Source organism: Rhinatrema bivittatum, chromosome 3 (assembly GCF_901001135.1).
Source record: "Rhinatrema bivittatum chromosome 3, aRhiBiv1.1, whole genome shotgun sequence".
NCBI classification, from domain to species: Eukaryota; Metazoa; Chordata; class Amphibia; order Gymnophiona; family Rhinatrematidae; genus Rhinatrema; species Rhinatrema bivittatum.
The window spans coordinates 291,322,354-291,598,578 of NC_042617.1; the positions used below are offsets into that span (position 1 = coordinate 291,322,354).

At 43.9% G+C, this 276,225-nt stretch overlaps 2 protein-coding genes and 1 long non-coding RNA gene across 5 annotated transcripts; 1 reads left to right on the forward strand and 2 right to left on the reverse strand.

Annotated features, from left to right (window-relative positions):
- Positions 1 to 32,716: 32,716 nt before the first annotated feature.
- Positions 32,717 to 76,155, reverse strand: CSRNP2 (cysteine and serine rich nuclear protein 2). Of its 2 annotated transcripts, none has more exons than XM_029594949.1 (5): positions 76,031 to 76,155; positions 42,707 to 42,881; positions 38,594 to 38,853; positions 36,536 to 36,832; positions 32,717 to 35,736 (listed from the first exon to the last, which is right to left on the reverse strand). In XM_029594949.1, the coding sequence occupies exons 2-5, from the start codon at positions 42,864 to 42,866 to the stop codon at positions 34,780 to 34,782; spliced, it is 1,674 nt and encodes a 557-aa protein (XP_029450809.1). In that variant the 5' UTR covers positions 42,867 to 42,881; positions 76,031 to 76,155; the 3' UTR covers positions 32,717 to 34,779. The 2 variants fall into 2 exon arrangements, with proteins under 2 accessions (XP_029450809.1, XP_029450810.1); XM_029594950.1 differs by lacking the exon at positions 76,031 to 76,155 and adding an exon at positions 59,847 to 59,916.
- A 247-nt stretch (positions 76,156 to 76,402) lies between these two features.
- On the forward strand, positions 76,403 to 113,625 carry LOC115087579. Of its 2 annotated transcripts, none has more exons than XR_003855544.1 (5): positions 76,403 to 76,504; positions 86,590 to 86,727; positions 89,681 to 89,825; positions 102,792 to 102,881; positions 113,525 to 113,625. It is a non-coding gene; the product is annotated as an uncharacterized LOC115087579 (long non-coding RNA). The 2 variants fall into 2 exon arrangements; XR_003855545.1 differs by lacking the exon at positions 76,403 to 76,504 and adding an exon at positions 76,859 to 77,139.
- On the reverse strand, positions 112,375 to 226,948 carry TFCP2 (transcription factor CP2). The gene is made up of 15 exons (XM_029594951.1): positions 225,916 to 226,948; positions 173,047 to 173,198; positions 172,121 to 172,197; positions 171,582 to 171,687; positions 164,899 to 165,005; positions 164,128 to 164,280; positions 147,596 to 147,706; positions 146,816 to 146,904; positions 141,204 to 141,279; positions 141,008 to 141,101; positions 140,327 to 140,417; positions 136,166 to 136,275; positions 129,062 to 129,204; positions 115,012 to 115,063; positions 112,375 to 113,656 (listed from the first exon to the last, which is right to left on the reverse strand). The coding sequence occupies exons 1-15, from the start codon at positions 226,035 to 226,037 to the stop codon at positions 113,619 to 113,621; spliced, it is 1,521 nt and encodes a 506-aa protein (XP_029450811.1). The 5' UTR covers positions 226,038 to 226,948; the 3' UTR covers positions 112,375 to 113,618.
- Positions 226,949 to 276,225: the final 49,277 nt, after the last annotated feature.

Genomic DNA, 276,225 nt, shown 5'->3' on the forward strand with positions numbered 1-276,225 from the left:
TTGCATTTCTGCAGTGATATCAGCAGCCTAGTTCCCACTATCATAGCACTCCTTTAATCTAGCAAACACTATGTTAAATCACTTTGTCCTTTTTTACATTTTATGGTTATTTATTTATTTATTTATTTTTACTTAGTTTCCTCCCTGCTTCTCTGGGCTTCCAGCTCAATCAGAACCAGGGCTGAGATCTGGCACCAGGAGCCTTCATTCAGAGCTATCTGAGGATTTTTGGCTCAGATAGCTTTCTACCTTGCCCAGTCGTTGCTGTGACAGTCCTTGGTCAGGAGACCATGGTTCCCTTTGGAACCCAGTGCATGTACACTAGGTGTCATCGTTGAGTGATGGTACTGGAGATAAAACCCCAAAGCACTCATTGTGAAAATCCTTTTTTTTTTTTTTTTGTTGGTTCCTTTCTAGAATGAAGGACTAACATGGAACAGTAATCACCAGACTGAACCCTATGTCCTTCAGGGGCCTTGGCATCTTGGAACCCACCCCCAAGTCAGTGCCACATTCTCCAGGTCCCCTTCTAACAAAGGTTGCCCCTCCAGGGACCATGAACACTGCCTCTGCAGCATCCCCAGCACTGGCTGGCTCAAGTAGCAGAAGCCAGGCCTGGGGACTGAAACCAAGTCTTCTGTATGGCAGCATCCAGTGTTACCCCCAAATCACCAGGCTGGTCCAGGAAGAGTGACGCTGCTTCCAAAATCAGGGCTAAAGTGGTCACAGGTTCCAGGGCATACCCCTTTTTAATGTGTAGCATAATACAGGAAATGGAATAAGCTGACCATGTTTTCAACTAGGTGACATTTTTAAATGGTAGTGTAGCTCACAGATGGGCCCTGTACTCCAATGGTACTGATCTGTGACTTGTTTTCCAGACTGTTCCATGATACTGTGTCTCCTCTTCCCTTGCACATGCTCCTTAAAGGGGTCCAGAATGGAATCATTGTCTCTGTCTTGTGGACTTGGGACACATTGAAAGAGATTGGAATCCATGTTATTAGCAAGATTCAGAAGCGCTACAGAAAATGTGGCATTCCTTTTGGGGGAACTGGCTCTTAAATCACTGTGAAAAGAGATGCCTTCATGGCAAGAAGCAAATATGTGGCCAGCAGAAGAGGTCTGAAAACATGCAGCCTTGTTTCCGCTGAGTGGGGCTGCATGCACTGCAGATATAAAGCACTTCTAGTTCATAATGGGACGGATTATAAAAGGGTTGCGCGCATAAGGTACGCGTGTAACCCTTTTAAAACACCCCTGCGCAAGCCGAGCCTATATTGCATAGGCTTCCGGGGCTTTCTTGGGGTGGGCGTGTCGGGGGGCATGACACGGTCATCGGGGGGCGTGTCGGGGGCATGACGCGGTTGGCGCGTCATCCGGGGGCGGCGCCGCAGGTGTGGTTTCAGCCCGGGGGTGTTCCGGGGGCGTGGCCGCAGCCTCCGGACCAGCCCCCGGACCGGAACATGGTGCGCAGCAGCCGGCCCGGCGCGCGCAAAGTTACGCCTGCTTCAAGCAGGCGTAACTTGTGTGACAAAGGTAGGGGAGGGGAAGGTGGGGGGAGGCGGAGGGAACGGGCAGCGCGCGCAGGGCTAGGCGTGCGCAAATTGCACAAATGTGCACCCCCTTGCGCGCACCGACCCCGGATTTTATAAGATACGCACGGCTACGCGCGTATCTTATAAAATCCGGCGTACTTTTGTTCGCGCGCGCACTATGTTTTAAAATGTACCCCAGCGTGTGTGACAGGTTACCTCTTTTTTACTGGGGTACCCAGGGTTGGTCTCAGTATGAATATAAAAGACAATAAACTTTCTGACTTTCTAAACCTTTTAAGAGACAACCCCCCCCCCCCAAAAAAAAAAAAAATTAAAAATAAACTCCTTCCAGCTCTTTATCCAAACTCCTATGATCAAACCTAGAAAATGACCTACCCTTCCAACTTTTCTAATGGTCCCAATGCTACACAGAACATTTGATGAAAATGTCCTTTGGATCAGTCTGTGACATGGTCATGGTGCGCTGCTGGCCTTCCTCTTCATCCACTCAGAGCAGTCCAGATGAATGGGTTATGCACACCAACCAGTAGATGGAGACAGAGATCAACCGGTTTGCTGAGGGCCCCCCTCATAGGCATCTGTGCTGACCCCGGCTTGCCAGGATTCTCTCTCTTCAGCAGATGGTAAGCAAACATCCTGTGCTGTGGACTGCGGCCTGGTTGGCTGAATAGGAATATTGTTGACTGCTTTTCAGGTGAAAGACCAGCTTTCTCTCCCTTAGTTGAGCAGGAACTGTGGATTGGTTTTCATGAAATAAAGGCAAACCCTGAAGTGGCAGCCCTGGGTTACCTCCCACAGTGGAGCGCAGCCTGGATTGAAGGGAGGGTTTTTGGAGTTTTGTTGTCTTCTAGCTGGGGGCTCAGGCTTCTGCTTTGACCCCTTCCCCAACTCTCTCTCTTCCCCCCCCCCCCTCCTCTTTCCTCCCTCTCTCTCTCTCTCTACTGCTTGTTCCTTTGGAGTGCTAAGACCCTTTAAGGTATAGGCTCCATATTGTGGGATTTTCTGCCTGGACAGATTTTTCTTGCCTTTATCAGGAGATTAAAGCTGGAATTTCCTATGGAGGACCTATTTGGTCCAGTGATCAAGCGGGCTGTGGTCCCGTGGAGTGCAGCATGTGCAAGAAAACAGTATCCCTGTGGCTGCACTGCAAGAGTCCCCAAATCGACTGTTAGCATGGTGCTGCAACTGATAGCTTGTAGCTGTATATTTATGTCTAGCACAGCATGACCTATGAGAAACCAGTTCTCCGTTAGAGCCTAGAACAGCAGACTTAGTGTATTCCTGGTTTGATTTGGGAGCCAATCTGTGGCTCTATTCCAGGGATGGCCAACTCCAGTCCCCGAGAGCCACAAACAGGCTAGGTTTTCAGGATATTCACAATGAATATGCATAAGAGAGATTTGCGTGCACTGTCACCACTGTTTGGAAATCTTCTCATGAATATTCATTGTGGACATCCTAAAAACCTGGCCTGTTTGCGGCTCTTGAGGATGACATTTTCCACCCTTGTTCTATGCATAAGACACTAGTCCTGGATCAGACAAACCCTGGTTCAAGACCAATAATGCTTTCAGTCTTTTGCCAGGAGCATCGTGGTTCTAGTGGCTGCTAAAAGGTTTCTTTGATTACAAGATTGTTCAGCTGATATATTTTCTAAGATCAGTTTAGATAAACTTCACCTTAAAGGACAACCTTGTTCACAGAGGAGCTAAAAGGGATGAGGGGACATCTCATTCTCTTTAGGCTACTTCTTGTTAAGGGGCAACCTTTGTTAGAAGGGGATCTGGAGAATGTGGCACAGGCTTGGGGGTGGGCTCCAAGATGCCAAGGCACCTGAAGGACATAGGGTTCAGTCTGGTGATTACTGTTCCATGTTAGTCCTTCATTCTAGAAAGGAACCAAAAAAAAAAAAAAAGGATTTTCATAATGAGTGCTTTGGGGCTTTATCTCCAGTACCAGAGATAGGCAACTGTCTATCCCAATTTAGATGGATATGGACCAAGGTTACACCGGATCAGTGGGTGCTGGAGATTGTACAAAATGGCTGTGTAGTGGAATTCTCCCTGTTCATACCCCAGATCAGTCCAGACAAGTGGGTTTATGCATCCCTACCAGCAGATGGAGGCAGAGAACAAAACTTTGAGGCACTGCTACTTAACTGAACCTGTATTTCTCTGTCTCCAGCAGATGGTCGAGGTGCAAACCTCAGACTAAGGTTGCAAAAAAAAAAAAAGAAAGTAAAGATTTTGGCTCCTGAACTGTTAGGTTCCTTTGTGGGCCATCCCTCGGGTAGAGCAGGGGGTTGGTGATCCCTGGGGTAGCTCAACCCTTGTCTCCTGTTGGGGGGGGATGTTAGCCAGTGGTTCCGGTTCCCTCATCCCCTCTGAGCCCCTGTCGCCTGCCTGGGCTCAGCCTTCTTCGTCAGAAGCAGAGAAATATTTCAGTTTTCTTTCTCTTCTGTGTGTGTGTGTGTGTGTCCCTTTAATTGTAAAAAAAAAAAAAAAAAAAGAGGCAAAAGGGGACAGAGCAGCTTTACACTGTGTTCCAGCTGCTGAGTTCAGTTTTCATTACCAGGAGGCAGCTCTAGGTGAGCGGGGCCAAATCTCTGTGTGTGTCGGATAGCACCACTTGCTCTGTTCACAGGCAGAAAGTTATTTTTAGGCTTGCTTTTTTGCCGGCATGGCGCCTCCCGCATTGTGCGGAATAGTTTACCATGGCTGCGGCTCAAGGCGTTCTCACCGCAATTCGACCACGTTTTGCAGTGAATGTGTCTCCAGAGGGGTGGGGACCTCCGTGGGTGCCCCGGGGGGATGGCAGGAGCCCAAGTTCGGCGGGGCAGGTTTTGGAGGCCCGGGGGGGGGGGGGGGGGGGGGGCGGGATCTGAGGATCCAGTGGCTATTTTGTGCACACCTACTGGGAGCCAGGTTGCTGTTTTAGGGCCTCGGCACTCCCCTCCCATGCTTCTTCCTGCGGAACAAGACCCTGCTGGTGATGGTGGGGGAACAGGCACAGGGGGATGTGGATTCGGATCCTCCGGATCCAGAATCTTTTTCACCGGAATTTGTCCTTTTGATGCATAAGGCCTATCTGACCAGGAAGGGAGCTGGGATCAAGAGGCCTTTCCCTAGGAAGTCCCGGGCTGCGAAAAAGCCTAAGCAGGCGGAGTCTGGAGGTTTCTTGAGGCTTTTAGGTCTCAAGAGGTCCACAGTGGAGGAAGACACGTCTGATGAGACAGATAATCCAAATCAGGTACAGGGAGATCCGGTGGATCCAGGCAGGGACCCTGCTGGTACATTGTTGGATCCATTACAGGATTCGGGTCAGGATCCTATCAATGCGATAGGGGACCCTATGCAGGATCTGGATGATATTCCGGCTGCAGACAGGGATGATCCTTGGGTGGTCCATTTATTCCACAGAGAGGAGTTGGGCCTGTTGATCCCCCAGGTTCTGGAAAAGCTAGGGATTAAGATCGCTCGGGAGGAGTCAGATAATGAGGGGGTGAACCCAGTCCTGGAGGCATTGCGGGGACCCACTAAAGCTTTCCTGTTATCTAAGATGGTGAAGAAATTGGTGGATCGGAAGTGGGAATCTCCTGAAGTGGGCTTGAAGGTAGCCAGAGCTATGGCCAAATTATATCCCTTGCCAGAGAAGATCCTGGAGTTGTGGAAGATTCCCAAGGTGGATGTGGCGGTATCCATGGTTACCAAAAAGACTACCATTCCGGTGGCAGGTACAGTGGCTTTGAAGGATATTCAGTATCAGAAACGTGAATTCCTCTTTAAGAAGCTGTTTGAAGTTTTGGCTCTGAGCCTGCAGGTGGCGGTTTGCGGGAGTCTGATGCAGAGAGCCTGTTTGTGCTGGATTCAGAAGGAGCACGATAAGAGGTCAGGAATGACCATGGAAATGGCTGAAGCGGCCTGCTTGGAAGCAGTAGCAGCCTATGTGGCGGATGCCCTGCACAACATGATTGGGACTTCTGCCAGGAGCATGGTCTCAGCAATAGCTGCGAGGAATCTCCTGTGGTTATGAAATTGGTCGGAGGATGTGAGGTCTAAGGCCCAGCTGTCTAACTTGCCCTTTAAGGGAAGCTGCTGTTTGGAGAGGATCTGGAGCAGCTCATGAAGCAATTGTCTCTCAATTGCTTCATGGGTAACAAGTTGCCTGAGGAGAAGAAGATCCCCAAGAAGCTTTTCCTCCATGTTCTCGATTTTGGGATGCAAGGAGGTTTCGCATTGGCAGGAGTCCGGCACCAGCTGCCCCAAAGCAGAGTTCTGGCCAGCAGCAGTCCTTCAGAGCTCAGCGCAGGCTTCCGAGGGACAGTGGTTCCCAAGATGGGGGCGGGAAACAAGATTGGACAATGAAGGTGTGCTGGTCCACTCCTCATCAGAGGCCATTGGAGGGAGGTTGGCCCTCTTACGAGGAGTGGACCAGGCTCACGTCAGACCAGTGGGTCCTGCAGGTAGTGAGAGAAAACTATGCTTTAGAATTTTCTCAGCCGCTCAGGGACACCTTTCTAATCTCCTGCTGCGTCTCCTGGAGCAAGTGGGAGGCAGTGTGAGAGACATTTCAACATCTGCAGCTGTGCGCCATTGTTCCAGTGCCTCTCCTGGAGTGGGGACAGGGTAATTACTCCATGTACTTTGTAGTGCCAAAAAAAGAAAGGGACTTTTCGGCCCATTCTCAATCTGCAGAAAGTCAGTGCTGCCCTCCAGGCCCCACCCACACTATCAGATGAAAAGGTTGCGCATGGTGATAGCGGCGGTTCACAAAGGGGAGTTTCTGACGTTATTGGACTTATCAGAAGCTTACCTATATATCCCCATTCGGACCGACCACCAGAGGTTTCTGAGGTTCATGGTACTGGGGAGCACTTCCAGTTTTGAGCTCTTCCCTTTGAGTTGGCGATGGCAGCATGCATTGTCACAAAGGTGATGGTAGTGGCAGTGACTCTCAATAAGGAAGGGATCTTGGTGCACTCATATATGAATGATTGGCTGATATGAGCAAAGTCAGAGGTGGAGTATCCTCGCTCAGTCCAGTGGGTACTGCAGCGCCTGGAGTTGCTGGGCTGGGTGATGAACCTCGCAGAGTCATCTGGAGACGACCCAATCCTTGGAATATCTGGGAGCTTGCTTTGATACCCGGCTAGTGAAGGTGATTCTGACTACAGAGAGGTCCTCAAGTTGCAGAGTCAGGTTCTTTGGCTACTGGACCAGTCTGTGCCCACGGTCTGGGATTACCTGCAGGTGCTGGGTTCCATGGCATCTACACTGGATTTTCTGCCATGGGCCTTTTCTCACATGCATCCTCTGCAGGGGGCTCTGTTATCCCGTTGGAAGAATTTCAGCTTCCTTTACCATTGGCAGAGGCTGCCAGGTCCAGTCTTTCATGGTGGCTGTCTTGGCGTAATCTGGAAAAGGGAATGGAAATACCCGACTGGGTACTGGTGACCACAGATGCCAGTCTCTCTGGCTGTGGGGGGGGGGCACGATTTGTCAGGGAAAATCAGCCCAAGGTAAGTGGTCGCTGGAGGAAGCGACTTGGTCTATCAACCATCTGGAGACCACGGCAGTGTGCAAGGCTTTGTTGGCGTTTCTTCCGCTTGTCTGGGACAAGTTGGTGCGAGTGTTCTCAGACAATGCAATGACAGTGGCATATATCGATCATCAGGGCAGTACGAAGAGTTGTCTGGTGGTGTTGGAGTTGCACGAACTGTTCGTGTGGGCAGAGAAACATCTGGTGAGAATAGGTGCTTCTCATGTGGTCGGCGTGGACAATGTGTAGGCAGACTTCCTCAGCAGACAGCATCTGGACTCGGGGGAGTGGGAGTTGGCAGAAGCCTTCGCCTTGTTGCAGGCAAGGTGGGGCAGACCAGTGGTGGACCTCATGGTGACCAGCAAATGCAAAATTGGATCGGTTTTTCAGTCACAGAAGGGAGGTTGGATCGGAGGGCATTGACGCTCTCGTTCAACCGTGGCCGACACATCTGTTGCTGTACGTGTTTCCTTCATGGCCTTTTGTAGGTCGAGTGCTGTGGCGCATCGAGCTTCATCTGGGCAGGGTGATTCTGGTGGCTCCTGAGTGGCTGCATCAGCTGTGGTTTGAGGACCTTCTGAACCTGGCAGTGGACGGTCCTGTTCACTTGCCTCATCTCTCAGGGTTGCTATGGCAGGGACCCGTATATTCAAACCGGGAGGATCACGTCTGTCTTGCAGCTTGGCTTTTGAGAGGTGGCGACTCCGTTTGAAAGGCTATTCGGAGCCTAGGATTGCAACTTTTCTTCAGGCGAGGAGACCTTCCACTTGAATGGCTTATGTCCAGGTGTAGAGAGTTTTCGAATCTTGGTGTTTGCAGAACAGGGTGCAGCCTTTAAAGGTGGACATCCCGCAGATCCTGGCCTTTTTGCAGAGTGGTGTGGCTAAGGGCTTAGCCTATAATTCCCTTCGGGTCCAGGTAGCAGCCTTGAGCTCCCTGCATGATAGGATTCAGGAAAGAGTGCTGGCGTCTCATCTGGATGTGGCTTGTTCCCTAAAAAGGGGAAAGCATCTGCACCCTTTGGTGTGAAGGATCTATCCAGCTTGGAATCTGAATTTGATTCTTTGGGTACTGTGTGGCCCTCCCTTCGAGCCAATGCGGAGGGCATCCTTGAAGGATTTAATCCTAAAGACTGCTTTCCTGGTGGCTATCTGTTCAGCTAGGCGTATATCTGAGCTGCAAGCATTGTCATGTAGAGATCTTTTCCTGCACTTTTCGGAGGATGGAGTCTCTTTGTGCATGGTTCCTTCCTTTTTGTCAAAAGTAGTGTCCTCTCTTCACTTTAAACAGGTGGTCGAGCTTTCGGATTTCCGAATTTGACAGCCGATACTCAGATGGCTAGGGAGCTTCACTTATTGGATATATGTCATATTCTTTTGTGATATTTCAAGGTGACGAATGCCTTTCGGAGATCTGATCATCTGTTTGTCCTTTTCAATGGAGCAAAGAAGGGAAATAAGGCTTCCAAGGGCACTATTTATTGTTCAATGGTTAAAAGAGATGATAGCTTCGGCTTACGTCTGTAAGGGCCGGTCAGTGCCTGAGGGGTTGAGAGCGCATTCCACAGGGCGCAGGTAACCTCATGGGCGGAATGTCAACTGTTTTCTCTTGTTAATTATCTTGTCCAACACTCTGCAGGAGATTTGTTGTGCAGCGATGGGGTCTTCTCTTCACACTTTTACCAAACATTACCACTTGCATGTGCGGGCCCCAGAGAAGGCGATGTTTGGGAAGAGTGTTTTGCGCATGGGTTTTTTGGGTTCCCGCCCAGAGTAGAGGGGCGGGAACCCAATCCTACTTGTCTGGAATGATCCAGGGTATGAACAGGAAAGGAAAATTGGTTCTTACCTGCTAATGTTTGTTCTGAAGTTCCCTGGATCAGTCCAGAGACCTGTCCCCATCTATTGAACGACTTCTTCACTTCTGGATTTGACTGAGCTGGCATATGATATACTCAGATTATTAAGCACTGTACATAGTTTGGTATAGATTTGTGTTTAATCAAGGGGGCCTAGTTTGCAGGGGGCTCCAACTTTAAGTCTCTGTTCACCTAAGGTTTTGGGGGTTTTGTAAGGTAGACATTTTGGCTTGGGTACAGGTCAATACTGAGGGACTGCAAATGGCACACTCGGTTAAGTAGCAGTGCCTCAAAGTTTTGTTCTCTGCCTCCATCTGCGGTAGGGATGCATAAACCCACTTGTCTGGACTGATCTGTGGTACTTCAGGAACGAAAATTAGCAGGTAAGAACCAATTCTCCTATCCTGTTTCGGATGCTTTTATGGTTTCCCCTGGTCATTCTGCCAGAAAAAGAGAGACTGTAAGAGTAACTGTAGGACTTGTAAGTTCTGGTTTCTGTCCCAAGGCATTAAAAAGTCTGCAACCTTCTCAGATTCTGGATTACCTGAGCACAAGGTTCGATTCGCAGATGGGACCAAAATCATCTAGCAGATAAAAAGATCCAGAAGTTGGCTAGATTTTCCTCAAACAGACTACAACCTTCTCAGACTTTGGATTACCTGTTCACAAGGTTTGAGTCACAGATAGCCTGCGTTCATCTGGCCGAAGAAAGAATCTGGAAGCTGGCTAGTCTGAACCGGGCATTATTAGCCACCAGGAGTCTGACGCTGTGGTCATAAGAACATAAGAAATTGCCGGGCTGGGTCAGACTGAGGGTCCATCAAGCCCAGCATCCTGTTTCCAACAGAGGCCAAACCCAGCCACAAGAACCAGGCAAGTACCCAAAAACTATGTTAGATGGCAGAGGCATTGTATCTGGTGCCCTGGGTGAGGGTGCACAAGAGGCCACTTCAGAAAGTGTTGCTCTCCAGATGGAGTCTCCAGTCTCAGAACCATTCAGTGAGACTACTGGTACTGACATATGGTTATTAAATTGCAAGAATTGGAAGCTGGGGATGGACCTGTACAATCCAGCCTTGAATGCTGGTAATGATGGATGCCAGTTTTAAAGCCTGGGGAGTGCTCTATTGGAGTCAATTGGTTCAAGATCAGTGGAGTCCTGAAGAGGCCAGGTTGTCTATCAATCAATCGTTTGGTAGCCAGAATGATTTGTTAGCTCTTCTGCAGTTCACGCCTATGCTTATGTGATGGAGAATCAGGATCATGTCCAACAACACCATGGTTCTGAAATGTATATATCATTTAAGAGGCACCAAAGGTCCTCAAGTATAGTTGGAGGAAGTTTTACTTTTTGCTTGGATGGAAAATAATTTAGAGGTCTTACTGGTCACATGTAGCAGGTGTGCATAATGTTCAGATAGATTATCTCATTTGCAGGATAGTAGACCCATGGGCATAGTCCCTGTCTCAGTTGGCTTTTATTCAGATGGTGCCCAGATGGACCTTATGGCAAACATCAAGAATGCAAGAGTAATGTGTTTTTTTTCTTCTGAAAGTAGGGTGTATTCCAGAATTGATGTTCCAGTCTGGGCCTGCATTACAGATGCAGTCCTGTCTGTAGTGTTCTTGGTATGCAATTCTCAGGCGTTGGTTGAGGCTTTGGTTCTACAAAGAAGTGTTTTTGCAGGGTCCGATTCTCCATGAAGTTCCATATTTTTTTTTGCCATAAGATTTGGCCCTTGAAAGGGCATGAGCGTAAAGGAAGAATGTTCATGGATGATAGAGGCTACTTTTCTGATAAGAACATAAGAATATGCCATACTGGGTCAGACCAAGGGTCCATCAAGCCCAGCATCCTGTTTCCAACAGTGGCCAATCCAGGCCATAAGAACCTGGCAAGTACCCAAAAACTAAGTCTATTCCATGTTACTGTTGCTAGTAATAGCAGTGGCTATTTTCTAAGTGAACTTAATAGCAGGTAATGGACTTCTCCTCCAAGAACTTATCCAATCCTTTTTTAAAACATAGAAACATAGAAATGACGGCAGAAGAAGACCAAATGGCCCATCCAGTCTGCCCAGCAAGCTTCACACATTTTTTCTCTCATACTTATCTGTTTCTCTTAGCTCTTGGTTCTATTTCCCTTCCACCCCCAGCTTAATGTAGAGAGCAGTGATGGAGCTGCATCCAAGTGAAATATCTAGCTTGATTAGTTAGGGGTAGTAGCCGCCGCAATAAGCAAGCTACACCCATGCTTATTTGTTTTACCCAGCCTATGTTATACAGCCCTTATTGGTTGTTTTTCTTCTCCCCTGCCGTTGAAGCAGGGAGCTATGCTGGATACGCGTGAAGTATCAGTCTTCTCCCATGCTGTTGAAGCAGAGAGCCATGCTGGATGTGCATTGAAAGTGAAGTATCAGGTACATTTGGTTTGGGGTAGTAACCGCCGTAACAAGCCAGCTACTCCCCGCTTTGTGAGTGCGAACCCTCTTCTCCCCTGCCTTTGGAGCAGAGAGCTCTGCTGGATGTGTGAAGTATCAGTTTTTCTTCTCCCCTGCCGTTGAATCAGAGAACTATGCTGTATATGCATTGAAAGTGAAGTATCAGACTTATTTGATTTGGGGTAGTAACCGCCGTAACAAGCCAGCTACTCCCCTCTTTGTGAGTGTGAATCCTTTTTTCCACATTTCCTCTTGCTGTTGAAGCTTAGAGCGATGTTGGAGTCACAGTAAGCATGTGTATGTTTATTTAATAAGGGTATTGACTCCAGGCAGTAGCCCTCATTCTGGCGAGTCACCCACTCTTCATTGGTGGCCTCTTGACTTTATGGATCCACAGTGTTTATCCCACGCCCCTTTGAAGTCCTTCACAGTTCTGGTCTTCACCACATCCTCCGGAAGGGCATTCCAGGCATCCACCACCCTCTCCGTGAAGAAATACTTCCTGACATTGGATTTGAATCTTCCTCCCTGGAGCTTCAAATCGTGACCCCTGGTTCTGCTAATTTTTTTCCTACGGAAAAGGTTTGTCGTTGTCTTTTGATCATTAACACCTTTCAAGTATCTGAAAGTCTGTATCATATCACCTCTGCTCCTCCTTTCCTCCAGGGTGTACATATTTAGATTCTTCAATCTCTCCTCGTACGTCATCCGATGAAGATCCTCCACCTTCCTGGTCGCCCTTCTCTGTACCGCCTCCATCTTGTCTTTGTCTTTTTGAAGATACGGTCTCCAGAACTGAACACAGTACTCCAGGTGAGGCCTCACCAAGGACCTGTACAAGGGAATAATCACTTCCCTTTTCTTACTCGATATTCCTCTCTCTATGCAGCCCAGCATTCTTCTGGCTTTAGCTATCGCCTTGTCGCATTGTTTCACCGATTTCAGATCATTAGACACCATCACCCCAAGGTCCCTCTCCTGCTCCGTGCACATCAGCCTTTCCCCGCCCATCAAATACAGTTCATTCGGATTTCCACTCCCCATATGCATGACTTTGCACTTCTTGGCATTGAATCTCAGCTGCCATATCTTCGACCACTCTTCCAGTTTCCTTAGATCTCGTCTCATTCTCTCTACTCCTTCCGGCGTATCCACTCTGTTGCAGATCTTAGTGTCATCCGCAAAAAGACAAACCTTACCTTCTATCCCGTCCGCAATGTCGCTCACAAAGATATTGAACAGGACCGGTCCCCAACACCGATCCTTGCGGTACACCACTTAAAACCGCTCTCTCTTCAGAGAAGGTTCCATTTACCATCACACATTGTCTTCTGTCCGTCAACCAATTTGCAATCCAGGTCACCACCTCGGCACTCACTCCCAAGCTTCTCGTTTTATTCACCAGTCTCCTGTGCGGAACCGTATCAAAAGCTTTGCTGAAATCCAAGTATATGATATCGAGCGCTCTTCCTCGATCCAATTCCTTGGTTACCCAGTCAAAAAAGTCAATCAGATTTGTCTGACAGGATCTTCCTCTGGTGAATCCATGCTGCCTCTGGTCCATCAATTCTCCTGACTGTAGATAGTTCACTATTCTCTCTTTCAACAGTGACTCCATTACTTTTCCCACCACCGAAGTGAGGCTAACCGGTCTGTAGTTACCAGCCTCCTCTCTGTTCCCACTCTTGTGAAGCGGGACCACCACCGCTCTTCTCCAATCACTCGGCACCACTCCCGTTTCTAGGGATCTATTGAACAGGTCGCACAGCGGTCCCGCCAGCACATCTCTGAGCTCCCTCAGTATCCTTGGATGAATCCCATCAGGCCCCATGGCTTTGTCCACTTTCAGATTCTTTAGCTCTTCCCATACATTATCTACTGTAAATGGATTTTCCTCTGTTCCGCTTCCCTCCAGTTTCTTGTTGTGTAGAGATGGTCCTTCTCCAGGGTCTCCTAACTGCACTAACCACATCCTCTGGCAACAAATTCCAGAGTTTAATTGTGCATTGATGAAAAAGAACTTTCTCCGATTAGTTTTAAATGTGCCACACGCTAACTTCATGGAGTGCCCCCTAGTCTTTCTATTATCCGAAAGAGTAAATCACCGATTCACATCTACCCGTTCTAGACCTCTCATGATTTTAAACACCTCTATCATATCCCCCCTCAGCTATCTCTTCTCCAAGCTGAACAGCCCTAACCTCTTTAGTCTTTCCTCATAGGGGAGTTGTTCCATTCCCTTTATCATTTTGGTCGCCCTTCTCTGTACCTTCTCCATCACAATTATATCTTTTTTGAGATGCGGCGACCAGAATTGTACACAGTATTCAAGGTGCGGTCTCACCATGGAGTGATACAGAGGCATTATGACGTTTTCCGTTTTATACACCAGAAAGCAATGTATTCTGGATAATGCTTCAATGCTGATGATTCTGGACATTTCAGGAAGGTCTGCCAAGGGCTTGACTCTTGTTTCGTTCAAGGTGCAGGTTGCAGCTCCTTGCTGTAGAGGGCATATATTGGGAAGATCCTTATCTTTGCATCCGGATGTGTCTTATTTTAATTTAGGTTGTATCTTATATATTTAGGTCCCATTAAGAGTTTCTGGGGCATCTTTGGACCTAAGTTTTGATGTTCTTTTTGCAAGTTCGCAATTGCAACCTATTAAGGGGGTTTTGTCTTACATTGCTTACTTGAAACTTGTATTTCTAGTAGCTATTTGATCAGTTTGAAAAATCTCGGAGTATAGGTGCTTTCTTGCAGAGAGTCCTGGCCATCATTTCCAGAGAAATGGTGATAATTTTCTCACTTCTTCCTTTTTTTTTAACAGGGCTGCTTCTGCTACTTACAGTATGTTCCACGCATTGGATTTCAGGCAAGTCCTTATCACAGTCACAAAGGCCATATGGACATCTGTTCATCCTTTGTTCTGTATAGTGGAGCATATGAGATGAAGCGGCAACTTAGGATAGAGTAGCTTGGAGGATTGAAGAGGTTACTATAGCGGTCTGTGTGGATTGAGGAGGCCCTTACCTAGACAGGTGAGAGCTCAAATATCGCTTTGGGCATACCTGAGATTTACTTTTCCGTGGGTGATTGGTAAGGCTGTGGTTTGATCTTTATTGCATTCCCTTTTGAGACTCTAACGTACATTTTGGGGCCAGAGAGGAAACCTCGTTTGCTTCACAGGTATTGGCTGTGGGTTTGACAGCATCCTGCCCTGTTCAGGAGTAGCTTGGGTACATCCAACTTGTCTGACTGGATAAAGAGAGAGGTGAAATTACTTCTTATCTGATGATTTCTTTTCCTTGAATACAGGACCCTCCCTGGGCTGCCAGACTTACCAAGTTGTTTTCCAGCAATCTCAATCGGATATGCTGGTAGACAGCAGGTCTGTTAGTCTTTTCTAAAACAAGTGAGTGCTTTCTGTTGCGTTTGTGACACTCCTTATCTTTCATCAACTTTCTTGTTTCTCTAGAAGTTCACTGAAGGGAAAAAACATGAAAAGCAACTGAAGCCAATCAAAAATTATTAAAGTTGCCCACAGGTAGCTTGTTATAGATAATACTGTCAGGCTGTCAGCACGGATGCATCTAAAGAGTGACATCAGTGAACCTGTTAGTCTCTCTTTCCATCTTCTGGTTGATATACATAACCTATTTGTCTGGACTAGTCTGTATTCAAGGAAAGGAAATTATCAGGTAAGAAGTAATTTCACCTTTAGTGGCATCTTGTTTCCAATTTCTTGCAGGTTTTCACCAGTGCTGTGGACCTTTGGTGGCCTCATAAATTAGGCCAGCTATAAAGGCGAAGGGTAGGGGGCCTGCTAAAATCACCCACTTAGTTAAAATAAAAACAAAACAGAAAACACCCCCTTAAAAACCACACTTAATAAAATCCCAGCTGGCCAGATTGCCACACCCCATTTATTTGTGTTTTAAAGTCTTATGCTGTGGATGTAACAGTACCTGCTTCTGTGTGCCTGCTATTCACATTGTTGCCACCTCAGGCCAGTTACAGCAGAGACTGCTTAAAAAGCAGAGACTGCATAAAATGCTGCAGCTAGGATACTTGTCCGTTTCACCCAAGAAACAAGCATCTGCAAAGGTGTTTCCATTGCATTACAGCATGTCGATAACTGTAGCTGTATTTAAAACAACAACAAAAAAACCCCCCCAAAAATACAAGCTTCTATGTTTGAAATGATTTCAGTTTAAAACAGATGTGTTTGGAGCTGGGTAGCTCCCCAAATGTTTTGTTTTTAAATGTCTATAGATTTACAACTTATAAACGGGCTGATACAGAAAACTTCGCAGGAGAGCCGGTGAGCGCCCGGACTCCCGACGCGCGCCCAGGCCACTCTCCTGGGCGCGCGATTCAGGAAGCCCAGGTATGCAAATTAGGGCCCGCTGTAAAAAGGAGGCGCTAGGGACACGTGCATCCCTAGCTCCTTTTTGACAGAAGCAGTGGCTGTCAGCGGGTTTGACAGCTGACGCTTAATTTTACTGGCATTGGTTCTCGAACCCGCTGACAGCCAGGGGTTCGGAAAAAGGGACGATGGCTAAATTGAGCATCCGTTTTCCAACCCGCGGGCTGCGGGCAGATTTTTTTTTTTATCTTTGGGGCCTCTGACTTAATATTGCAATGATATTAAGTCAGAGGATATACAGAAAAGCAGTTTTTTCTGCTTTTCTGTACACTTTCCCAGTGCCGGCCGAAATTAATGCCTACCTTTGGGTAGGCACTAATTTCTGAAAGTAAAATGTGCGGCTTGGCTGCACATTTACTTTCTGTATCGCGCAGGACTAACTAATAGGCTCATCAACATGCATTTGCATGTTGCGGGCGCTATTAGTTTCGGGGGGGGGGGGGGGGGGGGGGGGGTTGGACGCACATTTTCCACACTCTATTACCCCTTACTGTATAAGGGGTAAAAATAGCTCATTGAAAATGCTTCCAAATGGGGGATAACGGTGCGCTCGGCCTGAGTGCACTTTACTGCATCGGCCCGTTCATGAATGTATTTCAAGAGAAAGTCAGTGTTTTGTGGATAGTGCTGTAAATAGCTGATATCAAATACTCTCCACACGAAGAATGTGATAAATACCATATTAAGGCGATCACAGGAAATTTTTCATTAAGATTTTTGAAATTTTTGCATTTCAAAGGCATTTTATATGTGCATAAAGAAAAATATAGGGTGGGTAGGTAGCGTTGATGATTACAGAGATGGCACCATAACCGTGGTTGGTACAAGTAGCCGTATATGAAATATGACGGAAAATGTCATAATGCCTCTATATCGCTCCATGGTGAGACCGCACATTGAATACTGTGTACAATTATGGTCGCCACACCTCAAAAAAGATATTGTTGCAATGGAGAAGGTACAGTTAAAGGCAACCAAAATGATAAAGAGGATGGAACAGCTCCCCTATGAGGAAAGGCTGAAGAGGTTAGGGCTGTTCAGCTTGGAGAAGAGATGCCTGATGGGGGATATGATAGAGGTCTTTAAGATCATGAGAGGTCTTGAACGATTAGATGTGACTCGGTTATTTACACTTTCGAATAATAGAAGGACTAGGGGGCATTCCATGAAGTTAGCAAGTAGCACATTTAAGACTAATCAGAGAAAGTTCTTTTTCACTCATCGCACAATAAAGCTCTGGAATTTGTTGCCAGAGGATGTGGTTAGTGCAGTTAGTGTAGCTGGGTTCAAAAAAGGTTTGGATAAGTTCTTGGAGGAGAAGTCCATTAATGGCTATTAATCAAGTTTACTTAGGGAATAGCCACTGCTATTAATTGCATCAGTAGCATGGGATCTTCTTGGTGTTTGGGTAATTGCCAGGTTCTTGTGGCCTGGATTGGCCTCTGTTGGAAACAGGATGCTGGGCTTGATGGACCCTTGGTCTGACCCAGCATGGCAATTTCTTATGTTCTTATATCTACTATAACAATGAATGCTCTGTTAGACATGCTAACAATCAGGGTCCCAAATTCATTTTTTACAGTGTTAAATTCAGCTTTGTCTAAATTTATATGACTAGGGAAAAGGCCAAGAATAGAGCTACATGTACTATCTCACACTAGAGCCCTGGGAGGCTTGGGACTCCCCAATTTTCAGCAGTACCAAAAGGCAATACACCTGAAGAGTATTATCACATGGCTTAAAAAACCCCAGAGGCTAAGCACTAAGAAAAGTTGGGCACAGAACAATGGTTTTCAATTATCTCCCTTTTTCTCCTTAGAGTTCCTGTCCAAAATCTTGAACACTCCTTTATAGGTGCGAAACTACACACTTGGAAAAATGTGTTACCAGAACAACTATCTCCTCTATTCTTTCCCCACTGACCCCTTTGTGGGGTATTTGTACTATGGGGCAGTTATTTGAGAAGGTCAGGTTTATGTCTCTTATATTAAAATCTTGAACTTGCAAGACAGCAAATACGCCAATATTTCAGTATTTACAACTGAAAGGATTATTTACAAAAGCCTTGTTTAGGAATCTGGAGGGTAGAAGTTTAACAACCGTTGAAAGCCTGACTGCAGCTACATTTTCTAGCAAGGGCTTAATTTCTAAAATATACCAATGGCTAACAGAAAGAATGGGAGACCCTCTGAAGAGAGTTTAATGCTTTGGGCAAAAGATATTGGCAATGAGATTCCTGAGAACGACTGGTCTAAAATTTCCCTGAGAATAAGGACGATTCCCTATGTGTAACCACCCAAGAAAATGGTTACAAATAGTTATATCACTGGTGCCACACACTTGATAGATTTAAAATGGGTTGTCTTCCTTATGATAGATATTAGCAGGATTGTGGAGAGACAGGTTCATTTTTCTACATTTGGTGGACATATATTGCTAAGAAATTCTCTTGGATCTACGATATTTCTGGGATCCAGCTCCCTTTACATCCTACTGTTATCCTTCTTGGGCTACAGACTAAGGGAATATTACCTAAAAGAGGTGGGATTAAACTAGTCATCCATATGTTGGTAGCTGCAACCTATACTTCCACTAGAGATCCTCCTCAGCTCCCTCAATGGCTCCTGGTTGCATTTGTTATGGGGAGAATAAACTATGGAGAGCATAACATTCTATGTTAGGGATTTCTATTATGATATTCCAAAAGAATGGGAACTGTTGAGGTCAAAAGTGACTTCATTATTTACTCACAAAAATGCATGACGCTGGTAGTTGATATTGCAGAGTATAATTAACATCTAAAAATGCCTAGGGACTATATTTATATGTATGTGTTGAGAAATGACCTATTTGGGCCTTGAACTATAGTAGTACTTACCTGTATTATTCCTAATTCAATCCAGGTGTCGTCTCTTTAAGCTCCATGATAGATCAGTTTTACTAGTTCCATACATTTTTTGCTAGTTTAATTATTGTTTTCTTTTTACATAGAATTGCTATATTTTATGTTCCCTGTACGTACCCGGATCAGTCCAGACCCTGGGTTATGTCACCAATCCAGCAGAGGGGAGGCAGAGAAAACATTCTAATGACTCTGACGTATACCCTGGAGCACCACCTGCAGTCAATCAGTATTTCTCTGTCTCCCAGCAGAGGTGGACGTCCCTAACCCCTGCAGTCTGTGGTAGTTTGTTATTTTTTAGTCAGGTAGTTGAGGAGTTAATTTTTTGCAGACTTTCTTTTTCTTTTGAAGAGAGCCTGTTCTTTTCATTTAAGTTATTTAAAAAAAAAAAAAAAGTTTTATTTTTCTTCACAGCCGTTTCACTGCCTCCCGGGAGGTTGCCAAGTCCTGGGAAGACTATCCCTCCTGGTTTTTGAGGCTGCAGGAGTTGGGGAGGTTTTGAACCCAGCAACCACCCCTGGTAGGGGTGATACCGGGGGGCCCGGCTCACTCACCCTACTTGGAGCAGCTCCTGGGGGCTGCGGCGTTTTGGTCAGGTAAAAAAGAAAAATAAAAATAATTCTTCACAGCTGAATCGTTGTTTACTTACCTTTTGGTGTTCGGTGGGCGCGTGCCTTTGTTTTTCGCTGGGGTTTCTTTTAGTTTTTTAGTTTATTTCATACTTTTTATTTCGTGCCGTTTTTTCTTTATAATGCCGCGAGGTGTGGCCTGCTGTGCTTGTGGAGATGCACGTGCGCGTCTCTCCAGGGAGAGTCTCTGTTCATCCTGTCTCCCCGGGGGGGGGAAGGCTCATCAAGTTTGCCGATAATAAAAGGGACTTGGCCACTTCGCGTGGCCCCAAAACCTCGGCCCAGCTGCTCTCCTGCCCCAGACTCATTTCGCTGCAGTGCTGGAACTGAGGCACTCCTGTCTACTCTGAGGGTGGTGACACAACAAGCTATTCAGGGTGCTTCTGACCCGCCTCCGCTGTCGCCACAGCCGGCGGTCCCCGGGGGGGGGACGGACGACAAGCCGCGCGAAACAGGGCCATATTTATCGGCTGAAAGCCTAGAGGAGATTTCAGATTCTTCTTCCTTTTCTCCTGCCTTTTCAGGGGATTTTCTTCGTTTTCTTCGCAAAGCTTACAAATCTAAGAAATTTCATAAGAGACATAAGAGTCTCTCATCTGAACAGAGGTTAAAGCCACGTTCCTCTAAAAGGGCTAGTTCCACGGATTTGGGAGTGGGGTCAGCTCCGAAGTGTCCCCTTTGTCCGGGTCCGGCTCAGACAATTTTTTCTTCAGATGATTCTGAGCATGGCTCTTTACCTATCCCGGACAAGTCCTTGCCGGAGGGGGATTTAAATGAAGACCCTGCTTTGAGTATTAGTTCAGACCCTCATGATGCGGATGGGGATGACCCCAAAGTAGTCCGTCTGTTTAGAAGAGAGGAACTTAGTCCCTTAATTCCAGCAATTTTACTGGAATTGGGTCTCGAGGCTCCAGTGAAGGATTCTCGGATGGGTGGCATTGACCCAGTGTTGCTTGGCCTTGGAGGTCCCACGACATCATTTCCTTTTCATCTTTCTCTCACTGACCTTATGTACCGGGAGTGGGATACTCCTGAGTTGGGGCTTAAGGTAGCACGAGCCATGGAAAAATTGTATCCATTACCTGAATAAGCTTTGGAAATTTTAAGATTTCCTAAGGTGGATGCCGCTGTTTCAGCCGTCACTAAGAAAACAACTATTCCAGTAACTGGAGCTATGGCTCTTAAAGATCTCCAAGATCATAAGCTGGAGGTTCATCTTAAGCGAAATTTTGAGGTTTCTGCTCTTGGTGTGCGGGCGGCCATGTGTAGTAGCTTGGCTTTGCGAGCTGGACTAAGATGGGTCCAGGCTTTACAAAACAATTCTTCCCTCTCTGAAGAGGAAGTTGCTCAGGCTGGTAGACTGGAAGTTACAGTTGCTTATAGTGCAGATGCTTTATATGATCTCATTAGGACCTCGGCTCGCTCTATTGTTGCTTCTGTATCGGCTCACAGACTTCTCTGGTTGAGGAATTGGTCCGCAGATGCATCCTCCAAAGCTCAATTAGGGGCTTTACCCTTTAAGGGAAAATTATTATTTGGTAAGGAATTAGAAGATTTAATTTTATCCCTAGGGGAAAATAAGATTCACAAATTGCCAGAGGATCGTCCTAGACCTAGAAGCTCTTTTTCATCTCGCTCTCGTTTTCGGTCTAACAGAAGATTTCGTTCTTCTCGTCCGTCGGCTCCTCCAGCTAAACAGTCTTCAGGTAGACAACAGAATTGGTCTCAGTCCTTTCGTGGCCGCCGCTTTGGTAGACCTGGAACTTCCTAAGTCTCAGGAGGCACAAAGTCTGTCCAATGAGATAAGGCCGGTCCTTTCTCTGGTTCCCGTCATAGGGGGCAGGCTGTCTCTGTTTTACGGAGAATGGGCCAGATGTACGTCGGATCAATGGGTTCTATCGGTGATAAATCAAGGTTATGCTTTAGATTTTGTTCGGCGGCTTCACCACCTGTTCCTAATTTCACCGTGTTCTTCCCTACAAAAGCGTCTCATAATCCAAGATTCGCTACAGCGTTTAAGCGACCTAGGAGCTATAGTTCCAGTTCGTTATTCAATTTTCTTTGTTGTTCCCAAAAAGGAAGGAACCTTTCGTCCCATTCTCTATCTCAAAAGGGTCAACCGTTGTCTAAGGATTCCAAAGTTCCGGATGGAGACTCTTCGGTCTGTCATAGCTTCGGTTCACAGAGGAGAATTTCTAGCATCTCTCGACCTCACCGAAGCTCATCTTCATATCGGCATTCGATCCGATCATCAGAAGTTTCTCAGGTTTTGCATTCTAGGGCAACATTATCAATTCAGGGCTCTCCCGTTCGGATTAGCCACAGCTCCCAGAACATTTACCAAGATAATGGTTGTGGTGGCCGCTCAACTCAGGAAGGAGTGCCTGTTGGTACATCCGTACCTGGACGACTGGTTGATTCGAGCGAAGTCGGAATCTCTTTGTTATTATACAGTCAACAGGGTAATCAGCCTTTTGCAGTCTCTAGGCTGGGTGATCAACGAAGACAAGAGTCACCTATTACCTTCCCAATCTCTGGAGTTTTTGGGTGCACGGTTCCACACTCTTCAAGGGATAGTGTTCCTTCCAGAGCATCGCCTTCTCAAGCTTCAATCACAAATTCGAGACTTAGTCTATTCCTATTCCTTGTGTGCGGGATTACTTGATAGTTTTAGGTTCAATGACCTCTACTCTGGAGTTGGTTCCCTGGGCCTTTGCGCACATGAGACTACTTCAGTCTGCATTGCTTTCACACTGGAATCCGGTTTCGGAACTATACCACCTTCCCTTTCCTCTTACAGAGACGGCTCGTTCCAGCCTAGATTGGTGGTTACAGACAGCGAATCTGCAATGACGTGTACCGCTAGAGATTCCGGAATGGACTGTGGTCACTACCGACACCAGTCTTTCAGGCTGGGGAGCGGTATGTCAGAATACATCTGTTCAGGGTCAGTGGTCTGAAGAGGAAGCGCAGTGGTCGATCAGTCTTTTAGAGACCAGAACGGTTCATTTAGCCTTAATCACTCTTCAACCTCTCCTTTGCAGGAAGTCGGTACGGGTTCTTTCCGACAATGCAACCGACATTCAAGCCGACTTTCTCAGTCGGCATCATCTCGACCCAGGCGAGTGGGAACTGTGCGAGGAAGCCTATCAAATGATATGCAACAGATGGTCCACTCCGGCAATGGATCTCATGGCCACATTTCAGAATGTCAAAGCCCCTCGGTTCTTCAGCCGCAGGAGGGAAAGAGGAGCGGAAGGAGTAGATGCTCTGGTACTTCCTTGGCCAAGGGATGTTCTTCTCTACGTGTTCCCTCCCTGGCCTCTGATTGGCAAGGTTCTGTGTCGGATAGAAGTTCAACAAGTTGACGTTGTCTTAGTGGCTCCGGAGTGGCCACGCCGTCCGTGGTTCGCGGACCTGGTCAGACTAGCACTGGACGGTCCCCTTCGATTTCGAGATCTTCCGTGCCTTCTGTCTCAGGGTCCGGTTTGTTTGGAAGAGGTCTAACGCTTCTCTCTAGCGGCATGGCTTTTGAGAGGCGTCGGTTAAAGAATAAAGGTTATTCAGATGCTGTAGTGACTACTTTATTGTTTTCTAGAAAACCTTCTTCATCTTTGGCTTATGCAAGGGTGTGGAAGGTTTTTGAATCTTGGTGTAATGAGCATCAAGTAGATCCAGTTCACTCTTCTGCATCCAATATTTTATCTTTTTTACAAGATGAATTAGCCAAGGGTTTGTCCTGTAGTTCCTTATGGGAACAAGTGGCAGCGCTTGGATGTTTTTGTGGTAAGATTCAGGGATTATCCTTGGCTGAGCATCCGGATTTAGCGCATTTTCTCAAAGGTGCACAACATCTACGTCCTCCATTTCGGAATCTTTGTCCTGCTTGGAGTTTGAATTTGGTTCTTAGGGCTCTGTGTTCGGCTCCCTTTGAACCCCTTAATCATGCGACTTTGAAGGATCTCACATTGAAGGTGGTGTTTCTTGTGGCCATTTCTTCAGCTCGTAGAATTTCAGAGTTGCAGGCCTTGTCTTGCAGAGAGCCTTTTCTTAGAATTTCTGATACAGGAATTTCATTACAGACTGTACCATCTTTTTTACCTAAGGTAGTATCTTCTTTCCATTTAAATCAGTCCATAGAGCTTCCGGCTTTTCCGTGTTTAGATCGTTTGGATCCTTCCTCTAGGGATCTTAAAAAATTGGATGTACGACGAGCTCTGTTGCCTTATCTTAAAGTTACAAACAATTTTCGATTGTCTGATCATTTGTTTGTTTTGTGGAGTGGCCCTTGCAAAGGTCATAAGGTTTCGAAGGCTATGATTGCTCTTTGGTTAATAAAAGAGACAATTTGTTCAGCTTATCTTCTAGCTCATCGTGACCTTCCTGAAGGGTTGAGAGCTCATTCTACTAGGTCACAGGCTACCTCTTGGGCAGAATGTCAGTTAGTTTCTCCTCAGGAGATTTGTAAAGCAGCGACTTGGAAGTCGTTGCATACTTTTGCTCATCATTACCGCTTAGATGTTCACGCTCCCAAGTTCGGCAGCCTTCGGAGAGAGTGTTCTCCGAGCGGGACTCTCTGGGTCCCACCCTAATTGAATCAGCTCTGGTACATCCCAGGGTCTGGACTGATCCAGGTACATACAGGGAAAGGAAAATTGGTTCTTACCTGCTAATTTTTGTTCCTGTAGTACCATGGATCAGTCCAGACACCCACCTTTATGTCTGTGTATTATATTTATCTTTTCAGAGAGTCCGCTCGTTCACTGTTTGGGTGATTAAACCAGCCTTTTCATGCTATTTTTCTTAATATTTTCTTGTTTATTCCCAAGATTTATTTTTTGGGATTCTGCTTCCATTTAAGATTTGTGAGTTGGAAATTCATTCTCCTGTTTAGATAGCTAGTTAATATGTTAGTAGTTAAATTTCTGCTTTGATACTGGTCAATACTGATTGACTGCAGGTGGTGCTCCAGGGTATACGTCAGAGTCATTAGAATGTTTTCTCTGCCTCCCTCTGCTGGATTGGTGACATAACCCAGGGTCTGGACTGATCCATGGTACTACAGGAACGAAAATTAGCAGGTAAGAACCAATTTTCCTTTTGCTGACTCATTCTACTTACATAGGGGTAGATTTTCAGATGTACGCTTGAATCCCGGCGCGCATACATGTACGCCCGATTTTATAACTTGTGTGCGCAGGCTGCCTTCCCCCGTTCCTTCCCAGGCCGCTCCAAAATCAGTGGCCTCGGAGGGAACTTCCCTACCCCCCCACCCCACCTTCCCTTCCCCTACCTCTCCCACCCTTTCTCCCCTATCTTTTTCTGATTGTTTCTTTTGTTTCAAAACTTACTTCAGCCCCGGGGCTGAAGTAAGTTACGTGCGCTGGCCAACTGCCAGTGCGAGATCCCCCAGCCCAGCTGCAAATGGACGCTATGTGAGAGGCTTCTGACCCTGCCCCGCCCCTTTAGTAAAGCCCCGGGACTTACATGCGTCCTGGGGCTTTACGTGTGTCGCCGGGCCTTTTGAAAATAGGCCCGGCGCGCTTAAATCCGGAGGATTTACGCGCATAACCTTTTAAAAATCCGGCCCATAGTGTATCAATAAAGCATTCTTAAATATTGAGAATTGGTGTAAAGCATGTAGGCTGTTAAAAAAATAAATAAAATTGCCCCTGGTCAACAAATTAATGGGGCAAACTTAATTATAATTTAATTATAATTCTCCAAAAGCAGCATCTGATGGGCGTTATCAGTAACACCACCAAATGTTGGGCCACGTTACCAGAGCTTTCTTTTAAGAGAGAGAGAGAGGTCCTGCCCTCCCTGAGCTTACACAGTAGCCCCCACTTACCTTTTTTTTCTGTTGGTCTCAACCCATACACATCTCTGACTGCAATGGAATTTTTTTTTTTTTTTTATGCTGTGTCTTTTCCCGGAGTCCCACTTTTGGCTTTTTTTTTTTTTGCCTTTTCCTCTTGCCTCCCTCGGCCTCATCTAAGATTAACATTCTAGAAGGGACTTGCAGGGCTGCAGCAAGGCCTTCAGTCCACACCTTCCCATTCCGTTATAGTTTAGATAGTGATGTGTCAACAGGGCCTTTCTAAAGTTTAGAGCCCAGCACCAGCTCCCCTTACCACCTATTTTATTTTAGGGTTGTCGTCATCTAAAAAGAAAAAACTGGGAAAATAGTTGTGCAGCCCTACGGGTGAGTCTTGGTGGCTCTTCCTATTTTTGTTGGACTGATTCACTTTAATGTCAGAAGCAAGCAAAGCTGCTTACCTGTAAAAGTGTTTCTGAAGACTGGGGCTATGCCAGTTTCAAACACGCTTCCTTCTTTGAGTTATTTAACAGTATTTATAAACTGCTTTATCCAGTTAACCCTACCCAAAAATGTTCTAAGCAAAATAATGCACACCTAACATCAACATTAAAACAAAAATGTAATAAAGCAAAAAAAATAAAATTATACACACATGCAAAAACAAACAATATAAAAATACACCAAAGCTGCATCATCACAATAACCACCTGTACATTGTGCCGCAAAAGTCCATATAGCCAATTTTTACTTAAGGTAAAGCACCATACTCTACCCAGTCAATAACCTCAAAGATCACCATCCATTTATTTAAAATAAATAAACACCCCCCCTTCTCTATACTAAAATGGAAACCTACTAAAGAAATCCACAATAAACCAAGACAATTTGCTATGAAAATCCAAATTTTCCCACCTTCTGTCATTAAGCTAATGGGCAGAGAGCTCCTTAGCTTTAATGACAGAACGGGGGTGTCCCCAGCCATGCGCAGAGGAGAGCTTGGTCTCTTAAAAGAAAGCACTGGAACGATGGACCAAGATTGGGCACTGCTGGTGCCATCGCTCCTCGGCATGCCTGATGAGTCCCTTGTCACTGAAGAACACATGGGCCAGGTAAATTATTTTTCCATTTGGGTGTACAGGGAGGGAGGGACCCATCCGCTGGTAATGTGAGCTTTCATAGCCCGTCTTGTTGCCTGAAATCCCATGCCTTTCTGTCAGAAATCCTTCTGCTAGAGGATCCGTTCCAGCCCCTCGATTCTGCTGCACCCCTAGAATCCTTTCCGAGTTGGCAGCTTTTGGAGCTTTGAAGAAAATATGCCAGAATGCCAAGTCAGAGCATGTGTCTTTATTTTTAAAGTTTTGTTTGTTTGTTTTTTTACATTTAAATATTCTCTTAAATACAGCATTGTCACAATTTTAGAGAACCTAAAAGGCAATAAAAAAAAAAACAAAAACCAAAAGAAGTGAAACAAAATAATAAAATGGACAAGACAAGCTTTGGATTTCACATCAAAAATACCAGCTGTGTACAGTATTCTTTGAAAGAAGTGAGAGATCAAAAAATAAAAAACAGGTAAGCATTTGTTAACTACTGGCAGGAAAGAGGAGGTGAACAGGGGATGCAAGGGTTACAAACCAAAGAAAAGACCCAGGACCTGGGAAAGTTGCTGTATTCTGGGGTTTGTTTTCTTTTTTGTTTTCTTTATTTTTCATAAACAAGCAAGTTTTAATTAGCTTCTTTTCTATACAGCAGGTCACTAGAACCAGCAAAAGATAACCGTCTTTCTCACTACATCACTGACCCAGAAAAAAATATATTTAGCACCTATATTTCACTCCAGGTATGTACAAGTAGGGTACCAGCATTAGTGTCACAATGAAGAAGCAGAAATAAAATCCTTCCTGTGGTGCTCCATTTTCCACAGCCCAGATGTTATGCAAGAATAAAGGTGGAGGTGCCCTCTTCACTCCTTCCTGCCTGCTGAGCCCCCAGCAGGGCTACAGGACCTCTGGTATACCGGGGGAAGCACCAGGAGCCTGTGTGCGAGTTCTTAATGAGGATAAGCCCCTACCAGGGGAAACGGCCTGAAATATGGAGCCATGGGCCTGAAGGATGCTGGATGCATTTCTTTCCAACCTTACAAATGCCCCTAAAAGATTTTAATGACACACTTCCACCGAGCTGCGTCCAATTTAGCAAAAACAACAACATTAAATCTCTGTAGAGCAGCAGATTCCAGCTTCTTACCTGCAAGATAGTTTCTCATGAATCCCAGCAGCCCAGGCCTGTGTGTGTGACCGGCTGACCTCTGACCTCCAGCAGAGCCTGTCAAGAAGGCACCAGGGGAGTTTGTGTGACTCCCGAAGGGAATGGACTGACCACTGCCAAAGAAACAAATGGCCGCTTGGTGGGAACTGAACCCTGGCTTGTAGAGAAAATAACTTTCCACTGCTGAGGACATACAGAACGCTACATTTATTTTCATGGAGATGAGGTGTTTTGTGTGCTAAACTGAGGTGTCTCCTTCCCACCCAAAGAGTATTGTATCTACATATTTATTATATCTATGTTGTCAAACCAGAGTCAGAGAACCAGAAGCAGCCCATGTGTTCCGTGCATTGATATTCTGTTTCTGGTCTGTTCTACAAGCCCATTCCTAGATTTTGGGTGAGGGATGGTTTGACTTTTTTTTTTTTAATATATATCTCCATACTGGGCAATTGGCTGCTATAAGCTGTCCATTACAGCCAAAAATGAGGACACATCTTTTGTAAGTGAAAAAGCTTCAGAATTTAAAATGACAGTGGCACTGTGGAAGCCTGGAGCTGGTGCTAGCCCCGCCCACCATGTGTTCCTCCTGCACTGCTGCAAACTGGTTTCAAAATGGAGGAGACCGTGTCTGTCAGGGAACTCCTGTAAACCAACATCACTGAAAACATGCAGCATCTACAGGCTTCTGCCATCTGTGCCCTTCGTAGGTCTACAAAGCTCTGCTGGGGGCCTGTGGAGGAAACTCATTAAGGGCTGGTTTTGCCTGAGATTTCACACACACATATATATATATATATATAAATGGATTCTTAGGAGCTGAAAACACCAGAGATGTCAACAAAATACAGAACACAGCAGGCCTACAAAAGGGCCACTGTCACCAAAGGTAGAACACTCGTGAGCCAAAATCGTTGGACATTTCAGCAAAATGCTGATCCGAAATTTCATTAACTGACTGTTAGGAAGCAGAAAGGAATTATGAGAGTAAAAGGGGTAAAAAGCATCAGCAGAGAAATGGTGGGGAGCAGAGGTTTGGATATGTAACAACTAGTAGCAACATTCAACTATGGTGGTCAGCTCTTAAAGGCCTTGCCATAAAAATGCAACATTCCCCCTTAAATCGGCTTAGATTTCACAGTCTCACTTGGTGGCCAGAACAAGTGCAATGAGCAGCTCCATTTGTATCTTTGTGCCTGATGTCAGCCAGCAAGCTCGCCAGGGGCTTAAGTACGTTGGCTAGTTGGCATGGATTTTAGGGAGGACAGATCTCGAGCTTCAGCTGCCATTTTCCTCTGTGCTGCAACCGCATGTGAAAATCAGAAGATCTGAACTAGTTGCACTTAGCAGAAAATCACAGTGCAGCCACATCTACTCGTTAAAAAAAAAAAAAAGGTCCTTGTGTGAAATGAGATCTCCGTATCTGCAAGGTAGTACAGGTCATGTCGTACCGGGCCATTACAATTCTCAGGTGTTTAAGTTAATTGGCCACATGCCTCACAGTCCATTTGAGGCAGGTTGTAATGGTCAAGTTAAAATCCATTCCCTAATGGGCTTTTAGTGATATATTTATGGCACAAAAACGAAATGGCAATTGTCAGAGTGCACCATTTACAACGCTCTATTGCACTGGGTGCCCATAAAGGCAAAAGCTGCACAAGGCTGTAATCTGGAATCGGTGGCTCCAGCAACATCGCCAGCTGAGAAATACAGTACAAGGCACAGTGCAGGACACATCTTATCCCTAGACCAAAGAAAAAAAAAATCCCAAGAACTGAAAGCAGAACTGTACTCCTACCCTCTCCCCTCCAGCAGCCCTACAACTGAGGCTCTGGCCCTCCCCTCACCCTGCCACCTCAAAATTAGCTACACCCTAAAAAGGGGGGGGGGGTCCTTTGCTTAGTACGAGCCACGTTGCTACAGCACCTTTCCTCCAAAGAGGATCCCCACCTGCTTTATATTTCAAGTCCCTCATTATTATATTTGAAATTGGAAAAATGAAAGTTATAGATATTTTTCCCTTCCCAAAGGATTGTCTGTACTGATCCGAGGCGGTCTTCAATTCTGGTACCATTTTTGCCTCTACCCCTTCCCTTGTGAGGGTGTTCCATGCCTCTACCACTTTTTATGAAGACATATTTTCCAGTTTCACTCCTCCCTCAAACCCCTTGCCACCTCATACTGCAACCTCTTGCGCTAGGATTGTCACTGGAAAAAAAACAAACCACTTTCTTCCGGTGCATTATGCCAGTGCCTCTGTGCTGTTCCCCCTCTCTCTTTCTTTGCCTCTCAGGTATATGGTTAGATCCTTAAGTCTCCTCTGGCTTTCAGTGTAGATTCTGCACCATGGTGGTAGCCTCTCTCATCCTGTCAATATCCTTTCAGCAGTATGGCCTCCAGAACTGGGTGCACGCCTCCAGCTGAGCTCTCACCAGGGCCGTGCACAGAGACATCATGTGCTCATTTTGTCTCCTGGTACCTTACCCTCTGCGGCCTAGCCTTCCCCTGGCTCTTGCCACTGCTTTAGCACACAGCTGCACTAGCTTGAATACATCCATCGCACCCAAGGGCTCTCATCTGGTTGCTACACATCAGTACTCCCCCCCCCCCCCCCCCTCCTATACTGCTCCCCAAATGCATGACTCACAATTTGGCATGGAAACTTTGCTGCCAAGGTACTTACGAGCACTCCTCAACCTTCATTCCACCACACCCGAGTCTGTCTAAGCCAGCAGCAGTGCTCCCAGCCTTGCAGACTCTTAGGGGGTCATTTTCAAAGGAGTTACGCATGTAAATGTGACATACTATCGTAGCAATTTTCAAAAGCTATTTACTCGAGTAAAGTGCACTTACTTGAGTAAATCCTATGGACAATTCAATGGCATATATTGTAGCAATTTTGAAAAGCCCACTTACTTGAGTAAAGTGTATTTACTCGAGCAAAAACCAGTTTTGCTCGAGTAAATGCTTTTTAAAATCTACCCCTTAGTGTCATGTACAGAGACAAATCTTCCTGCCTAACTCCTCTAACTTTACTGAGAAAAAGACATGAACAGAATTAGCCCCAGGACCTATCAGATCCCTGATGGAACTGCACCGATAATCCCTCCTTGCTTGCTGTTCAGCACCAGGGCAACAACAACAACAAAAAAAGCCACAGAAAATGGAGAAAGCAGATTGGGTGATGGGCTGGAGCAGACAAGTCCTCTCTTCCAGGACTAACCTCCCTAGCTGAAGTTTCTGAGTTGGCTAGATTATTTCCTGCATCTCCTTCTGCTCTTCCCCTTATATATACACATGGTCCAGAAATAATAGCCCTCCTGCCAACCCTCTAGTCACTGCCCTACCCAAAGAAGGTTCTGTATGTGGCAACGCTGCTGAATAAAAATTATCAAGGAAAAGAAAAACAGGGTTTGTGACCTTTTCCAGGAGAAGTAACCTTTCTCACTTCCCAGTCTAGGCAGAAAGTGCTTCCATTAAAGTCACCTCAACAGCAGCAAACAAGGCTTTTGGCTGCCTTTGCTTCAGCTCCATAGAAGACACTGCACCATTTTAGCTCATGGACACTGCAGTTTTTTTTTTACTGTCCATTTCAAACACAGTTGATGGTCTGGATGGGGATAACCTGTTTTATTAGGATTTTGCACACTTGTAGCTGTCCTGCAGATCAGGGCTGGAGGGAAGCGAAGGAGAGATCAGCTAGAAGCAGGTTTCAAGTAAAAAACATAGCACATCTATAAACCACTGCATCCCACCACCGCCACTTAGCCAGCTAACAAAGACTTAATTATCAGATTGCATTACCAATATATAAAAACCTGGGAGGCAATAGGGTTGCCAAATTCAGAGCACAGTAAACATAAATTTGAATTCTGTCTCTAATGACAAAAGGCAGGCATGTTCAACCAACAGGCCCTCGCTCAGCAGCTTCCAGCTATGATCTGCAACCCATGAGGGAGCTCACCTAGCACCTCCCTTCCATGGTTGTCACCCAACGGAAGAGTTCATCCAGCAAATCGCCCCCACAACAAAACTATTAGAGGTGCCCAAAACCCAGCCAAATCTGAGAAAGGACATTAAATGAAGCCAGTAATAATCATCAACACACCCCTCCCTGCTTTCCATTCTTCACCACACTAATTATCACCCTGCCTCCTGCTATCACTCCTCATTCTGTGTTCTCTACACCCACAGCAATAACAATTCATCTGCTCCTTCCTATGGAGGTAGAAAACACAGGGTGCGGAATAATAGCAGGTGGCAGATTGATGGTTATTATTAGAGGTGTAGAGAACATGGGTTAGGTTAGATCAGAGGGGTTAGGTTGATGGTTTTTAATGGGCATGTCAGGGACCTGGCGGGAGAAGTGATAAGAGAGGGCAGGTTGTCGGCTATTACTACGAGGAGTCTAGAGGACACAGGGTGCTGATTATTAATGGTAGTATCAGTTACATGGGACAAGAAGCGATAGGAGAGAGCAAGTTGATTGTTATTATATGGAGTGTAGAACATGTGGGGGGGGGGGAGTAATAATGGTTATTATCTGTTATCTCCCTCTTCTTTCAGTTTTGTTCTAATATTTTTATTTTTTTTTTTATAGTTTTATACCTTTATTTTATTTATTTATTTTGTTTTAAAGAGGTGCAAATTTGATTATGGCTCTTTAAAAAAATCTCTCCTTACTTTAGACCACTCTTCCACTGTTTATAGTGGATGCACAGTTTGCAGGGAGCACCGTGACCCCTAGGGAGGGAGAAAATTCTGATAACTAGCACGGATTGATTTAGATTTGTAATGGTGGCCCAAGCTTCTTGAAACTACAGTACATAAATGCCAAGTCAGAATAAAAAGGAGAATCTTAGTAATTCCCTTTGCACTGGTAGATTAATTACCTTTAAGTATTTCTACTCATACAAGGGCTGTAAATGCTGTCATTTCTATTATACAGGGATTGTGGTTTTTTTCAACTTCAAAAAATTAAATTCAGGCAGCTCTAAATATGTTGATAATTGAGAGACATAAGACAAGAAGGATCCAGATCTAAACCCAGCCCAACCTGACATCCCATTCACAGTTCTGGTGCAAGCCTATTTGGCGCTCTGGGCAACTCTTCAGTTAGTCACCCCCTCCCCCCAGCTTACCTATTGGCAGCAGCTCCAGCACAGGGCTCCCCTCCTACCCACAGCAAAGGCTCAGGGCCTGTGCTCTCTTCTTTGGCAGTATTGACTCTGATACAGCAACCCCCCCCCCCACCCCAACCTCACACTGGCAGGATTTTGCCACTAAAGGCAACTGCCTAGTTTGCCTAATGGAAGCACCAGCCCTACCCATTCCCTATCCACATGGGACCATGCAGTTTAAACAGACATAAAAATCACAGCACTGATCTGTCAAGGTTTTGGCTTTCTGCTCCAAACTTCAGCAGATGCGGGCTGTGCACAGAGTGCAGCTCTCTCGGAGGCTCCCGGCATTGCCAACACTCAAGAACAGCCACCTCCTTCGTGGCTCCAGCAAACTGCTCACCCACAGAAACACCTCGGAGGATGGAGAATCCCTTTGCATACATGTAAGAAAGAAGACCACAGTTCACAAGCCCATAAACAAAAGCTCTGACACAGGATTTGAAGGAAGAGAGGTGGGGAAAGCACGGTGCTATATTCTCCTACTGCAATGCATTCAATTAAAGACTTTCCTGCAGGAGAAAGACAGCTTATATTTTTTTTTTTATTTGAGCAAGAGGGAGACTCCCAATTATCCTAAGTTGCCATTATGTCCACCCCCCCAAGCTGTGAGTGCAGCCTGACACATTCCTGCAAGACACTGGTGGACAGGATCACATTGCTACATGCTATGTTCTGGCCATGGCTCAGGGTGACAGTTCACAGTAGATCCAAGTAAACAGTCTGCCAACCTTATACATCACGGAAACAATCTACATATACAATAGGAGCATACAGAGCGGCAGGGTGCTGCTGCTCTGAGTGGAAGTGAGTTATGTGCCATTGTTTCATTATTTAACGAAGAGTGCATACATCGACTAGCTTCTGGAAATAAATGCAGTTTATAGATGGATGGGACATAGGTTTACCAACTGGTTCTAGGTCATCAGGGAGAAGTTGAACCTGTTTTGGTTTAACAGCCAACCCCACCACCCCACACACACCCACCTCTGACTTGTAGTTTCTGGTTTTCTCTTAGAGAAATCAGAACTACCAGTCCCATGAGATAAAACCAGGACTGGCTCTGCCAGCTCCCTGACACCAGGAGGTTGGTTTCCAAGGCTAGTGAGGGACACATGGCCTTGTCAATTTTATCCTTACACCAACCTTAGCCACTCTCTTAGAGTAAAAAAAAAAAATGGTTTAGTATAGTGAGTGGTGCCCTCTTTGGGATGTGTGCATGTAATACAGACATCCCCCAATGCCCCCAGGCAAGTCCAGTGCGCCTTTTATGCATCTACAGGCATACTATGCCGGCCCACCAAAATTATATTATTTCAATGAAAACCACCTCCACAGTGGCTGGGTAGGGATGACACCTGTATGAGGCTGGACTACTTGGGGTCCCAGGGAAGGAAGAAGGCTGGCTCTCTGACTTGTCAGATGGGATGGTACAAGGAGACCGAATGTACGCAACAGCTCTCTGGCGTGGGACGGCGGGGCCAGGAGTAAGACGAAAGCCCTTGGATGACAGCTCAGGGACAAGGGGCTTGATGAGAAGGGGGTCCAGAGAAAGGTCGTTCAGGGAACACTAAAACGTGGAGGGTAACACAATATTAAAAAAAAAAAAAAAAAAAAGGCATAGGGCCACGGTTAGCACAGCGCTCACGTTACTGGTTTTTTTCCAGAAGCAGCAGCTTCATGCTCCCCCCTCCCTGATGATAATCAGATTCGCCAGTTCTAGCCACAACCCATTACATGGACAGAAGTGGAGAGCTGTCGTTGTGGGGATAACATTGAAACTAGACATCAGATCACTGCATTAACAAAAACGTGTTCCCCTGTCCAAGGCTTCCCTCCTCCCCCAGCTCCAGCAACATTTCCTAATGCCTCACAGTGGGAGGGTAGTACCCTCTCCCCACCCGCCATCCACCTCAAAACGTCTCAAGAGCTCACCAAGTAATGTTTGAAACAAAGTCTACATCAGATCTGCAGTTTGGAACCCAACATAGTGTATTATTCTAGAAAGAGCAGCTGCTTTTTTTTTTTTTTTTTCTTGAAACATCATTTGACGAGTAACATAAAAAAAAAATAAATAAAAAAATAAAAAAAAATAAAAGAATCAGGGTCACAAGGAATTGGGAGTAATGTGCAAAATGCTAGAAGCCATCAATGTCACATGGCAAGGACACTTGCTTCAGGAGTGGGCCCACCCTGAGGCTTATGACTTTCAGCGAGTATGCAGCCATTCTCCCGGGGCTGCTCTAAGCCGCTTTGCTCGCTCTCATGACTACCTTGAAGGTTTGTGGGTAGTCGCAGGTTCCAGGATGCACAAATCAGGCTCTCATCTGTGCTTTCGGTCACCCTACAGCTGTCCGAGCTGGGGAATGCCAACTCTGAGCAGTCTTTGCCAGTCTCTGCTGCACTGACCCCAGCTAGGTCTGTCGAGGAACCATGAGGTACCAAGGGGGCGATTGGCACAGGGTAAACACCCAAATCTCTCTCTTTTGGGTAAGTGGAGGCAATTTCTTCTTCCAGACTGGCCTGACCTTTCACTCCCAGGACTGAGTTCTGGTCTATCTGGTAATAAACCACAGGAGATCTATTCAAGTACGCTTGGTCCTCCATGGATGAACTTTGTTGGTTGGAGCTGTCCGTGAAGCACAGAACAGAGGAGCCCGGCGAGAGCTCAGTCTGAATGAGGACGGGAGTGGCCAAGCCCCCACAAACCCCTTCAGGCCCTGCCAGTGGCTCCTCCAGAATGCAGACCCCCAGGCTCTCGACGCTGGAGTCCAGGCTGAGGCTGGAGCCGCTGGTGGAGTCCCCTTCTTCCTTGAGTCGCTCCAGCTCCTCTGCACTCTGCAGGTGCATGACCGCCGCTTCATTCTCCAGGTGGTAGTTCTCGGCAATGAACTGCTGGAAGTCTTGGGTCTCGGAGTCGCCGCCAGAGCTGCGAGCGGGCTCGTCCCCCAGGGGCGGAGGCCGGCTTTGCTGTCGCTTGTTCTCCAGTTCCAGCTTCATGATGGTGTGGAGGTAGTGAGTCCGCACCCGGATGGGGTTGAATTCAATTCGGCCCGCCATGTTGCCGCAGCCGTCTCTGGAGCACCCGCATGGGAAGGACATCCTGTCCACCTAGGACAACAAAAAAAAAAAGGGATAGCCACGTCACTCACACCCCCGAAGCCCTGCGTCAGCAGGAACGCCACAACCTGGGACCTTTCTCCAGACTCATCTGTTTTATTTCTTCCTCCTCCAGAGGATTTTGGGCTTTGTAATCACCTCTGAAGAACAAGCAAGACCACAACTGCCAGGAGTACTCTGGAATATGTAAGGATAATGCCAGAAAAGCAGGAAAACCTCATACAACTATCCGGTCTCCCTGGAACACTGGGAACTAGATCACCACTGGATGAATATGCGTGAAAAGCCACGCATCTCACCTCAAGGATTTCGGGGAATGGTATTTCTATGACATTATGAAACAAAAAAAAAAAAAAAGCTATTTGGTCATAGAATTTCATGCAGATCTTTTCCTGTAAACTGCCAAACCTGGGAGCAAGTCTTCATGAACAGTTCAAAGCCCATTACGCTAATATAAAATCAGTCTCCCCGTTATCAAAGTTTGGGGGCTTCTCATTTTAAGAATGAAAAGTCAGTGTTCGTTCTCCTAACTTATGTGTTTAATACCACACTACACTGCTTTAGGTGAAAGTTTACTCTTGAAAAAAAGCAGTTAATAAATCCTAATAAATCGACATAATGCTACACTGTAGCACTACATATTTTGGGGCAGCTACAGCAAGGGGAAACTTGGCCAAAAAGGGTATCAGTGGCAACCTTTTTTTCCGAGAAGTCGATGGGGGTAATAACTGAGAAGCTGAGGAGCAGAGCACGCTTCCTCTCCCTTGCTATTTAAAAAGGGTCTGCGTACCTGGCACTTGATCCCAGCCTGGCTGCAGGGGCACGCCTCGGGGTCGCAGTACAGCCGGCAGTCACAGCCACACTCCTCCCTCGAGAGGCGGATGGCCCGCAGCTCCTGCTTCTCCTCTGCGTCGATGCGGTGCACGCCCGAGGCCCTCAGCAGAGCTCTGCGCCGCTTGGTGGGTAGCGGCTGCAGGAAGAAATAGTCATCCACCTCCACGCTCTCCACGTCAATGTCCTCGTCCGAGACGTCCTCCAGCGTCAACCCCTCTGCTTCCTCCGACTCCACTGTCCCGTTCTTTGTCAGCTGTAAAAAAGGGGGGGGGGGGGGGGGAGAGGGGAGCACAGGGTCTGTTGCTGTCCGGACATACCAGGATTGCTCAGCACAACTAGTGCAAGTTAACACAGTCGTCAGCATCTCCTGTGTATACATATTGTCAAACTATCTATCTACCTTTATAGGTATACAGAGATATATTTTTAAAAGCATGTGTAATAAACAAGCATACATGTATATTCAAACACACGGAAACCTGTATCTATCTTGAACACAATATATCCAACAAGGGACAGCTCACACTGCCCACAGAACCTGCCTCAACATAATGAGCTTTCGGCTTCTAATTCCCAGCAGACAGAGCTGCACTGAGATCCTAACTGCGCTGCTGGGCACCTCCTCTCACCAGCTGTGGCCCAGGAGTTTTAGTTCCCTTTCACTTACACACCAAACAGGAGTTTGGGTGGGAATGATATTCAAAGGGCTGTACCACCTGGTACCACCTGGTTTCTTTTACCAGAGCTAGAAGATTGCCTTCTAAGAGATGTCGGTACCTTTGGGGGCAAGGGGAGGGCGGAGCGGCTGTTTCATCATACAATCCGCAGGATGCCTTGGGCAGGTTTCACCAAGGCCCCCTGAGAGGTGCATGTAACATGATGCAATGCGAGGAGCCGGCTGCACAGACTGAGTTTAATGATCCCTTCACAGCAAGGCGCTCCAGCAGGCTCACTCGGCCACTACCTCTAAACCAGTCGCAGGCTACACGAAGGCTGCTGATCTTTCAGGGCCCTCTTTTCAGGTCTTCCGCCCCGTAGAACTTTAAAACTGCATTTCAGCTAGAACGCAAACATTTTAATGCTACGAAGCTGGAAGCATTTGAACAGGGCTTTTTGGATCTCTGCTTACTGCTGCAGTATTTCAGGGGAACCTGCTGTATCACTAACGTTGCTTTCTAAAAGTAACTGTTTTGGGGTTTTTTTGACAGGAACCATTATCACCATATCTCCCAAGATACAAAGAGTGAGTTTTAGATACCTTGCTGTAGGGCTCAGGCTCAGGCCTTTATAGGATATACTTCAAGTGTTTTTCTGGGGAGAAGTTAAGGGAAGATGTTGCATGTCAGGCCTAGAAACCCCCCCAAAGTTGCTCCTACTGAAATGAAGCCTGTATTTAATGCCGTTTCCGGCTGAGGAATTAACCCTGGAAGGGCGGGAGAGGAGAAATGGACCTTCTAGAACACCAAGGTTCCAAGCTCTCAACTGTCATCCTCGGCCAAACGCCGCTCCTTCTGGTTCCTTCCGTTGCTAACGTATCCCTAATCAATATAACCTCCTGTAACAGAGCAACCAACGGGGAAAGTGGCAGAACATACAAGCCACAGCCACTCCTCCTCCAACTTGCATTCTGTCGGCTTTGCATATTGGGAAAACTAAGAGGGACGCGGGTTTGGTCGCGGTGCTGGTATAGTTCGTGCACATCACACGACCGACAGAAGCACGCTATAGGAAGGTGACCAGATGGCCCCACCATGTTGTTCTCAGGTAGAGGCTGAGCCAGTGCTGGACGTGTAGCTCCAGTCTCTTTCAAACCTCCATAGAGGCAGGGGGGGGGGGGGGGGAAGCAGGGTTGGTTTTACCTCGTGATAAGGTGCCACCCTGCCACCTTAGGCTGTGTGCACAAGGATGCATTCATCAATAAAGTTTTAATTTCAACATCTACAGCAGGAAAAAGCTCTTCAGCCTTCAGGACAGCGCTGGCCCCCACCACCCCCCTCCTCCTCTCCCCCCATACCTTCATTTTCCGAGCATGGAGCTTCTCCTCCTTCAGGTGCTCCCTCAGGATGTCCCGGTGGTTTCCCTCCTGCTCCTTGGCAAACTCGCAGAGCGTATACCTGCGCACGGCGTTGTGTCGCTGAGCCATGCCCAGGGAGCTGCCGCCCTGGCTGGGCACGCTGGTGAAGCCCTGCCGGCGGGTGAAGTAATAGACCGTCACCTGGTCAAAGCGCACGCTCTTCTGCCGGAGCTGCTTCTGCCGCTTCAGGATGGACGTGGCTGCGGGGGGATGGAGAGGAGCCCAGAACACATCAGGAAAAGAATGCAGCGCATGCAACTCCCACGGCTGCAGGGCTTGGGGTGGGGGAGAGGGGGAATCTCCAGGGGCCAAATTTCAGGTTCTTTTGGCTCTAGAACATTCTCCTTATTGAGTCAAAACAGCAGACAGAAATATAATGTATTCATGTATTAATTCAGAGCAATGATGGTAGCATTCCAAGGCCACTATTGTGCAGGGTGAACACTTTTGCTCAGATTCATTAAGAACGCCATAAGTAATCCTCAACAATCAAAGAGTAATTTAATGCTACCAGAAAGCAAAAAGGGGGTGGGGGGTGGGGGAGAGAAGAGACAGAGTGGCAATAAAGGCACCAGGAAAGCAGAACAATCTATATTTACATATTATTTTGAAGGGCATTTTGGAAGGCGCGTGGCTGACGTGAAAGCACAGCAGACGAAATTTTTTTGCAGGCCAAATCGGCTTCTTTTTCCTTTATACATTTGAACGACAGACCGACCCTTCCAAAGGCAGGGCACAGTTGGGTCACTCGAGAGGGCTCGGGAAACAAATATCAGGCACCACTCCCACTTTCAGACCGCACACAACAGGAGCTTCTGATCAAAGCACTCATGGACACAGCTAAATAACACTTTAAAGCCAAGCTGCTTGATTCAGGAGAGAATACACCAAATAACCTTTATGGAAGGATGCTGTTAAAAATGACTGGTACCTATACTTTCCAGATTTGGGTGTGTCCATGGTTTGGGGATTAGTATGTTGATATTTCTCCCTCTTTGATGTGATACGAAAAAAAAAAAAAAAAAAAGCACCGCCCTTATATTTTCTGTTCATTTGGGCTTCCAGCTTAGTTGGGTCACACTTCCATTAGGGCCATTGTGCCAAAAGCCTGTATTAACAGCTACCTGGAGGTTTCCCTCCTGCTCATACCTGACCACCACCCTCCTCCCGCTCTGACCCAGCCATCGCAGTGAAGTCTTCGACGGCTCCTGCTAGAGAGCCCCACTAGGTATGCACCCCGAGTCAGGCTATTGGACTCGCAGAGCCAAAGCTGGACTCGCAAATCAAACCCATATGGCCAGGCAGCGCTGCCACCAGAGCCAGCCTGATTTTTACCTACTTAAAGCACCAATGCTACCTAGGGTCCTCAGTAAAAAGGGTACACACCTTTCATAATGCACAAATGTACCATGGAAGATTACAATAAAGACAGATGCTGCTGTTTAAATACTGCTGCTCCGTGCCAGGGTGTCTGAAAAAAAAAAAAAAACCCAACCCCAAACAGTCAAACTGAAAGATAAATCTAATTTATAAATGTAGATTCCCCTGTAGACGTAGGCTCTTCAAGGTGGATTATAAGTAGTGTAAAAAAACAAAAAAAACAAAAATGCACCCATCTAATAAATATTCCGTATGTAAAATGCTAAAATTATTTATTTATTTGAGGTTTTTATATACCGACATTCGTTTGCACATCATATCGGTTTACATTGAACGTAACGGTATACATGAAACAAAGTAGAGATTAAAACATAACAGGTTATATGGAATATATCAGATTACAAAGAGAACTAAGGTGGTATGTAACAGGAAGACTAACGTTAAACTGGTTATGATGGAACTAATCGAAGGATAATAAGAATAACGTAAAGTGAAATGGAGTGGCTATCGTTTCAATTCCGTAGTATAGTGATGCGGGGCTTAATGAAGAGGCTGAAATCAAAATAGTGGGAAGGGGGGGGGGGCGAGCGAAGAGACATGTAGAGAAGTAGAGAGGTAGAGGGAGGGACAAGGGGCGAGAAAAGGGTGAAGATGAAGAGGGCGGGGTATTAAGAGAAAGCCTGTTTGAAAAGCCAGGTTTTTAGTTAGTTTTTTTTTTTTTTTTTTAATTTCTGGGTGCAGTTAAATACCCTACTAAAAACCCCTGTTACAAGGCATATTGAGGTGCTGAAATGTGGCCCATATGCTGGGAGATAAAATTCAAGCGGAAAGCCACTGAGCACTACAGGAGTAACTCCGAGTGATGATATGCTGGTTAAAAGAAATTCAACATAGAGAGTTGTACTATTAGGTTAGGGTCACTTATTTTGTACTTGTTGATTATATAATAGTTCTCTCTAATAAACGTTGTTTTTTTTTATAATAAAAGATTTAGCACAACATTGTAGCCTTCATATTTGTTTATGACGTCAGATGTCTTGCACAAATATTCTCCTTGGTATTCTAAAGTAATATTTGTAATCTGCAAAAGAAAAGACTGTTTAGAAAAAATACCCCCCCCCCCCAGCTGTTATGCAGATTATGGAGTGGAGGCGTAGCCTAGTGTTTAGAGCTGAGAACCAAGAAAGCCAGGGTTCGAGTCCCACTGTCGCTCCTCGTGACCTTGGGCAGGTCACTTCACCCTCCACTGCCTCAGGTCAAACTTTCAGGCCGGTACAGTACAGTGCTCCGATGGAGCGCACTGTTAGCCGGCACTTGGATGCTAGCTTTCGACGCGCTACCTTTACCCCTTATTCCGTAAGGGGTAATAGCGTGTCCAAAACGCGCGTCCAACCCCCCCGAACCTAATAGCGCCCGCAACATGCAAATGCATGTTGATAGCCCTATTATGTATTCCTGCGCGATTCAGTAAGTAAAATGTGCAGCCAAGCCGCACATTTTACTTTCAGAAATTAGCGCCCTCGGCACCGGGAAAGTGTACAGAAAAGCAGTAAAAACTGCCGGCATCTGGTTTCTGAACCCGTGGCTGTCAGCGAGCTCGAGAACCGACGCCGGCAAAATTGAGCGTTGGCTGTCAAACCCGCTGACAGCCGCCGCTCCTGTCCGAAAAGAGGCGCTAGTGACGGGCTACTGTCCCTAGTGCCTCTTTTTACCGCCGGGCCTAATTTAAATTAATTTTTTTACTGTATCGCACGCAGAGGAGAGTGTCCTGTGTGCGTGCTGGGAGAGTGGGCGCTCGCCTGCTCTCCCACGTTTTTTTACTGTTATCGGCCCATTAGATTGGGAGCCTTCTGAGGATAGGGAAGTACTTGCATGCAACCCAATTTGATTATAAAGACATTATTCTAAATCTGGGCCCATTACAATATAATAGCTAAACAGGTTGCTCTGAATGGCTCATGTTAAATATGAATGCCTTCTATTTTTGAGCAATTTTTCATCTTCATATTAAACTGAAAATTATTCCAGTGACCAATCTTTCTCTGTTGCAGCTTTCCATGGTACAATTGTGTGCGACACCATTTTTCAGGTGGATTATTTGGATTTAGTCTTGGTCTAGGCACCTTTCATCATGGCCATAACCCCAGCTTTGGCCAGCAACGCACTAGAGCAACAACTGCACTCCCTGCTAAACCGTTTCAAGGTATAGTCCGACTTGTTGATACAAATTGGCCTGTCCCTGGGGGACCCCTTCTATGGAAATAACAATGAAAAACAGCGGAGATGCCGTATTGCATATAAATAATAAAAAGATTCATTTGAACTATTGAAAACGGACTATGTAACCTTTCTCTGCACTTTTTGTGGTGCACATAACCCCAGCTTTAACATTCACCTTCTGGTAACCACCCCTCAATTGTTTCTTTCATGCCATTTTTGTTCATTATGCTGCACTAAACCTCTGAACTCTTAAGGATCAGCAGTGAGCAAATCCAAGTTGCATCTCCCATCATCACACTTCATCCCGGACATTATGGACCCCCTTACTACACTTGTAAACGACTCAAACACAGTCTGGAGCATTCTCTCCATTTCCAACTTCCCTCGGCGTGACAGACCTTTACATACAACCATGAGGGCAAGCATGCCAAGTGCTCCTGACCTGCTACTTACGTATAAGTGTGGTGGTGGTGGGAGGGTTGACGCTGTCACAGCTGTCAGCGCTGTCGCTGTTGGAGATCTCATCGTCAGAATCCTTGGGGGTGGAGATGGGAGACCCGACATCCACCTCGTCAAACTTTCTCTTGAGGCTTCCACTCGTCACTGCATCCATTTGTCTCAGGCTAGCCTGGAGAGTGAAGGAAGAGTATAGGCAGGTAGAGCAAAGTATGCAGTGCAGGACAGTAATGCAAGGTGACCCAACCACCCCCATGCAACCCTCAAAATAACAAGACCCATCTTCAGGAAACCACAAATACACTGCAAGTCTGTTAATGTTGCCTGACAAATTCTCAGCTGATAAATATGTCCTGAAGCAGGTTCTCCCCCATTTACAGAGCTGGTTTATCTAGTTACTGAAAATCTAAAAGCACGCTCTTTCCACTGGCAACATTTAGTCATAATTCATGTGGTGTATTACAGTCTCTGTCTCTGTGTGTACCTGCAGTGTCTAAAGATCTCATTTATAAAACTAAATGACAAACACGACAGGATCCTTATAATAAATATCAGGGCTGTAAGCATGCTGCTTCCTGGGGCTCTCAAACATCACTGAAAGGTTTCTACCTGGTATTGACTGACAGCTGTAAATCCTTCCCCTGAGGAGACCATGGTCTGCGCAACATATCACTAGTTAACAGCTGCAGTTAATCGGCCACAGTTTTGTTTATAATATGTAAGTTTTAAACTTAAAATCGATATTCACTAGATTGATTTTTTTGGGGAATTGGGAGGGTTGAAGAGGGTAAAATGTGATGGGCATTTAGCAGAAAAAGTCCAGCCAGTGCCATCTGATCAAATAAGTGGGCCATGCAATCCATCCATGGAGTCCAACGTTCACATGACATCAGTGAGTATATAAAAGGAAACTGCATTTGAGAGTGGAAAGGAAAGTGAAAATGAAAAGGGTAAGCAAATAAGAGCATGAGGTACAGGGGAGGGAAGAAGGATGGATTTACATGTGGGGATAGGTTAGCATTAGGGATTGGGAGTGGAGTATAATTACATTTAAAAAATGACTTTGTTGGCCTACAAATGTATGTTACAATGTTGAGGAACTGTGTTATTCTGGGTTACTTGTCACTGGTGTGAGGTAAAGAATTTAGGGCTGTTCAGTTTGGAGGAGAGATGATGGAGGGGGATAAGATAGAGGTCTACAAAATCATGAAAGGACTTGAACAAGTTAATGTAAGTCGGTTATTTACTCTCTCAGATAATAGGAGGACTAGGGCGCACTCCATGAAGTTAGCAAGTACCTCATTTAAAACAAATCGAAGAAAATTCTCACACACTTAGCACATAGTTAAGTCTGGAATTCATTGCCAGAGGATGTGGTTACAACAGTTAGTGTAACTGGGTTTAAAAAAGGTTTGGATAAATTCCTAGAGGAGAAATCCATAAACTGCTATGATAGCAATTAATAAGCAATAGTAACTTGTGATTTATTTAATGTTTGGGTACTTGCCAGGTACTTGTGACTTGGATGGGCCACTGTTGGAAACAGGATACTGGGCTTGATGGACCCTTGGTCTAACCAGTATGGCAATTTCTTATGTTATAGGCTGTTTCCTATTTTGTGTTGGCTCAATAAAGATATAAATTTAGATTGTAGGACATCATCATGGAATTTCTTAGGTACGGACTGATCTGTTTAACCCAAACCCTAGCCACAGCCAGTTTTGTGATATGTAGGACATTTGTGCTGAACTTAGGCCAGTTTTGTGATTATTTAATACTTGGAGTTAATTGACTTTATGAATACGAAATTTATCCAAAGCGGTTTACAGCATATTATAACTGCAGCTTAAAATAGATTATTTTGCAGCCTCACAATTAGAAAGCTGAACAAATATAATAGCAGCAAAAATCACATTACAATTTGGCAATAAAGAGATAACCCTCAGGAGCAACTTACTAGATCAACTAACCCTGACTAGGTTCTACCAGCCCCTCAGCAGGAATACTAGTGGCTAACTCACAAAACACCATCACAGCAAAACAGGTATTTGTAGCAGCACATTTAAGGCATCGGAGTCGATGGCAGAGTCAACTTAGTACTTTAGAGTTCTGGGCTGGGCATCAAAGGCCTGACAGAAGAGCCAGGCTTTTGTTTGTTGCCTGATGTTGGTTTAGTTCTGTATTTGTAGGAGCACTTTCGGGAAGGAGCTCCAGAGAGACCGGGTGCAGCTCCTGAGAAGTCTCATGCTGCAAGCCTCTTGTTCCATTTCTTTTTATGATTGAATTGACATTGAGAGTTTAAGTGAGGATCTTAGTAGATAGGTCCATTTTCTCTGACAGCCTTCAACATCAGTGGCAATGTTTTTGAATTTCATGCTTGACAGTACTGGTAACCAATGTAGTTTGTGTAGGACGGGTGTGATGTGATCACATGGTTTGCATAATTCTATCAGTCGTATAGCAGCATTTTATATTATCTGGCGTTTGCTGAGGGCCTTATCTGTTAGACCCTAGTGGCATGCATTGCAGTGGTCCAGCCATGTGGATCCCATGGCATGAGCTACTGAGAGTAAGTTTGTTTTCTCAATGAATGGGTGCAGTATTTTGTAAGTTTCATAATTGAAAGTGGCAGTTCTTTACTGTTGCCTGGACTTGCAGCAGCATGGTGAGTCGAGTCGGGTAGCATTTTGAGGTTTCTGACCTGTGCTTTCTTCACAGGAGCTTATAGGTTCTGAATGTAATATTTAGGTCAGGAACTGGTCTATGCAAGCTTTGTACCCAGAGAATCTCCATTTTATTGGGATTCAGATGGAGTTTGTTTTTTGTCCTTTCTTGGATGACTATAGAGACATGCATATCTTTATTTATAGCTGTTAATAGGTCTAGGCCCACTGGTAGAACGAGAGACATCATCTGCATAGATGTAGGCTTTTATGTCAAAGGTTCAGATCAGCTATGCCAATAGTTTGAGGAATACGTTGAAGACTACTAGTGACCGTACAGATCCTTGGAGGACCCCACTGTTTAAGATCCAGTATGTTGACGTGGTATCAGCAAGATCTTCAGAGTGTTGTCTATCTGACAGTAGGGAACTGAACCAGGTTAGGACCTTGCTGCTTAAGCCGGCTTCTGCTAATTGAGAACACAATATGATCCATAATGTGAAAGGCTGCAGAGAAATCTAATAGCTCAGGTGCTTCCTCCAGTTCTTAGGGAGCAAAAACAGGTCTGGTTTCAGGGGACTCTAGATATGCAAATTAACCTGAGTTTTAGACCCAGATTGGTTCATAGATGTTCAACATGGTTATCCTGAAAACCATATCTGTTTGTAGGCCTTGAAAAACAAACTAGGCCATCCCTGTTTTGGTTAGAAAAGTCATCGGGTTGTAGGTTTTAAGCGACAGGCTCTGGTTTTCCTACCTCCTATATCAAAATAACTCTCAACATGAAAACTACAGACAGAAGAACCTGGTTTGAGGTTTTTTTTTTGTTTTGTTTTTTTTTAAGGATGAATAAACTTCCAAGAATACTTTGAAACAGGAAATGAAAATACAAGACCAGCTCTCTCCTCTTCCATATGACCTAGAGTCAAGTGATCTTCCTACCTGCAAGGCCAGATGAGGTAAACGTGGATAGTCAGCAAAGACTGGTATCTGTCTTTAGTGGCTGGAAAACCCATTCCCCCTTCCCTCTTACCAGATTTCATGCTCTGAATGCCAATTCTTCTCTGTTATCAGAGACTACACCTGATGATAGTTACGTAAAATCACAAGGGTAATGTCGTCTCTGGCGAGATCTCATCTGGAGTGCTGTTTCCAGTTTTGAGACTGACCCTCCAAAAGCACATTGTCAAACTAGAGGTAATCAGGAAACGGGCCTTCAAAAATGATGCAATGTTTGCACGTAGAGTCCTATAAAAGGAGACTAAGTCTGTACATCCCAGAGCAGTGGTTCCCAATCCTATCCTGGAGGCACATCTAATAGATCTGGGTTTTTAGGATGCCTATGATGAATATGCATGAGAGAAATTTGTACACGGTGGAGACTCAATGATTGCAACTCTCTCAAATGCAATTTTATTGTGGTTATCCTGAAAACCAGAATGGTTAGGTACATCTCTAGGTCAAGGTTGGGAAAACACTGCCCTAAAAAAGGTGAGGAGAGAGGAAAGTGAGACTTTCAAATATCTCAAAGGTGAAAATAAAAGAAGGAAACATTTCAGTGGAAAAGAAGTTCTAGAACTTTATGGCAAGAGGCTTTGTTTGGTTTTAACGATTTTATTTATTTTATATACAGTTTCTATGTTATTTGTTTTATACATTGCTTTGGAAGATTTTATTAAGAACTGGAAAGCGATTTATAAATGTCAAATAAGAGGCTGATATTTATTGGTTTGACTGCAATATCTTACAAAAGATAAGTCAATGCAACGTACACAGAATAAAACAAAACAGAATTGAATAAATAGCCAAAATAAATGCATAATATTAAAACCAGTAAATGTTTAACTGGGGTTAACAAGGAAGAGGAAAAAAAAAATGTATAGGATTACACAAAGGAAAGAATACCACCTTACAAGTCATAACACCTAGCAAAAAAAATGAAAATTATTTGACGTCACATAGTAGACACCATAAAATATAAAATGACAACACAGAGGAATCGCTGATTAACCTAAATAAAATTTTAAAAAAATCAATGACAAAATAAAACAACGCGAAAGATAAAATAAAAAAAGATACAAAAATTAAGAATTACTTGATAGGAGGATACGTGTTACAACATAACATTATGATAGAATGTAAATAGAATTATAAAATGAAACCAAGAAAGCTAGTACAATTAGTGCAAGGGTCCAGAGATCAGTACAGGAACTTGTAATAACCAAACAATACAAAAATCCATAAAATATACAAACTTCATACTAGTGACAGAGCCAATAAGGAATGAAGGGAAGGAAAACTGAAAGCAGAAAATAAGGAGCCCAAGCACACAACATTTAATTCTGTTTCTAAGAGGAACCAAAGGAGAGCTTGAACAGACAGAAAAATTCTCAGTCTGACTCAAAAGCTTTAGAGAAGAGGAAAGCTTTTAAGGCTTTCCTAAACTTTAGACAAATCTCTCTCCAAATGACTTGCCACTGGGAAGGAGTTAATTAGGTGCAAAATATAAGACACTGATTTCTCATGTGGTCGTCAGGCCGATAACTTTAGGGGATGGCAAAACTAGAAGCTCTTGCTGAGAAGAATGAAGCTGGCCTTGTGGCCAATGAGGAGTAATGGGACAAGCAAAATAAGAGGGTGCGCCTCACTGTAGAGCTTTCTATGCTAGGCACCCAATTTTAAATTGTATTTGTAACGGGACGGGGAGCAAATGGAGCTGCATGAGCAATGGAGTGACGGGATCATATTTATATTTACCAAATATTACTTTGCAGCTGTATTCTGTACAAGTTGGAGTCTGACTCCAGGAGAGATTAAGACCGTGGCTTAGTACTTTACAATAGTCAAGATGACAGAGTTAATGAGTAAGAGTTTTTAAATCTTTGAGGTCAAGAGATGACCTGAGAAGAAAAAAAAAATAAGATGATTGTACCACCTTGGAAACCTGTCCTGAGAAAATAAGCTTAGAGTCCATGCTGATCCCCAACATAGTAATAGTTTCTTTTAGCTGAATATTTCCAGCAATGGTTGGGGGAAAGCAATTGATTCCTCTCTACTGCCCTGAAAAACCAAATAACTTCAGATTTTGAAAGGTTGATTTTAAGCGTTTCCTGTTAACCAATCGGCTACTCTGGTAAGTCAGTTATTGAATGTTTATGAAGAAACAGGTTAAGGGATTACAGATCGCTACTATCTGCATGTCATCAGCATAAAAACATGGAGAAAAAAAATTCTGAATTAGAGTAGCTAACGAAGCTAGATATAGAACAGGGGACAGCACAGAACCCTGAGGAACACTGCAGTTAAGATAACTGATCCGCAAGGTGATAAATACATAAGGAAATGTTTTTGTGGGTTTTTTTTTCACAGAAAAGGGTGGTGGATGCTGTGGAAACAGAAGCAAAAACAGTATCAGAATTTAAGGGCATGAGATAGGCACAGAGGATCCATTTTACAGGGGAGTGAAGGCAAAGCGAGCATGCAAGTAGTCTGCAGTAAACATGAAGGAAATTGTGCAGACTTGCTGAAAGATAAAATGGTAGCCGACTTCCAAACGTTACGAGATAAACACAGAGGATCTTTGCGAACAAAAAGTGAAGGAACAACAGAAGCATGATCCAGGGGCACCACAGGCCATTGGGAGGCCAAGGACGAACCTGCACAGAGTGGCAGTCATGATCCTGAGAGAAGTGATGACGCTGCATCGGCCTTCCAGGAAGGCACGGGAGGTGGAGGTGGTTGTAGGATGGGGGCCGGATATTTTGCACAATAGCTTCACTAGTTTTGATGGTTGTGTGAATCATTGTAAAACTTGGTAATAAGGCATGGAAGGGGGCCTGGATGCTACATTGGATCTAGCCAACATGTATCAAGATATTATTAAACAGCTTCTTAACCAAATGGAGATAATTATAAACAGAGAAAACAGAATTCTTACATCTAGAAAGAAAAAACTTAAAATAATTCAAAACCCACTCACACTCAAAAACAACCTAAAGATAGAACTAGCTGAAAAAGTACAGAACCTAGGGGTGTTAATCGATACTGAACTAAATATGAAGCAACATATATCTTTGAAAATAAGGGCAGGTTACAACAAACTTATGACTCTAAGGAGACTAAAACCAATGCTAACACCTAACAATTTCCGATCAGTGCTACAAGCATTCATTTTTGCAAGCACTGACTATTGTAATGCCCTACTTCTGGGCTTACCATACACAACAATTAGACCTCTCCAGATACTGCAAAACACAGCAGCAAGAATTCTGACGGGAAAAAGTAAGAGAGACCATATCACTAACACTCTCATTGAACTACACTGGTTACCCATTGAGCAGAGAATACAATATGTCATTATGTACCATACATAAATTAATTCATGACGAAAAAACAGAATGGCTAAACACTGCACTGAAAGTACACGTCCCTAACAGGAACCTGAGATCCGCAAACAAGGCATTACTAACTATTCCCTCCGTTAAAACTGCAAGACTAACTCAAGTAAGGGATAGAGCCCTATCATTAGCAGGGACTACATTAAGGAACACCATGCCATCAGAAATCAGACTGCAAAAAGACATCAAACTATTCAGAAAAAGCCTAAAAATATGGCTATTTGAACAAGCATACCACAAAGAGAATGGAGAATAAAAACCAGGGAATTGTAGCGAGCGATGAGTTTTGCATTAACAAAACACACCTACTCAGAGTATGTTTTACTCTTAAACAGCAACAGATAACATGTAGATTATACATATTTTAAAACTGGTCTAATAAACCTAAACATATCTATCTCACTTATCATCCTATAATTATTATGAAACTATGTACCGTATCTTACATGCACCTGTCTAGTTGTTATAATAAACACACTTAGCAGCATTAATTTATGTGCCTCATTGTTAACCCTTGTGACGGCTCCTTGCTTAACGATGGTATAGAAAAGAGTTTAAATAAATACATAAATTTAATGTTGGCTCTATAAGAATGCGTGTAAGATATAAAGCCTAAAATGGCTTACAACTGGAGGTGGTGGAGGCCAGGTCTTAACAGATTTTGGGCATGCTTGGGATGGATATAGAGTAGTGGTGTGAAATGGGTTAAGAGATTGGGGGGGAGGGGGATTAATGTTGAGCTGCATATGTGAATTTTTATGCTCATCTACCCAACTGGAAGGATCTCAACTGGGCAAGCCATTTTGGTCTTTTTATGCTGTGATCTACTATGTTACCATGCATCAGCTATATCCCTATATCCATTAAACTACTGCTGCGACTATGTCTTTTTCTTAAATTGTTTAAAAATAATTTTGGTAGGAATATTAAAAATGTGATAAGGAAGTCATATTGAAGTGTTCTCAATGTTCAAAAATACCATAAATGTATATAAAGAACTGATTATACAGAATACCTCTATCTCTATCCACACACACCCACTCGTCAGTTCATACAACACAGACCATAACTGCTCACTTATTCTTGTTCTAAAAAAAAAAAAGTCAGCAATATATAATCACACACATCTCTAAAGAATACCTGTGAAACTAGCAAATAATCAGGCCGATGCAATATCAGTGCGCGGAAAACAGGCACATATGATTGATCGACCTCTCCAGGGCGCCTGATGCAAATGGGCTGCCACGGTAAAAAGGAGGCAAGAGTTTTCCCTATGCGCCCTTAGCACCTCCTTGGCAGCGGGCGCCCAGGAGATGGGCTGGCAGTGGGTTAGGAAAATGGACGCTTAATTCTCTGAGCATCGTTTTCCTAACCTGACTGCTGGCACTTTTTTTTTTATTTGGATATCTTTATTTTTTCAGTTCCTCCGACTTAATATCACCACAATATTAAGTCGGAGGAAGTACAGAAAAGCAGTGTTTTCTGCTTTTCTGTACACACTTTTTGGGCTCCTCAAAAACCAATGCCTGTTCCGGGACAGGCGTTCATTTTGGAGTAAAAATGTTGGTGTCAGGTGCACAATTTTTTTTTTCCATTGGGAGGAAATAGCTAATAGCCTCATCAATATGAATTTACATGCGACGAGCACTATTAGCTATGCCTTCTTTTGGACATGTGCTTTGGATGCACTAACCCCCGTTTTGCATTGGGGGTTATGAACTCGCGCCCAATCGCGTGTTGGGTCGTGCGCTGTATTGCATCATCCTGAATATCTCTACAAAGACTTCAATATGCATGAAAAGATAAATCAGCCAAGATGAAGAAACTCAGAATGCTTTTATAAGGTCCAATTTGTATGTTCCTGAAATGCCTGTTGTCCAACATCTTCACAGGAAATCACACACGCTTGTTTCTTTTAGATTTATATTCTGCCTTTCAGCCAAAGTGGATTACATTCGGGCACTGTAGGCATTTCCCTGTGCCCAGAGGGCTCACCATCTACAAGCTATAGAGAGAGAGATTTTTCAACAAGAGCTCTGACTCCTTTACTATTATATATGTATGAATCAGTTTTGAAATATTTTTCTTGGCAATATTACAAAATAAAAAGACAAAAAAAAAATCTCTCATTTCTTCATTTCCATAGTTGTGAATGAAGATAATTTCTGACTGAGCTGGGAATGCAAAGGGTCAAGAACTACTGGGCCAAAAAAAAAGCATCCAGATGTCTGCGGCACTGTCCAGAGAACGTCCCTGCCCAATCCAAGTCAAGGTTAGACTTCTCTGAGGAGGAGGAAAGGAGGGGCATGAGAGAGAGAGAGACTGAGACGGAGGGAAAATGAGAAAATGGAGACCGAGATGGACCAAAAAGTCAGCTTGTTTCACCAACATTGTCATAGAAAATCGGAAATGCCTGCCATCTCCTGAAAGTACTCTCCATAGATTTTAATGTAAACACTCTGCCGCATACGCACCTTTTATATGAACAGAAACAAATCTGGCAAGCAGTTTTGCATACAGATGCAAATTCAGGAATATAAAATTGATGGCTACAAGGGGATGGGTTCACAGAAGGGATGTGCCAAAGGAAAGGCCCCTCTGTGCACCCCTTTCATGTGGATGCCATCAATTAGCCACCTCCTGAAAGTCTCAACCAGGTGCTTAGTATGGCCCCGCTGTATGCGTAGCCCCCTGCTTCGGGGCCGGAGGGGGACACACAACCCGTCCCAGAGTTAAGTCCTCACACAGGCTCACAACAGCTCTGGGGTGTTGAGTCTCCAAAATGTGGGGGAGGCTGAACCTTCAGGGCTCACGCACTCTTACGCCTTCTTAACTCAGTGATCCTTCATCCCCTGCCTCCGCCAGTGCTCATTTCCCAGGCATTCTTCACTCGCCAGTATTGATGGGCAAAGAACAAATGGGGGGTTGTTGGGGGGGCTGTGGATGGAGGGTCATTGGCGTAAGGAGGAGGAGGGGTGGTTAGTGCCAGCAGCCTGGTTCCACCTTGGTTAAGATGAAGTTCATCCTTTATGGAAAAGGCTCTCTTTTTCCCGCAAAATGCTGCCCAGTTCTTAATAGTAAAACCCCTTGCACAATCACCTCCATCCACGCATTGAGACTCCAGAGCTCTGCCTGCCTTTGTGGTCCTGTGCTTTGAACGGTGATCACAATGTGATCAAATCTGACTTAATGGGGAGGGCGGTGACGTCACGGGACAAGATGGCAGCCTAAACTAGAGCTCCCGAACACCTCGAGATAACCTTGACTGAATCGCTGTCCATCCCCCACCAACAGCGGAGATTTTTCAGATCGAGACGATTCAAATCCTCCACCTTCATGACATCCAAAACGAAAAGGCACCGATTTAAAGCAATACTCATATTTCTAAGGGGGGAGCAGCGAGCGTGGACAGGATACCAGAAAGTATGGCCTCTGAGCCGGCGGGAATGCAGAGCAGGGATGATGGATTGCCTCCAGGAGATCCGATTCTTCCAATATGCGCTGTCCCCACCTGGGAAGAATTTAGGCAGTGGTTCGGTGATCTCTGCAAAGATATGAAAGAAAATAAAAAGGAAATGATGGACTTGATGGCGGAGCTACGGGAGGAGATGGCGGAGATAGGCCGCCGGGTAGATGACTGCGATATTAGACTGGATGCACAGGTCGACAAACTGCAGACCCAACGTGACACGATAAACCAAACCGGCTCGGACCTGCTACTAAAGTTGGAAGACATGGAAAACCGGAATCGCAGATGCAACCTGCAATTCAGAGGTGTACCTGAAACAGAGGTCTACGATGACTGCCACGAGGTAGTGAGGAACCTGAGTAAATTCTTTTTGGACCAAGAGACAGAGGCAAATGCCTAAAACACGCCCGATGATAGAAATAGAAAGGGCACACAGAACATTGGGACCCAGACCGGGAAATCAACCACGCAATATCATTGCCTGTTTTTTGCGTTATCTGATCAAGGAAAGAGTACTAACTGTAGCAAGGAAACAGCAGTCCTGGCAATGGGAGTCCCAGTCCATCTCCGTGTTCTCCGACCTATCATCGATGACAATAAAGTGACGACAGAAATTCCAGCCTATAACATCGGTATTAAGGAAAGAAACCTAAGCTATCGGTGGCTATTCCCGCTGGGGATTTCCATGACTATCCGGGGCACAACATCTAAAGCCAGAACTCTAGCTGAGGCGGTGGCCATCTTGAAAGCAGCAGGTCACCCGGTCAAGGACTCCACTCCACCGGCAGTGCGCGAAAGAGCTGAAACACCTCAGAGGGTGGAGAAAGGCGGAAGGAGGCTGCGCCAGCAAACTATAGACTACAGTGGATGGACTTGGGTGAAGTATAGCTACAGTGCTCACGCAGGAGACAATTCTCAGTGTGCGAAAGTTAATCAAGAAGAAAAACGGAGGAGAAAAGAGCAGAATGGTGGATGTCCTACAGAGGAATAGTATATTTTTGACTATCTCAGTCTGACTAGAATAATACTGACGTTGGCGGGGAGATGGGGAGGGGTTAAACGGGCTACACCAGAGGTCAGGGGAAGGCTGGGCATAAGGTCTGGGGGGGGGACGGGGACGGACACCGTCCTCCTCTGCACAAGCAGATCAGTCATGGAGACATGGGAGGGAGGGGGGGACAGGTGGGCAAGTATTGTGGGTTACACAAAAGTATTAATCATGTGGATAATTATAAGGGTGAACAGCAGAGTAATAGCCAAGCGAGGAGCTATAACGGGGGGCACACAACGGCAGGGGACCCAAGTGAAGTCAGTACATTGAGCCCTGAGAGCTACGAGTACGATTGCACAATAGCAATAGTGATGGGAAAACAAAAATGATGGCACTTCAATTTATCTCCCTTAATGTAAAGGGCCTCAGTACCCCACGTAAAAGGCACCTCCTTAAAACGGAAATTCAAGATCAGGGTGCAATGATAGTATGCTTACAGGAAACACATTTAAAACGATGTTATGAGCACCTTCTCGCCTGGCCAATGTTTGCACATCAATTCTTTTCTGCAGTGGGTAAAACAGCTAAATATTCTGGTTTAAACCTTGTTTAAACAAGGTTTTGATTGTATAATACATAGCCATGTGGAAAATGTTAATGGTAGATTTTTGTTGATAAAATTTGAATATCAGGGGGAAATGTACACTTTATTGAATGTTTATGCCCCGAACACAGAACAGAGGGAATTTTTTGAACATATAGACCAGATATTGGACAGAGAAAAGGAGGGCCTTTTGATTGTAACAGGAGACTTCAAGCTAACTCTATGCCCCTCAGATAACTCAGGCGGGAGTAGCATGGGACTAAAATCTATACTAGTAAAATGGGATCTAACTGATGTATGGCGACAACAAAACCCACAAGCCAGAAACTATACGTTTTTCTCACACCCACATCAATCTTATTCACGTACAGATTTTTTTTAGTGGATAAGATGCTTCTAGGAAGGGTTACTCGAATTAGCATTGCTTGAAGGCGGTAGTGAGAGGCATATTAATATCCAGAGGGGCCCTCGTCAAGAGGAGGAAATAGTGCGCAAAACAGCGATTCTTAGGTGAAATTGCGGATCTTTCAGCAACTCATAAACAGACACTATCTAAGGCCATATATTTGAAATTACAGAAAGCAAGGAAGGAGCTGCAGGTTATGGCGGAGGCTGAGATCTTAGCTCAACTCTCGCTGGTAGAACAAGAAAACTTTGAGTGGGGAAATTGGTCAGGGAGACTATTAGCTAGACACATAAAGCGAAGGATGGCACAAAACCAGATTTCAGAGATCAGACACAAAGATAGTAGTTTAATAACCTCACTCCCTGATATTAGGCACCGCTTTCAGCAGTTTTACGGGGCCCTATATGAGGCAAACACAAATATCTCCCCAGAGCAGATTGACGCCTACGTCAAAGATATTAGCCTACTCACCCTTACAAAGGAGGAAAGAGGCTTTCTGGAGCGGGAAATTTCTGCCCCCGAAATCCAACAGGCAATCAAGGAACTTAAAGCCAATAAAGCCCAAGGCCTCGATGGGTACACACCACAGTTTTACAGAAATTCTTGTCCTCGTTGATTGACCCCTCGAGAGCATTATTTAATTCATTGAGGGAGGGCATCCTATTGAGGTCGGGTGCTAATGTTGCAGGAAAAACCATATTGGGGAAACCAGGTCGGGATCTAACTCAATGCGGGTCGTATAGGCCCATTTCTGTAATCAACGTGGACCTCAAATTGCTAGCGAAAATAATAGCGAACCAAATTAACAGGTTTATGGCAAGGCTGGTGGCATATGGACCAGGTGGGTTTTATCCCTGGTAGAATGGCTGCTGACAATATACGCAAAATTGTGGACCTAGTTTGGTGGTCCAAAAAATAATCCATATCAGCGGTCCTTCTATCGGTGGATGCAGAAAAAGCCTTCGACATGGTGAACTGGCCATTCCTATTTCATACCTTGAAGGCGATGAATTTTGGTCCTTATTTTCTTAATTGGATACAATTGTATAATGCCCCTACGGCGAGAGTGTAAGTCAATGGGACATATTCCAAGCCCTTTCCCATAAACAGGGGAACAAGACAGAGTTGTCCTTTATCCCCATTACTCTTTGCGCTATTCTTAGAACCCATGGCTATCAGAGTCTGCCGAACCCTGGCAATCAGGGGAGTATCTATTGGGGAGAGGGAATATAAGATGTCACTATTCGCTGATGATATCTTGGGTTTTTTGACCCATTCATCCCAATCCTTAGCAGGAGCATTGGCCGAATTGCAATAATTCGGCAGTGTGTCCGGCTTTAAGCTTAATGTCGAGAAATCTGAATTGCTGAATGTGTCTGTGGGGGCTGAAGACCTTGCAGCGTTGAAGTCTTCATTCCATTTTAGATGGGCACCAAAGAAGATTAAATATCTGGGGGTCTACATAAGTAATAACCCCAACAAGCTGTATCAGCTAAACTACCCCCCCCCCAATACAAAAGATTTTCCAGGACTTGGATAGATGGCCCAAACTGTATATACATCATGGATTGGTAGGATATCCTCTGTGAAGATGAATATTTTACCCAGACTGGGCTACTCCAATCCCTGCCAATACACATCCCCACGGTGTTAAATGGCAACAGCGTATTTTTCCCTACATTTGGAAGCAAAGGCCCCCCAGGGTATCGCGTGCTGTTATGTACAGACCTAAACTGAGAGGTGGGATAGGGGTACCCAACTTGAGAAGGTACTTTATGGCGGCTCCGCTGCACGCCATGTTTGATTGGAATAGGAAGGGAGACACAAACAATGGGTAAATATAGAACAATCAATGATAGAAAAAATGTCACTCAGAGCACTAACCTGGTAGCCCAGAGCCACCTGGCTACCATTGAAATGCCTTCCCTTGCTGACCAATACCACACTGGTGGTGTGGGAGCAATGGCGTAGTCAGTTAGTAGGAAAACGGCAATACTTTTATAGCACCGGTATCCAATCCCTCGCCTCCTTTCCCATGGGAGATCAGCCAAACTTTTTTAAAACATGGGGGGTGAAGGGCATTACCAGATTAGGGCACCTTTGGGAGGCAGGGGCTTTAGTACCATTCCCAATACTTCAGGACAGATATCAGCTTCCACAGGAGGACATATTCCCTTTTCGCCAAAGAAGGCATTTTCTGCTGGCTGAACAACTGGGAATAGACCTCGCATTAGGCAAGACCCAAATGGAAAACTGGTGTGACCAACAGATAATATGCAAAGATCGATCTTACAAGGGTATAATTATATCAACAAGGATCCGCTGGAAAAACCGGCTTACATGAGGGCATGGAAAAAAGACCTGGGCAGAACCCTCTCAGAGGAAACTTGGGACACTAATTCCTGAATACAAAAAAAGGGTCCGCTTACACCCAACTAGCGGAAAACTGCTGTAAGACCCTATTAAGATGGTACTACACTCCGGAAAAAATACAGAAGATTGATTTGATGCAAGGCAACAGGTGCTGGAAGGGGGCGAGCAGAAGGGAACTTATCACCTACAGTGGAAATGCCCTCGGGTACTACAATTTTGGGAGGCAGACTCCATATCCAAATTTTGTTTAAATGTAAACCGATGTGATATGTAAAATCGAACACCGGTATATAAAAGTAAATAAATAAATAAATAAATAAATAAATAAATATCCGAGCCATTACAGGAGAAGATGTCACCTTAACTCCTGAAAGTGCCCTTATGAACCTCCACCTAGATATACCACGAGATCAGGGGCGGCTCGCTTCTCATATATTGATAGCAGCGAGGTGCAAGCTGGCCGCCTTGTGGAGATCTGATAAACTTACCCACTATGGCGAGCATGACCTCAAGGTTGGAGAGGCTCTAGTCCCTCCACAGGATGATTGCACTAAATAAACAGGAATGTTTAAGATCCTCAAAGATATGGAATCCTTTAAAAGCACGGTTGGAAAAGAGCAGCTCCCCGGGGGAAGAGGATCCCCAGTGATAGCATAGGAGAACCATATCCTTCAGGTACCCGGCTGGGTCATTTCCCAGAGACAGCCCTGCTGTAAAGTTTGTATGAGAGGCTGATTACCCACCGCCACTAGTTTACTCGTTGACTTATACCACTGTGTTATGGATACAGCCCACCTTTCTGGGGAGGGGAGGCGGATTAAGAGAGTTAATAATAAAAACTCACAAAAAATGGTTGCAGATAAGTTGACAATGTTTATTCATGTCTTAAATGGATGTAACTGAACAATGTTGTATGTTTAATATTACAATAAAAACAAATTACAAAAAAAAAATAAAAATCTGATTTAATGACTGGAGGGAGGACATTAAGTAAATCTATGACTAGCATTTAACTTTCAAAAGGGAGACTTTGATAAAATGAGGAAAACAGAAAAAAAATGAAAAGGTGCAGCTACAAAGGTTAAGAGTTTACATCAGGCATGAACACACAAATGCATTCCGTGGATGCTAAATGAAAAAAACAAGTGAAACATTTTTATGATTGGTGGAATTTTGTGGATGTTTTCTTTCAGTTCATTGTTTAAAAATACAATCTTGTTAGCCCAGACCAGATGTATTCCACGCATTTAAAAAGTTGGAAGGAAGACCAAACGACTGCTGGCATGCTTAAAACGGAGACTATTTTAACCAAAGGAGATTTTAAAAATTTGGAAAAAGGATCCAGCTAAACAGGAAAAAGCAGAAGCATTAGCAAGTGAAATGTAAAGTATTGATAAGGTAGGCAAAAAGAGAATTTGAAAAGAAGCTGGCAAAAACTCAATTACTTTTTAAAATATATCCAAAGCAAGAAGCCTGTGAGGGAGTTGGTTGGACCATTAAATGATCGAAGGGAAAAGGAGCATTTAGGGAACACAAAGCATTAACAGAAAGACTAAATGAATTCTTTGCTTTGGGTGTTTACTGAAGAGGATGTTGGGGAGATACCGATGCTGGAAACGCTGGGGTTCATTTTCAGCCTCCATGCAGCTCGGCTAGTTAGCCGGATAAACATATCTGGCTAACTAGCTGGATAAATTCAGCAGTGTGGTCAAACCGCTGAATATACCTGGCTATCTTAAAAGTTAGCTAGTTACGTATAACCAGCTAACTTTAGGACAGCCCTACAGCCCGATCAGAGTCAGCTGCATAAGTTAAGCCGTTTAACTCCAAACACTGGAGTTAGCCACATAACTTAGGTTGATAACTATGATTCTCCCAAAAACACCTCTCACCCGCCCCCGATTTATGTGGCTATATTCTTGCTGCATAGCTCATCATGTAGCCACATATGGTGTTTAATATTACTGTTTTGCTATTTAGAAGGATAACTTTTCAGTTATTCATCTAAATGGCTTTTGAATATCAACCTCTGTATTTAATGGTGATGATTCAGAAGAACTGAAACAAATCATGGTGAACCTGGAAAATGTAATAGGGCAGATTGATAAAACTAAAGAGTACCAAATCGCCTGGACCAGATGGCTTACACTCCAGAATTCTGAAAGATCACAAAAATTAAAAAATTACAGATCTATTAGTAATTTGTAATCTATCATTAAAATTATCTATTGTACCTGAAGACTGGAGGGTAGCTAATGCGACGCTGATCTTTAAAAAGGGTTCCAGGGGTGATTCAGGAAACTATAGACCGGTGAGTCTGACTTCAGTGCCATGAAAAATCGGAGAACTATTCTAAAGAATAAAAATCACAGAACACATAGAAAGACATGGTTTAATGGGAAACAGCCAGCATGGATTTTACACAAGGGAAGTCTTGCCTCACTCATTTTTTTGAAAGGGTTAATAAACATGTAGATAATGGTGAGTCAGTAGATTTAGTGCACTTGTATTTTCAGAAGGCATTTAACAGAATTCCCCATGAGAGATTCCTGAGAAAATTAAAAAAGACATGGGATAGGAGTTACTGTCCTATTGTGGATTGCAAGCTGGTTAAAAGATTGGACCAAGCAGAGAAAGGTAAAAGGCGGAGTATCTCAGGGATCCATACAGACACAGGTGCTTTTAAATATATTTATAAAAGATCTGGAAAAGGGAACAAATTTGTAAATGAGACAAAATTATTATGAGTTTTAAATCATTAGTGGTTTCTGCCACTTCAAATTGGATTACATTCAAGTACTATAGGTATTTCACTGTCCCCAGAGGGCTTACAATAATTTGTAGCTGAGGCAGTAGAGGGTGAAGTGATTTGCCCAAGGTCACAAGGATCTGAACCCTGGTTGCTCTGGTTCGTGGCCCACTGCTCGAACCATGAGACTACTCCTCCATTTTGGACTAATTCAAAGTGATGCACACAGGGAAGAGTAACCTACATTGTCGTTACACAACGCAGATTCCATTTTAGGAATTAACACCCAGGAAAAAGTATTTAGACATCATTGTGGACAATACTTTGAAATCCTAGGCTCAGTGTGCGGCAGCAACCAAAAAGGTAAATAGAATGTTAGGAATTATTCGGAAAGGAATAGAGAATAAACTGAGAATAGCATAATACCTGTGTATCGCTCCATGGTGAGACCACACCTAGAGTACTGTGTGCAATTCCAGTTGCTGATCTCAAAAAAATATATAGTTCAACTGGAAAAGATACAGAGAAGGGTGACCAAAATGATTAAGTGCAGGGCTTCCCAAACCTGTCCTGGGGGGACCCCCACAGCCAGTCGGGTTTTCAGGATGCCCACAATGAATATGCATGATGCATTTGCATATCCATGGAGACTCTGTGTATGCAAATTAACATCATGCATATTCATTGTGGGCATCCTGAAAACCAGACTGGCTGTGGGGGTCCCCAGGACAGGTTTGGGAAGCCCTGGATTAAGGGGATGTAACAGCTCCCCTATGAGGAAAGGCTAAAAAGGTTAGGGCTGTTCAGCCTAGAGAAGAGACGGCTGTGGAGGGATATGATAGAGGTCTATAAAATAATGAGCGGAATGTATCAGGTAAATGTGAATCAGTTATTTATTTAAAAAAAATAAATAAATAAAAAATACAAAGACTAGGGGGACACTCCATAAACTTGGTAAGTAGCACATTTAAAACACTGAGTGAAAAAGAATTCTCTCACATGGAATTGCTCACGCTGGAATTGCCAGAGAATGTGGTAAAGGCTTGTCCAATCCTTATTGTAAACCTAGGTTTACAATAAGGATTGGACAAGTCCCTGGAGAAGTCCTTAAACTGATATTAACCAGGCAGACCTAGGGAAAGCCATTATGTTTTCCTGGGTATTAACATTATGGGATCTATTTACTGTTTGGGACCCTGACAGGTACTTGTGACCTGGACTGGCCAATGCTGGAAATAAGATGCTGGGTTTGATGGACCCTCAGACTGACCCAGTTTGGCAAGTTCTGATGTTCTTGTTGTAATGCACTATTATCAGGGGCTGTCCAGGAATATGATCAGGTGTTGTAACTGATACTGAATACCTAGGGACACTTCTACTTGGGGGAACAGCCCCTAAGGACTAGTAGCCCAGGAGTCAAAAGGTCTCAACCAGGTCAGAAGAACAGTGATTATGGGAACCTTGATCTGCCTCAGCCATCACAAGCTGGAAACAGAGACTACTGGGTTGGACCATGACCACACCTCAATTATAAGCCCCCTAAGTGACATCATAAGAGAGGTGTGTCTCTGTCTCCTGTGGAGGGGATATCTCAATCGTACTGACTGGTCTAGCAGGAAGACTGTTCACCACAGTACTTCTATTAGCTTCCCATAATCTTGTAATAACCATTGGTACTTACCTCAGCGCTATTTTTTCCCTCTTCTCAGACCCTTCCTCCCCTATTCCCCTCTCCCCCTTAGCCTCTCCACTGGCCCATTATTTCCTTCAACCCTTTCATTTCTAAGTATACTCCAATTTGATCAGTTAGCATTCTCCATAGTACTTCTATTAGCTTCCCCTACTCATGTAATAACCAATGGTACTTACCACAGCACTATCTTCCTCTCATCACCGACCCTCCCATCCCTATTCCCCTGCCCCTCCCCCGGCCCATTATTTCCTTCTACCCTTTCATTTTTAAGTATACCCCAATTTTATCAGTTAGCATTTTATTTATTTATTTATTTAACAGTTTTATATACCGACCTTCATAGTAAATAACCATATCAGATCGGTTTACAATAAACAAGAATAACTGGGGTAGCAATTCAAGTAAACAAAAGGTAAACAATAGATAGGAATGAGTCAAAAAGTTACAATCAACAGGGTAAAAGAACTTGGAAGCTTGCATGAAGCTGGAAGGAAGATTTAACACAGTATCACATTTTATATGTGATACTGTGTTAATTAATACATATTATGTTAACAATTATGTTAATTATGCCTGATTATAATCTGTTACCTCTCAGCCACTGTCCTCTCAGTTTTACTATCGTTCTCCTCCTACAACCACGTTTTTTTGTGGCTCCTTGTTCCATGTAACTTCCCTTTCCTAAAGTTATATTACCCCAGTTCCATGTAAACCGATGTGATATGCTATATGAATGTCGGTGTAGAAAAGTTTTTAAATAAATAAATAAGGAACTGTATGGTGGAGAAAGAGAAAAAAACGAGGGGCTGCAAATTAGGACAGTCACTCTATCCTCTTCTGCTTACCACTCAAAAGTCAGTTTGATCACACTTGCAGATTCAAACTGAAGTCACATCTCCATTTCACATCACTGAATTATCTTTTTTTTTTTTTGCTATACTTGGTCCTGGGGATACTTTAGAGGTTATGTTGCATAAAAACATCATTGCAAAAATAGACCATATGGCTTACCTAGTCTGCCCAATCTAGCATTATAATTCTCATCACTCCCCCAGAGATCCCCTGTGTTTATCCTACACTTTCTTGTATTCAGGTATTGTTTTTGTCTCCACCACCTCCACTGGGAGGCTTTTCCAGGCATCCACCACCATCTCTGAAAAGAAATATTTCCTTAGATCACTCCTGAGTCTACCACTCTTTCACCCTCATCCCATGACCCCTCGTTCTAGAGCCTCCTTTCCATTGAAAAAGGCTCACCTGTGCATGGAAAACCTTTGAGATATTTGAATGTTTCTATCATATCTCCCCTATCCTCTAGGATGTACATGTTTAGATCTTTAAGTCTATCCCCATATGCTTCAGAACAAAGATCACTGACCATTTTAGTGGTGACCCTCTGGACCGACTCCATCCTGTTTATATCCTTTTGAAGCTGCTGTCTCCAGAACTGTACACAGTATTCCAAGTGAGGCCTCACCAGGGACTTACAGTTGAGCTCATAAGTTTACATCCCCCTGGCAGAATTTGTAAGATGTGCAGCATTTTAAGAAAACATGAGTGATCAGACAAAACACGTCTGTTCTTTATAATGTCGCTCAAATTAAAACTATTATGAGTCACAATCATTAAACTTAGACAGGATGGCCGAAAAGGGCTGATGGTCCAACCAGTCTGCCCAGCAAGCTTCCCATGGTAGTATCTGCCGCGCCATGCAGGTTACCCCCATGTATCAGCCAGTTTTGCTTGACATGCTTTCCTTATGGATTTGGCCATAGAAGCAGTCCTGTGTTTTATTCCTTAATGTCTGCACATCAGTACCCCAGACTGTAAAAAAGTCATGGTTCGTGCTGGCTGTCCCTGAATCCAAATTTCTTTCCTTTCAGACCCCACCCCCCTCCTTTGAAGCAGAGCGCGATGTTGTAGTTGCATCAAAAGCATCGAGGCTTATTGGTTAAGGGTAGTAATCCCATGCCTTCTGTTAAGGGGGCACCGTGCTGGTTACCCCCATGCTCACCAATTCTGCAGACTGTAAAAGTCGGGGGTCCTCGATGGTTGCTGTCTAAATCCAATTCCCCTTTTCCTCCGCTGTTAAAGCAGAGAGCAATTTTGGAGTTGCATCAAAAGTATCCAGGTTTATTTGGTTAAGGGTGGTAACCGCCACACTAGGAAGTTACCCCCCCATGCACGCTTTCTTCGTTTCCATCTAGGACTTGGCCATAGAAGCAGTCCTGTGCTTCTTCCTTTATGTCCACGTTACAGTATCCCCAGACCATGGAAGTTGGGGCCCTCGGTTGGTGTCTAAATCAAATTCCTCTTATCCCCCTGCCGTTTAAATGGGGACAATGTTGCAGTTGCATTAAAAGCATCAAATCATACTGGTTAAGGGTAGTAATCTCCATGCCTTCTGCTAAGGGTAGTAACCACCACACCAGCAAGTTACCCCCTTTCATGCTTCACATGTCTGTCTTCTAGTCTTTAGGGATCCACAGTGTTTATCCCATGTCCCTTTGAATTCTTTTACTGTTTTCTTCTTCACCACCTCCTCCAGAATGGCATTCCAGGCATCCACCATCATCCATTTTGAAGAAATATTTCCTGACACTGGTTCTGAGTTGTCGTCGTCGTCCCCCCCCCCCCTGGAGTTTCATTTCATGATCCCTAGATCTATTGTTTTCTTTCCAACAGAAAAGGTTTGAAGTCCGTACATCATTGAAACCTTTTAGGTTTCTGAAGGTCTGTATCACATCTCCCCATACTATAGCAATAAAGGAAATAATAAAATGGTCCTGTTCAAAAGTTTGCAAACCCTTAGTTCTTAATATCCTGTATTGCCCCTTTTGCATCAATGACGGCTTGCAGTCTTTTCTGATAGCTGTGAATGAAGCCTTTTATTTTCTCATCTGGTAAAGCTGCCCATTCCTCTTGGCAAAAAGCCTCCAGATCCTGTAAATTCTTTGGTTGTCTAGCATGAGCTGCATGTTTGAGTTCTCCCCAAAGTGGCTCAGTGATGCTGAGGTCAGGAGACTGTGAAGGCCGCTCCACAACCTTCACTTTCTTCTGCTGCAGCCACTGAAGGGTCAACTTGACCTTAATGTTTTGATCGATGTCATGTTTTGATCGATGTCATGTTGGAAAGTCCAAGTGCGCTCCATGCGCAGCTTCCTGGCTGACGAATGCAAATTCTCCTCCAATATTTTCTGATAAGATGCTGCATTCATCCTGCCATCAATTTTGACTAAATTCTCTGGGCCGCTGTAGCTCACCCCTCCCCAAAACAGCAGGGATCCACCTTCACGCTTCACGGTAGGGATCGTGTGCTTCTCTTCACAGGCATTGTTGAGTCCTCTCCAAACATAGCATTTATGGTTATGACCATAAAGTTCAATTTTGGTCTCATCACTCCAAGTTATTTTGTTCCAGATGTTTTGAGTCTTCTCTAGGTGCTGTTTGGCATGGGTACAGTAGTGGCTTTTTTTTGACAACACTACTGTGCAGCCCATTTTTGTTCAAGTATCTCCTTATTGTGCCTGCTGAAACATCCACACCACTTTGTTTCTGAGAAGCCTGTATTTCAGTAGAAGTTGCTTGTGGTTTTTTCATTGCATCCTGACAAATTTTCCTGGCAGTTGTGTCTGAAATCTTTCTTGGTCTACTTGACTGTGGCTTGCTATTAACATAACCCATAATTTTCCACTTCTGGATCAGAATTTGAACATTGATTGACATTTTCAAATCTTTGTATTTTTTTTATATTCTTTTCTTGAATTTGTAAAATTGAACTACTTTTGCTCACAGATCCTTTGACTGTTCTTTTCCTTTCCCCATGCTTCAGTAACCACCAAAGTCAGTGCAGCCCTGAATGACATGCACAAGGGTTTTTCAAGAGCTAAGAAACTCATTGATTATTTATACACAGATACAAATTACAATCAAACAAGGCACAGGTGTGGATACCTACCCTTCACTGCCATCTTAATCTGTATGTGTCAACTTGAGTGTATATTATCAGCCCAAACATTCAAGAGTATGCAAACTTTTGAACAGGACCATTTTATTATTTCCTTTATTACTATGGTTTAATGATTCTGCTATTCTGTGATACATAATAGTTTGATTTGAAACATTAAAAATAACAGACGTGTTTTGTCTGATCAGTCATGTTTTACTTAAAATGCTATATCTTATTTATTTATTTTATTTTATTTATTTAAAACATTTTATATACCAGCATATCTTACAAATTCTGCCACAGGTATGTAAACTTATGATCACAACTGTGTAAAGGAGGCAGTATCACCTTCCTTTTTCTGCTGACCATTGCTCTCCCTAGGCAGCCAAGCATCTTTCTGGCTTTTGCCGTTACCTTATTCACCTGTTTAGCCACCTTATGATCACCCCCAGATCCTGCTTTGCTTTCATGTATAGAAGAATTTCAACCCCTATACTGTACCTCTCCCTTGGGTTTTTGCAGCCTAAATGACTAACTCTGCTTTCATAGCATTATTGGATCAAGAATGATTATTCTACAAAGATGTTATTGTACATGAGCTTTGGGGCTTCATAGTGTCCCTTTCTTCAGATAGCTGAACAATAGCATCTCTGTTTAATTTCTTGGTTCCCCAAAAGAAAGCACATCCTCCAAATAACCTTCTCTTTTCACATCAGGTGAAGAAGGCACAAACATTCACACGTTCTATGCTGTTGCATGGGACTGTAGTGCTGGCTTACATGACGCCCTCACAAAATGATCAGTGTAAAGTTTTCAAGCTGCTACCTGAACATTCGTTTCATTAAATGGACATTATCCCTTTCTAGCTATCATAACTGAAGTCGTCTATTTGTGCTATAGGATCACTTACAGCAGGAGACGATCTGGTGTCATTAAATGCTTGCACAACAGTGCGAGGAAATAGTGTGCTCACTACCATCTTTCTCACCTCTTCTGCAACACTATCACAGTGCAACTGTGCAATCCCATCATTACCATAACCTATGTTCTCTTAAAGAGAGGAAAGGGTTCTCTTTATTAGGACCATCATGATACCCGGCGTGACTACTCTTCTGCTGCACCAGCACATCAGTTTCTCCCCCACCCAAGCCTCTTCTGAATCATCAGCACCACAATGCTGTTTGCTTGCAGATGCTGCAGCTCTTGGTGATCTCATTGCCTCTTACAGTGGCAGCTACTTATTTTCTAGATGGAGAGACAGGAAGCCATAGGGGACCAATTTTCGGTTCTGCAGCACAATGGACAACACTTGTGAGCTATCTACTCATTTGCTGACCCAGACCCCCTCCCCCCCCTCCATAATAATTTTACCAGACATTGATGGGCACCAGGTAACATTTTATTTGAATATCAAGGTCAGAGGGTCTCAAGATGGTATCCGAGCAATTTAAGAAAGATTTGCTGCCGGTTTACACTTAAATTTCATGCATAAAATCTGCATAACAGTAAGGCCAGTGGTGTCCTAATATTACCATATAACAACTGTTAAATAGAAAGACTGCATTGGTAGGATTGTTTCCCCAACAGCTCTCAATTTACTGCATAAAAACCCAGACTCCTCTCCACCTCTGCCCCGCTGACAGAGCAAAACCTGAAACACAGGGCTCACTCTCTCACCTAAGTCAATTACGGTACATTTATGGTAATCAAACCTGCTCTCTGCTTCTTCTATATATACATAGGCCTATTTTATGCCTCATTTCTAAGGGATGTGCAGAAATACAGTGAACCCTAGGTTCTGCAAGTCACAATTTTATGTTTGTACACCAATGATGGAATGGTCTCAGTCTGGGGAAAGAAAAACCTATACAGATATTCAAAACCAGCATCTAACTTTTATTTACCAGGTGATTTATGGGCCTCACTATCTCAAAGCTGTCCCTTTCAGATGGCCAACCCCCCAAAAACACTCACTAATATTAACTCTTCCTGGTTCTCTCTCTTTTTCTCCACCTTGTTCAGCATATTGGCTTTAAGATGCGAGAAACTGTTGCCATGGCAACAAAGTCAGCCTGTTTGAGAGCTGAGTCAGGCCACAGCATCCATCAGAGACAGACATAGAAAGAGCAGCTCCAACACTCAGTGCAGTCAATATGCTCTGGAGATATTCTTTCATCGTGCCGTGTCTGAGAACTGTGGTATCACCATGCCTTTGGCGTGTGACTGCAGTCGTGAAGCAAAATCATTTTTGTACCATGCCATCCCACCAGTTTGTGTAAAAAGACTGACATTTTGCCCACTTTGGCATTTCATTTGGGTAAAGACAAGCCAAATAATTGAGGTGTCCCTGAATATGCAATAAATATATGTTACAGGGGACAGACAGATTATGAAACACAGCAAGGCCATCATCCAGATTCTGGACTTTCTAAACTGTAACGTCTGGAAACCAAAAGATGTGACAGAGGGCAGACCACCCTTATTCATAAACAATTCCATAAGCAACCATTGCTTGTCGCTGTCCAAAACTGAATAGAAAGCTAGATGGACTTCTTTGGTCTGAACTAGAATGGAAGCTCTTATGTATTTATTTCAGGCACTGTCTCCAATGGGTATGCTGTGAGCAAACCATGATAGGATCGGTTGGATATGATCTCGTCCTCTCAAAGTTACTGCTAATACTCATTCTAATACTTGCATTGTGCCAAAGAGCCTCTTTCTGGAGCTCATAAGCTGTAATTGAATGTGTACAGATAACATATCACTTGGAAGTTCTTTTAAATCAGACTAGATGGTGGCATCCAAGACAATTGGGACTATTTCTGTATTTTTTTTTTTACACATCTCCCAGTACTTGAGGATCTTCTGTTTCTCTGTATGTAGTACCAAATAGTCACTTCGCACTGATAATTCTATTAGCATCTGACAAACTGGACTCTTGTCTAAGACTTCATGCCTCAATAAATCTGTTAGTCTATAAGCCTCTGTGATGTCTTTTCTATTAGAGAAAAACACCAATAGTATTTCTATTACCATTATGTCCAGTTTTCTAGCATTGGGTCACTTATTAGTTGGAATAGGGATATTCCAGGTGATGACTGAACAGGAGACAGTACAGGAGCTTTCCAATGAGTCACTGGGATGCATTTTGTCCCTAAAAGTGAATTTACCCAATTATATGTATGAAAAATATAAGAACAAGTCCAGAGATACTAATGGGCCAAAACCAGGAATGGATTATCCTATCCCTGATGACCTGGAACCTTAAGGTATTCCACTGCCAGTGATTCTTATAGTGGGCAATTGTCCTGCTGTTCCTGGAATCTGGCTGGCTCCCGATGCAGCGATGTCATAAAAATATCACATTCACATTACACAGAGTGGTTGATTGCCAGATTGTGTAGTGTGGTGTGATATGATGTCCTTTGCAACATGGCAGATTCCAGGGAAGCAGCGAATTCATCCTACAAATTGTCACAGCATGAGATTCTAACACCATTTCACCCATTCCTGGGAGGCAGAATAGAAGTTGCTGACAACTTTGGAAAGAATAAGCCTTCATCAGCCTTTCAAGAGAGAAACCCTTGCAGTTTACTTACCAATAGGCAATATCAGTAACCAGGCAAACAAAAAATAATCATATTGGATATGATTTTGCTGATAAACAGTATAAATTCTATCTGCTATGGTATTTGTGAGTTTTCAAGTAGCTCATCCCTGGATAATGCCTCTGTGTGGCTGATCTGAGACTCCCTGGCTGGAACCAAATTTTTGCCTCCAGATTACCAGCCTGCTGGGATTGGTGCATACACCCTATTACCTCCTTTCCCCACACTCACTGATGCCCTTCTAGGAAAACAGGCACCCTCCTAATCAAGTCTTTAGAAATGCAGAAAGATAACAGCAGAAAATGACTACTATGGCCTATCCAGTCTGCCTATCCATGCCAACTACTCAGCTTTACAATTCCTGCCACTCCCTCCGAGATCACCTGTGTTTATTCCATGCTTTCTTGGGTTCAGATACTTTTTGTCTCCATCACCTCCATGGGGAGGCTGTTCCATGCATCCTCCATCTCTCTGTAAAAAAACATTTCCTTAGATTACTCCTGAGGATATCCCCTTTCACCCTCATCCAATAACCCTTCATTTCTTTGAAAGAGGCCCACCTCCTGTGCACTGAAATCTCAGAGGTATTTAAATTTCTCTATCATATTCACCTCCTTATAGACTGCAGGGGCAATTTCCTCACAACCCAGGAAGAAGACACTTTTGGAAGCATCACAAGCGACATCACAGACACAGATGCCTGACTGGTTCATGGTGTGTGTGAGAGAGAGAGAGACAAGTCATTTATGACAAGCTAATATGTTTAAGTAAAATAGCAAAAAAACCCTCCAAAGATTCTAAGACAATACCCTTGAAAACATTTAAAAAAGGAAGTTAAGAAAAAATGAATCCTACGACAAATGCATGCCTGCAAAGTCTGAAGTAAACCCAGCTCATGAGATATTATGAAAGGATTATTGCTGAACAAAGGTCATCACCTATCTCTTCTACAGCAGACATGAGAAAATATTTATAAAAAAAAAAAAAGGTCATCAGAGGCCCCCTTGAGGTAAATGCATATTCAGGGGTGAGAGGGATTCAGCTCAATTGGCTGCATGAAGTTTACAAATGGAAAACAAAGAAAGAAACTATCACTTCCTGGAGATTTGCATCTGTGCTTTCCTCACATAAAGGGGTTAGCTCCAGTCAATCATAAAACATGTTGACTGCTTACAGCTACAAAGAGAGATTCTTCCAGCACACCATTTTACAGATGAAGCCTGTGAATCATTCCATCTTCTAGGCAAAAGGACCTCCTTACAAGGGATCTGGTTCTGGCCCCTTGACACAGGGCCTTCCCTAAGCTGGCAGTATCCATAGCTCACATGAGCATGCCCGCAAGCGGCAAGAAAGCCACCAAGGACCCAACTGGCTCGAGTGCGTATGAGGTCATTTGTGATTCTCTGGTAGTCATGTAAAGCTTCACACTAGACAACCGAGGCCAGCAGGATCTAATTTCCTGAGCCACCCCAGGTTAATGTTTCTTTTGTAATTTCATTTTTTTACCGAAGAGAATAAAACGTGCTGGGATGAAATTTCAGCAGCATTAACTGCCCCCTACAGCTTGAAAGGGGCCGGCCATACAGGTTTTTTTTGGTAAGACTTACCGCAAATGAGCGCCTGCAATCACTTACTGGAGGAGGCTATGATTGTGGAAGCAATGGCTGGTTTAAAAATTAGTGCTTACATTTTTTTTTTAATATATTTTTAAATGTGCTACTTGATTCCAAAGTATTGCAATAGTGAGAAATGGCCTTCTCATGTCTCAGCGGAGATGCAGCTCTGTGGCTGCAGTAACATCTGAAGCCTATTGTCCACTATTGCAATATATACAGATATTATGATATTATTAGGTCTTATGTTGGTTCAAAACTACAGACACAATAAGAAAGCACATCATTCATTTACAATGAGATTTTCACAAAGCTGTGGGTAGTTCTGCCCTAACCTCTGCTAATGGTAGCCTTGGCCATGGTCATCCTTCCAGCTGGTACATGACTTGATTTTGTTTGGACTAATGCTAGCTTACCCAAATTTGTCTGGCTAGCCAGGCTCCCTCTAACAAACGGAAAATCATTTTTTACAATAACAGAACAGCACTGGACCTCCTTCCCAGCATGGGAGCGAGTCCTGCTAGATTAAACTGAAGACTTGGCAGTGGATGTGCCTCGAACCGAGTTAACACCTTGGGCACAGTAATATAGTAAATGATAGGGTTGTAAGTGCCGCTCAGTGCAGGTTACCCCCTTTTCTTCGTTCTCATTCTTTATCCCATCTTCTTTTGAATTCCATTACCGTTCTTGTCTTCACCACCTCTTCTGGGAGGGCGTTCCATGCATTCACCGTCCTTTCCATGAAGAAACATGCCCTGGCACTGTTCACGAGTCTACCCCCCTTAGAGCTTCAGCTTTCTTTCCATGGGAAAAGACTCGATTCCCGTGCATCATTAATACCCGTCCCTCCTCTCCTCCAGGCTATATATATTTAGGTCCTTCAGTCTCATTTCATAAATCTTTCGATGCAGACCCCACAATGTTTCGGTTGCCTCTCTCTGGACCACTTGCATCCTGTCTCTATGCTTTTTGAAATATGGTCTCCAGAACTGAACATAGTACTCACCAATGACCTGTACGGGGGCCTTATCACCTTTTTCCTGCTGGTTATGCCTTTTTCAACGCAGTCCAGCATCCTTCTGGCTTCGGCCAACCACCCTGTCACAGCGATCCACTGCCTTCAGATCAGATACTATCACCCCGCGGTCTCTCTCTCAGCTCATGCACACAAGTCTCTTGCCCTCAACACGTATAGTTCCTTTGAATTTCTGCACCCCCAAATCTATGACTATATTTCTTGGCATTGAAGCCCAGCTGCCAAATCTTCAATCACTCCTCTTGCTTTCTAAGATCACTTTTCGTTCTCTCTATTCCTTCAGGTGTGTCCACTCTGTCACAGGTCTTCGTGTCGTCTGCAAAGAAAACTTTTCCTTCCAACCCTTCTGCTAGGTTTTTTTTTTTTTACAAAGATACTGAACAGAACCGGCCCCAGAACCAGTCCTTGAGGCACTCCACCTACCACTCCACTCAACTCAGAGTAGGTTCCATTGACAGGCAACAAAGGGTAATGGTAAATCAACTAAACTTTAATCCATTCCTCTACCTTGGGACCCACTCCCAGGCTATGCACAGCTGACACTACTTGCATGCTTTGCTGAAAGACCTTCCCTCCCATTTGGGTGGATGAAAGCCACCGGAGAGTGGCAAAAATGGCAGAGCGACATTGATGGCCCAGCACCTGGATAACCTCTGCGGGATGCTGGGAAGGCAGGGTCCCAGGTTTGACTGGTACAGAGGCTGATGGCCTCGCTGCAGCATGAGAGAGACCTGCCACCTGCTCCTACTGCCACTGGAAATTAAGCTCTCGGGGGTCTGATCCACTGGGGGATTTGCCTATGGGCAGAGAAATGTGAGGCAATTAGATAGCTCCAGGTCTCAGGGATAGGCTCAGCCTGTCCTGGTTTGGCCTTACTGCATTGCACTTTGTTAAGTAACTGGAACTACAAGTCCATACCTACAATGGGGGTGAGATCAGGACTGCCTCAGGCTGAGCCTTAAGGAGCTATCTGGTTACAGAAAGAATGAGAAAACAAGCCAGAGTACACAGGGCCATAAAACTCCAGCATTGTTCTCCAGCTCATTTCACCAGTCCAAACCCAGACCTTTCCAGCTTGCTGATTTCCAAGTGAGGGTGCAGGGCCTGGTTCAAAGACACAGGAAAAGAGGAGACTACTGAAAGCAGCAGGGCCACCTCATAACTGGATCCAGCCCTGTCTAGCAGCATACGGTATACATTAGTGCAGGTTCTGTGAGGCGGTGTGTGCTCACAGTCCCCATAGCCCATCCCACCCTTTCTGGTGTGCTTCCTATTTGGGCAGAAATCCTGAGCCTCAGGAGAAGGGAGGGAAACTGTAAGTGCTCAGCTGCTGCTGCTAGGAGCTGGCTCAGGGCTGCCAGAAACAGCTGCAGAAATTACTAACAAGCTAAGGGGGTGGAGGTGCAGAATGTGGAAAAGGAGTAGAAAATTCTGGTCTGCCTTTAGGCACCTGAAAAACCCAAGCGGGCCCTGTAAGGGTGATGTAATTCTCTGTGGGTATTTTTTTTTTAAGCGATGGACATGGGGAGATGCCTGCTGACCAGAGCAAAGGGTTCCCAAACCTGTCCTGGGGGACCCTCGCCAGTCAGGCTTTCAGGATATCCACAATGAATATGCATGAGATAAAATTTTGCATGCTGTGAAGGCAGTGCAAGCAAATGTGTCATGCATATTCCTCGTGGATGTCCGCAAAACCTGACTGGCTGAGAGTCCTCCATGACACTTTTGATGATCCATTAGGTTAGAGCATTGTGTTGGAAGTCAGGAGACATTCTGAGGCAGGAATTCAAAGCTCTTCCAATGTCTGTCTCATTTTACCCACTTGTAACTATGTAACAGGTTTCCTGCTCCTCTTTGGAAGCCTATGTGAACGCCAGGTGCCAAAAACGTGTGACCTGTATACTTACTCTCCCCCCAGATCCAGCTGCACACATACTTTCGATTAATTAAAAATTATGCCGGGCACTGTAATAATGCATGGCGGAAATGTGCCCAGGTCCAGATTATTAAGAGCCTGAAAGTTATAAGGGTGGCACCATTAATGTCTGCAGAGACAACGAATGAAGGGAGAAAGGTGGTAGCCTTAGAATGAGTGGGGGAAGGTTCCATGGCCTTGTCCCTTTATTGCTTCAGGAATGGAAGCATTCTCTCTCTGAGGGCAGCAGCAGACCTTCAACTAACACTGGAGAGCAACACAGATGTAATTGTATCTAAACTGCTATGACAATAATTAATAAGCAATAGTAGCTTGTGATCTATCTATTGTTTGGGTACTTGCCAGGTACATGTGACTTAAATTGGCCACTGTTGGAAACAGGATGCTGAGCTTGATGGACCCTTGGTCTGACCCAGCATGGCATGTTCTTATGTTCTTAAAAAAAACCCAAAAAAACCCATGCATCTTCATTTAACTACTAGGCTGAATTCATTAGCTAGATAGGCTATAAGATGTAGCAAGAGAGACCACATTTCCTAAAGCCCTGGGACGACAACTGCTTGTGCCCCCCCCCCCTCTGTTATGGCGAGGTCCTGGCGGATTTCACATCAGCATAATTTTTAAGATTACTAAACTCAGGCCTTGCTGGCTGATCATCTAACCACCCCCTCCTTTCAGAAACCGGGACTCGGAGTAAATACAGGCTTTACACTTCAAATGCCCTAACAGCGATGGCTGAAAAGTAAATATTAAAAAAAAAAAAAAAAAAAAAGAGTGGATTCAAGACTGTGTCTTGCCAAGCCGAAAAGGCTTAAGCCCGTCTAAGGAAGGGGAGGTTATGGTCTCCTTCCTGCTTCTGTCCGACCTGGGTCTCACAACTTGTGCGTCATTCCGCCTCAGCGCCAAAGTCCTCCTTCCGCGAAAGGCGAACGACTACTGCCCTGCTAAGAGCAGCAAAGCTGCCACTCAAACGCCTGTTTTCTAGGCAACGTTATTTCAGTGTCTCACACACACACACATACACACAAACGTATCCTTGGAAAAAAGAGAGAGAGAAAAAATCAGGGGGTGCACCTAGAGCCACGCAGCCCTCTTTAAACCAAATTGGCAAGAGACTCCCCCATCCCCGATCTAAAACGGTACATTTGAAAATTAAATTTGGAATGTTACCTTGGATCAAAAGCACACATACACACACGCATATGCTATTTAAAAAAAAAACCCAAAAAGCAGGGTGCACGTCCAAGTTATGAAAGAGGGGACACGAACACCCTGATACGCGCCTGCAATTTCCAGCCTGCTAACTTTCAGGAAACTGACAATAATCACATCGATCTGAGAGGGTGGAGTCTTTCTACTTTTTTTTTTTTGGTCCTTGGCTATATAGACTCACAGTGGCAGTTCCGTATCTGTCAGGTCGCCCTAAAAATGCGGAATCTTACAATTAGGGAAAAAAAACCTGCAACAACCTCTTTAAATCTACGCCGCGTTCCCTATCTTTTCCTCCCCCTTCTCCTTGGTTTGCACCAATATGGAAGGACGAAAATGGAGGGGAGGTTGCCGTGGATTTACAGCCGGAATTCATTGATCATGCAGCTAAGAAAAAGGGAGAAAATGCACCCAGAAGCTAAACATAGCCTAATGCCAACATCACAAATGGCTCGCAATCCAACAAAATGGATTAGATCGATGAACTGAAATCCAGCATTTTGCCTTTCAGTTTCAGGCTGAGGGGTGGTGAAACGATCTGGGTTTAAAGAGCCCTAAGCTTAATCCACCACCAGCAAAAATCAAATACAAATTTAAAATAAACGATAATAAAAGATTTCGGTACCTGTTTGGTTAAGCGACACCTCTCCCCCAAAGCAGCTTAATTTTCCACAGTTTTCTTCTTTTCTCCAGTGATCAGAAAAAGGATTTGGATGGGAAATTTTTGAAGGGCGAGACCTGGCGGCGAGATTGGGGGGGAAAAAAAGGCTCCTGCTGGGGGGAGGTTTAAGCAGCAAAATTTTATCTGAAAATTCTGGGGGTGAAGGGATCCTTCCAATAAATAAATATATAGATTATAAAAAGTATAAATAATTCCAAGGATACGATCCTTAGTTTATTGCAATAATCCTATTTTTTTGTTAAAACCGAAACCGGGGTGGCGAGAGCTTTGCAGAGAAAAGCAAAAGACACCTTTTGGAGCTTTATTTTCTGGCTGATCCTTCCGATTGCAATCCTTTTATATTTTTTCACGAGTATATATTATATACATATAAACAGATCTTTTACTTTGCACCCTGTGAATCTGCCGATCGAGAAGGTAATGTTATTGCATTTTATTTTATGAGAAGCTTTTTTTTGTTGTTGTTTTGCAATCGGAAGAGAGCAGCAGAGGAAAGGGCTGGGTCTCTGACCGCGATTGTTAGGTGCGATTCAATTGAAAGAAAAATAATAGATGGGGCATAAATAAAAATTAAAAAAAAAAAAAAACCTTTTCGCCCACAACCGGCGCAACCCAACCCCTCTCGATACAATGTAACAATGGGCTCCGAACTTTACGCCGCAACTACTTATAGCGATCGTGACGTCACGACACGGAACAGGGCACGCTGGGAAATGTAGTGTAGATTGCAGGGCGCTCGCGACTCGAAAGGAAACTCAGGGCAGTGCTTTGATGCATGAGAATATGATTTTATGAATAAGTGTTTGCTGAGTTTTAGATTTTCTTTATAAGTGTTTTAAAGCTTAGGATCGGGTGATTTTTCCGGAGGCATTTCAGCACATGTGTCTCGCTTTGTCCTTTTTGCAGCTAGGATCATTCCTAGCGCGCACGGCATAACAAGTTAAAAGATGATTCGATGAGGAAAAAAAGGGGGAGGTGAGGCAGTTAATTGCTCATTCAGAAGCATTACAGTCAGAGAACTTTGAAGAGGGAAAAACCCCGGAACTATTAAGGTGATTTGATTTGACAAAACACACACATATCTTCCCTAGTGAATAGTGAGATTCTAAATTAAGATAACATGAGGTTTTGGAGATTTGTCAAATGACAGATGATTTTTTTTTTTCCTTATGTACAGGGGTTTACTCATTTGAATAAGGAGTCCGTTCAGGGGCCTGGAGGTATACAGTTATGTGCAAAGGTTTAGGCACTCTAGTCAAATATTTGGTTTTTTTTTCTCAGTATTTATGATTTTGTTCTTTATTTTATTTAAAAATGTATTTTATTTAAAATCTTTTCTATACCGTCGTTAAGCGGGTGCCATCACAACGGTTCACAATAAGGCACAAAAACTATGTTGAATAAAGTGTCTAGAATTCTAACTCTTAAACAGGTGCCAACAAAAATACTGTAACATTATATCAGAATAAGTACTATTTGTTGAGTGTTATAAGTCATGTCTATTTTTTCTAACTCTGCTAAAAAAGTTTGGTGTTACTTAACTTTAGTTCTTTGTTGTTTAAGATAAAGGAAGAAATTAGAATATAGGAGAGAAGATACACTTTAAGAAGGAAGGAGTGTGTTTGTGTGGGCGTTTGCTTGACCGCAACTAACAGTTCCCTGGGTTCTACTCTTGATTCTCTTTGTGGTATGCTTGCTTAAATAGCCATGTTTTTACATTTTTTCTGAATGTTTTGATGTCTCTTTCCAATCTGATTTCTGCCGGCATGGTGTTCCATATTATAGGTCCTGCTAGGGATAGGGCCCTGTCCCTTACTTGTGTTAATCTGGCTGTTTTGACTGACGGAATAGTTAGCAGTGCTTTGTTTGCTGACCTTAGGTTTCTGCGAGGGGTATGTAAGCGGAGGGCTGTGTTCAGCCACTCTGCTTTTTCGTCGTGTATTAATTTATGAATGGTGCATAAAGTTTTGTATTGTATTCTTTGTTCAATGGGTAACCAGTATAATTCTATTAAGGTTTCAGTGATATGTTCTCTTTTACTTTTCCCAGTTAAAATTCTTGCCGCTGAGTTTTGTAGAATCTGTAATGGTCTTATTGTGGTATATGGCAGGCCCAGTAGGAGGGCATTGCAATAGTCTGTACTGGAAAAGATTAAGGCTTGTAAGACTGATCGGAAGTTGGTGGGCGTTAGAAGTGGTTTTAATCTTCTGAGAGACCTAAGTTTGGCGTATCTTTCTTTTACTTTTTGAGATATATGTTGTTTCATTCTTAGTTCTGGGTCGATTATCACTCCCAGGTTTCTTACTTTCTCAGCTAGATGTATTTTTTGGTTGTTGTTGAGTGTAATTGGGTTCTGGATGATTGTTATGTTTTTTCGTTCTAGCTGTAAGAAATCGGTTTTATCTATATTGATCACTAGTTCCATTTGGTTTAGAAGTTGTTTTATTATATCTAGGTACATGTTTGCTATGTTTAGTGTTTTTTCAATTGTGTCGTCAATTGGGAGTATTAACTGAATATCATCGGCGTAGATGTAGTGCAAAATTCCTACACCTGCTAGTAGGTGACATAACGGCAGCATGTATATGTTAAACAATGTGGCGGATAGGGCAGATCCCTGTGGAACTCCTGTTTGAAGGTTTATTTTCTCTGACATTACTTCTTTGATTTGTACTTGGAAGTATCTGTTATTTAGGTATGATTTAAACCATTTGATTGTCAAGTTGCTTAGTCCTATTTCTTCTAATCTATTTATCAATATGTCATGGTTAACTGTGTCGAATGCCGCTGAAAGGTCAAGCATTACTAAAATGTACTGTTTACCGCTGTCAAACCCTCTCATGATGTTGTCTGTTAGTGCAAGTAGTAGTGTTTCAGTGCTGAAGTTTTTGCGGAAGCCATGTTGTGATGGGTACAGTATATTGTTGTTCTCTAAGTGTTCTGTTAATTGTTTTTGTATGGCTTTTTCTATTAACTTTGCAATTAAGGGCAGGTTTGATACTGGTCTATAATTGCTCATGACTAGATGATCGCTGTTTTTTTTCTTTAGAATTGGTTTTACTATTGCTCCTTTTAGTGAGTCTGGCATGTTTCCTTCTTTAAGTGATAAGTTAATGATTTTTGTTAGAGTTGGAGAGACTTCGTTGGCTACTTTTCTCAAATCTGTGGTTGGAATTTATTTTCTTTTATGCTTTCTTAATGACTTTATATTTATGTAACAATGTTTTTAAGTTTTATCTTTTGACGCTATTATTCATTTTATTATTTTACTTGAATTTTTAGTATCATTTTATAATAATTTGGATTATAATTTTGTTATCTTATATGTTTATTGTGTGATTTGTAAACCGTTGTGATGGTGTCTCCAAACGACCGTATAGAAAAACTGTCAAATAAATAAATAAATTGTATGTTTCAGTGAATCTCTAAGTGAAGAGAAGCTGACACAACCTTGATATGGTACATCTTTCTGCAAATTTTAATGCATTATTACTGCGACTCTGTAATTTTTTACAATTCAGATTAAGAAAAAAGGCAAAAGTTTGTGCATCCTTTCAGGCAGTACTTTGAAACATCTTCTTTGACAGAAATAATAGCTTCCAAACATTTCCTGTAGCCAGCTAAAAGATGAATTTTAAAGCCAGGCGTGCACCAAAACTGAGAGATGGGCATGCATGTAGCCCATGCGCATGTCCATTCGATTTTAGAAGCCACCCACATGCATGCACTAGTCCCAATGTGCAAATATCTTGCTTTGGGGAAAAAGGGCAGAATGTGGGCGGGGTTTGGGCAGGGCATGGTATTCTGGGGTGGGGCCAAGAGATATGCACTCAAGTACCTATGCACCTGGGCGTACGACCAGGTATATTTTAGCGTAAAGTTACTTCTGCTATGGAGGAGGTGTAGGTCTCAATAAAAAAAAATGTCCATACATCTTTGAAGTGTTTGAGGGGTCTGGGATAACTGGGGAGAGTACAGGCTAAAGAACCAGGGGGGGTTTGGAGGACCTAGCTGTAGACTGGGCAAACTGGTGGACGAGCTGCTGAAACTGCTCATGACGTGGACACACGCCTGTTATAAAATTCCCTCACTTCATGGCCTTGCACGCACCCTTGTAAAATTAGGACTATTTTATAAGATGCAAGTGTATGTGTGCGCAGGATATAAAATTGCCATGGATCTGGCTGCGCATCCATATTGATTTATTTATTTATGACATTTATAAATCACTTTCCAGTTTTTACAATACAATCTTCCAAGGTGATGGTACAAAACGAGCAGCATAGAATTACGATAAAATCATTTAAAACCAAACGCTTCTCCCAGACAATGAAAAAGAGCTTGACGTCTGCTTTAAAAAACCATTTCCAAAGCTGCCAAATACCAAGGATGCCATTTCAAAGAGGGTTAGGTTGGCTAGTGCTGCTGACAGTAATACAGAGGAATCTCACCTGAGACACCATCAAGCAAGGCTTCACTTGGCAACGGAACTGCATAAGATTGTTCTCCTCCCTAAAGGAAGATCGTTCCATGTCATAGAAATATTTTGTAATCTGACATGCTGAAAGGCTTTTAACTGACAGAAGCTGGAGCCGGCAGCTGTATTGTGAGCGTACGTTTCTAGCAGATGTTTTCCAGCTTAACCTGCGCGCCATGTGAGGGGGGGGGGGGCAATTTCCACGCAAAATCTTAAAAGGGGATACAAGAAGTTCAAGTTTACGGCGCAGCTTCACAAGTAATCAGTGTAACGGAGGAATAGCTGACTCCCGTCTGGATCTACCCACGACAATTCTTCCAGCCATGGTTGGACTGTTTGGAGCCTTCGCAACATAGCATCAAGAAGGCCCCAATACACAGTGTTACAATAGTTAATTACTGCTATGACCAAAGCAAATACCACCGTCTTTAGTGCTCTAAAACTCAAAAAAATATTTTAATTGCCTCACTAACTGCAGGTGGCCATAGGCTGTTAGTAACACTGTACTTATCTGGCTTTCCAGCGTCTGATTAGTATTCACCATCACCCCTAAGAATCTCACGTCATCATTCTCGGATCATCTACTACTGTACCGGTCATAAATTATTTGTAAACCGATGTGATATGTAAATCGAACACCGGCATATAAAAACAAATAAATAAATAAATTTGCTGTAACTGTAACCCCTTCAAATTGTAGCTATTTCTGCAAAGCTGTTCCCACTTCCAGTACTTATGTCTTTTTAAAATGTAAAACCAAATAATTCTCTCTCTCAACCAAATACTGTTAACATACAATCCCCAAGCCGGCTAGGAACCAAATCTGGGGCAGATCCTACAGCAGTGGTTCCCAACCCTGTCCTGGGGACCCCCCAGCCAGTCGGGTTTTCAGGATATCCACAGTGAATATGCATGGATATCCTGCATGGTCCCCAGGGCAAGGTTGGGAACCACTATCCTATAGGGACCAAACTTTGAGTGTCGGCTGCATACATAAAAGGAGTAAAGCCAAAAGACTGAATAATACCTCCCAATGGTGCCAAATATATAGGGCCAGATTTTCAAAGCCCGATGCGCGGGAGGGTTAGGGGAAGGGGAAGGGAGGTGAGGTTAGGTTAGGTTAGGGGATTAGGAAGTTCCCTCCCAGGCCGCTTCAAAATTGGAGCGGCCTGGGAGGGAATGGGTGAAGGCCCCGGGCGTCGGCGCGCACAGGGTGCACAATTGTACACCCCCCTTGCGCGCACATGTTATCAAATCGGGCATCCATGTGTGCGCGCCGGGTAGCGCGTGCACATGGACGCCCACTCGTAGCTTTTAAAATTTACCCCATATTGAACAGTAAGGGGGACAGCACAGATCCTTGTGGGACTCTACAAATTGTTTTGCACACCTGCAAAGAAGACCCTTGGAAATTTATCAACTGCATTCTTTTCTGCAAAATACTCCTTATCCAATTCAAAACATTTCGCTCTAACCCTAAAGCCTGGCAACGTGACCCAAGAATGTCATGGTGCACCAGGTCTGAAGGTGCTATCAAAACTCTTTGCCCCTTATCCACCATGACGGTTTCCATGCTACACCTCCTTTGGAGCCCGGCTTGAGCAGGATCTAATTTATGTGCCTCTTCTGGAAACTCAGAAACCTGCAAGGTTACAACTTTCTCTAACACCTTAGCTACGAAAGCCAAACTGACTATAGGTCTATAGTTAGAGCACATCCTCTGGCCTACATCCACAGTCTTTACAATTGGGGTAACCGCTTTTTCCAAGATCTCCGGGACTAATCCCTCCATTAATGAGGAATTAACCACGCTCCAATGTCCCTTCAGAACCGCATCCGGAAGCCAAATGAATTTAAAAAGATGCACAAGGACCCAAAAAAAAAAACCATTTAGACTTCTTTTCCCCCTTCACCATGGATTTAATTTCAATAAAAGAAATTGTCTCAAATTCCTTTTAGTCTTATCTTCTTTCTCTTATTCCAGTAAATGTGACCAGTCACGCACTCCCTCCCCACAAATCTGTAATGACTGCTTTCTTTAAGTGATTACATGGGACCAAGATGGCCGCTGACCTGTAAGGACATGAAGGCTGTTGATCCCGGCTACCGTTGAAGTGCTTCGAGCTTTCTCTTTTTTGATATCTCCTTTTTGAGTAAAAAGAATATGCCTCATACCAAAAGGAAAGCTTGGGTACGTGACATTACCTCGACTCTGGATCAAGATATCCGGCAACCGAGGATTGATGCAGCTTTCACTAGAACGTCGATGAATTACCCGGATACTGAGGTCGCTGGAGCCGGTAAGGAGCAGCTTCCGAGCCCCCTGACCCTGGAAATATCGCTCAGCCCAGGAGCACCAACTATTCCGGATCCACCATTAGGGCAACTCGGAGAATTACTTCATTTGGAAAAAAAATCCTATGGATAAGCCCTCAATATTTGCTGGCGTCCAGAGAAGAGAGGAGAGAATAATAGAAGGACTAGGGGGCATTCCATGAAGTTAGCAAGTAGCACATTTAAGATTAATCAGAGAAAATTCTTTTTCACTCAACGCACATTAAAGCTCTGGAATTGTTGCCAGAGGATGTGGTTAGTGTAGCTGGGTTCAAAAAAGGTTTGGATAAGTTCTTGGAGGAGAAGTCCATTAACTGCTATTAATCAAGTTTACTTAGGGAATAGCCACTGCTAATAATTGCATCAGTAGCATGGGATCTTCTTAGTGTTTGGGTAATTGCCAGGTTCTTGTGGCCTGGTTTGGCCTCTGTTGGAAACAGGATGCTGGGCTTGATGGACCCTTGGTCTGACCCTGCATGGCAATTTCTTATGTTCTTCGGTGAACCCTGGGGAACCGGGTTCCAGGAGCCATGAGGATTGGGACCAACAACAACAACGTCAAGAACAACAAGGAAAAAGTGGTGAAGGCCTTATGGAGGAAGGAACCGTGAGTAGCAGTAACAATATCACCCTATTCAGTGCTATTCCAACTCTTGCTCCTTCCTTAGAAGAAATAAGGAACATATTGATTTCCACGCAGAAATCAATTAATACGTTAACTGTTACAGTTCAAGAAGCAATTATTAAGATACAAGTAACAGAGGAGAAAGTGGTGACTGTGGAGAAACAACTGGAGGCAATGGAAGGGAGAGTAAAAGAGATTGAAAAAGTTCAATTTAATTTTATTAAGTCTGAAAGATTGTTTGAAAACAAAATGGAAATTTTTGAAAATCAGTCTAAGAGAGCAAATTTAAGAATTTTAGATTTCCCTAAGACAAAAATGATGTCTCCAATGGAACTATTTAAAAGCTATTTGTTAAACATATTGAAATATTCACCAGATGCAATACCTGCAATTTCAACTATGTATTATTTACCTACGAGATTATCAACAGGTGAAAGAGTTCCTAGACAGGAAAATGAAGAAGACTTAAATCTTAATTTAACTGATTTTCTTGAAAAATCCTTTGAAGCGGAAATAAATTCAAGAGCAATGTTGCTCGTACAGTTTTCTTTTCTATCGGAAAGAGACAATGTATTGCGACATTATTTCAGATTTCAGAAATTAAAGTTCTATGGGCCAACAATCCAAATCTTTCCGGACATTGTGAGAACACCACAGTTAAAGAGAAGGAAGTTTATTGCAATGAGGGGGGAAGTAACTGATGGGGGTGTAAAATTCTTGTTACGTTTTCCTTGTCGATGTCTATTGCTTTGTGGTGATACCAAATATATACTCAATGATCCAGAACAACTTCGTTCCTATTTGGATGCTAGTCCATGTTCCTAAGATCCTTCTTAAGGAGTTGGTAATTGGAAAATTCGGCAAAGTCCTACAGGTTTTGTGTTATGTTTAGGAAAATATGTTTCTTTAGCACATGTTCTTTCTTGGTCTCCACTATTTCCTTTATAAGATTCAATGTGAATACACCCAGATTTTGGTATATGGAATTACTAAGAGATTATATATTGCAGTTTTGAAATGGTATTTTCTTTATCTGGCTTGTGTAAATGCACATTGTTAAAATTCTTGTATAAATGCAAAACATGCAATAAAGTATAAATTATAAGTGATTACATTCCTGGGAGCACTTCCCTTCTGAATGACCTTCGAGAGCCAAACTCCTCAAATTCAAAACTTTTTTCTTCAAAAATCGAGCACCCTGCATCACAATTAGGAACATCCTTGAAAACTAAGTTCTGTTTTACTGTTGTCTCCCAACATAGAACAAACTCATTTAAAAATGATCCTCGAATCGTTATTGGCCTCCTCCACGGTCTCCAAATAAAATGTCTTCTTAGCAGAAATCACCTTTCCAAAATAGTCCGTAGCTGCCACCTCTTGTCCTCAACTGCCCCCATCTCCTTCTCCACATGTATATGTGCGCCAGTCCGCCTGTTTGAAGGTTACCATCTAAGAGTCTTTCTGTTCTTGCTTTTGGATTTTCCTTGCAGAACTCAGGTCTCCTTGCCTGCACTGCAAGTTTGAGATCTCCTGGGATCTTTTCAATCAATTCAGATTTGGGGATTGTAAATACCATTCCAAAGCCTTCATCTTTCTTTCCTGCAAGAACTTCATGGTTGATTTTGAGGTAGGTTTCGGATAGTTGTATTGCTGAAATACCCAACCTCTTTTCAGCTTTAATGTGTTCACAGACTATAGGACCATGCTTCTAGGATATGTTGAAATTTAGTTGAATCATTCCTCCTTCCACCTACACAATATTTCCTGTGCCACTGGCTGCCACACAACCCCAGAGCATAACCCCTGGGTTTAATGGTTGGAAAGGTGTTCTTTTCTTCAGACGTGTCTCCCTTTTTCCCCCCAAATGTATTTTGTGTGGTTGTGGCTGAACAGTTCAGTTTTGGTTTCATCAGTGCAAAGCACTTTGTTCCAAAAAGATTCAGGCTTATCAAGGTTTTATTTTGAATACTTTGAATTATAATTGTTGTGATAAGGTCCTATAAACAGGTTTCCTACTGACAACTCTTCCAGGCAGATGACTGTTGTGAAAACAACACTGTACTATGGTCCTGTGGACAACTACTCCAGTAAGAGCAGATCTGGTGCAAGAGTATTTGGAAGCCTAGACAAAACTTTTGACATGAACCCCCAATCTCCCTGCCCCCCTCCTTACCTACTGGTGGCAGCTCCAGCACAGTATTTCCTTTGTGATATTGGATTTAGTACAGCACCCCTCTGTACCTCGTGCTGGTGTGAGTTTGCTGCCCCCTCAATTTTAGCATTCTAGATGATCACCTAGTTTTCCTAATGGAAGCACTGGGCCTGAGTGACAGCTAAACTTTTCAGCAGATCATTTGCAGTGACCTGTGGGTTCTGTTTTGCAGGCAGTTATATATGAGATTTTTCTTGATCTTCCAGATCTTGCCCTGACCTCAAAAGTTCCATGTGACTTCCATTTCTTAACAATGTTTCTGACAGTTGAAATTGCTAACTGGAAGCTTTTAGAGAGCTTTTGATAACTTTCCCCTGCTTTGTAAGAATGAATTATATTCATTTTTAAATGCGCAGACAGCTGCTTTGAGGAGCCCATGGTTGTTAAAATTAGACAGAACAACAATCAAAATCAGAGTATTTGTTAAAGCTTGGATTGCCTTTACCTTTCTAATTGGAAGTCTAATGAATCAATCAACATTTTGGGCCTTATTAACAATTTGTTTTTAAAGTAGTAATGAATCAACTGGAAAAGTGTGTGAACTTTTACACATGGCATACTCACTTTATTATTTTCAATTTGTTAAAATTAGCAAATAAATATTAATGTTGCACTACCCATGCAGTAAGATGTTGTGTTTAATTTTGTATCATGTAGAGGTTGTGCCAGCTTCTGTTCACTTAGAGATTCATTGAAACATACAGTTTGTCACACTTGTAGCTCTCCTGTATTCATGTTACTATACATATCTGTTTAATAAAATATTTTGCAGTACAGAAAACCCTACAACCATAAAATGTCAGCTGTTGCAGAACTGTGTACACAAAAACCTGATTCTTACTCTTTTCTTCTAGAACCTGAACCCTGAACACAGTTGAACCATTATTTTAGTGGAATAATCCTGATATTAATGACCTTGAAAGGCACTAAAGTGTAATGATGTGCAGAAGAAAGTGTGACATCCTTAAAATGGCGGTGATCTGGATATGAAGGTAGGGTTCTCTATGAATCAGGCTTATATCAAATGGTAACTATTAAATAGCACCTATTTATCCGAAGCATTTCTCTAGTGCATGGTTCCCAAAACTGTGCCAGATGACCTCTAGCATGAGACAGATTTGCATGCACTGCCTCCAGATTTAGGAAGTCCTATTCTAGTGAGTCTTCTAAAATTGACCTAAAAATAATTGCCTGTAATTATTCTGATCTGGACAGTCAGTTGCATGCCCATTTCTTTCTTAGATGATAGTAGCCTGTTGTTTTTCACATTTGTGTCACAGGTAAAACCGCTGAGTTTTATTACTATGCTTTGCTGTTTTGCTTTTATTTTATATAGCTGGATGTGATATCTTTTATGTCTTCTTATTCACTTTGGGCACCATTTTGGGTGGCCTTTAAATCAAAGGCCAAGAGAGTGGCTTTATAAATTCATTAAATAAATAAATAAATAATCTGTGCTCTTTAGCACTAGGAGATTGTTTTATGGGGAGTTTATTCCCGGTTTAACCAGAGTCCAAGTGATTTCATGTCTCCCAGTGAGGGTAGGTTAGCAGGACCATCATTCCCCTTTAAATCCCACATACTGTACAGATTCTCAGTTTCATCCAAAAGGCACTGTCTCCCTCTCATAACCCAGATCTCATACTTGGTTATAATCAAAAAACCCAGAATGTGATCAGTAAATACAATCAATCAATCACACTATGGGGTAGATTTTAAAAGGTGCATGTGGGCCTACACGGGCAGGAGCGCGCATGTTGTAAAATCGGGGGTCGGCACTTGCAAGGGGGTGCACAATTGTGCACTTTGCGCGCACCGAGCCTCGCTGCCTTCCCCCGTTCCCTCCCAGGCTGCTCCAAAATCGGAGCGGCCTGCGAGGGAACGTCCCTTCCCCCTAGCCTGACCTTCCCACCTCTTCCCCTAACCTTCCCCCCACAGCCCTACTCTAACCCCCCCTACCTTTGCCTTACCTTTTGCGCCGGCCAACTGCCGGCACGCAATCCTTGTTACAGCAGCAAATGGCCGCAGTGCCAGGAGCCTCTGACCCCGCCCTGGACCGCCCCTTTAGTAAAGCCCCGGGAGTTACATGCGTCCCGGGGTTTTACGCACGTAGCCGGGTCTTTTGAAAATAGGCCCGGCGCGCATAGCCCTTTGAAAATCCAGCCCTGTATTAACATTATTTGTCTTTACATCCTGTTGAACAAATATCAGACTGTTGTTCATACACATTCCCATCATTTGCTGAATAATGCTGAGAGTTATAGGAATGTGTTGAAACAAGAATACATTTAAGAACATAAGAAATTGCCATGCTGGGTCAGACCAAGGGTCCATCAAGCCCAGCATCCTGTTTCCAACAGAGGCCAAACCAGGCTACAGGTACCTGGCAAGTACCCAAACACCAAGAAGATCCCATGCTACTGATGCAATTAATAGCAGTGGCTATTCCCTAAGTAGACTTGATTAATAGAAGTTAATGGACTTCTCCTCCAAGAACTTATCCAAACCTTTTTTGAACCCAGCTACACTAACTGCACTAACCACATCCTGTGGCAACAAATTCCAGAGCTTTATTGTGCGTTGAGTGAAAAAGAATTTTCTCTGATTAGTCTTAAATGTGCTACTTGCTAACTTCATGGAATGCCCCCTAGTCCTTCTATTATCCGAAAGTGTAAATAGCCGATTCACATCTACTCGTTCAAGACCTCTCATGATCTTAAACACCTCTATCATATCCCCCCTCAGCCGTCTCTTCTCCAAGCTGAACAGCTCTAACCTCTTCAGCATTTCCTCATAGGGGAGCTGTTCCATCACCTTTATCATTTTGGTTGCCCTTCTCTGTACCTTCTCCATCGCAACGATATCTTTTTTGAGATGCGGCGACCAGAATTGTACACAGTATTCAAGGTGCGGTCTCACCATGGAGCGATACAGAGGCATTATGACATTTTCCGTTTTATTAACCATTCCCTTCCTAATAATTCCTAAGTCTGTTTGCTTTTTTGACTGCTGCAGCACACTGAGTTGACGATTTTAAAGTATTATCCACTATGATGCTAGATTTTTTACTGTGTGGTAGTTCCTAATATGGAACCTAACATCGTGTAACTACAGCAAGGGTTATTTTTCCGTATATGCAACACCTTGCACTTGTCCACATTAAATTTCATCTGCCATTTAGATGCCCAATCTTCCAGTCTTGCAAGGTCCTCCTGTAATGTATCACAATCCGCTTGTGATTTAACTACTCTGAATAATTTTGTATCGTCCGCATATTTGATAACCTCACTCGTCGTATTCCTTTCCAGGTCATTTATATATATATTGAAAAGCACTGGTAGAATCATTTAGATCAGCGATTCTCAACCAGTGTGTTGCCAAGCACCGGCAAGTGGGTCACGGCTCCTGGTGTCCCACTGCCTAGTTGTGCTTCCCTTCTCCCTTTTTCCTGCCCTCCGCGGGCCAATGGGAAGCCGCCTTTCTTCTTTCTGTTCCCATGGGCCAGTCAGAGGCTTCCTTCCTTCTAGGAAGAAGGAGGAGGCTTCCGATTTGCCAGTGGGGCAGGAAGAAGGGGGCATCCCATGGTCCAGGGTTGGGGTGGTTTGAGAGGGGTTGGGAGGATTGGCAGCACTCTGAAATTAAATGCGGCAGTGAGCCACAAGCACAAAGAAGCTGGTTGCTCTGGGGATTCCTCTCCCCACCCCCCAATGCAACAGTGAGCGTGGCAGAGCCGCAGTTAAAGTAAAAGTGGCACTCAGCCATGCTGGTTACAGATAGGGCCATTAGAGCTCCCGGCGGCTGTAAAAGCAGGTACATGGGGGCTGTGGGAGTCTAGGGATTGGATGAAATACAATATTTTCTGAATTATTATAAATGATTGCATTTCTCACTGAAGGGGGTGGGGGTTATGCAAACAATGCTTCGGCTCTGTCTTTGTCTTCGCAGATGCCAGGATCCCGGGCCCTCACCAAAAGTCCCGGTACTTCACGTGATGAAGACTGGAGCAGTGATCCTCGTTCAGCTGTTGCGGGTGTCGCCAGGCCAACGGATCCCACATCAAGTGAAAGAGTCACTGGTGCGTCCAACATTGGTGAGCTTGGGCTGGAAACAGAGTCAGTTAGTGTCATTTCAGCTGCATCATTGCCAGAAGGTGAGGGAACAGAAAAGAGAGATCTCCCATGATCAGATCAGGAGTGGGTGGAAAGGTTAAGAGTAAGGATAAGGTTAAATGCAAGCACAAGCATAGCAAATCTAGTTCGTCTGATTCTTTGTCTTCCTCCTCCTCTTCTTCTTCGAGCATATCGAGTTCTTCCTCGGGTGGTGGAATAGAGAAAGGAGACAAGGGACAGGATAGGGGTGCGCTGGCGTTAGTGACATTCTCTGAATTGTGGGAGGATGTGCCTAGAGCGCTTTAGAAGAAAATCCGGCAGAGGAAGTACATAGACATATTTCGGCTATTAGAAGGTCGGAGGGGGCGGAGAAATGAACTAAAGAAGAGAGGGATACAGCACACAAAAAAAGGTTGTGCGGAATGTCTTGAACTGGATTCAAGCCTTTCTGCAGCTCGCAAGCGTGATAGGGTTCCATGATCGTGCCCAGTATGGTCCGATGCTTGCTTACACAGATGCGATTATGGCAGCAAGCAAGGAATACGAAGGTTGGTCATGGTTAAACTACGACGAGCGTTTCCACGACCGTATGGAAGAGAATAAATTCATGTCATGGGGTAAGCGAGACGTGGAATCGTGGCTTACGCAGATGAATGCTAAGATTCCTTCCTCTGCATCGGGTAGTAGGGGTGTGCATTTGTATTGACCGCATATGTAAAACGCTACGCATATTTTTTTTTTAACTTAAAAAAGTGATGTGACATAAACGATCGGATTTCCCACATATCCAACATAGCTATGTTGGATATGTGGGAAATCGCGATTGTTGAGCCAAAATAAAAATTTAAACCCCCTCACCCTCCTTAATCCCCCCCCCCCAGACTTACCACAACCCCCTGGTGATCGAGCGAGGAGTGAGGACGCCATTTCTGCAATCCTTGGCGAGAAGCATGTGACGTCGGCGCCACGTCGAGTGACGCCGCGTCACGTGATTCCCGGCGAGTTCGCGCCGGAAGGCTCGTTTGGCCCAAAAAGAACTTTTGGCCAGCTTGAGGGGGTCAGGAGGCCCCCCCAAGCTGGCCAAAAGTTCTTTTTGGGCCGAACGAGCCTTCCGGCGCGACAACGCCGGGAATCACGTGACGCCGCGTCACTCGACGTGGCGCCGACGTCACATGCTTCTCGCCAAGGATTGCAGAAATGGCGTCCTCACTCCTCGCTTGATCACCAGGGAGTTGTGGTAAGTCTGGGGGGGGGATTAAAGAGGGTGAGGGGGTTTAAATTTTTTTTTTGCACATATGGACATATACCCAACTCATTAAATTTTTTTTATGTCCATATTGACCGCAAATGGGACCCCCTTTGGACATATTGACATATGGACATAAACCTTTGCTCTGCACATCCCTATCGGGTAGTGCGATCGGCTTAGCTACAGGGTTGAGTGGGCGTTCCTTTCGAAGCAGCTCCGGATCAGGCGGAGCGAGTTGAGCGGGAGCAGGACCTTGGGACGTCTGTTGGCGTTTCAACTAATCGGCGTGTAATTTTCATGGACTGTAAATTTCACCAGGTTTGTTCCAACTGTGGAGCGGGGCCCTCAGTTTCCAAATACGGCAAACATGCCGAAGATGGGACTTCGGGTGGCGGGGCTTCTACCGGAGGAGCACCGAAAGGTGTTCAGAAATGAAGATCTTAGTTTGGCCCCTTCACCTGTGCGAGTTGAGGCCTTGGATGCTCAGGTACCCGAATGTATTTTCTGACGGTTTTGTGATTCCTTTTATGGGATCCATGGGGGTTGGCGGTGAAGACAATTGTCCCTCAGTCCGAAGCATGTCTAAAATTGTTATAGATAAATTAGAGACTGAAATTGGTTTGGATTGTATCGCAGGTCTGTTTCCCATGGCGCCCTTTGCCGACTTAATGTTGTCACCCCTAGCAGTCATCCTTAAAAAAGAACCGGGAAAGTTTAGGCTCATACACAATTTGTCCTTTCCTGAAGGTAGATCGGGCAACGATTTTATTCCTCACGAGCTTTGTGTGGTTCGAAACGCTTCCTTCAGCTCAGCCGTATTTTTAGCTCAGCATTGCGGCCCGGGGGCTTTGATGGCCAAGATGGAAATCGAATCCGCATTCCGGCTTCTGCCAATTCATCCCGAGAGTTTTCCGTTGTTGGGCTTTCGTTTCCAGGGCAGTTATTTCGAAGACAAATGTCTCCCAATGTATTTCTCCATTGCATGTACTTTTTTTGAAGCTTTTAGTTCTTTTGTTCACTGGGTGATTGAGCAGGAATCCGGTTCGTCCAATGTCGTTCACTATTTGGACGATTTCTTATTCGTTGGCAGTGCAGGATCGAGTGCTTGTTCTGATCTTCTGCGTTGTTTTTATTCTATAGCTGGTTCTTTTGACATTCCGATTGCTAAAGGCAAAATGGTAGGCCCTTCTACTTGCCTCATTTTTCTGGGCATTGAACTAGATTCAGTGACAAGGATATTGAGGCTACCTGTGGAAAAGGTGTTTGAGCTTAAGTTAATGTTGCTCCAGGCGTTCAGTGCAAAGAAGTTGACTTTGCAGCAGGTTCAGTCTTTGGTAGGAAGCTTAAATTTTGCACATAGGGTTATTCCCATAGGCCGAGCTTTCTTGCATTGACTGTCGTCGGCAATGTCCGGGGTTAAGAGAAGTTTTAATCATATTCGGATGTCACGGGGGATTCGTGACGATCTTCTTGTCTGAAATCAGTTTCTGTCTTACTTTAATGGCACATTGCTGTGGCAGTCGGGGGCAGTAACCAGTTTCGATTTAGAACTGTTCACAGATGCGGCAGGATGTATCGGATTTGGGGCTTATTATCAAGGAGCCTGGTGCGCTGCTTCATGGTCAGAGGAATGGCATCAATCAGGTATCACCAAGAATATCACATTCCTCAAGCTCTTCCCTATTGTAGTAGCGGTTATTCTTTGGGGTGAGCGTAACAGGAATAAAAAAGTGATTTTTTTTTGTGTGATTTTTTGGTGTTGTCGAGGTCATCAACAAAAGAGCAGCAAAATGTTTGTTGGTTTCTGAGTTGTTACATGAGTTTATATTGTACTGCATGGAATTGAATGCGATTGTGTGGGCGTGTCATGTACCGGGCTTTTCTAATGCTTTGGCTGATTCTCTCTGTTCCAGAAGCTTGCGCCGGAGGCAGATCCACAGGGAACTTCAGTGCCTGCTTTCCTATAGCGATTTGATTTCCAGAAGCCTGGAGGCTGCTTCGAGCATTGTTAGCTCCTTCCATGTGGTTGGCTTATGTGCGAGGAACTGAGAAGGTGGTGTTCTTTCTTGTGGAGTGAGGTTGGCGTGGGGGCCTGGTATCTGATTTCGGTATTATGTGTTACATTGAGAAGGCTAAGATAGACAGGAGCTCCAGGGCGGTGGTCTCTAGACAACTGATGGGCTTCTCATTCTCATGCGAGTGCACAGTTGGGGTTTCCCATGCGGACATTTTTTGATACGTCACTTATTGCTGGGATGGTCCAGGGAGGGGATGCGAGTTTCGGTGGGGAGATTGCCCATTACACATGACATACTACAGCAATTGTGGGATATTTTATTGGGTATTTATAACTCCAAATACGAGTGCTGTTTCACGTAGCTTTCATATTCACATTTTTCGGGGCTTTCCAGGTCAGCGAGTTAGTGACTAGGGCCATTAAAGGTTGGGAGTCTTCTGGGCTAGACACCCACTTTGTTACTTTGGCCACGGATTCTATTATTTTAATTTTCCCACGATCAAAGACTGATCAGCAAGGGAAGGGTACATCCGTAGTCTTGAGAGCCATCCTGGGATGCAGGACATTCCCTGTAGAGAATTACACAGCTTTTGTTGCATTTCGCCCAGCGAGGGGAGGGGGGCAGATTTTTGATGCACTCGGATTCCCGCCCACTTACCAAATTTCAGTTTGAGGCAGTGTTGCGGTCGGGCTTAAGTGCTTTCGGGTTGGATGTGTCCCTTTTCGGCACTCACTCCTTCCGTATTGGGGCGGCCACTTCCGCTGCTTGCACTGGTTTGTCCAGCGGAGTAATTCAGCAGATTGGGCATTGGAAGTCGGGGGCTTTCAAAAGGTACATATACCCAGGCCATCAATGATTATGGTCAATGTTTACAAATTTTAATATAAAACTTTAGTTACTGGATGTTATTCTATTAGTCAGAGGTTTTGAACTGTTTATCCTTTTATTCGTGTGGTTGATGTTTTATTTTTCTTGATTTTGTTTTACGATGAAAGGCAATGTTTCTGTTTTTCCACTGTTGCATTGCATACAGTGTCTGGCTTGTTGCAGTTTCCACTTCTTTTTGTCCACACTCCTTTTATACTTTATGGTCTGTTTATTCTATTTGGTGAGGAGCTATCTGTGTTCTGCATGTGACCAAGGTGAGGTATTCTGCTAGCATGTAGTTTCTGAGGAGGGATCGGTAGCAGCCTAACTTGTTCTGTTTTCCTAACAAATATATTGGTGTTTTAGGGCCTGGTGTAATATTTCCAGTGCTGCCTCTTCATAGGTAGGATTGCTACTGTTTTGAGTCCTTGGAGTTAGTGCTGTTACAGTATGACAGGTTTGCTATATAGATTCTAAGTTTCTTTTTGTTAAAGTTTTGTTACTTCAAAGTGTCTGGCAGCGGAAGGTGTTTCTGCTGTTGCTACTGAGGTGACAACAGAATTTGAAAGTCTTTGGAGTTCTTTTGAATGGTGAATTGTAAGGATAAATGTCCTAGGTTTGTTGGTGGGAGACTTTCTGTGGGTGCAGATTGTGTTGCAGAATTAAAGATGCAAAATTTATATTGACATTCTCCCTTCTTGTAAAGACTTTAGACTTCACTCTCAAATCGATATAGAATTAGTTGAATGAGGTTAGCAAATAATTTTAAAGGTTGTTGTACTGGGAGGTTGAAAGTGCTTTTTTTTTTTAATTGTACAAAAGGACCTTGGAATTTTTCTTATTGTATCTTTTTTAGCCAATTTAATGATGGGGGGAGGGGAATACTGTGTATAAGCGTCATTTTGGGTTTCCCTCCTGTTGCTACCCCAAATAGTTCTGTCTAGAGATGCCACTGTTCCTGAGCCTCCTCCTCTTCCTTTGAAGTAACAAGACCTCCCAACAAGACTGAACTTTTAATCATCTCTAATAAGCAACCGCTTCCAGCCATCCCACTTACATACTCATCCACCACTTTCCCCGCGCACATTCGCAATTTAGGTGTCCTTATTGATAATCATCTTACTTTTAAACCATTCATTAAATCTATCATAATGGAATGCTATTTTAAGCTACAAACGATAAAAAAAAACTCAGACCCCTGCTACACTTCTCTGACTTCCGTACTGTACTTCAGTCTATTATTTTGTCTAAAATAGACTACTGTAACGCTCTCCTTCTTGGCATCCCCGCAACACACACCAAGCCGTTACAACTATTACAAAACGCCGCCGCTCGTATACTGTCAAATTCTAAAAAAAGAGACCATATCACCCCCACACTTATCGAACTACATTGGCTCCCTATATACTCACGAATACTTTATAAAGCACTCTCCCTCATCCACAAGTCTGTTAAACTCAAACCTCAATTGGATCAACCCCCTCTCCTCCCCCGTACCTCCAATAGACCCACCCGCCCAGCCCTCCAAGGAACCTTACGTGCCCAACCCATCAAATCTTTCAAACTCTCCTCCACTATAAGCAGAGCTTTTTCTCTCGCCGGCCCCACTATATGGAACTCCTTGCCTCATGATATACGCATGGAGACCTCCACTCCCAAATTAAAAAAAAAACTGAAAACCTGGCTTTTCCAGCAAGCCTACCCCATGTCACCGCCCACTACTTAAAATTCCTCTGTAAATTATCCACCTTATCTATGACTAAGAATGCGTTATGACTACTGATTCTTGTTCTTCGCTATTTATGTTTATAGTTTTTTTTGTATCTATTTATTGATTTTGCGTTGCCTTTTAGTATTATCCTCTCCCTGTTAATTGTATTTATTGGTTATATGTAAGGGCTCCGCCCAAAAGTTCTTGTTTTTTGTGAACCGATGCGATGTGCAAACGGCTATCGGTATAGAAGAGACTTTAAATAAATAAATAAGTAAATAAATAAGTAAGTAAGTATTCCAGCCTCTGTCCTATACCCAAGGCTGAGTGAGGGGGGCGGGAGCGTGCATGGCGTAGAGTACTGGATGTGACTCACTCTTGCAGGCCAATGCAGTTAAGTAGTGCACAGGTTTACACACTAGACTTGCATCCAATGCAATAAGGGGATTAGTGCTCTGGGATTAGGGCATTGCCCGCTCCCTGGAGGCTGGTATGCCACACAACAATTTTGTTAATGTCTGTGTGCCTTAGGCTTGAAAAGGTTGGGAAACACTGATTTATTTGGATTTTGTTTTTATAATATGGATATTGTTTAAACATTCAGGCCAATGCAGTAAAGTGCACTCTGCTGAGTGAACTGTTTGATGCGTGTCCACAATCCCTTCTACCATAAGGGGTTTAGCGCGTCCAACCCACCTGCCCGCCCGAAACTAATAGCGCTTAGCACATGCAAATACATGTTGATGAGGCTATTAACTATTCACCCCAAATTAAAAAAAAAAAAAAAAAAAAAGTAAGTGTGCCCGATCTGCACATTTGTACGCTCAGAAATTGCCAGCCCAGAGCAGGCGTTAATTGCTGAGCAGCCCAAGTGTACAGAAAAGCAGTATTTTCTGCTTTTCTGTACATCCTCTGACTTAACATCGTGGCGATATTAACGAGTGTCCATTTTCCTAACCCATGGCCGTGCACAGGTTAGGAAAACAGATGCTCGCATACATCTACTATGCATTATACAAATCGAGATAATGATTAAAAAAACTTTGTTCATACAGGACTTGCCAAGATGATGTTCTGACATCCTCTTTCGTTTTTTTTCCCCTTTAACATTGGCAGTTATCCCACCTCTCCTTCTACTTGCTTTCTCCCAAATATCCTTATTGCATGGATAAGTTGGAGGGGTGGGGGTGGGACTGACCCCCCCCCCTTCCGGACTTATCTTATTTTTTGTATGTGATTGTGGAGGTCAGTTTGTAATTCACCTGTTTTAGGTTAAATATTGGTATAAACAGGACTGGAATCTGGTTAAGGGTTGTAGTACCATCCCCTCTCGATATATATCCTTATCCTTACAGGTGCATCCTCAACCCCTCAATAATCCAATCACCTTATCTACACCAGTCTTTCAACCAAAACGTTCTCATCTACTGTACTGAGGCCACACAAGCCCTGTAAGATACCATGGGAACAGTGTTTGACTTCGAGGTTACAGCCACTTGGGCTCTACAAAGGCGTGCCCTTTCAATGTACATTCAAAGCAATGACAAGTCAGACAAGCCATGACAAGAGCAAATCTGCAAGCCCCTTGCTGTTTTGCCGTCAACTGAAACCACAAAGACAGGTACTCATTCAAGCTTTGGTCAAGTCTGAACAAGAGACACAGTGATCTACTTCTCTGCGAGAGTAATTCAGACTATCCTTTCATGCCTATGGTTCTGCGGGGACATAGCTATAACTGATTTTTTTTTTTTGGGGGGGGGGGGGGGGGAGGATCTCAAAGTTAATATGGATCTGCTTTGTGCTAGCTCCCCACATCCATTATCCCGTCCTATGTGGGTCTTCATGGCAGTGGCTACAGAATCCTTTAATTTATGGCAACACTTTCTATCTTGTCTTTTCACACTGTCCTTGCCCTCTGTTGTTTCTCATGCTCCGTCTGGGGTTAGGGCAGCTACTTTATGCAAGCTGCTGAACAGCAATTAGGTAAATAAGCTTCCACCCAGGCAGGCACTCCTAAACTTTTCAAGGTGCTGAGAGGAGGGGGAATAATTACTTGTCAAAAGTAAACAGGAAGACCTGGATGGCCTTAAACATTTATAGGATTAGCCCAAAGGCAGTGTGATGTCCCTGTTAAAAGTTAGGCTCCTTAAGACACAGGAGGATCATGGACGGCAGTGATTCCAGTTCCTCCAGGCCCTCTCACTGCTGCATTTTTAAGGGCCGACGCAGCTGTGACATTACCTTGCTGCTAGGGGAGGGGGCACAAGCCCTCAAGGACCTCCCATCACTATGACCTTTCTTGGCAGCAGTAGAAAAATACCCTTTCCATCCCCCCCCCCCTCAATCTTATAACATTCAAGTTTATGTATTTATTCCTTAAGTTCAACTATTATCACTTTGCCTTGGTCCTCCTGACCTTCCTTTATTTTCTCTCTCTTATACCTCCTTTGTTCCTTCAACTCCCCGTTCTATGTAACTTTGCTTTCCTTTCCAATGTTATTTTACCCGCTCTATGTAAACCGATGTGATGGGCAAATGAATGTCGGTATAAAAATGTTTTAAATAAATAAAATAAATAAATAGATTCACCTAAAACTACAGTTTTGGATGTGAACATCTTGAAGCTGTGCGTCTGCATCACAGGATTATGTCCCTGACGAGAACAAGCGTGGAAAGATGTCCAGGGCCATTACAAGTGTCAAAGACAAAAATCACAGAAGGCAGAGCCGTTCTAGACTTAGAAGGAATAACCAAAATAGAAAAACACTCATAGAAACATAGAAATGACAGCAGAAGACCAAACGGCCCATCCAATCTGCCCAGCAAGCTTTCACACGTATTTTATTCTCATACTTATCTGTTACTCTTGGCCCTTATTAGTAACTTTTTGGTTCTATTTCACTTCCACCCCCGCCATTGTTGTAGAGAGCAGTGCTGGTGCTGCATCTAAGTGAAGTATCTAGCTTAATTGGTTAGGGGTAGTAACCGCTGCAATAAGCAAGCTACTCCCATGCTTATTTGTTTACCCAGCCTTTGCAATTCAGTCCTTGTTGGTTGTCTGAATATAATTCCACTTTACTTCATTCCCCCCTGCCGTTGAAGCAGTGAGCTGCGCTGGATATGTATTCCAAGTGAAGTATCGGGCTTAATTGATTCGGGATAGTAACCGCCATAACAAGCAAGCTACACTCATGCTTATTTGCTTATCCAGACTATGTAATTCAGCCCTTGTTGGTTGTTGTCTGAATATAAATCATTTTTCTTCATTCGCCCCTGCCGTTGAAGCAGTGAGCTATGCTGGATATGCAGTGAAAGTGAAGTATCAGGCATTATTTGGTTTGGAGTAGTAACTGCTGTAACAAGCAAGCTACTCCCCACTTTTTTGTGATTGCAAATCCTATTTTCCACATTTCCTCTTGCTGCTGAAGCATAGAACAATGTTGGAGTCGCATTAACCGTGTGTATGTTTATTGAATAAAGGTATTATCTCCAGGTAGTAGCCGTCCCATGCCTCTTCGCTTCATTCACATCCTCAAGACTTTATGGATCCATAGTGTTTATCCCACGCCCCTTTGAAATCCTTCACAGTTTTAGTCTTCACCACTTCCTTTGGAAGGGCATTCCAGGCATCCACCACCCTCTCCATGAAGAAATACTTCCTAACATTGGTTCTGAGTCTTCCTCCCTGGAGCTTCAAATCGTGACCCCTGGTTCTGCTGATTTTTTTGCATCGGAAAAGGTTTGTCCTTGACTTTGGATCATTAAAACCTTTCAAGTATCTGAAGGTCTGTATCACATCACCCCTGCTCCTCCTTTCCTCCAGGGTGTACATATTTAGATTTGTCAATCTCTTCTCATAAGGCACTCAAATTATAAGAAAGAAATAAAGCAAATAACTTTTTCCGGTGAGAGGACAGACACTAGTAAGCTTTTCAATGTGTCTCCAGGAGGCATCACTATGAGTATCAAAGATGGAAAATATTTTATAAAAGGTAGGCACCAACTTAAAAAAAAAAAACCCCAAAACATTTTGCTCTCCCCCACCCCCTCTCCCAACATGTTTTCTTCCCTCCAGCCTGTCTGCCATACTTCCTCCTTTCTTCTGCAAATTTCAGGCTGCTCCCCACCCTGGGTGGCAAATGCTCCTCCCAACCCATCTAGAGAAGCTGCTGGGTTTTTTTCCCAGCCCCCCCCCCCCCCAACTCTCGCCACAGCTGCAGTCCCTTTGGGTCAGGGGTCCCTACTCCTTCTCCTCCCAAGCCCCAGCAGCTGCTGTTCTTCCAGATCTTGGCTCTCTTTGCTCCAGTGATAGAGCATGTCTTTTTATTTTTATTTTCTGCTTTTCAGCATTCGGGTACTGGCTATTGCTCAGCGGTAACAGAGGGTAAAGTGAGTTGCCCAAGATGACAAGGAGTGACAATGGGACTTGAATTCATCACCCCGGTTTATAGCCCACTGCTCTAACGTGGCCACTGTTCCAGACCCAGGGCACTGTGGTCTTGCCTCAGCTCAGGCTCCTTCATGTAGTGGTAGGAATCAGATGCTAACGTTTAGGTACTTGGGCAACTTGGCACCTGAGCTCTTTCAATCCTGATAATTAGCTTTAGCTGGGAAAACAGCAAAGAAATACCAACCAAAGTTACATAAATAAAGATAGTTGGATATGAGCCATGGTGGGGTTCAGTGAATAAAGCAGGGAAGCTTATAACTCTGCCAGCCAGAATTAGAACAATACTCCTGGGTCTTAATGGCTGCAATCATACCTATTGCTGTTTAGGAGAGCGCCTCCTACTTACCAATGCAAAAGAAGTACAGCTCTTAGCAGACCAACCAGCATGTTGGTCAGAGCTACGGTTCCACAACTGCTGCTCAGTGTAACTGGTACATTCCAAGGCTTAATTTACCAAGCACGTAGGTCTTTGAAACTTATATCCATGCATCTAGTGCTTTAGAAGTAGTAGTAGGAATAACAGACCAGGAGCTGTGGTAGAGCCTTCCATCAGCAGCAAACTGTCAAGGGACTAATGTTCACGCATGTTTTCCAGGAGGGATTTATTATTGTGCACATAAACTTTGCAATGCAGGAGGAATCTCTCCATCAGTTGAGTCTTCTGTAGTGCCACCACCACCTAATTACCTCTTTCTCCTTCCTCTTCAGCTTCCATCTCTCTCTTCCCTCCAGTGCCTTCTTTTCCTTTTCAGCTCTTATCTACTCTTCCACTCCATTTTCCTCTTACCTACCTTTCCATTCCTCATCTTCCAGCCCCCAAACCTACTTTCGCTTGTTCCTCCATCTTCACATTATCACTCACCGCTTTAATGCCTGGCTTTTTAGTTCTTACCCCTTGTAACCAACACTTCATGTCTCTCTTCCTCAAAGTCCACTTTTTGGCCTTTTGCTCCATTTCCCCTTCCTCCAGCATCTCACACTTTTGTCTCTCTCAGGTCAGCTGAGTGATGGGAACACATTCCACCACTGCTGACCACTCTTATCCTATCTATCTATGATAGCACTGCAACAGGTTCAAAACTCAAAGCCTGTCTTCTAATCTAATGCATCAGCAAGATCAGCAAAAGTAAGAAGTACCAGCCCACACGTTTTGGCCATGCTCATGGTGCTGGCACAGACAGGGCACAGCAGTCAGCATCTGTGGAAAAGGCTCCTCCTACTGGGTCATACACAACTGCATATGTGTACACTGCAGAAGGCACAGTTGTTGGGACGGTGAACGCATCAAAATCAAGAACCACACAATGTGGGAAAACTCTCTTCTGTTCATAACTTCAAGGAATAAAAGAAAACTCTCTCCCCCCAATCTCCAAATTATAGCAAAATTCATCTTTCCACAAGTAAGCTTTTGGTTTACATTAGATTTGCTAAATGGTGTTCCTCCTTCAGTCCAGGACAGGACGGAGGGACAAGTTGACAGAAGAATGCAAATACATACACTTTCCCGGTGCCGAGAGAACTTAACGCCTACCTAGGGTAGGTGCTAATTTCTGAAAGTAAAATGTGCAGCTTGGCTGCACATTTTACTTTCTGAATTGTACAGGCATAACTAATAGGGCCATCAACATGCATTTGCATGTTGTGGGCGCTATTAGTTTCGAGGGGGTTGGACGCGTGTTTTCAGTGTGCTATTACCCCCTTAGGGGCGGATTTTCAGAGCCCTGCTCGCGTAAATCCGCCCAAAACTGGGCGGATTTACGTGAGCAGGGCCCTGTGCGCCGGGAAGCCTATTTTACATAGGCCTCCCGGCGCGCGCAGAGCCCCGGGACTCGCGTAAGTCCCGGGGTTCTCCGAGGGGGGCGTGTCGGGGGCGGGCCCGGTCGTCGCGGCGTTTGGGGGCGGGTACGGGGGCATGGCTACGGCCCGGGGCGGTCCAGGGGCGTGGCCACGCCCTCCGTACCCGCCCCCAGGTCGCGGCCCGGCGCGCAGGAGGCCCGCTCACGTGCGGGGATTTACTTCTCCCTCCGGGAGGCGTAAATCCCCGGAGAAAGGTAAGGGGGGGGTGTAGACAGGGCCGGGGGGGTGGGTTAGGTAGAGGAAGGGAGGGGAAGGTGAGGGGAGGGCGTTAGAGGATTCCCTCCAAGGCCGCTCCGATTTCGGAGCGGCCTTGGAGGGAACGGGGGTAGGCTGCGCGGCTCGGCGCGCGCCGGCTATACAAAATCGATAGCCTTGCGCGCGCCGATCCAGGATTTTAGCAGATACGCGCGGCTCCGCGCGTATCTACTAAAATCCAGCGTACTTTTGTTTGCGCCTGGAGCGCAAACAAAAGTAGGCTATTCGCGCGCCTTTTAAAATCCGCCCCTTATTGAATAAGGGGTAAAGCTAGCGCGTCGAAAACGCACATCCAAATGCGGGTTAACAGTGCGCTCTGCTGGAACGCACTGTACTATATCGGCCCGACAATGTGGTATTTGAGAATCTTCTCTCCATACATTATACAGAACAGGCATTTGGCACAGACGCTTCTATTAGCAATGGAAATTGTTTTTAACCTTCACTACATGTCTGGTTGTCTTGTGTCTAGCTTTAAATCTGTTAGAAAAGGAACATCCCAGGTGATCACAATTTCTTCTTTCTCTACAATTCTGCCAGGGTTCGCATCTGAGAAGCTCTTAACAAGTTGGAGTTGTTTCCCTAAGTGACAATCGGAGGAGCTGTAAAGCTTCCATTCATCCACAAATAGTAGGTTCAATTGTTATCTGTGGATCTTTCGTGTCTCTAGGATTAAGACTAAATATATAGCACAAGAAATTAATAAAAATATTCAGTGCCAGACAAAACAGGAGTGGTGACAGGGACTCTCCCTGAAAAATATTTCTTACTGGCTACAGCTGATGGGAATGACATATTGACCATTTTCATAATTCAGGTGGCATGTAGTCTTCCACATTTTCATGGTAAAGTTGATGGCCTTGATCGATCCAGTTTATACTGTAAATTGCAAGGCACTGTATTATCTAAGAGGGTGGAATGGTAAATACTTTTTTTTGTTGTAGTCAATTCATGCTATACTGAGGTTTCGACTTTTCTTACAGCTAGCCATGATGGTTTTATACAGCAACTTGTCCTTGGTTCCATATGTTCCTCTTCTGTTCCCATGTTATTCATGTCAATGTACAGAATATTCTATCCAAAAACAAGATATAATCTTAAATGCATGAGACTACAGGTGTTGTAAGCGGATACCGCTCGGGGCCCATTGTACAGTGAGAGGCCATGGATGTACACAACTATTAATCAAGTTTAATTAAGGAATAGCCACTGCTATTAATTGCATCAGTAGCATGGGATCTTCTTAGTGTTTGGGTAATTGCCAGGTTCTTGTGGCCTGGTTTGTCCTCTGTTGGAAACAGAATGCTGGGCTTGATGGACCCTTGGTCTGACCCAGCCTGGCAATTTCTTATGTTCTTACACCATTTGACACCGTCTAGTGCTGATGCCATGTTCTTTTAGATGGGTTTCAGTCTTTTTAAGCAAAGATTTTCATTTGAATTTGTTACAAATTAAAATTTAAGATTATATCCCATTTTTTGGATTTAATTGGAGGGATATCTGCCTTTTTTTGTCTCAGAATATTCTATCTGAATGTATTGTCATGAACCCATCAGGGCCAGCACTCTTCCAAGTTGGAACTCTTTTTAACCTGGCTTCCATTGCTTTTGTTGTTACTTCAGGCCATTTCATAGTTGGGATGTTTGCCTTTTCCATGTTCTTTTGTACACTGAGTATCTATCCTGTTTCTCTATGTTTATCATGATCCTTATCTAAATTTCTCTAGAGGTTCTCTGTTTCAGCTTTGGTTAGTGGTGTTTTAACTGCACTAATGTTCCTTCCCAAGTCCTTCTAGAACTGCTTTGGGTTCTCTCTGAATATTTTATTTCAATGTCTCAGCTCTGCTTTCATTTCTCTGCAGCTTTTGGTCTTCTGCTGCTATTTTCAAGTTGGCACTGGAGTACAGGAACATAAGATCATCTTATGGTAGTGGTGGATGGTTCAGTTTGCAGTTTTAGATTTCTCTCATTTTTAATAGTCCTCAATTCGTTGAGATACTTCTCTACCAGCGACTTTGCTATGCAGTAATTTAATTTTTTCCCTCTAAACATTTTTTCCTAAGGAGGGAATATTATATTTCTCCTTTTCTTGTGGCCTTGTGCCCATGTTGGTAGGACTTTCTCAGTTATGATTTTCACTGCACCATATTGTATCAGATTTATTTCTGTGTTATAGATTGTTCTGCTGGGAATGTTTAGATGCATAGGCAATTGACAAGGCCAGGTCGCATCAATAGCGGCGTCTGGGGAATGCTGGTCTTGGGGTTTTGCAGTCAGCGGCTCTTCCAGGAGGCATGCTAGATCAACATTATGATGCAGGAGCAATGGGCTGGTCCACCCCTGAGCAAGCCTGAAGGTAGGTCTAGGATCCAGGCAACAGCCTCTAGTCGGGAGTCCTCACCCCTAATCACAAGGGCAGGAATCAGGAAGAAGTCCCAGCATTTTCACTGCTAGAGAAACCTGAGCTTTAAATGCTCTAACCAATCAGGAATTACTCCCTCATTGGGCCAATGGTAGACATTCCTTTCCTCTTGCAACTGTAGGCTAAAGTGCTGATCTTTTTTCTCCTGTATCTGGGAGTGTTTGGCCTGCTTGTCAAGCACCTTGGCTCTGAGTCTCCAGGGCTTCAAGCCTGGCTGAGTCTTTTATAAAGGACTTTTATGCAGATTAGGGCCTTGTTGATATTATTACTCATCAGCTTTTTAATTTGGGAAGTTTATCTTAGTTAATCTTTTCCGCTCCTGGATCACAGCATATATATCCATCCCCAGAAGGGCCAGGAGCTCAACTGCTAGCTTCTCCATCTCCTGGTTTCTTCCGTTCCTTTCCTCTGTAATCTGGTTCCTGGCCTGTCTTATATTGCTTGCATTCTCATGTTTTACATCATCTATTTCACCTATTACTTTCCCCAATGGCTCTGATTGTACCAGCACTTGTTTTCTGCAGCTCCTTGGCTGTGTTAGCACCTTTCATCTAAAGCTCAACTCCAAATCTTTTTTACTTTCTTTTTCAGGATCAGCCATTAATTAGTTTAAAACATTATCAATTACATACTACTTTCCATTATTTTTGCAATGGAGAAATTACTTATCTGATAATTTCATTTTCCAGCGTGTAGATAGATGAACTCAGGACCAATGGGTATAGTGTGCTCTTGAAAGCAGTTGGAGATGGAATGAGATGTCAGTCTGACATCAGTACTACATATACCCATGCAGAAAGCTCAGCTCTTCAGTATTCTCCTCAAAAAGTAATAGTGGATATATGTATGTTTGGATAACTTGATTAACGAACTAATTAGTGTGAATTCTAGCTGGAGACCGCCAGTGCCCTCAACCAAGAAACACTGACCCCAGGTAACTGTGGGTGTCTTAGCTAGGAGTAAAGTCTAGCGTACCTGTGTTTGTCTTGCTCTCAGGAATTGTCACCCGAGGTTTCCATATTTTGAGGCAGCTGTGGGCGGGATACTGAGTCCATCTGTCTACACTAAGGAAAATGAAATTATCAGGTAAGTAATTTCTCCAGTTCAGAGTGTGTAACAGTTGGACTCAGGCCCAATGGGATGTACAAAAGCTACTCCAGAACCGGGTGGAAGGCTGCCCATGGCCCACTTAGTACTGCCCTTGCGAATGCTGTGTCCTCCCTGGCCTGAACATCCAGGCCGTAGAAGCTCAAGAAAGTGTGAATGGAGGACCACGTTGCTGCCTGACAGATCTTGGCGGGTGATGGCATCTTGATTTCTGCCCAGGACATTGCCTGGGCCCTTGTGGAATGGGCCTTGACTTGTGAAGGTGGAGGCTTGCCTGCCTCCACGTAGGCCGCCTTGATTACTTCTTTGATCCAGCGGGCTATGGTTGCCCGCGAAGCTGCTTCCCCTTGTTTCTTCCCACTGTGTAGGACAAATAGGTGGTGCGTCTTTCGTACGGATTCCGACCTTTACAGGTATCAGACTAGGAGTTTGCCACCGTTAAGATGGTGTAGAAGGCATGAGTCTTCCGAGGCCTTATGCTCGTCTAGAGATGGCAGCTAGATGGTTTGGTTTACATGGAAATGAGAAACCACCTTGGGAAGGAAGGAGGGGACATTGCGTAGCTGTATGGATCCCAGTGTGAATCTGAGGAACGGTTCCCAACAGGATAGTGCTCGAAGCTTGGAGATGCGACTGGCTGAACATATTGCCACTAGAAAGGCAGTCTTCAAGGTCAGAAGCCGTAGGGACAGACCGCGTGTGGGTCTGAAAAAAAGCTCCCACTAGGAAGTCTAGTACTAGATTGAGATTCCATAGAGGTACCGGCCACTTTAGTGGTGGTCGGATTTGCTTGACCCCTCTCAGGAAGCTGGAGACATCTGGATGGGAAGATAGACTGATGCCGTCCACTTTGGTTCTGAAGCAGGACAGTGTGGCCAGTTGAACCTTGATGGAGTTGAGACACAACCCCTTCTTCAAGCCGTCCTGCAGGAATGCCAAGATCATGGGAATTTTGACTGTCCGCGGAAGGATGTCGCGGTCTTCACACCAGGCTTCAAATATTCTCCTTATTCGTATGTAAGTTAAAGATATGGAAAACTTGCGTGCTCGGAACAAGGTGTCAATCACTGCCCTCGAGTATCAGCTCTTCTTCAGGTGAGTCCTCTCAATGGCCAGACCATAAAAGAGAATAGAGTTTTCGTGGAGGATTGATCCTTGCTGGAGCAGGTCCCTGTGTGGAGGTAGACACAAGGGGTTCCCTGCCAGAAGTCTTCACATGTCTGTGTACCACAGCCTTCTTGGCCAGTCCGGGGCCACTAGAAGTACTAGCCCCCTGTGGTGCTTTATCTTGCGGATGATCCCGCCCAGTAGTGGCCATGGAGGAAAGGCGTATAGCAGGTCTTCCTGTGGCTAGATTTGGACGAGGGCATCGATCCCCTGGGATTGAGGGTCCCGTCTGCGATTGAAGAAGTTGGGAACTTGGGCGTTGGACCGGGTTGCCAGAAAATCCATGGCTGGGGTTCCCCAGCGGTCTATTATCAACTGGAAGGCTGTGATTGACAGCCTCCATTCCCCTGGGTCTAGACTTTCTCTGCTAAGGTAATCCACAGTGATGTTGTCTTTACCCGCAATGTGGGTGGCCGAGATCCCTTGCAGGTTTGCTTCCTCCCACGTCATTAGGGGGTCTATTTCCAGGGACATCTGTTAGCTTCTGGTTCCTCCCTGGTGGTTGATGTAGGCCACTGTTGTGGCGTTGTCTGACATGACTGACAGATTCTCCTTGGAGTCTGCAACTGAATCGAAGGCAGGCTAGACTGACTGCCCGGGCTTCCAGTCAGTTGCTGTTTCATCCCGACTCTTCCTTGTCCTATTGCCCCTGGGCCGTCAGTTCCTGACAGTGGACTCCCCAACCTCATAGGCTCGCATCCGTGGTGAGCAAGACCCAGGTTGGTGGGGATAGCCTTACTCCCTTGCTCAGATGGTCTTCTTGTAGCCACCATAGGACCTGGATCCGTACTTCCGCCGGCAACTGGAGGCGAACGGTGTAGTCCTAGGACATCAGGTTCCATCGTGACAGTAGGGAACGTTGTATGGTCGCATGTGGGCCCTTGCCCATGGTATGACTTCTAGGGCTGATATCATGAGGCTGAGGACTTGGAGGTAGTCCCATATTGTGGGGTGAGCACCATTCAACAGTTTTCTCAACTAGTCCATCAATTTCCTTCTCCTTGTAACAGGAAGGACGACCTTGTCCTGTTGGGTGTCGAATTGGACTCCCAGATATTCTAGTGATTGGGAGGGCTCTTGGTTGTGTTGACGACCCACCCAAGGTTTTGCAGTAGGTTCATGACTCTGGAGGTCGCCTGATGACTTTCTTCTGGAGATTTTGCTCTGATCAGCCAATCGTCCAGGTACGAGCGTATGAAGATTCCTTCTTTCCTCAGTGTCGCTGCCACTACAATCATGATCTTGGTGAACGTCCGAGGTGCAGGGGCTGGTCCGAAGGGTAGCGCTTGGAACTGGTAGTGGTGGTCCATGATTGTGAAGCATAAGAAGCGGTGGTGGTCGTGATGGACCGGGATGTGCAGATATGCTTCTGACAGATCCAGGGAGATCAGAAATTCTCCCGGCTGTACCGCCCTTATGACTGAGCGTAGGGTTTCCATGCGGAAGTGTGGAACCCTCAGGTAGCAGTTGACAGACTTGAGGTCCAAAATGGGCCGGCATGTTCCCTCTTTGTTGGGGACGATAAAATAGATGGAATAATGCCCAGTATTTTGTTGATGCGAGGGCCTTTAGGGTGAGCAATTTTGACAGTGTGGTTTCCACTGCCGTCCTCTTGGAGGGGGCATGGCAAGGGGATTTCACAAATTTGACTGGAGGGATGCTGTGGAATTCCAGATAGTATCCCTCTCGAATGATGTCTAGGACCCACTTGTCCGACGTTATCTTGACCCATCTTTGGTAGAATAGGGCAAGCCTGCCCCCTATGTCTTCTTCCTGTGGATGGGTCTGTTGATTCTCATTGTGGGCTGCGGCCTGGACCTGAGCCGGTTCCCCTTTTGTTGTGTTTATTCCGAAAGGGCTGGCCCCTGCCTGTGGGCGAGCTGCTTGGTATGTATTTTTGTATGGTCTAAAACGCTGTGATCCTCTGCCCTTGGATGTTCGGGTAGAGGGGCATTGGCTTCTTGTCCTCCGATACTGTGGATTTGCCCTATTTGTCAGCTAACTTCTCCAGTTCGCTTCTGAAGAGGAGAGCTCCTTTAAAGGGCATTCTCATAAGCTTCGTCTTGGATGTCATGTCGGCTGGCCAGCTTCGGAGCCAGAGTTGTCTTCTGATTGCCACAATGGATGAGATGCCCCTGGCTGAAGTGCGCACCAGGTCGGAAGTCGCATCCTTGAGGAAGGATATCGCTGGTTCTAATGTTTCGACGGGCGTGGTAGCGTTCCTGGCCAGTGACAAGCAGGCACGTGTCACCACAACACAGCAGGCAGCAATCTGCAGTGACATAGCTGCTACATCGAATGACTATTTAAGGATGAATTCCTGACGTCTGTCCTGGGCATCCTTGAGTGATGCTCCTCCGACTGGAATGGTAGAGTGCTTTGTGACAGCGCAGACCATGGCGTCCACTTTGGCGAACACCAGGAGTTCTTTGGCTGAGGGTTCCAGTAGGTATAGGGCTTCTAGGGCCCATCCTCCTTTGAAACTGGCCTCCGGAGCATTCCATTCCAGGTCAATCAGTTGTTGTACGGCTTGTAGCAATGGGAAATGGCGTGAGGTCTGACGGAGCCCGACCAGAAGAGGGTTCGTCTTAGGTTGAGCTGTGGTGCTTGTTCCTGTGATGGCCAGCTCCTTCAGGCTCAGAGACACGAGGTCTGGTAACTCATCTTTGGAGAAGAAACGCATCATGGTTCAGTAAGGTTCTGCTCCTGAAGGGATTTCCCCTTCTTCCAGGTAGTCTTGATCTTCCTCTGAGGTGTCCGTCCCCTAAGATGAGGCTTTTGTCCGGGGGAGGCACACCTCTGGGAGGCTGAGAGGGGCCTGGGAGGTTTGGGTCCTTTGGTGAAGGCTGAGGCTGTGTTTGCGGTGGCGCTGATTGCGCCTGGACGAAGGTTTGCAGCCCTTTAAAGAATTCTACCCAGGAAAAGGTTCCTGGGTCTATATTGAAGCCAGCGGTGTTCCCCAAGGGTCCAGTCTGAGGAGTGGCCGAGCTGGGGATAGAGAGGTCCGAGGTATTATCGGTGGAGCCGGATTCCTGTACTGTCTGAGGGGGGCCTTGTCCCGGTTCCCCCAGAGCCGCCTCGCAATGTAGGCACAGGTCAGTAGCAGCTCTTAGGTGGCAGGCTGGGCAGAGGGCTTGTGCCTTGGCTTTCTTGGCCGGTGGTGCCATGGTTTGTACGCGTCGGGGCATTCAAAACTGGTTCTGTGCGTTTGTATGCGCACGCTGGGAGGCTTAGATATGCGTGCAGGCCGCTATGTGCGCTTACAGAGATGTGCGTGCCGCTCTGTACACAGGCTTAATTTGTGCGCCTGGCGCCGTTGAGCGTATCGCTACGCGCCCAGCACCCTCATGCGTGTCACTGTGCGCATGGCCCAGATGCGCGGGCCGCTGTGCACACAAGTGGGTTATGCGCCCGGCTCAGTTAAGCGGACAGTACGGCGATCAAGGGGGGGAAATGGCGCAGACGACCACGCGGGCAAGATGGCGACTCCCCGGAGGGTCTCCACGTGGGAGGACCCTCGTGCCGGATCGGGGTCTAGCCCGGAGGGAGCTGATCAACCCGATAGCTGCACAGATCGCCAGCCAGCATCTGTCCTATCTGAGCCTCAGAGACTTTAAGAAAAGTTTTCTACCTTACCTTCTCTCGGTGTTTCATGGTCTCGGGCCAGGCGGTCTCCGGCTGTGGGGGGAGAGGGAAAAATACCTTCACCGCCATGCTCGGTATTGCACCCGCTGCCTCTCAGCCACTCCCATTCCTGGGGGGTAAGTCCACGCCGGGAACCGGCTACTGGACTGAGGCTTACCGCTGAGGGATCTCGGAAATCACCTCAGGAATTCTCGATTGGGGGAGGGACCCTTAGATATCACCGCAGGAGAGCGGGGCTCATCTGTAGAGGTAAGATTATTTCTTCTTTGTTTTGGAATTTTCTTCTTTGTTTTGGATTTCTAATGCTGTGCAAACATGTGTATAGTCCCAAACTGTTAAGGAGACTGAGAAATACTGAAGAGCTGAGCTTCCTGCACGGGTATATGTAGTACTAATGTCAGAATGAAATCTGACTCCATCTCCAATTGCTATCTGGAGCACACTATACCCATTAGTCCTGAATCCATCTGCTACACGCAAGGAAAGTATACATTTTTATCAGATACTCTGTGCAGCTTTTCCTTTCATAGCTTCCCGCTCTCTTCCAGATCTTAATGTGCTTTTGGTAAACCCTCTTGACTTAAATATAGAGTTTATGGAATAAAAAGAGCAACACATTATCTTCTTTTTTGATTCGGGGCCAATGTAATCAGTTGTCCATTTCTACTGTAGTCAGGACAAGAAATAGGTTTAAATTATGGCAAGGGAGACGAGTCGAAATTTCGGGAAGAACTTTCTGCCTGTGAGTGCAGCCCTGCACCGGAAAAGTGGAAGAATCTGTCACTGGAAGGTTTTAAGAGCAGTTTAAAAATATCAACTTGGGATGGCTTAAGTACAAGGGATCCTGCAGGGAATAGACTAGATAACCTCTTAATGGCCCTGCCAGTCCCATCTTTCCATGATTTTGGATCAGAAGTTGGCAATTCTTGTCCTTGAAGACCACAAACCAATCTATTTCTCAGAGTAACTAAAATAATGCAAATTAACCTGGTTGTTGGACCAAGTTGAAAAGCAGGCCTGTTATATTCCTTGAAGACCACAGTTGAGAACTTGTTCTAGATGGCCCCGAGTTCCAGCCTAGCCCCATCTATGATTCTAGATGATCTTTTGACATTACTGATTTTGAGACTGGTCACAGCAGCTTACAGTACTGACAGTTTGGGCCAATAGTCAGAATCTTAAATTCTTGTTATTTTGGTGTGAGTGTGAAGTCACTGCATTGGCTCCCTAGCCGCCCCCGCATGCAGTTCAAGCTCCTCTTTCTCACTTACAAATGCCGTTACTCTGCAGCACCTCACTACCTCTCTTCACCTCTCCTCATGCACTCCACTCAGACAAGTCACTATCTGTGCCTTTCTCCTCTACCACCAATTTCCAAGTCCATGCTTTGCACCTGGCTGTGCCATGAGGTTGGAATAGTCGTCCTGAACTCGTTGGTCATGCTCTCACCATGATTACATCCTATCTAAAGACCCACCTTTTTGAGGCTCTTTTTAAATCTTAGGCCTGACTGGCTGCTTTTAGCCTCATTAACTTTCTTTTTCTTACGATTGTCTTACCTTATGAAATAGCCCAAGTCTCTTGTCCTGTATACTTGTCATTAGCTTGTAAGCTCTATTGAACAGGGTTTGTCTTTGTTGGGTGTTTGTACTGCGCTGCATATGGTATGTAGCACTATAGAAATATTATGTAGTAGAAGTAGTGATAGATGCAGAAAGAGTGACAGAAAGAAAGCAATTCCTAACTCAAATCACAAAAAGCAACTGCAGTCTTAAATTATAGATAGAGGTTTTCAAACACATTAGCTTAATTATAAAGAATTTGTACACATCCAGAAACACATCAATACAAAATAAAAGTTAGACTAGTGTTCCAACAGGTAAGGTCAATCAGTTGCCAATACTGTACACTTTACTATCGCAGTTGTGGCATAGTGAAAAACAGAAAACAAAAAAAAATCTCAAATACAGTAATCTCCCCATCTATCAACAATCTAGAAAAACATATACAAAAGAGAGGCTGACATTCCAAGAGACCTGATTATGCACAAAGAGTCCTTCAGATTTGTTTGCATCAGTCTTTTCCTCAACAGCACTGCAATGCCCATTTACTCCAGATTTTTTTTGTACAGCTCTTCTTTATCATGTAAAGCATTACTTTGGTGGTGAACAGCTTTTTCTCCATTAAAAAAAAATGATGCACATAGAACAAAAGTAAAAAAATAAAACTCATAGCTTTTAAAAACGACGGGCTTGAAACTCTCACTGATCAAACTGGGCATGGAAATAAACCAGTATGTCAAAAATGGATGAGGACGGACTCGACAGGAATTGGCATAAAAAAAAAACAAAAAACCATTTTGTGCACGGGCAGTTCATGTGCAAATAAAATCTTCTAACAAAGCAGGCCACCTTCATAAAACATACATAGATGTTTTGTTCCAGATGAGAGCAGGGGTCAGCAGAGGTTAAGACAGATTTGTGGTTTAAAACATATATAAAACAAAACCCTGTATTACAGGATCAAAACTTGGTGAAATGCAGAACTGCCGGAGCACCATTGGCCATGCTGGTAAAGGGCAGGGGAGTGGATTGTGTTTTACCGCACAGTTGACCATGTGTAGGTTGTGTGTATCCTTGAAGGTTGCTTGGAGCTATGGTGAAGAGGGAAACTTTCCCGGGATTTTGCTGGATACATAAGGGAGGTTTAGAGAGACTTTCGAAGGTTAAATATGCTGGTGTGGCGTAGTGGACATAAAACAGGGCAACGTTAGACTGACGTAGGCACGAACAGCTGGGACGAGCAGCACATGAAGGTCTGTTTGCACTGCCAGGAAAAAAAAGCTGCATTCACCAGGATGGGAGAAGTAAGGAAAGGGATATAAGAGCTCCAATGGCTTTTTAAATTGATTTTTTTTTTCTTTTTTAAAACAGAGCTTCCCAAGGACCTACATGTCCCCCCACCCTTGGCCTTGTCACAGAGGAACACACAGCACATGAGAGAGGAGCAAGCTTCCAGGCAATGCTTCTACTTTAGGATGATGTGATAGCTGTCATTTGTTTCTGCTGTAATCAAAAAATAAAGAAAAGATGAAGAATACAGTTGAAACAATTCTAAATTTCTTACGGTAAGAAAACAACACTTTGGTTTTATACAACACCAAATAGGTCCCACTGCTGCGCTTTAGAATATAACGTCTCAAACACACATGCAGCCACATCTAGAGTGCATAATCTGGCAGTATATTTTTGGCATTTGGTTTGCATAAAATTTATCAGAAGGGACAAAGAACAAGTGCAGGAAGAGGATACGATGTGCCCAAAGTCACACAGAGTTTTAATGGAAAAGCAAACGATTAGAACCAACTCAGAGAGGTAAATGTGATGTGCTCAAGGGTATGCTGGAGTCTGTGACATACAGAATTTTAACTCGCATCCCAGTCTTCCTGACTTGCAGATTGTGCTTTCACCACTAGATGTCGCCTGTAAGTCAAAGGACTCATGGTTTTCTAATGGTTTTTAAGGGTTGTTTATACAAGTCCTCAGCACAGTGTCAACCAGACGATGACAACTGCTATATGCCCCTGATTTTGGAGCTTAGCCAACCTTTTCCAACAAGTCCCTGCCCCAAAAGGGTAAGTGGGCACCCTAAGGTAACAGCAGAGGACATGGGATTTGAACCTTGGTTTTCCTTGCTTCCCAACCCATTGCTTTAATCACTAGGCTCTACCTTCTCCTCAGGGAACAGGTAAATGAATTTTGTTCTTCAGCAGATGGAATTTTTATGTTTAAAGCCTGTCTATATCTTTTAACCCCCCCCCCCAGGGCTCACAGCTCAACTGGAACCAGACTCCATTTTGCTATGGCATCATGAGTTTTCATCTGCATCTGGGAATTTTTCCCCTTGTTTTATTTATTTAAACAGCATTTATAGTCCTAGGTGAATCACAATTAAAGCATCCATAGATTACATTGACCCTTTATTGACACAAATTAAGCTGTTACTACTTCCCCCAGTGTCAATGTCCAGGTGCTTGCTGGATTTGCTAATTTCCTGATACATAACCTCCCAGTTACCTCTGATCCAGCCCCTCAAAGGCCTGATTAAACAGAACAATTTTAAATACTTCGAAAAGGACTTCGAGACAAGGTTCTCCTGCGTCAGCCCACTGCAGTGACAATCCTCAGAAGTGGGGAGAGGGAGGCAAACTGTGGCTTTCAAGTTTGGCTGTAAGGCATTGCCAGTGAGCCCAAGGGGCTGTCACAGTCTCCGCAGCATCCCCAGCCCTGGCCAACCCACAGAGCAGAGGCCTAGCTTGGCTATTTATTGCTTTCAATATTTAATCACTCATGGGAACCCGTTTTGATATATCTAATGCCTACAATCAAAGTATCATTGCAACTTGCATCCATTTTGTTACCTTTCATTGTGTCCAGAACAAAGCATGATTCATCTTGAAAGTTCTGTATCATCTGGAAGGAACAAACAGAAAAATTAGTTGTTAACAGATAAGGACCCTTTGGCCCACCCAATATGCCCAGTTGTCCTTTGCTTACTGTGTCACTACAGAACCTTTTCCCCATCTCCAGATATCTCTTGAGCCCAACATAACACAAAGGTCCATGCCAGGGTCTGTGTCTGCTTACTGAAGAGACTTAAACATATACTAACACATGCAGAGATGGTTCGATCTCAGCTGCCAGACAATCAATACATCTCTGAGAGTAGCGCTTGGATTTCCCAAGGTGCAACACTCAAGCTGGGGGCAGTGTCACAAACCTCATAAAACAGAAAGCCAAGAAGAGGAGACTGCGAGCACCAAGTCCTGCAGGAGTAGAGGGTAATCAATGTATCGAGCATGTATTATTCAAATGTCCGCTGAAATAAAGTTTGAAGAACGGCTTTAAACATATTTTGTGTGTAAGAAGAGCAAAGGCCCAAGAGGAGGAGAAAACTGCCCAATCAATAAAATAGAGATAAATCCTTCTTTAGATATATAAGGGAGAGCTAAAATAAAGGGAGAGAGAGAGAGTGGGATTTGTGACGAGGAGGGGGGAGGGAGGGATCAGCGAAACCTTAAATTAAGTGCGTTTGGTATCTACAGAAGGGGAAGGTCAAACAGCATTAATAAATGTGAAGGGATTATAAAACAAAGTTGTTTACCTGTAACAGGAGTTTGCCATAGACAACAGTAAAAATCAGCTAAAGTCATGGGGGTGATGTCATCCTGACAGCACTAGGATGGAAAGGCTCTCTCTGAGCTCAGAAAAACCAAGAAAAAAAAAACACTTCAAGCCTCCTCAGTCTTTATAGCAAGCTGATCTGCAAATCTCAGAGGCAGCAGGAGGGACTGCGTGGCTGCGATTTATCCTGTTACAGGCGAACAACTTTGTTTTTTCCCCACAGACAAGCAGGAGAAAAATCAACCACACAAGTGGACACCCCCCAAGCTGAGTTTTGCATTTGATATTTGTGAATCTTAGCTGTGTTGTTGCAGCCTGGAATATTGCTCGAGGCTAGAAGGGATTAGGTAAAGAAGCTTTTTAGGATTGCCTGACCAAAAATGCTGTTTTGACTGGAATTGTTCTCTAGGCAGTAATATGCTGTAAAATTATGTATGAATACCAAGTGGCAGCTTTGAGGATACTGCCTATGAAAGTGGAGTGAAGATGCATAAGGAAGCTGCAGCTCTATCTGGATGAGCTTTCACTTTATTTTGAAGATGTGGTTCCGTTTGCATCAGTGCTAGAATCTAGATATCAAAGTCAACAGAGGGTTTTTTGTTTTTTTTTGTAACAGATACTCCTTGCTTAAATGTTAAAAGAAATAAAGAATTGTGAGGACTTTCTGTAAGACTCTGTTCTGTCTAAATAGAATAGAAAAGCTGTTCTACAGTCTAACGAATGAAGAATTTGTTTGCCTTTATGGGAAAGAATAATGGCAAACCAACGGATTGATTTCAGTGAAACCAAGAGACTGCTTTTGGGAAGAAATTTAGGATACATCTTCAAAACCAGGGGTAGATTTGAGTAAAGGAAACATATGCAGTTCACTTACTCAGAAATAACTGGTATTACACATGGAACTTTCCAGGATAGGAATTTTAGATCTGCTAATGCCAAAGTTCAAATGGAGACTTCATAAGCTGAGTGAGGACTGCATTCATATCCCAAGAATGGGTGAATCTTTTATCAGAGTTTGAGAGTCATGAGGCCTTTTATAAATCTGGCAACTGTAGGCAAGTGAGACAGAGGCACCATCACAATTCTCATGGTATGCTGCTATAGCAGTGAGGCGGACTCTTGACAAGAGTTGGTTTTCAGACCAAAGTCACATAGGTTTAGAAGATACTGAAGTGAAAACAAAACAAAATAAAAAGAGTCCTTTTCTATTTAATATTGTAAGATCTTCTGGTGGAGTAATTCTTTGAAGCAAGAACTTTTTTTTTTTACCTCTGTAGACATCTGTATAAAAGACACTAGCTGACTTTCAATATTTAAGCCATTTGCCAAAGATGAAAGATTAGGATGCAGGAGATTCTCACCGCAATCCATGTGTCCGCAACCCCTCTGTGAAAAAATATTTTCTGATTATGGCTCTGCCTACTTCCTTGTGGCTTCAGACTGACCCTTAGTTTTACAGCTTCCTTTCCACTGAAAAAGGTGCAATGGTGCATTAATATCTTTAGGTAGTTAATAGGTCCATATTCAAAAGCATTTAGCTAAATTCTAGCCGGCTATAAGTTAGGAGGTTAGAATTTAGCCGGTTAAGTTAGGGGCGTAACTGGGAGGAACTGAGTTAGCCGGCTTAGTCTGGTCAGGTCAAAGAGATGTCCTGAAGTTATCTAGCTAACTTTAAGATAATTGGCTATATTCAATACTTTGGCTGCACTATTAAACAGACCTCCAAAGTTAGCCAAATAAGTTTATCCAGCTAACTTTGCTATTCAGACCATGTCTGAATTTGGATCTCGAAATGTCTACCATATCCCAGTTCAGGTCCTGATGTCATTTGTCTTTTGGTGCAGCCCCCCCACACCATTTGGTTGCCTCTTTCTGGACAGCCTCTAGCCTAGTTATCCTTTTTTGAGATATGGCCTCCAAAACTGAATACAGTACTCCAGGTGAAATGACACCAGTGATTTGTGCAGGGGCATCATCACCTCCATTTTTCTACTGGTTATAAGTCTCTAAGCAGCTCTGCAACCCTCTGGCTCCAACCACTGCCTTGCCACACAGTTTTGCCCCCTTGATACCATTAGACACCATCTCCTCCCCCTCCCCCACTGTAAACAGCTCCTTTGGATTTTTCCTTCTCAAATGCATGACCCTACACTATTTTTGCATTGAATTTTAGCTGTCAAACCTTTGACCATTCTTCAAGCTTTTTTAGGTCACCTCACATACTGTCTCCTCCCTCAGACACGTCCACTCTATTGCATATCTTTGTGTTGTCTGCAAACACTTTCTAACCCTTCTGCAATGTCACTCACAAAGATTATTGAAGGAAACCAGCCCAAGAACTGATCCCGAAACAATCCATTAATCACCTCTCCCTCCCCTGAGTGACTTCTATTTACCACTACCCTCTTTTGTCCATCACTCAGCCAATTTTCAATCCAGTCCACCACCGATGAACCCAAAAGCTTTGCTGAAATCCAAGTTTATTTAGAGATTTTTTATATACCGCGGCACGTGCAGCACATCACCTCGGTTTACAGCAAACAGTAATGCAGCAACAGGCTTTACAATCAAATATTAAACGGAGCAAAAATAATAAAAGAAAAAAAAAGAACAAACAGCATGTTTAACAGTTAACTAAGCAAATTAACTAACAGTTAACTAAGTAAACCACATCCAGTGCTTATCCTTGATCTAATTTTTTAGTCACTCAACTGAAAAAAAAATAAGAACATAAGAACATAAGAAAATGCCATACTGGGTCAGACCAAGGGTCCATCAAGCCCAGCATCCTGTTTCCAACAGTGGCCAATCCAGGCCATAAGAACCTGGCAAGTACCCAAAAACTAAGTCTATTCCATGTTACCATTGCTAATAGCAGTGGCTATTCTCTAAGTGAACTTAATAGCAGGTAATGGACTTCTCCTCCAAGAACTTATCCAATCCTTTTTTAAACACAGCTATACTAACTGCACTAACCACATCCTCTGGCAACAAATTCCAGAGTTTAATTGTGCCTTGAGTTAAAAAGAACTTTCTCTGATTAGTTTTAAATGTGCCCCATGCTAACTTCATGGAGTGCCCCCTAGTCTTTCTACCATCCGAAAGAGTAAACAACCGATTCACATCTACCCGTTCTAGACCTCTCATGATTTTAAACACCTCTATCATATCCCCCCTCCGCTGTCTCTTCTCCAAGCTGAAAAGTCCTAACCTCTTTAGTCTTTCCTCATAGGGGAGCTGTTCCATTCCCCTTATTTTGGTAGCCCTTCTCTGTACCTTCTCCATCAGATTTGTTTAAACACACTCTACTTCTGGTAAACCCATGCTGTCTGGGATCTTGCAACCCACTAGATTGTAGGTAATTTACTATCTTTGCCTTCAGTAATGGTCTCTATTAATTTCTGGTCTGTAGTTTGTAACTTCCTCTGTTACTATTTTTGCAAAAAGGAATGACAGGCACCTCCCTTCTCCAATCTCATGGAACCACTCCCATCACATGTGGTCTTACTGAACAAGTCCTTCAGTAGACCCGCCAGAACATCTCTGAGCTCTCTCTGTATTCTTGAATATACCTCATCTAGCCCCATGGCTTTGTCCACCTTTAGTTTCTCAAGTTCTATACAAACATCCCCTTCCAGGAATGATGTGGAATCTACTCCACTCCCATCCCTACCTTTGCAAACCATCAGTGGTCCTTCTCCAAGGTCTTCGTCAGTGAACACTGAAATAAAGTATTTAAGTATTGTCCCTCGTCGCACTTTGCTTCCCATCACTTTTTAATCTTATTATTCATCTCTGGCCTTCTTCCTTTCTCCAATATACCTGAAAAAAGTTTTATCACCTTGTTTTGTCTTTTTAGCAAACTTTTCTTCCACTCGTGCTCTTGACAACCTGATTCATCTCTTTCAAGCTTTGTCAAACATTCTTCCTTGTATTTATCTTTTTTGAGATCCATTGTACTTTCTGAATGCTAATCTTTTGGCCTTTATCTTTTCAGCCACCTCTTTGGTTTCCTTGTCTTCTTGCTTTTATTTACCTTCCTTGCACAAATATTTGTTGCCTTATTATAGCTCCTTATCTTCCACGACAGCTATATCCTCCCATCTGTTTGTTAAGATACTTTGCCAGCTGAACAAAGTTGGCATTTTTGAAATCCAGGACTTTGAGCTGGATTTCAGAACTGTGACTTCTCTCTGCTTTGGCCATTATATTACACCGTATCATCTGTGGTATGGTGTGATATAATGGCCAAAGTGGAGACGACCATTGTTGCTGTTTGTAAGTGGCAGGTCCAATATTACTCCTCCCCTTCTAGGTCCTATCACTGACTGCCTGAGCAGAGTCCTCTGTAGAGGATCCTCAATGTCTCTATTTCCAGTCGCTTCTGGAGACCGGATACTCCAATCTTAGAGAGCTCCATTTTCAGTCGAAAGATCAGTTCCCCATTGATTTTTTTTTTTTTTGTTATAACACTGAATTTCCCAATAAAAAATTCACGCAGGCCTTTCCTAACTCCAACATTACTTAACTCCCATCAATCAACACACTTCGCTAGCAATACCATTAATAGCCACCTCTTACAATGTTATTATATGTAATTATCTGATCTGCATTTTCCTTCTTACTCCAAGTTCTATATTTCCTTGTTACATGTAACTGCTTTTTCTGCACTATTGTTCAAGTTGTTAAGTTTATTTTAATTTGCACTCCTGTTTCTTGTGAACCAGCATGATGGGACTATCGTCTTGAATGTTGGTATATAAAAAACTTAAATAAATAAATAAATAAATAAATAAATAAATAAATAAAAAAGGAAAATCCTTATCCAAACAACATCTAGCAGGTTAAAGTCTCCTACCAATAATACCTTTCCCTTCTCTCCTACCTTTTTTATGTCTTTAGCCAGATCTCCAATTCCTCTGCTGGACATCTGTAGACCACACTGGTGTGGATGGATGTGCCATCACCTCTTTCTAAGATGGTCCACAGTACCTCCTCCTTTCACCATGCTCTCATTTCAATTGCTTTAATATTATTTTTGACAGCAAGTACTTCTCATCATCCCTTTCTGCCATCTCTTTCCTTCCTAAATAGATTATAGCCCGGTTTGGCCATCTTCCATTCATGGGATTCGCTGAACCATGTCTCTGTAATGGCAGCAATATCTAAGTCTGCCTCCACCATTAGCGCTTGCAGATCTGGAACCTTATTGCTTAGATTGGGTGCGTTTGTGCTTACTGTTTTCCAGACATTTCTCTTTTGCTTGCTTAAATTTCATATAGCTTCATAACCAATCTTCTCTCCTACCCTGCTGCTGCGTGAAGATTCTCTCTCGTCATTTTTCCATTATATCTTGACACGTTTGTTGGGGGTCGACATCCTGAATGTATCCCACTTCCAACTGCCATCCCATCCTCCAGTTTAAACATTTGCCAATGTATGTTCTGAATTTCTTTCAAGATCTTTCTTCTCTCCACGGAAAGTTGTAGGCCATTACCACAGTATAATCTTTTGTGGTTCCATATACGGCCCCAGCCACCTAAAACCTTCCTTAAACCAGCATTTGAGCTATGTATTGAAGTGTGTTATTTGATTTAGCTTCTCTTCTTCCTTTCCTTCAACAGGCAATAGCTCTGAGAAGGTTCTTTACTGTATGTTTAAACCTTTTCCTAGATTCTGGAAACTTCTCCAAATTACATTAACGTTATTTTTAGCCAAGCCATCAGTCACCAAGTGGATTATAACTTTAGAATCCCTACTTTCTTCTCTGATTTTTCTTAAAATCTAAGGATCCTGGAAGACATTTTACTTTTCTAGTCCCCTTAAAATGTGTCTCCAAGTTAATGTCTTTGATAGACTCACCCAGTAGAAGCAGCCTTTTGTTTGGAAATGTTTTAACGGTGCTTTGAGGATTTTGAAACTTCAGATTCCATTTCCAGAGCATTACAATTTTTCAAGGCAATAAAGGCATTTTGGGTGGGTATCATTTGGGGAATGGGATGTCTGTGTCACAGGTCTTACTCAAAATCAGACTGAATATTTATAAGGGTAAAGATTTCCCTCTGGTTTCAATTGATAGGGGCACAGCCTCTGGATATAGTTGATGACAGATTTCTTTTGTCTTGGCTACAGGATCTAGTAATTACATGACTGGTCCAAAAATGGTTCAGATCATTCCTAGAGGACAGGCATTTCTTTGTGAACTGGGGGACCAATAACTTCATTGAAAACTGTGACTTTTGGGGTCCCCCAAAGCTCTATTTTATCCTGCTTTCAATTTGTTTTTAGCACCTCTGCTGGAATTGATTCAAGCTTAGGGTTCAGGTGCTTTATTTATGCTGATGGCATTCAGGCTTTTCTGTGCACCCTCCGACTTAATATCATGGCGATATTAAGTCGGAGGTCCCGAAAAATAAAAAAAGTAAAAAAAAAAAAATTTGAATTCAGCCCGCGGCTGGCGGGCCGAAAACCGGACGCTCAATTTTGCCGGCGTCCGGTTTCCGAGCCCGTGGCTGTCAGCGGGCTTGAGAACCGACGCCAGCAAAATTGAACGTCGGCTGTCAAACCCGCTGACAGCCGCCGCTCTGGGCTAAAAGGAGGCGCTAGGGACGCGCTAGTGTCCCTAGCGCCTCCTTTTGCCCGATTCTACCGCACCACCTCATTTGCATACTGTATTGCACGCAGCGGGAGAGCGGGCGTTCGTCCGCTCTCCCGCGTTTTTACTGAATCGGCCTGATTGAAAGGTAGATATGCTGCAGATAGTTTATTCCAAAATAAATTAAAGGTATTTCTTTTTTCATAAACACTTAAAAATGATTAGGAATACTGGTTCTGTGTCTAGGAAGACTATATAAGAAAAACAATCTATGGGGTGGGTGGGAGGGATTTTTAGTGGCAATGTCCTTCAGACTAAATTGGTGGGGCACAAAGATATTTTTCAATGTTAAATCCGTGAAAGCAACCACTATTTAATTTATTAGCAGAGCCCAAGAAACAACACACAGTTTCCCTAAAGCAGATTCTACATGAACACAGCAATATCTTTTCTAATGCATTTAATATTTTAACTAAGAGGAGAACAAAAGTATTTCAAAAGCGCTTAATTCAAAGTTAAAAAAAAATAAATAAATAAAAAATGGGTAGGCAGCCAGAAAATTCCAAACCTATAAATACTTCTATTGTTTAGCACAAGATTAGTACAGGGAAGAAAGACAATTTGTGATTAGCAGCACTATTTCAAAAAAGCAAGCAGAAATTAATAAAGTATTAAGCCAGGGAAAGAAAAAAAAAGCTTGGCTGTTTGAAGAGTTTGGTCTTTTTTGTGAGTACACAGCCCACCAATATAAGGTCCCTAAGCTTGCTTACACCAGTTTCAAGCACCACTTCCCCCTCCCCTGAAAAGGAAGGCTTTTTATTTCCCTTTTCTTTTTTTTAATAGTGCCTCCCTCCTCCATCCTGGACAGGAGAGGCTCCTCCACCCTTCTCTGGCCCTCACCAGCTCAGAGAACTGGATCTCCATCTGTGGAGGGGGTCCCTCTGTGCTGCAGCAGGCAGGGACTCATCCTTCTCTAATACCCAAGCCGGTTTGTCCTCACTGGAGCTTCACAGTGGCAGGCAGCCATTAGGAGTTTGGTGGAGCAGGCACTGGGGCCCAGGACACACTTGATGCAGACACACTATCAGTTGTGCTGATAGGACTCTGCTGGCTGGAGTCAGGCCACATCACTAGTGCCGGTACTACCTCTCTTTACGCCAAGGACACTGACAGTGTGTTGGCCTGTGCCGAGGTATGGCACAATGAGGGAACTGACTGAACCCTGGCCTGTGCCAGCATGCTCCACACAGATATCAACAAAAGCACCCTTCATGGCACCAGGACTGAGCATCTGGGAAGATCCTCTGCACCGTGGAAGATGATGTTATCTGCACTGAAGGTCTCCTCTAGGAGGAGACCAAAGACACTTTTCTAGGCTATAAGGGAGATGACCTTGGAGGGGATCCATCACGCAGCTTAGGCGCTCTTCTCAGTGTCTCATCCAGCATCAAGCTCAGACCATGACCTCTGGCAGATCCAGAAGCTGGTGCCAGTAGTAAAGGACCCTTCCCAGTAGCCTTGCAGGAAGGAGGGAAGGCAGACTCCCATAGCAATCTCTAGCTGGAAATTCAAAGAGACATCCTGGGAAGAGGAATGGCTTTGCTGTCCGTCTTCATGCCAAAGCTTCAGAGCCTTATTCAAGGCAGACTTCTACAAGTTTTCCATCTTCCAGGCGCAGATCTGAAGCACATGCAGAGACATCCCTCATCAATTTAGGGTAATCTGGACCATTGTGGTCTGGGCCTAAGCAGGGGAAGCAAATGATGTAGGAGTCCATAATGATCATACAATGCCCACATCCATATGACTTGAACCCCCTCAAGGGTTTCATCATTTTGGATTTCTCCATTTACTCTTTTTCTTTGGTAGAACTTAAAAGTTTTTTTTGAGAGGCTGCCAAGGCAGTGATTAAGAAAAAATTGCAAACTTGCAAATTCAAGAAAAAATATAGGCGAAAATTGAGAAAGTGGAAATCTGTGCAGTAGCTCAGCTGAAGGAGGACTGAGGGGCTCACAAGGCAGCGAACACACATGGGAACTTGCACGCATGCTCAGCAAGTCTTCTGAACTCTGAAAGCTGGGTCCCTGTTGTGGCATCACCCACTCATTATGGCTGATTAAATATTGCTTGCTGATGCTGAATATTTCAACCTCAGTAAGGTTTTTGTTCCATGTAGAAGACCACATGGAACCCCCTCCTTTGGTTTAAATCATCTCTCACCAATATCTTTTCTTGGTTTTAAAGTTCAGATTTTTCCTGACCTCTCGAGGGTAACGCAGAAGAGACGTCAGCAATTCCTTATGCTGAAACCCCAGGTTTTGGAGCTGGGATGTTTATTTTTATTAAAATTGCCTTGTAAATGCTTGGTAAAGCACTAAGGCAATTCCTATATATTTTTTCAGCCACCCCAGCTTACCTCTTTTATATCAAGTAAAAAGAATGTTGTGGTCTCTTCTTCTCCAGTGACTTGTTAGCCTCATAAGATGTAACTTCTGTTCTATCTTAAAGTTAAAACTGCACCCCGTGTTATATTTGTTGTTTAAGAATAATTCCTTAAAGTTGAGTAAATTTTGGACCCTATTTGAGAGCTAAGGTATGTGCTTGGTAGCCTATAAATATGGTGTATTTTTTTTATTTTATTTATTTATCGATTTTTATATACCGTCGTTCGGTTTCGCCATCACAGCGGTTTACAAGTTTCGATCCGAGACAGACAATTTACATGGGAAATACAAAGATCAAGGTTATAGAAGATTGCGAAGTAAATATGGGAGCAGATATATTTAGAGGAAGGTATCAGAAAGTTAGGTAATGGAATATATCGAGGTAGCATTCATGGGGTTAGCGGGTAATCATAAGTGGTAGATAATTGGAGTGGAAAGGTTTACAGTTTACGGTAGTAAAACTGAGTGTTCAAGTAGTTATGTTGTCAGGGTGATGTGGTCATGTTTATTTCTGGTTAGGAGGTCAGTTGTGATGGGGCTGTTGTGTTGTTCTAGGCTGTCTTTGTAAGCCTTGGTGAACAGCCAGGTTTTTAGATATTTCTTGAATTCTTTTAGGTTGGGTTGCGTCCTTAGTTCGGTCGGGAGTGTGTTCCAAATTTTGGGGCTGGCGAGGGAATGTTGGGTTTGATTAATTAAGGGAGCGTTCTGTTTGATGAATTAAGATGAGACTACACCTTTTTCTTTCTGAATTTGAAAACATATATTGTAAGTTCTACCAAACATGTATTTCTGTTCAAGTAAATTGCTTGAATGTATTTGTAAACTGATAAATAGAAAATAAAAAAAAAAGGGAAAGTTACAGAACTGAGTTTTAGACCACACGCCTGCTGACCAATTGCGCAGCCATAAAAGTCGCTGCGCCGCCACCACCTAGACCATACTCCTAGCTGTAGTGCGCACCAGATCATACAAAGCATCTGCCACATTGGAGACGGGGGTGGCCTGACAGGCCGCTTGTGTGCGGGGACAGCCTACCTGGAGACGCCTGCTCCTGTGGCTTCTGGATCCAGCATAAGCAAGCACTCTGCATCAAACTGGCACACACTGCCGCCCGGAGACTCAACACTGACACCTCAAACATGCGCTTCAATTGAACCTCCAGCTTACGATCCTGGATATCCTTGAGGACAGCTGCCCCCACCATCAGAATTGTAGTCTTCTTGGTCGCCGCTGCTACCGCCACATTGACCGTAAGTGTTTTAAGGCGATCCAGGTGCTTTTCCCAACAAGGTATACAGCTTCGCCATGGCCCTTCCTACCTTCAAGCTCACTTCTGGGGAGTCCCACTTCAGACTAATGAGTTTCTGAATCTTTTTTGGAATGGGAATGGCACTGGGAGGACCCCACAGACCATCAAGAATCAGGTTAACACCCATGTTGTCAGACTCTCAATTCCTCCAACACCTGAGGAATAGGTGGCCGGAGCTCCTGCTTTTTAAACAAGCGCACCACCCGGGGGTCATCACCATCCGCTCTGGCTGCTTCTGTGAGGTCTGGTTCATCCTTGCTTCCATCCGAGTCAGGAATCTGCTCTTCATCCAGGTCCCCCTCCAGATACGCAGCTGGAGAGGACGCCCCATTGTCTTGTGGATCATCAGAGTCCTCCAGATCTCTTGGGTCCCGTTCCATACGTGCGGTACGCAACCCACGATGCCTATCCGGTCTCCCCGAGGATGCCCCTGAGAACACTCGAGATCTTTTGGATGGCCCAGAAGATCTCTCCTTGGGACTCCACTTAGCTGCCTTCCTTGCTAGAAAGGCCTCATGCATAAGCAAAACAAATTCTGGAGAAAACCCCCTCAAAAACCCATTCAGGGCTGCTGGGCTCAGAGACCGCCCCCTCCTCAACACCATGCTCACGAACCTGCGCCGCAGAAAAGAGAGGTGGAGGAGAGTCACCAGACTCATGGCCGGTTGGAGACCCCTCGACTGCAATCCCCCTTGGGAGCAGCAAGGACAGAGGTCGTCACCTTGGCCCCCACCACGGTCCCCGCAGACCGAGAGGCCCTCTCTGGGCCTTAGGACCCTTGCTGGAGGGTCCCTCTGTCCCCCGTAGCACAGCCAGTGCACAGGGAAAGGGAGTTAAGGTGGGCTGACCAGGTACCGCAGGCCTTCCAGGCCTCAACATGCGGTTTCTCTGTCATCTGCTACATTCTAGCGCCCCCGCTCAGAGATAGGCCACACCACATGGGCAAACGAGGCTGCGTCGCCATGTGAACCCCATCAGTTGGCAGGAAGGTTGGCAGTCGTGGGAACAGCGAGTACGCGAGACAGCTCTGAAGAGCTCAAAATCGCGGCAGGCCACAAGGAAAATCCCCAGCAGGGAAACCCTCAGCACCACGCAGTCGGAATGGAGGCAGGAACACACGGGTGGGCTAAAAAGGGAAACGGCCGCCCGGAGTGAAATTGAGCTGCTGCATGCTGGCACGATCAGGCCCCTGTCGGGAACCCCCTCCCCAAGAATGCTGGCAGTCACCACTCCCACTCCCTCACTGACACGGCCCTCACCACTGTCGACTGCCCCGGCCCTGCACTGTAGGCTGAATCTTCTGGCTGTCCCTCAACAAGCAAAACAAAAAATGAACTTTTTTTTTTAACAAAAATCTTTACTAACAAAATAAGGCAACAAAAAGGGAGGTACCTGAGGGTACCAGTGGTGGGCAGGAGAGGACCTCTGGGCACGGAGATGGAGCCAGTCCCCTAGCTATCAGGGGCCCCAGAATCAGCGGTCAGCTACAGCCAGGAGTATCAAACCCCCCCAGTTTGCCTGGCTCAATTCGAGGGATGGCCCACTTAGGAACCTGGCACCACGAGGAGCAGCTCCAACTTTCCAACTCCAGATCTGTCAGGACTGCAGGTTTGCACCTCTACCATCTGCTGGAGACAGAAATACTGAGAGACGGCAGGTGGCACGCTCGGTTATGTAGCATTGCCTCAAAGTTGTGTTCTCTGCCTCCATCTGCTGGTAGGGATGCATAAACCCACCGGTCTGGACTGATCTGGGTATGGTTCAGGAACAGGTATTTCTAGCTTTTGCTACTACTTCCTGAAGATCATCAGACACAGATTAGTTTACGCCCCCTTTCTGAAAGAATTCTAATGAGGTGCTATACTCTCAACTTGATGAAAACTGGCCCATCAAAAGTGTGTGTTTATGTGTGGGGTAATCCACTCTTCCTTATTGCCTGTAAACAAAAACTCCCCCACAAAAACAGGGTGTGTGACTTCCTTGTTTCGGCCCATAAAAGGCTTTTTTAAAATGTTTCTTTCTTGCAGCTGGTGTTCACACAAATATTCCCATGGAATCAGTGAGCTCGGGGATAGATTTCCATTACAACTCACCACTTTCTGCTGCTGGACAGGGTCACAGACCAGGTCAAAGCTTACTTATTTAAAATGCTTATGGCACATCTGCGGCATCTTTCCACAGTAAGACTGCTGATTTAATAGCATTTGAAGGTCTCATTCCTGCTTAACATCCCCTGCATGTGTTCTCTCCCCCCCCCCTTCCATTTCTTATCAAGGAATTATATACACAGTTCCTCTCCTGACCTTATTCTATTCCAGCTGTCATTTCAGGGAGCCACCATGCAGTCTCTCCAGTCTCTTCTCTGTGTTCTCCCACCTCCCCCATCCTGTATGTAAGCCAAGTAGCACAGCACCCTCTAGCCCAGGGATGGGCCATTCCAGTCCTCAAGGGTTTTTAGGATATCCCTAATGAATATGCATGAGAAATCTGCATGCACTATACCTCCTTTGTATGCAAATCTATTCCATGCATATTCATCAGGGATATCCTGAAAGCCCGACTGGTTTGCGGCCCTTGAGGACCGGAATTGCCCACCCTTGCTCTAGCAGCTGAGAGCAGAATGTGGCTCCATAACAGCTACTTTTCATGTTACTTGTTGGCTGGCCACTAGGTGTCACTGCAAGAGTCAAGTTACCAACTATCCCAAACAGTCCAAGGACAGGGGCTCAGCAGCTCAACCTAGCTCAACTTTTAGACTTGGTAGGAGCTGAAGTACCTTTGTAAAGGTTTAGCTGCATTATTTACTATAGTATAGTAATAACTTTTTGTATGGTAACAAAGCCACACTAAAGCCCTAAACTAAGAGCCCTGACCTTAAAAGATTAGAACTGTAAGTTTCCTGAGATTTTATTCTCTCTCTTATCAGATAAAATGTTTACCTCATCACTAATAAGCACATGGATCCCTGTGGGCCCCTGTTTGTAGATCTGATTGATTTGCTGAGGGGAAATGCTGAATAGCTGAGCTATCTTCTCCGTTAACTCAATCGACGTCAGCTCTTCCAGGTAGATAGCATGATATACTGCAGGAGGCAAGATAGCAAACATAAAACATTAACAGTCTTAGCTTAACACTGCTTCCATTGCAGATGGATAGGTACAGTCCCTGGGCTTTGTTATATGTCATACCTTGCGAAATACAATGTCACCCTGTGAGGAATGCACATACTGCAATATGTTGTAATGAGAAGCCTTATTGCATGACATAGGCATGTGAGTCACACCAGTTACATGTTACCTTCATACATAGGAAAATTGTTTATCTGCTAATTTTCATTCCTGTAGTACCACAGATCAGTCCAGCAGATGGAGAAAGTTTCACTGACACTGTACATAACCCAGTGTGCCACCTGCAGTCCCTCAGTATTGACCTGTACCCAAGCCAAGATAATGAGCACCCTAGCCTATTTCAACAACCAAAACTACCCCGAATGAACAGGAGGATAGTGATATTAAACCAACTGTAAAACTCAAGTCAAGATTTAAAGACAAGAAATCTGCATTACACATAAGCCATCAGAACAAGCGGCTGACACTCTAACCCTAAAAGAACTCTGGACTGATCTGTGGTACTACAGGAATGAAAATTAGCAGGTAAGAACCATTTTCCCTTTACAATACGTACCCAGATCAGTCCAGACTCCTGGGATGTACCTAAGCACCCCTAGCCTGGGTGGGACCCAGAGAGTCTCGGTCGCAGAACACGCATCAAAATCCCCGGAGGTCAGAGCCCCGACATCCAAATGACAGTGTCCAGCAAAAATGTGCACCGACTTCCAAGTTGCCACCCTGCAAATTTCCAGTAGAGAAACAAGCTGAGCCTTGGCCCAAGAGGATGCTTGAGCCTGTGTTGAATAAGCTTTCAAACCTTCAGGCAATACTCGACCCTTAGAAATATATGTGGTTTATTTTCTCTATACAATTGTGTATTTCAGGTTTCAGATTGTTCTTTGTTACTTTGTATATTATCTTTGTTAAAGTCTCTAAGAAAAATTTAAATTACAAAAAGAAATGTATGTGGACCCAATCCCTTCGTAAGTCAACGAGCGATCATAACTTCTGATGCTCGACAACCCTTCTTTGGACCACGCCACAGAACAAACAGGTGATCTGACTTATGGAACTCATTAGTAACTCTTCAGATATCTCAATAAAGCCCAGCTCTCTTGCATGAGGCGCTGAAGAGTCCAAATCTGGAAAGGTTGGAAGTTCCACTGTTTGGTTGATATGGAATGCTGAAACTATCGGGCGAAAAGAGACTCTGACTCCGAAACCTGCAAAAATGGATTCCCAACATGACAATGACTGGAGCTCTGAAATCCTTTGGGCCAAACAGCAACCAGAAAAACTACCTTAAGAGTCAAATCCTTTAAGGTCGCTCTTCTCAGAGATACAAAAGGAGCCTCACACAAACCTTTAGGCACCAGATTCAGAATCCAAGATGGGCAACTCTTCTGTACCAGAGGCTGCAAATTCTTTGTACCCCCTGGAGAAAACATACGACAACTGGATGACCTGACAGAATAACCCTGTACATTTCCAAGGAGACTGCCCAGGGATACTACCTGTACTCTAAGAAAGTTAAAAGCTAGACCCTTGACCAAACCCTTCTGAAGAAGTTAAAATGTGTCACAGAAGCCTGAAGACCCTGTATGCCATTAGCAACACACCAGGAATCAAACACTTTCCAAACTCGGACATATGCCAAAGATGTGGAAGTTTGCCTGGCCTGTAGTAAGGTAGTAATAACTGCTTCAGGATATCCTCTCTTCCTTAGCCGTCTCCACTCAAAAGCCAGGCTGCCAGAAAAAAGTGTGCCGCCTGATCTGAAAATATTGACCCCTGGTGAAGAAGGTTCAACAGATGGTTGAATTTCATCAGTCCGTCTATGGCCATGCTGACAATATCTGCGAACCATGGGCAGCATGGCCACCAGAATCACCTCTCCAAGATGTTTCTCTATCCTCTATATCAACTTACCTACCAGAGGCCATGGAGGAAAGAAATACAGAAGAATGCCTGGAGATCATGTTAACACTAGGGCATTTATGCCCCCTGCCCCATGTTCCCTTCGTTGGCGGTAAAACCAAGGCACCTCGGCGTTTTGCTTAGTTGCCATTAGGGTCACATGAGGAGAGCCCCATGTGTTATGAATAAGACGCATTGCCGTTGCTCCCACTCTCTGGGTTCTAATGTCTTTCGACTTAGAAAATCCACGTGTACATTTTCTATCCCAGCAATGCTGCTATTCACTCCAAGTGTTGCTCCACCCAAAGAATTAACTCTTGGGCCTTTTGAGCCACCGCTCGACTCTGGTTCCTCCCTGCTTGTTGATGTATGCCACTACCATACAATTGTCTGACAGGATCCTTACTGAACAACTGCGCAACCGTGACAGAAAAGTAGGCAAAGCAAACCATACTGCTCTGGTTTCTTACCGACAGATAGACCACAAAGCTTCTTTCTTCGACCACTGGTCCTGCACGGCTTGATTCTGACACACTGCCCTCCAGCCAGAGAGACTGGCATCGGTGGCGACTACTACCCAGTCTGGGACTTCCAATGCCACACCACATTCCAAATTGTCCCAAAGGAGCTACCATGACAACTGCTCCTGCCTTCCCTCTCAAGCGGAAGGGGAAGATGAAACTCCCCTGTCAATGGATTCCACAGGGAGAGAAGGGCCCTCTGAAGAGGTCACATAGGGGCAAACACCCAAGGCACTAATTCCAGGGTCGATACCATAGAACCTAGGACCTATAAAGAGTCCCACACCCTGGACACAGAAAGCTTCAATAGGTGATACACCCGACCCTGTAGTTTCAGAATCCTCTCTTCTGTGAGGAGCACTCTCCCCGTTCCATATCAAATTGAGCCCCCAGATAATCTAGGGTCTGGGAAGGAATGAGATGGCTCTTCGCAAAATTCACCACCCAGCCTAAAGATTGTTGTGTTGCAACACCTTCTGCGTGGTCTACAGACAGAAGTCCTCCGACTTTGCTCGGATGAGCCAGTCGTCCAGGTATGGTTGCACCAGCATCCCTTCCCGTCTCAAGGCTCCCGCTACTACCACTATCATCTTGATGAATGTACATGGAGCCATTGCTAAACTGAACGGAAGGGCCTGAAACTGAAAATGCTCCCCTAGAATTATGAACCTGAGAAACCACTGATGGTCCTCCCTGATGGCGATATGCAAATAAGCCTGTCAGATCTAGGGATGCCAAGAATTCTCCTTTGCGCATGGCTGCAATGACCGAATTCACATTTTTCAAGTCCAAAATTGGATGAAGCAACCCATCCCTTTTTTGGTACCACGAAATAAATGGAGTAACTTCCTTTTTGCTGCTCCTTCCTCGGAACAGACACTATCGCTCCCAATTGCCTTACATGGTCTAAGGTCTGCCGAACAACTTCGTTTTTGGCAAGAGGGGTGCAAGGGGAGATGATGAAAGTGTCTCGAATAGGAAGAGAAAATTCTAACACAGTCTTTTACCACTAGTCTGTGGTAATTTTGACCCACTCCTTGAAAAAAAGAGAGCGAGATGCCCTTCAACAGCCAGAACTGAAGAGTGGGCTGGCCTACTTTCATTGGGAGGACTTTTCTCCTCATGCACTTGCCCCACATTGTTTTGAGATGGTCTCCTATCACTTCGAAAGGACTTACCCCAGGACTAAGCCCTAACTGTGGTCTGCCTCTGAGGACCTCCAAAACCTCTGGAATGCCAAAATCTTCTTTGATCTTGAAACTTAGGACAAGTAGGAAAAAATCTGCCCTTTGGTTTGTCCTCTGGCAGCTTATGAACCTTGAACTCGCCAAGATGCTTCATAATCTCCTCCAGGTCTTCTCCAAATAAGAGCTTTCCTTTGAAAGGAAGAGCTCCCAGCTGACATATGGACCACATATCCACAGAACAATTACATAACTACAATAATCTGTGAGCAGATACCGCAGACATCATGATCCTCGAGGACGTCCTATCAAGGTCATAGAAGGCATCCACCCCACATGCCACAGCGGCCTCCAGATAACTCCACCTTCTGTGCTGTGGCCCCCGAGGTAGCTATTATTTCCTGTAATTCCTGGACCCAAGGCAGACAAGCTCTCTGCATCAGACTGATGCACACCGCAGCTCTTATGGCCAGGAGCAATACCTTATACATGCGCTTGAGGTGAAGCTCCAGCTTACGAACCTGCACATCTCTCAGGGCAGCAGAACCTGCCATCAGAATGATGGTCTTCTTGGTAACAGCTGAAACTGAGGCATAAACCTTAGGGAGGGCTAAAAGCTCTAATGTGTCTTCCGGTAATGGGTATGGTTTCTCCATAGCCCTGCCAACCCTTAATCCAGCCTCTGGGGTGTCCTACTCCTGAAGAACAAGCTTCTTCACCGGCCTGTGAAACGGGAAGGCCTTAGCTATGCAAGTCATCCAAAACAGGATCTGCTCCCTCTAAGTTAGAATCCTCCTGTGACACCTTGAGTCCCAGCTCCTGTACTATCTGTGGAATCAAAGGCCAAAGCTCCTCTCTCCGGAAAAACCATATCACCTTAGGATCATTACCCTTAGCCATGGGAACCTCCTCATGGTCCCCATCCATATTTGCCACACCATCTGCATCCAGGACTGCAGCCATATCTGGGGGGGACGACACCCCCCCCCCCCCGTCATCGCCCCAGGATCCTTTGGAATTGTCAGTTTTCCCCCATCGTATCACTAGACAATGAAAAAAGGCTCAAAGCCCTTCATGTGCTAGCTCTACGGACCTTTTTAGGAGGATCCGGCTTTGCTGCCGTGGATCATCACTCGGTTTTCCCCACTGACCTGGACTCGCAACTTCCTGTGGCCTTCCTGGCCAAATAAGCTCTGTACATCAAGAGCACAAAGTCCAAAGAAAAGGGCTGGGACTCATCAGATCCCGGTCCAGAGGGAAGTCCTTAGCATAAGCATCACTCTGATCCAGAGGAAATTCCACCATTTCATTATCCTCCTGGTCTGTCATAGTGCTGGGAACAGGAGAAAGAGCCGAAGACCTCCCTGTCCCCCGTTACTGCTGCTGACACTGCTACGCTTAAAATGGCTGCCATTCCTGCGCTAAAACAAATAGTCATCAGCTACTGACTTAGGTGCCCTGGAAGTCATGGCTGATTATGATCATGTCAAGAGAGATCCTGAAGTGCCCACATCACCTTCGATGCAGCCTGAACAGAGTCCTCTTGATTTGAGTCTGGCCCGTGATCCTTCACAAGTGCAGCAAGAACGCTCGTGCGCCATCTTCCCTCTCACACATGGAGTGAAGTGAAACTGCGAGCCTAAAGCCAGAGTCGGGCTGCCCCAGGCAATGGCTTGCAGGCTCCTACCTGCACACCCTAATGCTTCAGCTGCATCTAAATTGCAGGCAGTGCCCACCAAGGAACACAAGGGCCCCCCTTTAAATTTGTTTGTTTTTTTTTAAACTTTAATAAAACTGTAAAGAGCCAGTGCCTGCCAAAATAGAAGCAAATACTTCCCTGTTCCTCAGGCTTGCGGAGTTGAAATGCAGAGCTGCCAGGTGGTCCCAGCTGCTACCTCATGGGGGATGAGGAATCTGGACCACCAGATGTCCACCCTATGGAAAGGCTCAGAGGAGTTTACACAAGGGTCAGCAACCCTCTGCTCGTCCACCTCAAACCAAGGGGGATGGCCCCATCAGAACCTCACAACCCCTGGGAAGATTAAGACAACATCCTTCAGAAATTTCTCCTTATTTATTATTTTTTTTTTAATCTGGTCTCTCAGACTGCAGGTTTTGCACCATCTACCATCTGCTGGAGACAGAAATACTGAGGGACTGCAGGTGGCACACTGGGTTATGTATAATGGTCAGTGAAACTTTGTGTGTCTCCATCTGCTGGCAGGGATGCAAAACCCAGGAGTCTGGACTGATCTGGGTACGTATTGGAAACCAAAAATTATATGGTGGAAAGCAAATGATGTCTACAATAGGAGGCTGGGACAGCCTATTGTAGCCCTGAGGTGCTGCAGTCTCAGGAGAGGCTCAAAACTTATCCCAAACAGGCCAAGAATAATAACAGCAGAGGAAATAGTTCAATCAGGAGAGAAAAATAAACAGGGAAAAAAAAAAGAATGGAACCAGAGTGCTGTGAAGACTTAAGATAAGAAAACCACCTGTTACAAAATAAAAGATGTGCTGAAAGTACATGTGAAATTCTGCCCAGAGCAGCCTCATTTTTCTCCAAGCTTTGTGAAAGGCCTTGGCTGGCAGCATGTGGAGAAGGTGCTACTACTAGACCAAGGAAATAATAACCCACAAAACCAAAAGCACTCCTAATGCTGTCCCTGAACCCGCTTCTGATCAAAGTTACTTAAAAATACCAGTCACATCACAGTGACAGCCAGTGGTCGGAAGAGGCCAGAGCTGCAGCAACTACACCAGCCGCATGCACAGAAAGGTAGCTGAGGCTGGGACAAGGCCTGCAGCAGCTGTCGGCGGAGCACAGCTGGAAAACTTAGGCACAGTTTCCAGACCAAGCCCCAGCACCTACGATGCGTTAAAGAGTGTGTGACCTCAGCTTTTACTAACTTTTTCCTCTCCTGCTATCGTGACAGTGTGCTGGCAACCAATCAATTCCACCCCAAAAGTGTCTGCAGTTTATTACTCTGAATTTGTAGAATGCTATGGAATGCATGACAGTATGAACGTCTGTCCATCTGTTCCTAAGTATAAGGCTTTTTGGGATATAGGAACAGACAGACAAAACTGTTCCTTAGTCTCAAAATATTCTGTGATATAGGGGAAAAAAAATGCATAGCAAAAATCCAAAATGGTTTCCTTTCCAATATCATCCCAAGCTCCCAGGCATCCAAAGTTATTCATTTTGTGGCAGAGGAGGCATCCCAGAACTGAAAGACCTCAGCAAGCTTTGTAGGGGGAAGGGCAGTGCCTGTAGATGCTTCGTTCAGTCAGATCACTGCAATCCTTACCAAAAAAAGTGCTGTTCCCTGGCTCTCCGTTCTCATGTTTCTGCTGCTGTTGCTCCCGCACCTGCTGAGACTCCTGACAAACGTAGATCGTCAACCGCGGCCGCACCAACCTGAACAGGAGAGAGAACGAGTGAAGACTCCGGCAGGTAGGCACAACCTGTGCAGTAACAGGCCACTCTCTCCCGCGGAGGTAGCATTCACAGTCCCTCCCCCTCCAGAGAGAGGTATAAGGGGAGCCATAGCCATTGTACAACCTGGGTGCCAGACTTGGGACAATGTATACTGGATCGCGGTTTGTACTCCCTGGCCAACTAAGGGTGTTATATTGGAAGAGAGAAGGTTAAACACTATGAAAATCACTAGGTACTTGTGGCACCACAGCCCCAGTAGAGGCCGGGTCCAAGTGAGCTGGCAGTCCAAAGCTGGAAAAGAAATTGCCAGGTCAAAAAATTAAAAGAACCTGTTATTTTGTATGCTGTCACACCTCAACCCCAAATAGTGCAGTTACTGACTGGCATTATAAAGAACCAGAAGTGCATTCATATACCCCAGCTGTAGTTCTGGTGCTGCATCAGCGCAGGGCAGTCTAACTGCAGGTGGACTGTTCCACTTAGGACCACGGGGGAATCCTTCCCCACAGCACATTCTCAAATTAGAAAAAGGTCCAATTTATTTCAAAGCACTTACAAATATCAAATTCGCAAATGCTGTCTAATAAATTAAACAGGTGTTGCTACTGGTTTTCCTATGGTTTAAAACGTCATTATGTGCAGGGCTGGCTCGCCTTGGCCACAGGTTCAAATCTCAGCTCCTGCACTTATGATGTTCCATAATGTGTGAACAACATATACCACATACCTGTATATATGTATCATTCAAAATTTATTTATACCAAAAGTTATTTTTTAAAAGCTTAACATACATATATGCCAAAATACAATATTTAAAACATACACATTTATAAAAAAAAAATCACTCACCCCCATATTCATACAATACAGTACAATGTATATATCTTTCTTGTCTAAACAATGTGTACTAATCTTATCAAGACAATTTTAAATTATTCTTAAAAACTCCTTATGATCTCATCATTATTCTCAACAATTTCTCCACAACAAGATGGTACAACCCTTATGTTCTTTTTTCTTCTCCCAAAAAAGTCCTTATATTCTTTTTCTTCTGAATGTGGGGTGTGAGTGATTTTTGATAAATGTGTATGTGATTTAAATATTGTATTTTGGCATATATGTATGTTAAGCTTTTAAAAAATAACTTTTGGTATAAATAAATTTTGAATGATACATATATACAGGTATGTGGTATATGTTGTTCATGGTTGACCCTGAGATGTATGTGTGTACTTGACCTTTGTGGGTTCCATAGTGTGTGACATCTTGGCAGCAACACCTGTTAACATGTGTACAAATCAATTCAACTGAAATGGCCTGGGAGGACCAACATAGGAACGTGTAGCACAGGTTAGTGGGGAAAAAAAGTGGGTAGACATCAGTGCTGGTTGGTGGGATTGGAATGTGGATTTTAATCTTCCGGATATTGATTGGGACATCCTAACTGCAGTACCTTCTAGAAGCAGGGAGAGCCTGGATTCTCTGCAAGCAGAACTGTTCTGTCAATTGGTAACAGAACACACAAAGGAGGGGGCGATACTGGACCTTATGCTTACTGACGGGGACAATATCTCTGATGTTGTAGTGGATGATCATCTGGGAACCAGAGACCACCATCTAGAGAGTTAGGACACAAGAGATGAAGGTTCATTCTAAGGCAAGGGTCCCAGAGTTCAGGACAACTAACTTTCTCAAAATGGGGGGAGTACCTCAAGGATGCATTAGCTGAATGGGAAAATCTAGGGGAAGAAAAAAAGGGCACTGGGCAAAACTAAAAGGAGATATCATAAGGGCAACTAATCTTTTTGTTAGGAATGTAAATAAAGGGAAGAGGCAAAAGAGACAGTTACGGTTTTCTAAAGAAGTAGCCGAAAAGGTAAGCGAGAAAAGGTGAGCATTCATAAACTACAAGAGATCACAGAAAGAGTAAGACAGGTAACAATATCTGGAAAAATTAAGAGAAGCTGGGAAAGTAATCAGGAATGTGAAAATTCAAATAGAAGAAAAATAGCAAATATGGTAAAACAGGGGGACTAGACTTGTTTTAGATATGCTAGTGATAGAAGGAAATGCAAAAGTGGCATTGTGAGGCTCAAAGGGGAAAGGGAGGAATATATAGAGGCTGAGGAGGAAAAAGCAAAATTGCTTAATAAATATTTTTGTTAGGTGTTCACTGTGGAAGGGTCTAGAGCAGGACCACATAAAACAAACACAATTAAGATTAGTGTGGTAAACCACAATCAATTTTCAGAACAGTGTGTTTGTGAGCAGCTAACTAAACTTAAAGTAGATAAGGCAATGGGGCCGGATGGGATACATCCAAGGGTCCTAAGGGAACTTAGAGATGTCCTGCAGCTCCGCTGGATGACATTTTCAATGCTTTCTTAGAGTCTGAAGTAGTTCCGGAGGACTGGAAAAGGGCAGATGTTTCTATTCATGAAAGTGGAAGTAAGGAGAAGGTTGGGAACTACAGGCCGGTTAGTCTGACCTCTGTGGTGAACAAACTAATAGAATCGCTGCAAAAGAAGAGGATAGTGCAATTTCTGGAATCCAATGGATTGTAAGATCTGAAGCAGCATGGTTTTACTAGAGGTAAATCTTATCAGATTAATATGATCAATTTCTTTGATTGGGTGACCAGAGAGTTGGATCAAGGGAGAGCACTGGATGTAGTCTATTTGGATTTCAGCATGGCCTTTGACATGGTTCCGCACAGAAGACTTATAAATTGTGCACCCTTGGTATGGATCCTGAAGTTACTGGGTTAGAAACTGGTTGAGCAGGAGGCAACAAAGGGTAGTGGTAAATTGAGTTTTTTTTCTGAGGAGGGGGTTGTTACTAGCAGTGCCTGGGAGATTGGTCCTTAGACTTTATTTTTCAGCATTTTTGTGAGCAACCTAATGGAATGGTTGTCAGGAAAGACTTGCCTTTTTGCTGATGATACTAAAATCTGTAACAGGATGGAAAGCCAGGAAGGAATGTAAAACATGAGGAGGGGTCTAGTGAAGCTTGAGGAATGGTCTAAGGTCTGGCAGCTAAGATTTAATGCTAAAAAAAAAATGTAGAGTAATGTGTTTAGGATGCAAAAACCCAAGGGAAAGGTACAGTATTGGAGGTGAAATATTTCTAAGTACAAAGGAAGAGTGGGATCTGGGGGTAATTACATCTGATGATCTTAAGAAGGCCAAACAGGTGGATAAAGCAATTGCAAAAGCCAGAAAGATGTTTGGCTGCATAGGGAGAGGAATGGTCAGAAGAAAAATGGAGGTGATATTGTCCCTGCATAGGTCCCTGGTGAGGCCTCACTTGGAATACTGTGTACAATTCTGGAGACAGCACCTTCAAAAGGATATAAACAGGATGGAGTCAGTCCAGAGGGTGGCTACTAAAATGGTCAGTGGTCTTTGTTCTGAAGCATATGGGATAGACTTAAAGATCTAAACATGTGTGTCCTAGAGGATAGGGGAGATAGAGGAGATATGATAAGAGACATTGCACTCTCTCAAAGGTTTCCATGCACAGGTGGTAAATCTTTTTTCAATGGAAAGGAGGCTCCAGAGTGAGGGGTCATGAGATAAGGGTGAATCAGGGTAGACTCAGGAGTAAACTTAGGAAATATTTCTTTACAGAGAGGGTGGTAGATGCTTGGAACAGCTTCCCAGTGGGGATGGAGGAGACAAAAACAGAATCTGAATTCAAGAAAGCATGGGATAAATACAGAGGACCTTTAAGGAAGTGATGAGAATTATAATGCTAAATTACTTGGACAGATAGGGAGACTGGATGGGCCATATGGTCTGCTTCTGCTGTCATGTTTCTACGATACTGGCAGTACCAGTGCTGGGTACAGGTTTTGATCCAAGTTAGAGAGAATGGGAAGGAAGAGGGACAGAGAAGCCCCCTACCTCTGGGTCGCATCCATGTTAAGGTCCATCACAAAAGCTCTCAGCGGGGCTAGACATGCATGAAGACCCTCTGCTATACATGTATTCTCCCATCCCCCCCCCCCCAATACCACAAAGTCCCGCACCTCCCCTTTAACGCATTGAAGAGTCGGATTCCGTCAGCGGGGCCGCAGATCTGGATGACATCCTCGCGCGTTAACTTTAATAAATCTGCCCCTGTGCATTAAGGAAGACAAACGACACATTACTTGTGTAGGCAAACAGTTCAAGAAGCAACAAGGATAATTTGTAGCGACCAAAAATCAAATCAAAATTTGCAGAAAACGTGTAAATTGAAAGTAGGCTTGCACAAAATAAAAAAAAAAAAAAGTGCTCCAGGAAAGACTGGTTGCATCCCTTTTGCTTTGCTTGTTTAAATTATTCTTTCCATCCCAGAGATTTTCCCCATTCTTAGTTCCACTCCCGTCCTTTTCAGAGACAGGCCGGGGGCAGACTCCCTTCCCAACCCCAGCACCCATGCATCTTGAGTCTGGCCAGATGTTATCACCATTGTGCAATGACTGGGGGGATGCCACTCGCCCTAGGGGCTTCCCCAGGGACCAGACCTGAGCCAGGACTCAAACCCACGCGACAGTGCCCAGCATTATCCTGTTGCCAAAACTGCACCATATCCATTCAGTCATGTCCTGCGCCCTCTACCTCAACCCTCCCCATACCAAGGGTGCCCCATACAGTCATTCACTCCTTGCCAAAAAGAGATAAAATGAACATCAATCAGACTTATTCTGTGAGCTTCCACCACCGACCTGAGAAGTTTGTGAAAAGGCGGGAGAAGGCGGCAAATCGATTTCGGTGTAACCACTGCTGAGCTTCCTGAGGTGTTGCCGTGGGCAAAAGGTTCTGCGAGGGAGACAGAAAACATTCCCCCCTGCCAGAGTAAATTATTCCCGTGCACCAAACGCTTTCAAATCGTTTTCAGAGTCAAGATGTGCAGATACGCACCTGTATGGGAGTCAAGGCAGGGTTCACGTCTAGGATGGGAGCTGGGGGCTCGGGCTGGTGGTTCGGAGAACCGTTTCTAAACACCGAAAATAAAATAAAAACGTATAAAAACAAACTGTCCCAGTGTGCTGTACAAATTCTAGCATCTTACAATTCAGTCCCTTACAGCAAGGTGGTTTGTTTTTAAACTGATCCAGCAGTTTCTCCCTGCTCTTTTGAGCTTCCAGCTCAACTGAGACTAGGGTGGAGACCTTGGCACTACGAGCCTTCATCCCCTTCAACTTCCTTAGCTCAGTCATTGCCGAGTCAGTACTTGGCAGGAGTGCCATGCACCAGAACTCCTTCCGGAACATGGCTAATGTGGAGCCCACATCTGACCCTCCCGCCAGGTGTCACAGTTATGGTATTATCTGGGACTCCCTCCTCCCCAGGGGCTGGCTGACAGTGCCGCTCGTGCCATATTCCCCAGCCCTGGAAATCACACCCAGGTCCTCTGCCCGTCACCAGGCTGATCCACAAAGTTATTCTTTTAAGACGTCTTTCTTTTGTCATGTTTAGCAACCTAATTAAAAAAAAAAAACTCAGCCACTGCACAGTTAAACTGGATTAGGAAGGTCAGCCTGGTCCTTTCTTGATATCTTTCAGCATTTGTCTATCGTAATAACGTATAAGACTGTGGGTTTTTTTTTTTTTTTTTTTTTTAATGTTGATCTAAATTATGTATGTACTTGATTGGAACCCACCCCGAACTTTGGAGAGTGCAGGTAATAAATATTTTAAATAAATAAAAGAAATAAATGGTGACCATGCTGTTGCCCCTGAAAGGCGTGGCCTGTCCTGGGTCTGAATTATCACTCCATAGTCCAGGCACAAACTATTTAGATTCAGGTATGGGGCCAGGAAATAGTTTTCCACAGAAAGAATAGCGAGAGCCTGGAATGCCCTTCTGGAATAGATGGAGGAAGCAAAAATGGTAGCGGACTTCAAACACAGAGGGATCCCTTTTTTTGCACAAAGTGTAGGGATAGAGACAGCATGAATTAGTGAGTTCAGAGGTCATGGGGGTAGTCAAAGGGTAACCTGAACTAAGAAGTGGTGATGACGCTAACGTCGGTAGCATGACTGCAATGGACTTACTAGAAGACATTGGGGTAACCTTTATGGAGCGGCATTTACAGCCCTAACAGCCTGTGTTTCCGAGAAGGCATTGGCGTCATTTGCACGGAGCGCCTACGGTTAACACACACGCCCACTTCAGGGAGCACGGGGAGAGGCCGGATGCTTCGGACATTAGCTTCATAATTGTCGCTGGCTGTGCGGATTATGAGAAAACTTGGTAGCAAGACATGGAAGGAGAACTGGATGCTGATTTTGGAGTTGGTCTTGTAGGAATCGCAGTGGAAGGCGACAAGGTCGGAAATGGCCTCCACTTGTGGAGTGATGGGAGGCCAGAGCTTTATCAGATTCTGGGCACGCTTGGCACCAACATGGCGGCAAGTGGTAGGAAAGGTAAAAGGCACGGAGGGATGGGGAGAATTGGTACAGCATGGGAACTTGTATGCTTCACCTATGCAAACTGGAAGAATTGCAACTGGACAAACAGGATGGGCCAGTTTACTCTTTTTCTATCGTCGTTTACTTTGTCACTAAGTTTTAACAACACTTTCAGTGCACTGTGCCCGACAATAACACGCTATGACTCCACAAAGAAATCAAAAGGAACCATGGAAGTCCAGAACTGTTCTGGTTAGGGAATCGAGGGAGCCACAGTCTGAACATCCAGAATTATTGTGCCATATTCCGGCTCAGCAGTAATCCCCACCCACCGGGCAAGACAGGAATTAGCAGTCAGGGTCCCGTCTGAAGAAAGCAGATACTCTGAACCCAGCAGAGCATTAACTATTGCATAGGCAGATAGCTGCTACTGTAAGCTAATATTTGTTTCAGACAGTTTTCAGGAGTTTCTTTTAAAAGAAGAGGGGGTGAGACACTGTTTGAGCAGCTAAGGCAATGAAACAGGAGGCTTCCTATGAAATCAATGCCCAGGGCCGGTGCTAGCATTTTTGATGCCCTGTGCGAGGAATTACATGTGCTGCCCACCTCTTTGTTTTGTTTTTTTAAACACAGAATACCCCACCCTTGATAAAGTGTTCAAAATTTGTTTTACGTTATCAAGTTTCAAAGTTCCACGTATGTTTTCTGTGAGCCTTCACAGCTTCGTTATTTCCTTGACTCACACCCCAATCCGACATAGCCAGTGCAGATTGGCAATGTGTAGGCTAGTCATTCAGCTGCCTGATATTACCTTTTGACCTTTGTCAAAAGGTAAGGACTGGAAGAGTAAACTACTGGTTAGAGCAGTGGCCTTCGAACCAGGGAGACCAGGGTTCAAATCCCCACACTGCTCCCTCCATTGCCTCAGGTACAGACTTAAATTGTGAGCCCTCTGGGCACAGGGAAATAACTACAGTACCTGAACATAATCTGCTCTGAAGTGCCAAAATGCAGAATATAAAAAAAAAAACAAAACATACATAAACTGCAACAAGCCAAACTATATACAATGCAGCAATGGAGAAACAAACACCACCAGTCCTCACAAATCAATCATCTAACAATAAAATCAAGGAATATAAATCAATCATATTAGTAAAACCATACTTGGAAATATTCTTTTTCTAATGATCAAGGAATAGAATAACATCCAGTAATTAAGAGCTCATACAAAATTTTAAAAATTTCCCAAACAATAAATTATTTCAAAATGGCAGACAGACATCCAATAAGTAAAACTAATAAGGATGGAAAATTCACCGCTCTCCATACCCGAAAACATTTTATTTCCAGTCATCCTGAATAAGGCAAGGATTAGTGAGGCAGCACAAATTGTCTTCACATACACACCCACCCCTAGGCAGGCTCCCAGTCTCTCACACACACACACACACACACACACACACCCCACACCCCAATAAGATTCTCATTCATACACACCACACCACAGCAAGGCTCTCATTCGTTCATTCCCACTCACACAAACACCCACCCAACACCAGGAGCCATTCTGCTGCTGCTCCTCATGTGCCGGCCCGTGTGCGCGAGCCTAGCACTTCCTCGATGCTGATCTTTTGTGCATCGCGAGATCAGCACAGAAAACGTGCTAGCTGCATGTGTTCTGGACAGCGAACACCGGCACCGAGAAGGAGCAGGAGAACGGGCTCCTTTTTTCGGCTGCCGGTGGAATGGGGTGCACCGGTGGCCTCTTCCCCTCTTGAGGATCTGCCCCTAGCAAATACCATAATCTTACCTTTGCCCCACAGTCAGTTGAATGCAATGTCTGAACCGCCGATACAGGCTGTGGCATTTATTTAAAACCATCTGTATCCCGCCTCGTCCACCATTTGAGGCGGGTAACAGATACTCTGCCCCGAAATAACTCAACCTGTGAAAATCCTGAGGCAGGATGTGCAGGGTGAAGATTACGAAGCCGGGGATTGGCCAGTGCCAACTAAAGGCAGAATTTCCCCTAGGAAAAGCAAGATCAAGTTTCCTCCTAGCCAGATGCGTGGGCTCGAGTGGCAGTTGGGCCTCCTACCACACGGAAGCCAGCGGGCCTCATCAAGATTCACAGAGAAAGTTTGGAGGAGCTTTGTCTGGTTCGGTGCCCCTCTGCAATACAGGGCAGAGAAGTTTTTAAACCAAGACTAAAGGTCACTAGGAAAGTAGTGAACCACTTGGAATTTGCTGTCATGGGCCAGGTTGGACATGAAACGCTTATCAAGTTGAAGGAGTGGTCTAGGGCATTGTGGGGTGAGTCCAAGAGGGAATGGCACAAGTTGCTATTTTATAAGAGACTTGCACGCATACAATTGTTAACTTATTCGTGCATTTTTATGACTATTTATTTTGAGTGAATTAATATCCGACTCATCTATTTTCTCCTATTGGTTGGGTGGGAGGTTTGGGTGAATTGGGTGAAGTTTAGGGGGGGGGGGGGGGGAAAGGACTAGGAGGGTCTCAATGACCTGGAGAAGGTTTAGGTCAACAGGTAGATGTATCAGCAAGTTTTTCACATGTAAAATATAAGTACGGATGTTTAAATAATAGGTAGGAAAAGCGCGCGTGCTCAAGGCATTGAAGTACATGCTTGTTCATGCATAACCACACATATGCGTATTTTAACCTGCACGTATCTGATATGTGGTTCTAAAATACCATAGTAGATCTCTGGGCAGCCACGTACATTCATACATGCGGCCGCACAGAGTTGCTTTAAAGTTATCCTCATTTTGTATTTCTTTACAATTTGAGCTCAAGATGACCCATAGAACAGAACACAACTCTCTCCAAGTGCAGTCTCACCAACGACCTCTTTGGTGGCATAATCACTTCTTTTCTATCAGTTCTGCCTTTGCACAGGCACACTAGCATCCTTCTGAATCGAGCCACTGCCTTGTAACACTAGTTTGCTACCTTGAAATCATTGGATGTAATCAGCGCTAGGTCTCTTTCCTATTCTGTAGATGTCAGTATAGTGTTTACTGCAGGATACACAGAGTCACATTTTTTGCAATACCTGCATCCCAAACCACAAGTGAGGTAATTCATCATTGATAAATACAAAAATCATTGGGGGGTGGGGGGAGGGAAAGAGACGGAAACAGAATTCAAGAAACCCTAGCATAAGCAGAGAGAATACTTGATCATGAAGAAGTCAAGGAAAAGGCAAAAGATCAACTGGGGTCCCTAGCACTGCAGGCAGGAATGAAGATGGGCAGACTAGATGGATACTGAGGTCCTTAATCTGCAGTCAGATTTTATGTTTCCACAACCAATTGCTCAAAAGTGCACTTCTAAACTTTGAGCAGCTGTTTTGGGAGCTTCCCTTACACACACACACACACTGCCCCGCATGTGACACAAACCGCATTATGTAGCAGTTCCCAGGTCTTGTCAGCCCCGTAAGCAGCAGGCAGGAATGGAAACTAAACATGCATCTCCCACACAGCAGCACACCCACAAGACCAATGGGTTGGCTCTATATTTACATTTTTGAGCCCCGGAGCTAAATCTTCACTGCTGACCTCGGCAGCCAAGCTCTACTGTAAATACCGAAGTTCATCTCTCAAGGCCATTCTAACTTCTGAAACATGTCCAGTAATATATAAGAAAAAAAAAGGAAGTTTTTTTTGTCTTTTGGCAGATTAGAAAAGAAGGCCTTCTCAGGTACAGCATTCATTGATTTAAGGTTTATTCACCTTATATAGTTGTTGGCTGTGGGGCTCCTGAGTGGGGCACCTATGTGTTTAATATTGAGCGAGAACTTTCTGTCTGAAAGCTGGCAGTCACCTTCTGCATCTCGTTTAGGAGCACAACCATGGTTGGACACCTATCAGGAGTCCATAGTGAGCAACTATCTAACAAATAAAATGGCTCATGGGACCATAGGAGAGCAGGAAATAAAATGTTACCACAGGTTAGCAGTCACCATTAATTCACCAAGCCCAAAATGAGACCATTTTTGGCACAGAGTGAGAAACATCCTGATCGTTTGAGTTCTAGCAGGTTCAATACTGCTAGCGGGTGGACGGGTCACTCTCAGCCAAACTTACCCTTCCCCGATGGAGAAACTGCTATGTGAGCTGTTAAAGCCAGGAGAGGGTGCATTATTGACGTAAGTGATCTCTGGCCAAGGCGAGCACTAAAAAAAGGAAAACACGCTATATGATATCCAGGAAAAAAAAAAAAAAAAAAGGCACAACCTTGTCTGACCTCTGGGCAAGCTCCATAGGACCAGCAGTCAGCAAGGGGGCAGTCCTCTACTGTATACTCTGAACTCAAGGTTAATCCCCTCAATATACTGCTCAGATTAAACTGGACTGCTGGAAAGCTTGATAAAAGTCACATCATATACTGGGGTTGACCACACTTTGTTATCCCAAACTGGCTAAATATGGTCAATTTGAGTTTCTTTAAAAACCTCTACGCTCGGAAAAGAAGGTCCAAAGCGCATTTGATTGGTCGCTGCTGGCAGAGATGTCACAAACAGAATCATGTGCATATCGTTCCTACACTAGCACTTGTAGTGTTGCTCATCATTCTCTCCCAAACATGGCTGCTCTCAAGAGGCATATGGCAAACATCCGAGAGCAGCAAAAAAAAAAAAAAAAAAAAAATGGACGTAAACCCACACTGCAAACGATACAGGGTGCGCAGTGCTGCTTAGGCAAGTCTTACTGCCCAGCAGAGCAAAGGGAGGGTCAGGGTTCTTTTATTCACTGAAATTAATGCAAGGGGAGTTCTCTTAACCTGATGACCTACTTCCCTATAACCCCCCATCACCTGCCCTGCACAGCAGCAGGCAACAGCGCATTCTTGCAGATCCGCATTACCTCTGTGAGTATCGTCGTCTCGTAGGATGGCTGATATTTCTCCTTTTCCTGAGGCGTTCGCTTCTCCATTTTCTCTCTGTCCGTCTTCTGTTTCCTGTCTGCTCCCTTGGGCTGAAAATTGCCCAAAAATCAGAATTAAAAAAAAAATTACACATATGAAAAAGCACAACAAATTCTATTTACTGTTTTAAAGATGAAGGCATAAGAACATAAGAAGTGCCATGGGTCCATTGAGCCCACCATTCTGTTTCTGATGGCGGCCAATCTGCATTACCAAGGATTAATCTGGCAGATCCATTCCTTGTTGCTCATTCCCAGGGATAAGCTGTGGTTTTCCCCAAGTACACCTGGCTGCTAATTGTTTATAGGCTTTTCTTCCAGGAACTCATCCAAATCCTTTTCAAACCTGATATGCTAAATGCCTTGATCACATCCTCTGGCAACAAATTCCACAGCTTGTGTGCAGAGTAAAAAAAAAAAAAAATTGCTTCCTCCAATTTGTTTTGAATCTGCTACCAATAAGTTTCATGGCTTATCTCCTAGTTCTTGTACTGTTTAACTTTATTTAAAAAAAAAAAAAAAAAATGTATAAGCCTCTATTATGCATCCTACATTCGTGGCAGGTAACAAACATAATACACACAAAGCATTAAACAAAATCACATAAAAAAATACAAACAACTGGCTAACCTAGGACGGCTGCAATCAGAAAAGATAAAATATACATGGCTTTAAAAGAAACAGTTTATACTCTGCGACAAATCAAACCTGGTTGCTAAACTATGAGCTCTCGAATGCCAGCTTAAGTAAATAAGTTTTAAGATATTTCTTAAATTGTCTGGGGCATGCCATTAACCAAAGCTGTTTGGGGAGAGTATTCCAAAAAACAAATGGGGTAAATATAGTTGTTCCCTATTTACTGTATCTGTTCCACCCCACTCATGATTTTATAAGAACACCTCCATCATATCCCCCCCTCAGCCGTCTCTTCTCCAAGCTGAAGAGTCCTAACCTATTTAGCCTCTCCTCATAGGGGAACCGTTCCATACCCCTTTATCACTTTATTTTGCCTTTCTCTGTATCTTTTCTAGTTACACTTAATCTTTTTTGAGATGGGACAACCAGAACTGCACACAATACTCAAAAGTGTGGTCACACTATTGATCTATACAGAGGCAATATGATAGTCAATTTTATTCTCTGTTCCTTTCTATATCATTCCAGATGCTTTTTTTTTTTTTTGTTTTTTTACTGCTACTGCACGCAGGGCTGAGGATTTCAATGTATTGTCCAAAGGGACTCCAAGATCCTTTTCCTGAGCGGTGACTCCTAATACGCAATCCAGCATCGGGTACCCATAGTTAGGATTATTTTTCCCCTGTGTGCACATTACTTTGCACTTGTTCATATTAAATTTCCTCTGCCATTTAGATGCCCAATTCCCCAGTCTGGCAATGTCCTTCTGCAGTTCCTCAGTCTGCTTTTGTTTTAACTACTTTGAATAATTGTGTGTCAGCTACAAATTTCATCACTTCACTTGTTGCTCCCTTTTCCAGACCATTAATGAATAAGTTAAACAGCAGCCTCACTGTAGATCCCCGAGGAACTCCACTATTTACCTATGTGGTATTACCATTTTGTGCTTGTGTTTTCTCAGTCAGGATGAGGAAAGAAGGGTTTTTGGTTTATTTTTTTTTTTGTGCAAATGAGACGTTTGGGTATTGACCAGGTGCAGCTGTCCAGCAGCCTCCAGCTGACAAATGGGTAGATTACGGGGCACTGAAACAGAAGAAATGGAGCATGAAGCTGAGGATGTGTTTTCTCTGAGATGCCACCAAAACAAACAAGACCACCATGGTCATCATGTTGGCCAACCATCCAATGGTGTATGCTCATCAGCCAAGAGCATGTTCTTAACTTTGCAGGCCATGCTCTCTGTGCAGTAACACAACACAGAAGGAGGCAAGAAATCTGTAAGCAAGATGGACAGAAATGAGCAGAGTAGCAATGCTCACAACCTGAAGCACTGATGCTAGAAGGCCTCCCCCCTCTCTATCCCCTGCCAAAGGAAGCAGGAGAAGTGACTTCAAGGTAATCCATATGGCAAATGAGTGATGGATGCAGGATTCAAAGCTGATCATCATCATATGAACTGCCAAACTGGGTCAGACTAATGGTGCACCCTGCCTAGTATTCGTTGACAGCTGCCAGCATCAGCAAGGAGCACGCAATCTGTGATTTTAGAGATGCTGGAGGGAGAGTGGAAGGAATTAGTTAAAAACGTTTTTGAGAAATGCTTGGCCAAAACTGCTATCTTGATGTGAAACACTTTCTAGGTAGTAATGAGCAGAGAACGTGTGGATAGAAGATCATGTGACAGCTTTGCAGATTTCTATTATGGAATCAGATCGAAGATGAGCTACGGAAGCTGCTATAGCTCTAACCCGATGTGCATTTATCTTACTTTGAAGCAGTAGCCTGAATGATTATAACAAGATATGCAATCTGACATTCATGTTTTTTGGAAATGAAAACTCTTGTTTGACTGGGCTGAAGGAAATGAATAGTTGAGAAGATTTTCTGTAATATTTAGTTCTCAAAATAGAATAAAGCAACTCTTCTTTAGTACAAGGTATGAAGAGCCTTTATTGGTGTGTGTGGTCTCTGATAAAATGTTATTAGGACAATGGATTGCATCAGGTGAAACTGGGAGACCACTTTTGGTAAAAATTCAGGATGAGTTTTCTAATCTACTCCGTTGTTGAAAATGCGATTACATGGAGGGTATGAGACTAATGCTTATAAATCACTTACTCTATGGTCAGATGTTAGAGCTGTTAGAAATAACACTTTCCAATAAAGAAGCTTAGTTCTGCTGTGGGTAGAGGTTCAAAGTGCAATTTCATTAGCTGAGTGAGGACTATGTTTATTTTTCCAAGTGTAGCAGGATCTCTAATTGGAGGACAAAACTGACTTATCTGTCTTCATTTTTTCTTCCCCTACACCCTTCTTCGTTAACTCCATTCACTGTGCAAGGCGCTCTTATCTATGCCCTTCTTCTCCATTGCCAATTCTCAACTCTGTGCTTTCCACCTTGCGGCGCCGTGCGCCTACAATAGATTCCCTCTCTCACCACATGCAAACCCTATATAAAAACACCCCTTTAGGAGGCTAATTTTAAGTCCTAACCCCTTCTGTACAATAAATGCACTAACTGTTAACTCTTGCTTGTCATGTGTGTTTGTGTTGACTAGACTGTAAGCACCATGGAGCAGGGACTTCCTGTTATATGTATCTGTATAGTGCTTCATAACTCTAGTACGGGGATGGCCAACTCCAGTCCTCGATTGCCACAACAGCCCAGATTTCAGGTTATCCACAATGAATATGCATGAGATAGATTTGCATACAACGTGCATGCAGATCTCTCATATGCATATTTATTGTAGATATGCTGAAAACCTGGCCTGTTTGTGGAACTCGAGGACTGGAGTTTGCCATCCCTGGTTTAGTACCACTTTATAAGTAAGCAGTAGCATTTAGACCTTTCATGAATCTAATAACTTTATATCGCTGCGAAAGTAGAATTTGTCCTGAATTCTTGTGGCATGCTGTTATAGCAATAAGAAGGATGCTGACTGAGTTGGTTTTTATCCCCGATTCTGAAAAGCTTAAAAGGTCTTGAAGTAGCAGTGTGACAGAACACTTAAAAAGAGATCCTGATTGAAATGAAAATTTTCTAGAAGAGCATTTCCTTGGTGCTAGAATTACTTTACTCACTTCCACTGGCAAATGCACGGAACAGACTTAGCTGACTTTCAACATCCAAGCAGCCAGTGCCAAACATGGACAGCTTGGATGGAGAATATATTCATTACACTCAGCGATAGGGATATTTTCAACCTTATTGGCCTGGCACTGAAGCCACAGAAATCAAATGTGATGTGGGCAAAATGAAGTTATCAAAATCATTAGGCCCTTTTCTCTTAATTTTGAATTGTCTTGCTACGAGAGGAATCAGGGAAAATATATATAGAAGTTCTCGATTCCATGGGTTTAAAAAAAGCATCTATTGCCACACTGTTCCTTGTTGGTCTTCTGAAACAGTAGCTGGAAACTGCCATTGAATGGAGCTGCAGAAAGATTTATTTACACTGCTCCCCAAAGAGGAAACAATTTTTAGGCTAAACATTGATCCAATCACCATTCGTGTAGTTGCAATTGATGGCTTAATGTGTTGGCTATCTGGTTTTGATTTCTGAAACTGCCCATTTTCCTATCTTGCAGGCTTCCTGACAAAGATTAAAGAGAGTCCATAGCTCATTTGTTGATGGAATACATTGCTACTTGGTTGTCTATTTGAATCAACACCACTTTCCCGTTTAACCAGAGCCTGAACACTTTTTAGAGCAGTGGTTCTCAACCGGTGTGTGGTGGCACACTAGTGTGTTGCGAAGCACCGGCAGGTGTGTCGCGCACTCACTGCTCTTCCCCTCCCTTTCCCCTCAGCTAGACGAACACTGCTGCCGTTCCTGCCCGGGCACATTCAAGCCCCGAGGGGGAACGGCAGCAGTGTTGGTGAAAGCTGGCAACAGGAACGTGACCTTTTCTTCTTCCCGCCCCTGTGACCCGGAAGAGGAAGTGATGTTTACCGGGCACGCGGGAAGAAGAAAATGCCATGCAGCAGGCATCACATCCCAAGGCTCTCCCCGTACCTGCTACTCTCTGCAGTTTGCCTGTGCTGCGATCATCGCTGCACAGAGCAGTCAGCTGAGAATGTGGCCGCCGGGATTTCCTGCCGCGCGGCTGCTGGGGAAAGTCGTCCATCAGCTGCCCAGACCCGGAGCTGAAGATTGGTGCTACCTGGTCCCTTTGCCAGGGGTTGCAGAAGGAGCACGGTGCTGCTGCCACCCCCGGCTCCGACCTCCCCTTCTCTCGCCAGCAGAACACCAGCAAGAAAACAAAAAAAATAATAATCAAACTGCAAAAAAAAAGCTGGGGTGGGGAGAACAACAAAAGATAAAATTACATTCTAGGCTGACTTCTCTGTGCCGCGATAGCAGCATAAGCAATCAGCTGAGTGCTGCCTTCTTACCGCTGCGGGGTGGGGAGGTCATTCCTGCTGCAGTTTCCAGCCTGTCAGGACTCTGCTTTTAATAGCAGCATACCGGCTACCTTGAGTTGTAGCTGCCATGTGAGGTGGGGGTGGGGGTGAGTGAGTGAGACAGAGAGAGTGAGTCAGCATGTAAGTGTATGAGAGAATGTGTGTGTGTGTGTGTGTGTGTGTGTGTGTGTGTAAGTAAGAGAGAAAACGTGTGAGAGCAAGAGACTGCTCAGGAAAGTCACTAGTGTGTGAAAGAAAGAGATTGGTTAGGGACGTGACTGGTGAGAGAGAGAGAAAGAGAAATTGTTCAGGGAGGTGACTGGTGTGTGTGTGTGAGAGAGAGAGAGAGAGAGAGAGATATTGGTCAGGGAGATGGTGTGTGAGAAAGAGAAAGAGTGTGTGTGTGAAATAGACTAGTCATGGCCCCTAAGGAAGAAGAGCGTGAGGACAGAGCTTCAGCAGCCACTGCTGCTTCTAGTATGTGCTATTGGCCTACAAGGGAGAGGGTAAGTAAAGGTGTTTTTTTAAGATTATCTTTCTTGATTGACTGCCATTTTAATTATGTGATGTGTCTACTTTTAGAAATATTTTATTGGTGCTTGGAGAATTTTTAATAATTTTGAAAATTTTTAATGATTGGATGTTATTCCATTTATCAGTTGTTTTGAAACATTTATTATATTCTAGTTTAATAATTATTTTATATTTCTCGAGAAATGTATAAATAGAAATGTGGATACAAAAACTGAACTGGAAACAGCAAGAAGCAAAACTCTGTATGCAGTGCAACAATGCAAAAACAAAAACATTAGTTTTATGGTCACTTTATTCTGTATTTGGTGAGGGTCTGTGTTTTGCGTGTATGACCCAGCTAAGGGTGTTCTGCGAGCTTGTAGTTTCTTGGTAGGGATCTATAGCAGCTTGACTTGTTCTGTTTTCCTAATAGGAGGTGTATTGGTGTTTAGGGCCTGGTGTAATTTTCGCAGTGCTGCCTTTTCATAGGTAGGGTTGTTACTGTTTGAGTTCCATAATGCAGGTGTAACTTTGTGCACATTAGTTTGTGTACATTATTTCAGATCCTGGAAGTCTGTTAGGTGCTATATTTCTGTTTTGCATAGATTGCAGAGTGGCTTTTTTGAGTTTCCATTCCAGTTTCTGTTTCCATATTTGTAATTTGTGGTCTTTCTGTACTTGGTAAAGGTCGATACTGTGTGTGACAGAGGTGAAGTATTTTACTAGCATGTAGGCATTTGTATCAATATTATTTGTTGTGTTTTCTCAATAGAACATGCATTGGTGATAAAATTACTGTTTTTTCATAAGGAGGGCTATTGCACCTGGTAGGAGAGAGTGTTTATGTTGCTGTTGTTGAGATGTCACCAGAAATATCTTTTTTTGTATGGTAAATTGATCGGGGAATGTCCTAGTTCTGTTCTGTAGCCATTTGTTGGGGGGGGGGGGGGGGGTCAGGGTGGATCCTGTAGATACAGAGTATATGTTTACATTTAGCCCCGTGACAGTCATGTGTTCAGTGTGTCACGCATGTGAGAACCATCTGTAGACGTGTTCCGACAGAAAAAAGGTTGAGAACCACTGTTTGAGAGTAGGAAAGGTTGCGCTCCACTCTAATTGGTTTGTGTGGAGTAATGTGTCTCCCATGGAGGCTAGGTTTCCCGAGAATGAAGGCTGCTCTGATGGGCTGTCCATCCTTGTTTGGCAGCCTCTGTGGTTATCCCTGGTTGAAACTAAGACTGGAGAAAGAATTATTCTTTCAATAGATTTGAGGGCTTCATCACCGTATTAGAGACTGAATGAGGGTGCTGGAGATTATATATATCTTGCACAAATGAAGTTGCAGATGCTGGCTCTGAGCAACTAAAATCTCTGCGATAATGGATGATGTAATAGATCAAACTGATACACACTAAAAAGAGTAACGAATTGCTAGGATGGTATCTACCCTAGAGTCCTGAAAGAACTCAAACATGAAATTATAAATCCATAACTAATGATTTCTATTCTATCATTTAAAACAGCCACAGTATCTGAAGACTGGAGGGTGGCCAATGCAACAATGATTTAAAAAAAAAAAACAAAAAAAAAGCTCCATAGACCAGTGAGCCCAATATTGATGTCTGGCAAAACAGTACAAGCTATTCTTAAAAACAAATTTATTTATTGCATAGATAGTCATGGATTAATGGGGAAGAATCCACATATTTTAAGCAAAGGGAAATCTTGCCTTACAAATCCATTAGATTTTTTTGAAGATTTAAATAAACATGTAGATAAAGGTGAGCCAATTAATACACTGTATCTGGATATTCAGAAAGCATCTGACATAATCAGAAAACAATTATGGGACAGAAGGCAGTGTATTACTGTGGACTGATAACTAGTTAAGAGACAGGAGATAGGGAGTAGGACTAAACAGTCCATTTTTCCAAATGGAGAAAGGTCCCAGTACAGGGATATGTATGGAGCGATACAGAGGCATTTTGATTTTCTCTGTTTTATTCTCTATTCCTTTCCTAATAATCCTTAGCATTATTTTTCCTTTCTTGGCTGCTGCTGCTGCCCAGTGAGCAGAAGATTTCAACGTAATATCAACGATGCCTAGATCCTTTCTTTGAATGGCGACTCCTAATGTGGAACCTTGCATTATGTAGCTATAATTTGGGTTATTGTTCCCTAAGTGCGTCACTCTGCACTTGTTCACATTAAATTTCATTTTCCATTTGCATCCTCAGTTCTCCTGGTTTTGCAGTGTCCTCGCAATTTCTCACAATCCTCTTGTGATTTAACAACTTTAAATAATCGTGTTCCATGTGTCTACTACCTTTTCCATAAATAAATATTTCCTTAGATTACTTTCACCCTTATCCCATGACCCTCCTTTCCACTGAGAGAAGCCTGCCTCCTGTGCATGTATTCCTCAGCTGTATTATTTTTAACTTCCTAATTTATAAGAATCTCAAATTATACAACCAAGACAATACTTGTTAGAGATTAATACTTTGGGAAATAATGCAAAGAGGAGGAAATACCAATCAAATAAGATAATAAACCCATTGCATAACTTCAGTCCACAAAATGGTAGAGGACCCAAGGGAAATGTATCCAAACAAAGGAAAAAACATTAAACATAGCTGAAGGCACACTCTACCAAATGTGTGAAATTCAGGGGAATTACTCTACAGAAGAGGCCGCTGTCGGCAAATAATGCAGTGGGGACTGAATTCAGAGTTGTCTTTTCACTAATAAACGGAGTGAGTTGAACTGGATCATAGACTTAATGGCTCAATATAACAGACTATATACTTAACCCCGGCAAATTTAACTTTACAATTACACAGAAAATTAAACCATGTTAGGCCCTCTACTTGTAAAACCCCTGATCGCATCAATAAAAGCCTTTTCCTTTTATGCTGAGTAGACTTAGCCACATATGTAAACAGACTTTCAAATTAAAAGATACATTTTTTTTTTTAAGTCTCAATAAATAAGCCCCGCGTCCAGGAGTATATTACCAATAAATGTAAAAGGAATGGTCTCTTTGTTCACTGATTTTTCAAAGATCCAACGAAGGCTGAACAGGCATATCCTTCTCATCCAGCTTAAGGCTGTAATATACCCTTGACAAAGGTGAACATTTTTCTGATATTTTAAGAACCGCAGTTAAATACCTTTTTAAATATAGCCATTGGAGAAACCAATTTCTGCTTAGGAAAATTAACAAGCCTGAGATTCTTAAACCACATAACATTTTCTAAAGCTTCCATCTTCTTTTAAAAGAATGCGTATCCTTTAACCAAAGAAGTTTCCAGATCTTTTGTAGCTGATAGTTTAATTTCTGATTCATTTTGGACATCAGTAGCCAAAGCCTGATATTGGGGCTAAAACTGAGCTGTGGAGATATTATAATTGCCTCACCAGACCTGCTTCAGGGACATTTTCTCCAGAAACCTCAGATACCGAAGATTGCACAGAATCTTCCAAACCTCCAACTGCTCCTTGAACAACGGCTACAAACTCCTCTCCTGGACTAACAGTACTGCGTCTGAATAACCTCCAACAACTCCCCCGGCTGCACGATGGCATCAGCCCGGGCTGGCTCAGAACTATTCCCTGGCTATTGGTCTCCTAACTTCCTGGGCTGCCGAAGAGGTTCGTGCAACTCTTGGAAAAAAAAGACATCACAGCATCAGGGATGGCCACAGGAGGCTTCCCTCCTCCCAATGCTCCCAGCCACGCATATCTGGAGCTCAACATCTTGCTCTTTGAGCAATAGAGTCAATGGAGCCGGCAGAGAACTGACTAGAAGCCACCACAGGGTAACCTTGTGTCTGTCCCTCTCTCTTCCCCATATCCAAAGTCCAACAATCTTTAGAGGAAAAGCTGCTGACTGGCGGTCAGCTATGTCTGGCCATTCTGGCTCCTCGAGGTCCTTGGATGTATTTAAATGCCATTAACATATCTCCACTTTCCCTCCAGGGTGCTCGTTTAGATGTTTAAGTCTGTTCCCATATACTTTCAGGCCGATACAGTACAGTGCGCTCTGGTGGAGCACACTGTTAACCAGCATTTGGACGCACGTTTTGGTCGCGCTAGCTTTACCCCTTATTCAGTAAGGGGTAATAGCACGTTGAAAACGCACGTCCAACCCCCCCCCCACTGAGACTAATAGGGCCATCAACATGCATTTGCATGTTGCGGGCGCTATTAGTCATTCCCGCGCGATTCAGTAAGTAAAATGTGCAGCCAAGCTGCACATTTTACTTACTGCACATTTTACTTTAAGAAATTAGCGCCTACCCAAAGGTAGGTGCTAATTTCTTCGGGCACTGGGAAAGTGCACAGAAAAGCAGTAAAAACTGCTTTTCTGTGCACCCTCTGACTTAATATCATGGTGATATTAAGTCGGAGGCCTCCAAATGAGGTCTCACCTGAGGCTTATATAGAGGCAATATGTCCAGTTTCCTGTCAATTATTCCTCTCCTGATGCAGCGAAGTATTCTTATTTTGCCATTGTCTTATCTTCCCCGTTTGGCCACCGTAAAATCGTAAGACATGATCACCCACAGATCCCACTCTATTCTGTGGAAAGAACTTTACCCATTATAAATTGTACTACTCCCTGGGGTGTTTACAACCAAAACGCATGACCCTACATTTTTCGGCATTACATCTTAGCTGCCGTAGTCTAGATCATTCTTCAAACTTTACTAGCTTCCTCATGTTTTCCACACCTTCTAGGGCAGTGGTTCTCAACCTTTTTTTCTGCTGGGACACACCTGACAGATAATGCTTACAGGCGTGACACACTGAACACTTGACCATCATGGGGTCAAATGTAAACATATTCTCTGCATCGACAGGAACCTGCACCCCCCCACCCCCAAACAATGGATGCAGAGCTGAACTAGGATATTTCAAATGCACCTCGCTATATAAAAAAAGATATTCTGACTCTGGTGCTATCTCAGTAACAGAAACACAAACTCCCTTACTACCAGGCGCATTGTAAAATATAAAACCTGAAAAAAAACCCCAAAACCCACTCAGCACATGCGTAGCAAAACCTTCCATACCATTGCAACACTAATTCCAAGAACTCAACAGCAATAGCCCTTCCTATGAAAAGGCAATAGTGCAGCACCAATGCATGTCCTATTGAGAATGAGAAAACACAACAAAGAAGATTGATACAAATGCCGACCTACTAGCACAATACCTCACCTCAGTCACACATACAAATCTGACCTTCACCAAATACAGAACACAAGGTCACAAATTACAAATGTGGAGACAAAAACTGAAATGGAAACCTCAAAAAGCCACTCTGCATGCAGTACAAAACTGGAGAGAGCTAGAAACAGAAATACATATCCTCCTGCACTAAGCCAAGGACAAAGAGAAGAAATGCACATTCCCCAAACTGACATATTATGCCTCTTGCATCCCGTCACTCCCCCTCCATGCCTGTATCATCCTTCACTTTTCCCAATTACTCCCTTTCAATCATCCGCTCACACTCACATCCCTGCCCAGCAATCCCGACCCCCTACATCCTCTTCCTTGTGCGTCCCTATGGAAGAGCATTCCATAGGGACGTGCCTTCCACACGAGAAGGTGCGATCTCGTGTGGAAGAGAGGCAAGCTGTTTTAAGCAGGGGTACAATTAGTGTGCCTTTATTGGCTGTTCTGATGGGTCTAGAGGACTGGTATGGGTTAAAAGGCAGGTCGAGCCAGTTGGAGTTGTAGACATGGAGGGATTTGTGTACAATGGTCAGAGTTTTGTAGTGGATGCGGGAGAGGATCGGGAGCCAGTGTAGCTCTTTGAGGATGGGGGTGATATGGTCACCCGTGTGGGTATTTGAGAGTATTCATGCTGTTGCATTTTGCAGCATCTGTAGCAGCTTTATCGTGGAGTAAGGGAGCCCAAGGAAAAGTGCGTTGCAGTAGTCTAGTTTGGTGGGGATGTTGGCTTGGATCACTGTGCGGAAATCTTGGGTGTATAGTAGAGGTTTCAGTTTCTTTAAGACATTGAGTTTGAAGAAGCCGTCTTTGAGTATTGAGCTAACGTATCTCTTCATGTTTAATTGTTGATCGAGGATGACGCCAAGATCCCTGACGGATGATTGGGCTGTGGCGATGCAGAGCTTAGGGTCATTAGAGAGTGGGTGGGAGGAGATAAGGAGGAGTTTGGTTTTGTTGGTATTGAGTGCCAGTTGGAGGTTGGTGAGCAGGGAATTGATGGCTGTCAGGCAGTTTTCCCAGTGGTTTAGTGCAGAGATAGAGTTGTGGATCGGTATAATGATCTGAACATCATCGGCGTAAAGGAAGAACTTTAGTTTGAGATCAGTGAGGAGTTGGCATAGCGAGGAAAGGTAGAGGTTGAAAAGGGTAGAGGAGAGTGATGAGCCCTGTGGGACTCCCTGTTGCAAGGGGTGAGAAGCGGATATGGAGTCTCCTATTTTGACAGAGAACTTTCTTTTTGATAGGTAGGACTTGAACCAGGCAAGAGCAAGGCCAGAAATGCCTATGCTTTTTAGGCGGGCAAGGAGGTGGTTGTGGCTGATGGTGTCAAAGGCTGCGGATATGTCTAGGAGGGCGAGAAGGTAGTTGTGCCCTTGGCCCATGCCTCTGAGAAGGTGGTCCGATAGGGTGAGGAGTAGCGATTCTGTGTTAAGATGTTTACGGAAGCTGAACTGAGATGCATGAAGGATCTCATGATTTTCAAGATACTCTAGGATAATGCATAAATGTTGGCAAGTTAAATGTAAGACATTGATAAGACAGGCTAAGAGAATTTGAAAAGAAGTTGGCCGTAGAGGCAAAAACTCACAGTAAAAACTTTAAAAAATATATCCTGGTGGGTCCCAAGAAACAAGAAGGTAGGCGATCTAAAAAAGCCATTAGGAAAAAAAAAGAAATAGATGCCAAGGTATTTTCCAATTCTTTATTGAGGTGGAGACGTGCCTAAAATAGAACAGCCCAACTCAGGCGAGTTTAGTCGCTCACAGCGGCTGCCTCAGGGGCAATAAATAAATCATAAAAAACACTATGTTTAATAGAAATATAACTAAAATGAAACAAATGATAAATATTAATAACTCAAAAATATAATTAAGAAATGGTGACATTAAGATTAAAATATATTAAAAATCCTTATGGTTGCAATTTACCCATATCAAAAACAACTTAAATTTATGGAATTAGTGCCCAAAAATCGATAAATGATTTTATAATATCAAAAATTATTACATTCTGTCATACAATATAATCATCTATTCAATATCCCAAACTTCCAAGCTAATGTTTATATAAATTATTAGTTCGATGATTTTACCTTAGATATATATTTTTGGACTCAGAGTAGTTAAACAAGCTGTTAGCTTGTGTATCAATATTGTCTGTACTTATGTAATCCGCTGTGGCATTGAATCTGTAAAAATGCACATATATTTATCACTAATCATTTATCTGTATTCAATATGAATAATTATTATTAAATAATATTTAAAAACCCCCAAAATCATTCCTTTTTTTTTTTTTTTTTTTTTTTTAAATAACTAACCTTATCTCTTTAAAAGGAAATCATAATCATGTAGAAACAATTCATGTATTGGCTCCTAAATGCAAAAACCGCATAGGTCATAAAGTACGAAAAAATTTTAAATTGTTTTTGATATGGGTAAATTGCAACCGTAAGGATTTTTAATATATTTTAATCTTAATGTCACCATTTCTTAATTATATTTTTGAGTTATTAATATTTATTGTTTGTTTCATTTTAGTTATATTTCTATTAAACATAGTGTTTTGTATGATTTATTTATAGCCCCTGAGGCAGCCGCTGTGAGCGGCGAAACTCGGCCCGAGTCTCCACCTCAATAAAGAATTGGGAAAGACCTTGGCATCTATTTCTTTTGTTTTCCTAACGGCTTTTTTAAATCGCCTACCTTCTCGTTTCTTGGGACCCACCAGGGCAAAGAGGACGGGGATTCTACTCCAGGTACTTCCTGATTCCAGATGGACGGGGCGTGGGCAGCATAGTTTGGCACATCATACGCCAACCCCAAACAATAAAGGCAGCAGTCATGGAGATCAGCTAGAGACGATTTATAGGAACACGTGGGCTATCTGTTGAAGCCAATTGTTTTGTCTATCATAAACAACAAACCCAAACCTGAAGCTAACAAACTCAAATGTTCAACATTTGAGAGAATAAAAGAATTGGTATTTTTTTCAGAGGGTTATAAAAACAAAAAACTAATGAAGGAAAGAAGAAAATAATAGGAGAAAAAAAAACCAACAAAACATCCCCTTTCTACAAACGAAAGAAAACGGCTGAGGAGATTCACGCAGGAACTTCCGCACGTTAAGAAAACCTTCGGCTTTTCTGAGCTCTGAGAGAGCTTAATTCATCTCAGTGCCGTCGGATGAGGTCACTCGCTCATATGGCCGATTACTGTCCTGCTTGCCCATGAAGATATCTTATGAGCTGTCACACTGTATAACTGGCAGCAGGGATGTATCCTTGACAAAAGTGGACAAGAATAACTTGGCAGACTAGGAGCAATTAGTCTTTTTCTGCTATCATTTACAATGTAACAAAGTAAGCTCTGTATGAACATATTGTGTGCATGCTGTATTGTTTACAATATTTAATAAAATGCTAACAAAAAGATGTGTATAGTGTGGTCCGCCCCGTCACATCCTTCCCGTTTCTAGCAGTCATGCTATTGGGATGCACTGAACCCAGGGTAACATCCCTTACTTGTGCTAAATAGCCTGCGATTGATCTTCTTTCATACATTTTGCCAATCCCTTTTTGAACTCAGTTTCAGAATGACTTCCCAACAGAATCCCCTTTAACCTCAAGGTGAAAATTATTATAATTATTATTATTAAGGCAACATTTAATGATATAAGGGGAGACCAGAAAAATCAGAAAGCAAAATTCACCAAATTATTAAGGAATAAGCTGTTTTTAATATCATATGCATGGGGTAGCAGAGTGTAATGTTTAACCTTATGTACAGAAGTATCATGCTAAAACCAGCAAGTGTTCAAATGGGAACAGGCTGACTCAGCCATCTCCCAGCCCTAGAAAGCAGGTCTGGGGCGTTGCCTGCCCGTGATGGGAGGTAGATGGGGCAGATAAGAGTTATGTCTGGCTCCCGGCCAGGCGTGTTTGGCATGGTGCCACCTGAGCAGCACAGCAATTCACTATAACCGGTGTCTCAGCTCTGCCCGACAGAGCACTTATTTACATTTTACTACTAAAGAGCTTATGATTCAGATACTTCAGGGGCTGTATAGGAAAGGAAATTGTTCTATGTGATGAAATAAATAAGCTTCTGTTTACTCAATCACCAGGAAGGAAGGGTTTTGCTTTGATAGAAAGAATATAAACAGGCAGAGCCTAGTCCAGAGGTTCTCAGCAAGGTACACAAAACTTGGGATGTCTTGTGGGATATCTTGAAAAGCCAAAAGATAACCCACAATGAATTTTCGTATGTTTTTGCATACATAAAATCTATGAACAAGGCTAACTTTAAAACCAAACTTTAAAACCATCTAGGGTTCCACATAGATTAAATATTCGTACGTCACTCATTTTCCTTTCCTTCCACTCTCTTCCTCTCACTGACTCCCCAGAGTTATTCTAACTCTATCCTGAACCAGCCACCATGGAGCTTAAGGTGGGGACTATCATGATTAGCCACAGGACTGGCTGATCTTGGAGCACTCGCCCCTGGAAATTCCCAGTTGGATTTAGTCTTGGATATATCCCCAGATTGGAAGCTGTGTATAGGGAGACCTTGCTTGACATAATTGGTCCAAAGAGTCTTCTTGGGCCTTGCCTGTGGAAACACTGCCTTGGCTGGCCCTGGATTCCTGCTCATCACCAGATTCCTGATCCACCCCAGCTACTGGCCACACCAAGGATCCGATGCCTTTGGTCTGCGTAGGCCTTCAGTTATTTCCCGGAAACACCATGGCTTCCACTCTTGGGCTCAAGTCGTGGGGAACAGTCATGGGGGCTTTGGGTGAAGACCCTACCCCAGGCACCTTGCATGGTGGGCTGCTTTCCTCAATGCAGCTTCCATCCTTAGACCACTGCTTACTAAGGCCCTCGGGTCGCCCTTGGACTCCTAACCTTGCTCCCCCTGGAAAGGAACCCACATGACTGCTCTCACCCCTAGATGATATATTCCCCTCTCTACAACAGTAGATAAGATAAATGAAACTCAGTTTCAAAATACTGAGCACTGACAGGGCCAGATTTAAGATGATGGCGCCCATAGGCAGACAGTTTAGGGCAAGGGGTTCAATTCCTTCCCCTTCCCCTGGAAAGCAGTCTTAGGGGGCCTCCGAGTTGTTGGACACCTTTAGACTTTGGTGCCCAAGGCACACGCCCGCGTTCCCTATGCCTAAATCTGGCCCTGGGCATTGAGGACATGGCCAATAGCTCCTGGGAAAACAAAACTTACTTACTCCATCTTTAATTAGTAATTTTGTAACTCCTTCTTTAAGCTTTTGAGATGTATTTTCCTTTTTCCTATGCTCGTTTATTGTTCTTTTACTACTTGCTCCATGTAAACCGATGTGATGTGCAAACGAACGTCGGTATAAAAAAGCTTTAAATAAATAAAATAAATAAATAAAGCTTCCAGTGCCTATGTAAAAGGACCCAATCCATTCAAGCATGCCCTGTAAGAAGCAGAAAACTGGCAGAAAGGTATAAAATTATTCAGAAGTGATATACAATAGCATGAAATCGTCATTATTTAAGTAATAAGAGGCAAATAACTTCTAAACAGACATTTTCAAATAAATAAGTAAATAAGCGCATTCCCATGTTGTCAATAAAAGGGGGATATTTCCACGGCAGCTGGTCTTCAGCCCCACGTCCTACCTTAAAGACTTTGATCTGACAGCTGGCAGAGTGCAAATGCTCCGTGTACTCCCCATTCTCGTTCTCCTTAAACGTGTCGATCTGGATACGGAAGGGCACGCCTTTCTCCCCGCCATGTTTTCTCATGGTGAACTCCGTGCTAATGCAGTGCACCTGAACACAAAGGACCAGGCGAGTCAGTGACGGAGTGGAGGGAGGGTGCACGGAATGAGGAGCAAATGTGCAACCCGATCATCTGCAAGAAGGAAGTGTGTGTGTGGGGGGGGGGGATGTTCAGGTTTAGCCAGTGTTCTGGGCAAACCCCAGTCACTGTCCAGCTTACAAAACAGAAAAATACTTTCACTATTTCATTACATAACTATAATACACACACTTCACAACTTTCAGAAATTGATCCTCCTAGGCTATAAGGAACCAACGGGCATGGTATGGCTGCATCACTGATTTCTGGCATGTGAGGATCTAGTAAATGCATAAGCTGCAGTGATATTTGGCAGCTACACTCCTTATCTGGTAGGTATTGTGGTCTTTTTTTTTTTTTTTTAGGGAGTTATTAAACAAAGAACCCCCAACAGGACAGAAGACTGAATCTTCAAAGTCTAGATCTTCAGAGACCTTCCTTAGCTGGGACCTCTATCCTTGATGCAGTCTCACCAAAATCCGGTTTTTCCCCCGCATAAGAGGGAAGGACGTGTGAGAATGTTTCCAATGTGTCAGTCGAGCAAAGCCTGCATTATTACCGGCTTGAACATTCCAACAGCAAGTCCTTACCTGGATAAACACAGACGTCCTTTTGCTGGGGTCCCAAAGAAACTCTACCGTGTTTAGCTGTGTGGGATTTGCCCTGGGGTCAATTATACCCACAGACATGGGAATATCTGAAAAACCCAAGTTAATCATTCAGTGAGCTTAAACGCTGCAACAGTAGAGATTTCTCGCTAGGCTACATCTACACCCCCCCCCCCCCCTTCGCTTGTTATACCTTGAAAGAAAGCCCTTACCTGAGAGTAATTTCTTAGCTGTGCACACCTAACACAATCTAGTTCAGATTTTAAAAGTGCACAAGCCAAAGACATCTCTCCACCCACCCACCTGCCAAAACAGAGAAAAACAGTTGTATAGCTTATTATGTCTCACTTGGCTTGACAGTGTGGGGGAAAAAAATCATGCAGAACCCAAAATGATGATGGTCATAGGCTCTGCAACACTTTGGGCCATTGCAATGCTATGGGCAGCTCAGCTCTGAACAAGGAAACCAGCATCCAATGCACTCCGATGCTTTTACTGCAGTTACTCTGCAGTGCTGCCTATTCCTTAGACGGGAGAGGCTTCAGAACCTAAAATTAAACAGCATGGAAACCAAGTGGTTCACCTTCCCCGGGAATTGTCAAGCAGCCCACACTTGAGAGGAGACTCTCATACATCCTGGGTCAAACTGGCCCATCTTGGTGAGGATATAAATGATGGCATCACGCTCGCACCCAATTAGACATCAGCAAGTAGCCTAAAGTTGGTGATGTGCCCTGCAACCTGGCTGCTTATAGGGGAAACTTGCTTAAAAGTTAATTTATGCCATTTTTAAAGAACTTACTACTGTCGGGGGGGGGGGGTGTATTATTCAGGACAGACGCTACTGCTTGTTACAAGAAGTTCAGATTTTGTAATCAGAGCATAGGATGAAATGGTGCTAACTGGATTCCTCAAAGCCAGTTTTGTCTTTTTTTTATGCTATCACTTCCCTTTTCTTGACTTCTTCCTGATCCTCCTCTCTGCCTGCTAATTTGCTTTAAATTTCTTATGTTTTCACACTGCTTTGAATGAAAAAGGTATTTAGCTTTAATCATGGCAGCACACCCTGTTTTTTAAAGATCTCTTTCCCAGAACCCTCTCTTTTAACTGTCCATCGGTGTGACCTTTGCATGGCGCACGGATGAAGATCCGCTCTTCAGGAACCAGCCAGGGGTGGTTAGTGGCAGTAGCGCCCACTGCCACACAGAGAACCTGGGTTTGCTTCAAGGGCCAGGCTTCTACTCTCAGAGCAAGCCCACGGCTGGGGATGCTGCAGAAGCAGTGCTCATAGCTCCAAAGGCGCAAAACACAGTCTTTCTGTTGCAGCGACATCCAGCGGTCGGCCCCACTGTTGCAGGTTTCTGGAAATAGCTCTGGTGTACAGCCCCCCCCCCCGTGGCAAGGACTGAGATAAGGGAGTTGGAAAGAAAGATAATACAAAACAGGGGGAACCCCCTCCCCACCGAGACGCTTATAAATGAAGGCTCGTGGGGGCCAGAGCGCAATAGAGGCCAGCTGTTATTGAAATGGGAACACAGAGGAGGAAAAAAACGTTGAGGCTAAAATCAATAAACTCTGCTCGTTAGCTGTACGGGCAGTATTCCTGCTTTACATATCTACATGTACCAGTGCGATGCCTGCACTGGGTGTAGGGGGGGGGGGGGGGGGGGTTAGGGCTCTGATAACACTGATGTTCTCCCATATAATGGTGTAAGGGGCTAAGTAGATTTTAAACACTACACACATCATCGACTGATATATAAGTTAAAACTACAAACTGAATTATCAAAAAAAAACCTCAACGCCACATTTTTGCTAGTTGTGCTTAACACTTTATGCACTTGATAGCAAAGAACATACCAAGCGGTGGGGGGGGTGTGGGGGGGGGACGACCCCATCCAAAACACAAGAACCAGGGTTGAGCAAAATGCGTTTGCTGCTGCACCAAGGTCCCAGATCGAGAGAAGCTGCTGCCGCCGCCCTGGCCCCTGCCCCCAAACTCACAAAGGGTGAAAGAAAGAGCGCAGTGAAATCATTAGTATATTGTGCAAGCCGGCACCCTAAATGTTTTCTTACTGGGTCTCTCTCCTCAGAAAGTAAATTTATGAAACTTGTTTTACGCTTAGCAAAACAGGAACTTGATATACTGTAGCTGCCCAAAGGAAAATCCTAAGGTCTCTTTATGTTTAAACTTTTATTGAGTTTTTGAAACAAGTACAGCGCAACAACACATTCACTCTTCACTTACAACAGCTTATTGTGGATTGTAGTGAAATCCGTAGACGCTGTGAAACACTGCACAATGTTATACATTCGTAAACTGACTAGCTTAAACTTTCAGATCATGGCATCCAGGGTAACAAAGACCGGCCGGATACTCAGCATCGAACTACAATTTCTGTTGCTCTACAAGAAGACTTCTCATAACAGATGAAGTCCTTGAAGGTATTGGATGTCGCTGATAATCTCCTAGAGCCAGGAATCCCCTCAGAGACTTCCAGCGAAAGGACCTCCTTCAGCAAAACAACATTTAACAAACAATAAGTATATTCGGTGGGAAAACCGCAAGATAAACTACTTCACAGAAGGTGGTGTTCTTCACCTAAGAGCTCCAGGACAAAAAAGCATAACCAAACGTAAGAAGGGTGCATCCTCCCTGATTAAAATGTCTACTAGAGAATGATCTGAAAGTTGTATAACGTTATATAAAAAAAACCCAGTTTGTGTCGACGGTGCGACATATTCCAACAATCTGGACCATACTTTCAGCATTCGATCAAAACATTTCTGAGAACCAGTTCTAGCGATAAGAAATTCATGGGAAAAGAGTTTCACCAATCTATGAAACCAGTGCTCAATATTTGGGCCTTGGACCTCCACCCAAACTGCTAAAATCACTCCCCCCCCCATTAGACCAGCCCTTGTTATAAATAATAGATTCTCTTCGTTCCAGCGTGAGACTATCTGCGTATTAACCCCAAATAACCAAAGGCTCGGATCGCTAGGCACATCTCTTCCGAGGTGGTTTGCGCACCTACACCTAACTTGTTCTCAAAATGTTTGAATTACTGGACAATCCCAGAAACAATAATAGGTTCCAATATCCTGCTGACATTTCGGGCACAACCTTGACGTGCCAATCTGCAGCTGAAATGTTTTCAGGGGGGAGAAATAAGTCTGCCATAGGAACTCATAATGCATCTCCTCAAGATAACATTATCTTTAAGGGCTTTTATACCCAGAAGACTAGTCTTAAAATCTTGGAAAGAGAAGCCAAATTCCAACCGCTCTTGCCACTTTATGTATATTCCTTGAAAGGATTCCATACTTCCTACCGCATCCCACATCTATTGGGAGGATAAGTTTGGATGGGTTCAAAAAAGGTTTGGATAAGTTCTTGGAGGAGAAGTCCATTAACTATTATTAATCAAGTTTACTTAGGGAATAGCCACTGCTATTAATTGCATCAGTAGCATAGGATCTTCTTGGTGTTTGGGTAATTGCCAGGTTCTTGTGGCCTGGTTTGGCCTCTGTTGGAAACAGGATGCTGGGCTTGATGGACCCTTGGTCTGACCCAGCAAGGCAATTTCTTATGTTCTTATTGCTTCTGACTTATCCTGATTAATCTTGAGGCTGGCAAATCTCCCAAATCTTATCTTAAGAGTTAATAAGACCTCAAGGGACAACGTCGGACTAGTGAGAAAAATGAGGACATCATCCGCAAATGCGGCTACCTTAAAGATGCTTCCGGTGCCTGGTAAGGCCACCACACTCGGCTCCAACTCTATTTTCCTCAGGAGAGGATCAATAGATAGAATATAAAGTAACAGTGAGAGTGGGCAGCCTTGTCTCACTCCTCTCTTTATAAGGACATCCCCCGATTTGTATCCATTGGCAACAATGGAGGAGATTGGATTATGATATAAGAAAGGAAATTACCCCTAAGCCCATATCACTGCAAAACAGAGAAAAGGTAAGACCAGGATACTAGGTCAAATGCCTGCTCTGAGTTGAATCCTATTATGGCCAGTGCTGGTATTTTCTGAGTCTAACAAATCTGCATAGCTGTTAGGAGCTTAATAATATGGGAACTAGCTTTTCTGCCCTTTACAAAGAAGTAACAAGGAGCTAAGCCTATCCGCTAATTCCTTAGCTCGTATCTTAATATCTTAATAATTCAGTAGGGAAATAGGTCTATACGAGGACGGTAGAAGCAGGTCTTTCCCTGGTTTTGGGAGAACAATATGTGCCTTATTAAATGCAGCTGGAAATGAATTATTACCCAATGCATCCACGCAGAAATTTGTTAAGGGTACAAGTAGGTGTAACTTTAAAATTTTAGAGAAACCATAGGAAAACCCATCTGGTCCGGGAGACTTCCTCATTTTGCTAGAGCTAATAACTTGCAAAACTTCAACAGATTGTACTAGCCTATTAAGAAATTCCAACTGAGCCTCAGAGAGTTACAGTAGGGAAAGGTTGTTAAAAAAAAAAAAAAAATTCCTATTCCTCCTTGCTCCCTCCCAGGGCATCCTCTATACATAAGGACTCATAAAAAGTCTGAAAAAATCACAAATTTCAGCCTTTTTAGAGACTGTCTCCCCCTGCAGATTCTTCATATGGTCTATAAATGTCTTCCCGTTAGCGGTGCGGATCACATTTGCCAATGATTTTCCAGCCTTGTTCCCATATTTAAAGAAATTATGGTCCACAACCTGTAGTGACTACTGGGCCCTAGTATTAAGGACCATATTGAGTCTCTAAAGTAGTATAATAGGCAGCCCAATGCACTTCAGTTGGATCATTTACCATTTCCGCCTTAACCAATTTCAGTTGGGCTTCCAGCTGCAGAATGCTTTTATTCATTCGCTTATTTCTAGCGATTAAATAAGTAATAATGTCTCTCTTAAGAACCGCCTTACTGGTTTCCCAAAATAACTGGAGAGTAGTTATATGCTGTTGATTATGAATAGCAAACTCTGTCCACTTTGCTCTAAGGAACTTTTGGAATTCCAAATCATCCTTCAAATAACTTAGAAATCGCCACAGTCTACCTCCCACTTGCTCACTGGAAAAATTAATAGCCACCCAAATCAGGGAGTGGTCTGAGACCCAATTTCTGCCTGGGATATAGAAGAAAAGAATTCTTGAGAAACTAAAATATAATCCATCCGTGATAGAGATATATGAGCTCTGGATATGTACGTGTAATCCTTCTCTTTGGGATGTAAAGTTCTCCAGACATCTAATTAAGCCTAAACGGTGACACAGGAATGGTATTCCCCCCTTCTCTTTCATGTTGCCCCTCTTCAAGACTGGAGGACACTTATTTATGGAAGGGTCATGCAGAGAATTAAAATCTCCCACCAGAAATAAAATGTTTTACCCATCAGTAAATTCAGGACAGTTACAAAAAACAGTGGGTATGCTCATTTGATGCACACAACTTACAGATAGTCACCTCTTTCCCATTCCACTTACCAATAAGAATAATAAATCTGCCTTCTGGGTCTGAAATGCTTCTGAGAACCGTAAAGTTTACTGTTTTGCTGATCAGGAATGCAACTCCCCCTTTCTTGCCTTTAGCCGCAGAGAAAACACAGGATTGCACCCACTCTCTAGTAAGTTTCCTGCTCTCCCCTTCAGGTAAACGTGTCTCTTATATGCAGGCAATAGCCGCGTGACATCTCTTTACATGTTGCAAAACCTTTTTTCCTTTTTACAGGGGAACCCAGACCATGAACATTCCAATCTATTAACTTATTCATAACTTTTCAGAGATGTAAGATTTCCCACAGAGAAAGTAAATGGTCCTGATGAAATAAGGGGGCCCCATCCTACCCCCCCACCCCCACTGGTATCTGAGCAACAGAGCCATGAAGGACAGGAGAAAGAAACCAATCATTTCCCCAATGCCCACCCTTCATATCGAAGAAAGACCAAAGTAGAGCAGTGTAACAAGTACAAGAAAACGATCGCCGAATGCCCCATTCTATAAAGAAACCCTGTTTCTTCTTTCCCAGACCCCCCCACCCTTCCCTGCCCAAACAGCGCTCCAGCGGCAAGCGCAATTGTATTTTAAGCAATTATTGAAGGGCTAATAGTGTGTTTACCACCCCTTTCCTCGAGGCACACTTAACCAGCCAAATTTTCAGGATATCCCTAACAAATATGCCCCAGATAGATTAGTAGACATTAGAGACCAGTATGTGCCAATCTCTCTCAGGCAATCCTGAAAACTCAACGGGGCAGATGTGCCTCCAGGGGAGCGCTGGGAAGCACCGGGCTAATATATCACTGTAAAATGTGCTACCTTGCATTGTAGGAGCACAATATACAAACTGTTATAATTAAACAGAAAAGAATGTAAAAAGGCAGGGAGAGATAGCTGCAGCCAGTGTAAGTTAAAAAGACAGTAAGCTGCAGCTTGAGCAACTGGGGGAAGCAAGCAGAAAAAAGGGGCTGGAGGGAAATAAAATGACGGGGAAAAAAAAACAAAACAAAAAACAGTAAACTCCTGCCCCCCCCCCCCCCAAAAAAAATAAGCATACAAATTAGAGCAAAAAATAGCTAATGAAATTATAATCAGAAAATGCTGTTCCCGGTCTCTAAGAATGTAACTTGTGCCCAGGTTTTCTACATAATTTTACCACCCCTCAACCTACCTATATCAAGAATCCTGTCTCCAGGCCGGTTCCAGCGCCAGCCTTCCAGCTGCTGATGCTCCGTGTACTGCAGGCGCCTGTCGTGGAACACGACCCTGAAGATACTCTATAGGTGGGAGGAGGGTGGCGGGCGAGAAAGGAAGGATGGGGAGAGTGAGAGAGAACAGACGCCCAGAAGATTAGAGAACTGCATTTCACAGGGCATCCATAGTACTTCCTACAATAACCCTTGTAAAAAAAAAAAAAAAAGACACCAGGTGAATGGCCGCCAGAGACATCTTTGTCGTTACTTACAGTAAAACCACTTTATTTTATTTATACAATTTGATTAATCTCAATTCCATTGCAAGAACAAAGCAGTTCACATAAAAAAGTAGTATACATATACAATGCAGAGCTGCATGTCTATAGCAGAGAACTTATGGCTTATGGAGGCAGAAGGGACGATGCTGGCAGCCTGAATGCTAAACTGATTTTTAGTGCAATCACTGACCTGCTAACTTCTGTGTGCAGCCATACTTCCCCTGCCTGCTACTCACCTTCACCAGTTTCCCATTTATCTCGGGCAGCTCTCCTATTTTCCTGTTATCCAGCATCCTGATTTCATATGACTGCCCTGATGAACGTGAACAGAACACAAATGTTACACATTTACCTGTTTCTCTGTTGAATTCTCAGATGTAAAACACTCTGAGGTGAGCAAACACGCTGTATAAGTTTTCAGATGGCAATTTAAACCCTAACCCGGTGTCTTGAACTCTCCTGCTGCCAAAAGGATTTTCTGGGGTCACCTGCTTTTCACTTTTAAGTGAATGCCTTGGAACAAAGAAGTCCCACCAAGTATGGCTTATGTCGGTACTCACAGTGTCCGGGCAATGAGGAGCACTGGCGACTACTTCTGTGTCTTGCTCTTACAGTGACACCTAAGGGCTGTTTAAAGCACAACATTGGAAGCAGCTCCAACAACTGTGTTCTTGGCCTCAGCACCAGCACCTTGCAAAGTTAATTCTTTTATGAACTGGTGGTGGAGGAAAGGGAGGAGCGGTGTAGGTAAAATATGCAAGACTATGATATGCGTGATCACTCCCCAGTTAGAACCAGACAGGAAGGATTAAGGAGAGAAGCCATGCATGACAGCAACCAGGGAAGCAATACAGAGAGGAGATGGGCATAATTATACAAATTAATGATACAGAAGGACTCCCTCATGAGAGCTATTGGAAAGGAAAAGCAGAGAAATCATAATGGCTCCCTAATGAGAGTCAGATAGAAACGGACAAATGCTACAGTTTAGAAGAGAGGCAGTGAGCAAGACGTCTGCCTGATGAGAGCTGGTGGCTGCAGCCCTTTGCAGACAACTGAGGATCCAACATCCATGAGAGCCAAGAGTGCTGTGCAAAATTAAGATCCCAATCCTCTCTCCGGCTCTGGTGGTAGCAGAGAACGGGGACTGAATGCATCTTACCCTGATTGAGGTATGTGAGCGTCTCCTCGTGCAGCTTCACAGCAGGCGAGGTGGCCGCACACAGCACGTACTGGAAGGGCAGAATTTTATTCTCACTGTCAGAGGGCAGGCTCGACTCCTCCTGCTTAAAGATGGGCAGTGCCAGCACATCGCTGAAAACAGAAACGGAAAGAGACCATCAAGGTCTGATCTGCCTTGCAGGGGGGCAGGGAAGAGGGCGATGGGCCACTCTTTAGGAGGACCAAAATGCAAGAGATCTGGATTCTGTGGTTTCCGTGGCTTTAGATCAGGGATGGCGAACTCCAGTCCTCGAGGGCCGCAAACAGGCCAGGTTTTCAGGATATCCACAATGAATATGCATGAGAAAGATCAACTGGATGCAAATCTTTCTCACGCGTGCTCATTGTGGATATCCTGAAAACTTGGCCTGTTTGTGGAACTTGAGGACTGGAGTTCACCATCCCTGCTTTAGATCATGGGGGGGGGTCACCAAATCTAGTGCTCAAGATCCACAAACAATTCTGGTTTCCAGGAGTTTCACGATGAATGTGCATGAGATCTATTTACATGCACTGCCTTCACTGCATGCAAATATGCCTACATTTGTTGTGGAAACACTGAAAAGCTAACTGCATTGTAGTCTTTGTGGAACGGATTTGGGGACCCCCACTTTAGAACATGGTTCTGGAGAACACTGGCTTCTACACAGGTTGTAATGCTTTTATATAACTTTTTATTTACGAAGACCATCATACAATATATAACATACATGGTATAACAGTAAAAAAGACAGTACAAATATCATGGCACTTGTATGCATGTTTCATTTTACATATCCTGATGCCCAACTCTAAAACATACCATCTGTGATCTCCCCTGAACTATCAACACAACTTTTATTCCCAAATGAAACCAGGCTGCAGGGTCCACAGATATTAACCCTCGTCTATTTGGCTGCCCTAGTATGGGCCCCATATCCTATCATGCACACTTATGTTATATTTCATCAAAACAAGTGAGCTTGTCAAGGTTTGCAATCTCGAATACTTGTTTGTGTCAATGCCCATTCAGTGGCGGGAATTTCCATAATGAAGCAATCATAAATCTGGCTGTATGCACTAACTGGACCAGCAATTTATTCTCATTTTTAGTGAGAATCCATCTGGGCATAACCCCCCCCCCCCTCCCCGGGTGACACATCGTTGCCTTGAAGGATACCTGCTTGTGCAGCATATTTTGAACTTCGGTTCTGACTTCCTTCCAGAAAGTTTGCACATTCTTACAAGAAAGTGCCTTCTTGGCCACATCCCTGCCAGCACATTCTTGAAGATGTGGGAGAGAATTCAGCATAAAAGACTGGATATCCGTAGGCCCTATGCAGCAGTGTATATAGTAATTCTACCCTTCTACCGCAGACAGAAATTTCTGATGCCTTTGTCCACATCAATTGACATTGCTTGCATTCTAAATGCAGACCTAGGTCAGTGTTCCATTTGTCTAACAAAGGTAACGGGTGCTCCCTTGCCCACCTGATCGCCCTATATGGGAAAGTAATGACCTTCCTGACCAACTCATTATCCATGAGCATTTATTCCACAGGCAGGGAGTTTTTCCACTCCCAGCCTGTCCCTTCTAGCCTGGTTATCACATCTCGTAGATAGCTGTACATTGGCCGAGTGGAGGGACTCAACTCAAATTCATCTTGGAGGTGTTCAAACACCAGCCACCCCGTCTCATTCCACAATTGTCCCAAATGACACACAGGCCTATATCCCACCACTCCTGTATCTCTGAGTTAAAAGTATGTATGGATAAGTGAGGATTATTGTGTAAGGAGGACACTGGGGATAACACTTCTCTTGGAATATGAAAATATTGACATCTCTCTTCATACTTGGAGAGTAAGTGCTATCAAAAGATTGGACCTGGTGATTTTCCATACAATCTTCGAGTTTGAGGGCATAAAAAACAGATTGTCTAATTCTTTGGTCTCCACAGCTCTTCTCTTTAAAGGAGAGCCATGCTAACTCAGGGTCTTCTCTTCAGCCACTCTAACAAAACTGAGTCTAGCAGCCCAGTAATTGCCCCATATATAAGGAAAGGCCATGCCTCCTGCTTTCTTGGAGTGATACAGGGTTGTCAATTTAATCCTAGGGGGTCTTCCCTTCCCAGATAAACAAGACATAGAACCTTCCACAGATGAGATAAAACCCCCGTTTTGTGACTAAAGAATGTGTTGAAATCAGTATATCAACCTTGGGAGAACATTCATCTTAAGTACACTTATCCTACTTGCCCATGACAACATCAGACCCTTCTAATTTTTAAGATCAGCCTGTATTTTTTGGACTATGAGTATGTAATTTAAAGGGAAGACCTCCTCCATTTTCCTAGGGATGTGTATGCCCAAATAATCGGAACCCGTCCTGCATCACCTGGTAAGACATTTGAACTACCAGAAGTACATGGGGGGTCTCCAAGGCAAAGTAAAAAAAAAAAAAAACAACCCAAACCTCCGACTTTTGATAATTAACCTTATACCCAGAAGCCCTCCGGTGCGCATCTAGGACATTCATTAATTTGGGTATCGATGTCGAGAGGTTCGTAAGGTATAAGAAAACATCATCCACATATAGTGAGATCTTATAGGTCTGCCCTGAAAATTTGATATCTGCAATATTCCTGTCTTTCCTGATAAGATAAGCAAGAGCCTCAATTGCTAAATCAAATAAGAGAGGTGAAAGCGGGCATCGCTGTCTAGTTCCCTTTAATATTGAGAAAGGATCTGACAGAACCCCGTTGGTCAACACTCATCACCACATGAGCATACTAAGCCTTTAACCATTGTATAAATTATGGGTTTAACTCATAATTATCGAAGATAGCAATGAAGCCTGTCAAAGGCATTTTCTGCAGCTAGGGAGAGTATAGCTCCCTGCTAGGGTAAGAATGTTAAACACTCATCTACTGTTAGCGGAGGACTGCCTGCCCTTAATAAAACCTGTTTGATCTTGGTGAATAAGATTGGGCATAATGCGTTCCAACTGTACCTGAAGCACTTGCGCTAGGATTTTTATATCTATATTAAGTAAGGAGGTACGACCCTGGGTCTAGTGTGCATCTTTACCTTGTTTTATGCAGCACCACAATTGTAGCCTCTGCTAGTCTGGGTGGGTAGTCTGGATGCTCCTTTAAATGTTGTAGTGCATTATACAGAAGGAAACCCACCTCAGGGAAGAAGGTCTTATAAAAGTCAAAAGCCATCCAGCCCCAGGCATTTTCCACTAGAGAACAGAGCAACTGCATTTTGCATCTCCATTAAAAGTAACGGGTACAGCTAATTTGCCATTTTGTACCTCTGCAATTTGGGGGGAGATTAAGTTGGGCAACGTAGTCACTAAGCCCTGAAGGAGACATGGCATCGTCCCTAGCATATAATTGAGAATAAAAACCCAGCTAATACCTTATCTCCGCTGTTTGGTAAAAGACTGTTCCCGGAAGCACTACGAATACCCACAATAGTATTACTTGCCCACTGTTTCTGAATCCATCTAGCCAGGAAGGCCCCAGCTTTATTCCCATGTTCATAAATCTTTTGTTTAAAAAAAGCGTAGGGACCTTTCAACTTGCTCTGTTTGAATATTACTCAACTTAGCCTTAAGCCATTGCAGCTCCTTTCCCATTAGCTGTGAGCAGTCCTGCTTATGTTGACCTTCCAGGTCAGCTAGCCCGAGACTCAATGAGGCCTCCCCTCTTGAGTCTGTCTCTTAAGAGAGCTGGCGTGGCTGATAGTTTTACCATGGAGGACCACTTTAAGCGTTTCCCACAGTAAGACCGGATTGTATTCTGCGGTCGAATGTATGGATTTGAATTCCTCAATGGTGGCTTTAATAATTCCTTGAAACTCCTGACTACCTAGCAGTGATAAATTAAGCCTCCAGGTTATTCCCCTCGGTCCCAGGCAAACCTGCCACAAGGGGAAGAAGCACCAGACTGTGGTCCGAAAAAGGAGCTGAAAGGATATCAGTCAACCCAAACAAGGGAAACAATCCCTCAGAACATGAAAAACAGGTATTATCACTCCCGGTCAGAGACTGTCTCCATACATTTCGAAGATCCAGAGCCTTCATCAAAAACAAAAGCCCTTCCTTCTGCATTGCACTACCTCTAGCAATCAGAGATTTATTCTTTTGAGGATACCGCCAGACATTCCAATCACCACCAACTAGGATATCAGATTATGTAAATCTAGCAAGTTGTTTAGTAAGCATACGATAGAATACATTTTGTTCCTTGTTAGGTCGGTAGACATTAATGAGTATCAGTCTCCTCCCATATAATGAACATTCCATAATTACTACTCTGCCCTCAGGATCAGCCTCTGTGTTATGGATAATTAAAGGAAGAGCTTTGTGCACTTTTAGAATTCTGTGAGGCATATCCAATCTGCCCCACCCAGTCTCTTAAGTTTATCATGTTCCATATCAGTTAGATGCATTTCCTGCAACATTGTTATTTGCACATGTTTTTGTTTGAGGTACTTAAAAACCTTTTTCCTGTTAATAGGAGGACACTAAGTGTTATGTTACCTGTTGAATTAGCCACTACTCCTACCTGTCCCGTGTGTGTACCGCCGGACACATATCTGATTTCTACGTCCTGTATAGAAAGCTATCCCCAGCCTGACATTTTGCACCAAATTGCTGGTTTCTTTTTATCTTTGTGATGGATTTTATCTTAATGACGGTATATAAAAACAACAACACTCAGATCTCCCAGGTGGGGGAACCTTCCGGGGCCTGGAGTCTGGTGCAGCACTGAAATTATCCCATTTCCCCTTTAACACGAACACCCCCTCCAACTTCCTGTTAACTCCCTGCATCCCCCTATCCCAATCCCCGCCTCCCACAGAGAACCATTGCGTACATTCTTTGCCCTGATATACTTAAGCAACTCGCATTAGAAACCCCAGTAGCTGTGTCGGCACAACTGCAACTGTCACTCCAAAGTATCCATAGCACCACATCTTAAAGGACTGCCCGAAGATTGTAACGTGATCAGGCTGGGCCAGGCCTCTGCCCACCACTTTCCCCAGGAGCAGTGCTGAAATGTCAGTCTTTTGAAAATCTGCCGCTTCATGCACATGTAAAGCTCCTCTCAGCCAGCATTGCCAACAACGGCAAATCTACGCAGGGACGCAGGCAGCATGTAAGGCCCACCCACTCCATCTCAACTACACTGTGAATTTGGGAGTTGTAGGCAATGTTTCTCGCCAAAATCACCAATCTATACAACAGTCATGCTCCCCCCCTTCCTCCCCTCCTGATGCGAACCCCTCAGAACAATTAAACACCCCAAATCCCAACCCCCAAAAAGCAACCATGTGATAAACCAAATAAAATCCATACTTTGTCTACTCTTGATCTCCCTGCTCCAATCTGTGTCCCTCTGTGAACTAGTAATAGAAATTTCTATATTGCCCTTCCAGTACTCATGTGCAAGGACCGGTGAAAGACACCATAATTCTCTGCCTCCTTTGCTTTTTCAAACAACTTTACCATTCCAGCGTGGAAAATGCATAGTTTTGCCAGGTACAATAATGCATACTGTATATGCCTTTCCCCTCGCAGGATTTTGTCTCCAGAAAGCTTTGTCAATCCACAGAGAAATCTTGGAATATATATGCCGCTGGTTATATTTTATCATTTGTAAATTCCAGGAGTTCGCCATTATTTTAACTTTGTCCCTTAAATTATGAAGCCGAATAATCACGGCTCTCGGCTTGGCATTTCCCGTCTGTTTTGGAGCAAGAGCCCTGTGTGCACGATCAATTTTGAATAATGGTTAAAGATCTTGGAGCTGCAGGATTTGGGGCAGCCACGTGGCAAAAAAAATTTAATCAGGTTTGAGCCCTCTGAGCCTTCCATTCAGCCCACAATTCTTATATTGTTCCTCCTGCTTCTATTCTCCATATCATCCTGTTTTTCTTCAAGCTACTTGGCTATTTTTTCCAGTTTATCCAGCCTTTGACTGGTGGAGGTAGCTGCCATCTCCATTTCTTCCATATGTTCTTGTAAACTTTCTATTTTTGCTGTATTTTCAGTTATTGTAGTCACTAAGAAGAAATTCCTTTCCTTTAGTAAGGGCAGGTCAATCCCAATAAGTGGGTAATACACCTATGCCAGCAGATGGAGACAAAGCAAAAAGTTGACATCATGGCTATATAGTCCCACCCCAACATCAGCTCACCAGTATTCTCTGGAAAAGCCAAACTGTGGACAAAACTGTTTATACTTAAACACTATTCATTAACAACCAACCATTCATGTTTCTCAACCAACAAAAACACTGAGCTCAGCCAAAAGAAGGAACATACCTAGCAAACTAAGAGCTAGAGAAGTCACTTACCGGTTTTCAAAGACGAGCAAGAATTATACTCTGCATGGCTCACCCAAAGAAAGGCTAACCACAATTCTTACCGGCAGCCGAAGGCAGATCTGGGATTGACCTGCCCTTACTAAAGGAAAGAAAATCAGCAGTAAGTGGTATTTTCTCCTTCATCAGCGTTCAGGCAGGTTAACCCCAACGAGTGGGATGTACCAAAGCTAATCTCGAAAAGGGTAGGAAGCTGCCAGCAATCTAGTCAATACCGCCCGCGCAAACACGGTATTCTTCCTAGCCCAAACATCCAAGCAGTAATGCTTGGAAAAGGTGTGCAAATATGACCATGTCGCCGCTCGATAAATTTCAGCAGACGATAAACGACATTCCGCCCAATACCGCCTGAGCCTTCATGGAAATTGGTCTGTTTCGGTAAGGCAATCTCAGCAGCCATATAGGCTGGCTTAATGACTTCTTTAACCCCGCAGTCAATCATTGCCCCTCCACCATGGAGCATAAAGAGGCGATCAGACTTCTGAACAGCCTTAGACATCTCCAAGTAAACACAGAAACATAGAAATGACTGCAGAAAAGAACCAAATGGTCCATCCAGTCTGACCAGCAAGCTTATGGAAGTATCTACCGTGCAGGTTACCACCATGCTTATCAGTTTCCCAAATCGTAAACTTCAGGGCCCTCATTGGTTACTATCTGAATCCAATTCCCTGTAACTCCTTGCTGTTGAAGCAGAGAGCAATGATAAGAGTTGCGATAACAGTATGTAGGTTTACTGATTAAGGGTAGTAACCGCCGCAACAGCAAAATTACCCGTAAGTTTGTTTCCCCAGACCATAAACGTTGGATCCCTTGGTTTCTGTCTGAACCTCATTCCCCTTTTCCCCTGCCATTGAAGCCAAGAGCACTGATTGAGTTGCATTCACAGTATGTAGGCTTATTGGTTGAGGGTAGTAGCTGCTGTAACAGAAAGTTACACCCATGAACTCCCTTTCCTTATTTCCATCTTCTAGTTTTAGGGATCTAGTGTTTATCCCATGCCCCTTTGAATTCTTTCACTGTTTTCTTCATCTCCTCTGGAAGGGAATTCCAGGCATCCACCACCCTCTCCATGAAGAAATTTCCTGACATTGGTTCTGAATCGTCCTCCCTGAAGTTTCATTTCGTGACCCCTAGTTCTACTGATTTCTTTCCAACAGAAAAGGTTTAACGATTGTGCATCACTACCGCAGTAAATGATGCTTGACATCCAAGAAACACAAAAAGCGGTTCTCAGCTTCATCTCTGCCCCTGTCCAAGGCAGGCAGAGAAATGGACTGATTCAAATGAAAGTCCAAAACCACTTTGGGCAAAAAGAAGATCACAGTCTGAAGTTGAACCACACCTGGAGTCATACAGAGAAAAAGCTCACGGAAGGAAAGAGCCTGCAAGCTCAAGACCTGACGTGCCAAACAGATTGCTACCAGAAAAACTGTCTTCAAGTTAAGCAGCAGCAAGGAAAGAGTATGCAGAGGTCGAAAAGTTGAACCCGCCAAAAGCTCGAGGACCAAGTTAAAATTCACACAGAGGCACCGGAAGCCGCAATGGGGGGCGAAGATGCTTAATTCCATGAAGAAAACAGGACACATCCGGATAGGAAGACAAAGACACTGCTCTCCCCCTATAATAAGCCAGGGCTGCAACTTGAACCTTCAAGGTGTTACAGGCCAAACCCTTAAGCAAGCAGTCTAATGAAAATTCCAAAATCAAAGGAATATCCACCTTGAGTGGTTGAGTACCTCACTTCGAATACCAGGCCTCAAAGACACTCCAAACTCTAACATAAGCTAGAAAAGTAGAAAATTTCCAGACTTGAAGAACAATGGAAATTACCACAGGTGAAAAATCCCACTTCAACAACCAAGACAGAATCGATCCGGTAATCTGAGGGGACTGCCCACCAGAAGCCTCTGGAAATCTGTGTACCACGGCATTTGATCCCAATTTGGAGCCACTTAAAGGACAGTGTTGGTTTGACTTGCAATCTTCTGGACCAGTCTGCCTATCAAAGGCCAGGGTGAAACACATACAGAAGGGCACTCCTGAACAAAAGCATCTATGCCCATTGCTTTTGGGTCCTGCCTGCAACAATCAACAAGGAACCTTTGCATTGTGGAAGGTCACCAACAGGTCTAGTTTCGGTAGGCCCCAGCGGGTCACTAGGAGCAGAAAGGCCTCATCCAACAGCTCCATTCTCCTGGGTTCAAGTTTCTCCTACTGAGGAAATCAGCTCTGATATTGTCCTTTCTGGCAATGTGAGAGGCGGATATGCTTATAAGATGCTGCTCTGCCCATACCATGAGCTCATCTATCTTCTTAGACACCTGTTGACTCTTGGTTCTAACCCTGATGATTGTTGTAAGCCACTGATGTCACATTGTCAGATATTATCTGGATCACCCGAGCCTCTAGCTTCTTGGCGAACTGCAGGCATGCCAACTGAACCACTCATGCCTCCAGACTGTTGATGTTCTACTGCCTCTCAGCTGCATTCCAGCACCCCTGTACCACCAACTCCCGACATTGAGTCCCCCCAGCCCTGAAGGCTTGCGTTTGTCATAAGTACCAACCAATCCAGCATTGTCAGAATAATTCCCTTCCTGAGATGGCCGCATGTAACCACGAGTCCAACTGGAATTTCACTTCTAACAGAAGGAGCAGCCTCACCGCATAGTTCTGCGACTGCGGACACCATCGGGAGAACAAGTTGCGCTGAAGAGGGTGCATGTGTGCCATCACCCAGGGAACCACTTCTAATGTGGCAGCCATCCACCCCAAAACCTGTAGATAAGACCCCACAGTAAGACAAACAGAGTTCTGCAGGGATCGAACTCTCAGAATCAACTTGTGGATTCGAGACTCCAGCAGAAACACTCTGCCCTATATCAAACTGAACCCAGATATACTCCAGGGTCTGAGACGGCTGCAAATTGCTCTTGGCCAGATAATCACTACCCAGTCTATTCCTGTAGTAAGGAAACCATTCTACAGGAAGCACAAAGACTCTCTTCTAATGTTTTAGCTCAAATCAACCAGTCCAGATAGGTGTGAACTAGAATGCACTCCTTGCAAAGGGCCGCCGCTACCACCACTATGACCTAGGAAAAAGGTCCAGGGCACCATGACTAGTCCGAAAGGCAAGGCCTGAATCTGGAAATGATGATCCAGGATAGCAAATCGGAGGAACCACCAATATTCCTGCTAGATGGAAATATACAGATACTCCTCAGTCAGATCCAGAGACGTAAGGTACGCCCCTGTTTGAACAACCATTATGACAGAGCGCACTGTTTCCATCCTGAAATGGATCCAGTATGGGCCGAAAAGAGACTTCTTTCTTGGGCACAACAAAATAAATAGAATATCAGCCCATATTTCGCTACAATTCAGGAACAGGAATCACTGATTTCAGATCCAACAGCTGTCGTAATGTCGCTTCTACCTCTACCCTCTTATGAGGGGAGTTGCATGGAAAGACCATAAAAGCATCTGGAGGCATGTGAAGATATTCTAGAGCACACCCATCCCGATTCACTTCAAGAACCCATTGATCTGAAGTAATCTGGACCCATCTGTAATAAAACCAGGATAAGCGACCACCTATTTCTTGCACCACCAGGTCAGCCCACAAACCTTCATTGGAAAGACTGGACCTCCATCACCGGAGCCCACATCCTTTCAAGGACCTCAGGGGTGAAATGATAGAAACCTGTGGAAGGGGCAGGATCTATGAGAAGAACCTCACCTATAAGGCTGAAAACGCCGGTAGCCTTGAAAGTGGCCAATCGCCTGAAGAGACCAGATAACGGGTTTCTTGTCCTCTGGCAATCAAGGGACCTGGGTCTCTCCCCATTTTTTCCAATTCATTGCCAAACAACAGCGAGCCTTTTGAAGGGCAGCTTAGTAAGATTGAACTTTGAAATAATATCTGCAGACCAGTTGCGTAGCCACAGCTCCTGCCTGGCCGCACTAATTGAAGCAGCTACTCTGGCAGCAGTGAATACCAAGCCACAGCCTCCATCAGCCAAGAAGGCAGCCCCCCGGTTCTATCATAGGTTCAAGATCGGACCAAAGACGCAAGGTAGCCTGAGCTACCAAGGCACAAGAAGCAATTTGCAAGTTCATTGTCACTGCCTCAAAGGCTTGCTTCAGGATTGCTTCAATCTTTCTATCTTGAGCATCCTTCAGTGCCACAGATCTTGTGCGTCAAAGTTTAGGTGTCTGTACTGGGTGTCCAGTTGAACAAGCGGCCTAGGTGCGTGAGTTTGGATGCCTACCACATGCCGAAATGGGAGAAGCTTAGGAGTGGGGTCTAGCCAATGGGGTGCTGAACCTCACCTCACAGAACTCCCCAGAGATGTGAGCAGGACAGCTTAATGTCGAGGAAACAGACCCTTCTTATTTCCTCTTTTTTTGTGTATATATATATATATATATATATATATATATATATATATATAAAGTAAAAAATACCTTTTAACTGAGCTCAGCCTTCCCTGGCTGAGAGCAGGAATGGGCCTCGGCTATGGGGAGAGAGGGCTAAAGCTTCACCGCTGAGCTTCTCTCAGCCTGCAACCACTAATTGGAATTTAGGTCCACGCCAGTCAAAGCTACCGGACTGAAAGCACTCTACTTAGGGAGGGACCGCATGGTATCACCTCAGGAGGCAAGCAGTGCTAAACAGTCCATCTCTTCTTTCAGATATCTCCTTTCCAATTTTTTTTTTTTTTTTTACTCACAGGCAATTCCCTGAAGGGAAATGCATGTCCACCATCTGCCGGAGACTGAGAATACTGGTGGGCTGATGTCGGCACAGGACTATATAGCCGTGATGTCAGCTTTTCCTCAGTCTCTATCTGCTGGCAGAGGTGCATTACCCACTCGTTGGGATTGACTTACCCAAACACTAAGTACATTAGTTATTTGCTTCACCTCCGATTCTAGCTTAGACTCAAGAGTGTTTGTCATTTGAGCCCCTATCTTGTTCATAACTACTCTGATTGTGCTGAGTGTGTTCCCAGAGAGGCCTGCTTCTCCTGCTGAGTCCCCATCCGAACCAGTCTCTATAGGCAGCTTTGGTTTTCCAGAAGCTCGTTTGAGTTGGCACGCTGGTCCTCCCACAACATTGCAGCGAGCTTTTAGAGGTATCTTTAGCTATTTTCAAATCAAGAAGACCAGGACTCAGCCAGTATTTTGAAGAGGGAAATCGGGAGCCTGCTCTTCTAGCTGCCACCTGCTAGGCTGCCATCTTGTGTCATAAGGGTTATCCAAAAGTGAATAACGTACATGAGTTTGAGATTCTGACACCCTGTCAAGGTAGGGCAACTTCCTTTCTGGAGCCCATGTGGGCTGGAAAGCTCATGCACAGTATCACCTCTGCATATTTCTTATGTTGCTCTAATACAAGATGACCGCAGTCTGGAAAAGATCCACCATGGCTCTGAAGGGACATTTCTCAATATATCTGTCACCTTAGAGAGACGGAAAAAGGAACACACAGATCCTAGGATGGAAAGCGAGAGGGGGGGGGGGGGAAAAAAGAGTGCAGCAACCAGAGAGATACCAGAAACAGCCACATCTTGTTCCCTCTGCTGCAGGAGGCTACAATGGCTCCCAATTATGGGGGGGGGGGGGGGGGGGGGGCATGTGGAAGAAAAACAGGGAAGTACCGGAGGCTCTGCATGGCTCCCCCGAGGAGAGCCGTATGGTACATCATCTCTAAAGATGCAGGCAGCCACCAGCAGCCCAGAACTCGAGGCAAATGGAGCCGAGGTCTCCCCACACAACGACCCTGTTCCACCTCGTCACGCAGCCAGGCCAGATTCCAAACCTTAGGGAAAGATTTAAAAATCTTTGTTGGGAGACTTGAAAAGGCGCTTTATGCTAAGCTGCCTCTCCAATCACAAGCAACTCCTTGCTAAACCTGAGATTTAACAAAAGTAGCATTGTTTCTGGAGTTTCTTCTCCTCTGGGTGCTGTTTTTATTTACTTAAATTTATAAATGCCATCTTATTTAATATTAATTACATTGAAAGCATTGTTTGGCACGACTTGTGCTTAAGTAGTGAGGTTGGTACACAGAGAGCAGTGATGTCTGAAACTGTCCATCATATGTGCTTCCACAGTCCAAAAAGTTTACAAGTGTGCAACACCCATTATAAAATATTGTAAAGAATATATCAATTCCTTCAATCTACAGCTAGAACAACTATTAAAAGAGTAGTTAATGAAAAGGGCAAGAGGATACAGAGAAATCCCAGTCACAAAGTCTGCCCACCAAACACAATGCCAGCTGATATGACTGCAAAGGGGGGGGGGGGGGGGGGGGGGGGGGGGGGGGGGTAGGCTCAGGATTACCATCAGGCAATAGTTCCTCACAGAAAAGGCAATGAATTCATGGGTAAATAAATAAAATACCAACACTGAAGGCAGACTGCAACAAGCTAAAGAGGATGTACAGCAGTAAGGAAGCGAGGGGTAAAGCTGAAGATGAGGTAGGGTCTGCCATACTGCAGCAGAGAGGGGGGGGGGGGAAGGCAGAGGCAGGATGGGCCAGCGGAGAGGGGGGGGTGTATCTATGAGCACATTCAGATTCTGTACTGCAGACTCTACTTGATCTCTGGCTTTATTCTCACTTCCTTGCTAAGGAAGCTGTCTTGTCTCAATGTCAACATCAAGGGCAGCTTTAAAGTTGGGGGGAGGAGGGAGGGAGGAATATTCACATCCTGACCTGTCTGATTGAAAAAAACCAAAAACACTTTTTCCATGCCTTACTGCAGTAAGGACCTTTGCTCAAGTCCCTCCATCTGTCTCACACAATGCAGCCTCGGGAGCTGTCTCTGTAGACACACCCACACTAATCATGCACTTCTCCTCCCTTCAGGGGAACATCCTTCCCTCTTCCCCTGGCACCTACTGCTGTCATTTGCTTGCCAAAATGTTATTCTCTGTGCACAACAGGAAAGAACCACAGACCGACTCTGCACTCGCCACTTGAGGTGCAGCACCGCACAGCAGCTGGGTGCCCTGCCCCAGGCGAGACTGGCTCGCTGCACCACCACTCACCACCCGGCATGCTCACATTAGCCTCTGTGTTTAGCCAGGCCCACTGGCTGATGTGGGTATGTCGAGCAGTGGTGAAACAAGATGCAGAGCTTCTGACAAGCAGGTGCAGGAGTGGAGCCTAAGAAAGGAAAGGTGTGGAGTCTGCAAAAAAAACAAAAACAAAAACAAAAAAACCAACAACTTGAGATGAGAAACTAAAATTGTATTTATTTAAAGCTTTTTATAGACCGGTATTTGTACATACATCATATCGGTTTACAATAAACTTGAGATAAAAACAGAAATACAATTAACAGGTAGTAAAAAAACTGGGAGGGGGGGGGGAGCCCAAAGGAACATTGTAGAATTAAATTGATACAGAGTAGTCAACAAGGGAGAGGGTTGTATAAGGGCATTAGAGCTAGGAGGGGGGTACGAGGTTCGGGAAGGCATCTAACAAATATGAACAAGCTGAGTAGGGGGAGAAGCGCTCCGGGAATCACAGGGGGGGGGGGGCGCGAGGGTGAAGGAGAGGGGATGGAATGGGGTAGGTTTTTGGAGGGGGGTGTATAGGGTGCCTTTGTATGCTTTTCTGATGGGGCGGTTGGATGATAGAAGGCGTAGGGAGTTGCCAAGCCAGTGTTTGTTGCAGTTGTGAATGGTTTTGTGTATGACAGAGAGAGTTTTGTATAGGATACGTTGAGATACTGGGAGCCAATGAAGTTCCTCGAGGATGGGGGTAATGGGATCCGATTTGCGGGTATTGGTAAGTATTCTAGCTGCGGCATTTTGCAGGATTTGGAGGGGGTTTGGTTGTGGATTCAGGGAGGCCGAGGAGTAGTCAATTTTTGATAGGATGGTGGCCTGAAGTACGGTGCGGAAATCACTGTGGTGAAGGAGAGTTTGAAATAGGATTGCCTTATGGTTGTGTTAATAAACTTTTTTAGGCTAAGGTGGTTATCAATGATATATATACTCTAGAGGGGAGAGGGATACAATATCAATTTTTCAGTACCTAAACGGGATTAATAATGCACAAGACTCAAACCTCTTCTGATGGAAAGGAAGCTGTAGAAGAACTAGGGGTCACCATATGAAACTCCAAGTGGGGAGACACAGGACCAACATCAGGAAATATTTCTTCATGGAAAGGGTGTGGATGCCGGGAATGCCCTCTCGGAAGAGGAAGTGAAGATAAGAATGGTAATGAAATTCAGAAGAGTACTGGGACCCCTAATGGCTAGAAGAAGAAGAAATGAAATGAGGTGGTCATTTGTGGTGATTTTTTTGGTGTAACAATTCTACATGGGGGTGGCCTGCACAAAGCAGCAGTTACAGCCCTAAATGCTTTGCTGGGCAGCCTGGATGCACCATGCCAGTCTTTGCCATCCTTTACTGTTTTACAAGCTCGGTACCCAATCCTTCTCAAATCTGAGGAAAGAAGTGAGCCAGGAGCTCAGGTAAAATGCGGAGCGTTTAGGAACCGGAACCCTCTACCGTCCTACAGCTTTTAACCCACTCCGCACTTGGGGCCCAATGTCCGGTAATAAAGTAAGCATTAAAAACCGTGCCCTGAAATTCAGCGCACAGCTTCTTAACATACTCGCTAAAAAAAAAAAAAAAAAAAAAAAAAAAAGAGTCTAACTTCCGATGCCGTCGGCTAATGCTAGGGTAATACACTGAGAATTAGAAAGTGTGCAGACTTGCACAATGCGTGCACAAACCTAAGTTAAAATATGCAAGTAGCCTTTTGCATAGGCTTGAGTGCACATACATCCCAACTAGAGGTCTCGGCCCCCCAACTCCAGTTTCTGCCCTTAGACTAACATTACTCCACCTCTGACCAGGAGTAAAATTTCCAGCGCTAAGAAAACCGGAGTTAATCCGGCGCACCTCTCTGCACTGGGGAGTGGGGGGGAGGTAATAGTGAATGCCTTCATTGGCATGGGATTTCCATGTGAGGGTGCTAAGCAATATGCACACTCATTTATTGATTATATTCCACTTTTCCAGGTTCTTCAAAGTGGATTACATTCAGCTACTGTAGGTACCTCGTACCTGAGGCAAGAGGGTGAAGTGACTTACCCAAGGGCACAAGGCGTGACAGTGGGATTTGAACCCTGGTTTCCCTGCTTCATCTGTGCTCACCACTAGGCTAACTCCTCCAACTCCTTTTATGCGCAAAACTCTCCCGCTGCACCAAGAACAACATTTGTGCACAAAAAAAAAAATGTACACAGAACTGCAGGTAAAACTGTTTGCTCTACTGAGTGCATCAGGCCCTCAGGCGGCAGCAGCTCTCCGATACAGTTCACATGAGGTCAGAAGGCTGCTTGATGCACAGAAAAAAAAGGGCTAAAAGCATCCAAACGGAGACATTTTTAACTTAAAAGTTATTTTCTCATTTGTAAGATGTGTAGTGCTAAATACACTAGGGAAACATTCTTTAAATCTGATTCTCTTTCCAATTCCCCCAAAACAAAAAAAAAAACAACCAACCTACACAGCTTAGAAGGGTTAAAACGATCCTGCGACAGCAGATATGTGCACGACCTTGCCAAGGCTGAACAAAATGTAAATCAAAGGAAATCTGATCAAGCTGAGCAGGAGGAATGATAAATGCATCACGGCTAGGCAGTGTAGCAAGGGAGCCCAAGCGCAACCTCAGATTAAAGTTAACAGCCAAGGATTTCAGCAGCCCACAGGGAAAGCTTTTTTTTTTTTTTTTCTATAAGAATGCGTGCACCTCCCAGCTCTAAGGTCATGAGGAAAATTAGCAAGCCAAACAACCTGAACTAATTCAGCTACTAGAGAAAACCAAAAAAAACCACAACTCATTCAAAAGCCTACTTTTTGATCTGATTTTCATAAATCGGTTGAAACCAACAGTGGCAAGCCAAAACTTAAAACCATTACTCTAAGCCCATTCTTTCAAAAAAAGGTGGTATCGTGTATTAGTGCTAGTTTGGTCAAAATAACTCCTACAGTGGCCCGGGGAATGTCAGACATTTTATAACACTGCGGACAGACATGAGATAACTTCTGGACAGCACCAGACTCTGATGCAGGCAGAGTTTGGGCCGAAACAATGACAGCATCAGACAGTCCCCTGAGTGGCTCTTTGTTACTTCTTCTTGACTTAGCTTAACCTGCACAAGCTAACTTTTAACATCTTTGCATGGGTTTATATAACGGACTGTGCATTGTGTAGATTTTTTTTTTTTTAATGCAATCAAAAAAGTTATACATTTAAAGCTGTTTTCCTAAGGTGGTATAAGATTAGATGTGTGCAGATATTGAGGCCGAAGCAATATTTGTGCACAAAAAAAAAAAAAACCAAACGGGCGCTCAGTGTTAAGCGCCTGTTTTTCTAACATGCGTCCAGCCACCTCTCCTGGGAGCACCATGTAATATTTAAATTAGGGGGAGTCGCACTAAAAAGGAGGCGCTACGGAAAATTTGTGCATCCCTAACGCCTCCTCGGCATGGGGCGCACAAGGCAGGTGGATGTCAAGCGGGTTGGGAAAACAGACGCTCAATCTACGAGCCTCCATTTTCTCCCGCTACCGGCACAGACACACACAAGTTACACGGCCTGGACAGTGTACCTTGTGTGTGTATATTGGGCATCCAGAATTCTTTTTTTTTCCCTAAATCTGCTTTATTTGGGTTCTCCTACTTAGTATCGTTACGATACTATTAGAAAGAATTTGAGAAAGCAGGGTTTTTCTTTTTTTTTTCAATGCACCCTTGAGCGTGCCAGACCTTTATGTCAGCCCCAGGCTGACGTAAAATTTGCAATGGCCGCATAGGACTTTTTTTTTTTTGTTTGCATCGCGGGGATTAGCTAATAGCCTCGTCTACCTGGAATTTACATGTGATAAGTGCTATTAGCTATGTGGTGTTTTAGATGCACTAATCCCTGTAATTGCATCGGGGTTATGGACGAGTGTCCAACTGCGTGTTAAGCCGTGCGCTAGCCGCTGGGCAGGGTATTGCATCGGCCCCCTTAATCAAGACATTCCCCGTGCCACTACAGGGGTAGATGTTCTTCTGAACAATGTGACACCACCTGCTTTCTTCTGGGTGCCTATTCGTCAGGTGCTGCCACCCAGCATCCAATTTCTGGGAAATTTTATAGCTCTGTTAACCTGGATATTTGCACACCCGTATCACATCTTAACGTTGGGATTCATATTATGTACATAAGTTTGCTATTCCGCATCAAGCCCAGCATCCTGTTTCCAACAGAGGCCAAACCAGGCCACAAGAACCTGGCAAGTACCCAAAAACTAAGTCTATTCCATGTTACCATTGCTAATGGCAGTGGCTATTCTCTAAGTGAACTTAATAGCAGGTAATGGACTTCTCCTCCAAGAACTTATCCAATCCTTTTTTAAACACAGCTACACTAACTGCACCAACCACATCCTCTGGCTTTGTTTTTACCCCTGTTACATGTAAACCGGCATATCATCTCTGATGATGGTCGGTCAAGAAAAACCACAAATAAACAATGGATTTAGAATACAGTTTTGAGGTTTGGCTTGCCACTTTTGGTTTCATCAGATTTTTAATTGTGGTAGCTATTTTGCTCCTTTTGTTTTATTACCTTTATAAGTGGTCAAAGTGTCTGAAGCTTACTCCCACTTGAGTACTCCCCACTATGGTAATCCTTAGTAAAATGGGGAGTGGGAGAGAGGAAGAAGGGAGCGCTGCTGTGCTGATCATCATGAGAAGCAAAGATTGCTTGGGCGTGACTGCAGTAGACCACAGGCCCTGATTTATCAAAAACTATTCCCCCCCCCCCCCCCCCAGACACAGGTTGTGAGATGCTGTTTAAAATTCCACTTTTTCTCATATGCAGACTACAAAGCTCTGGATGTGTATTTCGCCAAAACCAGACAAGGGGCAGACATCACAAGGAGGACGACTGCTCTGATCGTCTGATGTCCTCAGCAACAGAAAGAAAGCAGCCTGAGCTTCAGCTTTCATGTTTTCTGTGCAGTGTGCTAAAAAAAAATAAATCTCAATTTAAGGGTAGAAGACCAAGAGAAACTTATGAAGTGTTCAGAGGGGTTAGGCAGCTGACCTGCTAGAGGGCCTCTGTGATCCAAACCACCTGAAAATTGGGGCACTGCAATAGAACCACATAAAGTTGAAACGTTACCCAATTAGTGAGGTATCAGCTCGAACGAGGGCTCTGCTTATTCAGCACTGCTTCCAATCAATATAATTAAAATGACTACAGCCAACGTCCCGTCCCCCCCATCCGATCCAATAAGTCCACTCTGCAAGACATAGGCAGTGGAATGGGCTGGGCTACTCAGTCCACGGCCTGACCATCTTCTGGCAGGGCAGTGAACCTAGGATTTGGCTACACTTTTTTTTTTATAAATAGTATCTGGTTACAATAGTTAGTTATATTAACTTGATTTATTGCAATTCCTTAGAAACATCAGCATGGTGTACAATGTATCTAAATAAATACATAATACAATAAATATCCAAAAAATGTCACACCCCAATAAAGTAGATCGTAAGTCTAAACAAATAAGCACCTGAACTATGCTGGAGAATAAAAGCATATTAATAAAAAAAAAACCCCACCTCTCTAAAGACCACATGGCAAAAAAAACAAAAAACCAGTAAGACGAACCTAAGGTCAAACTTTCCAAATCCATGAAACAAAAAAATTATGGATTAAGGAAAAGTGCAGTCTGGAGTTATTCCTAATTTAACAGCTACTGAGGCTTGTTAAAACTATTTAATTGAGGGTAGGGCAGAAATACTTAAAAAGGGTAGTTTTCAAAAGGAGTTAGCAAGTGGTCAGGTATGGCTGCCTATTTTTACTAGTCAGCTATATTCTGCCACTCCAAATCTACCCACTCTCAGGACTGTAACTTGGTACACTGAATACACCAAGGGATGTGTCAATTTCCCCCGACTAAACCCACTCGTAAACATGAGGGCAAAGTGCATGGGTAGTCAAACAGGGGTACCTTTTGTGATTTTAAGGAAACTGCTCGAGTACCTTCTCTTTGAAAGCTTACCGGGGTGCATTGCTTTGTTAAAATTACCCCCTTTTTGTTGGAAGTCTAAACAGAAAGAGTGACTCCAAAATGAAGAGAGAAAGCAGGATGAATTAGTAGTCATGACATGTGAGTGATGTCATCTGATGGTGTCAAACAGACCCGTCTCTCTTAGCTCATAGAGCTTTTGCTCTACTGAGAATGTGCATGAGCCCCTCAGTTGATTGTAGAGCTTAGCTTTAGCTAGGCAGATATTAAGCATGGCTAATTTATCCTGCTGTCTACAGAGAACCCAGTATAGTGTTAGCAAACTTACTTTCTCCATTGACAAGCAGGGCTGAATTAGCTATGACATGTGGGAAGTTCCAAGCTGAAGGTTGTAGCAGAGTGATTACACAGTGGAGTCTGGGTTACCTTTTCAGTAGAGTGGACTACTGGTGAAAAGGCTGCACAGAACTGCTTGCCCAAAGTTACTGTCACTTCTTGATAGATTGTCCAGACAATAGTGGGACGTGAAGGTGTGAACTCACAACCAAAGTTGCAGCTTTCGAATATTTTCGATAGCACAGCTCGCAGATGAGCCACAGAGGTAGCCATGACTCTCACTTGATAAGTCTTGATAGAGTGTGTGATCTGGAGGCCAACAAAAGTGCAGCAATGTGCGATACAGTCTGCTAGTCAGTTGGACAACATGTGCCTGACAACTGCTATGCCCAGTCTATTTGGATCATATGAGATGAAATACTGTGAAGCCTGATGATGTGATTGAGCTCTCTTCAGATAAGGCAAGGCACTCTTGCAGTCCAAAGAATATAGGGCTTTCTCCCCATATGGCCTTGGAAAGAACATGGATAATACAATGGCTTGATTCAGATGAAAACCCAAAACTACTTCTGGCAGAAACTTGGGGTGAGTGCGGATTACCACTGTTGTGGGAAAACCGCAAATATGATGAGTAATGTACCTATAACAAAAGCTCATTGATTTTTTCATCTAATGTAATTGCAATTAGGAATATTATTTTCCATGTGAGAAACGTCAATGAGTTGACTAACAATTCACAAGGAGGTTTCATGAATTGCACCAATTGAGGTCCCATAGCACTAGTGGCTTGGCTACTGGAGGTCTCGTATGCCATACGTCTTTCATGAACTATATTAAAGGATGTTTGGATATGGTTTGCCATCCACCATTGCCCTGAGATGCACTTTGACCAATGACAAATTGAGACCAGAGGTGGAGAGGAAGAATAAGTACTGAAGCATCTCCCTTGACTCACAAGCAACCATGTCCAGGGAGCAATCTTGTCATCAACAAGACAAGTGTCTCCATTTAAATGTGTATGCTTTTCCGTTTGAAGCCTTCCTGAAGAAACCATATCATCCTCAACTTCCTTGGGTAATGATATTGAAGTGAATAGGAAGCGCTCAATATCTACACCATCAAGTTTAGGCAGGAAAGGTTCAAATGATACATATGACCCTCCTCTTGAGTTAAAGTCAGATCGGATCCCAGAGGGATCAGAGGGTTAACTGACAACTGAATGAGATACAAGAATCACTCTATTCTGGCCCATGCTGGAGCAATAAGGATAAAGCTTGCCCAATCCTTGAGCACTTTCTGCATTGTTCTGGCTACTAGTGGAAGTGGCAGAAAAGCGTACAGCAGATCAGCAACCCAACTGAGTAGAAGTGTGTCCGGAATGGATCTGAACTTGCTTCGAAGAATGGAGCAGAATTTTTCCACTTTCCTGTTGACCTCCAATCCGAACAAATTGAATGATGGGCAACCCAAAAGATCATAACACCTATCTGCCACTGCATGATCTAAAGACCACTCGTGAGGATAACTCACACTGCTGAGACAATCCACCACTGTTTTGGATATCCCACAAAGACAGGCTGCTTGTAGGAAGGCCTTGTGGCTACAAATCCACTCCTACTTAGGGATTCCTGGCAAAGGGTCTACATGCCGAGTCTCTTTGCTTGTAGAACTCTACTAGATTGTTGGTTTGTATTAGAATTCTCTTTCCCCAAGGGTACTTGCCAGGTTCTTATGGCCTGAATTAGCCACTGTTGGAAACAGGATGCTGGGCTTGATGGACCCTTGGTCTGACCCAGTATGGCAAGTTCTTATCCTGTCCCTTGGTGGATGCATCTGTTGCCAATGTTACTTAATGTGGTAGAAGTCGAAAAGAGCCCCCAACTCTAGGGCATTTTGATCTCGCCACCACTGGAGTGACCCCTTCATTTCTGCCGTGACCCTCACTGGAGGTGACAGGGGCCGAATCAATTAGTTCCTCTGAGTGTGAAGGCCCCATTAAAGAATTTACATGTTGAGGGATTTAAGGGAACCACATGAACCACTGCTGCCATGTGACCAAGGACAGCCAACTTTACCCTGGTGAGACTTGTTTCTTCTGTAGGAGGCCTTGGATCAAAGTTCGAAGGCAGCATACTTACTCTGCTGGAAGAAATGTGCTGTCCAGGGAGTCTATCCATGCCCCTGTGAACTTGATCCTTTGGGTCAGGACAAAGTTCCGATTTTTCCAAGTTCACAATGAATCCCCAGTGATTGAAGAAGTTGAATCACTTTCTGCAGGGAATGCAATACCCCTGCTTGGGATGACCCAGTCATTAGCCAGTTGTGCAGGTAGAGGGAAACACAGATGCCCTGATGATGAAGATGTACTGTTACCACCAGGCATTTGGTAAAGACCTTCTGGACTGCTGACAGCCTGAAAGGAAACTCTTTGTATTGGTAGTGAGAGGCAGCCACTAAGAAATAAAAGGTACTTCCAATGGGAGTGATGGATGGGCATATGAATCTTTCAGGTTTCAGTTAACACATCCAATCTCCCACTTAAATGAAGGGCAGAATGGTGTGGCAGGAATTCATTTTGAATTTCTCCCACACCGGGCCCTTGTTCAGACTTCGCAAATCCAGGATAGGCCTCAATTCCCTGATTTCTTGGTGATAAGGAAATAGTGGGAATAGCACCCTTTGCCAAATAGGTCAGGAGGGACAGAGTATCACTTGCTAGATGAGCAACAGCTCCACTTTGAGATGGAGCCAAGTTGCGTAGATGGAACTGGATTAAAGACTGAACAATCCAGATTCATCTCACGCGAGATGCAAAAACTGTAACCAGACTCCACAGTCTTGAGGACCCAATAGTCCTTGGTGTTCATCCACCACTCCTCCTGGAAAAGATGGATTCTCGCCTCCTATGAGAGGGGTCAAGGTCTGAGAATCAAGGCTTGTCAAGAATTAAACTCAGGTATGGGCTGGACTTGTTGCTATATCTTTGGCTGACATCTCATGTTGAGGTCCTCGAGTCAGATACTGCTGTTGTGGAGCACAATACTACTGGAATCGGCAGAAATGGTGTCTCTGGAAGTAGGAATACTTAAAAGTGAAGTAAAGACATCTTGACAATGATGGTTGCTCAGAACATGTTGAGAGAGACTGGACAGCAACATGCTGCTCCTTGATTTGGGACACCATTTCTCTAAGCTTGTCTCCGAAGAGGTTTTCCCCTGGACATAGCACATCTGCCAACTTATCATACATGTCTACTAGCCGACAATCAAGCCATCTGGCATGCTCCAATGGCTGCTGATCTGACTGTGGTATCAAATGATTCGTATACAGAGTGAAAATAATGTTTGCACTTCCCTGTGTGTATCAAAGAGCCTGCAGATACCCTTAAAGGTCTCCTTCCCCCAACTCTAATAGTGACTTCAGCTTCTCGATGCAATTGTGTAAGTATAAAATCAGTGCACTGCAATGTAAGCATTGAGCATCAAGCTCTGAAATACCTTTTCTCCAAAGTTATCCAAGAGTCTAGGGTCTTTGGCTGGTGGGTGCTGGAGAAAATACTTGTCTTCTTTGCCTGTTTGAGCATTGATTGCACTACAGATGACTAGTGTGGTAGCTATACTACTTCAAACCCCAGGATCTGCTGTATTTAAGGTTCAGTTTCCTGGCTACTGGAGATGAGGATGCTAGATTTTCACACTTTGTTTGTAAATCCCACAGGATCAAATGTAATGAAATTGCTGCAGGTTCAGTTGAGTTTCCAGAATGTGGAGAAAACCAAAGACCTTTGCACAGGGTACTTGTGAACACTGATTTCCAGGGCCTTCCCAACTTATCCAAAAACTTTGAATGGTCGAGGTCTTCACGTGGTAAAGTAAAGAGTGCTCCGGTGGATCAGGTGGGGGTCACAGGGAATTCACATCAATCCTTCCTCTGATTCAAGGTGTGAGGGAAAATTAAATCAGAACCCCAATGATGATGCAGGTGACCGGATCAAGGTCCTCAGTCATCTAGAAGGGGAATATTCCTGGGGCATATCCTCAGACTGGCTATAATGAGAGAATCGTGGGGTCTAGATTCCATCCCTGGGATCTCTGATGGGACCTCCCCTGGCATGAAGGAAAGAAGGATTCCCCCATGGGGGAAAAAAATCTAACACTCTGGATAGGAGATGACGAACATGCCCTCCTTGTCCCTAGCTGCCAGTGAGGCAAAGAAAGCCTTTACCAACTCTACCTAGTTTATGGGCTACTGTGTCCTGGGGAAGGGACATCTTCTTCCAAAATTCTTGCTGAGAAACTCCCTCTGGATTCCAGGAGGTAGCCCCCTTCCTGGAGCAACTAGACAGAGATGCATGGGAATCAGTGGCACCACAGGAGATATTGGGTCTGGCACCTCCAAGCAAAGCACCTGTTCCAGAAGCCTCAACAGAGATACTGCAGAGATGTTAGTTAACTGTACTTGATATAGCGCTTAAAAAGAAAATTCAAGCAGTTTGCAGTAAGAAAAAAAAAATGCATTCCACAATTAACACAAAAATACTAATACATAACTCCTCAATTCATGTAATACAGTAAATGATACATTTTAAAAAATATATATCATGATTCTGATCATACCATCGTCATCAATAAACCTTATCCCCTTTTGATTCAATTAATATAATTTTATTCCAGAATATAAGGTTTCAAATGGTTCATCTAGTTTGCCCTGCAAATTGTTTAGGGTAAGTAACTGCCACTCTATGCAGGTTGTCCGCATGCAGAAAAATTACACTAAAAGTTAGCACAGGTTACCTCATTTATTCATTTCCATCCTCTAGCAACTAGAGGTGCTCTGTTTATCCAATGCCCTTTTAAATTCCATTATCATATTTGGATTTTCCATCTTTTCTGGGAGGCGTTCCATATATCCTCTACCCTTTCCATGAAGGAATATTTCCTGACATTGTTCCAAAGTCTAACTTTTTGGAGTTTCATATCAGCTTCCTTTCCATCAGAAAGAGTTTGATTTATGTGCACTATTAACACTTTTCAGGTATTGAAAAGTTGATACCACCAAAATCTGCAACAAGGTGGACAGCCAGGAAGGAGTGGAAAACATGAGGAGGGATCTAGCAAAGGTCAGGAAATGGTCTAAGGTTGGCTGCTAAGATTTAATGCTAAAAAATGCAGGAGTAATGCTTTTAGGATGCACAAACCCAAGGGAAAGATATGGTATCGGAGGTGAAATTCTTCTAAGCATAAAGGAACAGAGGGATCTAGGGGTAATTGTATCTGATGATCTTAAGGTGGCCAAACAGATGAATAAAGCGAAGTTAAAAGCCAGAAAGATGTTTGGCTGCATAGGGAGTGGAATGGTCAGCAGGAAAAAGGAGGTGATTGCCCCTGTATAGTTCCCTGGAGAGACCTCACTTGGAATACTGTGTACAATTCTGGAGACCGCACCTTCAAAAGGATATAAACAGGATGGAGTCGGTCCAGAGAGCATATGGAGACAGATAAAGACTTAAGCATGTATACACTAGAGGAAAGGAGAGATAGGAGAGATATGATAGACACTGAAATAATCTCTTAAAGTTTCCATATATAGGAGGCAAGCCTTTTTCAACAGAAAGGAGGCTCTAGAACGAGGAGTTATGAGATGAGGGTGAAAGGGGGTAGATTCAGGCGTAATCTTAGGAAATATTTCCTTATAGAGAGGATAATGGATGGATAAAACAGCTTCCCAGTGGAGGTGGAGACAAAAACAGTATCTGAATTCAAGAAAGCACGGGATAAAAATACAGGGGATCTCTAAGGAAGTGAGGTGAGTTGTAGTGCTGGATTGGTTGGAAAGATGGGCAGACTGGATAGGCCATATGGTCTTTTTCTGCTGTCATGTTTCTATTCTATATCTCTTCTGCCTCTCCTTTCTTCCATGGTATGCATGCTTAGACCAGTTTCAAAATTTAAGATCCGAGTAACTCAGGGGCGATGCGGGCAACTATAGACCAGTGAGCCTGACTTCAGTGCCAGGAAAAATAGTAGAGCATATAGAAAGACATGGTTTAATGGAACACAGTCAACATGGATTTACCCAAGGGAAGTCTTGCCTAATAAATCTGCTTCATTTTTTTTTGAAGGGGTTAATAAATATGTGGATAAAGGTGAACCGGTAGATGTAGTGTATTTGGATATTCAGAAGGAGTTTGACAAAGTCCCTCATGAGAGGCTTCTAAGAAAACTAAAAAGTCATGGGATAGGAGGCGATGTCCTTTCGTGGATTACAAACTGGTTAAAAGACAGGAAACAGGGTAGGATTAAATGGTCAATTTTCTCAGTGGAAACGGGTAAACCGTGGAGTGCCTCAGGGATCTGTACTTCGACCGATGCTTTTATTTATATATAGATATATATATATATATATCTATATAGATATATATATATGAATGATCTGGAAAGGAATACGAGTTGAGGTTATCAAATTTCAGAGTAGTTAAATCACAAGCAGATTGTGATACATTACAGGAGGACCTTGCAAGACTGGAAGATTGGACATTCAAATGGCAGATGAAATTGAATGTGGACAAGTGCAAGGTGTTGCATATAGGGAAAAATAACCCTTGCTGTAGTTACATGTTAGGTTCCATATTAGGAGCTACCACCCAGGAAAAAGATCTAGGCATCATAGTGGATACTACTTTAAAATCAGTGTGCTGCAGCAGTCAAAAAAGCAACAGAATGTTAGGAATTATTAGGAAGGGAATGGTTAATAAAATGGAAAATGTCATAATGCCTCTATAATCCCTCCATGGTGAGACCGCACCTTGAATACTGTGTACAATTCTGGTCGCCGCATCTCAAAAAAGATATAATTGCGATGGAGAAGATACAGAGAAGGGCAACCAAAATGATAAATGGGATGGAACAGCTCCCCTATGAAGAAAGGCCGAAGAGGTTAGGGCTGTTCAGCTTGGAGAAGAGACTGCTGAGGGGGGATATGATAGAGGTCTTTAAGATCTTGAGAGGTCTTGAACGAGTAGATGTGAATCGGTTATTTACACTTTTGAATAATAGAATGACTAGGGGGCATTCCATGAAGTTAGCAAGTAGCACAATAAAGCTCTGGAATATGATGCCAGAGGATGTGGTTAGTGCAGTTAGTGTAGCTGGGTTCAAAAAAGGTTTGGATAACTTATTGGAGGAGAAGTCCATTAACTGCTATTAATCAAGTTTACTCAGGGAATAGCCACTGCTATTACTGGCATCAGTAACATGGGATCTTCTTAGTGTTTGGGTAATTGTCAGGTTCTTGTGGCCTGGTTTGGCCTCTGTTGGAAACAGGATGCTGGGCTTGATGGACCCTTGGTCTGACCCAGCATGGCAATTTCTTATGTTCTTATGTAGTTAGGGCTTTCTGTTGTTCCGTTAAAGTTTTAAGGGAGTCACCTTGACTTTCAACCCGAATAAATAGTTCATCTACTCAGGAACAGAGGGCAGCGATATCTTCCCTCACTTCCAATATTGAAGCCAGCAAACCAAGTTTATGTTGTTTCATGTTGGACTGAAGTTCCATAAACCATCCTCTTAGCTCTTCTCTCGAGAGTAGATCAATGGGACCTGGTTCTGCAGGGAGAGATCTGCTGTTCATTTTCCATCTCGTGGCCCTCCAGAACAGTCAAGGCTTGGCCGCCACCTTCCCGTAAAATCTCGGGAGCATGCTTACTGAAAGAAAACTTTTAAGTCTGCCGTCTTCCTTTTGGTAGCCATCATGAGGTTACAGCAATCTTTAGTAAAGCTCAGAAATCTAAAAAAAAAAAACCATGCCGATTGCTACTTTAATCCATGGATTCATCAATGGAGGGTCGAGAGATCCACATTCAGGTGGTCCAACTCAGTCGGTGGCAACAGCGCCCCTCCCCTCGACCCGTGCTTACTTTTACCTATAGTTTGAAGAGAAGTTCTGGTGGGCAGGATTGGGTCAGGCTTTGGAATTACACAGAATAGTGGGTGCGTGTGCAGGTAGTTTCGATGGGACACTTTCCCTTTGAAATCTGGTGGGAAATCTGTGGGTGAAAAGTATCCGCAGCCTTTGCTCCAATGCGAGCAGTCACACAATTAATTCCCCAAGTGTAAACCCAAGTATGAATGTATAAAATCAGTGGTCAGGGCTGGGAGTGGAGGTTGGTTTGTTTGCTGCCCCCTCCTCCCCACCTGCCTCACCATGAAAAGGCTGCCCCTGCTGCGAGTCACAAAATTTGGATCTGAAGCTACCGTGGAGAAGACTGTTTAGCACTAAAGAAAATGTTCTATTTTTGTGAACCAGAGGATCTCAACAATGTAAATCATCAAACGAAAGGCAGTTCACGCAGCAAAAGCATTCGTGGACCGGGAGAAAAAGGAAAGCAGCCAGAGCACTTCCACAGGACATCAAGCTGACTGCTAAACGCAGGATGGAGAGTCTGAACTGAAAAATCATAGACCCGGGGAGAATCAATATTTTATCCAGTGATGTCAAAGAAATCATTTTGTTTGAAAGGGTGGAATACCTCATTTAAAAAAAAAAAATCAATCAAAAAACCCCCCACAAAACAAAACAGAAACCATCTCTAACTCTGCCGCCTTTTAGAAGTTGCTACTCTGACTGTCCAAGACCATCCAACCACAGCACGTTTGAGAACTGGCACCTGAATCAAAGACAAAATGAAATCAAATGTTCATCTTATTTCTGCTTTTATATAGCACTTAACTACAAATTATATAAGAGGTACAAATCTCTACCCTCGACAGCTGATAATATAACCATGGCAGAAAGAGAGAAATTGATCTGCCCAGAGTCACAAGGAGTGTCAGAAGTGGGTTTTGAATCCACGTCCTCCTGAATCACGGTCCAATTGTAAACCATTTTGGGCGAATCAGGTATTCAAAAAAAAAGTGGGTAATAAATCCAATTAAAAAAAAATAAAAATGACTCACCAATAAGCTTCTCCTCACTTTTTTCTTTGCTTTATAAGATCTCTCTATGAAAAGTAAATGATTTCAGAAAATACGTCTAAAACACTTTGCAAAAAAATCCGTTACTATTAACAAAAGAGGGAAAATGTCAAGCTTCCCAATGCATAGCAGTCTGCGTCTCTCCAGGTGCTGCACTGACTTCTGCTGTGCACCAGTGAGCCCCTTACCTGCACAGGTATTCCCCTAAGGGCTCCTTACCTATTCACATGTGGCGATTAAAGTTACTGTAAAAAGCTGAAATGATTTACAGCGCTATGCGATGGTCGACTTAGAATGCGCCTCATTAACTAAAGAAAAAGTCAGCTGCAAGTCCTCTGTAGAGTTTCTTCTTAATTTTCATACAGAGAAAACCAGGGGAGGACAGCTGTCTAAAGTATTTTATGCTGGGCAAGAGCTATTTATGCACGTAAATTGGGTGTGTGAATACTGCCCTCCCGTAGACTGACTAAAAGTGTGCGCATAGTTTTAGCCAAATGTGGGAGAAGAAGTGATCCGGGTAGGGGGGGTCTGAAATTAATGCACTCAGGTTGCATTTTCAAGTCTTAAACTTGTTACCACTGTCCACACAAAATCTACCTGCACAAAAAAAGTAGATACAAAGTTTCCGAGTGAAAGCATGCACGTCCATTCTCTCTGAAACCATGTGCAAAGCCCGTGGGGACAAAAAGTATCCATGGACTTTTTCCCAAAAAGCAGACAGTCTGAGAATCGCCCCGCAAAAAAACACAAATTTCCACATCCTTCCCATAGCGTGCAGACATTTTATTAGCTGAACTGAAAAGAAAAAAAATGCACATTACTAAGAGCCAAGAGTAACAGATAAGCATGAGAAAAAAAAAGTGCGAAACTTGCTGGGCAGACTGGATGGGCCATTTGGTCTTCTTCTGCCGTCATTTCATTTCTATTTCTTTTCAGTCTCTCTCTCTCTCTGGAGGGAGGGAGGGAGCAGGAAGGAGAGTGGTAAGCAAAAGCACACATGACACTCAAAATAATTTTTGGAGTGTTCTGTTTCATTTCACAAGTGTCAAACACAGAGTGAAACGCAAACTCAGAAATGAAGGAAGAACTTGGTGGTGCTGGGGATGCAGCTGTGAACCTCTACAGGTGTTTCTGGGAGTTAGAAGCAGTACAGATGCTTTTTACAGCCCTCACAAAGTCCAGGCCAGTCCCTTTCTGCTTTTTTTTTCCCCTTTGCCCACAATCCCCCCTCAAGGTGCATGACAATCCAACGCTAAGGACATGATGTCCTTGTCTTAGCGATTATTAATGTCCTCCTTTGAAGTGAAAGGGGGAGGGAGGGATGTTACCAGTTCAGTAGGAGAAAGCTGCCCCTCCTCCCTGGGCCACCAGTTAAACATTGGCCAGGGTCAGGGATTCCTTCTGAACAGCAAGGAGGAGAAAGATGACAGGAAAGGATCAGCTCCCTTTAGAATCCACATACAAGACTTTTGCCCTCCATCCTTGTATGGAGCTGGATTTTTATTTTTTTTGTGTGGGTGGGGGTGGGAAATTACTTTTTATTTGACTAACAAGACATTTCTTGATAAGCTTTCAGGAGCTAACATAGTCCCTGGGGGGGGAATTCTGTCCAAAAAAAAGAAAAAAAAACCGAACAAAATTCTGCACCCAAAAACTTAAAATTCTGCAAACTTTATATTGGTCAAAACAACAATATACATGACAGTCTTTAAGTAATTAATTTAAAGATGCAGAATTTTAAATATTTTAAGCAGAATTTCCCTAGAAATTCACTGTAAGAGTGTCCCTTCCATATTCTCTCTCTACTCCCCTGGTCACTTTGCCCTCTCAGGCCCCAACTCCTCCATCTGCCAGTATCTCTCCCCTCCCTGAGTTTGATCCCTCTCTCAATACTGCCCCTCACACAGGCTCCCTCTTGTCCCTCCCTTTCTCACACACATGCTCCCTTCTCTCTAGTGCACATACACACTCCCTCATACAGGCTCTCTCTCTCTCACACACACACACCCACACAGGCTCCCTCTCTCTCACGCATACACCCTCAAACAGACTATGTCTTTCTCACACACCCCTTCATATAGGCTCTCTCTCATATACACACACAATTCCTTCACACAGGCTCCCTCTCTCACAAACAAGCACTCTCACATACACACAATCCTTTTTTCCCCCCCACACACACCAGCTCCCAATCTCTCACACACATTCCTCACAAAGGCTCCCTCTCTCTCTGGCACCCACACTCATGCACCCTCACACATGCTCTCTGTCCCGCCAGGTTTGCAGTCTTACACACACACACAACTCTCACCGGGGCCTGCTCCATCTTCGCCTGCTCCATCTTCGCCACGAGCGGGACGAGCTCTGCTTGCGGCACAACTAGTTAACACTCCCTTCCATAGGTCCAAACAGATTCATGTAATGACTAGTCTTTCCAAATTCAAGTTCAGGACAAGTTGCAAGTATAGTTGGTAGATCCCTGCCCCAGTGGACTTGCAATCTAACGGCCTCATTTACTAAGCATTTTTGCACAGACCCACAAAATGGGAGAAAAAAAAACTTTAGTAAATCAGGCTCCAAGTTTGTACCTGAGGTAATGAAGGTTGATGTGACCTGCCCAAGGTCACACGAAACATCTTGTGCGAGAGGCGAGATTCAAACTCTGGCTTTTCTCTTGTTGGATCTCATGAACACTGAGCAGGCTAAACATAGAGCTTGTCAAAGACCGACCTTGATGACCTGATGCCTTCAGGCACAGACTGCAACTGAGTGACGAAACAAAGTTGCTCTAACTTCAACAGAATAAGTACATTCAGTGAAGACCTTAAAACATTTTAATTTAACAAGTTCCTCCAAGATGAACAAGATTACAAACATGACACTGTTTATCCACGGATGCGTCTTATCGTGTCCATAAAGGGGGGGGGAGGGAGTCTCCTTTGAGTCTTCTTGTGGTGACTTTGCCTGGTGGAAGAGTGGCAATCATAGAGGCAAGCTAGGATGGGCCGGTGGCGATGCCTCTCGAAATCTCCGGCCTCGCGCTACCCACCACCACTCTCAGCAGGGCAGCGGGGGAGCAACCAAGCTCCGCCCGCTTCCACCGCCAATTCCTGACTTTGCACTCATAGTTAATGCCATTCTATCCTGCATAGTTTTCTCTCTGGGACAAATGTATTTATTCCCGGACCAACCAAATACAACTTGGAAAAGGAGAAACACCACAAACCCAGAATTACTAATAGAAGGGTCAGTACTAAGCGACTGTTCTGTACTGTGTGCGTATATACAGCAAGAGAATCATCGAGTACCAAGAGATGCAATCACAGACCAACAAAATGTGGTCTAAAGATATTTGGGCACAATTCATCCGATTAAGAAGAACTTCCAAGCTCACCTTGACACGTTGCCTGCATAGTATAATGGACAAGCCTCAGAAAGGGCTGCTGCTGTGGGAATCATGGGAGGCAGTGTTGCTGTGGTTATGACACGATTGCAACATTTTCTAAGTGTTTTTTTCTTTTTCTTTTGCAGGATCTTGTGTTATTTCACAATGTGCCTGGTAGTGAAGGCAGTTTCTGTTACTATTACTTAGACCAGTGGTTCTCAACCTTTTTCCCCCATCGTGACACACCTGACAGGCCACGCTCACATGTGTGACACACTGCTCATTACACGTCACGGCGGAAATAAAAAATAAAGACCCAGAATTATTGTTATTGTTAAGAATGGCAAGGGAAAGATACGGATTCTGTCTGAATAGAAATTGCATAAATAGTAAACATTCCACACCAAAACAGCACCAATTTCCAGTACTCAAAACAGTAACCACCTTACCTAAGAAAAGGCAACACTGAAAATATTACATCAGGCCTTAAGACACCAATACATCTCCTATTAGGAAAAAGGAGCAAGCCAGGCTACTATAGAGCCCTACACAGAAACTACATGCCAGCAGAAAACCTCACCTGAATCACATGTGCTGACCCTCACCTAACAAAGAATAGAGACTAAAACGCTTAACTAGAAGCATGCAGACAAAAACTGAATTGGAAACCGCAACAAGCCAGAGTCTCTGTATGCAGTGTAATAAAGGAAAAAAAAAAACATCACCCAATTAGCAGGAGGAGGGATAGTTTGCTTGTAACTTTCTCCCTTCTCTCTCTCTCTCTCACACTGGCTCACAATCACTCACATATACACATTCTTTTTCTCTCTCACTTATATAGGCTCTTAATTACACATTTACACACATGCTGTCTATCTTTTCATGCTTACACACCAGGCTTTCAATCACATACAAACATGCTGTTCTTTTCTCACACATAGACTCATTCACATGCTTACACACCGGCGCGCTCTCTCTCTCATTTACACACAGGCTCTCAATCACATACTCACATGCTCTCTCACCTAAACCAGCTCTCAATCACACACAGACACATATGGTCTCTCTTACTTATACACAGAGGCTCTTAATCATACATACACATGATCACTCACACAGAAAGGATCTCAATCACACACACATACTCTTTCACACAAACAGGTTTTCAATCACAAACTTACACATACAGGTTCTCAGTCATACACAGGCTGTCAATCACTCACACACTCTCTTTCACATATACAGGCCTCAATCATTCACACACACAGCACCTCAAACACATATGCTTGCTCATTCACTCACCCCCCCCCCCCACCCCGAACTAGCAACAGCAGCAGCCTCCTCCACTTCCGACCCTAAAGGCAGCAGCAACCTCCTTCACTTTTAGCCCTTGCGGGGAAGGAATCCCATCAGCCGCAGGGTTTGAGGTGGGGTTCTTTGTTTTTCTCCGAGCCACGCTGCTCATTCCTCAGGCTGCGCCTCTCTTCTCTTCTTCGAGCCGATGCTGCCCGCACTAGCATGGCCTCTTCTTCCCGCGTACGCACCCACTGCTCACCACTTCCTCGACGCAGGAAGAAGAGAGCATGCTGGTGCTGCTGACTCCAGCTGTCCTGCCGCGTTCCACCCGGGCTATCAGCATTTTAAGCCTGGGCGGAGGACCTATTTTGCTCGGGTAGGGGGGAGCAGCTGGGTCAGCGGGGGACCAGGAAGTGTGGCGACACACCAGTTAAGAACCACTGACTTACACGACACCAGAATTTGAATTAATGTTTTGTGAGGTGAAGTGTACTGGGAAATATCTTGCTCTGCTCCCTTATTAGAGGTGTGGGGAGGAGTCTGTGGAGACAGAATATGAGGAAATTAGTACTTACCTGATAATTTCCTTTTCTTTAATGAAGACAAATTAATCCACACCAGTGGGTTATGCATCTCTACCAGCATATAGAGACGGAGCAAAGCTAAAAGGGTATCTATACCCCTGCATTGACATCAGCCCGCCAGTATTCTCAGTCTCGGGCAGATGGTGGATGTGCATCTCCCTATACTGGGGATCGAAAGGACTGCAACCCTTAGGAAACTTCCATCCAAGAAACGGCAGAAGGATCCATACCAAAACCAGGGTGCACCGGTCCTGCGCCCACCGAGTTGCCTTCCACTGCTGATAAACCAATTAAGGGAGCCCCAAAACCGGGCGAAACCTCTGACAGCTTTATGGAGCAATTGGTTCAGGAACCGATGAGAGAGGGAGCAATTTTAGATCTAATTTTCAGTGGAGAACAGGATTTGGTGAGAGAGTTAACGGTGGTGGGGCCATTTGGCAATAGTGATCATAATATGATCAAATTTGAATTAATGACTGAAAGGGGGGGACAGTAAGCAAATCCACGGCTCTCGTGCTAAACTTTCAAAAGGGAAACTTTGATAAAATAAAAAAAAAGTTTAAAAAACTGAAAGGTACAGCTACAGAGGTTAAGAGTATGCAACAAGCGTGGACATTGTTAAAACAATACCATCTTAGAAGCGCAATCAAGATGTTTTCCAAGGATTAAGGTGGAGAAGGTTTACATGGGTAATGATTCAGATGGACTGAACCAAATCACGGTGAACCTAGAAGATGTGGTAGGCCTGATTGACAAACTGAAGAGTAGTAAATCACCTGGACCGGATGGTATACACCCCAGAGTTCTGAAGGAACTAAAAAATGAAATTTCAGACCTATTAGTAAAAAATTTATAACCCGTCATTAAAATCATCCATTGTACCTGAAGACTAGAGGATAGCTAATATAACCCCCATATTTAAAAAGGGCTCCAGGGGCGTTCCAGGAAACTACAGATCAGTTAGCCTGACTTCAGTGCCAGGAAAAATAGTGGAAAGTGTTCTAAACATCAAAATCACAAAACATAAAGAAAGACATGGTTTAATGGAACAAAGTCAGCATGGCTTTACCCAAGGCAAGTCTTTCCTCACAAATCTGCTTCATTTTTTTGAAGGGGTTAATAAACATGTGGATAAAGGTGAACCGGTAGATGTAGTGTACTTGGATTTTCAGAAGGCATTTGACAAAGTTCCTCATGAGAGGCTTCTAGGAAAAATAAAAAGTCATGGGATAGGTAGCGATGTCCTTTCATGGATTACAAACTGACTAAAAGACAGGAAACAGAGTAGGATTAAATAGACAATTTTCTCAGATGAAGGGAGTGGGCAGTGGAGTGCCTCAGGGATCTTTATTGGGACCCTTACTTTTCAATATATTTATAAATGATCTGGAAAGAAATACGACAAGTGAGGTAATCAAATTTGCCGATAATACAAAATTGTTCAGAGTAGTTAAATCACAAGCAGATTGTGATAAATTGCAGGAAGACCTTGTGAGTCTGGAAAATTGGGCATCAAAATGGCAGATGAAATTTAATGTGGATAAGTGCAAGGTGATGCATATAGGGAAAAATAACCCATGCTATAGTTACACAATGTTAGGTTCCATATTAGGTGCTACCACCCAAGAAAGAAATCTAGGCGTCATAGTGGCCAACACATTGAAATCGGTTCAGTGTGCTGCGGCAGTCAAAAAAGCAAACAGAATGTTGGGAATTATTAGAAAGGGAATGGTGAATAAAACGGAAAGTGTCATAATGCCTCTGTATCGCTCCATGGTTGAGACCGCACCTTGAATACTGTGTACAATTCTGGTCACCGCATCTCAAAAAAGATATAATTGCGATGGAGAAGGTACAGAGAAGGGTGACCAAAATGATAAGGGAAATGGAACAACTCCCCTATGAGGAAAGACTAAAGAGGATAGGCCTTTTCAGCTTGGAGAAGAGACGGCTGAGGGGGGATATGATAGAGGTGTTTAAAATCATGAGAGGTCTAGAACAGGTAGATGTGAATCGGTTATTTACTCTTTTGGATAATAGAAAGACTAGGGGGCACTCCATGAAGTTAGCATGTAGCACATTTAAAACTAATTGGAGAAAGTTCTTTTTCACTCAATGCACAATTAAACTCAGGAATTTGTTGCCAGAAGATGTGGTTAGTGCAGTTAGTATAGCTGTGTTTAAAAAAGGATTTCATAAATTCTTGGAGGAGAAGTCCATTACCTGCTATTAATTAAGTTGACTTAGATAATAACCACCGCTATTACTAGCAACGGGAACATGAAATAGACTTAGTTTTTGCGTACTTGCCAGGTTCTTGTGGCCTGGATTGGCCACTGTTGGAAACAGGATGCTGGGCTTGATGGACCATTGGTTTGACCCAGTATGGCATGTTCTTATGTTCTCCGGGCCCGGGCCCGCATCTTGCTGGGAAGGGCCAGGCTCAGTAAAATCAGTCGGAGACAACTCTCTCTGAGCCTCCAAGCAGCACGGACACAAATTAGAGGGGACGCCAGGCTGTGACGCCAGAATATGGCAAGCAGCGCAAAGGGTAAGGCACTTAGGCTTCTTTGATACCGGTGCCATGGATAAACACCCGCTAGGAGCACACTCCCAAAAGCGTCTGACAATTGTGCACCCAGCTGTGCGCCCGTACAAGCGAGCCTGGACAGAGCACTCAAAAAACAAGCACACTACAGACACCCAAAATGTAGGCGCCCAGCTGAACGCCCTCCTAAGTGCTCACTTGAGTGTACACCCAGGCATGCAAGCGCGAACCGACATCAGACACTGTTTCGCGGCAGGTTTTTGCGTAGAAAACCACGTGGCATCTAACCGAATCCTGAGAGCAGGGCCTAGCCAAAACGGCTGCTCAATCCGCCAAGCTCCCCTGGCGAAGGACATGGACGTCGGATCAGCGCACCAAGCTCCGAGAGCAGAAGGGGAACGGAATCCCTAAAATTAACTCCCCCCCTTCTTTTTCATGTACTTATTCTTTGAGCTCAGCCTGTCCCTGCCAAGTATAGAATCAGTCTCCGGCTATGGTGGGGAGAGGGCAAAGGCCTTCACCACCACGCTCTGCTTTCTGCACCCGCTAGCTGTTTGTCTCTCTACAGCTAAGTTCACGCTGGAAAACCAGCTATGGACAGAGGCACTTTACTGAGGGAGGGATCCACAGATATCACCTCAGGAAAACTCAAATGAGGGAGGGACCATAAGGTAACACCATAGGAGAGTGGAGCAAATTAATTTCTTTCTTCCTCCTAATTTATTTTTTTATTTATTTAAGCAATCCCTAGTAGGGAGATGTACGTCCACCGATGGAGAACACTGGTGGGCTGATGTCAGTGCAGGGGCATATATACCTTGACGTCACCTTTGCTCAGTCTCTAACTACTGGTAAAAGGTGCATAACCCACTGGTGTGGATTAACCTGACTCAGGATTTGTACTGGGTTTTTCTTACATATACAATGACAAGAAGAAACCTCACTCTTAAGCTGGGGTATGTTGGGTAAGATCTCAGTCTCTCATATTTACTGCTAATAATCTTAATACTTGCATTGTACAAAACAGCTTAAATCTATGAAAAGGCAACACTGCAAACATTACACAGGACCCAACACTACCAATACACCTCCTGTTGGGAAAACACAATGAGAAAGATTGCTACAGAACCTCACACTAGCAGAATATTTCAGCTTGGTCATATTTGCAGAACACAAAGGCCTTCACCAAATACAGAATAGTTAACCATAAATTATGAATATTCCCTCCCCCCAAGCAAGCTTCCAGCCTCGGAATCGCCCCCCTCCACCCCCCAAGCAAGCTTCCAGCCTCAGGATCTTCCCTTCTCCCCAAACAATTTGACAACCCTCTCCCCTGTAGCTGGGAACCATGCCTGTTCTCAGCCAGGGAGGGCTGAGCTCAGGTAAAAGTTTTTGTACTAAAAAAAAAAAAAAGAGACAGCAGAAGGGTCTGTTTCTTCAGAGTTCAACTGTCCCGCTCACTTCTTGGGGGAGTTCTGTGAGGTGAGGAGAATGTGCAGGCTCGGTGCATTGAGCAGCCATTTGGCTAGGCCCTGCTCCCAGGTTTCTCTTACTTTGACACATGGTAGGCTGCGGGGTTGTTTCATGTGCTTTTTTTTTTTTTTACTGTAGGCAGTCAGTGTGCATTTGCACGTCTATGTGAGCATCCGTTCTCATTTGTGCGTCCAGTTTGGGCATTCTTCCTCCTGGATGCACATCTTGTGTGTCTAGTTTGACGAGCTGCCTAGGCACATGGGGCTTGGAAGCACATTTTTTGTGCATCCATTTTGGGCGCGCTTATATGCGTGGTTAAGCTAGGCATGAGCCTTCATCGGTCTGCACACTTACAGCATGGCGGCCGCAGTGAAGAAACCCAAGTGCCTATCTGTGCTGCACGCCACTTCAGGACCATTCAGCTAGAGCTTTTTTTAAGCCTGTGTGAGCGCTGCCTGGATGCTTGGGGAGATTTGCCGCCTCCTGAATTTGTTGGCCATGTTCCATCTCCTCGGTCTGAGTGGAGAGGGATGAGGAAGACATGGCAGCGGTGCCCCCCTCCCTTGATTGAGCCACGGGTCGAGTTCCCACATACGTGTCCTATTCAGTGCATCTTGCTCTCCTGATGGAGTCCGCAGTCACAGACTTATGCGGTGAAGTCTGTGCACTGGGATCTCACCTTCTTTTAGAGGTGAGATCCCAGTTGGCCTGGTGGTTACATGTGGACCACATCAAGAAGGGAATTTCCCTGACGAAACCAGATTGGTTGGTACTCACAACAGATATGAGTCTCTGGGGTTGAGAAGCTCACTGTCACGAGTTGGTGGTGTAAGGGCACTGGAATGCAGCAGAGCAGCACTGGACAATGCAACAATGATGGCTTACATCAATCATCAAAGTGGAACCAAGAGTCAACAGGGGTCAGAGGAGATAGGTGCACTCATGGTGTGGACGAAGCAGCATCTCCTAAGCATATCCGCCTCTTACATTGCCAGAAAGGACAATATCAGAGTAGATTTCCTCAGCAGGAGAAACTCAGACCCAGGAGAATGGGAGCTGGTGAAGAACTGCTGGGGCATACCGGCTCTAGACCTGTTGGCGACCTTCAATGCCACAAAGGTTCCACGCTTCTTCAGTTGCAGACAAAAGTAATGGGCATCAACGCTCTCGTGATAGGCAGTCAAGCCAACACCTTCCTTCTAGTGGCTCCTGATGGGGCTCGAAGACCATGGTACGCCGATCTCCAAAGATTCCTGGTGGGCAGTCCCCTCAAACTGTCTCAGATAGATTTTTTTTTTATGTCAGAGGCCCATTCTGCATGAGGATCTGGGTCAATTCTCTTACGGTTTGGCCATCTAAAGGGCTCGGTTTTTGAAGTGGGGTTTTTTGTCTGCGGTAATTTCCATTCTTTTTCAGACCCGGAAATTGTCTACTTCTCTAGCCTATGTTAGAGTTTGGAAGGTCTCTGAAGCCTGGCGTTCTGAGTGAGGTACTTAACCGCTCAAGGTGGATATTCCATTGATTTGGGAATTTTTACAAGACTGCTTGCTTAAGGGGTTAGCCCTTAACACCTTGAAGGTTCAAGCTGCTGCCCTGGCTTGTTAGAGAGGAAGAGTCAATGGAGGGCCTTTGTCTTCTTATCCGGATGTGTCCTGTTTTCCGCAGGAAGTTAAGCATCTTCGCCCCCCATTGTGGATCCCAGTGCCCCTGTGGGAACTTAACTTGGTCCTCAAGTTTTCTGCAGGTGCGACCTTTTGACCGCTGCATACTCTTTCCTTGCGGCTGCTTACCTTGAAGACAGTTTTTCTGGTAGCAATCTGCTCGGCATGTTGAGTCTCTGAGCTGCAGGCTCTTTCCTGCCATGTGTCTTTTCTCCTTTATACTCCAGGTGTGGTTTAACATCAGACAGTGTGCTCCTTTTTGCCAAAGTGGTTTCAGACTTTCATTTGAATCAGTCCATTTCTCTGCCTGCCTTAGACAGGGATAGAGATGAAGCCGAGTACCGCCTTTTGAGTTCCTTGGACATCAAGCATCATTTGCTGTGGTACTCTGACATGACTAAGACTGTGCGGAAATCTGAGTGCCTGTTTGAGCACCATGGCAGGGGGTAAGCAGGGAGCACTGGCAAAGCGGGCAATGATTTCCCACTAGGTTAAGGAAGTTATTATATCAGCCTATGTACCTGCTGAGGTTGCCTTACCAAAACAGATTAGACCACATTCCACTAGGGCTCAGACCATATCGTGGGCGGAACGTCATTTGTTGTCGCCTGCTAAAATTTGCCAAGCGGAAACATGGTCATCTTTACACACTTTCTCCATGCATGGGGCTGGGGAGGACATTGCGTTTGTGCGGCGGTATTGACTGGAGCACTGGCAGCCTCCTGCCCTTTTCGAGATTAGCTTTGGTACATCCCACTCATTGGGACTGACCTACCTGAATGCTAAGGAAGGAGAAATTACTACTTATCTGAATTTCCTTTCCTTTAGTGAGGGGTAGGTCAATCCCAGACCCACCCTCGGCTGCTGGTGTTTGAATTTGTGGTTAGTCTCTCTTAGAACGAGCTATGCAAAGTATGTTTCCTGCTCTTCGTTGACAACGGATAAGTGCCTTCTCTAGCCCTTAGTTTGCTAGATATGTTCCTTCTTTTGGCTGGGTTCAATGTTCCTGTTGGTAGAGAAACATGAATGTTTGCCTGTTGCTAATAAAGTTCAAGTATAATCTGTTTTGTTCACAGTTTGGCTTTTCCAGAGAATACTGGTGGGCTGGCTGGGTGGGGCTGTATAGTCGTGACAACAGCTTTTGCTCTATCTCCATCTGCTAGCAGAGGAGCATAACCCACTTGGGATTGACTTATCCTTCACTATAGGAAAGGAAATTATCAGGTTAAGTAGTAATTTCTCCTTATTATGCGAAACAGTGAAAGCAAAAGTATGCTGCTTTTAAGAATAAACAGAGGACAAGCTGATTTTGGAGCTTGAAAACAGAATGGCTTATTATAACACAAGGTAGAATAGGCTCAATTCAAATGAATGGAAGATTAGGTTTCGGAATGAACAAAATATCTTGAAATGATCTTTTTCATCAAAAAGCAGCTGGAGGAATGTTTAAATTTAAACAAACTTTTCTAATATGGAAATAAACCTGGTAGATTATTGGCAAATCTAGTTAAAGTTCAGAAGCATTCAAAATTTATTGGTAGTTTTAGGAAGACAGATGGGGCTAGAGTAACTTCCATACACAAAATCAGGAAAGCGTACCAAGAATTATAACAAAATCTGTATTGCACAGAGCAGTCAAATTTGGAAAATCTGCAAGAGTTTCTAGCGAATGTTCGGTTGCCCTAATTCACTGAATCTCAATTGCTAAATTTGAATAGGTCAATTGGTGTGCAAGTACAGAACTGAAGCTTCATAAATCTCCAGGTCCCGATGGTTTAACTTCTCTTATTTACAAGTCATTGCAGGATGACGTGGTACCTTCTTTGACAGATTTAATTTTATGATACAGCACCAAGTAATGAACATAAGAAATTGCCATGCTGGGTCAGATCAAGGGTCCATCAAGCCCAGCATCCTGTTTACAACAGTGACCAATCCAGGCCACAAAAACCTGGCCAGTACCCAAACACTAAGAAGATCCCATGCTACTGATGCAATTAATAGCAGTGACTATTCCCTAAGTAAACTTGATTAATAGCCGTTAATGGACTTCTCCTCCAAGAACTTATCCAAACATTTTTTGAACCCAGCCACAATGAAAGTGGCAGCAATAGTAGTTTTACCTAAACCAGATAAAGACCTGCTGGACCCAGGGTCATATAGACCGATTTCTTTACTAAACAAGTATGTGAAGAATTATGCTTAAAATTAGAGCAAATAGGTTGAAATAAATTATGCCTCATTTAATATCACCTGAACAGACTGGTTTTGTATTTGGCAGGAAACAGATTGCTAATATAAGGAGACTTTGACTAGTTTTAGAAATATGTACTAAATTCCATATAAAAAATCCAGTACTGGTATGTTTTCAATGCAGAAAAAGCCTTCGATGGGGTGTCATGGGAATTTTTATTGAAGGCGATGGAAAGGTTTGGTTTTGCTTGGCCTATTTTATCAGCAATTCAAATCTTGTATAGCAAACCTAGAGCCTCTCTCTGTATAAATAAATTGGGTCGACCTCAGAAATATTTCCCCTGGCCAGAGGTACTAGTCAAGGGTGCCCCCTGTCACTGCTTTTGTTTATCCTATCCTCTAGTGACGAGAATTAAATATGAAAAGAATATAAGGAGGGGTAAAAATGGGCCGGCAAGAACTGAAAATAATGTTGTTCGCACATGACATGTTAATGATCCTTACTAATGGTTCTGTCACCTTACCAACAGTACTGGAGACAATTTGACACTTATGGCAGTTTCTCGGGTTTGAGATAAAATCTCACCAAATCAGAGATGATAGATATCTCAGGTTGATTACAGAAACATGGCAAAAATGTCCTCTCTTGTGGGCTGATAATACAATTAAATACCTGAGAATCAGAGTACACGGAGATACTCAGAGGTGGTACTATTATAATATCTCACCAATAATACAGGAATTCAAAAAGAAATACATTAGCTGGAAATATCTTCCTCTCTCTCTCTAGTCTGGTGTATTGCAATGGTAAAGAGGATAGTGATACCTAAATTGTTGTGAGTGATACAAATGGTACCTTTTTTTTTTTTTTATTACGTAGAAAGGATATTCATTTACTACTGGGTTTATGTTCTCAGCTTTTCTGGAATAAGAAAAAAAAAGCCAGATTGAAATTTTTGAGCCTGACAGTACCAAAAGGAGGAGGAGGTATGGGATTCTCGGATGTACATTTTTATAATATAGCTTGTAATTTAAAGATAATAATGGAATGGCTATCAAGACGATTACAAAACTCCGTGGCCGAATTAGAAGACATTTTTGTAGCACCTTACAGCCTACCTATTTGCTACATGTGCACAAGGATAGGTTAACTTCTCAGATTACTCGGTCTTTAATGGTTAACACATTGCAGACGAGCTGGAAATGTATTAGATTTGTCATGGGAGAGATCCTATTGTCTGCCTTTTCTCGGTAATACTCAATTTCCTCCAGGCTCTATTTATCAGAGGTTTCAATCATGGTACTCACATGGGATTATTAATATACAACCCTTTATTAATTTACAGATGGGCGAAATGTATTCTACGTTTTATTATTGTTGCCAACATTTGCATTTTCAGATAAAGGATCACTTTCTCGAAATGCAGGTGCGTAGTTATATCCTTACTTTACAACCATCCAGAAGTAAAGCCCTGACAAATGGTTCATGTCAGAGGTTAGTACACTTATTCTCTAAGCAGCACATTTTTATTGCTATTGTATATAAATATCTTCAATCCATCTCTACATGTCACTTATAAAACACTAGCTGATGTATGGGTGCGTGATTTGATTTGTGATTTAACAGAAGATTTATACGATAGTGCTAAACTGATTCAGTAGGAAGCATCAAGCGTTCTTCATCTGGAGACATCTTAAAATCCTTCAGTGTTTTGGCCCAATAAAGCATTTGCAGACACATTAACAACCTCAAGACAAATGCCATAAGTGTTTACAACCAAAAGCTTCCTTGATGCACTTGTTTGTGGGAATGTACTAAAATTCAAATCTTTTGATAGGATTTGCAAAACTATTTGCAGACCCATTCAATCCAAGGAGATTCCCTGGTCAGCAGCATTTTGCTTACTAGGTCATGATAACGCCAATTACCCCATTAAGAAAGCCAATAAGCTATTCTTAATCAAGGGCTGCCTTTCTGCCCACAGACTCAGCTTGGTTAAATGGTTGAGAGTTGGAGAATTTCTATGTGTGTTGACATATTTGCTGGAGAAGGAAGTAACAAATTCTTTTTTGGAAAGGAAGCAAGTATTTCTTAAGCAGATATGGGCAGGGTTTTTTTTTTGTTTTTAATTGTTACTCAGAGCTGAAGCAGAAGGTTGTTTTGTCCGGCATACCGAACCATGGAAAATCTTTTTAATCCTTTTGTTTAAATCGGTGGTCTATGGACTTTATCAGTGTAGATTGCAATCTGACTTAGAATATCACAGCTAAAGTTATTTTGTGTTTTGCACCCTTTAGGTCTCTCCACGGTAATATAACAATGATAATGATAATAATAATGGTTAAATGACAGTGGCATCGTTATTATCGATAATGCTAATACAAACTGTACTATGGATATTGGTAATGGTATTGATAATTATGGTATCATTGTGCATTGTTTGTTAAACCACCTTAAAATGAAATATCAATGCTAGTGGGTGGGAGGGAGGGATGAGAGAGTGAGATGAGAGTGGGTAAATAGAGGAATCTCAAATTTGTTCATGGCCAAGTTGTTTGCTTTTGGATGTATACACAGGATGAATTTTAGAATGTGTGACTTTCTGATTAAAACCTCAATAAAAATATATTGGAAAAAAAAAAATTAAACTCTGGCACCAGTTTATTGATGACATTTTTAAATGGACCGGCTCTACCAACACATGATCAGTTTCTTTTTTTGTATATTTGTCTTTATTGCTTTTTGCAACAACCGAGAACATTAAACCAGTTATATACTCCTGTTTCATTGGATTTGTCCACATTCAACTGATAGCCAGAAACACTGCCAAGCTGTTAAGTATCTCAGGCTTCAGAGTCTTATAAAAGAAAGGAGATAGTCAATCAGGACCTGGCACCTTGAGGCTTTGAATCACTATCGAGATTTCCTCTTCCTTGCCATACTGGGTCAGACCAAGGGTCCATCAAGCCCAGCATCCTGTTTCCAACAGTGGCCAATCCAGGCCACAAGAACCTGGCAAGTACCCAAAAACTAAGTCTATTCCATGTAACCATTGCTAATGGCAGTGGCTATTCTCTAAGTGAACTTAATAGCAGGTAATGGACTTCTCCTCCAAGAACTTATCCAATCCTTTTTTAAACACAGCTATACTAACTGCACGAACCACATTCTCTGGCAACAAATTCCAGAGTTTAATTGTGCATTGAGTAAAAAAGAACTTTCTCCGATTAGTTCTAAATGTGCCCCATGCTAACTTCATGGAGTGCCCCCTAGTCTTTCTACTATCCGAAAGAGTAAATAACCGATTCACATCTACCCGTTCTAGACCTCTCATGATTTTAAACACCTCTATCATATCCCCCCTCAGTCTCTTCTCCAAGCTGAAAAGTCCTAACCTCTTTAGTCTTTCCTCATAGGGGAGTTGTTCCATTCCCTTTATCATTTTGGTAGCCCTTCTCTGTACCTTCTCCATCGCAATTATATCTTTTTTGAGATGCGGCGACCAGAATTGTACACAGTATTCCAAGGATCTGCCACAACCACTATATTGATCGTCGCTGTTGCTGTTTCATTCCAGGCCCCCTCTTGTGCTGTTGGTGGTGAGGCGGTCATTTTAAGATCAAGTTTGCACGGCTTGTCTTTGTCTTTTCTGTTGGGGCGGGTAGACATACCATCCCTAGAAAGGCGATTCACGCCCGAATCGCTTGTCGTCGCGGTCTTACTGCAGTGGTGATGGTCAAAAGTAAAAATAAGCGTAGTTCCTCGGTGTTTGAGACGTTTTCAGAGGGAAGGCACCCGGAGCGCAAGGCAAACACGTCCTCTCCGCTCTCGGCATCACCTGATCACCCCATGATCAGCTTTTTATCTGGCTGAATAGTTGTGACCACAATTTACAATTCACTTATCCAGCTAATATGATCTCAAAATCCTTTTTGGATATTTTGATTTCTCTTACTGATAATCATTTTCAATTTACCATATTAATTTTCAAGCTGTCATCCCAGTATGCTTTGTGAAACTTTATCTGTTGGTCAATTCCTGTGGCTCTGACGTCTTTGTTCGACTGATGGAGTTTAAACATCAGGCCTTGAACACATTTTCATGAGCAGGAATACCCTAAAGCTGTTATAAAATGGTCTATATTAGAGCCTAGTGGGCAAACCGTGAGTGACTACTGTTACCTAAAACATGATAATCTGTGGGCCGAATGGTACGTGTTCTCACCCATTCTCTCCCAAGATATACTTTAACAGAGCGTTAGACAACACTGGTATATCCTTAAACTCCAGCCTAAATTTCAATTACTACCTTTATTCAGATTTAGGAGACGCAACATTAGGGATGGAACCAGGAGGTCACTTCATGAAGCCTGCCCTCAAGTAGTTTTTGTTGCAAACAAGGGTAGACATCATCCCTGTGGGCAGTGCTCTGTATGACCTCAGTCATTTGATGGAGAAGTGATACCTTCTCCCACCACCTGCCCCCATACATTGACCAAACTTGACAATATATGCATCTAGCAGTGTTGTGTACATGTTGTGTTCCTTATGATATACGCAGAAAACAAAGAACTTTGCAGACCCACATTATTATACCAAAGTTATATCAGGCGTGGAAAGGCTGAAGCATCAATGGTCGAAAACTGCTTGCTTAAATAGCATATGCTTGAAGACCTTTGGTTTGCAATATTGCGCAAATCTTTCATGAGTATTCGCGGTGGTGATCATAAAGAATGTTTTTTACATGTGAACAGAAATGGATCTTCAAGCTTCAGTGTACATCCATTCGGTTTGAACAAAGAAATTGAACAGCTTTTTTTTTTTTTTCCATGTGGGCAATGATTTTATATCCCTCTGTTTTTCTGATCACAGATTATACATACCCACGTTTTCCCAGCAAATTTTGATTAGATAAAACCTATGAGTTCTTGGGATTGCCAGTATCTTAAGAACGCTTTCCGATTGGTTCTTCGCATAAAATGTCGCCTGGTCTTTCATTTTCCTGCTAGTTTTGAGAGACCTCAGTCCATTTAAACAGTGTATGAAGTACTTTTAAAACGAGGTGCCCCTATTTTGGTGGTTAAAGTCTACTTGAATGTGCTAAATATGAGTTATTACATATTGCTACTCTTCCAGCTGAAGCCCTCCAAGGCCCATGAAGAAGAAATGAACTCTGCCAAAACATCCATGGTGTCTGGCTTTTTCTGGACTTTCTTCCATGCCACCCAATAACAAATTGAATGCAAGTCCAGAAAAACAGACTCCTAGTCTGAACTACTCCAGTTGACAACCATTGTTGCATCATTTAGCTAGGAAGAAGATAAGCACATATTTGCTTTATCTGACATGCTTGAATCCTGAGACTCACCTGACATTTTACTTGAAATTCAAACTTTGAAAACAAGACATCAAAAATGATGCTTTGCTGTGGTACATGATATTTGTGCACTTGCTGAAGTAAAACTGTGATAGTGTCAGTTTAATAGTCATATAGCATTGTATATGACAACTCAGATTATTTAGAGCAGGGAATTCTGTCTGTGTGTGTCATCCTTTTTATACAGAGTTATTTCACTACTCAGTGTATCACCTTCCAGGCAAATGAATGTCCCATGGGCTCTGTGGCCCCCTTCCCAATTCTCCAAGTTAGATGTTTCTTCCAGCATAAGCTTAGAATCTGGAGCTTCATGCCAGACCTTATCCCAGAGCTATAACTGCTTAAAGCAATGACATGCTCCCGGTTTTTCACCTCAAAACAAATTTCTGACAGAAACTGCAGTTCCCCTTTTCCCCACACTGTACATTTGTTTCTTCATTGTTTCTGTAGTCACTCAGTTTCTTTTGCAGTCCCACCTGCTGTGTACAATCTCCTCCCCTACCTTGATCAATACCATGTTCTTCTTTCAGACTAAGAGTAACCCAGATCCTGCTCCCGAAGGGAGTCAGTCCTACAGTCCTGGTGCATGCCGGTTCTGATTCCAAATGGAAGGAGGAGGATTATAAATACCACAATGTGTCGGGGATGTATGTTAAAAAAACCATTCTTTTTTCACTTTGTCATAATTAACATGAAAAAATAAGTATAAAATCTAATAACCGTCTAGATGCTGGCCAGGGAAAACGTCTGCAAACACTGCCGGATCCCAACACAACTCCTGCTCAGAAGTGAGCACAAAAATCAAAGCCCTCCAAATTCCTCTTCAGTTTTAGATTTGTATTCCCTCTGATAGAGAGAGGACAACTTATCAGGAATGACAACTTTTTCAAAAACAGTACATAAGAGGAACAAAACCTTTATGAATGTAGGGGCTGAATTTAGTGCCAAGCACATCTACCCCAGATCCATCTCACTGCATTGCTGAAAAACAACAACGTACTCTCAAAAACCAGTCACAAGTGTAAGAGGTTAAAGTTACCTGCAGGGCATCGGCTGAGCTTTGTTTCTAGGTATTTCAGCAGACCAGCACAGTGACTTACGTACTTCAAAAAGACCAACGGACTGTAGCACCTCATGCTTTCTTCCTTTTTTCTTTTTTTTTTTTTACTTTTTATTCTCTTTTTGGTGCCAGCCATCCATTGCTCCTACCTTGTGACAGAGGTCGGCCAATGGCACTGATAGCCCCTGTCACATAGTAAGGGCAAAGAGCCACCGGCGCCATTTTGATTACTGGCAGCCGACGGCCCAAGAGTGGGAGCTCTCTCCTGAGACCCCCGCTGGACCACCAGGGACTTTCAGTAAGTTTTGGGGGGGGGGGGGGGGGGTCGGGAGGGTGAGGGGTTGTAATAATTCAGTTTGAAGGGTTGGGATGGGTTTGGGATTTTCATTTCAGGGCAGCTGAAAACAAATCGGTCCGAACTGCAGGAAAACTAAATTTCCCGCGGCAGGCCGATAACGAAGGCCAAACCAAAAGGTTCGGCCAAATCACATCTCTACAAACTTGGATTTGTCCACATTCAACTGATAGCCAGAAACACTGCCAAACCCCACAGTTCCCCCACAAAAGACAATGAGGTACCATAAAAAGATCATCATCCGCAAACATGGAAAGTTTATATTCTTGATCCCCCACCCTTAGCTCGTGGATTTTAGCTGCCAAGGTTTCCATATATAGTGCAAAAAGTAGCAGAAACTGTGGGCACCCCAGTCTCGTGCCTCTTCCTATGGGGAAGGCCCCCAAAAAACCCCCATTAACCTTTATGCTAGCACTGAGGTCACTCTACAGCAATTTCCACCCAAGCTCAATTTCTCTAATACAGAAAACAAAATAGTCCCAATGTACCAGGTCAAATGCCTTTTCGGCATCCACTGTGTGCAAAGCCAACAGGATTTGTGATTCCTGTGCCCACCACATTAAATTTATCACCCTCTTTACATTGTCAGATGCAAGCAAACAAGGAACGAAACCTGTTTGGTCTGGATGTATCAACGTACCCGCCACCCTACCAAATCGTTTGGCTAAAATTTTTGCCAGGATTTTTAAATCCAAATTGATAAAGGAGATGGGCCAGTAGGACCTACACAAAGACGCATCCCTACTTGGCTTTGCCAGCATCGTAATTCCAGCTCTGTTAGCATCATCTACTATGGAGCCAGTCAATAATAAATCATTGAAAGCTACCGCCATAGGTATCGCAATGACCGAATTCAGCTGCATGGAAACTCCAACTAGATACGACGACCTGATGGCAGCGCCGAGTGGGGGAGTCAAAAAGAAAATCGAAGCCGGGAGCATGGCCCTAAGTAGCTATTTGTCAGCGTGACGACACTTCCTCCTCGCTATCTTTAATTTTTAAATGTAACATTAACCTCTGGACTTTTTGAAGGTTGAGATGCCCTTACGTGGATCAGTGTGTAAGAAGTATAAAAAGATGATGATGTACATCAGCCTTCAAGGGAATATACTTCCTTGCTATTGCGTCTAAAGGAAGGACATGTGTGATCTGGAAAGTTTATATGTCAGGTATTGCCTCTGGAGAATTCTTAGCTTGCTCCAAGGAAACGTGCATCTCAGAACCCTCAAACGATCTGGCTTTCTCCAGACAGTGCTATAGAAATGTTGAGTAGTAGTAGACCACTGTGCATTAGCGCTGTGATATTTGTAAAACTTTGTGCCGTAACGGGGCTGCACAGAGCACCCTGAGAAACCATCCCCCACCAAGTCACCTGCTGAGTATCCAGGACTGTACAGGAATTACTGAGAGGGGGCTCAAGCAGTACTGTACCTCCAGCCCTTCGTTAATAGGTCAGGTGATCCTTGGGGGTGAAACTAAGAGGTGCCTGCTGGGCTTTCTTTTAAGGTTTCAAAGTCACACACACATACACCTGCTATCTGTTTACAACTTGCCTGAAGGGACTGTGACATAGGTTATTACAGAGGCAGCCCTGAAAATTAGGAGACAAGGGTTTTGTTCTTTAAAAAGGAGGAAACAAATTCTCATCACCATGTTGGGTGCTACTGTTTCTAACATATCCCTTTTTCATTATAAAATTACATAAAATAAGCTGAAAGAAATAAAGGAAGAGTTGTAAACTATTTTCCAAGTTTTCCCTTCCTCTCTACTTTCAGTGATACAAGGGAAAACCAGCAATTCAACATACTCACTCTGACCACGATACGTTTTACTATTACTGTGTACAATGCTACTAAGCGACCCTGTACACTGGAGGAGAAAGACTTACAAAGAATCAAGCAAGGAAATTTTCCAGTGTGCAGACCACTGCCATATGCACACACAACCAACACGTGAGCACACAGAATGTGTGTAACAATCATTTCTGTATTTAATTATATAGCATTTCTGTCAACTTCCTATCTAAAATGAGGAGGGGAATTGGAACTTCAGAGTCATACAAGGGAGTATACACAGTTTAGCCTGGGAAAATTCTGCGCTACTGCGGAGTGCAGAATCCCTCCCCTTCCCCCCGCGCAGAATTGCCAAATTCTGCACAGGAAATGTCAGAGGAGACACCAGCATGCCACAAACGGAGTGCGCCGTTTGCGCCGAAGATGAAGGCCCCCCTTGTGCCTTGGGACCCACTCCACTTGCAGCGAAGATGAAGGTCCCAGTGAGAGTGAATGTGAATAGAGAGATGTGTGTGTGAGGAGGGGAGAGGGAGGGGAGGGGTGTGAGGGAGGGGAGGAAGAGGGAGGAGGGGGTGTGAGAAGGAAAGGGAGGATGAGAGAGGAGGGGAAGGGGAGGAGTGGGAGGGGATGTGAGAGGGAAAGGGAGGATGAGAGAGAGGAGGATGAGAGAGAGGAGGGGATGTGAGAGAGCCAGCAGGGGGAGGGTGTGAAAGATAGCGGGAGAGGTGAGAGAGAGAGAGAGTGTGGGTGCCAGAAAGAGGGAGCCTATATGAGGAGATTGTGAAGGAGTGTGTATGTGTGTGAGAGCTTGGGAGCTCGTGTGTATGAAAAAGGGATCGTGTGTATGTGAGGGTGCTGGCCTGTGTATGTGTGAGACAGAGCCTGTGTGAAGGGGTGTATGAGAGAGAGCGCCAGCCATAGGTAGCCTGTGTGAGGATGTATGCGTGAGAGAGAAAGGGAGCTTGTGTGGGTGTATATGCAAGAAAGGGGACCCTGTATGAGGGGATATGTGTGCGAGAGAGAGTGATGGAGCCTGTATGAGGGTGTGTGTATGTGTAGTCGAGGGAGCATGTGTGTGAGAGAGTGAGGGACAGAGAGGAGCCTGCGTGAGGGTGTGTGTATGTGTATTAGCGAGAGGGACCCTGTATGAGGGGATGTGTGTGTGTGTGAGTGAGAGAGTGAGGGAGCCTATATGAGGGTGTGTGTATGTGTACTACAGAGAGGGAGCATGTGTGTGAGAGAGGGAGAGACAGAGGGAGCCTGTGTGAGGGGCAGCACTGAGAATGGGGTCAAACTCTGGGACTGGCAATAGAGTGGAAGGGGTTGAGCCTAGAGGTGGAGGGGAGAGATACTGGCAGGTGAAGGAGTTGGGGCCTGAGAGGGCAAAGTGGCCAGGGGAGTAGGGAGAGCGAGTGGAAGGGATACTCTTACAGTGAATTTCTCGGGAAATTCTGCTCAAAATATTTAAAATTCTGCATCTTTAAGTAATAACTTTTTCTGATTACTTTAAAATGTAATTACTTAAAAGACTCATGTAAATTGTGTTATTTTGACCAATATAAAGTTTGCAGAATTTTAAGTTTTTGTGCGCAGAATTCCCCCAGGAGTACTAATAGTTTCTGAAACCGATAGCATATACGCATATGCAATTCAGACACTGAACAGTGTTATTAACTGGATGCTGCCACCTCACAATTGTATCAGCGGAAACTTCGGGCACACAATTAAAAGAATATTTAGATTTAGCTCATGATTTTTCACTGGTAGATCAAGGTGAGTTACATTCAGGTACTTTATTTCCCTGTCTGACAGGCCGGCACAGGTTTGGACGCGCGTTTTCACTGGGAAAGTGGCTATTAACAAGAAATATTACGATACTTGGATGACAACTTTGCTCAAAGTTTACAGATATAGCATGGCATTATCTTAGAACTGCTCATCTTTTACTGTCCTTGGAAGAATAAAACACTCACATGCAATAATGCAATCTGTACCTGTGCATCCTATATTTACACGTTACCGACAAATACTTTAGAAAGCTGAGACACTCTCTCTGGGCATTAAACTAAAATATGCATAGATCCAAAATACTCCCCAGCAGAGTGGACTAAAATTTCTCAATGTATGAGAAAATAGTACAGTATACATCAGACACAAAACTACAAGCTGAAAACTTGCTAAAGTAAGAGTCTGATTGACTTGCATTGCTGCTTGAGGCTTGTGCCCAGTTCAAACTACTTTTCTGTGATTTTGCAATGCAAAAATAAGAATCAATTTTCAGGACCTCCTGGAGTAGATGTGTTAAGAGTACACAGAAGTAAGTGCCATTCTATTTACCTCATGCTGTAGGCTCCGGCTCCCAGCTCCTGCCCAATACCAGAGAGACTGGCATCGAAATCCTGGACCAACCCAGACTCGATAACTTCATCCGCTAGTGGCAACTTCAGTGCCCAGGCCATTTCTCTTATGTCCGATAAGTACGTCAATCACAGTTGAAAAAAAATTGTTTTTAAATGTCTTTATCCCCCAAAGTATGTTTTCTCCCACTCACTCACAAAATCAGTCCTCAAAATAGGACAAGCCAAAAAGCAACAAGAATGAATGCTAAGTATCAGTTCTTCAGTTATGCAGAATATTGCATAAAAAATACAAGGATTGGGAAAGGAAATAAAAAAAAATGTTTTAAATCCAACCAAACCACTGTTTTGGTTGCAGGGGCCAAGGAGGAACTAAAATCCCCCTAATCAAAATTCTTCCTTTCCTCCAAATACTTCCAGAGGTGCACCAAACGAGTCCTCTCACGCCTCCCACCCCACCCCCCAAAAAACTTAGCTGCAAGAATCCAGCTGCATAAAATTAACCTGTTCTGTTATATCTTACAGATATTTGTTTTAAATAGGAGGGGGGGAGGGGAAGAGAACAGGATGTGAAAGAAAAAGAAAAAAAAGAGGTAGGGGAGCTTTGGTTCCTTCACAGCACTTTTTCCCCCAGCATCTCAACAGCAAAAAAAAAAAGGGGGCAAACTAAAATCAAAATATAAAAACATGTAAACACACAAATGCAAAACGAAATAAAAAATGAAACCAGAAAATATTGCAAATGAAAAAGAGAAAATGAAATAATAAAAAATAAATATTATACACGCACACAAAATAATGCACACAAGGAGGACAGGGTGTGACCCCCCTCCTCTCCCCCTCAGTAAATTTTCCGGGTCACAAACAGAGGGAAGAATTGATACCAAGCCCGCCGCTGCTTTTATTCTTATTTTCTATTATTTTTTGTCGGCTAGCGCGGAACCCCTCCACCCGAGCTCCGGCTCCCTGCGCGGCCCGCACACCACTGGTGACAAGCCACCGGAGGAGGAAGTGTGCGCGCGCCTCCGGGTCCCTGGCCAGTGACGTCTGCCGCCCAATCATCACCTGGCGCGCCACATGGGAGGGGGCGAGGTCTTGGCCCTGAGGCATACGCGGGCGCCATCTTGGATGTGGGCAGAGAAAGAAAAGATCTGCATGTAGAAAGAAAAGACCGCCAAAAAAACGAAAGCAAAGCGATAAATTGATATGACTGACAGTCTCCAACGTCTCCTTGCAAATGGAAATTGTATTACTATTCCCCGGTCTTTACAATGCTACACACACATATAGATATAATTTATATATACAAATTGTGTATGATCAGATAATGTAAATATTATATATTATACTTTTGCTTAGGGGAAAGCCCTGCGATATATTTTACTGTTGTATTCAATTTCTCTTCTGCCAGACCGCGATCTGGTATCCATGCGATTTACCCTATTTGAAAAGGGCTACCTAGGGCAGGTTATAGCTTCACGGTAATTAGCATATAGCTGCCATTGTCAAATCGCGTGAGGAGGACTGAAGGGGCGGTGATTATCAGAGAGAAAGGGAACATGATTGGTCAAGAAAAAGAGAGGCAGCCTCGCTTTTCTTTTCTTTTTTTTTTTAAGCTTTATTGCTGTTTCACGAGAGGTCATGTAACTAAATATTTATGAAGCTTATCTGCTATTTATTTTTTTGTAAGTCAAATATGATGATTTAGTCATTCTGAAAACCAGACAGTTGTGAGAACTGGGGACTGGCACCGAGAACGACAAAAATATATTAAAGCAGGCTATATATGACACCCAGAATAAAGCAAAGAAACAAGGGCGAAAAGTCCAACCAGCAGTAATCAATGAGAAAATATCCAAGATGAAGGAAAAAAAATTTATAAATGTACTTTAAAGTTCAAACCATCTTTATTGTATATAGGCCAAGTACGTCAGCATTACCAACGTATATATAACAATGACTTTATGGTCCCCCGATACGGCCGTGTTTCGAAAGAACTGCGTTGGTAGGGAACCTGAAAAAGAGTAACTAACCTCAAAACATATGTAACAGAAACGACACAAGCACCTAAGAACACATAAAAATATGTACAAACAGGACATCAACTTAAGTACAAGCTAATACAAACATTAAACATGAAAGCAGAATATTATGAACTGGAAACATTTCAAAATTGTAGCATATTTCCAAAAAGTTCTTTTTTTTTATGAAAGCATTGTTCAAAAAGAGGGAGAATCTTTTATAAAGAAAAGCAAGAATAATAAAAGAAAGATTAATAAAAGAACCTGAGGCTTACACACAAAAGAGATGAACAAGTATTAGGTAGTGAAAGGTCAAGGTGTGTCAAAGGTGAAATCTGAAATATCATATGAGATCACGAGCAAAATATAAGCTAAGGAAACTAAAAGAAATTGGATAAATGTAAAGCGAATTGTAACTTACCCCCAATAGACAAAGTCCAGGGGAAACACCAGCAAATAACTTCTCAGATTGTAAAGGTCTACAAAGATATAGGAGTCAAAAAGGCTGAAGCCGTGTAAGCAGAGAACGCATATTGAAACTGTGAAGATACCATACATTACAACAGATCTTCCCCAAATTCTATCTGTTAAAACGCTCTGAAAGAATAAGCAAAGAAGTATTTTAAACTAACCTTTAGTCTATTGGTCTTTAGCTTAGTATTCCAAAGGCCTGTGTAAAAAGCCAGTTTTTTAAACTTTTTTAAATATTTTCGGATCAGATAACAGAAGCCATTGATCTGGCATTGTATTCCAAATATTTGGAACAGCAACTGAAATCACTGTCTCCCTTACTTCCCCTAAATGTGCTTGATATATATATATATGAAGATCCTAGCCGTGAATTTTCAGGATTATGAATTATTTTTTGCATGTGTTAATATTTTGTACTTAATCCAAAATTGTTCTGGTAACCAGTGTAAACTGGCTAGCATAAGGGAGATATCATCATATTTTGGGAGCCCAGTTAAAATCCAGGCCACAGAATTTTATAGAAGCTGGAGGGAATCTGAGTATACTAGAAGGAATCCCCATCATGAGGAAATTATAATAGTCTAGGTTTGAGAAAATTATTGTCTGTAAAGTTAAAACAAAAAATACTCTGGTTCTAACAATGATTTTAATCTTCTTAGAACACATAATTTACAGTAATCTGCTTTTATTATGTTCAGGATATAAGTTTTCATTGATAATCTTGAGTAGGACACCCAAATCACACACTGCTGGTGAAATAGCGATTTTATGCTTCTCAAATGTGAATGTAGGATTACTTAATGGCAGAAAAGATGCAGTGTCCAGAAAATACAATTTGCTAAATGTCCCAAAGATCTTATTCAACTTGCAAAAACTATTATTAAACTGTGCTTAGAGCCTCCAAACAGTTTAAATATCTTGCCATTTGCCATGCTGGTTAATATCTGAATTATTTGGAGATCTGAATCTTCATAATCAAGCTCACCCTAATGCAGGCATTTCATGTCAAAACTCCGCCTTGTCAGAGTTCAAAAAGAACTGTGGGACATTTATCCTAGAGTAAATTCGCTGGACTCTGCTAAGGCTATTACTACTTTTGTCTTTGATAGAATTCCACAGTTAGCTTGTCAAGCCTGGAGACTTATTACAGGGAAAATAGAAACATAGAAATGATGGCAGAAAAGGACCAAATGATCCACTCAGTCTGCCCCGCAAGCTTATGCCAGTATCTGCTGCACTGTGTAGGTTACCCTCATGCTTATCAGTTCCCCGGACTGTAAAAGTCAGGGCCCTCGGATGCTGTTTGAATCCAATTCCCTTAACTCTTGCTGTGGAAGCAGAGAGCAATGATGGAGCTGCATGAAAAGTATCAGGCTTAGTGACTAAGGATAGCAAAAGCCACATCAGCAAGTTACCCCCATGTTTATTTGTTCCCCAAAGTGTAAAAGTTGCGACCCTCATTGGTTGCTGTCTGAATCCAATTCCCCTTTTTCCACTGCCGTTGAAGCTGAGAGCAATGATGGAGCTGCATTAACAGTATCAGGGCTTATTTGTTAAAGGTAGCAACTGCCACACCAGCAGTTACCCCCAGTTACCCATGTACTCTACTCTTTACTTTATTTCCAACCTCTAGCCTTTAGGGATCCACAGTGTTTATCCCATGCCCCTTTGAATTCCTTCACTGTTTTCGTCTTCACCATCTCCTCCGGAAGGGCATTCCAGGCCTTCACCACCCTCTTTGTGAACACTGGTTCTGAGTCGTCTTCCCTGGAGTTTCATTTCATGATCTCCAGTTCTATTGATTTCTTTCCAATGGAAAAGATTTGATGATTGTGCATCATTAAAACCTTTCAGGTATCTGAAGGTCTGTATCATATCTCTCCTGCACCTCCTCTCTTCCAGGGTATACATATTCAGATCCTTCAGCCTCTCTTCATAAGTCTTCCAATGCTGACCTCTCACCATTTTGGTCGCTCTTCTTTGGACCGTCTCTATCCTGTCTTTACCCTTTTTGAGATACGGGCACCAGTAGTGAACACAGTACTCCAGATGAGGCCTCACCAAGGACCTGCACAAGGGCATTATCTCCTCTTCTTCTTACTGGTTATTCCTCTCTCTATGCAGCCCAGCATTCTTGTGGCTTTAGCTTTAGCTATCGCCTTGTCACACTTCAGACTAAATGACACCATCACCCCAAGGTCTCTCTCCCAGTCCATGCACATTAGTCTTTCACTGCCCATCACATACAGCTCTTTTGGATTGCTGCACCCCAGATGCATGACTGCATTTCTTGGCATTGAATCCCAGCTGCCAAATCTTCAACCACTCTTCAAGCTTTCTTAAATCACTTTTCATTCTTTCTACTCCTTCAGGTGTGTCCACTCTGTTGCAGACCTTACTATCATCTGCAAATAGACTTTACCTCCTATCCCTTCCGTCAGGTCATTCACAAAGATATTGAACAGAACCATTCCCAAAACCATCCCTGTGGCACTCCACTTAACACTGCTCTTTCTTCAGAGTAGGTTCCATTTACCATTACACGCTGTCTCCTGTCAGTCAACCAGTTTGCAATCCATGCTACTACCTTGGTACTCACTCCCAAGCTTGTCATTTTGTTCACAAGTCTCCTATGTGGGACCATATCAAAAGCTTTACTAAAATCCAAATAAATCAGATATATATATAAATAAAAAAATCCAAATAAACCAGATCCAAAAAATGGGACCACATCACCCCCATTCTGAAGATCCTCCACTGGCTCCCTATCAATTTCAGAATACTGTTCAAAGTTCTAACCATCACCCACAAAGCGATATTCAACATCACACCTTTGGATCTCAAGTTCCCTCTCAGACTGCACTTACCATCCAGGCCGGTAAGAGCAGCATATAAAGACACCCTCCAAGTTCCCTTTCTAAAAACAACTTCAGGAATGAGAGCCCTCTCAGCGTCTGGTCCAAAACACTGGAATTCTCTCCCTCCAGACCTACGGCTAGAACACTGCCCGGTTACTTTTAAGAAAAGACTCAAAACCTGGTTGTTCAATCAGGCCTTTTCCCATTCAGATAATCCTCTGAATTAAATTCCTCCCCGTTCCTCAGCAGTATTTACACTTTTCCTATTCATTTATATCTCCTTAGTCAAAAATTTCATGTTCAGATTTGCTCCTCTACTTAGCTCCTGTTGCCTTCACTACGGTTCACATACCTAATCCTCACCCCACTAGCCGTTTATTATATTTGTACAGTGACACCCTTATGCCCCTCTGTTCCAAGATTTCAGTTTGGTGCTATACCTTAGCGTCAACCCCTAGTTTTCTGTTGCTTAGTCCAAGACCTAAGCCTCTGCGATCATATATGTATTATATTTACTCTCTTTGAGACATTGTTTTCTGTACAAATGTTAAATGTTATTCTGCTTGTTTTTTTGGTTAATAAGATATTTTATTATTAGTTCTTTGTAATTGTTCACATTTGAAGCTCTGTCAATGTTCAATGTAATTGCTTTCATTTACTGAAGCACTGTTTCTGTTCAATGTAAACTGAACTGATTTGTAAACCCTTACAAGAATTTCGGTATATAAAACTGTTAAATAAATAAATAAATAAATAAATAAATAAATAAATAAATAATCACAACCAGTGTACTTTCCTAATTCAAAACTCTAGTCAACCAATCAAAATAATCAATCAAAATTGTTTGACAGGACCTTCCCCTGGTGAATCCAGGCTGCCTCAGATCGAGCAATCCACTGGATTGTAGATAGTTCATTATCCTTTCCTTCAGCAGTCTCCATTAATTTTCCCACCACCAAGGTGAGACTAACTGGCCTGTAGTTTTCAGCCTCCTCTCTGCTCCCACTCTTGTGAAGTGGGACCACCACCGCTCTTCTCCAACCTTGCGTCATCACTCCTGTTACCAGGGATCTATTGAAAAGATCCTTCAGCGGACCTGCCAGCAGATCTCTGAGTTCCCTCAGTATCCTGGGATATTTATTTATTTATTTTATTTAGCATTTGTTTATATACCGAGGTACAGCTGACAATGCCTTCACTCCGGTTTACATTACAACGAACCAGTTACATTTAAATTCATAACATTAAAACAGATAGAAACAGAGTATTAACTTAGTAAAAGTTAATAAGTACATTGAACAATAGATAAGAATGTATGCAGTTCTTGAAGTTGACGGTTGAAGCCGTTAAAGAGAAAGAAGGTTTCTGCAAGTCGGGCGAGAGTCAGAAGGATTGTTGGAATAAAAAGGGGGCGAGAGGTGGATATGAAAAAGGATTTATGCTCTGTTATCATTGGGTGAACAGTCATTGTAAGACTGTGAGAGTAGCCATTCTTTAAGTTCCTTTTTAAAGGATTTAAGATTTTCTTGTGAATTGAGGTGTAGAGGTAAAGAGTTCCATAATTTTGGGCCGACTATAGAAATGGCTCTATTTCTGGTGGAGGAAAGTTTGGCTTGTGGTAATGAAGGGACATCCAGCTGAATTTTATATGTAGATCTTGTTGTACGTGATGGTTTATGCAGATGTATAATATTGTCCAGGGCAGTGAAGTCTGCTTTGTGAATTGTCTTATGTAGAATTGTGATGACTTTGTACTCTATTCTTTTTTTAACAGGGAGCCACTGTAGGTTGTGGAGTACTGGGGATATATATGGTCGGATTTTCTTTTACCAGTCAGGACTCTGGCAGCTGCATTTTGGAGTAACTGTAGTGGTCTTAAGGTTGCATTGGGAAGGCCAATTAGAAGGGAGTTGCAGTAGTCAATACTGGAGAAGATGAGGGTTTGAAGAACGGTTCTGAAATCCCGGGGGTGAAGCAGCGGTTTAAGGTGTTTGAGTATTTGAATTTTGAAGAAGCCTTCTTTTGTTTTTGCTGCGATGTGTTTTTTAAGATTTAGCTCATTATCTAGCCAGAAACCCAGATCTTTAACGTTGTCTTTGAGTTGAATTTGAATGTTGTCAAATTGGAAGGGAGGAGTGTATGTTATACCAGAGTTTTTCCTTGTGATTAGTATACATTCTGTTTTGCTCATATTTAAGCATAATTTTAGGTTGTTTAGTAGTTTTCGTATTGCTTCAAGGTGTGAGGCTGCTTTTGACATTGAATCTTCTAAAGACGAAGTAATGGGAATGAGAAGTTGTATGTCATCAGCATACATGTAGAAAATGATGTTAAGGCTAGTTAAGAGATGGCATAAAGGAAGAAGGTAGATATTAAAGAGAATGGGTGATAAAGCTGACCCTTGAGGAACTCCCGTATCCAGAGGGATGGCCTCAGATGAAAAGCTGTTGTAGGAAACTTTGAAAAATCTGTTTTTAAGGAAAGAGGAAAACCAGTTAAGGGTTTTTCCAGCGAGACCAATGGATTCCAGACTAAAAATAAGCCTTTTGTGGTCCACTGTGTCAAAGGCTGCTGACAAATCGAGGAGGATCAGAAGGTGATCTAGTTTGTTATCGAGGCCTCTTAATAATGTGTCAGAAAGATTGAGTAGAAGGGTTTCAGTACTGAGGTTTTTTCTAAAGCCGTGTTGTGTGGGAAATAGAATATTATGGTCATCAAGGTGTTCGTTTAGTTGTTTCAGAACCGCCTTTTCTGTCAATTTGGCAAAGAGGGGAAGGTTTGAAATTGGGCGGTAGTTGTTTAAATCTTCTGGGTTGAGGTTTTTTTTCTTAAGTAGTGGTGTGATAGTAGCGATTTTTAGTTTGGTAGGAAGCTCACCCTCAATAAGAGATTTGTTGATGATTGCTGCTATAGTTGGGGCTATGGGATGAGCGATTTCCTTTAGAGCTCGGGTTGGGATGGTGTCCATATCATGACGTGCAGGGTTTATTTTTTTCAGCATTTTCTCAGTTTCCAAGTTGGAGATGGGATTGAATTCAAGCCAAGGACTTAAGTTTAATGAAGGATGCTTTTCTATGATTGATGGGGTGTTGAAGGTGTCAGTAATTTTTGAGATTTTGTTCTTGAAGAAGATAGCTAAGTCTTGGCTTAAATTTTTTGTTGTGGTGGTATTGTGATTGTTGTTTTCGGCGATGAGGTTGTTTACTATGTTGAACAATGATTTAGATTTGTTGGCTGAGTTATTTATTTTTTTACTGTAGTAATCACGTTTCGTGTTCAGGATGGCTTTTTTGTAGGCAGCTAGGTGTGTGCGGTATTTCTGCTGAAATAGTGGCTGTTTGTTTTTTTGCCACTCTTTTTCGATTTTCCTGAGAGCCGTTTTCATATTTTTAAGAGTGGTGTTAAACCAGGGGTTTTGTTGTTCTCTTTTGTTCCTTAGACGTTTGATTTTCTCTGGGTTAATGTTGTTAGCGGTTTCTTCAGTAATTTGAAACCAGGATTGGATGGCGTTATTTATGTTAGAGAGGTCGAGATTAGAAAGCTGAGAACCCAGTTCTTGCAGGAGAAGATCAGATTGAAAAGGAGGTCGGTATTTGAAGAAATTTTGTGTATCCTTTGAGTAGGTTGTATTGTTGGAGTTTATTTGAGTCTTGCATAGTAGAAGATGGTGGTCAGACCATGGAACTGGGCTATGGGAAATGGTGGTATTGGAGAAGAAGTTATTAGTAAAAATTAGGTCTAAAGTATGACCTGCTTTGTGAGTGGGGTTATGCACTTGAAGGGAGCAGTTTAAGCTTGAAAGCATGTCAATAAGGGTTTGGCAATTTAGAGATCTTGGGTTGACATCTATATGAAGGTTGAAGTCACCAAGAATGATTGTAGGTTTTTTCAAATTAATATAGGTAGAAAGGAACTCGAGCAGTGGAGAGATGTTGCTATCAAGAAGCTTAGGTGGGCAGTAGACAAGGCAGATTTGTAAATTTGGTGAGTCGAAGAGTGCAACTTCGAATTGTTTTGGGAGATTATGTGGGATCATTTTCAATGAAAAATATTTTTTGATAAGTAGGAGAAGACCGCCTCCTCTTCGGTAATTACGAGGGATTGAGAAAGTGTCATAGGCATTGTTGTCAAGTTGGTTCAGAATGACTTGATCGGTGTTTTTGAACCAGGATTCTGTAATGGCGATGAAGTCAGGGTTTTTTTCTTGTAATATGTCTGATATTAACATGCATTTTTTGGTTAATGATTGAGCATTAATGAGAAGAAAGGTGAGGCACAGTAAGTTTTTGTTATTTTTCATAAGTGGGATGTTTATAAGGTGTTTGTGACTATTGTGACTATTGTGGAGATGAGGGTTAAGTGGTTTCTCCATCTTATGATTGCTTGTGCTAAATGTTTAGCGGGCTCTGTGTTGAATGTTGGAAGTTGAATAAGGTTGACTGAAGTCCGGCTGGAGAGTGCTGGGTGCTGGTTGAGGATGACTGAGGTCTGGATGAGGAGTACTGGATGCAGATTGAAGATGACTGAGGTCTGGATGAGGAGTGTTGGGTGCTGATTGAAGATGACTGAGGTCTGGATGAGGAGTGCTGGAAGCTGATTGATGATGACTGAGGTCTGGATGAGGAGTGCTGGATGCTGATTGAAGATGACTGAGGTCTGGATGAGGAGTGTTGGGTGCTGATTGAGGTTGATTGACGTTCAGGCTGAGGAGTGCTGGAAGCTGATTGATGATGACTGAGGTCTGGATGAGGAGTGTTGGGTGCTGATTGAGGTTGATTGACGTTCAGGCTGAGGAGTGCTGGAAGCTGATTGATGATGACTGAGGTCTGGATGAGGAGTGCTGGATGCTGATTGAAGATGACTGAGGTCTGGATGAGGAGTGCTGGATGCTGATTGAAGATGACTGCGGTCTGGATGAGGAGTGCTGGAAGCTGATTGAAGATGACTGCGGTCTGGATGAGGAGTGCTGGAAGCTGATTGAAGATGATTGAGGTCTGGATGAGGAGTGTTGGGTGCTGATTGAGGTTGATTGAAGGATATAGTTTCATGATCTTGATTTTCCTATTTCTTCCCATACATTCGCTTCTGTAAACGGAGTTTTGTCTACTCCACCCCCATCCACAGTCTTGTCAACTAACGATGGTCCTTTTCCACGGTCTTCTTTACTGAACACCAAACTGAAGTATTTGTTTAATATTTCGGCAATTTCTTCATCTGTCTCCACCCAGTGAGCTTTGTCACCTTTCAATTTCACTATATCACTTTGGACTTTTCTCCTTTCTCTGATACATCTGAAAAATGTTTTGTCACCTCGCTTTCTTCTGCCTGACTTTTTGCTTTCTTGATTTCTTCCTTTGTCTCCCTCAGTTTCACTAAATATTATTCCCTGTATTCCTCTATATTGGATCCTTTATATTTCTTGAACTCTTGGGTTTTTTTGCTTTTATTTTATCAGCCATGTCCTTTGATATCCAAATTAGTTTCTTATTTCTTTTACTTTTGTTTACTTTTCTAACATATAGATTTGTTGCCTTTGTAATTGCTCCTTTTAGTTTGGCCCACTGCTGTTTCACCTCTCTCATTTTCTCCCAATCTTCTAGTTCTACCTCCAGGTACATCCTCATTTCGACAAAGTCTGTATTTTTTAAATTCAAAAGTTGGGTCTTTGTGTGTCCTCTCTGTATCCTATTTGTGATATCAAACCATTCCTTTTGATGATCACTGGTGCTCAGGTGGGCACCCACCCGAACATTAGAGACATTATTCCTGTTAGTGAGTGCTAGGTCGAGTATAACTCCCTCCCTCGTGGGTTCCATTACCATTTGTTTGAACAGAACCCCTTGAAGGGTATCCACTATCTCTCTACTTCTGGTAGATTCCACAGAATATATTCTCCAGTCTATGTCCAGCAGATTCAAATATCCAACAATCAACACTTCTTCCTTCTTTCCCACCTTTTGGATGTCTTCAACCAGATCTCTGTCTAGTTCTTCTGTGTGAGTCGGAGGCCTGTAAACCACTCCAATAAAAATGGATGCACCATCATCTTTTTTTCGATGGCCCATAATGCTTCTTCTGTACCCCACATACCTTGCAGTTCAGTTGCTTGGATATTGTTCTTGGCATAAAGAGCTACTCCTCCCCCTTTTTTGTCCTCTCTATCATTCTTTAAGTTACAGCTTGGTATGGCCGTATCCCAATCATGAGACTCAGTGAACTGGATCCCTATGTCCAAGTCCGCTTACACCATTAAGGCCTGCAGGTCTGGGATTTTATTGCCCAGACTATGAGCATTTGTGGTCCTAGCTTTCCAACTTGTCTCCCTAGGATTGCTGCTCTTCTTAGTCATCTTTTCTGCTATTTTGAGCTGATTAACTTTGTTGTTTTCTTCTCCCAATTCCTGTATTGCTTTGGGGTGACATGGCAATTTTATTGACCTCCTTTTGCCACCCCCCAACTTCTAGTTTAAATGCCTCATAGTATATGCTCCAAATTTCTCACTTAGCATCCTCTTTCTGGCATGGACAAATGTAGACCATCCTTACAGTATAACCTTTTACTGTTCCATACACGGCCCCATCCACCAATGCAACCAAAATCACTTGGTTTACACCATGCTTTGAGTCAAACATTGAAGTTATTTATATGGCAGATATTTTCCTTCCCCTTTCCATGAACAGGTAATTCTTCTGAAAAAGCAATGGTCTTTGCCATGTGTCTAATCTTTGTCCCTAGGTTTTGGAAATCTTTCTGCACTGCAAGGATACCATGGCTAGCAAGGTCAATTTCCCCAGATGGATGATAACATTGATACTGGAGTCTCGTCTTTCTTCTGTAATTGCATTGATTATCTGGTTGGCATTTCTACTAGCTGAGGATCCTATGTTGTATCCCTATCAAAATTATTACCCAAATTGGTTCCTCTGATGACTGAGTCTCCCAGCAGAAGCAGCTTCCTTTTATGATCTTTGATAATGTTTAAGGGTTTCTGGGTATACAGGGTGACTACATCCCTTTCAGATATCACCTAATTTTCTATTCCTGGAGCTTCTTCGTTATCCAATGCAGAAAAGGTGTTATGTAAGAGTAACAGTGGGGAGAGTGGGTGTCTTTTCATCACAGGCCTTATTTTGCCAGAGCACATTGTAAACCATTTATTCCTGGGTTTCTGAGTCCTAGATGTCCGATTTCTCTGTGGGAGTGGGGTTGGATATTCATGATACTGCACAATTAGGGAAATTATTGCGATTCTGCCCTGTTAGGGCAATATCTCACCCTTTTTCCCTCTCTGCCGTGCTGCTATGCTTGCTCACATTGCTGGAGCCGCGCTTGCCTCACCTCCTGCGGAGGCTGCCAACGCTCTGCACACGTAGCAGGAGCCATGCTTCCGCTCTTCAAGCAGCCCGGAGGCCACCAACATGCTTTATCAGCGGCAGGAGCCGCGTTTTTGCTTCTTTGTGGTCCGGAGATCGCCAGCGTTTCCCCTTCACGGCAGGAGCCGTGTTGCCTCGCTCCAAGCGGCCCGGAGGCGGCCAGCATGTTTCCTTCCACGGCGGGAGCCGCATTGCAGCGTCCCCATGTGGCCCAGAGGCCACCACCTTACCTTGGGCCCTCTGGGGAAAGAGGGCCTGCATCCCTGGTCTCTCCTGATGGCTGGAGCCGCCAGCGATCCTCCTTCAGCGGCAGGGAGCCGCCCCTGGCACCGGGGTCTGCATGAGGCCTGCTTCTCTTGCAGTCTTCAGGGTTGTAGCAGGGCCGCTGACCAGGGTCCTGCTCTCTTCCTGTTTCCTCCTAGGGGGCGAGGCCAGCTCTTTCTTCTTCTTTTAAAGGAACAGCGTAGGAGTGGTCCACTTCTGGTGTCATCATGGGAGTCGCCTCTTCAGCCCTATAAAAGGGGCTCGTTGTCATTCCTTCCTTGCCTTCGCAAGGAGCTAGTCCTCCTTAGGATTCTTGTCTTCCAGCTTCTCAAGGCTTTCATTCCATGTGGGATCCCATGTCTTCGTCTAGATGTTCTTCATTCCTTGGTCTCTTGTCTTGTCAAGCTTCTGTGTTCCAGATGTCCCTGATGTTCCGACCTTCATCTCCTGATGTCTTCATGTAATCCTGACCTTCATCTCCTGATGTCTTCACATCCTGATCTTCATCGCCAGATGTCTTCCTGTAACTTGACCTTCATCTACTGATGTCTTCACATCTTAATCTTCTTCATCAGAGGTCTCTTCGGATCCAGTCTTTATGTATCTTGATCTTCATCTCCTTGGCAGCGCAACCTCCTGAAGCTCCCGGCTTTTAATCCTCCTTGCACTGAGTTCCGTCTCAGTGTTTCTTCACCGAGTCCCGCCTCAGTGATCCTGGCTCCGAGTCCTGTCTCCAAGCTTCCTTCTTTCTCCTATATCCTTCCGGACCTTCGGAACCTACTGTGCCTGCCTCCATTTTCACGAATGAACTCTGCTCTAAAACTTGTTCCATCAGGGGGCGCTCTTCCGCCGGCAAACAAGATGGCCGCATAGAGAACTCGCTCCGCTCCCGACGCAGCTTTTATATTAAAAAAACCCCGTTTTTCTCTAGCTCCGCCGCGGCGCCCACGGTGCACTGGTTATTTTAAGTGATTGTGCACAGGCTGGAATGGCGGCGCGGAAGAAAGCTGTGGACCTGAAGCAGTTTCACTTCAGCAAGCTTCCTCCCGATCTCGGCAGCGACCACGAGGCAGGGCCGGAACAGGCCGCGGCCCCCGCGCACGACCCGACGGCACAGGTATCTGATCCTCCGGCTGGGGAAAGCGCGGAATGGGCGGAGACAACAGCCCAACTTAAAAATGACATTCGTGGCTGGTTCGTGGAATTTAGGGCTGATTTAAAAGCTCATAAGCAAGAGCTGATGGCCTCAATGGCAGACATACGAGAAGACATTGCAGGCTTAGGTCTTAGGGTGGATGAGCTTGAAACCAGAGTAGACGCGCACGGAATATCCTTAAACACAGTAGCGCTGCAACACTCTCACATGGAAGAAGAAATTGGCACCCTACAGGAAAAACTAGAAGATTTAGAAAATCGCTCTAGACGCTGCAATATTAGAATCAGGGGAGTCCCTGAATCCTCTGACTATACGGATGTTATGCGCACTGCCACTACCATCTGTACATTTATTTTACACCACACTACAGAAGCGGGAGATCAGGAGCCGGGGACTCAGAGTGACCCCATCCGCCTAGAAAGGGCGCATAGGGCCTTGGGGCCCAGAGCAGACTCGAGGCCGCGTGATATTATTCTGTGCTGCCATAGCTTTCTACAAAAAGGTCAAATAATGGATGCCGCCAGCAAAAAACAGGCATGGTCTTGGGAAGGACATTCCATATCCCTGTTTCAAGACTTGGCCCCTTCCACTCTCCGCAAACGTTTTGAGCTGAAAGAAATTACCGCCTATCTTCGGGCAGAGACTATACGCTATCGCTGGACTTTCCCTTTTGGACTTCAATTCGCGATCAACGGCGTGAGCTATCGTGTCAAAACACTTACGGAGGCTCTGGGTGCCCTGAACAAGGCCGGACATCAACCTAATATAGTGGCACCGAAGAAACCCACACGAAACCTGAAGATGGATGATCATCCGAAATGGCGCAGGGCGGGGAAGGGAGGACGGCGCCTTCGTCGCCATTCTGAGGATTCCCGCACTGCTTTGTCCGATCAAGGCTGATTTCAAGTCTGGAGGGAGTTTGAGATACGGCCACAGTCACGGAGACTCTAATCCGTCACTACTGCTTCAGGATTCCCCAAGTTGTTTTCCACACGCAGTTGTTCCCTGTGTGTGCTTGGGGTGTACGGAGAGGAACGGATGGATTTTTTCACATCGTGAGACTGTTTCTTGTTCTACTTACACATCTATTGCGGGGTTTATTGTTATACTACTAACGGGAGGGGGGTGGGGGAGTATGGGTCTTGTTGGCAGGGAGTGACTCCCAGGAGGGGAGTATACTCACCCACGAGTTGCAACGGGTGATGTTGGTATTGGGGATGATATGGGGATTAGCCTTTCCGGGGACTATACAGGTTACCACTGTGCTGTTTGGCTTGTTATTAGTTATTAGGGGGACACTATTTAACCATGGCTAAGCAACCTACATCCTCCACCAGTGTGGGTACTGGCGAGTGTATTATGTCCATTAATGTCAAGGGTCTCAACCACTACCGTAAACGATTTCTCCTTTACCAAGAGCTGCAGAATCATCATGTTTCCATTGCGCTACTCCAGGAGACACATTTAAAGAAGCGCCACGAACGGGTATTGTCGTCACCTCACTACCCCCATAAGTATCTTGCTGCTAGCACAAAAGATTCCAAATATGCGGGGGTAGGTATACTGATTGCCCGTGATCTAGTCCATGAGGTATTAGAGGTTGTGCGCGATCCTCTGGGGCGATATGTTTTGCTTAAATTGAGGGTGGGACAACAGATTGCTACTTTGGTTAGCCTATACGCACCTAATACAGGTCAGGATCTCTTCTTTCATATGATAGAGGAAGTGCTGAATAGGCACGCTGAAGGAGCACTCATTGTGGGGGGGGATTTTAATGTGACCCATAGCCCTTCTTTAGATAATTCCGCACAGACATCTACAGTGCCTCACAAAATACGGAAGCGCCTCTACACCTTAATATCCCACTGGCAGTTGGGAGATGTCTGGAGGTCGAGAAATCCTCATTCTCGTTGTTATAGTTATTTTTCGCAAACTCACCAGCTTTATTCCCGGATAGATTATTTCCTGGTAGATAAGCAGTCACAAAACTGGGTGCTTGATGCTGGTATAGAACCCATAGTCTGGTCGGATCATGCCCCAGTGTGGATTAAAGTGCAATTCTCCCATCAAGACCCGGGCCAAAAATTTTGGCGCTTGAATGAGAGCCTGCTCAGGGATCCCTCTTTTGTGGCCCACTTGGGTGCCCAACTTACTGAGTTTTTTCACCGACATACTGCTGATTGTACCCCTGGACCAACGATATGGGACTGCTCCAAGGCAGTTGCACGGGGCATACTCATATCCCGGGCCTCTTTTTGCAAAAGGGAAAAGGAGACGCAAAGGCGAACCTTAACCTCCGAGCTGGCGCAGCTGTCTCAGAGGCATATGCAAACACAGTGCCCTCGATCCCTCAGGCGTATGGAGGGCATCCGTGCTGCACTTAGGACACTTGATGCTGAAAAAATTGCTTTTCAATTGGACATTGTAAAGCAGCAATACTTCGAAGGGAGTAACAAGGCGGGCCGTTTCCTAGCCCGCCGCTTAAAGGAGGTTTTTACCCAAAATAATATAGCCAAAATTAGGGATAGCGGGGGATTATTGGTTACGTCCTCTGAAGGGATACGGAAATGTTTTACTGATTTTTATGGGCAACTGTATAGCGAGGATACTTCCATAGTCAACACTGATATAGCGGGGTATCTGGAGGATCTTCCTCTGCCGACTATCACTGTCGAGCAACAGACGTATCTTGATTCCCCCATACTTCTTGAGGAGGTTCAACAGGCCATAAAGGCCCTAAAACCCGGGAAGTCTCCGGGCCTTGATGGTCTGACTGGATGTTATTATAAAAAGCTTTCTCATGTGGTGGCTGCCCCCCTTACTGAAATGTTTAACTCTTTGCGGACTACTGGGCGGCTGGCACATAATGCCAATGTTGCGGGTATTACAGTACTTGCCAAGCCAGGCCGGGACCCTATTCACTGTGGGTCATACCGCCCAATTTCACTTATAAATTTGGATTTGAAACTTCTGGCCCGCATCTTGGCGGAACGTTTAAAGGGTATCCTCCCTTCTTTAGTGCATAATGATCAGGTGGGCTTTATTCCATCCCGTATGGCTAGTGACAATATCAGGAAAGTGGTTGATCTGATTGATTGGGTACACCATCATAAGCTCCCTGCCGCGCTGTTGGCCATTGACGCGGAGAAGGCCTTTGATTTAGTTCATTGGCCCTTTCTCTTTAAAGTGCTGGACGCCATGAACTTTGGCGAATTTTTTCAAACTTGGATCAAGAAATTGTATATGCAGCCACAGGCTAGAGTCAAGGTGAATGGAGGGTATGGGCCGTTACTCAACATCCAGAGAGGGACACGCCAGGGATGCCCGTTGTCACCCATGCTTTTTGCACTTTTTTTAGAGCCCTTGGCTTGGACTATCCGACAGACGGCTAATATTACTGGCGTCCGCCTTCCTAACTTACATTTTAAATTGTCCCTATTTGCGGACGATATCCTTTTTACATTAACTAATCCTGCCACATCCCTTCAGGGGGTTGCCGATGCGCTGGATCGGTTTCATAAAGTCTCTGGCTTCACCGTGAATTTAGAGACGTCAGAGCTCTTGAACCTCACTTTGTCTTCCCAAGAGGTCCTGGATATTAAACAACGTTTTTCCTTTAGATGGGCACAATCCTCTATTAAATACCTGGGGGTACGCATTGGATCCCACACTTCCCAATTACAATCCCTTAATTATGACTCTCTCTGGAAGAAGATTGACAGGGATCTGCTTACGTGGTATAGGGATTCATTCTCATGGCTGGGCAGACTGGCCATCGTTAAAATGGTAATTCTCCCACGCCTCCTATATTTTTTCTCTACCATACCTATTTTTCTCCCCACTGCATTGCTGAAACGCTGGCAGACTAAAATTTACAGCTTTATTTGGAGAAAACGGCCGCCCCGGGTAGCTCGAACTGTTTTATATTTACCCAAGCGGGCAGGGGGCTTGGGAGCACCGAACCTTACCTGGTATTACGCAGCAGCACAGCTTCGCTTTTTAGTAGATTTTTATCGTAAGGAGGATGCCAAACAATGGGTTCAATTGGAACAAAGGCAAATAGGGTCTATGCCTCTTCAGGCCCTAGCATGGCAGCCTAAATGCACCTGGCTGCCCATGGCCAGACTACCTCTAGCTCTTACTACCACACTTAGAGTGTGGAAGATTTGGAAGCCTAAACTTGTGGGCCCTTCTGAATATTTTCAGTCTTCTCGCCTTTTTTCCAATAACCTTTTTCAGGGGGGCACAGAAAATCCCCAGTTGGTATCTTGGGACAAACAAGGGCTCTCTACGTTTGGCCAATGCCTAATGGATATGTCTGTGCGGAGCCTGGAGGCTTTATCTAGACCAGGGGCGCTTGGCCTAGGACAAGTGTTGGCATATGCCCAGGTCCGTCACTTTCTTCAGCCATTATTATCTGCCAAAAAGATCCACCCCCATAAAACTCTCTTTGAGTCCTATTGTGAACATGCAGACAAAATGAGGGGAGTCCTTTCTAAAATTTATAAGCTACTCAATAATCACTCCCCTTACTCGGCCAAACACCTTCTGGCCTGGAGCAAAGACCTAGGGGAAGATATATCAAAGGATGATTGGGATCTCATCTTCCTGCAGTTTTCTAAGGTGTCTATTGCTGCTTCTATACAAGAACACTGCTACAAAGTGTTGTATCGATGGCACTGGACCCCTGAGAAACTTCATAGAATGATGCCTGCCATCTCTAATTTATGCTGGCGCGGCTGCGGCCTTGTTGCTAATTATACTCATATTTGGTGGCATTGCCCAAAAGTACGCTTATTTTGGCAACAACTTTTTGAATGGCTTGAGTCTGTGGTGCCGGGATTCCGGACTCCTAGTATACGGGGTGTTTTATTACATGAGCCCTCTGAGGCCTATCCTAAGCATACTCATAAATTCCTTACACAAGTATATATTGCTGCTCGGGCTACACTAGCTAAGATGTGGAAATCTCCGGACATCCCATCCAGGGCAGAGGTCCTGCACAGGTTACATAGCCAGTATCATTTGTCGTACCTCACTGCGGTTAAAAATGACACTTTGAAACCCTTTTCAGCTATATGGCAACCTCTGACCCAATGGCTACGCACTCAGAAGGGTCCTACCCAGGGGACGGCCTAATAGCGGTGGGACACCTTAGCCCAGTACTTAAGGGTAGGATGATCTACCGACACACTTCTGAAGGTGGACAAAAAACAAATAAATCTGACACCGTTTATTTCGATTTTATACCTCTTTATTGCAGCCAATACAGTTCTCTCTTTGCCTCACATGTTGATCCTGTGTATGTACCTGGAAAGGGGGGGGGGGGGGGGGGGTGGAGCTGAAAAAATAAAACCTTACTTAGCTCATTTAGAGTGCAACATGCCTGCTGGTTTTGGCAGCGGATATTTCATTGCTCTTTGTACTCTGAGTTGTATTCTTCTTTAAGCTGTATTCCTGTTATTCTGCTTGCTTAATGTTCATGTTTTCAACTTTCAATAAAATACCAATTGCAAAAAAAAAAATAAAACTTGTTCCATCAGTGTGGTCCGCGCCTGGCCTTGATTGGCTGTGGAGGATGCCCCTTGGAACAGGCCTCACCGGAGTCTTTGTTTGAATCTTCTAAACAGTCTGTATTGGGAACCATCAGCGTGGTCTGCGTCCAGCCAGCCTTGGCTGTGTGAGGCACGTAGCGTGGCCACCTAGACAGCATTGTGGACATTGTGACTCTTTCGGAGTCCTCCTTGTCTACACAGTATTGTGGACACTGTGACTCTTTCAGAGTCTCCCTATTTACACAGTATTGTGGACACTGTGGCTCTTTCGGAGTCCTCCTATTTTCAATTAATTCTGAGTCGTCTCAGACCACCTTCTTCAACCTATCTTAGTCCTGCCTCAGACCACCTTCTTCAACCTGAGTTCCGCCTTAAACCACCTTCTTCAACCTATCTGAGTCCTGCCTCAGACTACCACCTTCAACCAACCTAAGTCTCGTCTCATCTCCTCCAATCAATCTGAGTCTCTCTACTGTGCACAGGTGCAGCGGTGGTCAAGGTCCATCTATACCAGCCTACACTTGGACGCCTCTCACCTGCCTCGGTGCTTGCTGGAGCTCCTCTGCAGCTGCATCGTGGCCCAGGGGTACACATATTCCACCAGAGATGGGCTCGCTACCAGCGGTCTCACAACAGAAATTAGATGTCATATAATCACATGTCTGGTTCTACCAGAGCCCACTGTAAACCATTTATTCATGGATTTCTGAATCCTCTGTGGGAGCTAGGGGAGATAATCTGGATACTGCCAGGGAGGGGAGGTTTTCTGAAACTTGAGCAATTCCTCTCTCAGATGTGTCAACTGCTTTTTCATTATAGACAGCTGAAAGCAAATTGGGCATCTCTTAAGTCTCCAAAAGTCAGGCCTTGGGACATAAGCACCACAATTATTACACTGAATTAAAGACATTCTGCTAATACTGACTAATATACAAGTTGTTAGATGCAGGACTTCAGAGAGATAATCCAGACTTGGACATTTGTGTAGCCTCTCCCTGTCATTCTAATAGCGAGAAGCCTTTCCCATAAAATACTGCAGTGGGATCCAGAGAGTAAAACACCAAGTAGAATTCTCAAGATCTCAAATGCATTCTGGATTTGTTAGGAAAGACTGGTCCACACAGCAGGTAGGCTACCTGCTTCTTGACTCCCCTACTCGTCTCCAACCTATAGATGAAGCTGAGCTTAATCCATCTCCTAAAGGATCTGCATACGTGACATAAACTCTTCAGTCCCAATGTTCAACTAGGTTCTGAAGGGTGCACCACTTCTCTTCATACAAATTTTGGTCCCCAAGCACAGGCAGATGCTTCTCAAGACTGATTACTTCGCTCTTAGGCTGCTGCATCCAGTTGGCTTCATCTGCCAGAGTGGTATGGGTTTCCTGGAGAAAATTCACAGTGTACCTCTCTTTTGGGAGGAAAGTGTGTACCTGGAGCATCCAGAAACCCTCTTTACAGCTGAGGTGGTGGATGAAGCAGAGGGCCTTGCAACTGTGAGATGACAGTGGCAGCTGTGGATGAGAGGTCAAAAAGGAAGGAGATTTGGGAGTGTCAGATTTTTTTGCCTTACAACCAGACTTGGATTTTCAAATAGGCACATTAGGCCTGTGCCTAGGGCAGCAAACATTCAGGAGCAGCAGGCTATTTGAAGATTTGCTACCTACCATCTGTGCTTAAATTCACTCAATCCTACTCCAGCCCCTCCCTTCCAAGTGCAGAGAACAGGAGGGGAGGAATGAGGCTGGAAAGGACAGAACAAAGAAAAACTGCTTTACTCTATTCCAGCCCTGTCTCTCCCCGCCTGTTCTGTGCAGGGAATAAAAGGAGATGGATGACACCAGAGCACACAGGGAGCAAAGAAAAGCTATTCTGCTCTCTAATCCAGCCCCATTCCTTCTTTCAGGGACTAGAGGTGAGAAGGTGAGCCTGGAAGAAAGGTTATGCCTTAGGCCTTCTGCTTTTGTCACTTGTCCGGGAGGGGTGGGGAGGGGGGGGTGTGTGGCCGCACCAACAGTGCCTAGGGGTAGCACAATCCTAAATCCGTCACTGCTTATGGCACACCTTGTGGGAATGCCCTCTCATCACAGGAAATATCTCACTTCCTCTGAGCTGTAATGTTAAGGAAGACCCCTCATTGGGCATCAAAGAATGAGCCCTCCGGGGGTAGGAAGGGAGGCAGTTGATGATCACGGTTAAGGGTGACACTGGTGGCTGAGCTCATCTCTCCTTCACGTATTTGAAAAACGGTGCCCTTGCGTCCGCCTACGACATCCCGCCCACTTCTGGCGCCCTAGGCGATTGCCTAGTCCCGCTTAATGCTCGCACTGGGCCTGCCTCCTCCCTTCCCTAAGGCAACTTCAGGGTCACCTGCCTTCTAAATGACATTATGTGCTGGCAAGCCTTGTCTTTGCGGCCTAGAAGGATCATAGAAATGGGAAACTGGCTCTCCCCCAGGGTATGCACATCCCTTAGTATCATCTTGGGCATGTAGAATTGTGCATTTGAGAGTATCACACTCACTATGGGGCCTCTAGTGGTTCCATCTGGACAAACATGCCCTCCATCACAGTGCCTGAAGAATGGCAATGTGGGTGGCAACCAACGTACAGAGGAAGACGACAATTCTTCTGTACATTCCACTGGGTGCCACAATGGCTGCAGAACCCATGACCCGGGACAATGCTTTTTAAGGACCTCAAAAGAGAACCCTTCCATGTCCGCACTTGACCCTATGCTTCCTAGCAGGGCTATCTGTGGGGGGAAGGGGTGAATTGGGATGATTGCCCCAGGCCCCATGCTTTATAGCCATAGGCTGGCTAAGGCTCTGGACCACTCATACCTTAGCGCAGCATAGCTGTGTGTAACCCATCTTTAGTAAAAGACAATTAAATCACGTGAGATGTGCTACATGTGAAAATGCAGGCCTGTAAATTGAGTGCTATCATAGGAATATAACAAAAGAACACAAGATATGCATTAGTGGGTCAGACCAAGGGTCCATCAAGCCCAGCGTCTTGTGTCCAACAGTGGTCAGTCCAAGACACAAGTACCTGGCAAGTACCCAAACATTAAATGGATTCCAAGCTACTATTCCTTATTGATTAATAGCAGTTTATGGAATTCTTCGCAAGGAACTTATCCAAACCTTTTTTTAAACCCAGTTTACTAACCACCATAACCATATCCTCTGGCAATGAATTCCAGAGCTTAACTGTACGCTGAGTGAAAAAGAATTTTCTCCGCTTTGTTTTAAATGAACTACTTGCTAACTTAATGGCATGCCCCCTAGTCCTTCTATTATATGAGAGAGTAAATAACCAATTTACATTTACCTGTTCAAATCCATTAATGATTTTGTAGACCTCTATCATATCCCCCTCAGTTGTCTCTTCTCCAAGCTGAACAGCTCTAACTTCTTCAGCCTTTCCTCATAGGGGAGCTGTTCCATCCCCTTTATCATTTTGGTCGCCCTTCTCTGCACTTTCTCCAGTGCACCTATATCTTTTTTGAGATGCACTGACCAGAATTGCACACAGTATGCAAGGTGGGGGTCTCACTATGGAACGATACAGAGGCATTATGACATCCACTGTTTTATTTGCCATTTCCTTCTTAATAATTCCTATCATTGTTTGCTTTTTTGACCGCCAGAGCACACTGAATCGATTTCAATGTATTTATTATCCACTATGACGCCTAGATCTCTTTCCTGGGCGGTATATCCTAAGATAGAACCCGACATTGTGTAATTATAGCATGGGTTATTTTTCCCTATATGCATCACCTTGCACTTGTCCACATTAAATTTCATCTGTCATTTGGAAGCCCAATCTTCTAGTCTCATAAGGTCCTCCTGCAATTTATCACAATCTGCTAGAGCTGTAACTACTCGGCATAATTTTGTGTCATCCACAAGTTTGATCACCTCACTTGTCGAACCCCTTTCCAGATCATTTATAAATATATTAAAAAGCACCGGTCCGAGTACAGATCCCTGAGGCACTCCACTGTCTACCTTTTTCCACTGTGAAAACAGACCATTTAATCCTACTCTGTTTCCTGTCTTTTAACCAATTTGCAATCCACAAAAGGACATCGCCTCCTATCCCATGACTTTTTAATTTTCTTAGAAGCCTCTCATGAGGGACTGTTACGAGCGCGTCCTCCACGCTGCTGAAGAACCGATGGTTTGAAGGCCTTCAGGTTCTGTTGCGGGTGCGAGGAGCACGGTCGCCTCTAGAGTATGTGACAGTGTATGTGTGAGAGAGAATGGACATGTGAGTATGTGTGAGAGAGAGAGGATAACCTCCTAATCCTTGACAATATCAGGGTGACTGGAAATCAAGAGCTCCCACAGAAGGGGACAGCAGGGGCTTTTTAAAATCCTTATTAGTTTTAATTATTGAATGTTATTTGATATATGTGCTGTTTTGAAATATTTTATTGGTGTTTGGGAAACTGTAAAAAATGTATATGATTTTAATTAATAGAAATTCTATTTATCAGTAGTTTTAAAATATTCTTTTATTAGTATGGTTTTTACTATTATAACTGATGCTTTAAGTTTCTTGATTTTTTGTTTTATGAGGAATGGTGGTTCTGTTTTTCCATTGTTAATACACAAGAGTCTGGCTTCTTGGGGTTTCCATTTCAGTTTTTTCTAATTTGTGCTCCTTTATTTTGTATTCTGTATTTGGTGAGGGTCTGTCTCTGCTCTGTGTTTGTGACCATGATGAGAGATTCTGCTAGCATAGGGATCTATAGCAATCTGGTTTGTTTTGTTTCCTCAGTAGGTGGTATATTGGTATTCTAGGACCCAGTGTAATATTTACCCTTGCTTTTTCACAGGTAGGGTTATTGTTGTTTGAGTCCTTGGTGTTATTACTGTTACGTTATGATGGGATTGCAGTATAGATTTTGAGTGTCTTTTTTGCGAGGTTTTATTTTAGTTCATAATGTGCCTGGCAGTGGAAGGTGTTTGTGCTGCTGTTACTGTGAGGTGACACCAGAATTTGAAAATATCTTTTACTATGATGAGTTGTAAGGGAAACATCCAAGCTCCATTGTTTGGGGGAATTTCAGTGGATGCACAGAGTTACAGAACTGGAGGTGCAGGATTTATATTGACATTCCATCCCTTCCTATATATTCCAGACTTCACTCTCATAGCCATAGAGAATTAGTTGAATGAGGCTATCAAATAATTTTATAGTGTGAAACTGGCCAGCTTTTTAAAATTACGCAGAAGACCCTTTGGACTTTTTTATTAACACCAAATATTCAAAATCTGTGTTCATCCCATCAAGCTCATATATTTCATTAAAGAGGTAAATTGAATAACACAATAACTTTGTTTTATTATTGTTACTCATAAATTATAACAATAACATTAATCTTGGAATATTATATATATTTAATATAAATGAAAGGTTTTCACAAGATAGGTTGTGTCGTGAAACATTTTATTATGTATATATTTAAGGAAACATACGTAAATTGTCGAAATACATTTCGTTCGTTTAACCTTTAACCTCCTGTTTGCTAGTAGATGAATTACTGTGTCCCGAAATTATGTTTGTCTAAAAAGTGTGTCACCAACATGAAAAGTTTGGAAAGCTCTGCTGTAAGGATTTGAAATTATGCAAACCACTGTTATTAGTATGCATGAACAAGATGAATCAATGCATGTAATGGTTTCAGATAATAACAGTGTCTAAATGTTGAGCGCACATTTAACGAAAGTGTACATGCACAAAGTTTAAGTTGGTGTAATTTATATGCATTAGCACTTAAGCAGTCTTCTGATCCTGCTCGCCCAAGATAGAGGAAAATGTGTTCTTGTGCAGAACCTAAGAGTTATTATTTGGTTGCAGTTAAGGACTATGCACTGTGAAGACTTCAGGCCAGGTACCACTGAAGCAGCAGGATTTATTTTGCTGTCAGTTACTGGTACATGGAATTTGTAAGGGACTCCTCTGCAAAAGCAGCAGCAACTTCCCCACTGTTTTATAAATTCAGATCAGCAGCACAGTAGGACAAATGAGTTGGGACTTTGGATGTTTGCTGATCCAAGGAGTTGCTATAGCTCATATTAACAGTGCATTTCAGCACACCTTGCAAATTGCACATTCAATTGTATGAATTTGAACTGTTTATATATGCTTTTTTTGTAAGCAAGCAGGGGCAGATTGCAGGAAAATATCAGCCCAGGGGATTTTTTCAAAACTAGCCCAAGGGGTATTTGACTCACTCATATACTTACCTCACCTCGGCCTGATATAGGCCCTCAAATACTGAATAAAGACACCATAAATTATAAACAGAAATGTACAGACAAAAACTGACCTGAAAACTGCAACAAGCCAGATTCTGTATACAGTGCAACAATGGAAAACAGTAACCATTCCACATAAAACAATAAAATTAAGAAATATAAAATATATTAGTAAACCATACTAAATAAATGAAAGACCTTGCTTTTCAGACAGGCTTACCCAGATTAGATCCTCCACATCTCTACCCCCTGCTGCATCAGTATGTGAATTGAACCCATTAGTTATGTTACGCTACACTGTTTACCACGTTATTTTTCCATAACTTGATCTCCTGTTAGTCTCCGGCTACCCTCCCTTTGTTCCTCTTAGTCCCATCCCTGCCCTGTTTGATGTATTTTCTACCTTGAGTTTGGATGTAAACAGGTATGATATAACCACTAATACCGGTATATAAAAAGAATTAAATAAATACATAAAAATAAAATAAACAAATGAACAATATTTCAAAACAGCTGATAAATAGACCATCTAATAAATAAAACCTCATTGACTGGGAAATGTTTAAAATATTTCTCCAAACACCAATAAAATATTTCAACATAGCAGACACATCAAAAACTAACAAAAATAAAACAATTCACCACTCTCCATACCCGAGAATTTTTTTATTCTAGTCACCAAAATATATAAATGTGCAGGCAAAAACTGAGCTGGAAACCGCAACAAGCCAGACACTGTACATGACAAACAAAAACATTAACATTCCTCAAAACAATAAAACTAAGAAATATAATAGTAAAACCATACTAAAATAATGATCAAATATTTCAAAACAGTTGACAAACAGATCCAATAATTGAACACTTTTTTTTAATTTACAGTTTTTTTAAATATGTTTTTGGTGTTTGGAAGACACATCAAACATCCAATAATTAAAAATGAGTATAAAAATATCTTGTGCTCTCCATTCCTGGGAATGTTTGATTTCCAGTCATCCTAAGATTGTCATACATAAGCAAGAGAATGGATGCACAAACTTTCTCCTCTCTCCCTCCCACCCACATCCTGACAGAAGCAATCTCCTTTTCTCACACACACGTGCCCCCTCCCTCCACTCTCTCTCACAACCACAGCCAGCCAGAAACATGCTCCAACTTTCTCTCACACACACACAGATAGAATGTTAGGGTTGATGACCCACCTCAGCTGGGAAACCTCCCACGGGAATAGTCCAGGACTCCAGGGGCAGGCTAGACTAGGGGATCTTCCGCCTATACCAGCTACCTTCCCTGCAGGTTGAGCCCTTGGGTTCTGGTGGCCAGCAGGACTTGAACAAGGGAGGAGACTTAAGGCTAAAGCTGGACTGGAAGCCGGAGTGGAGAGGAACAAACTCAGGTGAAGCTGAACAGGCCTGGGGATGCAGGCTGCAGGGCTGGAGACAAAAGTCAGGCAGGACTGAAGAGGCAGGCTGCAGGGCTGAGGGCTGATGTCAGACAGGACTGGAGACAGAAGCCAGAGTAGACTTGGGATGCAGGCTGCAGGGCTGGAGGCTATCTGGTGGGTCTGGAGCTCAGGCAGGAACCAAGTCAGGGGTGGAATACTGGAACAAGACAGAGGTTACTAATACTGGCAAGCTTGAGACAGGAAGGGATTGGAAAACCATGGAGCAAGCTTGAGTCAGGAAAGGACTGGAAAGTCACGGAGCAAGCTTGGAAAGAGGAAGGCTTAGGGAAGCCACAAGGTAAGCTTGGAAACAGGAAGGCTTAGGGAAGCCACAAGGCAAAAGGCTGCTGAGAGCCATAAGGTTTACAAAGACAAGAAGGCTTAGGAAAGCCAGACAGCTACAGAGAGACACAAGGTATACATAAAGGGAGCCAAGTAGACTCAATGACAAGGTGCTGAGTGTAGATGGAGGCAGGGCTAAATAGGCAGGGATTTGCCAAGTCATGAGGTCACTGAGACTAAAGCTGGAAAGAGGGTAGGTGCAGCTCCCGGAGGACCTCTGGTGGTTGGGAGGCTGCATGACAAAGAATCAACATAGAAGCATGCTTACACACACACACACACACACAAACACACACACAAGCACAAGCACCCTTCCTCTCTCACATACACACCACACACACACAGAAGCACACTTCCTCACTCTCATGCATACCACACATACAGAAGCACCCTCCCTCTCTCACATATACACCTCACACACACACAAGAACCCTCCCCCTCACATACACACCACTTACACACAGAAGCACCCTCCTAATCTCACATATATATTCACACACACATACATACACACACAGAAGCACCCTCCCGATCTAAATTACATACACACACACACACATACACACATACACCAGCCCCCAGCTGAACAGCTCCAGTCTTTGACCCCATCGGCCTGATCTCCGGCAGTGGCCAGCAACTCTAATCTTCGGCCCCGCCAGCCTGGTCTGTGGTGGCGGCCAGCAGCTCTGGACTTCGGCCCCACCAGCCTGGTCTCCAGCAGCAGCCAACAGTTCTGATCTTTGGCCCCACTGGCCTGGTATCTGGTGGCGGCCAGCGGCTTTGATCTCCGGCAGCGGCCACTGGCTCCAGTTGTCGGCCCTGCTGGCCTGATATCTGGCGGCAGCCAGCGGCTCCGTTCTTCGGCCCCATCGGCCTAGTCTCTGGCGGAGGCCAGCAACTCAGTCTGATATGGGTTGCAGTGGCCTCCACAGGCTTGGGGCCACTGCAATCAACATCAACCATGTGATTGGGCCTACCGGCCCACCGGGGCATGCCTGAAGCTCCGATAGGCCAATCCACCTCTATAAGCAAGTTAACAAAGCCATTCAGTTCTAGTAAAACTGAATGATTTGTATTAGTTGTGCAACTTCATTATTGATGCTGAGTTAGTGACTACTACTACTTTATCATTTTTAAAGCACTGCTAGACATACGCACATATGCAGTGCTCTCTGGGCAGACATAAAACAGTATTTCCCAACCTTTTCAAGTCCAAGGCACACCCACATTAACCAAAATGTTGTGTGGCACACCAACCTCTATGGGGCAAGCAGTGCAGACATGGCGATGACTCATGGTCATAAGAAGAGCTGGGGAAGCACTGAAAGTCTCACCAGTCTCTTCCAAATTTTAAAACAAAGAGAGGGTGGAGACACACATGAGCTCGTCACAATGGGCCAGTTTGCTCTATATTCAAGTGTGGAAGAAGGGACAAGTTGGTGTGATGTGGGCAGCTGGCTCAGTTAATTACCTTGGCTGCTACTCCGAGCACTCAGAATGAATCACATCCAATGCTCGGTGAATACTCTCCCTGTCTCACTCAGCTTGAGGATAAAAGAGGCTGGAAGGACTTAAAAGGATAAAGACGAGGAGGTGCAGTGTGCACTGTGTGTGCCAAACACAGAGTGGGGCCTGGTTATTTGTGCCTTGCATGCAGCCCATTAATCATTACATTCCAGGGCTCATTCTGTAGCCAGGAAGAAGAGACATTGATGATTACACATCAGAAGGAGCTCTTACATATTTAAGAGCCATTGCTGGTGACGCTTGTTGCTGTGAAATGTTCAGAGCAGAGCCCAGGTATTGATTTGGATCTGAGTATTAGGCAGTGGTGACTATTTCGTGACATATCGGTTGGGAAACTGACATAACTTGGGCATGCCGTAGCTTACGGATGACCGCCCCTCCCACCCTTGACCACACGACAGCAAAGTAAGGTAAACCATGATATCTTTTATTGAGTGGAAGAAAACGGCCACAGCCAAAGGTGACGCTTGTTGCTGTGAAATGTTCAGAGCAGAGCAGAGCCCAGGTATTGATTTGGATCTGAGCATTAGGCAGTGGTGACTATTCTGTGACATATCGGTTGGGAAACTGACATAAGAGACAGACCCTTCTCAAAGGAACTTGCCATCTAGTCAAGACAAACATAAATGACAAACAAGAATCTGGAAGAAGTGTAATTATAATGAAGGACTTAGGATTTCAGTGACTGCAACTGAAAGTGCTTTGCAGTCTTGAACATTACACAATCTGACCCTTGCACGCACACATTTACATCTGCTAGAGAGCAAGTGTAAACGTCCACATACACTAAAGTAAGAAACTATCTCTCCTGATCTTCTCAAATTAGTCCAACAAATAATTTTCAAAAAAAGTTTTTTTTATGTGTAATGACCTTCATGTATGGCATCATCGTAAATGTGCTGCATGTAAGACACAATTTTTTAACTCTGCCATTGTATATAATCATGGGTCATTATGCATTTTTGTGCATATGCAAAAGTAATTATTCAACTGTGGTGCTGAGAAAAATTTGTGAAAATCCCCTCCCAATAAATTATCATTTAAAAAAAAGTCTTTACTTATATTATTAGTCTTAAGATTCACTTCACTTTACTTTCACTGTAACAGCGCTTAAATATTGAAACACTTATTGAAACGCTGATAGCAAAACACTTAAGCTGGCAGAACGCTGAAGAGTGTATTAATCCTTTATAAGAGGAATCGATGATGATGTCCATTCGCTTCTAGTGCCCAACACGGTCCGTGTTTCAGAAAGAGTCCTTCATCATGGGGCAATCCAATATCCTAAAAATGTCGCAAAGTAGAAATTTAAGTCATTAATAACACATTTTTTGAAAAGCAGTTCAGAAATAAAATGAAGCACAACATGTCTACCTATGCCGGTTTCAATCCATTTCTGGTAGCGTCCACCGGAACCGGAGAAGAGGGCTGCTTTTAAGTTCGCCCAAAGGCTGTCAATCAATGTGAATGGAAACAATGTAATTGAATAATCTATATGATAGAATACCAATCAATGGCCAAGTTTAAGCCTGATGGGTGAACACTGTTTAGTTTTAAAATCCATTCCTGTTCTTTTAAATTCAATAGAAAAAGTGGATCTCCCCCCTACTATTGATAATAACTTTACCAATAACCCTCCACTTAAGATCCACAAATCGATGATTAAATTGTATGCAGTGAGCTACTATGGGAGCTTGCATTTTTTATGTTGTTAAACAGCTCCAATGTTCAATTAAGCATGTGCGGATTGAACGTTTTGTTTTTCCAATATAATATTTGTCATAAGGGCAAATAATTATATAGATGACATGCATTGTGGTACAGTCAGAATGAGTTCTGGCGGTATATACAGTGCCATTATGGTCATGCCATAAGATATTGGATTGCCCCATTTCGAAGGACTCTTTCTGAAACACGGACTGTGTCAGGCACTAGAAGCGGATGGACATCATCATCGATTTCTCTTATAGAGGATTAATACACTCTTCAGTGTTCTGCCAGCTAAGTGTTTTGCTATCAGCGTTTCAATTAGTGTTTCAATATTTAAGCACTATTACAGTGAAAGTAAAGTGAAGTGAAATCTTAAGAATAATAATATAAGTAAAGACTCTTTTTAAATTATAATTTATTGGGAGTGCAATTTCACAAATTTTTCTCAGCACCATGGTTGAATAATTACTTTTTGCATATGCACAAAAATGCATAATGACCCATGATTATAAACAACGGCAGAGTTAAAAAATTGTGTCTTACATGCAGCACATTTACAATGATGCCATATATGAAGGTCATTACACATTAAAAAACCATTTTTTGAAAAACATTTGTTGGATTCATTTGAGAAGATCAGGGGAGATAGTTTCTTACTTTAGTGTGTGTACTAACTATCACCTGGACATAAAAACTCTACGTTGTCGCTGACACATTGTTTTATGAGTAGTTGTCCACATACAAACATACTGTAGAAAATGGAAAGCACATGTGTAAATAATTTAATCCCCCCCAAACTCAGCCCCCAGAAACTCCTCTTTGCAGTACGGGTTAAAGTACATACAAAATCACTTCTATGTGTACTTTACATGTACAACCCCTGCACTAATTTTCAATAAAACCCATTTATGCCTGTAAAAGCTTTTGGAAATGATCCCCTGTGTGTCCTTCAAGCCTCTCAGCTGCAGTTGCTTTGCCTTGTAGATTCTAATGTGACAGAGGTAACTATCGAGCTTAAGGGTAACATGAAAAGTCTGGATGATTTGCATAGCTCTTTAATTGTAACCAGTTCTCTGACATCCTTCCTCAAACTGTTTTCTTTTTCTATTTGCCTGTTATTACCTAGCTCCTAAGTATTTTTTGGTCCTCCCCTGGATTTGTGCACTCTTTATGAACCTCCAGTTTTGATGCATCATTAATTATTAATTTTTAATTAATGCTTCTATTTCTGAAAAAAAATACATGCTTGCCAGTATAGATCTGAAATGTTAAAACGTAAATTGCTGATTCTCGGACCGCATGCATCGTATGCTCTTCAAGAATATTTATTGTGGGAACCTCAAAAATGACATCTTTGTGGCGGGGGGGGGGGGGGAGAGGAACACCCCCAACTCCTCCCTCCCCCCTTAGCGCCCACCAGCGGCACAAAAGATTAAGGGGGCGCTGTACCGGTTGATTTGCCCCGCGTCCCACACCCCACAGGAGTCAGACCTGTTTCGAAATTATGACAGCGGCAGACCCTGTCTGGAAAAGGGGCCCCCCTCGCATGCTTACCTATCTGGTTTTGCCCTAGAGCCACCTCGCCTGATACAAACCACCGAGCAAGATCTCTCGGGCAGCAGCTTGGCAAAGGTGGATGCGATGACAGGAGAAAGGTGTGGGGGGGTGGGGGGAGCTAAACCCACAGTTGGACCACGCTGCCCACTGCTGCCCGAGATGCAAGGACCCCCGGTGGCAGAAGCTTCGCTTGTGTCTCTGACCAATGACGCGGCTGCCTCTGAGGGGCTGTGCCAGCCGCACCACTTCCGCCGAAGGAGTAGCTGGGGCAGAGGTAAGAGCCACAGCAGCAGGATCTTTGAAATATGTCAATGTTGTAGCCGCCCAGCAACCGCACGTTAAAACTGCCTCTTTTAGAAAAGTTGCTACCCGGGCATGCTCAGACCGTTCTCTCTTCTCTTCCTGGTGGGGACTGCAGGGGCTGTGAACCAGGAAGGAAGAGTTCAGAAATGAAAGAACCAGTTGCCGTTTCACCAAACTAAGACTAGCTGCTGATGTTATACTGGCAAAGAGGATTAAGCTGCCAGCTCCCACGAGCGTTATTTTCTTTTGCACAGTAGCTGCTTATGGGAACATGAAGACATTTGATGCTAATCGGGAGAACTGGGTGCAGTATGCCGAGAGTCGTTTTTAACTTTTTTTTTTTTGTTAACAATATTGATAAGAAAAAAAAGAAAACAAAACATGCCATGCTGCCGTGTGTTTGTGGAGCGTTTACTGGCCAAATCCAATGTAAACTTTAAGGAAAGCTTTGAGAAGTTGCACAAGGAATGAAAGCTGCTGCTCAGCGGTTTTGAGATCTCCAGGGGACTCAAAACATCCTAGACTAGAGATATCCAGACACTCGCAGCGACAGCACAGAAGTTGTTTGTGTAAGACCGCACCGAAATCCCCACGTGCCGGAGGACCCCACTCATCCAGAGTACCTTTTTGTTTTCAATTATGGTTAAAAAGCATGAAAAATATCCAGTGCCGGCTTTGTCAGAAACAAGGCCATCCGGCTAAAATGTGGTGCACAAGAGTAGCCTAAGAAAGGGGTAGGATACTTACAAGACGGAAATACACGAGCTGGCAAGTGAGGAGGACTATTTGGAGAACAGAGATGAAATCTGCACTATGTATAATATTGTCTTTAGAATTTTGCCCAGCAAACCATTTCAGGTGAATATGATCATTAATGGGAAAAGCATATCCGTGGAGGTGGATACTGGGGCATCTGTGCCTATCATAAATAAAGCCAAAGAACAGTGGGCTACCATTTAAAACGTTAAAGCTGGATGAAGCACACAAATATTGGTCAACAACTTCCAGTGAAAGATAGCATCATGTGGAAGTCACATGTGCAGATAAGACATTGCAAGTTACCATTATTAGCATGAAAGGTAAGGACTAGGATTTGTAATGCTCTGGTTTTATCAGTCACCATCTCTGGAGTGGCTCCAGTAGTCTATCTCCAGCTCCAGGCTGGCTCTCAAGCCAAGAGACTCTCGGCTCCAGCTGCACACTGCTCCAAGAATGCTTGTCTAGAATTGCTCTGGCTGGCGCCATAGCTGGTGTTCTTGGAGCTACAGCTGAAACTAACTTGCTTTGGGAGCTAGCCTGGAGCTGCAGCTGAAAACTCAGAGCATCAGTAAGGACCCTAGTCTTATGGGCAGGAACTAAATAAAATAACTTAATCTACAATATCAACAATGTCCATTCTCTCAGGGTAGAAGCTATTCTTGATAAATTTCCAGATTTATTCAGAGAAGGTCTTGGTATACTAAGGTAAGCAATATTTTTGTGGGTCCAGATACTAAACCTCTTTATTTAAGCTCCGCCCAGTAAGCAGCATGAAGTGGATCATGTACAGGCTAACGGTATTGAACCGGTTCAGTTAATCTGATTTGGCTGTTCCTGTTGACCTTGTGTTGAAGCCAGATGGCATGGCAAGAATAGGCAGAGACTACAAAGTCACAGGGCACTGTATTCAAATCCTAGAACTGAAAACTTGTATGAATATAAGAATGTAAGACAAACTGTGTCAGACCAAGGTCCACTGAGTCATAAGAACATAAGAAGTTGCCATACTGGGTCAGACCAAGGGTCCATCAAGCCCAGCATCCTGTTTCCAACAGTGGCCAACCCGGCTATAAGTACCTGGCAAGTACCCAAAAACTAAGTATTTCTCATGCTACTGATGCTAGTAATAGCAGTGGCTATTTTCTAAGTCAACTTGATTAATAGCAGGTAATGGATTTCTCCTCCAAGAACTTATCCAATCCTTTTTTAAAAACAGCTATACTAACTGCACTAACCACATCCCCTGGCAACAAAGTCCAGAGTTTACTTGTGCTTTGAGTGAAAAAGAACTTTCCCTGATTAGTTTTAAATGTGCCACATGCTAACTTCATGGAGTGCCCCCTAGTCCTTCTATTATCCAAAAGAGTAAATAACCGATTCACAATTACCCATTCTAGACCTCTCATGATTTTAAAGACCTCTATCATATTCTCCCTCAGCCATCTCTTCTCCAAGCTGTCCCATCCCCTTTATTGTTTTGGTGACCCTTCTCTGTATTTTCTCCATCGCAACTATTTCTTTCATGAGATGCGGTGACCAGAATTGTACACAGACTTCTGGCATTAGCATACAAACATTTCAAAGTGTGTTGTTTATATTCTCATTCTGCTTTCTAATTGATAGGGATAAATTGGAATCTTTTAGCTCAGGTGAGTTTTTAATTACAAGCACTTGGATTACTTTTCTTATTAATGGAACCTCACTGTTGGGATGCCCTAATTCTAATGTATCATTAGTATCCTTTGAAGATACCTCTCTCCGAACCATGCGCTGATGAGCGACTGTCGGCTTTCCCCTTTGATGTAGTTTAAAAGCTGCTCTATCTCCTTTTTAAAGGTTAGCGCCAGCAGTCTGGTTCCACCCTGGTTAAGGTGGAGTCCATCCCTTTGGAAAAGAGTTCCCCTTTCCTAAAAGGTTCCCCAATTCCTTACAAAACTGAATCCCTCTTCCTTGCACCATCGTCTCATCCACGCATTGAGACTCTGGAGCTCTGCCTGCCTCTGGTGATCTGCGCGTCGAACAGGGAGCATTTCAGAGAATGCTACCCTGGAGGTTCTGGATTTCAGCTTTCTACCTAAAATCCTAAATTTGGCTTCCAGAACTTGCCTCCCACATTTTCCTATGTCGTTGGTGCCCACATGTACCACAGCCAGCTCCTCCCCAGCACTGTCTAAAATCCTATGTAGGTGACGCGTGAGGTCCGCCACCTTCGCATCAGGGAGGCATCTTACCAGGTGATCCTCACACCCACCAGCCACCCAGCTGTCTACATTCCTAATAATCGAATCACTAAAAGTAGCCAGTTTTGGTCACAAGTATCCAGTATGCTACCCTTGCTGGAGAAAAACCTTTACCAAAATTGACTTAAGTGATGCAGTATGTAATCGTAAATACGTATAAGGGACTGATCCATTATAACTTTCTTCCTTTTGGAATATCTTTGGCTCTTGGGAATTTTCAAAGGACCATGGACAATTTGTTCTGGGATATGGCACATGTCTATGTGTACCTTGATGATATTTTGATGACAAGAGAAATGGAGGCAGCTCACTTGCACAACTGGAATGTTCTCAAAATTATCAGCTGCAAGTATGGATCTCAAGAAAAAGAAGAGTGCGTTTCAGGCCTCTGAAATGGTGTATCTAGAACACATCAGATGTCCCTGGACTGCACCCTGAAGGTCTGCATTGTTACTAAGGCCCATGCATCTAGGTTAGTATCAGAACTGAAGTCCTTTCTGGAGTTGAGTTATTATAGCAAATTCTTACCCAATGTAGCATCAGTCTTTGGTTCCATTGCATTAGCATAAACTGTTACAAAAAAAACAAAAAAAAAAGAGAGAGGTGTGTGTGTGTGGGTGGGGACACACGACAAAATTTAATAGTGATCAGAGAACATACTGCAGCGTACACAGCAGCAAAGCACCTGTTGGAATTATAAGAACTCCTTTTGATGCCTCACCATGTGAAGTGGGCGCTGTCCTTGCACATCGAATGTCTGGTGGATTGGAATGTCCAACTGGTTACGCTTCAAAAGCCCTGGCCCCAGCAGAGGAAAAGCTATTCACGGTTAGAACATGAGAGGCTCACAGTGATTTTTGGAATAAAGAAATTCCACTCTTACCTGCATGGCAGGCACGTGGTTATATTGTCGAACCATAAACCCCTTTTACAGGCTGCTGGGAAAAAAAATGTCAGGACTTTCAATGGCATCTGTAAAGCTGCTACGTGGGCGTCTCATAAGAACACCAGATGAGCGGCAGCCCCGGGGGGGAGGGGGAGTGGATTCTGTGGCAGGGGCAGAAACATTTGCAGCATATTTATAGGACTTAATGGGGGTAATTTTCGAAGGCGCTGCTGTACATAAAACCAAGTTTTGTGCATTTAAGTGGCTCTTTCAGAATCGCCCTGGCAGGCATACATGCTAAAGTGCATGTGGAACACGACTTCACATGGACTTTTAGGCGTTCCGGGGGTGGAGTTGGGGTGGGATCGAGGATGTCCAGCCATATTTTAGATTTGTGAAAGTATTGCATGTGAATCCAGATGCACAGATTTACTCCTGCTCTCCAGAAGGAGGGAGCTTCTGTCCATACCTGCAAATGTTCAAAGCTGCTTTTTTTGTGCATAAATTCACCTTGAAAATTCTGGCTAAAGGCCATGGGTAAAAAGTACCTGCAGACTGTAGCCGATTACCCTCAGTATGCACAAGCTTACATTTTTTATTTCCAATTAAATTTTTTAATTAAAAAAATTCTAATATTTGTTATGTCTGGTTAATTTCCTTTCTCCATCTCACTTTCTCCTTCTTTTTGTCATTCCTTTCTTTCTTTCATTACTAAAATAGATATCTCCCCTCCCACATATACCTCTTTTTTCTCTCTCATTCTCTGCCCTTCCTCCCTTCCTCCCTTCCATTTTCCTGTTCTCATTACACCATCCTTCCCATCTATTATCTTGTACTTGTGCCTCAGAGTTAGAGGCTGCTCACACTGTCACTCAGGGAACAGAGATTTGCATTCCTGCTTGTTGAACTAAGTGTGTAGTGGGGGCAGTGGTAGCAGTTATCGGGCCTGCAGGTAACCAGAAGAAAGCATTTGGGCCACTAATAGAACATGAGACAGGTGGATGTTTGAACCATTTCCCAGGATTCACGGGCACAGCTCAGATTCTGCACCCACAGAACCACAGGAGACTGTGGGCCCGGACTTCAGTGGTCCCTGCAGAGCAGTGCACAGGAGATGCTTGCACTGCCACTACCCCCTGCTCTAACTGCTTTACAGCACATTTCACTCTTTATTTCTGCTTCTGTTGCGGCTGGCAGAGCTGCTGGAGGGAGGAGATACTCATAAATTTGTTACCAAAATACCTGGCGTTTTGTTATGATAACAGTTTACACATAAACACACACTCATAGTCATTAAATATGTACAGGGAATAATTTGGAAAGGAATGTGCATCCTAAGTAAAAAAAAAAAAAAAAGAAAAAGAAACAAAGAATGCAAGAAAAAGCCAAATAAGCAGAAAAAGGATTGTACTAATAAACTGAGCAGATATGAACTGGAAGTCCAGGACTCTGTAAGCTTGCCACAGACAGGCAGGCTTACAAAGTGACTCACTGGCAGGACAGAATGGGGGCAGGTCCTGATTAGCCCTGGGATAGGAACAGTACAGGGCAGCAGTATTTACTCCCTACCCTTGAGGGCAGCCAACAGGTCGGGTTTTCAGGATATCCCTAATGAATATGCATGGGATAGATTTTCGTGCACGTTGCATCCAAATTATTTCATGCATATTCATTAGGGATATCCTGAAAACCTGACCTGTTGGTGGCCCTCGAGGGCTGGGAGTGGCATAGGGAGAAGACTGATAGGTCAAAAAAAGCAGGTGAATGGGAAAAATTAGATAAATATGTTGTACCTTCAAATTATTAAAATAAAACCACAGAAGCCAAAGAATACTGTTGTATAGAAAAGAAAAAAAATACAGTTTATTTCACACAACCACAGTAAGTGCTTCTGTATCATTCTAAGGATGGATCATTAGGGGTTTGATCAGTCTATTACCAGGGTTACTTAGATTTATTTATTTAAATAACAGCCATGTTTAATAAAACCACGTTGTCTTTCTTGCATGTGCTATCATTATCACTGGTGGAAAAGTGTGACATTTCTGACAACACTCAGGTCCAGGTAGTGCAAAGAAGCTCTGTAGACCAGCTCATGGCTTATGAGTGGTTGTAATAGCAATTGTGCTTCCTCCATTAATAATGACATGTAAATAAATTGGGAGGGGTTAGGGTTGCCAACCAGCCTCTGCTTAGCCAGTTTTCATTAAAGGAGGCTGGCACGACCTGTTCTCCGACCACTGGCCTCCACACTAGCAAAGCTTCCCTGCCCCCAGAACTTTTCTCATCTGCTGCTCTTCCTTTCCCCGTGGAGCCTTGTCTTCTGTGGCGATGGCAATGAGAGGCTGTAAAGGTGTGTGGGCTGGGACCGAGCCCGACTACTTCCAGGTCCCGCCTCCCACGCAGAAGCCAGGAGGAGGGTGGGGCCATCACGAGGCCTGGGAGTGGAGTGTAACGTTCATGGACTCGTGTTCATAGTCTATGGCACCGATGCATCCCCACAGTACAGGACATCCCCTTAAGCAAAAAAAAAGCCACAGCAAACATGTTGCCGTCAAATCAGCAGTAGTGACAGCATGCCGGCAGCAAGGAGGTACAGTAAGCACAGACTTTGTGACCGCTCCTTCTCTCCCTCCTACGTTTTTCTGATTACAAAGGGAGTGTGCACCATGGGGGAAGAGCGGCTGAAGGGACTCGGAGCACTCACTCACCCAGGTCTTGGCATTGCTGGCCCACAATTGGGTCCTAAGAAACTAAGAGAAACCTGAAGAAGAGGGGGAGATGAAGAGGAACTTGGGAGTGGGCAGAAAGAGAAGAACGGTGGACAATAAAGAGAAATGGATAGGGAATGGAGGTAGATAAGGAGAAGCTTGGAAGGAGCAGATGGGAGTGGTAAAAAGCATAAGGAAAGATGAGTGAATGAGTAGGGGGATGATGATGCACCACACCCCGTCTTTTTAAAATCCTACATCTGCCTATGTGCATTATCTATGAAATTCAGTCAGATTTCTCTTTGCATGGATTGCCAGATTGAAAATGAGAACTGTGTGTCCTGTTCTTGTTTAACCAGGACAAGGGACTAGTTCTTTACAAAAACAAGACTTTCCTGTATAAAGCAGGATACCCGGTCACTCCTGCTTTCAGAGTGCTTTGGACCATTAGGTTTCATGAATCATGGAATTAAAGATTTTAAGGGTCTCCGGCATTTTCAGTCCTTGCATTCTGTATTTTGCTGCCGTCTCTGGTATTTTCAGCGCCTGCACTTTGCTGGACTCTCCTCCAGCATTTTCTGAACTGGGGGCCTCTGGTCTGACCAGCTCTTTAGAACCCAGCTAACATACCTGACTTTCAAACAAACCAAGAAAAGATTAGAGGTAGATTTTAAAAGCCTGGCGCACACATGAATTAAGGGACACACGAATAAGTTGGGCTCATGTACGCCAAATGGATTTTAAAAGCCGCCTGTATGCACGCCTATCTACAGCAGCACGCACATCTCCCAAAGATTTCCAAAAGGGGCGGGACGAGGGTATGGGCGTTTAGGGGTGTGAACCTAAGATGTGCGTGTAAATACTTACACGCACTGGTTTGTGCTGAGGTCCCCTGCTGCGTAACTTTACTTCTGCTATGGATAACTTGTAGGTTAAAAAAGAAAACTAGGAAGATCTGTGGGGTTTTAAGGGTCGGGGCTAACTGGGGGGTGGGGGAGGGGGGTGAAGGCTATTACACTAGAGGGGTCTGGATGACTTATCTCTTAACTGGGTGAACTGGGGATGAACTGGTAAAACTAGTAATAGTGTCAGCGTGCACCCCTTTTAAAATCCCCCAATTTACGCGGTAGATTTGGTCAAATTTGGTGCACTTGTGCACGCGACCAGACTATTTTATAGCACGCATGCACAAGGTATAAAATGACTGTGTCCCTGGACACGGGCCGATGAATGTGCGCAAATGTGCGCCTGCGTGCCGGTTTGAAAGTTCCCGTCTTAGGCCTGGATTTATCAAAATGCACTAAATATCGCATGCGATAGGAAAAGGGGAGTGTTTTATGGTAATAAGCTGTTTATCACAAAGTGCGCTATCTTAGTGCTTCACCTAGGTAGGTAGGTAGCGCAAACTGCGATAACCTTTTCACACTTTGCAACCCTCATACTAGGTAGGTATTTATACCTCTATATGAGGCCCACCTAGCTACTCGAGTTGAGGTTTAGGTATTAGTGTAGGGGTGAGGGGCCACTTTGACATTCAGAGTGCGACGTACAAACAGAACAGTGCATTCTTGTGAGGATTTGATGTCCTTCGGAGTGAGGAAACTCACACAACGATGAGATTTGTACAATGTTCTCTCAACCTAGCTTGATGTTACCCAGGTAGAAAGTCCATCAAGCTAGGTTGAGAGAACATTGCACAAATCTCATCTTTGGATGAAAACGCCTTAACACATGCGAAAACGCCATATAGCATTTTGATAAATGACCCCCTTACTGATTAATGGATATTACTGCTCAGCAACAATAGCCACTAAAGGGATTTAACTAGTAAAAGCAGAATTTTTAAGTGCACATTTTGTTAATGTTTTCTGTAAAACATTTACATCTAATAATAAGGCGACATGGAAACAATGTGACAGGGGTTAGCTGCTCAATTGCAAATCTGTCCATTAACTACATCAGTAACGAGAATATAAAAACCAGCATTGGTCCTAAATGGCTGATGCAAAGGTGTACAGATCTGGACCTCAGGGTACCCTGATCAGGTCTGGAGTTTTCATAAGTACATAAGGGATGTCAAGCTGGGTCAGACCAAGGTCCATCAAGCCCAACCTCCTGTCTCCGACAGAGGCCCATCCAGGTCATAAGAACCTGGCAGATCCCCAATACTGTAGATCAGGGAGACCAAGAAATGCACATTAGTGTGATTCTGAGACTAAATGCATGTAAATGGTATCAACGGAATATTCATAATGGACATCCTGAAAACCAAACTGGATGGGACTTCTTAAAGCCTGTGGCTGGGAGCCACTGCCCTTGGTAACTATATATCATGTTTCTTAGTAGAAGAGGTTTTCTGATATCAGCAGATAGCTGCCAAGTGATCACGTCTCCAAAGGGGAGACTTTCAGCCACACTGTATTTTGTTTTTAACTTCCTTCCCAGAGCACTGTGATATTTGTATCCCTGTGGCTGCCACATGCTATCAAAATGTATCAGGAGGATAGAGTAAAAAAGAAAAATTAAAAACCCCAAAGAATCAGGAAGACAGTGCCCAAGTCTGGTAGCTGAAAATGACAAATATATGAACTTGCAACTACAAAAAGACTTACCCACCCTCCTAAAACCAAGCTGAACCAGTATGATAAAATTTGGCCCTCTTTCTGACTCAATCTAAAGATTATGAGGTCCATACAGTGCATTTGTCTAGCTAAGTCTGGCACTCAGCCAGACAAATGCCAGGATTTGAAAATCCTGCTGGTTTAACCACCCCTGACATAGCTGCAAAAGTTTTTAGCTGGCTAAAAATGCATCTGGCTATGTCAGGGACAGTCCCATAATGATCTAGTGCAGAGTGGCTTTGGATAATGCCAGTTTTCGACTTTATTCTGCTAATGTAGCCAGATAACTTTACTGCAGCTGAAGAGCAGATCTTACTCGACTAACTTTAAGATAGCTGGGTATGTTCAGCAGTGCGCCCGCATTGCTGAATATTCCAGCTAAGTTAACCAGATAAGTTTATCCGGCTAACTTTGTCAGCCGCCCAGCAGCTGAATATGGACCTCTATATACCTGAACTTTAAGTGTGGGGCTGGATGTCTGATACCTCCCCTACTTCTTTTTCCCTTCTAGGAGCATAAGTTGTGCTCTCCCATGCAATTATGTCAATTTATCTGTTTGAAAAAAATAAAAAGGTCACAAGACAAAAATATAACAAAGGATGAGCCTCATGTTTCCCTCCAGAACCTGGTTACATCACATCACATCCCTGAATTCCCTAATTTTCCATTGCATCAGTCATAGCAAGAAGCAAATGTAAGACAGATGGTTTTGTTGAAATGATTCCAGCTAAAACTATGCAGTGATGGTTGAAAACACATATGAAAACAGTTTTTATGGGATATATAGAGCAAAGAAAACTAGTGCAAGTTAAACATCCAAATTGGTTAGAAACAGATGCTTTAGCCTGATAGTCCTTACATTAAAATGCATGCAACCGTTTAAACTACCATTAACCAAACTTGCTGCATTACAATTTGTGTCGTTAGTATATCCATCTGCTTATACCACAAGCCAGTGCTGCATCCAAGAGTGTTATAACAGATAAACTTAAAAAAGGGGAGGTGAAGTGTATGAAACATTTTCATCATCCTTGTAAGCTAGCTATAGCCTTATTTAACTGAAGTGAGGGGGTCATTAAACATGTTGGGCTGGTCTAGAGTCTTCAGGGATATAGAATTCATCTACTCACAGATTCAGGCTTCCCAGGAATAAAGGATTAATCTCTAGAGGGAATCAGACTCTCCAGTTATGAAAAATTCAACAACCCTTAGATTAAACACAATCTGTAGAAAGATTGCTATCAGATTGCTCTGTGTCATCATGTATGAACTTGTACTGTAGTTCCATTTTCTCTTAAGACCAGCAGGCCTACAATGAATTAAAACCAAGACTGGCTCCACCTGTCTCTTAGAACAAAAAGTCAAAAAGCTGTAAGTGTCAAAGTATACACATATATGCAGCAACCTTTACTGCATTAATTGGAAAGCTACTACTGTCTAGATCTTCTAAGAGCAGCCATTTTGTTTTCTATGGTTACTGATAGGATTCATTTCTGGTTTTGCCCCAATGCACCTACAAACTTGAAGTTCTCCAATTTTTCTAAGAAAAGCGGTGGCTAATGCTTTCTTTCTCTTGAGGAAGGCAGGCATTCTTTTGATAGCCAACCCAATGGCACAGCAAACTTGCTTTAACAATATTTCCATTATTACCCTTGCATTGTTCTTGGGGGTCTTTTTTAACACTACTTATTTTACTATGGCTAGTGTTATATTTTAGTGTGCATTACAGTTAGGAACCTTTATTTTTATTTTTTATTTTTTTTTCCGTCGATAAGCAGGCTGCATTAGCCATGCTGTCTTGGGTGACATCATCCAATGGCGCACAGTCTGGAATCTTCTCAAAGTAGCAGAGCTGTGATGCTCTACTCATACACGGCAGTTCCCGCGTGATTGTTCTGCTCTGGTTTCCTTAGTTGCTTTTATGCTCTTCAGAGTACAGACGTAAATCTTTTTCTCGGTTTTATTCTTTCACTAACACGATACCCCAAACAGTACGTTTAAGTGTTAAAGATGTCTGTAAAAAGAGCTCTTGGATTTAAATAGTCAATGGCGGACATATTATGTCCGCCATTGACAGGCACAATTCATGTTACCTATGCTGGCCCAACAACAACGTGCTGAAAAAATAACCAGGCTGCAAGAAAAAGAAGCAGGTTCATCATCGGGCAGTTATGCACCCTCCCGTCAACACTTTGTACATTCTTCACCGGGTACTGCTGTGCATCTTACGAGACACACAGGTGAGCATCATCAATTGGGCCAGAAACATTCACATTAGAACAGGCTAAACCTGCTAAAGCAAAAGCCATTACACCTAAGGGCAGTGCTTCGGGGATGACGCAAACACAGGGAAAGTATTTGAAATTGGCATTACCTGCATTGTCAGGCCCACCAAAGACTACATCACTAGTTGCATTGTCAGGATCTACTAAGACTGCATCGAGACCCCAGCTGCCCGATACACTCATGACACAATGCACCTCAGTCCAACGCACCTCAGAGCAACGCACCATGACGTGACACTCCTCCAAGCGACATGCCTTGAAGTGAGTCTCACAAGCATCATCACACAACACAGAGGGAAGGATGCATGTAGCAACAGCACAGACATCAGTTGACGCAGTGGCAGCGGCAACGAAACCATCGAAGCATGCTAAAACACAGTCAGCTTCTGCTTTGAAGCATTCCAGGACAGCCAGCACCTAAACTGCCTAAGCCTGCTACTTCCACCACTCATAAGCGTCCGGCAACCAAAGAAGCTTCTGCTTCCCGAGATCCATCAAAGAAGCATAGAACACCGGATACTGAAGTTAGAGTACACTTAGAGCCAATCCTACAAACATACTCTCAGGAGCCGTGGTCCTCACCAGTGAGAGCACCTTTTCTAGTCTCCACTGGTTCTTCACAGAGAAATCTACAGGTCTATTCAGGCTTATCTCAACTATCTTTCAGGAAACAAAGAGAATCACAGTTCCAGAAGGAGTTATTCTAAAGAGATAGAGCATTTGTAGAGGAGCTATTTCAATACAAACTGCTCCACTCTCCACCCTCTGATATCCACAGGGCAGCCATACCTCCTCAAAGAATCCACAGATGTCCCACAGTGTTACGACTGTCGCTGCCCGACGTCTCCACTCCGCCCTCCTTACCTCTCTGTCGACTCCTCCTGCGGTTGATGGACATTTGGCTGCTGTGGCATCTGCCTGCCGTCCTCTCCAGCGTCCCCGGACCGGCTTGGGTGCTGCCTCCCGCCATGCTGTTCAGCTGCCTTAGGGCGCACGCGCCGCGTGGCCCTGCTTCAAGTACCTTCAGTGGCATGAACCTCAGGGGCGTCCCCCTATGATGACGTCATGCATCCAGGATATAAAAGGCCTACGCGATTGCTAGCTAATCCAGTTAGCAAAGGTTATGTTTCCGTTCCAGGTTATCTTACAGATGGGATTCGCTCTCCGTACCTTGCAACTCTGCCTCCTTCGGACCTACTCTTTTTGGGGTACCCGCTCCTCGGGGGCCTCGCTCTCTTATCTTTCAGGTCGCAGTCTGGAACCAGTACTCGCTCCTCGAGGGCCCATGTTCCTGGACTCGCTACTTGGACTTCTCTTCTGCCAGGAAGACACCGCTGCCTATAACATCTGTGAGTTACCATCTCTGCCTCTCAGAGCTATTCCCTGGAACCAGGTACTCGCTCCTCGAGGGCCTGCCTTTACTCCAGTTCCTGTGCTCCATACTGAGAGACCGCTGCTTGAGTACATTACCAGCGAGGCTCTATTCCTGAACTCTGCATATCCTGCTACTACTCACAATCTCAGTTCTATTACAGCACAGCCATTGGGATCGCTGTTCCAGAGCCTGAGGGACTACAAGCCCAACCGGGCTACTTCCAGCTCACTACTGCCATCTCTGGTGGTTCACCAATCCTGTCTAATTGTGTGTCTCCTACGCTGAGCCTGACCTGTGGCCCCTCATGGGACTTCCCCCGTGGGCATGGTCATCTGCCACTGGTCCAGGGATCCACCCAAAACCCTTACAAATAATAACACACAGATTCCCCAAGATTCCCCAGAGTTCCACTGAAAACAGCTCCACCAGTACCTCCTCAATCAAAATCCAGACAGGCAATGGAACAAGTTTCCTCCATAATAACAGGGCCTGTTTTCTTCACTGCACCCCCAGGTGCAGCCTCCAGATTTCACAGAACAGGAGAAGCCTCGATCGCAGCATATTCCCCCCATACAGAATAGCCCACTAAGCTCAGTATTACAACAAGGCTCCCCGATAACTGGTTAAGGACCCAGTATCTCACTCTCGCCTCTCAGGTCACTCTCTGCCCTTATCCCCTTCATCATCAACAAGTCTACCAGCTGATGAACTGCAGGAACCTCCTGAGCACACGTCTCTACTAGAAGACTTGACATACTCTAAATTTGTGGAGAAGATGGGAGGTACACTGAAGGTGAAGGTATGCAAAATGCTAGACCCATGCAAGGTGCTGTTTGGTATTCTAAAAATCCTGAATATTCCTCCGAACCATCAACACTACCTTCTCATGCAATATTGGATAAGGTACCATTGAAATCCTGGGAGTCCTTGCAATCGAACCTGCCAGTGGCTAGGAAACTGGATTTAAACTTTTGATTAAAAAAATCCTAATGCTGGATGTCAGCTGCCCAATATGGCCGCTTGAATCTTCAGCTCCGCATGGCTCGGCATTAAAATGTGGCTTTTTTATTTGCCCACTTACTCTCTGTGCCCTGATTTTTCAGTGCCCTTGTTGTCTACACTATGGCAGCTCGGTGCAAAACTGTGGACTTAAAAGAATTCTCCTTTACAAGCGCTGCAGCACACTTGAAGGAAGTTGATCTCGCTGAGGCTGGTGAGCTGGCGCACAAAATGGAAGTGGGTGCTGCGAAAGCCGAGGTAAACAACGACTCAACGGGACCAACGTGAGCCAAATTTTTGCCCTGGTTTAAAGATTTAAAAAACAATATTGTGGCTGTCAAGAAGGAAATCCATGAAGTGGTTGAGGAATTGCGCCATGATGTCTATGATTTGGGCCTGAGAGTAATGGCACTTGAGCAAAAGATGGAGGAGCATTCAGAGGCTGTGATGCAGCATTCTAAAATCAATCAGCAGATAAAGCAATTGTCGGAGGAGCTCACTGATAAAATAGAAGATCTGGAAAATAGATCATGCAGGAATAACATTTGAATCAGGGTGCGCCCTGAAGAAGAGGAGTCTACTGATTATGGAATTCTTGTTCAGGACATTTGCAAGGCTATTTTGAATTTTGACTTGGCTACTTCGCCTGTGATTGAAGTTAAGATAAGACTGGGTTCACAGATCTTTGGGCAGAGTTGGCAATAATAAACCTAGAGATATTATTGCCTGCCTACATGATTTCCCCATCAAGGACAGGATAATGCAAAAAGCAAGGAATATGGGGACCATTTTCTGGAAAGGGGCGAAGCTCCAAATATTCAGTGATGTCTCTGCCATCACTTTGCTACGTCGTCGACATATGAAGTACATCACTGACTCTCTTCAAACTGGTAACATCAGATATAAGTGGCTATATTCTTTTGGAATTTCGTTCACTATTAGCGGCCAATCTTTTACAGCCCAAATGCCAAAGGCAGCGGAGACGTTTTTGCGCCAGAAGAATATCGAATTTAAGGACTCCAAAATGGATGAAAGCTTTGGCCTCCGCAGAGAGGTGGCAAAACAGCAGCATATTGGCAAAGGAGGCAAGCGATTATGGAGGAATTCCAGTGGTGACATCCCTGCCAATGTTATGGGAACTTGACTTTTTCTCTGGTTTTTGATCTCAATCATTTTTTTCTTTGTCTCCCCATAAGTGCCTTTTAAGAGAGTGTTCTCTGTTCTAGTGTATACATATTTGTTCTGTTAGCATAGCCACTGTATAAGTGTTACGGGACCGGGCTGTGCCCCGGTCCCTCCTCCTACCTCGGGGCTGGCCCGGCCCGCACGGAATCCTCTTCAGCCCGGTAGGCCCGACCAGTGACCTGCCGCAGCGCTCCCTGTGCGAGGGAGACACCGCCGACCCAACGCGCTTGGCCCCACCCCCTTGGCGCGCACGCTCGAGGGCTGGAGCCTTAAAGGGGCCAGAGAGGGAAATTCAAAGAGGATGCCCCGGATGATGTCAGACGCTGCAGGGTATTTAAACCCTGCAGCTTGACTAGGATAGGGCCTTCCAACGAGGTTCACTCAGTCCTCTGAGTTGCTAGTTGCTGCGTTGGATCTTGGATCATCTCTTCTGTCTTCTGTCTTCTGACCTGGCTTCGTCTCTTGACTATGTCTTCAGCTTCCGCCCCTGGTTTTGTTTTTGACTTCTGACTTCTGACCCGGCTCGGTCCCACAACTCTGTTTCCAGCTTCCGCCCCTGGCTCTGGCTTCTGACCCGGCTTCGTTCTTGGACTCCGACTTCAGCTCTTCCACCACCTCAGGTATCCAGGACTTGCTGGCCCAGAGGATTCTCCTAAGTTCCAGCGGCTCGGGCTCTCACGGGCTCCTTCCGAGGGTGAAGATTCTTCCAGCCTCCTGGGCCCAGCCGTCCTCATCGTCCATCTCTTTGGCCGCTGCCCGGATCCTTGGTCGCATAGGGTCCCGCCTAAGTCCAAGAGGTCCGGGTTCCTACGGGCTCCTCCTGGGGGGACCTCAGACTTCCAGTGGTGAAGTCTTCTCCGGATGTCTTCAGCGCTGCCTCTCGGCTGTGACGCTCCCTGTGGGTTCCTACAGGATAATATCTGCAGTCTCAGCCGGCCCAAGGGTCCATGACCATAACAATAAGGTTGTGTCATTAAACCATAATAGGGGGCGTCATTCCTCTTAGATTGTGTGATGCTTTTGGTATTGCATGTTTTCTTGTTTATGGGATGGGGGTTTCTCTTGATTGGGTGGGTGGGATGGGAAGTGGAAAAGGTCTCCATGAGCGGTGCAAGATCAGGAGTTGTGATTATTTGTCAAGCAAGATTGGCTGAATCATTATTATGGTTTATTTTGTTGTAACTAATGGCTGATATTACTGTTGTATCTTTAAACGTGAAAGGGCTCAATGTGCCCCGGAAACAGCAGCTTCTATATGAAGAGGCAAAAGCCAGGTGAGCTTCTATTTTTTTTATACAGGAAATGCATTTTCTTAAAAAAGATGAGCGATTGCTTAGGAATAATCACTTTCCTTATATCTTTTTGGCCTCCAGCCTTATATGTCGGAAAAAAAGAGGTGTGGGTATTATGATAGCTAAAGATTTAAAAGTTGAAATCTTGGCTTGCAAAAAAGCTAAGGAGGGAAGGTACATAGCACTTAGGGCTAAGAATGATTTGGTTCTGGTGACGTTAATAAACGTATATGCACCCAATGTCACCCAAGGGGATTTTTTTGTAAAGCTTGAAACTGAACTGAGCGATTTTATTCAGTCACATAATGGTGGTGGTGGTGAGGGGGGGGGGGGGGACGGGGGACTTTAACCTCTCATCAAATCCAATTCTTGACAATAACCCCATGCCTAGGGATTGTCTAAAATCTCAGAGAACTAGATTGAAACATTTTCAAAAATCTTGGCGATTACAGGATATTTGGAGGGTAGTGAACCTGCTGGGGAAAGATTATATCTTTTATTCTCGAGTACATGGCTCTTACTCTAGGACTGATATGTTGCTCGGAGATAAATTTTGGGTTCAAGAGTGCCAGCTAGTTGCTATTGGTCCATTTACTTGGATGGATCATGCCCCAGTCTTTGGAACTTTTCGTCTCTTGTAGTTTGAGGAGGGACAGAAGTACTGGCGGCTGAACGATTACGCTGTTAGAAGATAAAAGACTTTGTGAGGAAATAAGAGATGATATTAAAGAATATTTTCAACCTAATGACTCAAATGACGTTATAATTCAGACACTTTGGGGCTGCTTTAAGGGTGTACTCTGTGGGAAATTTATTTCAAAAGCGGTGGTGGCCAAAAAGCGTTTTCAAAAGGAACAGCTGAATTTATTACAATCTATTATACAATTGGAACAACATCATAAAAAGTTTGGGGGAGTGAAAACGCTGAGAGAGTTGGATGAAAAAAGAGCTCGATTGTGCTCCATTATGTGTGGGGCCATTCAATATTGATTGGATGGCTCGCGTCAGGTTTTTTTTGAAGAAGGCAATAAGCTTGGCAAGTTGCTGGCTTGGCAGTTAAAAAGACAGTTGTCCCAAAGC

Coding starts and splice junctions, on each gene's coding strand:
- CSRNP2 (XM_029594949.1), bottom strand. CDS start 42,866: ATGGATGCAGTGACGAGTGGAAGCCTCAAGAGAAAGTTTGACGAGGTG. Junction 38,854..42,706: donor CACCACCACCACACTTATAC/GTAAGTAGCAGG, acceptor ATCCCCCCGCAG/CCACGTCCATCCTGAAGCGG. Junction 35,737..36,535: donor AGGCTGGGATCAAGTGCCAG/GTACGCAGACCC, acceptor TTGTTGTCCTAG/GTGGACAGGATGTCCTTCCC.
- TFCP2 (XM_029594951.1), bottom strand. CDS start 226,037: ATGGCCTGGGCACTGAAGTTGCCACTAGCGGATGAAGTTATCGAGTCT. Junction 129,205..136,165: donor AGGGAACAGCACTTTTTTTG/GTAAGGATTGCA, acceptor TGCCTCCTGCAG/TATATCATGCTATCTACCTG. Junction 115,064..129,061: donor ATGTGCTTATTAGTGATGAG/GTAAACATTTTA, acceptor TGTTCCTTCCAG/ATGATACAGAACTTTCAAGA.